The sequence below is a fragment of the Lithobates pipiens genome, unplaced genomic scaffold, assembly GCF_037356315.1.
Source record: "Lithobates pipiens isolate NorthernLeopardFrog02 unplaced genomic scaffold, aLitPip1_a1.2 Scaffold_11, whole genome shotgun sequence".
NCBI lineage: Eukaryota > Metazoa > Chordata > Amphibia > Anura > Ranidae > Lithobates > Lithobates pipiens.
Genome location: NW_027507696.1, coordinates 26862133 through 27116216, shown reverse-complemented (window position 1 = coordinate 27116216; position 254084 = coordinate 26862133). Strand labels below are relative to the sequence as shown.

Below are 254084 nucleotides of genomic sequence, written 5' to 3'. Positions count from 1 at the left end.
TACATAAAACTTGACTGAGGGTGCATACGCGGTCGCAGGGAAAATGGCAGCATAATTCCCTAGCGCCGCGCCGTCGGAACTTTCCACTTGGCAGATAAGGCATATCCAGCTAACGACTCTTCTCACATCTACCCCAACCACTGCATGAGATATTGAGCAACCGGCGGGTATGTATAATACGCCCCGGAATCGTCCCCGCAACAGATCACAACAGAAATCCTCTCCGATCCGGGGGAAGGCGAAGGGGAAGGGCAAGATGGCGCCTGAACCGCCGGAACCTGATGACTCCACACAGCATTCTGACGATAGCCTGTCACAGTTTCCCTCTAACCTAGCAAGCCCTGTGGACGCTAACTCTGACGCTTTGCTACAGAAATTCCGTACCATAGTAAGGGACGAGATCACCGTAGCCTCTCGCAAACTGTCTGCTGAACTGGTGAAGGGTCTTAAAGAACTAGGCCACCGCACTAATCAGTTGGAGGAACGGATGGACCTGACAACCACGGTACTGGAGGGTCATGAGGAAGAGGTGGAGAAGCTGAATGCGGAACTTACAGCTCTTCACGACAAACTTGAGGACTCAGAAAATAGGGCTCGTAGAGGTAATTTGCGTATACGCGGCCTCCCGGAGTCCATCACAGACCTCCAGGGCACAGCTACAGCGTTCTTCCAGGAGCTTGCACCCGATATTCCGACGGAACGCCTGGAATTTGACCGTATCCACAGGTCCCTTGCTCCCAAGCCAATTGAGGGCCCCCCTAGAGATGTGATCATAAAATTTCACTTCTACAGAACCAAGGAACGGCTTCTCCAAGCGGCCAGAGAGCTGCCGGACATTACATTCCAGGGAAATTCCCTCCAATTGTTTGCAGACCTTTCTCCGGTCACTATCGCTAAAAGGCGTAATATGAAGCCCTATCTGCAAATCCTGCAAGCCAAAAACATCCGCTATCGGTGGGGGTTCCCCTTTAAACTCTCCTTTTATCATGTGGGACGCCAGTTTCATGCCTCATCTTTGCCGGATCTGAGGCGACAATTTCAGGAGCTGCAGTTTGACCTCCCTCCTTCTCAACCCAAAGTAGCATTGGCCCGCCCGGGTCCCTCCCGGGCCCTACCGAGATCCTCACAATCCTCACAGCATGGATCCCAAGCCCTCCGCTCTCTCAAGGCTCAGAGGTTTCAAGAAGTTTCTACGGACGGGCATCGTTAGAAAAATGCTGCTTCTACCTTTTGCTAATTTGTTTGTGCTTTGCTTTTTGCTTTTTGTTTTTCCCCTGCCCTCGCACAGCAGGCATGCCTCAAGCTCTTGAACAAGCTGCATCTAGTGCCGCCAGAAGGCTGGAGCGGGACACCTCCGAACAGCAACTCTGGGAAGTGGTAAGCTAGTCATTATTTGATTACAATCTGACTGTGCTGGACTTCTACCCTGGACTGTAGCGATCCACCTTGCTGGTTGCAGATGATTGGCGGGGGAAATGTTTTGAAATGTTTTGATTTTTTTTTTTTTTTTAGCGATTAATGCTCTCAGGTATTGACTGCCGCTTTCCCTCCCCCCCCTCCACTCCCCCCCCCCCCCCCCGATTACGTAAGCTTTTTCGATTCCCCACTTCCTTTTTGCCTTTTTTAAATATTTCCTTTTTTCTCATGGTGTGAGTTAAGAGTGGGTACATGTACCTTGGACCTGGCCCCCGCCTACTATTGACCGGATGGGGTGAGGCCTTATGCCCATCCCGCGGTCAAAGGGCACACCTGTTTTTGGGTTCCACTCAGATGATGCTGGGTTCATGCTGTTTATTCATGGACAGGGGGTCACCACATGCTCTGCCTGTTTTTTGGGGGGTGGGGGGGGTGGGGGGGGGCGGGTGGCGGATGGTGAAGATTTTTTTTTCTTTTTTCCTTTCAGTTTTTCACTTGTTCTTGGGGTTTGCATCTATATGCCATTGTTGACATGTTCTTTTATATTCTTGGTTATTGTTTTAATTAAGCCGAGTGGTCTCCGACGGACCACTGCACCCTCACGTTAGGGTACTTGATCCGAACCGACGTTCGAGTCAACACCCGACCAGGTAGTGGGATGTTCAACCCACGACCCAAAGCAATCTTATGGTTACAGAGTTATATGTTCGCAGCATTGCATGATTCTACTACCTTTTCTGATGTGATACATTACTTCTCTCTTACTTCTCTCTTCTTTCTCCCTCTTCACTGCCTCTATCCCTTTCTTTCCCCTCTGGGTTCGCGGGGTGTGTACTCTGGTTCAAGGTTGATGGCCGCCCAGCGCTGTCCCAATGACAATTAACTGGTTGTCCCTGAATGTTCAGGGCATGAACTCTCCCCATAAAAGGGTGAAGGTCTTTAAATATCTGCGCAAACGACATGTTGACATTGCTTGTTTACAGGAGACGCATTTTTCTGAGACCTCCCATCCTAGATACTTCGATGCTCAGTTCCCTCAGGTATTTTTTGCAAATGCTTCAACTAAACAAAGGGGGGTTCTCGTGGCTTTTCACAAATCAGTTCCATTTAGTTGCACTAAACAGATCGCAGACCCTGAGGGGCGGTACCTATTGCTCCTAGGCACTATTCATGGCACGGAAGTTACAGTACTGACGTACTATGCCCCGAATGTAAATCCGGGGCCTTTCTTGACCCATGTCTGCGCCCTGCTTATGTCCCACTGCAAGGGCACCCTCCTTCTTGCGGGTGACTCTAATCTTATATTAAATCCCATACTAGATAAGCAGCCGCCCGAGAGAAACGGACAGTCGGCGGGGGCCAAAAAATTCATGTCCTCTTTGCAAACGCTTGACTTGGTTGATCTGTGGAGGGAGTGTCATCCTCAGGGTAGGGACTACACCCATTACTCTCATCCCCATCAGGTTCACTCAAGGATAGATCATATGTTTATGCTCAGGCGTCACCTTCCGTTAGTGGTATCGGCCTCAATCTTGGCTGTTCCTTGGTCAGATCACGATCCTGTGCTAGTTGTCTGTCACTCTATTCTAGATAGACCTAGATTTTCTCCCTGGGTGATGAATGATTCCCTTCTTTCACATGCGGGGGTGGTTGCGGATATTATTAAGGCTTCGGAGGACTACTTTCGTGAAAATTTGGGCTCGGTGCAGTCTCCGGTGGTCCTTTGGGAGGCTTATAAAGCGGTGTTACGGGGTCGGATAATTGGTCTGGCTTCGGCCCGTAAGAGGGCTAGAGAGATAAAACAAAAAGAGCTTGAGTCCCGATTGGAGTCACTATCTGAGAAGTTTAAACAATTTCCCACCCCGGGCAACCGTAAGTTACTGGAACTAGCCAGATCGGAGCTTGATCTATGTCTCACTGAAGGTGCTGAGCGTATACTACGCTGGTCCCGCCAGCGGTGGTATGTGAGAGCTAATAAGCCAAACCGTATGTTAGCTAACAGACTCCGAACCTTTGCCCCTAAACTGAATCCGATAACCCTGCGAGACCGGAACAATGTCCTATCAGGGAACCCGAAGCATGTTCTGGAGGAATTTGGGTTTCGCCTAGCGAAGCTATACGCGGCTCCGGAGGGAAATGCGGCTCAGGGCACGGCAGACTTCCTGGAAAGTCTCTCGCTCCCATCCTTAACGGGGGCCCACGTTACCCTCATGGATGGGGATATTCGGTTTTCCGAAGTTCTACAAGCAATAAAAGAACTTAAGGTTGGGAAACGTCCTGGGCCTGATGGGTACACCACGCTCTATTATAGGAAACTGGCACCGGTAGTAGCTCCCCACTTGGTGGCAATGTACAATTCGGTGAAAAAGGGCTGCCCTCTCTCCCCAGATCTTCTGACAGCAAATGTGGTGATGATTCCTAAACCGGACCGTGACCACTCCTCTTGGGCCAATTTTAGGCCTATCTCGCTCATAAATGTAGACATGAAACTTCATACCACAGAGACAGGCGGGAGATGCAATTAGACGTATAGTTCAACTCCAACATATAGCCCAGGCTCGCTCTCTGGAATCCATGCTTCTCTCCCTTGATATAAATAAGGCCTTTGACTCCTTATCTTGGCCCTATCTCATGTCTGTCCTACGGCATTATGGCTTCGGAACTTCTTTTATGGCTTGGATGTCTGCCCTATATGATTCCCCCCGAGCAAAAGTTAAGTATTACGGATTTGAATCCCCCATTTTTAACATCCGCAGGGGAACCCGCCAGGGGTGTCCGCTGTCACCCCTTCTCTTTGTGTTGGCACTGGAACCTCTGGCGGAGGCAATAAGAGCTCATCCAGATATCAGGGGCATAGAAATAGCAGGTTGCCCCCATAAGATCTCCTTATTCGCTGATGACATTCTTCTTTCTGTCACCTCTCCTAGAACTTCCCTGCCAAACTTGCACTCACTGTTGCAATCCTTTGCAGCTCTCTCAGGACTTCAGATTAACTCATCTAAGTCAAAGGCATTGTCGACTAACCTCTCTGGGGAGCTGCTGGGGGACTTGCAGTCGGCCTTTCCTTACCAGTGGGTTTCCTCTTTGCCTTATTTGGGTATCCGTCTCACATCGACATATCAGGCATTATATCAGGCAAATTATCCCCCACTATTCAAACAATTAACGGATATGTTGTCGGCGTGGTCCTCCTTACCTCTTTCATGGTTCGGGAGAATAACAGCCATTAAAATGGCATATCTCCCAAAATTACTTTATTATTTTAGGGTTCTCCCCATCCCAATTCCCTCCCACGTCCTCAGTACCCATCAGCGTAAGATCCTGCAATTTATCTGGGGATCGTCTCGCCCTCGTATTAATAAACAAGTCCTGTTCGCCAACAAAAGTGATGGGGGCCTCTCGGTCCCGAATATAAGGGACTACTACGTGGCTGCTGCCATTGCTCCGCTCTCTCACCTCCACGAGACATATCAACTCCCGCTCTGGGCGACTATTGATCTGCTAGAGACTGACCCCGTCCCAATCTCTTCATTACCGTGGCTCCCACCTATACATCGCCCTAAGATTACAGGGCCTTGTCTGATTCATACGCTACGTGTGTGGGACTCGGTGAAGTACTTGGCGGGGCTGGCTTCTCCCCATCTTCCGCTGTTGCGACTTTTACGTTGTCCACTTTTCCCTCCGGGCCTTGATGATTCAGCGCAATTCAAGTGGTGGACCATGAATGGCTTCAGCGACGTACACTCCTTGCTTACTCCCACTAAGATCTTACCGTATGCTGTTTTGCGCTCATCACATGACATACCTCTAAGAGAACATTTCAGGTATCTACAGATCCATCATTTTCTCCAAAGTCTCCTTAAATCTCAGGACGCCCCATACAGGTTGACGCCTTTTGAGAGCATCTGCAGATCCAGACCCCACTCTCCTGGTCTGATATCTATGATATACTCAGCTCTAATATCTAAGAGAAGGCCCCCAGTGCGGTCTTATCATTTGCAGTGGGAGAGAGAGTTGGGGAAGAAGCTGGATCCGGAGGATTGGCAGGTAATGACCCTAGCCTTATCCAACTGCTCGCGCAACGTAGTGATTCTGGAAAATGCTTATAAGGTGTTATACCGGTGGTATTATACCCCGACGCGCCTGGCTCGCTTTGTCCCTACCTGTTCCCCTCTTTGTTTTAGGGAATGTGCCCAAGAGGGCACTATGGCCCATATTTGGTGGACGTGCCCTCGGGTGTGCAGACTATGGGTCAGGGTGTATGCATTGCTCCGTAGCCTACTTAGAGTAAATCTTAAAAAAGACCCGTTTGAGGCACTCCTTGGCAAACCAATTACTGCGCTGTTACGCCCGGAGCGCAACATCTCTTTACTGCAACTAAGTTGACAATAGCCAGAGCATGGAGAACCCCAGCCCTGAGTTTCGAGGCAGTCAAGAATCAACTGAATGATGTTATGGTCAATGAAAAATTGTCTTCTGTTCTTACTGACACTCATACTAAGTTCCTACGTGTCTGGCAGCCCTGGATCGCATATCATTATTCTCCTAGATTTGATGTCGCTCTATTGTCCATGTAAGGACCGGTGGTGCACACCCTGCGAACCTATTCTCTTCCCCCCATCCCCTCCCTCTTCTTCATCCCCCTTTCCTCCCCCCCTTTTTTTTTCTTTCTTTGACCCTCACTACTTCTCCCCTGCTTCTCATTCTTCAACCTCTCTTAATCTACTCTTGATTCTTAGTATATCTTCCTCTCTTCTTCTTTCTTTTGTCTTACCATTTAAGAGTGGATGATTACCATGGGCTGTCAATGCATTATACGACACGCTTCTGTTGCAGTCATGTGAACGCCCGGGTCCACCCGGACACAGTATATGTTGGCATCACTTGGGCAACAGCCTGCTTTACTCATTATTATATTGTAACGCACCTGAACTGTAATTTGTATAAAGCCTATTGTATTGAAATGTACACTTGTTAATTAATAATAATAAAAACTTTTGTAAAAGAAAAGTAGGGAAAACAGGACAAATAGCTAACGCCTCACAGACTTCACAAACACTGTAGAGGAGCTCAGAGTAGGTCAGGAGGTAAGCCGAGGTCACAACAGGAATCACTTGAAAGTATAACACAGGGAAGAGCTGAAGACAATCCAGCAACTTGGGTTAGACAGAGGCAGCCTTTTATAGGCCAGCAGGAGGAATTATCTATCACATGATGCGCCTAGGGCACCCATGTAGAAGTGGCAGTACTTCTACGGCCTAGTCTCTGAACACTATTTGTCTGACAGTGCCCCCCCCCCCCCCAAGGGGCAGCCTCCGGGCGCCCAAACTAGCCATCTTTCATGGATGTCTGTTGTGGAAGGATTGTATAAGACATGGAGCATGTACATTGCTAGAGGGTTCCCAAGAATTTTCTTCTGGGGGATACCCATTCCATCTGATGAGGTATTGTACTTGCCTCCCTCTTTTTCTGTAGTCCATAATGGCTTCCACTTCAAACTCCGCCTTGCCTTCTACGAGAACTGGTAGTTCTTCCCTCCTGGGAAAGGGACTTGGGACTACCAGTTTTAGCAGTAAGACTGTGTGACACTTGTAAGAGGCAGGTAGTGATAATTCAAAGGCCACCGGATTTATCATTCTTTTGCTCTTGAAAGGCCCAATGAATTTTGGTCCTAATTTCCATGATGGGCAGGAGAGTTTAAGATTTACAGCAGAGGGCTGTACTTCATACTTCATCTCCTACTTTGAAAACAGGGTTGTCAATTCTTTTTTTGTCATGGTATTTGTTATAATTTTCTTGGGCCTGTTGTATGGCCTTCCACAGTTGCTGGTAATTGGTCTGGATGAAGTTTATCCGATCCTGGACCGCAGATACTGAAGCTTCTGGTATGGAATTGGTTAAAAAGGAGGGATGGAACCCATAATTTTCCCAAAAGGCGGATTGATTGGTGACAGAATGCAAGGAATTGTTATAGGCAAACTGTGCACATGGAAGAAGGGACACAAAGTTGTCTTGTGAACAGGTACAAAAACACAGTAGGTATTGCTCCAAGGTTTGATTTGTCCTTTCTGTCTGGCTATTACTCTGTGGGTGGTATGCTGATGAAAGAGATACCCCTATTGCCAGGATTTGCAAAGATCTCTCCAAAACCTGGAAGTAAATTGTACTCCTCTGTTGGAAACAATGTTATCGGGAACCCCATGCAATCTAACAATCTCTTTGATAAAAATATTTGTTGTGTCTGAGGCAGAGGGTGTGCCAACCATTGGTAAAAAATGTGCCAAATGTGCCATGTGCCAAGAGGCGGTCCACTACCACCAGGATGGTAGTGAATCCCTCGGAAGGAGGCAAGTCAACAATAAAGTCCATGGAGATCTTCCTCCAGGGCTGGTCTGGAATGGGCAAAGGCCCTAATAGACCCCAGGACTTGGCATTGGACCTTTTGTTGAGTTGGCACGTTGTACAGGAGCTAACATAATTCTTACATTCCTGCTTCCAACTGGGCCACCAAAAAGTTTTGTGCAGATAAAATGGTACTGGGCTCAGTTGTCTCAGAGGCATCTGGAACCATTTGGGAAAGGGCATCAGCTTTCCCATTCTTGGAGCCTGGTCAGTAAGAAATATGAAAGTTCGAGAAAAATAGCACCCATCAAGCTTGACGGGGTCTTAGATGTTTTGCTGTTCTTTTTTTATAAATTCTTTATTTTTTTATCTTTTCTTTCCATAGATTTCACATTACATTTCGTTATACATCTACAACTTCTTTAACAACTATAACAATCTTATAATATTTCAATCCATACCTCAATTCCACGTCATCCTCCCCCCTCCCTCACCCTTCCCTCCCAGAAAAATAAATAAATAAATATACAAACTAAAAAAAAAAAAAAAAAAAAAATCCCCCCCCCCCCTCACTCCCCCCCCCCCACCACAACCCGCCTGCTCTATCATATTTCAAAATATTTTACATCATACTTTCTCTATAATTTAGATATGGAGCCCAAATCTTCTGATATTTCTCATCTTGATCTCTCATTGTCATTGTTAAATTTTCCATTTGTTGGATTTCTGCAATTCTCTGAAACCACTGTGCTCTAGCTGGAGGGCTGCTTTTTTTCCACAGAACCGGAATACATGCCCTTGCTGCTATCAATAAATGTCTCAGCAAAGAATTTTTGAATCTTTCTATTGCCATTGGGATGTCCAGCAACAGAAAAGTTGCCGGTTTATCTCCCAGGTCAATTCCTGTAATCCTTACAATAGTATCGGCTACCATCTCCCAGAACACTCTAATTTTTGGACATTCCCAAAATATATGTAATAATGTTCCCTCTGCTCCATGACATCTCCAACATGTCTCTGATATCTGGGGGTACATTTGATGTAACACTTTTGGTGTTCTATACCACCTAGTAAGGATCTTATATCCCCCTTCTTGATATCTGCTTGCCATCGAGGCCTTTTGCTGTTCTGGGGTACTCCAGGTTCCATGAAAATCATGATAGGGTGTAGCAGTCCCCTCCAGCAAATACCTCCATTCCTCCAAAGCGAATTTGATGGCCAATAATTCCTGGTCACCCACATCATAATTCCTCTCTGGAGGAGTCATCTTCCGGGAGGCAAAGGCTACAGGGGGGAGGAGAGCCTTGGCATTGGGACAAGATTGCTCTTGTGGCTATCTCCGAGACATCTACCTCCAACACATAAGGCAAGGCCAGATCTGGGTGCTGTAGTATTGGAGCAGAGGTGAACAGATTTTTAAATTTATCAAGGCTAATTAATCCTCTTGAGACCACTGAAACCGGAACTGCTAGTGAGTCAACTGGGTAATGGGCGAAATGGTAGTGGAAAACCCCTTCACGAACCTCTGATAAAAAAAAAGTGAAGCACGCGAATCGCTGGAAACCTTTTTTGTCTACAGGGGCTGGCCATTACAGAATTGCCTTTACTTTTTGTGGGTCCGTAGCAATTCCTTCAGTATATAACAAGTCCCAAAAACTGTATCACTGTTTTCTCAAAGTCGCACTTTTCTGCCTTGACGTAAAGTCTGTGTTCCATGAGAGTTGCAAGTATTTTCTTTACATGGGTTCGGTGGAGTTCCAATGTGGCAGAAAAAATGAGGATATCGTCTAGATAGCCGATGACAAAGTTATCAAGGAATTCTCGAAAGATGTAATTTACCAGGTGTTGGAAGGTAGCTGGAGCGTTGCATAGTCCGAATGGCATAACAAGGTATTCAAAATGATCAAACCGTGATCTGTAAGCTGTCTTCCACTCATCTCCCTCTCAAATTCGCACAAGATTGTAGGCTCCATGTAGATCCAGCTTAGTAAAGATCAGAGCAGTTCGGAATCTCTGGAAGAGTTCTGGGACAAGAGGGAGCGGGTAACTATTTTTAATGTTGTGATTTTCAACATTCAGTTTAATGGACTTTTAGTTCTCTATATCACTGCATCACGGGGTGATAAATTGAGTATTTTCACTTTGCACATTTGTTACATTGTTATGAGTGCTACTTAAATTATCCTTTAACCGGTTCCCAACCAGCGCACGCTGATGTACGTCGGCAGAATGGCACGGGCAGTACAGGTACGTCCAATCTTTAATGCCGCCCTGGCATTGCGAGCGCGTCGCCGGCAGCGCGCTCGCGTGTTGGTCGGGACCCCCGTGAATCCGGTCGCGGGTCCTGCGGACTCGATCGCTGCGGGCATACCCGCGATCGTCTCACGGGGCGGCTGAACGAGGAAATGCCGTTGTGAACAGCATTTCCCCGTTCTGCCTAGCAACTAGTGACGCTGATCTCTGATCCATGTGATTGGAGCAGAGATCAGTGTTCACTAAATTAAAGCCCAGCCCCCCACAGTTAGTAACACACCCCTAGGAACACTTAACTCCTACACTGCCACCCACTGGTTAACCCCTTCACTGCCAGTGTCATTTACACAGGAATCACTGCATTTATATAGCAGTGATTGCTGTATAAATGACAATGGTCCCAAAAATGTGTAAAAAATGTCTGATGTGTCCGCCATAATGTCGCAGTCACAATAAAAATCGCTGATCACCGCCATTACTAGTAAAAAAAAAATTATTAATAAAAATGCCATAAAACTATTCCCTATTTTGTAAACGCTATAACTTTTGCGCAAACCAATCAATAGTCGCTTATTGCGTTTTTTTTTTCCAAAAATATGTAGAAGAATACGTGTCGGCCTAAACTGAGGGAAAAAAATGTTTTTTTATATATTTTTGGGGGATATTTATTATAACAAAAAGTAAAAAATAATGCATTTTTTTCAAAATTGTCGCTCTATTTTTTTTTTATAGCGCAAAAAATAAAAACCACAGGGGTGATCAAATACCACCAAAAGAAAGCTCTATTTGTGGGAAAAAAGGACGTCAATTTTTTTTGGGAGCCACATTGCACGACTGCGCAATTGTCAGTTAAAGCGACGCAGTGCCAAATCGCAAAAAGTGGTCTGGTCCTTGACCAGCAAAATGGTCCAGGGCTGAAGTGGTTAAATATTTTTGCAGTACACGTTTGGAGGTATAATTTATTCTTATAGACAAAGATTGGCCTGACGACAGCGTTGCTTCTCGTGGTGCATGAGTGGAGAGCAGACCAGACCCAACTGCATAGGTTCACTTTCTGAGACAGGAATGGAAGAAGAACTAGGTAGAGGAGAAGGAACAGGTGGAATCCTGGGTAACATCCAAGTAAGACAAGAGGTTTGAAAGCATTCAGACTGCCGCTCCCACAGGCGCTTGTCAAGTTTTATGGCAAGTTGAATTAGGCCTTCTAGGGTGGCGGGTGTCTCGACTCGAGCCAGTTCGTCTTTGAGGGTTTCTGAGAGGCCTTGTCAGTATTGGTATTTGAGAGCAGCCTCGTTCCACCCAGTGTCAGCAGACCATCTTCGAAAGTCAACGGTATAATCTTCTACCAGGCTGAAGCAAGGTATGCAGAGAGGCTTCGGCCGTTGCTGAGCACTGTGGATCATCATAGAGCTGTGCTATTGCTTTGAAAAAGGTGTCTACAGAGTTCAATACAAGGCTCTTTTGTTCAAGCAAGTTATGAGCCCATGCTTGGGGTTCCTCGGATACCAGGGAGATGATGAACTCCACTGTTACAGACTCAGAGAAGAAGGTTCTGGGCTGAAGGGCTAGATACAACGAGCAAGCATTTTTGAAGCTCTAAATTTCTTCCGATTCCCCAGGAAGCGTTCAGGCGTAGGAACTCCTGGTTCTGAGGGTGCCACTGTTACTGCGGAAGTTGAGCTTGCCTGGCCATGTGGGAAAGAGGAGGATGCTGTATTTGAAGATGATGGACCTGAATTTACAGGAGCAGACCATCAGGTCCTGCAGAAGACCCTCCAATTGAAAGTAGCCTTCCTGGAGTCTCTGTATTGCCGGAGTGAGGGCGGTGACCTGTGGGCACAGAGCCTCAAGATGCTGAGAAAGGCTCCCCTTGCGGATAAGTGCAGTATACCCCGGAAGGTGGCACAGGAAGTATAGGGCTCAAAGAAGCACAGGTTGCCAGCAGGTTGAGAAGGCTTGAGCTGATGCTCACTTGGAGATTTTGCTTGAGAAGACGAAAAGGAGTAATCCAGACACTAGTAAAACCCTGGCTAAGGGTAGAACACAGGAGAGCAGATTGAAGACTGTGGTGAGGCCAGCTGTGGGTCAATCACAGGTAAGTGATAAGCCAAGCTGGGGGTCAAACACTGGTAATCAGGCAGGTGCAAGTATAGCAAGTCCGTGAGCTAAGCCGGGGGTCAAACACTGGTAATCAGGCAGGTGCAAGTATAGCAAAGTCCGTGAGCCAAGCCAGGAGTAAAACACTGGAGAGGAGATCAGAGCAGGTCAGGAGGCAAGCTGAGGTCACAACAGGAATCACTTGAACGAATAACTCAGGAACAGGGAAGAGCTGAAGACAATCCAGCAACTTGGGTCAGACAGAGGCAACCTTTTATAGGCCAGCAGGGGGAACCATCTATCACATGATGCGCCTATGGTGTCCATTTCTTCTACTGGCAAGATTGCCAGTAATTCTACGGCCTATTTTCGGAATACAATTTCTCTGACACACAAGTAGTGCCCCGCAGCCACCAAGGATTCAAAGACAGGCCCATGCAGCCCATAGTGTCTTTCCCGCTGCATTTGCGAATCCTGATTGGCAGCCAACCACTTCTGCAGCACCCATACCTCCCCCATTCACTGGCCAACCCAGAATTCAGGTGGAAACAGCAGATTTTAGTACCCCTGACTCTTACGAGCTGTTTTTCACAGAAGATCTGTACAGATCTCTTGTGGACTAAAGCAATTTATACGCTGGTCAATTTATCACCGCAAATCCAAATTTGATCCTTGCCAGAGAATTTGCCTGGAAACCTATTATGGTTCCAGAATTTAAAACCTTTCTGGGTGTATCCCTCCTCATAGGCATAACTAAAAAGAGTGAGTTGCGGTCATATTGGTCCACTGACCCAATTCACCATATGCCCATGTTCTCTTGCGGTTCATGCATTTCAATGACAATGAACTCTCAGCTCCACAAAATTCGGCCCCTCCTAAACCATTTCAGCCAACAGTTTGTAGCTTTGTTTATTCCATATCAAGTTGTCTGCATTGATGAGTCCCTGATTACATTTTCTGGCCGCCTTGCTTTCAAGCAGTTTCTCCTCAGCAAGCATGCCAGATATGGGGTCACGGTGTATAAGCTCTGTGACAGGGCCACAGGCTATACATATAGTTTTATTGTTTACAAGGGAAAAGATAGTCACATGGAGCCCCTCGACTGCCCAGACTACATAGGGAGCAGTGGTAAGATTGTTTGGGATTTTGTGTCACTCTTATTTGGAAAAAGAGTACCACTTGTATGTGAACAATTACTACAGAAGACACTTTCTAGTTACCTTTTTGATTCTGGAATTGGTGCATATGGCACCGTGCGATCTAATCGCCAGAGCTTCCCCCAATGGCTTGTAGAATCCCGAGTTAAACAGTGGGAGAAAGCCTGCTTGAAGTGTAATAAATTGCTTGCAGTGAAGTGGAGGAACTGTCAGAAACCATGAACCAGGCCGAGACAGAAGTACCATTAAATCACACTTGTTTATTAATATTATTATTATTATTATTATTAATAATAAAAAATAAAAAGGTAAATATAGTAAGCGTAGTCAAAGCATAGCCAGAGTCCAGTAACCAGATCGAGTAGTCAGCCAGTCCAGAGTTGAATAACCAGATCGGGTAATCAGCCAGGCCAGAAGTCAGGGATCCAAGTGGAGCAACAGCAAGCAGGGTAAGGAGCCAGAAGGGATGTCAGCAAGCCAGTCTTTAAACAGAACCGCAGGAGATGGTTTCTTGTGATGTGACCAAGGCGAAGGCAGAGATGAAGTGAGCTGGACAGCTTTATGTAGGCAGGTCAGACGAGCAGGATCAGGATCAGCTGGGTAACTGTGGAGAGCGATGAGAGCTGGCAATTAGCAGACAGCTGAGCAGTGAGCCCAGAGAAGGAAGGGCTAAGTCAGCCCTGACAGTACCCCCTCCTCAATGACCCCTCTCCCTCGGAGGGCAACCGGGCTTAAGGGGGAAACATCTATGGAACTCGCGGAGGAGGATAGGGGCATGTACATCCGAGGATGAAACCCAGGAACATTCCTCCGGACCGTACCCCTTCCAATGCACCAGGTACTGTATGCGCCCATGGAACCTACGGGAGTAAACAATGGATTGTACCTCATACTCCTCATGGTTCTCAACATGAATAGGGTGAGGATGTGGCACAGAGGTGGTAAATCGGTTGCAGACCAACGGTTTCAATAAGGAGACATGAAACACGTTTGAGATGCGCATACTAGGAGGAAGGTCCAACGCGTAAGCCACTGGGTTAATCCTACGAAGGATACGGAAAGGCCCAATAAACCGAGGTGCAAACTTCAATGAGGGAACACGAAGCCGGAGGTTGAGATGACAGCCAGACCCTGTCCCCAACCTGGTAGGAAGGCGCAGGCAGGCGTTTGCGGTCAGCATGGAGTCTGTACCTATCATTAGCATGACGCAAAGCCTCCTGGACTTGTACCCAAGTGGAACGAAGACCATGGAGATGCTCCTCTAACGCAGGAATACTCTGGGGAACAAATGAGTCAGGAAACATGGAAGGTTGGAAACCATAATTCGCCATAAATGGAGACAATCGGGAGGCAGAATTCAAGGCACTGTTGTGAGCAAACTCTGCCCATGGTAATAGGTCTGACCAGTTGTTATGGTGGTCAGAAATATAGCAATGCAAGAATTGCTCCAAGGACTGATTGGCTTGCTCTGCGGCCCCATTAGACTGTGGGTGATACGCAGAAGAGAAAGCAAGCTGCATTCCTAACTGTGCACAAAAGGCTCGCCAGAACAGGGAGACAAACTGACTGCCCCTGTCCGAGACAATCACCCCCTGGTAGCCCATGTAAGTGAAAGATCTCCCGAGCAAAAATGGAAGCCAGTTCCTTAGAGGTAGGCAACTTCTTAAGTGGAATACAATGACACATATTTAAGAACCAATCAACCACCATAAGGATAACAGTGTTGCCTTGGAAGTTGGCCAACTCCACAATGAAATCCATTGACAGGGGGGTCCAGGGCCTCTCTCCATTGGGTATGGGTTGTAGGAGGCCCACTGGAAGGTGTCGTGGAGTCTTATTTTGAGCACACACGGAACAGGCAGCTACGAAGGCAGTAACACCAGCCCATAGACTAGGCCACCAGAATTGTTGGGAAATGGCCCAAATGAGTTGATTCTTCCCAGGATGGCCAGCTGCTTTGGGAGAATGGTAAGTCTGGAGCACGGCAGTACAGAGACTCTCTGGGACAAAGCAGCAGTCACAAGGTTTCTCAGGAGGAGCATGGACCTGAGCACCAAGAATTTTGTCACCGAAAGAGAAGTAAGACTGGTGCGAACCGTAGCCAAGATACGATCAGGAGGAATCACAGGAACCAGAACCGACTCTGACTTGGAAGGGGAGGAAAATTGTTGTGACAAGGCATCAGCCCTTACATTCTTAGTACCGCGTAAGAATGAGACAATGTAATTAAAACTCGACAAGAAAAGAGCCCAGACATGAATGTAAGATTCTTATGGTCAGTAAGAATAAGAACCGGCACAGTGGTACCTTCAAGGAGATGTCTCCATTCTTTCAGGGCTAAAATGATTGCCAACAGCTCTCTGTCACCAATCTCATAATTGCACTCAGCAGGTGACAATTTCTTGGAAAAGTAGCCACACGGATACATAGCGCTCTCAGAGTTAGGACGTTGAGACAGAAGGGCGCGATCTCCAGTCTCAGAAGCATCAACTTCTAGGATAAAAGGCAACGTAGGAACAGGATGTTCCAACAGAGGAGTAGAAACAAAGGCAGCCTTGAGATCTCAAAGGCTTTAATGCACTCCGGAGACCAACTCGGTGGGTTACCGTCCTTTCTGGTCATATCGGTCAGGGGCTTGACCAGAAACGAGAAGTTATGAATAAACTTCCGATAGTAGTTGGCAAAGCCCAGGAAACGCTGCAGAGGACGTAAACCCACGGGTAGAGGCCACTGTAGGACTGCCGAAAGTTTCTCTGGGTCCATCGAAAAAAAACCAGCAGTGGAAATGACATAGCCCAGGAATGTAACCTGTTCACGATGGAACTCGCACTTCTCCAGTTTACAATAGAGATTGTTCTCTCTTCGTTTCTGAAGCACAAGATAGACATCTGTGTGGTGGCTCTCCAGGAACTTGGAAAATATGAGGATATCATCAAGATAAACCACCACACATAACTGCAACAAATCTCGGAGGACATCGTTAATAAATTCCTGGAAAACTGCCGGGGCATTACAAAGGCCAAAAAGCCTTACCAGGTACTCATAATGACCTGATCTGGTATTAAACGCAGTTTTCCACTCGTCGCCCTCCTTAATGCCCACGAGATTGTATGCCCCTCTCATGCTCCCTTGAAGCGGTCAAATAACTCAGTAATCAATGGAATCGGGTAGGCATTCTTAATCGGGACACGATTAAGACCCCCTATAATCTATACAAGGTTTCGGTTCACCACTCTTCTTCTTCACAAAGAAGAAACCAGCAGGTGATGAGGATCTGCGGATGAAACCTCGAGAAAGTGTGTCTGCAACATACTCCTCCATGGCCTTATCCTCCAAGACCGACAAAGGGTAAACCCGGCCACGAGGAGGTATGGCACCAGGTTGAAAGTCAATTGCGCGATCATAAGACAGGTGTGGAGGCAAACTACCGGCTTGACCTTTGTCAAAGACATCGCTAAAATTGCGCTACTACTCTGGCAGAGAGGAGAGTGAAGAGGTGCAAAGGACCTTGGATACCGTTAGGAAGCATGTCTCACTGCATTGTGGTGACCAGGAGAGAACCTCAGCACGGAGCCAATCAAAAGAGGGGTTGTGCCTCTGTAACCAAGGATAACCAATAACCAGCGGAAACCTGGGTGAGGAAATAACTTGGAATTGGATTATCTCATGATGAAGAGTCCCTATAGCAATGGACAACGGAACCGTCTCATGAGTCACATGGGCAGGCTGTAGAGGTCTCCCGTCAAGAGCCTCAATGGCAAGTGGAGTGTCACGCAGCTGCAGCGGAATCGAGTGCTTCGATACAAAGACAGCATCAATGAACAGGCCTGCAGCCCCAGAGTCGATTAGAGCCTGTATCTCGATGGACGACTCAGCCCATGAAAGGGTGATTGAAACCCAGGGCTTATCCTTCGGGTAACTGGGGACAAAACAACGCCACCTAGGGTCTGTCCATGACAGGACCTCAAGGTTCGGGCGTTCCCTGGACGGGTAGGACAACACTTCAAAAAGTGACCTGCCTGGCCCCAATAAGGGCACAATCTCTCCTGCTTCCTAAAGGCTCTCTCATCCACAGAGAGACGCGTGAAGCCCAGGTGCATGGGTTCCTCTTCACTGACCAACTCGGTACCAGGAGGCATGGGAGGTGAGGGAGGCACGGGTGGGACTGCAAAGCTCGGAGGCAAACGTACAGGAGGCTTCCGCAAGAGCTCCTTAAAAGAAAGTCTTTCTCTGAGTCTGGAGTCAATGAGGATGGCAAACGAGATCAAGCTCTCCAGCTCAGTGGGTATATCTCGGGCTGCTATCTCATCCTTGATGGAATCCGAGAGACCATGAGAAAAAGCAGCCACGAGGGCCTCATTATTCCAAGCAACCTCTGCTGCCAGAGTACGTAATTCAATGTTTGATGGACATGAGGCACTTGGCAGCAGAAGCGGAGCGTGCAGGAATGTCAAATACCCTTTTAAAGGAGGCCACAAACTCAGGGTAACTCAAGACAACAGGTTTTTGCTTCTCCCGTAAAGGGTTAGCCCAGGCCAAGGCTCTCTCAGAAAGCAAAGATATTACAAAACCTACTTTGCTTCTGTCCATGGGAAAACGCCTGGGGCAGCATCTCGAAGTATATCTCAACCTGATTGAGAAACCCTCTGCATTGAACTGGATCGCCCCCAAATCGCTGGGGAAGCAGAGCGGAACCAGACATACCTCTTATAGAGGTAACACTTGAAGCGGGTGCCTGCACAGAGACAGGCGCAGTAGCAGGGACGGACTGTGACTCAGGTTGTATTGGAGCAGCCACAGTGGGGGATTCCAGGTGAGCCGTGCGACTCAGGAGCATTTGTAATGCCAAGGCAAACTGATCCATGCAGTGATCTTGCTCATCTAATCTGGAAAAAATATTACCAACAAGAGGATTGACTGTATCTTCTGAATTCACCAGACCGAGACAGAAGTACAATTAATTCACACTTGTTTATTAATAAAAAATAAGAAGGTAAATAGAGTAAGCGTAGTCAAAGCATAGCCAGAGTCCAGTCCAGTAGAATCCCGAGTTAAACAGTGGGAGAAAGCCTGCTTGAAGTGTAATAAATTGCTTGCAGTGAAGTGGAGGAACTGTCAGAAACCATGAACCAGACCGAGACAGAAGTACCATTAAATCACACTTGTTTATTAATATTATTATTATTATTATTATTAATAATAAAAAATAAAAAGGTAAATATAGTAAGCGTAGTCAAAGCATAGCCAGAGTCCAGTAACCAGATCGAGTAGTCAGCCAGTCCAGAGTTGAATAACCAGATCGGGTAATCAGCCAGGCCAGAAGTCAGGGATCCAAGTGGAGCAACAGCAAGCAGGGTAAGGAGCCAGAAGGGATGTCAGCAAGCCAGTCTTTAAACAGAACCGCAGGAGATGGTTTCTTGTGATGTGACCAAGGCGAAGGCAGAGATGAAGTGAGCTGGACAGCTTTAAGTAGGCAGGTCAGACGAGCAGGATCAGGATCAGCTGGGTAACTGTGGCGAGAGATGAGAGCTGGCAATTAGCCGACAGCTGAGCAGCCAGCCTAGAGAAGGAAGGGCTAAGCCAGCCCTGACAGGAACACACAGAATTTTTTCATTCTGTCCTCCATTCACGCAGATACTACAGTCGAAATTCCAACAGCAACTGCTGGTGTTGTTGTGAAGCACCTCTGTGTCCACAAATACAACCTTAACATGGTTGGTTTATATGGTTTATAGGTTTATATATATATATATATATATATATATATATATATATATATATATATATATATATATGCATATATATATATATATGTATGTATGTATGTATGTATATATATATATATATATTTACGATAACCAGCTGATGAAGGAGGTGTGGCCTTGCCTCCGAAACGCGTTCTGTTTGGCCAACACAGTGGTAGGCGGCTCCCAGGTTGATAGCTCGTGAATAGCTCCATGCTGAGAGACCATGCTGGTGTCTTCTGGCTTCACCCCCCCCCTCCCCCCCGCTGACACATGGCATTCGTGACTAACATCTAAGGATCAATCGGCTGTTTGTTCTACTACTGGACCTGGCAAGTCCTCACCCATTGAGCACTATGTGAGTGCATTTGATATTGTTTTTATTTCACAATTTTATATTAAATGATGCTGCACTAGGAGTGGCCTGGAGCTTTTTTCCTTTCGTTCCCTACATAAACAGGTACAACTTATATAGGAGGAATTTTTCATCTCTGTATATAACCTGAAGCCAGTCACTTCACTGGATATATGGAAGGGTTTACAACCTTTTTAAAATGCTAATTTGACCCTTTATACCACATTTAACATTACAGCCATATTTATCATTTCCCATGCACTCCACGCTCAAATGTCCCTCCCTCTATTGCTTACCTGAACCAGAGGGGTTCTTTTCCCCATAGCAGTCAAAAATATTTTGCTCAGGCTTCTTGATAAGAAGTAAGCAGTAATCCTGTGCTGTGTGTTAGGTAGCTTATCATCGTACCCTGTATGCTGGGAGTACAGTGAACAGGAATATGTAGTGTAGTGTATAGCACGCTATACAGGAAACTAAAATATATGGCATACTATACAAAGCAGAGTACTTAAGAGGAACTGCAGTCTTCTCACATGATTTGTAATAAAAACATCTTTGCCAATCTGAGGCTTCCCCCCAACCACTTTGCATATTATTTTATATATACTGTGATTCTGTACTTGCCAAACATGCTGCAGAAATCTCCATCTACTGAGTCTGGCTGCAGCCATTTTAATTGTGGGCAGCTGGAGCTGCTGCCTGTTTAGTTCCTGTATTTACACAGACACACAGAGGCACACCTCCAGCTCTGCAGCTCTCATTGGCCCTCTTATGACTGCCCCACCTTCCTTCCTGGCAAACTCTCACGAGAGTGAGAGATAGAGCTGTGCATGATGTTATCAGCCTAGGATTTTTACCAAACAAGAAACAGAAGGTGGGCTGTATAAGGTATTTGCTGGCAAAAAAAAAAATGTTTTACTATCCAAAGTTAAAACAAAAAGGGCAGAAGATTTAATACATCCACTTTAGGAATGTGTAATGCACAGTTTACATTACATATTCTTGACCATCATACTTTGTATACAGTGCTGTATGTTACATGCTCCTCACTGCTGTACTGTCTATGCTGTGCTGTATATTATGCACTCCTGACTATTGTGCTCTGTACGTTTCATATTCCTGACTATTCCTCTTTGTACGTTACTTATTCTTGGCCCCTACACTCAGAACATTATGTACTCCTGACCCCTGCGCTCTGTGTGTTATGTACTTATAAGCCCTGGGCTCTGCCCTTTACACACTCCTGACTCCTACACTATATACACTATTTTGTACAATACACACTCTTGACCTTTACACTATGCACTGTACATAGTAAACTTATGATTCCTTTATTTGATTTGCTATATTATAATCACATACTCCTGATCAAAGTGTTCATTGTGTCACACATGCTGGTTACTAGAAATCCCCTAACTATTTTTAAGTGTAGTTCCACTTTTGCAGTCAAATTTGAAAAAAACTGCTGTTTTCTATCTATTCTATTCACACAGAATACCTAAAAATATTTTTTCTAAAAATGATTTCCGAAAGCGGAGTTCCACAGTTTTTTGAAGGTCCAATCACTCTCATGCCCATCCTAAATGCTGTAATAAATGGCAATATATATATTCTTTTCCTTTGTACATTATTTTATTTTTTTTCTTCTGCAGCACTTCCAGCTGTGGCCACCTAGGTGTTTAACTCACTAAGCGATCTGCAAGGGCTCCTGGGATAGCAGCGTCATGTATCCCAGGAGTCCTTGCGAATTGCCTAGTGACAAAATCTCACGTTATTTTCAGACCGGAAATGAGAGGAATGGGAGGACCGGGATGTCATGGTTGACAGTGTCACATACTGGTTGACAGCTCCAGCACAATCTGTCATCCGCTGTGTCCCCCCGACACAGCGGATGACAGATCAGTGTACCGACCCATTGCCGTCACCATATGATCCCTGTGACCAATCACAGCAAAGCACATGACAATTGTACACAATTAAGGGCTTTGATTCATGCCATTCATTGATTCACTGTATTATTGTGCTGATCTCTGTGGTTGATTACAGTGATCACAGGATACAGAAAAGGCCAATAACAGCCCATCTGTACCATGTGATTAGCTGCAGCCAATCACAGCTAATCACATTAGTAAACACTGAAGGAATAGATTTAATTTTCAAAAAATGATTGCTTATAACAGTAAAATCCACTGTTATAAGCAATCATGATGTGTAAAAAAAGAAAAAGAAAACCCTCATCACCTCCTCAGAGTAGTACAGCTTTACAATTATGAAAATAAAATTTAATAAAAAGAAACCAATATTACATTTTTTTTTTTAAATACTGTCAACAGTCAGTATCCCTGATTACTGCCACGCCTGTTATATGATGATGTTCCACTGCACTGGTGATAGTATGTAAAAAATGTAAATGAAAAAAAAAAAAAAAGTGAAAGAAAAAATCGTTTTCTTATTTCTTCATTTTCCAAACAATTGTGACAAAAGATTACAACTTCAAAAAACCTGCCATGCCTCTTACTAAATACCTTGGACTGTGTACTTTCTAAAAATTGGTAATTTGGGGGATATTTGTGTTGTTCTGGGATTTTAGGGCTGCAAGAAATGAGATCAGTCATCGGGATTGACCGATTTTCAGATATAAAGTATATACCATAGTTTGTGGACTCTATAACTCTCCTACAGACTAAATAATATACACTGATTTGGGTTATTTTCACCAAAGAAATGTAACAGTATATGTTAACAAAATGTATTTATTTTTTGGCACCATATCGAACACACAAAATCGTATATATATGGGTCGCCCCCCCCCCCCCCACAGAGATAGCCCCCGCTATATTATTTGTCCTTGGTGATTGTATTTGTTTAATTACATATGTGCCAGTGTTAGGGGTTGTGTATGCTCACACACTAGTTTGGTTTAATACTATCTAATGGTTTTAATTTGTTTTTAATCCATTTTCTAATAAAAGGCAATATTAACATATACATACCATTTGATGTGTTTGATACAGTGCCAAAAAAGTCCCATCTTCTGTGGTCTCTAGTTTGTTCTGTATAACAGAAATTAAGAAAAAAAAACATTTTTTTTTCGAACATACAGGTGTTTGTCATTTATTTAGCAAAAAAAATAAAAATTCCAGTGGTGATTAAATACCATCAAAAGAAAGATCTATTTGTGAGGAAGACATGATAAAAATGTCATATGGGTACAGTGTTGCATAACCACACAATTGTCATTCAAAGTGTGACAGTGCTGAAAGCTGAGAACTGGCCTGGGCAGGAAAGTGCCCGGTATTGAAGTGATCGAAAAAGGTCCACTTTTTAGGTTGTGGGTGGTGAGAGGACTGGGATGGTGAAAGGGAGTTTTTGAAGTGAAGGTCCACTTTAACTCCTTAGTCCCCTCCTTAGTATTACATAGAATGTGGATTATTTTGTTACTTTTCATAATAAGGTCCACACAGTAAATCATTGTAAGTCATAATTTTCATAAGTAGTATAATTTTCATAGTGAGTCATAATTTAAGTTTAATTCATACTAGTAGTATTTTATTTGTTTTATACTTTTTTGTTTGCTTCTTCCACATTAAACCTGTACATTTACACAATACCGTTCAATAATTGTGTAGAATATACTGTCTTTCACCTAAATGGCCTTTTAATGAATTGATTGATCTAATATTAGTCTTCAACAGACGCAGAGTGTAAGAAACTTTCTTTACCACCCTGGTTTCTAAGGTACACATCGCACCAAGGTGATCTGATCTCCTGGAATACAAGAAACAAAGAGTATAATATATCAGCATTACCTATGAAGTGTTCTTCTTCTGATCCGGAAACCATTCATGCAACTTTCATAGTACTTGGCTGCTTTTGTTTGCTTTGAGCCATGGCAACAAGTGCCAAGTTAAATAAACTAGTCATCAAAGCTGCATGTTGAAGACTTCAATTGATCTTTCTCTAGTTTTTAGCTTTTTTCCCAAAGGAAAACTACATTTTTATTACCACTTGTCTAGTTAAGTTCTTACTTTGGAAATTGACAAAGTCGTCAGTGAGAGTATCAGGTAAGTAAATACAAAGTATGATGCGGGAGGGAAGGAAAGGAAGCATGAAAATAATGTGTGGTTTAACTTGAGGGGTTAAAATGCTTGTCTAAAAGGTTTGTGGTTTTTAAATGTGTTTTTAAAGTCACAAGAGAGTTTTAGTATCATTTTTCTATAGGAATTATATAAGAATCATTTTTCTATAGGACGTCTATGAGAACTTTAAAAATGTTTTTGTTATATAAATACATTTTATTTGTAGACACTTGTACTGTACACTGAGTACCTAAATATAACTATGCAGATGTGTTTTAATGTATATCACACTTTTTGTAGGTATACTTCTACTTTTTAAAAACCTTTCTTTTATGTTTTTAAAATGTAAAAAATGTGTAATTCCTTTTTAAATATATGCAATATTTGATCCTTGGGCATCCTAAAAGTGCAACAACACAAAATTACCACTTTCTGATATAACTGAGACATGGTTCCCAGATATACACAATATCTCAGTCTTAGTCCTTAGGGTTCAATATTGAGTTGACCCACCCTTTGTAGCTATAACAGCTCCAACTCTTCTGGGAAGATAGTCCACAAGGTTTAGGAGTGTGTCTATGGGGGGGGGGGGGTCTCAAACTGGCGACCATCCAGCTGTTTGCGAAAACCAAAGTCCCATAAGGCATTGCAAGGTGGAAAGTTACAAGCACGACTCCCACAGGCATGATGGGACTTGTAGTTTCGCAACAGCTGGGGGGGCCACCAGTTTGAGACCCCTGGTCTACGGGAATGTTTGACCATTCTTCCAAAAGTGTATTTGTGAGGTCAGGAACTGATGTGGACAAAACAGCCTGGCTCGCCGTCTCCGTTCTAATTCATACCAAAGGTGTTCTATCGGGCTTAGGTCAGGACTCTGTTCAGGCCAGTCAAGTTCCACCACCCCAAACTCGCTCATCCATGTCTTTATGAACCTTACTTTGACTGAATGCTGGTGTCCCTTGGGTAAGAGTGCCAGTGGTGATTCTGCCAGAGACAGCCCTTTCAAAGTCCTAGTTCTGGCAATCCTACTTTGCTTCTGGCAGACTGTTTACAGAAGCTTACTAATCCCCTTTTAGCAATGAATAAAATTGGCGCTGTACCCTGATCTGTTATACACTGAGTGTCTCAGGACCATGCACAGAGCAACGAGAATGGGAGGACCTTTCCGGTACATCCTACCAAATCAACACTTGTACTGAACTATGGCCTGCCATTAAAACATATGTGCTGCAGCACAAAATTATAAGTACATCTGTAGCTTTCAAATTTGCTGCACCACGGTGCAAAGCATCACAACCGTGGCAATGTATACCCATCCAAGCAGCATCATTTTTGCATATAGGCAGTTGGGGTTCAAACAAAATGCGGATCGGCTTACTGTTTTTAGTCTTAGTTCCCCTGCAAAGTCCCATACATACCTGTTAGTCCTGATAGTGAATTTGACCTAATGCAGCTTCCTGTGATGGTGTGGCAACAATGCTGCACTGCTCCTGAATTCAGAGCAGAGTTGCCACTTTCTAGTAGGTCATGCCGGCGTGTGCTACAGTGGGATGACAAATATGTTGCAGGAATGTGATTATCAGCATGGTAAAGTCTGCAGTGTGTCAATCAGCACCTGGCCACACCTAGTCCTACCTATTGCTTTCTGGACTGACAACACTGCCTCTGTTGCTGAAACCCTCCCACTGAGCAGCAGTGTCTGGGAGGCATAGCATGTGAGGCACAAATAAAGGAGGATTGAGGGAAGCTAAAGGATGTTTTCTGTTTACTTTATGAGGCTTGTTCATCACATAGTAAGGGTCCATTTACACCAGCTGCTGCAATACAAAACAGTGGCTGGTGTGCGTTGCGGTGCAGGTAGTGCTGATGCACTGATTCCGTCGCATTGCACTGTTAATTTTTTTAAAAATAAACTTTATTGGATTGTTGGTAACTGCGCTGGGAAAAAGTACTGCACACAGTCTTTTTTAGCACACAATGGGCAAATATCATCACAACGCAGTGATGTGAACAGGCCACATCAGAGACGAGGCTTTTTGCCTTGTCTTATGGTGGGGGTTTGGTGGGAATAGCTGCCCAACGCAGACCCACGTCATCTGGTGTAAATGGACCCTAACTAGATGTGGGATTTGTTTAGACTGTCATGCAATAGACTTTAGTTGTACTGTAGGAGCCAAAGGTGTTGTTAGACACTGGCACCTAGAGCACTCTAGGTGTTCTGTTGGGTGCCTTATGTCATCTTTTGCCACCATCCAAAAAATATATAGGAAATATACATATTTCTGCTAAACTTTGGATGTGAGATATTTTTTTATCTGGCACATCCATTATCACATCCCCAATTAGGAAATGTATTTTTCTCCTCACAGAATTATGGTAAGCAGATCATTAAGTGAATTAGAGAGTCTATTTTTTTTAAACTAATTACTGTGTTTCTATGTATACCAATGCTTCACCGATTTATATTTCTTTTTCATTTAGTAGAATATTGCATATTGATTAACAGGGATTATCCATTCCATGCAAAATTTTCAACACTGTCTATTTTATCTACTTTTCAACAAACTTTTCAATTACCGTAACCATTTTTAAGCAGTTATGGTACATTTGATTTTTAATTTCAGCTACATAATCATAATTGCAAATTAGAATATGTTTAAAGCCAAACTCTAGACAGATATAAAACTGATTAAAGTTGGTGATTTTTTTCAGTTTAGAGTAAGGAATTGCTATAACCTTAAGTTTTTGCATTCTGTGTCTTCTTGTTAAGAAGACTTAAAGTACAACTATAACTTTTTTTTTGCCAGTTTTTTTTTTTTTTGGGCTGTCCATGCCCCCATTAGGGAGATTCACCCTCTCCTTTTTGTCCTGTTTACCATTGACAGTGAAAGTAAAAAAAAAAAATCCCAAATAGTTGGCTGTCCCCAGAAAAGTATTAGAGGGGAAATCTTCCAATGAGGACATTCATTCTGGTGACCTCGGGGTCCCCAAGTAATTCCCTTAATTTCCAGGGATTTCCCCTCACTTTCTGTTTGACTATGGGGTAGCACGTGAAGGGAAATCTCTGCAAAGGGACACATGGCGAAAAAAAATCTGACAGGGCTTGCTTTATCCAAAATGAAAAAAAAAAAAGTTTTGCCCTCAGTTCTACTTTAATAGGACATGAGAGGAAATCTCTACAAGTAGAGGGAAATCCCCACTTAGACAGTTGTCAAAGGAATAGGTGTCCCCATTGGAAGATTTCTCTTAATCCTCTGTTCTGGTGACAACTTTAAAACTTTGGATTTACCATCAATTTCTGTCTCAGTGACAGCGGTCATGGGACAATTAAAAAGGGTAAGTCTGGGTTCACACTCTTGGGAATTGGATGTGGATTTCCCTGCATCCATTTCGCATAGCCTGAGATTGTGACTGGGTCACACATCTCCGCGGCGGCTCCAGTGCGAATTGCACAAGAGCCCTGTGCGTCTTTTGCTCATTTTCAGGTCCAGATTCAGCCCAAAATTTGTCAATAGCTTCTGTCTCGTAGTTGAATCTGAGCATGCGTGAGTTTTTGCACATCGGAACTGCATATACACGATCTGAATTTCTGATAGAAAGTTTTTCCATCGGGAAAATTGCGAACATGCTCTCAAATTTTTGCTGGCGGGAATTCGCCCAGCTAAATTCCAATGGAGCATACACACGGTTGCATTTTCCGATGAAAAGCTCTCATTGGTCTTTTACTGGCCGAAATTCCGACCATGTTTACGTGGCATAAGACTAGATAAGGAAGGGGCAGTACAAGGATCCAATTATGCATACTGCAGAAGACGTGTGCCAACAAGGAACACTCTAACTGAAGCAGAGAGCAGAGAGTTTAAAGTGGAACTTCATCCTAAAGGGAAAGTTCTGCTTTATGGCATCTTAATTTTTTTCTTTCTAGGATGAAGATCCTCTTTAAAGCGATGGTAAACCCGCTGAAATTTTTTTTTTTTCAGACCTGTAAGGCAAAAGGCATAATGAGCTAGTATGCACTGCATACTAGCTTATTATGAAATACTTACCTTAGAACGAGGCCAGACATCTCACCCGATCTATGTCAGCTCCCTCGGCGTGTCTTCCGGGTATCGCGGCTCCGGCGCTGTGAGTGGCCAGAGCTGCGATATCGTCACTCCCAAGCATGCGCACGGGAGATTTCTCTCCGGCAGGGTCCGGCGTCTGCTGGGCTTTCAGCCGAGAATCCCCTGTGTGCATGCGCTGCTCCAGTCTGCGGCTCATTGCGAGGGGAATATCTCCTAAACCATATAGGTTTAGGAGATTTTTTTTTACCTACAGGTAAGCCTTATTATAAGCTTACCTGTAGGTAAAAGTAAAAAAAAAACTATACAACCGCTTTAAAAGAGAAGTATTTTTTTTTTAAGAATCATACTTACCATACCTACCTACCCTGCATCTGTAAGACTGAGAAGCAAGTGATCAAACACTGCTGATCACTCGGTTCTCAGAGCTCTGTGAGCAGAGAGCTGGTGACTGTCAGCAGCTCTCTGTTATGCTCTCTGCTCCCTGCATTCACTGGAGCGCTGGGCTGATAAGAACTGAACTGATAATGGTGACCACCGTGTAGAGTACTAATAGATCAGTTCCACGGAAGTGTAGCAGGAAAGAGCAAATGACAAAGAGAAAGGTAAAGATATAGCATAGGGACAAAATCAGCCTCATCAATGTTTCATTATTTTATGATAGAAGGTTCTCAATATTTCAATCTAGGACTCCCGCTATACCTCTGTTAGGAAGAATACTGAAATCTACAGTATCCTAGGTTCATCTTGCTGTTAACATCAGAAGCATAGAGTTTGGTTTCTTTGCAAAAGCAAACCAATTTAATATATTCCAGCAATATTTCACCAGCATTGAAAATGATATAAACTTATCAGCAAATACACTATATGTTTTTACACTCTATGTTTTATCATTCTTTTAGCTGCATAATCATGGCTCTGGCAAGCGGTCATTGGATTGAAATGAATGTCTGCGGTGCTCCACCAAGACCTCGGTAGGCGTTATACCCTGCATTTTACAATATCCTTGTGAATGTCTGAAAGAAATATAAAAGCTGAAAGATTGATTTTCAATAAATGAATACTTGTAGCTGGAGCACAGTCAGGAATTATCATTGTTTATTACCATTGTTGACTATAACATTACTTGCGAAAAAATAGTCACTGATTTTTCATGTAGTTCCCAAGGATTTTATACCTAAATATAGTAATGCCCTGTACACATGACTGGATTTTCCGGCAGATTAGGTCCGACGGGATCAATCCGTCAGACAATCCGATCATGTGTGGGCTAATCCGATCGTTTTTCGGGGGAAAAAAATCAGACAGACCTAAAAATAGAACATGTTTCAAATCTATGCGACGGACTCAATTCCGACGGACTAAAAATCGGGAAAACCGTTTGTCTGTGTGCTAGTCCGACGGACCAAATACAACACAAGGACAGCTATTGGCTACTGGCTATTGATCTTCCTTTTCTAGTCCCGTTTACGTCATCACGTTCAAAACGAATGGACTTTCGAACGGACTTATACCGTTCATGTGTGACCAAGTCCGTTTGTTCGGAAAGTCCGTCAGACCTCCACCGAAAGTCCGTCGGTAAGGACCGTCGGATCTAGTCCGTCGAAAAGTCTGGTCGTGTGTACGCGGCATAACATTATTTTTGTTCCTTGTACATACCTCCCAATTTTTGGAGACGGGAATGAGGGGCACCTAACAGCAAAAGTATGCAGGCATAGGACACACCCCATTGCCACGCCCCCTTAAAGAAGAATTTTACAAAAAAATAAGATTGATTAAACCCACAAGTGCTTTTTAAACACTACTATTCCTTTATATTGGCTTTTGGATTTTACATATGCAGCAATTTAGAAATCAGATGAAAACTTTAGCACTGGAAAACACTTTTTGAAGGATAAAAAGTGCATTTTATATAGATCAGACCAAAATGAGGGACAAATGAGAAGGAAAGAGGGACAGAGGGACATTGCTCCAAATCAGGGACAGTCCCTCAAAATCAGGGACAGTTTTATTTAGCCATTCAGTGTAACTAAAACTTAATGTGGACCTAATGTTGGATCAATTCAGAAAAACAGAAGCAGTAAACAAGTCATATGTATAGATGTCTGATATATATTTATAATTTATAACCTATATTCCACAGAAACGTATCAGACAACATTAGCACTCATTCAAGTGTGTAGACACCAGTTACTTTAACTCGCACTATGAAAAGGATCTGTATGAGTTATTTCAGGTTACCACTGACAAGGGTGCTGACACCAAGGAAAGAAATTGCAGAGACTGCAGGTATCCGGTAATGAACAGCAAAGTATGGAGAACTTAGGGAAGAGTAGCAACTTGGCTGAAGGTAATCATTGTTCCAATCCATGAAGTGCAGGAAGATAGGTGAGAAGTGGTTTTTGGTGGTCAGAGAATCGTAGGTAAAAGGGTGGAAGTAGTGACGTGCCTAAAGCTAGCCGTGCCAATGAACCAGTCAAAATTAACCCATGGCACCCTCCTGCCCAACGTCCTTTGACCTGCAAATAAAAGGAATCAGGAGTAGCATTGTCAGCCAAACAACATCTACATCCAATCAGATTCATGGACTAGGCTTCTGGGGTTTTTTTTGTATACAAGCATAACTGTAGAGCAGCAGCCACCTACTCCACCAGACTATTTATTATCTACACCCACAAAATCACACGTTCCATCTGTAGCCACACCCAAGTTGCTCTGAAGAGCTATGATGTGGTTTACGTAGTTTGTTGCATTGAATTGTGGGTGTGCCCAAAATGCACCAGTGAGAGGGGCTTAAGAGGGTATGGTTTAATAAGACCTGATCTTACTACTGCTTTGGATCAAGAGCACATAACACACAGAGTGCAGGGGCGTGCAAGAATGTGTAATGCACAGAGTGCAGTGGCCAGGAGTAAATTATGTACAGAGTACATATCGCATAGAGTGCAGGGATCAGGAAAGCCTAATGCACAAAGTGCAGGCGACAGGTGTGCATAATAAATAGAGTGGAGAGATGTGTAATGCACAAAGTGCAGTGGTCAGTAATGCATAAGGCACAGATTGCAGTGGCCAGCAGTACAATATGCACAGAGTGCAGGGGTACAGAGTGCAATATGCATAGAGTGCAAGGGTCTGTAATGCATAGTGCAGGGGCCAGTAGTGTGTAATGTAGAGTGAGTGTAGGGATCAGGAGTGCATAATACACAGAGTGAAGAGACCAGAGTACAGAGTTCAGGAAAACATAATGCACATTCTGCAGTGGTTCAGTGGTCAGTAATGTGTAATGCATAGAGTGCAGTGGTCAGGGGTCAAAAGAATTTAATGCTGTGTAATGCTCAGTGTGCAGGGGTCATGAGTAAGTAATGCACAGCATGCAGGGGTGATGAGTTAATAACAGTGTCTCCCAAGAAAAAAAATTATCCCCTCACCCCATATACATTGCCCCTCCACCCCTCCATGACAAAATCACCTCCAGAATCCAACACATATTTCTCCCTCTATCACTGGATTGTACGCACTAGACCTTGGCATTGCATTGCATCTGCTTTTCTGCTGGTGAGTGCCCTGTTTCCCTGGCGCCATGACCGCCCACATCTTTTTTGCTTTTATTTTTCTTTATTAATGTATTTAATATGTGAATAAAAAAATCTGAGTGAAAATTGTACATGTTTAATTAAAGTGGTTGTATACTCTTTTTTTTTTACTTTAACCTACCGGAAAGCCTATAATAAGGCTTACCTGTAGGTAAAAAAAATATCTCCTAAACCTGTACGGTTTAGGAGATATTCCCCTCGGTATGCGCCGCTGACTGAAACGGCGCATGCGCACAAGGGGATTCTCGGCTGAAAATCTGGCAGTGGCCGACCGGCCGGAAAGAAATCTCCCGCGCGCATGCGCGGGAGTGACGATATCACCGCTCCGGCCACTCACAGCGCCGGAGCCGCGATACCCGGAAGAAACGCAGAGGGAGCATGTCAGCTCCCTCGGCGTGGATCGGGCCAGATGTCGGGGCCTCGTTCTAAGGTAAGTATTTCATAATGAGCTAGTATGCGGTGCATACTAGCTCATTATGCCTTTTGCTTTGCAGGTGGTAAAAAAAAAAAAACATTAGCTGGTTTACTACCGCTTTAAAATAGCACATCTAGAGTTCAGACAACCCCTGGTATCCCCATCAACAACAACACATACACTGTGTAGTCAAACGTATTGGGACGTCTGCCATCCATAGGGTTTAATATTGAGTTGGCCCACCCTTTGCAGCTATAACAGCTTCAACTCTTCTGGGAAGGCTGCCCACAAGGTTTAGGAGATTGTCTATGGGAATGTTTGACCATTCTTAGAGAAACGCATATGTGAGGTCTCCATTAAGGAGATTATTTTCTTCACTCGCTGTCCCATAGCCAAAACAGGATTGAAAGATTTCCCCTCTCTTACTGTTTTACTTTCACTAATAATGATAAACAGGAAAAACTGAATGGGTGAAACTTCCTAATAGGGGCAGAGACAGCAATCAAAACCTGACAGGTGTTCTACTCCCTGTCCACACTAATCAAAATCTTATACATTTTTTCCTTTAGTTCTATTCTACAGCTGGTCTCCAGGTTTCATTTAAAGTTGCATTTGTTTTATGTACTCTGTAAAAAACCTGGTTGATCCTGCTGCTTTCTATCTCCCCCTTCTGTCTAGGTTCTCAATTCAGCTAGGCATTTTGCAGAGCAGTGCTGGCAGCTCTGCACATGCTCAATTTCTATGCTGAGCATTTCCTTGCTATCACATCTGAGCAGCCCATGTGACCTTAGAGTCACACATGTGAACATGGTATACTTTACCTGTTCTGTGCAATAGCATGGCAGAAAGGAGCCGTGAACCTCCTCTTCTTAGGTTCCCGCCGGTGCTTTGAGCTCCTTCTCTTTTGTGGCGGCAGATTGTGTGGGCTCGCTGCCGACCTGAACTGTATGCTTAAAGGGGGCTTCCAGATTCTGATAAGCCCCCTGCCTGCAGACCCCCACAACCACCGGCCATTGATACATGTCCCCTGGGGCAGGAGTTGGGTCCTCAAACCCTTTTTAGGACAATAACTTGCATATCAGCCTTTAAAATTAGCACTTTTGATTTCGAACGTTCGAGTCACATAGACTTTAATAGGGTTCTACAGTTCACACAAATTTTAAGTCTGTTCGCAGGTTCTGGTGCGAACTGAACTGGGGGGTGTTCGACTCATTCCTATTGCTCAGGTTTTTATTTGTTCCTTGTGTTATGAATGTAATCATTTTCTTGTATTTCATATCAGCAGATGTAAGCACCCAGTGATTAAGGGTCCTGGCCTCATCTGATTTTACTTGTGAAATTTTATTATAATAAAAGCTACATTGCAATATGAGGGAACTTGATGTCAACCAAAGTGCTGGTTGTAATTCTGCTAGACAATTTGTGCTAATTCTTGCTATTTCCCAGGATTTATCATGAGTACAATGCAGTGAAAGTACCGTCTAGAGTGAGGAATCAGTGATATGTTCTGTTGCTCAGTTATTTAACCATTTGCTTAAAAGAGTTTCTTTCCTTTTTTTTCTCCTATTCCTGTTCTTTGTTCCCAAAAAGTAACTTGCAATTATTATTTTATGCCTGCAATGGTAAAAGGAAATCAAATCCTCACTGCACTTAGCACTTACATTTTATTTTCTGCATTCAAACATGGCTCAAGGGCACCTGTGTCTCCTATTTCTTCTTCAAACATACAGACACATTCATCAAGAAAGGAACAAACCTCCTGGCTGTCATTCTTACTGGAATGCGTGTAGATAGTAATGTTAGATATAATGGACTGTAACACTAATTTATCACACATACACCGTGATTGAAAGTGGATACGGTATTTATTTAACCAAACATACATTTCCTTAATCTTATATTCTTTTATCTTAATCTTACATTTCCTAATCTTAAAGGTATCCATTCATATAAATTACTTGTCATCCAATCCAAGAAATAAATGTTTAGGAGACATACAGTATGTCTAGTGGTATGTGTTAGTGGTGGTGGGCGTGGGGGGCAATCCCCCCCAACCATTCAAGTTGAATTACTATTATTGTGCTTCTTATTGTGCAAATAATTCAAATATGTTTCCAGGTACACCTTTTTATGCTGTGAGTACAGCAAGCCATTGTAGGAGGAGCATGTACTTTAATTAGGGGTGGAGCATTCATTTAAAATGGGAGTCCTATTACATGAAGAATATCATTAGCCTATTTATTTGTTACAGGCATATAGCGCCTATGATTTTCACAGTGGTTTGCATACTGACTGTAACAATTTAATTTTAAAATACTGTATATACTGTACATGAAGATTTATCATAATAGAGACCAAAACACAGCCACAACTGTATTGCTCATCAGTAAATTAATTTATGTATTTTTTTTTAGCTGTAACGGTACAGCCTCTTTAAAGTGTGGCAACCCAACAGATCTTACAGAGAATACAGGGAGAACCACCAAATATACTGCAATTACACTGCAAACACATTTTGCATCAAATAATCTGGAAGCATCATTTGACACAGACCATTCTGCTGAGTATTGCAACTTCTGCAGTGTACAGAGGTTTGTAGTAGGTAGAGCAGTGTACAGAGGTCAGTAGTAGGTAGAGCAGTGTACAGAAAGCAGTAGGATGTAGGGCAGTGTACAGAGGTCAATAGAGCAGAGGACAGGGCCAGCAAGACAGCTGGACAGGGGTCAGTAGGGCAGAGGACAGGGGGTCAATAGGGCAGAGGACAGGGCCAGCAAGACAGCTGGACAGGGGTCAGCAGGGCAGATGACAGGGCATCAGTAGGGAATTGGAGAGGGGTCAGTAGGGCAAAGTGTGGGGGAGCAAGAGGGCACAGTACGGGGGGGAGGAAGGCACAGTACAGGGGGCAGGAGTGCATCATACAGGAGGTAGGAGGACACATTAAAGGGGGCAAGAGGGCACAGTACAGGGTCAGAAAGGCACAATATGGGGAGGGGCAGGTGTTGCACAGTACGGGGAAGGGCAGGAGGGCACAATGAAGGGGGCATCAGCAGGGAACAATACAGGCAGGGTCATGAGGGCACAGTACAGGGGTCAGGAGGGCCCAGTACAGGGGAGTAGGAGAGCACAATACAGGGGGGCAGAAAGGCACAATATGGGGGGATAAGAGGACACAGTATGGGGGGTCAGAAAGGTAGAGTATAGGAGGGATCAGGAGGGAACAGTACAGGGGAGCAGTAATGTTTAATACAGATATGATCTCCTCAAGCAGAGCAGTGCAGGGAATCTGCTGTCACAGATCTTACCTGTTCTGGCACACTGTCACTGGGTTAAGTCTACAATTGGAATGGCATCTCCCGCCTCTACCTTCCCCCTGTAGTTTTGATGTTTTGGTGTGTGCCAATAATGTGCGTTAGACGTATCTTATAAACTGACAACTTTGTGTAAAAAAAAATAAAAAAATTTTAATTTTCTTTTCTGCATTTTCCAAAAACGTTATATTTTTAACAGACTCACTAGGCTTTTTAGAAAATACCTTGAAGTGTTTGCTTTTCAAAATGGGGGTCATAATATGGGTGTTTTCACTGTTCTGGTGCTCCAAAAATGTGATAGGTAATCAAGAAGTTAGATGCGTAATTTATGCCCTTTGAAAGCCCAAAGATGCTCCTTGGATTTTGGGCCCCTTTATGCATCTAGTCTCCCATATGTGGTACTTTTTTACATAAACATTTTATTGATGCTTTAACCAGAATTAGAGAATTGACTCCAAATACATTACATCATGTAAGTGGATGAATACAAATACAAAGTGAAATAAGTAACAATTCCATCCAATGATCATGATACTAAACTGAAAAGACACCCCAATGAGGATATAACAAATTAACAGCTGTTATCACATGTAGAAAGGGGTGATATGGATTGGCGACAATGTCAGAAAAATGGCACCAACATCCCTGAAAGTATATGTAGACAGGGGGGTGGGATTTTTAGGGGTGCCAAGCAAGGAAGTTAAATTACAGTACTCCAAAATGTAAAAATAAAACAGTTTATTACATAGAAAACAACAAAGAAAATAGTTGTGAATGTGAAAGGATGGGAAAGGGGAAGGAAAGGGGAAACAAGAAACAGGAAAAAGAGGAAAGGAAAAGGGGAAGGAAAACGTGTGAGAAAGAGATTATGCAGTGGGAGTTGGTAAAAGTGCATGGGAAAGCTAAGGAGGATAGGTGTATAACAAACATATGGAAGGTGTAGGAGGTGTGGGAGACATAGCTTAGCATGGCATACTTACACTTAACCAAGCCAAATTTATAAGAAAGCCAAAGGTGCCTATATTGTGGAATATTATCTGTTAAGGAAATGGTTTATGCAATGTGAATGCAATGTGAGTATCTGTCTCAAACCATACAATAATGAAAGGGGTGAAAAGATGGGGGGGGGGGGTATATAATAGAATGTATGCAGCATAAATCAGTCTAAGAGATAAAAATGAAGCCAGCCAGGAAAATTTATATATGCATTTATAAAGATTTATGTAAGGTCATATTGTTTATAGAAGAACAAATTCCTGTACGCAGATAATCTGTCCCCACTCTCCTTTAACAGGAGAAGGTGGGGAATACAGATGGCAACAGGTGAAAATCATGAACCAGGTAATAATTAAATTGGCATCAGAACAAGTTTAACCAAAGGCAACAGCACTTAGTTAAGCACTTAATAACCAGAGGCAGCAGCACTTAAAGCGGAAGTAAACCCATCCTTAAAACAGTTTCATTTCCGGGGCATGCCGGAAATGTAGCACTCCCATTGGTTGTGCTCTCAATCAAACTGTTAAACCATCCAATGACTGGTGTCATGACTGATCACATGTACAGCATCATGGTAGTTTTATATTAAACAGAGGCAAAGATGGCAGCTTCCTTGGCTGAAAAGGATAGGGGGGTTTACTTACACTTTTATATATATAGATAGTGCATAAATAGTACATTAAAGTACCCACCTTTGAATGATTATAGAATAGCAAATGTATATACAGAAAATTTATAAATATGCAGTGGGAGTTGAAATAGGGGAAAGGAGGAAGGAGAAGGGAAAAAGGGGGGGCAATGGGGATGGGGAAAAGGGCAAGGACAAGGATGGGGAAGGAAAAAGGGGAGGAAGGGAAAAGGAAGTAATGGGGATAAGGAAAGGTGGGGAATGGGAGAGAGGGTTAGGGGCAGGTAATCAGGTTGTTCATGATGGTATTAAGTAGCCTGATCACAGGAAGAGTTTGAAGCTAACAGTTTTGTTGAGGCCAGGGTATTTCATGGCCTTGAGGCCCTGTATCCATCTGGTCTCAAGCTGTAATAGGGTGAAATCCACACTGCTGCCTCTGGCATTTAAGGACAGATGGTCAAGGGTGGAGAATGAAATCATTTGGGGGTCAAAGTTGTGATATAGAACCAGATGTGTGCTTACAGCTGTTTCCATCTTTCTTGTAACAATAGGACCTACATGATCATGGATCCTTTTGAAGAATGGACGTTTGGTTTTACCGATGTAGTAACAACCACATTGGCATTGCATGATATACACTGCTCCGGGGGTTTGGCAAGTGACCTTGAGTCCTATGGAGTGTATTTGTCCATTAGGAAGAGATAGGTCACTGCTATTGCTGATAAACTGACATACATCACATCCACCACATGCAAAGGTCCCTCTTTTTTTAGGGACTGTGGTGAACACTATGTTATGGTGACTATGCACTATGTGATCTTTTATAGATTTCCCTCTTATAAGTGTCTTCAGGGTGTGGTTTGATGTATTTACTAATCACAGGGTCCGCTAAGAGTAGTGGCCACATTTTTTGGAGGATTTTGCGAATTTGTTAGTTTTGCTTAAGATACGGGGTGATAATCCTAATATATTCCTTGGTTTCTCTATTTTTAGTTGAGTAAATTAAAGAATTTCTCTCCTGTTTTTGAGTTTTGTTATAGGCTATCTTCAAACAGCTATGGCTATAGCCTCTGTAACGTAGTCTGGAGTATAGATCATATGCTGCTTTATGGAAGTCCCCATCATTAGAGCAGTTCCTTCATATATGAAGGTATTGACTGTATGGTATACTCTTTTTTAATGGGACTGGATGGGAACTTGTCGCATGCAGTATGGTGTTCCCTGCTGATGATTTAAAAAAAAAAAGGAACCCAAAGAGCCATCGCTGTTAGGAAAGATTTCAAAATCTAAAAAATCAACTTTAGCAAGATCACAGTCCATAGTAAACATAAGGTTATACTGATTGTTTCCAATATGAATATGTCCAATTCATCTTTTGTACCAGTCCAGAACATCAATACATTGTCAATATACCGATGCCAGGTGGCAACCTGCCCTGGCAAGGTTGGCACGTCGTCCCTGGCAAATAGTTCCTTCTCCCACCTCCCCAGGTACAGGTTAGCATACGATGGGGCACACTGCGTCCCCGTCACAACCCCCTGCACCTGGAGGTAGTGGGAGAGTCCAAAAACAAACACGTTACGTGTCAGAATAAATCTCAAAAGGTTGACTATAAATTGATTATAGTCGTTAGCTAAATTACCCCTCTCTTTGAAATGGTTTTAATTACGATTGCCTTTTTCATGGGGAATCGTATTGTATAGGCTTTCGATGTCGATGATAACCAGCCATGTATTAGGGGGGAGAGTAACACCTTCAAGATTTTTAAGCAGATCCATGGTATCGTTAACATATGAAGTGAGTGACATCACATGCGGGCTACAATACTACTGGCATTTTCAGTTAGGCATTCACACCCTGAGACAATGGGTCTGCCCGGTGGGGATGTTAGAGACTTATGAGTTTTAGGGAGGGCATAAAAGGTTGGTATTTTTGGATTTTTAACATGAAGAAATTTCCAAGTATTTTCATCGATAATGCCTTGATGGTGGGCTTTTAGGATAATACCATAATATTCTTTATTATGGTGATCTATCATAGTTTTGGTAATGGGTCTGTACCAGTCTTTATTTTCCAAAATCTCTAAACACCTAGTTTCATAGAATTCAATGTCCATTATTACCAAATTGCCACCCTTTTCGGCTGGTTTTATTATTATCGATGAATTACATTGTAGAGCAATTAGTGCCTATTTCACATGTGGTATTCTTATACTCAGGATGCATAGCAGAATGCGCTTTGGGGTATAATTCCAAGTATACCTATGCTGTGTGTGAGAAATAAATTGAATATAGAATTTCTTACTTTTCCCAAAAAATTATGACAAAAAATTACAACTTAAAAAACTCACCATGCCTCTTACTATATACCTTGGACTGTCTACTTGAGTGCCATTTGGGGGTATTTGTACTGTTTTGGCATTTTAGGGCCTCAACAAATGAGATTGAAAATTAGATTGAGGCCTTGAATTTTCAAATATATAAAGTATACCATAGTTTCTAGACTATATCGTTCACACAGACTCGGGTTATATTTACCTAAGAAATGTAGCAAAAAACATTTTGACCTACATTTATAAAGAAAGATTATTTATTTCCAAAATTTTATAACAGAAACTAAAATAAATGTGTTTTTTTTCAACATTTTCAGTATTATTTATATAGCAAAAAAAGTATAAAAGAAAGTGGAGATTAAGTATCACCAAAAGAAAGCTCTACCATCTCACAAAATGCTAAAAAATAAATTTCAGTACAGTGTTGTGTGAGTAATTGATAGACATGTGCAGAGTAAAATATTTTGTTTGGGAATTTCGTTTTCGTCCGAAAAATAAATTTATTTAGTTACTCCCGCAATTCGTTTTTATTTATTTTGTTTTTCGTTCAAAAATTGCATTAATCCGAAAATCCACATGAATTACGGTCGAATCTGTCTTTGAAGGCTTATGGTGTCTGTCGAATGTATAAAGAAGATTAGACTGAGCTAGTATATAGCATACTTCGTGTGAACTTTAGAACCCTATTTAAGTCTATGAGACTCCAATGTTCAAAATCTAAAGGGCTAATTTTAAAGGCTAATATGCAAGTTACTGTCCTAAAAAGTGTTTGGGGACCTGGGTCCTGCCCCAGGGGACATGTATCAATGCAAAAAAAGTTTTAAAAACTGCCGTTTTTTCGGGAGCAGTGATTTTAATAATGATTAAAGTGAAACAATAAAAGTGTAATATTCCTTTAAATTTCGTACGTGGGGGGGTGTCTATAGTATGCTTGTGAAGGGGTGCATGTTTCTGGTGCTTAGAACTGTCCCTGCACAAAGTGTAATTTCTGCAGGAAAAAAAGTCCTTTAAAATCACTTGCGGCTATAATGAATTGTCAGCTCCCGTAATACAGAGAACACTCATTGAAAGTCATTGATAAAAATAATTAATTAATTAATTAATTTAAAAAAAAGCGTGGGGTTCCCCCAAATTCGATTACCAGGCCCTTCAGGTCTGGTATGGATATTAAGGGAAACCCTGCGTCAAATTAAAAAAAAATTGACGTGGGGTTCCCCCTAAATATCCATACCAGACCCTTTATCCGAGCACGCAACACGACAGGCTGCAGGAAAAGAGGGGGGGACGAGAGAGCGCCCCCCTCCTGAACTGTACCAGGCCACATGCCCTCAACATTAGGAGGATGCTTTGGGGGTCTGTGACCCCTCAAAGCACCATGTCCCCATGTGGATGGGCTGTGGGGGTCTGCGGGCGGGGGGCTTATCAGAATCTGGAAGCCCCCTTTAACAAGGGGACCCCCAAATCCCACCCCCCCTGTTTGAAATGGTAAGGGGATACAAAAGTACCCCCACCATTTCACAAAGAAAGTGTAAAAAATAGTTAAAGCGGAGGTCCACCCTAAAGTGGACCTCCGCTCATCGGAACCCTCCCCCCCTCCGGCGCCACAATTGGCACCTTTCAGGGGGGAGGGGGGTGCAGATACCTGTACAGTACAGGTATTCTGCACCCACTTCCAGGATAGCTCTCTGCGGAAAGGGGCGTAGATTACGCCCCTTTCCGCAAGTGCCCGCCCCTTTCCGCAAGTGCCCCGCTGCCTGCTGGGAAACACACAGATCCCAGAGGCAGCGGGGACCATCCTTATTGCGCAGCGCGATTCGCGCATGCGCAGTAGGGAACCGGGAAATGAAGCCGAAAGTCTCCATTTCCTGATTCTCATACCCAAGATGGCGGCGGCAGCACGCGACAAGACGATCTAGAGATCGGCTTCGGGTGCCGACATCGCGGGCACGCTGGACAGGTAAGTGTCACTATTTTAAAAGTCAGCAGCTGCAGTATTTGCAGCTGCTGGCTTTAAAAAAAAAAAAAACGCGGAGTCCCGGCGGACTCCCGCTTTAAATAAGACAAACACACTTTTGAAAAAGTCCTTTATTAAAAATAAAAAATAAAAAAAGATTCCAGCGGTGGTAATCCACTCTTGCTATCCAGCGACAGATGATCATCTCTCCAGCGATGGCTGATCTGATCCAGCGCAGCATACCCCCCGCCCACAGACCCCCACAACCACCGGCCAGGGTTGTGGGGATGAGGCCCTTATCCCCATCAACATGGGGACATGGTGCTTTGAGGGGTCACAGACCCTCAAAGCATCCTCCCAATGTTGAGGGCATGTGGCCTGGTACGGTTCAGGAGGGGGGGGCGCTCTCTCTTCCCCCCTCTTTTCCTGCTGCCTGCCAGGTTGCGTGCTTGGATAAAGGGTCTAGTATGGATTTTTAGGGGGACCTCCACGTCAATTTTTTTTTTTACATTTGACGCGGGGTTCCCCTTAATATCCATACCAGACCTGAAGGGCCTGGTAATTGAATTTGGGGGAACCCCACGTTTTTTTTTTGTTTTTTTTTTATCAATGACTTTCAATGAATGTTCTCTGTATTACGGGAGCCGACAATTCATTATAGCCGCAAGTGATTTTAAAGGACTTTTTTTCCTGCAGAAATTACACTTTGTGCAGAGACAGTTCTAAGCACCAGAAACATGCGCCCCTTCAAAGGCATACTATAGACACCCCCCAGGTACGAAATTTAAAGGAATATTACACTTTTATTGTTTCACTTTAATCATTGTTAAAATCACTGCTCCTGAAAAAACTGACGTTTTTAAAACTTTTTTTGCATTGATACATGTCCCCTGGTGCAGGACCCAGGTCCCCAGACACTTTTTAGGACAGTAACTTGCATATTAGCCTTTAAAATTAGCACTTTAGAATCTTTTCTCTCTGTCAAATCTTTTTTCTCTGTCGAATATTTTCTCTATATAATCTTGGACTAATAGAGGTAAGGTTAGGCACATTCGACCACAGGTTCTATAGACACAGATTGTTATTGTCAGAGTCACTTCGAATCTCCTATTCTATATCGAACTGTTGTAACAACAAAAACGAAAATAAAGCATTTATGTATGTCGGATCTTTAGTTTTTCGGATTCTGCAGTTTGGTTATCGTTTGTCAAAACGAAAACAAAAATACCTGACATTCAAACGAAAATGTATTCGGACGAAAATTAATGCACATGTTTTGTAATTGACAGCGTTCAGAGCTGAAAAATGGCCTGGACTGGAAGGGGGGAAAGTGTCTGGACTTGGTGGTAAGTAAGGATGAGCCGAACACCCCCCGGTTCGGTTCGCACCAGAACCTGCGACCAGACCTAAACTTCGTGTGAACTTTAGAACGCTATTAAAGTCTACAAGAACGTTCAAAATCAAAAGTGCTAATTTTAAAGGATAATATGCAAGTTGTTGTCCTAAAAAGTGTTTGGGAATCTGGGTCCTGCCCCAGGGGACATGTATCAATGCAAAAAGAAGTTTTAAAAACGTCAGTTTTTTCGGGAGCAGTGATTTTAACCAGTTGCCGACCGCCGCACGACGATGTACGTCGACAGAATGGCACGGGCAGGCATATGGGCGTACATGTACGTCCCTGCCTTCCCGCGGGTGGGGGGCCCGATCGGGCCTCCCCCGGTGCCAGCGGCGGTCGGAATCCGTTCAGGAGCGATCCGGGATGAGGGGGCGGCCATTCGTTCATGGCCACCCCCTCGCGATCGTTCCTGACGAATGGAAGTGCAGCGTGACATCACTTCCTCTCCTGTAATGTAAACACAGACAGAGGAAGTGATGTAATCTCTCCTCCGTGTCGGTATTTTTCGTTCCGGCACCGAGGAGAGAGGATCGGTGAGTTGCACCAACACTACACTACACAGTAGAACATGCCAGGCACACTCTCACCCCCCCTTCACCCCCGATCACCCCCCCAATCACCCCTGCACCCCCAGTCACAGTGACACCAATTGCATTTTTTATTTTTTTTGCATTGGTGTCATTTGTGACTGTAATAACTGTTAGGGCAGTTAGGGTTAGCCCCCTTTAGTTCTAGGGTACCCCCCTAACCCCCCCAATAAAGGTTTAACCCCGTGATCACCCCCAGTCGCCAGTGTCACTAAGGCTGGGTTCACATTGCAGCGGTTTATGAGAACGGATGTGATTCGCACCGCACTGCAGTGCAAATCACATCCGATCTCTGTGCGATTCGAGTTCAGCCATACAGATAGTATGGCTGAATTCGCATCGCACCCGCCGCACCCGCCGCAAACTCGCACGGGACCCTTTTTTTGGTCCGCAGCAGAATCGGATCGCATGGGTGTTCACACCATGCGATCCGATTCCTGTCCGAGTTTGCAGATCGCACTGCGATATGCGAACTGATCTGGGGGTGTCATTAACATTTCACTGACACTCCCAGCAGTTCGCATAGGGCAGTGTGATGCGGGAACCCGCCGCGGATTTGTGGTGTTCCCGCATCACTCCAGTGTGAACCCAACCTAATAAGTGATCGTTTTTCTGATCGCTGTATTAGTGTCACAGGTGACGCTAGTTAGGCAGGTAGGTATTTAGGTTCGCCGCAGCTTTTTATAGCGCCAGGGACCCCCATATACTACCGCATAAAGCCCCCTGATTGCCCCCTAGTTAACCCTTTCACCAGTGATCACCATATAACTGTTACAGGTGACGCTGGTTGGTTAGTTATTTTTTTTATAGTTTCAGGGCACCCGCCATTTATTACCTAATAAAGGTTTAACCCCCTGATCACCCGGCGGGTGATATAAGTTTGAGGGTCAGATAAGGTCTGTGTCGCCCCAGGCAGCGTCAGGTTAGTGCCAGTACCGCTAACACCCACGCACAAAGCATACACCTCCCTTAGTAATATAGTATCTGATCAGATCTATATTAGCGTCGCCAGCAGTTTAGGTTTCCCAAAACGTATTGTTAGCGGGATCAGCCCAGATACCTGCTAGCACCTGCGTTTAGCCCCTCCGCCAAGCCCAGCCCACCCAAGTGCAGTATCAATCGATCACTGTCACTTACAAAACACAACACACATAACTGCAGCGTTCGCAGAGTCAGGCCTGATCCCTGCGATCGCTAACAGTTTTTTTTGTAGCGTTTTGATACAGTCGCTGACAGCCTAGGTGCTTTTTTACCTGTGAGTCTCACTAGTGTACCCCTAAATTTAGGGGTGTCTACTTTCCAAAATGGGGTCATTTGGCGGGGGTTTGTGCCATCTTGGCATTTTATGGCCTTCAAAACTGCGATAGGTATTGAGGAGTAAAATCAAAAATTTACACCCTTAGAAATCCTGAAGGCAGTGCTTGGTTTTCGGGGCCCCGTACGCGGCTAGGCTCCCAAAAAATCCCACACATGTGGTATCCCCGTACTCAGGAGAAGCAGCAGAATTTATTTTGGGCTGTCATTTCACATATGCCCATGGCATGTGTGAGCAATATATCATTTAGTGACAACTTTGTGAAAAAAAAAAAGAAAGTTTGTAATATTCCCGCAACTTGTGGCAAAATATAAAATATTCCATGGACTCAACATGCCTCTCAGCAAAAAGCTTGGGGTGTCTACTTTCTAAAATGGGGTCATTTGTGGGGGTTTTGTGCCATCTTGGCATTTTATGGCCTTCAAAACTGTAATAGGTAGTGAGGAGTGAAGTCAAAAGTGTACGCCCTTAGAAAGCCTGAAGGTGGTTCTTGGCTTTCGGGGCCCCGTACACGGCTAGACTCCCAAAAAATCCCACACATGTGGTATCCCCCTACTCAGGAGAAGCAGCAAAATTTATTTTGGGGTGTCATTTCACATATGCGCATGGCATGTGTGAGCAATATATCATTTAGTGACAACTTTGTGAAAAAAAAAAAAAAAAGTTTGTAATTTTCCCGCAACTTGTGGCAAAATATAAAATATTCCATGGACTCAACATGCCTCTCAGCAAATAGCTTGGGGTGTCTACTTTCTAAAATGGGGTCATTTGTGGGGGTTTTGTGCCATCTTGGCATTTTATGGCCTTCAAAACTGTAATAGGTAGTGAGGAGTGAAGTCAAAAATTTACGCCCTTAGAAAGCCTGAAGGCGGTGCTTGGTTTTCGGGGCCCCGTACGCGGCTAGGCTCCCAAAAAGTCCCACATATGTGGTATCCCCGTACTCAGGAGAAGCAGCAGAATTTATTTTGGGGTGTCATTTCACATATGCCCATAGCATGTGTGAGCAATATATCATTTAGTGACAACTTTGTGAAAAAAAAAAATAAAAAAAATAAAAGTTTGTAATTTTCCCGCAACTTGTGGCAAAATATAAAATATTCCATGGACTCAACATGCCTCTCAGCAAATAGCTTGGGGTGTCTACTTTCTAAAATGTGGTCATTTGTGGGTGTTTTATGCCATCTTGGCATTTTATGGCCTTCAAAACTGTGATAGGTAGTGAGGAGTGAAATTACAAATGTATGCCCTTAGAAATCCTGAAGGCGGTGCTTGGTTTTCGGGGCCCCGTACGTGGCTAGGCTTCCAAAAAGTCGACCACATGTGGTATCCCCGTACTCAGGAGAAGCAGCAGAATGTATTTTGGGGTACAATTCCACATATAACCATGGCATGTGTGAGCAATATATCATTTAGTGACAACTTTGTGTAAAAAAAAAAAAAAGATTTTTTTTGTCATTATTCAATCGCTTGAGGCAAAAAAATAAAATATTCAATGGGCTCAACATGCCTCTTATCAATTTCCTTAGGGTGTCTACTTTCCAAAATGGGGTCATTTGGGGGGGTTTTGTACTGCCCTGCCATTTTAGCACCTCAAGAAATGAGATAGGCAGTCATAAACTAAAAGCTGCTTAAATTCCAGAAAACGTACCTTAGTTTGTAGACAACTTTTGCGCAAACCAATAAATATACAGTTATTGACTTTTTTTTTTACCAAAGACATGTGGCTGAATACATTTTGGCCTAAATGTATGACTAAAATTGAGTTTATTTGATTTTTCTAATAGCAAAAAGTAGAAAATATCATTTTTTTTCAAACTTTGTGGTCTTTTTACGTTTATATCGCAAAAAATAAAAATCGCAGAGTCAGTCAAATACCTTTAAAAGAAAGCTCTATTTGTGGGAAAAAAAGGACGCAAATTTTGTTTGGGTACAACATTGCAAGACCGCGCAATTACCAGTTAAAGCAGCACAGTGCCAAATTGTAAAAAGACCTCTGGTCATTGACCAGCAAAATGGTCCGGTCTGAAAGTGGTTAATAATGCTTAAAGTGAAAAAATAAAAGTGTAATATTCCTTTAAATTTCATACCTGGGGTGTGTGTATAGTATGCCTGTAAAGGGGCACATGTTTCCCGTGCTTAGAACTGTCCCTGCACAAAGTCATTTCTGCAGGAAAAAAAGCCATTTAAAAGCACTCGCGGCTATAATGAATTGTCGGCTCCCCGTAATACAGATAACAGTCATTGAAAGTCATTGATAAAAAAAAGTGTGGGGTTTCCCCAAATTCAATTACCAGGCCCTTCAGGCCTGGTATGAATATTAAGAGGAACCCCGTGTCAAATAAAAAAAAGACGTGTGGTTCCCCCCAAATATCCATACCAGATGGTCTGGTATGGATTTTAAGGGGAACTCCACGCCAAATTTTAAAAAAATGGCGTGGAGTTCCCCCCAAAAATCCATACCAGATCCTTTATCCGAGCACGCAACCTGGCAGGCCACAGGAAAAGAGGGGGGGACGAGAGAGTGCCCCCCTCCTGAACCATACCAGGCCACATGCCCTCAACATTGGGTCCCCCCCAAAGCACCTTGTCCCCATGTTGATGAGGACAAGGGCCTCATCCCCACAACCCTGACCGGTGGTTGTGGGGGTCTGCTGGGGGGGGCTTATCAGAATCTTAAAGCCCCCTTTAACTCAAACTCAAAGCTCATCCCTAGTGGTAAGTTAATAGTAAACACAGTAACAACAAAGTGGATAAGGTGCAAAGTATGTTTTTAGTACATCGTATGTATGCAGAATCACTATTAAAGCTACCTTACTGTATTCATTTTCAATAATTTCTTTGGTAAATTTGGTAACTAAAATCTACCTTAATTCATGGCATCTTCTACTCCATTGTCGCCTCGGCTGCACTGGCTAAAACTTTTAAGACACAAGTTTTTAGCTTAGCCTCACTTCAAGCTTGTCTATCATCTTTATGCTATATACTGTATACCCTGCCAAAACCTGCTCATCAATGCCTTGCCCCACTTATCTCGCCTTATATCTAAGCTGGAGTCTATCGGCATAAACTATACCCACACACATCATTTGAAGAACATGGGAAATGTAGTTTACCAAATAACTTGCAGGGCTTTTGGATACTATGGGGAAGAGCATGGGTAGTGGAAGTGTGAATTCCAATATAAAGCTTTAATTTTTAAACAATTATAGGGGTAGGGAAATTTTGAAGCAACAGGTAACCTATCTCTGATGACTGCTGAGAGATTAGAATGTTTAAATAACAGGGAGACCGCAAGTCTTTAGTTCTATTTTAGGCCTCTATAACTGGCAGTTCTTAATCAGGGTACCATCCTACTGTTATGAAATACATTATACTTGCATCAATTGACTAGTTCCTATTCTGAAAGGCATACAAAGGCTAGAAATAATTTTAATGATTGAGAGTCACATGAATTCATGTTAATTAACATCTATGTAAATCCATTAAAAATCCTAATCCGTGGGCTCTCTCCACCAAGTTTTTCATGTAATGTTTTTAGCATGCACGAATACAGTATATATACTGTGTATGTATATATAGATATATATATTATGAGGAACTGCTTTGACATACAGAATTTTTTTATGTCTATGCATAAGTACAGTTAATATTTATTTCTTGTTATTCATTGTGTAGGCATGGACATGCTTTGGCAGTTGCAGGAAATATAGTATTTATTTTTGGAGGTTGCTCAATCAGCAGTAATCTGGTAAGCAAATAATTGTGTATGTTGTGTTATCCTGATACAAGGTTCATTGTATATTTTATGTCAACAGCTTTTCTAAAGTTGATTTGAATGCAAATAAAGTAAATTTAATGCATAAAAATGTGGTCAAAAATGCATAGTGAAAATAGTAGAATTTCTCATAATATCAATTACGGGCCTTTGACTAAATTAACTTTCCCTGCCACAGTTAATTTCTGGTCTTCACATTAGAGAAGGCCTCTGGTTATACAAGCATTAAACAACTTTCTGTCAAAATATATGCCATTCGAAAGCAATAACTGAAGTCTACATGTGGTTGATTCATTCACTGTCAAAGCATTTTCAGTTTTTATATTAACCTTGTATACCCTAAAAGGCAGTAAGTTGCTGTAAGTAGGATCCTCTCACTGTAAGTTATGTATTGTATGTAGCATTAATATTGTAAAGACTTCAGGTATACCCACTTAATTCGCCATGTTGTTACATTTTTACAAGTAAATTAATAAACTGCCATAGATGAAGAGTAATTTTATTAGTCTCAATGACTATGGATTGGCAAATATCATAACTGTAGACTCCTGTTCTATGCCAGAAAAGTAATCTTACTGAAATGGAAGAACACTTCAATTAACACCAGATTTAATGACATTTGTTACAAACAAATTTACATTAGCAGAGCTTGCCTAACTCGCCCAACAATGTTTAAAAAAAAAAATGGGCCGTGCTTAACCTTTTGAGGACCATAAGATTACCGTCATCAATATAAATATAATTATATATTTTTTCCCTTTAAGAATGTATTTGAACAATAAATAAAACCATTTCCACACTTGGGTCATTTTTGGGGGAGAAATTATGACAACCATTTTTTGATAAGAACTAATATTTTGACTCAAACCAAACAAAAAAGTATTTTAAGTTCTTAATCAGATGACACAGGCAATTAAAACGTGGGACAAATATGTCCCTTGGTCCTCAAAGGGTTAACAGCAGTTCTGTACTTGGTTTAAATGTTCCAGACATAATGCCTTCTAATAGGGTTTGCTAGATGTGAATTCTTCTATTACATTGCCAAAAAATATCATAAATAAAATACCTTTAAAAATACTTTGGCTTAAGCGCTAAAACAACATTTTTGTTAAATTTCCTATTGAAATATTTTATCATTCTCTTAGAATTATATGCATTATTTATTTAAAAAAAAAAAAAAACGATGAATATATATATTCAGTCATTTTTATATCCTAATACTAAATTTTTTTTCGATTTTGTAGGAAAAGAATCCATTGTATTTGAATGACTTTCACATGATCACAAGTAAGATTTTGTTTCATGAGTGTTTTGTTAATAGCTGCAACTACATGTGTATCAGAAACTCCAAGGTCCTAGATCAAAGTCGCAAAGAGAACCCTTTACAACCTCCACAGATTAAAAAAAAAAAAGATCAGGGCTCTGGATCAAACTCCAAGCAGGACCCTATCACAACCACCATAGATATAACAAAAATCTACAGGGTTCCAGGTCAAACTTCTAGCAGGCAGTGATCACATCCTTTAAGCATTTTCAGGATTTTTATTGAGCCCCAAGACTGCTATGTTTAAATGACATGTTGAATATTCTTGTTGTTTAAGCCTCAGATAGCTAAAAGCAAAAGGGAAAGGACCTTTGAAGGATAGAGAAGAGCTGCTTTCAAAGTAAATAGTATAATGAAGCACATTGTTGCTAACCACTTCAGCCCCGGAAGGATTTACCCCCTTCCTGATCAGGGCATGTTTTGCCATTTGGCACTGCATTGCTTTAGCTGATAATTGCGCAGGCATGCGACGTTGTACCCAAACAAAATTGATGTCCTTTTTTTCCCACAAATAGAGCTTTCTTTTGGTGGTATTTGATCACCTCTGCAATATTTTTCACTTTTTGCTATAATAACTATCCACCAAAAATATATATTTAGAAAAAGTTATAGCGTCTACAAAATAGTGGATATATTCATGGCATTTCTATTATGATTTTTTTTAATAGTAATGGCAGCGATCTGCGATTTTTATTGTGGTTGCGACATTGCGGCAGACAGATCGGACACTTTTGACACTATTTTGAGACCATCGACGTTTATACAGCGATCAGAGCTAAAAATGGCCACTGATTACTGTATAAATGCCACTGGCAGGGAAGGGGTTAAACACTAGGGGACGATCAAGGGGTTAAGTGTGTTCCCTCAGTGTGTTCTAACTGTGGGGGGGAGAGGGTCACTACAACATGGCCGAGATCATTACTCACGATAACAGGGAGCAGTAGATCCCTGTCATGTTGCTAGGCAGAACAGGGAAATGCCTTGTTTACATAGGCATCTCCCCGTTCTGCCTATCCTCACCACAATCGCGGGCCGTGGGCAAACATCGAACATCGCTAGGCGGGAATTTCGAAGAGACATACGAGTATGTCCTTTTGCCTGCCCATACCATTCTGTGCCAATCAGTGCCACCGGTCAGTGCCAATCAGTACCGCCAATCAGTGCCCATCAGTGCCGCCTGTCAGTTCCCATCAATGCTGCATATCAGTGCCTCCTATTGGTGCCCATCAGTGCTGCATATTAGTGCTGTCTATCAGTGCCCATCAATTCTACATATCAGCGCCCATCAGTGCCAACTCATCAGTGCCGCCTCATCAGTGCCGCCTTATCAGTGCCTGTCAGTGAAGGAGAAAACAACATTTTATAACCGAAACGAAGAAAAACTTTTTATTTTTCTAAAATTTTCGTCTTTTTTAGTTTGTTTAGCAAAAAATAAAAATCCAAGAGGTGTTTAAATATCACCAAAAGAAAGCTCTATTTGTGGGAACAAAATGATAAAAAAATTAGTTTAGGTACAGTGTTGCATGACCGTGCATGACTCATCCAACAGCTGTCAGCGGGCTTCCCCGCTGAATGTAAAAAAAAAAGAAATTGCCGGCTAAAAAAAAAAATTGTGAAAAAAAACCCAGCCAAAATAAAAAAATGGTGTGGGCCCACCCCCCTGTGGGCCCAATCCCCCCCCCCAGAATCCATACCAGATCCTTATCCGAGCATGCAGCCCAGCAGGTCAAAATAGGGAGGGGACAAGCGAGCACCCCCCAAGCCATACCAGGCTGCATGCCCTCAACATGGTGGGGACAAGGGCCTCTTCCCGACAACCCTTGCCCGGTGGTTGTCGATGTCTGCTGGTGGGGGGTTTATCGTAATCTGTAAGATTTAACAAGGGGGCCCCCATGAAAGAGTATGGGGTACATTGTACCCCTACCCAGTCACCAAAAAAAAGTAGTGTAGTGTGAAAAAATACAGTAGACAGTTAAGTCTGTTATCAAAAATATATTCTTCTTCCCCTTTTTCTTCCTCCGGTCTTCCTCCAGCTTCTCTCACATCTTCCTCCTCTGGGCTTCTCCTGCTTCTTCTTCTGTTCTTCTTCTTTCTCCTGTCTTCTTTGTCCGGTGTTCTTCAACCTCTGCCACTGACAACCCTCTTCCGATGCTGCGTCCTGCTGATCTGTCCTTGCCAATGTCAAGCATTTCTTAGATAATAATGGGGGCGTGGTCATGGGATTATGTAATTTGGAGGCCCTGTCCCCTTGTGATGTCACTGCCCTGCATGATGAGTCTGTGATGTCACAAGAGGGCAGGGCATCCAGATGACATCATGTAATGGCCACATCCCCATCGTTATCCAAGAAATGCTTGACATCAGCACAGGACAGATCAGCAGGACCCAGCAGCGGAGGGTCAGTGGCGGCAGAGACGAAGAGTAGAAGAAGAAGCAGGGGAAGCCCAGAGGAGGAAGATGCCAGAGAAGATGGAGGAAGACAGGAAGAAGAAGCAGGGAAGAAGATATTTTTAATAAAAGACTTTTCAAAAACTATCTACTGTATTTTTTCACTCTACATTACTTTTTCATGTGAGTTGGTAGGGGTACAATGTACCCGATACTCATTCACATAGGGGGGGCAAGTTCTGGGGGCCCCCTTGTTAAAGGGGGCTTCCAGATTCCATAGGCCCCTGCCCACAGACCCTGAAAACCACCAGGCAAGGGTTGTCGGGAAGAGGCCCTTGTCCCCATCAACATGGAATAGGCCCTTGTCCCCGACAATACTAGTCCATTATGTGACACTTAACTGCAAACTAATCCCGTGCTGTCCCCTATGCAGGCCATGTCCATCTTCACCCCTCTTCCTTCCTGGGCCACGGATTCCATCTCTGTGACTGGCCAGAGCCACGTGATGTCACGGCACATGCTGGGGAAGAAACGGCATGGAGGTCCGTTTGGTCACAGCGCATGTGCCAATGACATCATCGGTGCACTACAAGGAAAATATCTCCAAAATGGCACACGTTTAGGAGATATTTCCACTACCTATTGGTAAGCCTTATTCTAGGCTTACTTATAGGTACAAGTCAGGAAGGAGGGTGTACAACCAATTTAAGAGCAGGAGCATGGTGATTGGAGCTTTGTTCAGCAAGATTTAGGAAAATATATTTTTTTAATGTTTTGAAATGTGCAATATTTTTAAATAATTCTTATAATTAACATTTTGTTCACCTTTGGACTCGCAAGTATATTTGTATTGTTATCCTTTGGTTACATGCAATTATCACATATGTGTTAGTGCCTTGCTTTTCAGAGGTGGTTTATTCACTTAAAGGGGCAGCTTCACATTTTTTAGCATATCATAATTTTTGGTTGGTGCCAGAGATTACTAATATTTCTCACATTGTTTGAATGGCGCCATTAGCCATTTGGTAATGGCTACTGACCATCACTTATATAAGGAGTATCTGAGGAACCTTTAAGACCAGGAGCACAGTGATTGGAGCTTTCTGCAGCAACATTTTTTTTGGACTGTGCAATATTTATTAATAATTCTCATAAATAAATAAAAATTCCACCTTTGGAATCTCAAGTGTATTTGAATTGTTTTGTATCCTTTTTTCACATGCAATCATCTGTGTTAATGTCTTTATTTTCATTGGTTTGTGTTTCAGAGGTGGTATATTCACTTAAAGGGACAGCTTCACATTTTTAGCATATTGTCATTTTTGGTTGGCGCTAGGGCTTACTAATATTTCTCACACTTATGCCAATATATCGTACCCAAACTCAGTGCCCACATGGCACTCTTAATGTTTCTCTTAACAGACTCTTTCTCCACTTTCACAAACTACCTCCTACTACAGATGAGGTTGTATATTTTGGATCTGTAGCTTCTGACTCAATGCTCAACTTTCATAACTTTACCATTAAACTTCACCTTTCGTCGGTGGTTATACCAGGATGATGCCTGCAGCATCATTTTTTTCAGAGCTGGTGGTTGGCTCTCTTTTAATAAGAAACGGAGTAGCTACCCAGCTGCTTGATTGCTACCCTGTTTCCCCAAAAATAAGCCCTACAAGGACTTTAATTAGGGCTTATTTGGGGGTAGGGCTTATATTGCTGCCATCACCGACAATCACGCTAGGTCTTATTTTCGGGGGAAACAGGATATTACAAGCAGCAGCTGGAGGGGTCTCTTGGGCTCTCCCGCCCCAATTGGAGACCTAAGTGACCAGCCAGGGTGTCCGCTGGCTGGCCCGGATAGCCGAACAAAGCGGGATCGGCTTTGATCGACTGTTTGTAATAGTAACCCAGAAGCAATGACATGACATCACTTCTGGTTTACTCAGAAACCATCAGTGGCATTTTTTGAAAATCAAAAGCATTCGGAAACACAGATCTTGATTTTTTTTAATGCTTTTAAGTGCAGAGGAGGGATTTGGGGTCTTATAGACCACAGATCTTTCCATAAAGAGGACCTGTCATATGCCGGGGTTATGTATTGCATTTTTTTGCAATAAATTAAAAAAGTGTATTTTTTCCCAACAAATTGCATTTGAAAAAAGCCCACCAATTTATTCTCTAATATTTGGGGGTTCTAAGTAATTTTAGAGCAAAAAATATTGATTGTTACATGTGAACAAAAAGTGCCAGAAAAGACCCCGAGTGGAAGTAGGTAAATAGTAGCAAATTATGGCTATATTTCAGAGAAAATCCAGATTCATGATACATCAATTAGTGTAAGTCCAAGTTTCACATAGTTACATAGTTACATAGTAGGTGAGGTAAAAAAAAGACACAAGTCCATCAAGTCCAACCTGTCTGTGTGATTATTTGTCAATATTACATTGTATTTCCCTGTATGTTGCGGTGGTTCAGGTGCTTATCTAATAGTTTCTTGAAACTATCGATGCTCCCCACTGAGACCACCACCAGTGAAAGGGAATTCCACATTCTAACCTCTCTTACAGTAAAGAACCCTCTATGTAGTTTAAGGTTAGTGGCCACAAGTCTTGTAAAAACTCCCTTCTGCGAAAAAGTTGTATCCCTGTTGTGGGGTCACCAGTATGGTATTTGTATATTGAAATCATATCCCCTCTCAAGCGTCTCTTCTCCAGAGAGAATAAGTTCAGTGCGCGCAACCTTTCCTCATAACTAATATCCTCCAGACCCGTTATTAGCTTTGTTGCCCTTCTTTGTACTCACTCCATTTCCAGTACATCCTTCCTGAGGACTGGTACCCAGAACTGGACAACATACTCCAGGTGAGGCTGGACCAGAGTCTTGTAGAGCTGGAGATCTATCATTTTACCTCTGGAATTAATCCCCTTTTTAATGCATGCCAATATTCTGTTTGCTTTGTTAGCAACACTATTTTGCTTTTGTGTTGTTCACAACGCTATAACAAAAAAAAAAAATACTATTTTAAACCAAGGCTTTCACATTTTTTGTCATATGGCACATTAAACTCACATTTAAATAGCAAAGAAAAAAGAAAAAGCTGTGGAACCATTTAAAGCAGTGGTCCTCAACCCTGTCCTCAGGGCCCACTAACAGGCCAAGTTTGCAAGATAACTGAAATACATCACAGGTGATATAATTTGCTGCTCAGTGATTGCAGTATTCTAGTCTGCACCTCCCCAAGGTAATACATAAAACCTGGCCTGTTAGTGGGCCCTGAGGACAGGGTTGATAACCACTAATTTAAAGGCTTATTTTCATGGGCGCAGAACCCTGTACACAACAGTTTGAAGAACAGTTTATCTTTTCATCTGCCTGTATGCAGGCGGCCTATATGAATAAATGGATACACATCAGCTGTATGGGCTTACCAGCACAGCCCAGTATGATAGGCATGCATGGAGGGATGCACAGTCTGCACACAGATATATGCTAGTACAAGAAAGATAAACCACTGCTATTCTTGCTGTACAGTGCTCTTCACCCTCGTCGTGAACAATCCCTAACTGTGTCTATGGGATTGTGTTTCATCCCTGGATCTTTTAATGTACAAAATACTGTACAGTCTTTTACAGTATACCTCAAGCTATTTACAGCCATTTATGAAAATGTGTTATATTACTGTCTGACTCATGCAATGAAAACTGACATAACAGAAACGTGTTTTGTTTTGACAGTTACTTCCAATGATTTAACATGGGAGCCAATTCCCCAGACTGGACAGATACCAACACCCAGAGAGGGTCATGACATGTTGTAAGTATTTCCTAATTATTTAATAATCATTTTCAATTTAAAGCGGGGTTCCACCCTAAAGTGGAACTTCCGCTGATCGGAACCCTCCCCCCCTCTGGTGTCACAATTGGCACCTTTCAGGGGGGAGGAGGGTGGAGATACCTGTCAAAGACAGGTATTTACACCCACTTCCGGGCATAGACTCCCGTGGTAGTCTATGCCTCTTCCTGTCCTGCCGCGCTGTCTGCTGGGACACACACGGGTCCCAGAGACAGCGCGGACAATTCCTATTGCGCTGCGCGACTCGCGCATGCGCAGTAGGGAACCGGGAAGTGAAGCCGATTCGCTTCACTTCCTGATTCCCTCACCTAGAATGGTGGCGGCAGCAGCCGAGAGCCGAGCGATCGATCGGCCTCGGCTGCCGGCATCGCTGGACCCCGGGACAGGTGAGTGTCCATTTATTATTAGTACACCCCTCAAATTTGTGTAAATATTTTATTATATCTTTTCATGTGACAACACTAAAGAAAATATACTTTGCTACAATGTAAGATAGTGAGTGTACAGCTTGTATAACAGTGTAAATTTGCTGTCCCCTCGAAACTAACTCAACATACAGCTATGTCAATAGGGCTTTCACACTACAGCGGTGCGCTGGCAGGACGTCAGGGAAAAGTCCTGCCAGCAGCTTCTTTGGAGCGGTGAAGGAGCGGTGTGTTTACCGCTCCTACACTGCTGCTCCCCATTGAAATCAATGGGGCAGCGCTGTAATACCGCAGCGAAACGCCGCTATTGCGGCGTATTGCTGGCGGTTTTAACCCTTTCTCGGCCGATAGCGGGGGGTAAAAGCACCCGCTAGCGGCCGAAATGTGGCGCAAATTTTTTTAAAAAAAAATAGCGCCGTTTTACCGCCCACGCTATGGGCGGTGTGGTGTGAAAGGGGTATTAGCTGAGAGGCATGCCTCTGAAAGAAGCACAGTTGTGATCTCCAAAATTCCAGTTTTTATTGAATTTATATAGGCACTAGGGATGAGCCGAAACACCCCCCCCCCCCATTCGCATTCCAGAACATGCGAACAGGCAAATAATTTGTTTGTACACCATTAAAGTCTATGGGACACGAACATGAATAATCAAAAGTGCTCATTTTAATAATGCTTAAAGTGAAATAATAAAAGTGTAATATTCCTTTAAATTTCATACCTGGGGGGTGTCTATAGTATGCCTGTAAAGGGGCGCATGTATCCCGTGTTTAGAACAGTCTGACAGCAAAATGTAATTTCTAAAGGAAAAAAAGTAATTAAAACTACTCGCGGCTATAATGAATTGTCGGTCCGACAATACACATAAAAGTTCCTTCATAAAAACGGCATGGGAACCCGAACCAAAATTAAAAAAATATGTGGGGGTCCCCCCTAAATTCCATACCAGGCCCTTCAAGTCATATTAAGGGGAACCCCGCACCAAAATGTAAAAATAACGCCCGCAAATGAAGTGCCACGTCTGCAATCTTGTGATTGCATAGAGGTGGCGCTTCCCATAAGTGCACTGTGTTCGTCGTCGCACTGTGTCCGGCGTCCGAACACAGTGCACTTAAGGACCTTTTTAAAGGGCCAGTTTAAAAAAAAAAATATTTTTGGGGGGGGGGGGGGGGGGCGCCGCCCATGCGCCCCCTATGGATGTGCCGCCACTGCTGTCCAGGGCACCCACAATGTCCTCACCCATAGCTGACCCATCCCTCGGCTCTGGGTGGAGACGCCAGCATCTTCGGTAGGGGAATCAGGAAGTGAAGCCTATTTCCTATTGCTCATGTGCGAGTTGCTCTGCACATTCTGACTGGTCCCTGCTGTCCTCTGGGACCTGTGTGTCTCCCAGAAGACAGAGGGGGGAGGAGGGGCAGGACATCACGGAGTTCCCCGCGGATTCTGCGGCACTCTTTCGCTTGAAGTGAAAGCAAATACCTGTATTAGACGGGTATCTGCTGCCCCCTGAAAGGAGTCAAATGTGACACCGTAGGGGGAGAGGAACAGGATCAACGCAAGTTCCATTTCTGGGTGGAACTCTGCTTTAATCACTTGTATGAGGGAGGCACTAGGATGTAAGTGGAAATGTTTTCATGTATCCCAGATTACTGTGTGATTATGTGAATTGGAACTCAAGGGAAAGCCAATTCAGCTGGTAAAGGGTTCTTTGTGCACTAATGGGTTTCCAGAAAGCTGGTATAATTAAGCAACTGGTGAAGTCATCAAGCAACAACCTTTGCATGCGGTCTCTTAAACATACACTGGCTAAGAGGCTAAAGCCCCGTACACACGATCAGAAAATCATATGGAAAATACCGCCTTTGAAGTGATCATACGATAATTGGGTCATTCATACAGAGCTTTCGAGAGCCGATCAGGACAGTTTATGCGATATTATTCTATCGGACATGCGTGGAAATTTTTTTTGTGTAATGCCAGATAGTACAATTTTCGTTTAATCAGTATAGCTATCGTTCAAAAATGCAATACAAATGCATTACAGCATATGACATCACTTCCAAAAAAAAATTCTGTCCTATGGGAATTTTTGTGACTTTAGTAAACTCATCAGATTCCATCTGAGATTAGTATGCAATAAAAAACAGACAATCATCCGTCCGATAATCTCATCATGTGTATGGGGCATAAGTGGTGGGAACCTCGATAATGCAATGCAATTGTTTTATGTAGAATTGTTTTACAGTTACTTAAACCATGTAGTTAAAGTGGTTGTAAACCCTTACAACACATTTTGACCTACAGGTAAGCCTAGATTAAGGCTTACCTGTAGGTCCAAAAAATATCTCCTAAACCTATACGCATGCGCCGTAGACAGCGGCGCGCAGGCGCACTGAGCGCGGCATCTTCAACGACGGAGATGGCGCGCATGTCGGCTCCCGTGCACATGCGCGGGAGTGATGTCATTGCGGCTTCGCCGAATGACAGCGGTGGAGCGGCGAGACCCACCGAGAAGATGGATGCGCCGGACTACAGGGGACAGCAGTGACTTCGCTGGCTCCTGTGTCAGGTAAGTGACACATAATGGACTACTATGCGATGCATAGTAGTCTATTATGCTTTACCTTTGCAGGGAATGAAAGAGGAAGTAAACCCATCAGGCTTTACTTCATCTTTAAAGCATAAGTGGCTAGGATTTATTTTTATGTTTAAGGCTTTTAAGTTGGAAACCTTCCATAAATTTGTTTAATGCTGTAAACATTGCCTAGGTTTATTTGATGATAGAAAAATAGTAAACTTTTTTGCAGCCACTTTGAGCCCAGGTTCACACTGCTGCGGGTTTGAAATCGCGCAAGTTCCGCTGAACTTGCACGATTTCATTCCCACATTTCAGTCCGATGATTTCCGAGACATCTATGCGGTTTCCTGCACAGATGTCTATTGAAATCGCCAAAAGTAGTACAGAAACTACTTTTGGGAATTGGTGTGGCGCTGCAAAGTCTGGCGGTTCCATTGGGCAATAGCCTGCCAAATCGCATCTTTGTGAACCAGGGCTGAAACTCAAACTCCTGTGAGGACTCTTGCTACTTGTTGCTAAATGTTTTGTAGCCCAAAAGAAAGCAAAAGCAAAGCTGGTACCATTTCGCCAGTAACTGACTTCTATCCCAAGTCTGCTAAAAAAGAAAGATAACAATGTTATACACGTTATATGATTTTATTTCAGCTTGTTTGCAAGGTCAGGGTTCCTTCAAATTTTAAGACCTCACCACTGCTCACATTTAGCAGAATTCACCAATCTGGTGTGAATCTTATTTTTTTTTTAATATGTGTGTGTCCAAAAGAAATTAGACTTTACCTAGAACAAATGATCACTGTTCTGTTGCATCTACATATTTTAAGCATCGACTGAAGCAAGTACAGCATTTAATTGTTTTGCATTCACTACTTTATAAACAATAAACTTGCAATCACGAATAGTTTGGCAGCACATTCTATCTCTTCAGATCCCTGTTTATCCAGGTGAAATTCTTGTACAGCATTTATTATACTCCTCATATCCTTTATAACATGGGTAAAATCTTGTCTCCCTCTTGCTCTAAATGCCCTTCTAATGATGGTATGTTTTACCATATGGTGTGGGAATGTCCACTTATATGTACGTTTGGATCTGAAGTTACAAACTTTGTAAGTTCAGTCCTCCAATTGCCTTGTATAAATAATCCTTTACAAAGCTTACTGGGATATTTAGAGATGAATAACCTTCCTAACTGCACAAAACTCCTTTTACGATTATTGTTTTTCTATCAAAAAATTAATAGCAATGCAATGGAAATCCCACATTCCTCCCACTCTAACTCATTGGCTTGGTCTTATTAACCAAATAATTTCTACGTATAAGCTAACATATGAGCTAGAGGATGCCCAAAGAAGTTTGAAAAATCTTGGTCCCCCTGGCTGGACTCCCAAGCTATGATACTGCCAATGATTTGTTCCATTATATCTGCAAAAGTATGCTGGTGTAGGCTTCAAAGCCACTAGTTCTATTCATTGCTGTCTGAGTTATATGATAGCAAGGTTGATATTTCTCTAGATATACAACTGATGATTTTCCTTTTTGTACTGAGGCGCTATATTGTATGGATATACAGTATGTTCAGTTGTTCTGTGATTTGTATAAATCTGAGCTATACAACTGTTTTTTTCTGTATGTTTAATAAATAAAATTGACCTTTAAAAAAAAATAACTTGCAGGCACATTTAAGTGAATTAAACAAATTGCTCAGCCTAACAATTTGTGTAAAAACAGAAGCTTTGGGGGCAACTGCTTCAACATAGAACTGGTTTTAAGAGTAAAATGCACATAGATGGGCTTTGCGCAAAACAAGCAAAACAAAAAAAATTCCCAGCACATTTACCAGCTAGCCAGCCAAATAAATGACAATCTTTAACAATTTGTATAAAAACAAAGGCTCTTTGAGAGCCTCTCTGTTGGAGCATAAAGCAATGGATACATTTATGGCAGGTATGCCTGGAGGCAGCCCATTGCTCCTTAAAAGGGCAAGGGCACATCAGAAGCCCTGTAAATCACAATGTCCCTGTGCCATTTCCAGAACTAGCTTTTAGAGTAAGGTGTACATGGAAAGGCTTTGCCCAGAACAAAAATGTTCCTGGTACACTTACCAGCTAGCTAGCAATTCTAGTCTTTGAGAGCCTGTATTTTAGAGCCGGCTGTATATAGCAATAGATAAATTAAGGGCAATGTAAGTGAATGTATCTGGGTCCAGATCTGAAACTAGGCTTCTGCAGTGTCTGACTGTAGTTCTAATGCTGTGCCATTAATGATGCTGGACAGCTCCTTGCCTGATTCCTTGGACAACCTTGCCTTATATCTTGTTTCTGGTGAACCTTAAACCCTTTGCTCCTTCCTTATCTACTTCAGACATTACCCAACCCCTGCTTGCTCTTTTCCTACTGGGCACTCCAGATGACTGCGACCTTGCATTAGCATGCAGAAAAACCCATCTCCACCATCAGAAGCTCTGGTGAAGATCAGCTAGTGCTTAGACCCTGTACCTCAAATGAGCCTGCATCATTGGCTTGGGGGATCTGCTTGTATATTTCCAGCTTCTTACTCATGAACATAAAAAAAATATTTTAACATATGAATAGATAAAGAATTGTATAGAAAGATTCAACATGTTGCATGATTTGTACAAAAACTTAAAGGATTGCATGATGTATTAGATTAGGTTGGAAGTGGTATTTCCCAACTACTTGCTGGACTACCACCGATAGAAAACGGATGGTGATAAGTAGAGGGATATCCAACGCGTTTCAAATAATAGATGCATAAGCAGAATCAGGGATTTATACCACTTGTTCTAAATACATATATGAATAGCATTTAGCAGAGGAATTGCCAATCCTCTCCTCCACAAGATACTGCCAGGAGTAAAATCAGCAGAGCTGCGCCAATTTAGGCGATAGGAGGTCCAATTCTCTGGCTGCTGTACTGGGATACCTTGATCACATACAGTGAATGGCTTCTTGCATTTAATACTCACCGGTGCTTCCCCCTTTTTGGGTGTCATACTCTTTGGATCATATGCAGTAGTCTTGTACAAGTTGAAGGGCAATCTATGCAGATATTTGACTTTCTCCTCCATGATATAGGGAATGCCTTTGCTAAATGTTATACAAATATGTATTTAGAACAAGTGGTATAAATCCCTGATGAAGATTCTGCTTATGCATATATTATTCGAAATGCATTGCATATCCCTCTACTTATCACCATCCATGTTCTATCGGTGGTAGTCCAGCAAGTAGTTAGGAAATACCACTTCTAACCTAATCTAATACATCATGCAATGCTTTTAAATTTTTCTACAAATCATGCAACATGTTGAATCTTTCTATACAATTCTTTATCTATTTATATGTTAAAATAAATCCCAAACCAGAGGTTTTGAACTATTTCTATTACTATAGGCATGATGGCAATTACACACCTAGTCACATGAGTTGCCCATTTTTACAGTTTTACAAGTTTTCAAAATATACCAGTAGTTTTCAGGTGTACAATATATATACATTTGGTTTACATGAGAAGTGATTTCACAAGTATCTTTTGATATAACAATTAGTAAAAAAAATACAAAATCAGAAAGCAGTATCCCTTCAGTTTATTGTAATGTGCTCATCTCTTCATTTAGCAATTGGGTTGTCTGAGCCAGGGCTGGATTAAGAGCATCATATGCTTGGTGCTGAAGATTTTGGTGGGCCTTTTACTGGGCACCCTTCTGCTTTCCAAGAGCCTGTGCTGGCATGCGCCCAAACTCAAAAGTGCGCAGCTACACAGGCATAACACTAGGGAAGCCTGGCATTTGATTTTCCAAGTTTCTGTAAAGGCCGTGCATTGGCATGCACTCTGAGCTGAAAGAGTGCAGCTGCTCAGGCCTAACACTATGGAAGCCCCAGACTTCTGTAAGAGCCCTGCATAGGCGTGCCCCACCACCCTGCCCAGGCGGTGCATGTGGAATGCAGGTCCCGTCAGGGGAGATCTTCCCGTTGGCCCATTGCTTTCCATGTCCTTTTTGAGTGACTGGGCCTATATTAAGGTAGGGGCCTGGATCTGCAGTTCCAATAGCCCCTAAGTTAATCCAGCCCTGGTCTGAGCCACAACCCACCTGGGCAAAAAGGGAAGTACATACCAACCATATTCAGACATTTATACTGGTGGTTTAAGCCAAAAAAACTGTTATTAGATTTGCTTTAAGGCAGTTTCTGCAGCTTATACACAATTCGCAAATATACAATCACATATATTCTCCAAGTCACCCAGCTCAGTACTAGAAATACTCCACTCTTTAACTGTCCCAGCAGAGGCAGTTGTTGATGAGATCTGAAATTTGCAAAGGTGATCTCCCCCTTCACTATTCCCCATTGTCACTTTCAAATAAAGGATCAATGGAGAATATGGTGCTGGCTCTCATAAGTCAATGAAATAAAAAAAGACAATGAAATAAAATTGTAGATGAATTACTAAAGTTAATTCCCAATCATATTATTATGATGTAAAATGAATCAAACCGGCATATGGATTTTTTGGTTGTCAGTCTCCAAAGAATGGAGTCTTTCCAGTAAATTCTTATGATGTTCTGGAAGCAATATAGCTAATGCCTAAATAAGTACATTCAAATAAAAATAGTTCTTCATTGACCTGATTTAAACAATGCTCAGCTTAAATTTTTCATACAACAATATTTTATTTGAGGTTGTTTCCACCAAACAAAATATCATAGTTTGTATCAATTCTGTATCTGTATTGAGAAGTATGCATTCTAATACAAATAAACCACTAAACAAAATGTAGGTCTTTATTCAGTTTTACAGTGACCACAGTCTACCTCTAAATTCAAATATTCTCCTGTAACCATTTTATGTTCTATTTACTTTTTACCTCTTTTCTAAAGAAAGACATTTTCAAATTGTCCCAAATATCCCCAGTCTTAAACTGGGTATACAGTGCCTTGAAAAAAGAGTGGCAAGAGGAAAGCCATTAGAAGTCCTGTTTGCACTTTGCAAGAAGCCTTGTGGGGAACACAGAAAACATGTGGTAGAAGGTGCTCTGGTCAGATGAGACCAAAGTTGAACTTATTGGCCAAAAAGTAAAACACTACACGTGGTAGAAAACCAACAATGCACATCACCCTGAACACACCATCCTCACCATGAAACATGGTGGTGGCAGCATCATGTTGTGGGGATGCTTTTATTCAGTAGGGACAGGGAAGCTGGTCAGAGTTGATGGGAAGATGGATGGGGCCAAATTCAGGGCAATCTTAGAAGAAAACCTGTTAGAGTCTGCAAAAGACTTGAGACTGGGGCGGAAGTTCACCTTCCAGCATGACAACGACCCTAAACATATAGCCAGAGCTACAATTGAATGGTTTAGATCAAAGGATATTCATGCATTAGAATGGCCCAGACAAAGTCCAGACCTAAATCCAGTTGAGACTCTGTAGCAAGACTTGAAAATTGCTGTTCACAGACGCTCTCCATCCAATCTGACAGAGTTTGAGCTATTTTGCAAAGAAGAATGGGCAAATGTCACTCTATAGATGTGTAAAGCTGGTAGAGACATCCCCAAAAAGACTTGCAGCTGTAATTGCATCGAAAGGTGGTTCTACAAAGTTTTGACTCAAGGGGGCTGAATACAAATGCACGCCACACTTTTCACATGTTTATTTGTAAAAACATTTTGAAAACCATTTATCATTTTCCTTCCACTTCACAATTATGTGCCACTTTGTGTTGGTCTATCACATAAATTTTTGGTTGTAACATGACAAATTGTGGAAAATTTTAAGGGGTATGAATACTTATTCAAGGCACTGTAAAAGCATTCAATTAGTCAAGTTTGGCTGTTTTGAATACTGTCATTTGCCTTTAAGGCTATAGTAAACCAGACGTGATGTCATGACATCGCTGCTGGGTTACTAGATCAGAGACCCAATCAAAGCCAATTCCAGCTTTGTTTGGGTCTCCAGCCAGCCGGTGGACATGGCGGCTGGTAGCTCTGGACTCCCTGTGGGATGGCAGAGCCCAAGCGGGCAGCAAAAGGCGGCGGGGGGGGTGGTTCTCTCCTGCTACTTGTAATAACAGCCGAGCGGCTGATATTACAAGAAAGCTGACCATTTGTTCTAAAAAAAAAACGCACGCTACACTTTTTAGATCCTTATTTGTAAAAAAAATTAAAACCATTTATAATTTTCACAATTATATGATACTTTATGTTGGTCTATCACATAAAATCCCAATAAAATACATTTACATTTTTGGTTGTAACATGAAAAAAATTTGGAACATTTCAAGAGTTATGAATATTTTCCAAGCACTGAACTTTACCTGTTCAGATTTTTTTTTTTTTCAACCAGCGGGTTGAATGAAAAAAATAAAACTAACAGATCCCCACATCAACACAAGTGATGTTGATGCAGGGATCTTCTGACATGGAGAAATCCACCCCATCCCACGTCCGAATACACAGATAAACACTTGTATTCATTGGCTATGATCACTGATTGAATGCTGGTTTTCCAACATGACCATTCAACAGAAGCGGGTTGACCATTCAACAGGAATATGTAGAGTTACTGTAATTATATGGGGAAACCTAAGCTGGTCCTATATGTTACTGAATAGGTGTTTCTACTGTTTTTTACCTACTGAATACATACATATTGCTTTTTGGTAAGTTACCTATTAACTTTTTTTTTTTACAGCATGGTGAAAAGAAAAATATATTTATTTGGAGGATGTTGTGATAAAAGTGCAGAACAATGTCTCCCAGGAATGTATTCATTTGACCTAGGTAAGAAATAACTAGAGAAAAAAAACAGTATTTACAAGACACACAGCCTTAAAAAAAAAAATATTCATTTCACATTGACTATGTACTAGGTGGCCAGTAGGTCTGTTGGGGGGGGGGTCAGCCAGCCCCCCATACTGAACCCAGGCTCCACTGGGTCAGCAGGGGGGGGGGGGGGCAGCAATTGTGGTGCCAGGGGTAAAGTGGAGAACTTAGGTCTTTTCAATGCAGAGGGACTTTTTGCTTATGTTTGGTCTGCAGCTCTTGATAATTAATATATATTTCCAACCTGCTGACACAGAGCTTTACCTGGCAGATAGAGGAAAGGAGTAAAGGGTCATACACACCAGCCAAACATTGGGCTGCAATGGCCGGTTCAATGGAAACTGCCTGATATTTGGTCCATGTGTACGCAGCCGGTCCAATCAGTCAGCCTCTGTCGAAGGGGCATGACTGAAAAAGGTCTGTTGATCGGCATCTGATGAGGGCTTCCTTTTTTTTTTTAATTCAGTGTGTTGGGTTGAATGAAAAAAAAAATAATAGCATGTACCAGGCTTAAGTTACTCCTCTGGAACCATGTTTTAAGTGTCTGGAGCTGCAGGGAGCTACATGGACCAAAAAATCCTCTTGACTATATGCCAATGCACACGCTCTGAAGTTAGGAATTTGTAGCCAGCCTGTGGTTGGCATGCTGACACTTTTAGTAAAGATTAAACAATATCTTAAATGAGCATAGAGCAAATTATGTGGCCCTACATTTTACTTTTCTAGTTAATGCTTTCCTCAGGACTTCATATTACTCAAAGACATACAGGGGTTGATTTACTAAAACTGGAGAGCACAGAATCTGGTCCAGCTTTGCATAGAAACCAATAAGCTTCCATGATATTTGACAATGTTTACCGTAATTGAACAAGCTGAAGTTAGAAGCTTTTTGGCTACCTTATAGAGCTACAGCGTAACACGTAATATGCTGGCACAATTCATAATAGCGAGCGCCGTATCATTAACAGTTCATTCACACAGTGGCAACACGACTTCCAGTGCGACTTTGGGAGACAACTTGGACATGACTTGAGTGTGAATCACAGTGCGACTTGAGGGGACTTACAACACGACTTTAAGTCGCCCCCAGGCCAGGCGACTTTAATTTAACAAAAAAAATACGGCATGGGTTCCCCTCCAAGAGCATACCAGGTCCTTCAGGTCTGGTATGGATATTAAGGGGAACCCCGCACCAAAAAAAATGGTGTGGGGGCCCCCCTCAAAATCCATACCAGGCCCTTCAGGTCTGGCATGGATTTTTAGGGGAACCCCGCGCCAAAAAAATTACGTGGGGTCCCCCTCAAAATCCATACCAGACCCTTATCCGAGCACGCAACCTTTCAGAAGACCATAAGAAAGAAGATGAAAGAAGACTTTAATAAAGGACTTGTCAAAGACTGTCTCCTGTCATTTTTAACACTTTTGTCACTTTTTTGGTGAAATGGTAGGGGTACTTTTGTGCCCCCTTACCATTTCACATGGGGGGAGGCCGGGATCTGGGGGTCCCCTTATTAAAGGGGGCTTCCAGATTCCAATAAGCCCCCTGCCTGCAGACCCCCACAACCACTGGCCAGGGTTGTGGGGATGAGGCGCTTGTCCTCATCAACATGGGGACAAGGTGCTTTGGGGGACCCCAAAGTATCCTCCCAATGTTGAGGGCATGTGGCCTGGTACGGTTCAGGAGGGGGGGAGCTCTCTCGTCCCCCCTCTTTTCCTGCGGGCTGCCAGGTTGCGTGCTCGGATAAGGGTCTGGTATGGATTTTGAGGGGGACCCCACGTAATTTTTTTCCCCCCAAAGCACCTTGTCCCCATGTTGATGAGGACAAGTGCCTCATCCCCACAATCCTGGCCAGTGGTTGTGGGGGTCTGCAGGCAGGGGGCTTATTGGAATCTGGAAGCCCCCTTTAATAAGGGGACCCCCAGATCCCGGCCTCCCCTCATGTGAAATGGTAAGGGGGCACAAAAGTACCCCTACCATTTCACCAAAAAAGTGACAAAAGTGTTAAAAATTACAGGAGACAGTCTTTGACAAGTCCTTTATTAAAGTCTTCTTTCATCTTCTTTCTTCTGGTCTTCTTCCTTTCTTCATCCTTCGGTTTCTTCATCTTCTTCCTCCATCTTCTTCTTCCTCCAATCCGCTTCTACTTGCTCCGGTGTTCTCATCAGGCATCTTCCTCCACGGCGTCTCTTCTTCATTCTCGGGGCGCTCTGCGCAATGGGAGGCTCCAGCTGTGTGTCTCCTGTCTCCTGTCATTTTTAACACTTTTGTCACTTTTTTGGTGAAATGATAGGTGTACTTTTGTACCCCCTTACCATTTCACACAGAGGGGGTGGCCGGGATCTAGGGGTCCCCTTGTTAAAGGGGGCTTCCAGATTCTGATAAGCCCCCTCGCCCGCAGACCCCCACAACCACCGGCCAGGGTTGTGGGGATGATGCTCTTGTCCTCATCAACATGGGGACAAGGTGCTTTGGGAGGGACCCCAAAGCATCCTCCCAATGTTGAGGGCATGTGGCCTGGTACGATTCAGGAGGGGGGGTGCTCTCTCATCCCCCCTCTTTTCCTACGGCCTGCCAGGTTGCGTGCTCGGATAAGGGTCTGGTATGGATTTTGAGGGGGACCCCCACACCATTTTTTTTGGTGCGGGGTTCCCCTTAATATCCATGCCAGACCTGAAGGGCCTTGTATGGAATTTCGGGGGACCCCCACACAATTTTTTCTTCTTTTTTTTTGCTTAATGCTAACATGACCTGTGTGCAAATAGCCTTAAAAAAACCCATAAAAGTGAACCAGAGCAAAAAAAAAAAAAAAGTCAAGTTGAGAGGTGCGCCTGTCCAATTTATGCAAATTAACCTATGTGGCTTGACATTTACTAAGATTTTGCCGGCGCAGTGAACCAGAGCACTTGAATGGGTGCATGTGCTGCTTGTGCATGCGCAGTGCATAAAACGATCTCACACAGTTTCGAGTGTATTTGCAGGTGCAGCAGGCTTACTCAGAGAAAGTTAATATTATGTTCTATTTTGGGCATATTTGTTACATGGACAGCCATTTCTATACTTCCTAGAAATATTTCAAAACAAACAAAAACACTGCACTATCCAAGCAAAAATTTAGAAGCAGCTAATACACTAAATTGGATAAATTCAGTTCAAATAATCTGTGTACAAAAAGTGTTGCTCTAAAAGTAAATACAATGTGAGAGTGTACTAATGGTAACTAAATATCACACTCATTTATGTTTGAAAATAATAAACATCTAGGACAATGCTTAATAACGAATGAACTATGAACAAAAAGACAAAAAGAGAAAAGAAAGTCCTTTGCTAAAAGATCATGATTGTGCTCGCCCTTGGTGCAGACATGGACATATGGAAATATTCATTCAATCTGTGGAATATTTGATCCAAAGAAACACCCTGGTGCTGACACCACCACTAGTGATGGACGAACTTCCGACGGGACGTTTCGCGAAAGCGAAATGCGAACGGACCCAAACGTTCGCGAAACCGAACGTTCGCCGCGGGCCCCATTGACTTCAATGGGAGGCGAACTTTGCAAACCTTCATGTCGAATTTGCGGCCACGTGGTAATTATTAGGGGGTAAAACGTAGTCCCACCATCTGGACAATGACATAATACATGTATGAGGTGAATTTGGGATCGATAACTACAAGCATTTTTATTTTATTTGGGAAATTGTTCTAACAATTCAGGACTATGGAGCTAATGAAGGCAATGGAGGAGAGGGAAGGTCAGGGACCAGGGTAGGCAAAGAAGAGGGTGCAGGAGATGATCACCAGCAGCGTGACATACCGGAATGACACATGCACCGTGATAGAGGCATCTGACAGCAGCACCGTAATACAGAGCACTGACAGCAGCACCGTGACATACAGCGCTGACAGCAGCACCGTGACATACAGCGCTGACAGCAGCACCGTGACATACAGCACTGACAGCAGCACCGTAAGCAGCCCCAGGAGGAAGTCAGCACAGCACAGGGATGGTGTGATCCCCTCATAATAAGAACCCCCAGGAGGAAGTCAGCACAGCACAGGGATAGTGTGATCCCTTCATAATAAGAACCCCCAGGAGGAAGTCAGCACAGCACAGGGATATCATAAGCAGCCCCAGTAGAAATATGACACCGCTCAACCTCTTCAAAGAGGAGGGTAGGGGCATATAGTACGGTGTGCTTTTTTGGGTCAAGGAAGTGAGCAGACTGTACGTCAGTCCCTATACCGCTGAAGGACTGCTGCAGTATAGGGCAGCGGTCAGCAGTGGTGCACGTCAACCCTATCTATTGTGGACCGATAGCGGTCCTTACAGAACAGCAGACTGTACCGCACTCAAGCCTATGTACCGTAGCACCCTATACCAAGTTACCAGTCCTTATAAGAACTTTTGTGGAACAAGTGAGTTGTGAATGTTTAGCAGACTGCAGCAGAAGGGCAGCAGTCAAGTATAATATCCTTTCTATATTTGGAAGAAAGAATATTATACATGTACAAGCCTATTACTGTACCACTGATACCAGTCCTGAAAAGAACCTTTGTGGAACTAATAATAACAGCAAGTCTTTAAAATTACCCTCACTGCCTGACAACACTGCTTCCTTCCTGTCCCTATACAAATTGGCAAAAAAAGAGAACGATTAGTGGTTACTGGAACAGCTCTTTTGTGGACCTTGATAGTAACAGCTAATGATGATGATGATGATGATGATGATGAAAGACTAATCTGGCTGTCCCTGTAGCATACACCGTCCTTTCCCTTTCTCTAAACTAACAAAAGACACTCAGGCTGCTGCAAGAATCAGCAGCACAGCAAACCTATCAACACCTAACACCTATACCAGTCCTGAAAAGAACTTTTGTGTACCAAATAGCTAGTGGTTTATCTCTCCCTACTCCACACAGGAACCTGTCCCTATCGTAACAGAAGAAAGAATGTAAAATGGCCACCGGATCGGGTGTATTTATAGGTTAGGGGGAATGTCCAAGTGTCCATGTGCTGTCATGTCTCAATTGGCTGTCCTGTATCACATGATAAACGTGTCACCAAAGGTTAAAGTTCTTGTATACATTAAACACGTAAGTCCGCCGCGGCGAACGACGGAAAAAGGCGTTCGAACGTGCGGACCGCGAATGTCGGAAATTCGCCGCGAAACGACCGCCGGGCGAAACGTTCGTCCATCACTAACCACCACACACAGAAGAAAGATGTGAGCTTGCCGACTCCCGATGACCCCAACTAGCATACGCTCCAGGGGTCAAATAAGCTTTTCAATTATACAGATAAGAAATCCTCAGGTCGGGAAAGATGAGCTTTCAATATTGATGGTAACTCCACTCTTGTTCAAACTGAATTGGACACGGAGCCAGTGCTCCCGGAAAGATCACACTCCCACTCACGGAACCATATGGAACAAAAAAATTGGGCCAAATAGCGTAATTCCGTACAAAAAACAAATTTATTAAAGTAAAATAACACTTACATTTAAGCAATGAAATAAGCGCTTTGCAAATAAAAAGGCAGCAGTAGAGTCCTCCCAATATATCTATACTTCCTCACATCACCCCACATCACCCCCATAATATTGGCACTTCCAGCTTCTTTTAATTCCGAGTTGAAGATGCAGTGCGCCAGGTCTATAGCGGCGCACAGATCACGGCCGCCCATGCGCCGGCATGCTCATAGTAAATGGGGAATTGCGCTGTGTTACAGGCACAAATGCTTTGTGAATTGCGTGCGCCGCTACTCACAGCGCAAATGCTTTGTAAATCAGCCCCTATAAATCCTATGTTATAATTTAATACAAAAACATCGCGATACAGCATGAAATTGTATTCATTGTGCATTGTGTATTCATTGTGCATTTTTCATATACTTAGCTCAAGAAAGGCTATTATTCAGTTATGCTCTATTGATTACAAATTTATTTCAGTTACCCTAACGTGGGAGAAACTTAAAACAAATGGAGCTGCTCCCCAAACCCTGAGCCACAGTGTTGCAACTGTTGGGGAGAATGTTTTTGTTTATGGCGGCATTCATCATGGAAGAGCTGTAGATGACTTGCATATGTTCAATACAGGTATGTAAACAAAGATTTTTCATCATACCAGTAAGTATAGTCAGCAATTGTAATGCATCAAATTCAGATTACCGAAGGCAAAATATATGTCAAAATGGAGTTAACATCATACTATTATTAAGCAGTTGTCTGTCATGGCTAACGCTAGAGCTACTTGGGCAATTTTTATTAGCTCAATCATACTACTAAAATTACTGTCAAGTAATCACTGATGGGTACACTTATAAAGCAGCTATACCACTTCAAAACACCAAATAAACTGCACATTTGTAATGTGCTTTTCAAATGTGCATAGCGCTTCAATGATTTTAAGACTCTGGAAACAGCGGAATGCTATTGAAGTGAATATATGTTTGACACGGCCTGCTAAAGTTTTGTGGCCAGCCTCTCTTCCGTTCATAAAGTTCTCACGCTGTATTAACTAAAAATAACTTTGTAACACACAATAGGCTGTACACCATGGCCATGGTAAAATGCAGGCTGCACTATGGATTGTTAGTCTACACTAGAGCAACCTTTAGAAACCAGGGTTTTGTGGAACCCTAATGCCGCGTACACACGACCGGACTTTCCGTCAGAAAAGGTCCAACGGTCTTCCCGACGGACTTTCGACGGAGTTAAGACGGACTTCCAAACAAATGTACTTGCCCACACACGAACAGACTAAAGTCCGTTCGAAAGTCCGTTCGTTTTGAACGTGATGTCGTACGACGGGACTAGAAAAGGAGGTTCAATAGCCAGTAGACAAGCTGCCCTTGCATCATATTTGGTCTATCGGACCAGCATACAGACGAACGGTTTTCCCTATAGGACTTAAGTCTGTCGGACAGATTTGAAACATGCTCTATTTCTAGGTCCATTGGATTTTTTAAAGAAAAATGATCAGACTATCCCACACACGATCGGACTATCCGACGGAATGATTCCATTGGACCTTGTCTGCTGGAAAGTCCGGTCGTGTGTACGCGGCATAAGATTTCTTCAGGAAATCGTCGTACGACGGGACTAGAAAAGGAGGTTCAATAGCCAGTAGACAAGCTGCCCTTGCATCGTATTTAGTCTATCGGACCAGCATACAGACGAACGGTTTTCCCTATAGGACTAAAGTCTGTCAGACAGATTTGAAACATGCTCTATTTCTAGGTCCGTTGGATTTTTTAAAGAAAAATGATCAGACTATCCCACACACGATCGGACTATCCGACGGAATGATTCCATTGGACCTTGTCTGCTGGAAAGTCCAGTCGTGTGTACGCAGCATAAGATTTCTTCAGGGTTTGCTAGGCGTTCCTTGAACCTTCCATTTGATAGTGCCTGCATAGTTCTGGGGCTAAAAACACTAGGCAAAACATAAAGCAGGAAACCAATGATCTTTTTACTGTCTGTAAGGGCTCTTTCACACTGCCCCTCTGCGGTTTCCCTGTGGCACGAGGTTTTATGCGGGTTACCCGCTCTTTCCCATAGAATTAGGTGGCATGTATTTTATGTATTTTCTGAAAGTGCACCAAAAGTCCTGCATGCTGCATCATTGGTGTGCTTATAGAAAATGCACAAAAAATGCCTAATCTAATAGAAATCTATAGAAAATCACAGGTAACCCACACAAAAGCCACAACTCTGCACCCACATTGTGGAAAAGCCACAGTGAGGCCGTGTGAAAGATGCCTAATGGTAGCATTCTGACCACTACTGTAAGGAAAGCATTTTTCCCACTGACCACCAATGTAAGGGGCATTTTTCCTACTAAACTCCAGTGAGTTGGTTTCTCTGGGGTAAAAAAGATTTGGATTGGAAGATTGCATAGCAATTAGAGTAGTGATCAGTTACTAAACAGGTGGGACAAATGGCTCCCAAATATGTACGCTACATAATTAGGTAATGATCATGCATATCTCTATTTTATACATTTTTCACATTTTAAACATACAAACAGATTTCAAAAAACATTTTTAGAATTGGATATTTCCATACAGTAAAAACATATTATGCTGGAGATATCCCTTTATGTTTCCCACTTTTACAAATCCATAATGAAACCTTAAAACAGATCTAGCTCTTTAAGATGGTAAGATGGTATAACACTTGGTTATAGAGTTATACTTAAGCATCAACCGAATCCTATATCAAAGGTTCAGTCTTCCATATCTAAAAAAGTAGCCGTGGTTCCTCCATCCCTTTACCAGGGCTGGACTGGGAATATAAACCAGCCCTGGAAAAAATGTCATACCAGCCCCATAGCATTATTATACCAGCCCAAAATCATAACATCATTATTTTCTTGTTCATGAAATGGAAAACCATGCATTTTAAAGCACATTTGAAGAGTGTGTTATATATAGATAGACAGATATGAACGCACATAGGGCTAGGGAGAAATATATATATATATATATATATATATATATATATATATATATATATATATATATATATATATAAGAAAATTCCAGTTAAAAGTGGTAACAGTGGTGAATCATCAAGGGGGAACTCTGGGAACGTGAGGGGGGGGGGGGGGGGGGGGGGGTCTCTGGTGACCAGAGACGACCTTCAGCAGAAAGAATACACTAAGGTAAGGGGGGTTACTGATATAAGGGGGAAACCTTTATATCAGTGCCCCTTTACATTATTGTATTTACGCCCCTCTTACATCAGTGACCCCCCTCAGACTGGCCTGGCGGTGCTGTCACTGACCTCCTCTCGGGTGCAACGTGCAGGGCTCAATCAGTTGGCTCCAGCTTGGTGGCTCTGATTTTATTCTATAGTCTCCTTTCCACAGTCCACACAAGTCTGACTTCTTCCTTGACCCCCATCCCAGTGGCACTCCCAATCTTTACTCCTCTCCAAACTCCCTCAGAGTCTGCAGACATGATATAAGACAAGATGGTCAGAGACTGCAGACATGGTACAAGCGATCAATGCAATCTCACCAGTGCCCATCAATGCAACCTCACTGTGCCCAAAATCGCAGCCTCACTGTGCCCATAATTGCAGCCTCAATGTGCCCATAATCACAGCCTGACTGTGCTCAAAAATGCAGCCTCAATGTGCCCATAATTGCAGCCTCGCTGTGCCATCAATGAAACCTCAATGTGACCATAATCGCAGCCTGACTGCCCAAAATTGCAGCCTCACTGTGCCCATCAATGCAGCCTCAATGTGCCCATAATCACAGCCTCACTGTGCCCAAAATCGCAGCCTCACTGTGCCCATACTCACTGCCTCACTGTGCCATCAATGCAGCCTCAATGTGCCCATAATCGCAGCCTGACTGCCCAAAATTGCAGCCTCACAGTGCCTAAAATTTCAGCCTCACTGTGCCCATCAATGCAGCCTCACTGTGCCCATAATCGCAACCTCACTGTGCCCAAAATCGCAGCCTCACTGTGCCCATCAATGCAGCCTCAATGTGCCCAAAATCACAGCCTCACTGTGCCCAAAATTGCAGCCTCAATGTGCCCATCAATGCAGCCTCAATCTGCCCATGAATGCAGACTCACCATAGCCTGCTCTTGATCACATACACAGCGGACATCTCCTGTTGTGTGTCACAGAGCTGGGTCTGTGTGTTGTCGGCGGTGCTGTTACAAGGTCCCACCCCCCTAGACTGCATTGTGTGATAGGCAGAACACAGATTCAATCTACTATCACACCAGCTGGTCTAGACTTGTAACAGCGCCGCCAACAACACACAGAGCCAGCTCCTTGACACACAGCGCTCCCGCTGTGTGTAACAAAGAAGAGGAGGAGGCGGGAGTGCTGTAGCCTCAGCCTGCAGCCACAGATCAAATCGGCCCCAGGGCGGGTGGACTACCAGTCCAGCCCTGCCCTTTACTACAGTGGCTCTGGCTCCCTGCCCACCTCATCTTCCTCCCCTCCGTTGGCAAAAGACCTGCAGAAGCTGGACACAGACTCATCCAAAAGCTGTGAGTACATCCCACTCTCAAATGCAGATCTGGACATCAGTTTAGACACTTTATATACTAAACTGTTCACTAAATTCCAAACAGAGATCCAAAAATCCACAAATACCCTATCCCAAGAAATAGCAGCCATAGGCACACGCATGGACTTGCTAGAAAATAAACACGATGAACTAGCAATTGCATTTAATGATCTCTCAAGGGAGCATGAAACCCCTTCCTCTGCTTTTACACAGTTGCACGCATATGTAGAAGATTTAGATAACAGGAGCAGAAGGAGTAATCTTATGCCGCGTACACACATAGCAGACTATCCGGCAGACCGAGTCTGGCGGACTGTACGCCGGACTGTCCGGCGGACTTTTCGAACGAGCTACCTGCCCAGACATGGTACTTTTGTGGGACTAGGTACGGCGGACTGAGTCTGCCAGACTATCCGCCGTACTTTTGAAATGAACGGACTCGCCAACACACGTGGAGGAAAGTCCGCTCATTTTGAGCGTGTGTCCAGGTAGCCGGGACCAGCAAAGAAGGTGTCGCTGGCCCCGTCACCTAGTATGGACTTAAAGGGGAATCCCTACGCTGAAAAACAGCGTGGGGGTCCCCCCTAGGTCCATATCAGACCCTTATCCGAGCACGCTACCCGGGCGGCCAGGAAAAGGGGGGGGACGAGCGAGCGCCCCCCCCTCCTGAGCCGTACCAGGCCGCGTGCCCTCAACATGGGGGGTGCCTTGGGAAAGGGGGGGCGCACAGCCCCCCCACCCCAAAGCACCTTGTCCCCATGTTGATGAGGACAAGGGCCTCTTCCCGCGACAACCCTGGCCGTTGGTTGTCGGGGTCTGCGGGCGGGGAGCTTATCGGAATCTGTGAGCCCCCTTTAACAAGAGAGCCCCCGGATCCCGGCCCCCCACCCTATGTGAATGAGTATGGGGTACAATGAACCCCTACCCATTCACCTGTGAAAAAAAGTAAAAAAAAAACACAACACACAAGGGTTAAAATAGTTTATTGCACAGCTCCGGGGGGTCTTCTTCCGTCTTCAGGGGTCTTCTCGCTGGACTCCTCCACTATCTTCTGCTCTTTTGCTAGCTCTTTCACTAGCGGAGGAGCCCGGCTTTCTTCTTCACCGCCGCCCTCTTCTTCCGACTTTGGGGGTCTTGTCCCCCTCTTCGGTTCTTCTTGCCGGGCCACCGCGCCTTCTTCTAGCTCTTTTACAAGCGGTGGCCCGGTCTTCTCTCGCCGCTGTTGCTGTCGCCATCTTCTGTTCCTCTCTTCTTCTCTTCTGGAGATGTTGACTCGTCGCTGTCTTCGGTCACTATGACAGGACACGCGGTACGCAGCGACTTATATTGGGACATCACCGCCCATTATGATGTCACAGTCCCAGCATTCTCTCCAGAAAAACCTCCCAGGGACATCGTATTATGCATAAAAGACTTTTTGATCAAAGAAGAAATAATGCAGGCTACATGTGGCATCAGAAACCTCACTTTAGATGGAGTTCACTTTCAGATCCATCCAGACATCTCACCAGACATCTCACAAGCAACACTAGACAGACACAGAAAAATTTAATAAATCACTTCTGTGCTCTCCACAGCAAGGATCCAGTACAGATGGGTTTTCCTATTTACATAGTTGCCAACACTGTAAATTTTTTTATAGGCGCACCTTTTTGGCTGTAGGCGGAGTCTTATTATAATTAGGGGGTGGGACATGCGATGTAGGCGTGACATAGCAAAAATGGGTGTGGTTTACATGAAATAATGGGGGTGACTTAAATGGGCGTGGCTCAAATGGGGTGTGGTTAGAGTCTGAGATGAATGAGGGATGGAGGGAGAAAGAGAGAGAAAGAAAGAAAAAGAAAAAAGAAAGAAAGAAAAAGGGAAGGAGAGAGAAGGAACTAAAGAGGGATGGAGGGACAGCAGGCCCAGATCCTACACCACATTAGAAATATGTGTGTGCATTCCAGAGTTTAACAATCAGCAGATAAAGATACTCCAAACACCTTTTTTTGCGTTTCAAACATCCCGACACCATGGTTGTTATGGTGATTGAAGTGCATTATTTCTATTATTGCATTGTAATATAGAATGAAATCATTCAACTCACCATAATGCAGAATCAGTGGGACCCCTGAGTGTGTCACCTGCCACGTCGCCTGCCACCAGATGCCATCAGGTGCCCCCAGCAGAGTCTGTCCTTGCATCAGGTGCCCCCAGCAGAGTCCGTTGTTACATCAGGTGCCCTCATCAGTGGAGCTCCTCCTCACATCAATTGTCCTTACATCAGGTGTCTCCAGCAGAGTCTGCCCTTACATCAGGGTGCAGCCCCTTCTCACATCTGGTGTCCTCAGCAGCGGAGCCAATTCTTACATCAGGTGTCCCCAGCAGCAGAGCCCCTTCTTACATCAGGTGTCCCCAGCAGTGGAGCCCCTTCTTACATCAGGTGTCCCCAGCAGCAGAGCCCCTTCTTACATCAGGTGTCACCAGAAGGGGAGCCCCTTCTTACATCAGGTGTCCCCAACAGCGGAGCCCCTTCTTACATAAGGTGTCCCCCGCAGCTGAGCACCTTTTTACATCTGGTGTCCCCAGCAATGGAGCCCCTTCATACCTCTGCTGTCCCCAGCAGTGGAGCCCCTTCATACATCTGGTGTCCCCAGCAGGGGAGCCCCCCCTTATATCAGGTGTCCCCAGGCAGTGGAGGCCCTCCTTTACATCTGTGTCCCCAGTGCAGCAGAGCCCTCCTTTACATCCGTGTCCCCAGTGCAGCAGAGCCCTTTTTACATCAGTGTCCCCGGTGCAGCAGAGCCATCCTTTACATCCATCTGCCCAGTGCAGCAGAGCCCTCTTTTACATCCTTTTCCCCTGTGCAGCAGAGCCCTCCATTACATCTGTGTTGTGCAGCAGAGCCCTCCTTTACATTGTGTACCCAGGGCAGCAGAGCCCTCCTTTAAATCTGTGTTGTGCAGCAGAGCCCTCCTTTACATCCGTATACCCCAGTGCAGCAGAGCCCTCCATTACATCTGTGTTGTGCAGCAGAGCCCTCCTTTACGTTGTGTACCCAGTGCAGCAGAGCCCTCCTTGAAATCTGTGTCCCCAGTGCAGCAGAGCCCTCCTTTACATTCATGTCCCCAGTGCAGCAGAGCCCTCCTTTACAACCGTGTCCCCAGTGCAGCAGAGCCCTCCTTTACATCCATGTCCCCAGTGCAGCAGAGCCTTCTTTTACATCTGTGTTGTGCAGCAGAGCCCTCCTTTACATCTGTGTACCCAATGCAGCAGAGCCCTCCTTTACATCTGTGTTGTGCAGCAGAGCCCTCCTTTGCATCCATGTACCCAGTGCAGCAGAGCCCTCCTTTGCATCCGTGTACCCAGTGCAGCAGAGCCTTCCTTTACATCTGTGTTGTGCAGCAGAGCCCTCCTTTACATCCATGTACCCAGTGCAGTAGAGCCCTCCTTTACATCCATGGACCCAGTGCAGCAGAGCCCTCCTTTACATCTGTGTTGTGCAAAAGAGACATCCTTTACATCTGTGTCCCCAGTGCAGACGAGCCCTCCTTTACATCCGTGTCCCCAGTACAGCAGAGCCCTCCTTTACATCTGTGTTGTGCAGCAGAGCCCTCCTTTACATCTGTTTCCCCAGTGCAGCAGATCCCTCCTTTACATTGTGTACCGAGTGCAGCAGAGCCCTCCTTTACATCTGTATCCCCAGTGCAGCAGAGCCCTCCTTTGCATCCGTGTCCCCAGTGCAGCAGAGCCCTCCTTTACATCTGTGTTGTGCAGCAGAGCCCTCCTTTATATCCGTGTCCCCAGTGCAGCAGAGCCCTCCTTTACATCCTTGTCCCCTGTGTAGCAGAGCCCTCCTTTACATCTCTGTACCCAGTGCAGCAGAGCCCTCCTTTACATCTGTGTTGTGCAGCAGAGCCCTCCTTTACATCCGTGTACCCAGTGCAGCAGAGCCCTCCTTTGCATCTGTGTTGTGCAGCAGAGCCCTCCTTTACATCTGTGTACCCAGTGCAGCAGAGCCCTCCTTTACACCCGTGTACCCAGTGCAGCAGAGCCCTCCGTTGCATCTGTGTTGTGCAGCAGAGCCCTCCTTTACATCCGTGTCCCCAGTGCAGCAGAGCCCTCCTTTACATCCATGTACCCAGTGCAACAGAGCCCTCCTTTACATCTGTGTCCCCAGTGCAACAGAGCCCTGCTTTACAACCTTGTCCCCAGTGCAGCAGAGCCCTCCTTTGCATCTGTGTTGTGCAGCAGAGCCCTCCTTTACATCTGTGTCCCCAGTGCAGCAGAGCCCTCCTTTACATCCATGTCCCCAGTGCAGCAGATCCCTCCTTCACATCTGTGTTGTGCAGCAGAGCCCTCCTTTACATCTGTGTACCCAGTGCAGCAGAGCCCTCCTTTACATCCGTGTTCGTAGTGCAGCAGAGCCCTCCTTTACATCTGTGTTGTGCAGCAGAGCCCTCCTTTACATCCGTGTCCCCAGTGCAGCAGAGCCCTCCTTTGCATCTGTGTTGTGCAGCAGAGCCCTCCTTTACATCCGTGTACCCAGTGCAGCAGAGCCCTCCTTTACATCCGTGTTCCCAGTGCAGTAGAGCCCTCCTTTACATCTGTGTTGTGCAGCAGAGCCCTCCTTTAAATCTGTGTACCCAGTGCAGCAGAGCCCTCCTTTACATGCGTGTCCCCAGTGCTGCAGAGCCCTCCTTTACATCTGTGTTGTGTCGCAGAGGCTTCCTTTACATCCATGTACCCAGTGCAGCAGAACCCTCCTTTACATCCGTGTCCCCAATGCAGCAGAGCCCTCCTTTACATCTGTGTTGTGCAGCAGAGCCCTCCTTTACATCCGTGTACCCAGTGACACAGAGCCCTCCTTTACATCCGTGTTCCCAGTGCAGCAGAGCCCTCCTTTACATCTGTGTTGTGCAGCAGAGAGACCTCCTTTACATCTGTGTCCCCAGTGCAGCAGAGCCCTCCTTTAAAGTGGTTGTAAACCCTTACAAACCACTTTGACCTACAGGTAAGCCTAGATTAAGGCTTACCTGTAGGTCCAAGAAATATCTCCTAAGCCTACACGGTTTAGGAGATATTTACAAAAAGACAGCCACCGCTGTCTACGGGGCATGCGCCGTAGACAGCGGCGCGAAGGCGCACTGGGCAAGTCGCAGATTGCGGCGATATGGCGCGAGTGTCGGCTCCCGTGCGCATGCGCGGGAGTGACGTCATGTGACGTCATGTAAAGGAGGGCTCAGTTGCACTGGGGACACAGATTTCAAGGAGGGCTCTGCTGCACTGGGGACATGGATTTAAAGTGGTTGTAAACCCATGGGAAAAAAACAAAAAAAAAGCAACCTGCAAGGCAAAGGCATAATGAGCTAGTATGCATAGCATACTAGCTCATTATGAATAACTTACCTGAGAACGAAGCCCCCAAAGCGGTCCTCCGTCTTCATGTCTGCCGCTGCCATGTATCCCGGAGTGACTTCCGGGTCTTGCTGCTCCAGCGCTGTGATTCGCCGGAGCAGCGAGACCCGGAAGTAGCTCCGGGATACATGGCAGCGGCGGACATGAAGACGGAGGACCGCTTCGGGGGCTTCGTTCTCAGGTAAGTTATTCATAATGAGCTAGTATGCTATGCATACTAGCTCATTATGTCTTTGCCTTTCAGGTTGCTTTTTCTTTTTCCCATGGGTTTACAACCACTTTAAATCCATGTCCCCAGTGCAGAAGAGCCCGCCTTGAAATCTGTGTCCCCAGCGCAACTGAGCCCAGTGCAGCAGAGCCCTCCTTTACATTCATGTCCCCAGTGCAGCAGAGCCCTCCTTTGCATCTGTGTTGTGCAGCAGAGCCCACCTTTATATCTGTTTACCTAGTGCAGCAGAGCCCTCCTTTATATCCGTGTCCCCAGTGCAGCAGTGCTCTCCTTGTCCCCAGCAGCAGCGATCATCTCCTTCAGGTGCAGTGGCAGCTACATAGTTCCTGGCTTCCACGTGTGTTCAGTGGAGAGCGGAGGGACCCCCGATCGATCCGTGCAGCCAATAGGCTCCTGTTTACAAGAGAATACTTGTACACTCAAGAGAGCAGACTATTGGCTGCCCCTCCTCTCTCCACTGAACACAAGGGGAAAAAATATACTGGCAGAGGCGACGGCGGCCATTTTTTTTGTAGCCCATCGGCTGTTTTTTCCCTAAAACATTCCCGAAAGTAATCAGGACACTCTCCAATCGAGACGAGGGACCCAAAATCGGGATTGTCACGGGAAAATCAGGACTGTTGGCAAGTATGCATTTAAACTAATTATTCCTCATAATGCCACTATCTACATCGCCACCACTATCCCTGAAGGACAGGACATTCTGACTAAATGAGGTCTTCTTAAACCCAGCAACCTCCCACGCACTCCTTCTACACAGTGTCCAACTCCCATTTGGAACACCTGTGCTTCAAGAGGTGACAGACGCAGAACCAGGCATGAACCCGGTCAATGAAACTAAGAATAATTACATTTCTTTTTTATGATAAACAGAAAAGACGATTCTTCTTTCCCTTTTTAACACATTTCTTTTGGCAATATTAGCCCTATGTTCTAATTCTGTGTAAAGTAATTTTTCACAGCATGAATGGCTAAACTCAACCAAATGATGATGGCATACTGACATCTGCTGCCGTAAAGTTGAACAACAAGCCTCAACACATAATTTTTCCACATTACCTTAAAGTGGTGTTGCACACAAAAAAAAGATTACAATTCCTAAAAAAAGTAAAAAAAAAAAACATTTGGAACTTTTTTTTAACTTACCTCTAAATGCCTGCTGCTAGGGGGTCCCTCGTAGTCTGCCTCCTTTAGTGCCTGGGCTGGTGACATCACTTCCCCTCAGCGCAGGAAGGGCTTAGCTCTGCCCCTCCCTCCTGTCAGTCATCTGGGACACGTGACAGATCCCAGATGACTGCGCAGCCAAATCACGGCGTGCCGCGCCGCTCACGCATGCGCAGTGAGTGCCCAGTTGTGAAGCCACAGCCAGGTGCCCACAGTTGCAATGCCAGCACTGCCGAGCGGAGGGGGGACGAGCGGAGCTTCGACCCCCCGCATCGCTGGACCCTGGAACAGGTAAGAGTCCAATTATTAAAAGTCAGAAGCTGCAGTATTTGTAGCTGCTGACTTTTATTTTTTATTTTTTCAAATGGAAACTCCTCTTTAACCTCCCTGGCGGTATGATTCATTCTGGTTTTAGGTGCTGAAAGCGGTACAATTATTTTGCATGGAAATTTGGCGTTTTATATTGTACTCCTATAATTCTTAGGAATAACTCTCTTAAATCTGTTCAAACCAGAGTCTAGCAGACATCCCGGGTATGATAAAGTTTATAATATAATAAATAATAATAAAAATTATTCAATAATGTAATCAAATCCTAAAACACTGAAAAAGGGACACTTTCTGGTTGCTATGGACAATCTCCAAATTCCAGGCAGAAAAAACTGTATTTATAATATAAAAGTGCTTGCAGGGCACTGCACAGACCACTAGGGACAAAGGGGGTGTGTATTTTTTTATACAGTACTGTAATCTGTAAGATTACAGTGCTGTGTGTGTTTTGTGTACTTTTACTTTTTTGAATTTGGCGCCGATCTCCACTCCCGTGTGCCGTAACGTCGCAGGGAACGGAGCTCAGCGGCATTCGGGCACTGTTTGAATCGAGCGGAGGACAGCTCAATCACACAGCGCAGAGGACATCGCTGGACCCAGGGGACAAGGTAAGTAACTTCTCCGTGTCCTCCCTGCATCCAGCAATGCGATCCCGAGATCCCAACCCGAGCCAGACTCGGGATTACCGCAAGGGAGGTTAATAGATTCAGATCAGTATTTTTTTTTATAATCTATTATAATCCAACACTGTCATCTTGTGTCCTACAATAGCAATGTGGACTCCATTGCATTGACTAAAGATATGTTTACATTCAGCTTGTGGACTCCATTGCAAAGACTAAAGCTATGTTTACATTCAGCTACTCCTTCTGGATGCTTATCACATGACATACACCTAAATAGCAGTACCATTCACAATAGTGGACATATTTTTTTTGATTATTTTATCTTTTTTGCTTACTTTTCTCTTTTCATTTTTCTAGAGATATACCTAGTGATAACCACCATATTTAAAAATGTAAGGTTTTTTTTGTTATCTCACTCATATACGTTGATCATAAATATAGCTTAGACATCGGTGGAGCAATATGCACATAAAGCATAAAAGAATCTATCAAAATCATTCACCTTAGTCTCCTGCCTCATAGCGACAACACATAATATACACACTGATTCAGATAAAAATTTACATAAATCAACTAAAATTACTTTGAAATCATGTGGTATGGTTTAGCTCAGATGTCTAGGCCTACTTCAAGATTTACTATTTTTTTCTGTCACAGTTTCAAGAACAGAATCATTTACAGTGTCTTTAAATTTGAATGTATTTGTTAAAAGTTGCACAGTTATTCATACTAATTAAAGTTGATGTGGCTACCCGCCCTATGCCGACATGATTTACCCCCACTCAGTCGTTACATATTTTCTCACTAGTGAGATTTTTTCTGTTCTATTTAAATGTTTATTCACATATTACTTCAGATGTTTTTTTTGGGGTTATTTTTTGTTAAGTTCACAAATTTGGATTCTAACATTCTAACACCATCCGGTCTCGTTAAGTTTCACAGTCGGTTGGAAAATCTTTTTCATTACAAATATATGTTATACTTAATGTTAAACCAATTTCAGATTTTACAAACCAAAAAAATATGATACATTCTTTTTGCTATGACTCGAGTCGCACATGGTAGAAAAAAATATAAGTTGTATTAACCACTTAAGGACCGATAAAAAATGTAGTGCAAGCGCTCAGCCTATACACACTTCTTATAGTGCTACAAAATAATATGTGCTCAAATATATGTATAGTATTACCCAAAGGAAAAAAATATAGATACACTGTAATAAAAACACAGAATATGAAATTGTATAAATATATACAGTGACCTATATATATACCAAGAGAAGAGGGTAATAGGATGTTGTATCTCTAAAAGAGAAAACAGTGACTATGAATATCTGTAAACAATAAACACAGTGATAAAATCCATAGATAACTGTGAAAACAGTGACTGTGAATGTCTATAAACAATAATCTCAATAATGAAGTCCATAAATGAATATATAGTCCAAAAACAATCGTGCAGAGTGCCAGTAGTGACCAGGATCCTGTGATATTGTGACCGAAAAGAACAATGTTCCACCAAGTGACAATCCCACCACCTTATAGGGTGTAGGCTTACCAGATCTATGTGACCCTAGTAGGCATACGCCTCAGGGGTCAATCAAAGCTTGCGATCCCAACCAAAGAATGGTCTCAAGGATTAGGTGTGTCAGTCATGGCATATACGATCCCAACAGATGGCTAGATGTGGTCAATATTCCTCATGTGCATATATAGATCCAACAATGATTCAGGCATGAAAGATGAGAAGACAGAACCGACATGGCATAATAACGTCTTTAAAAAAACTTTAATAAAAAATATTTTGGTAAAACTCACATTTCCAAAAAGTACAATCAAGCGTGTCAGGATAAAAATGGCAGTAGCGGAGTCCTCCCGACGCGTTTCGACCCACCGGTCATCATCTGGGGTGGACTCACACTACTGTCCTACTGCCTTATATAGGTACTCACACAGTGAAGTGGTGGCAATCCTCCATGTGTTGTGATTATGCCCACTTCCGGTATATTAAAGATGGCGGACGAGCGTGCGTTCCACGCCTCGATTGCAATGCGTTCCACCCATATCAACATCATTTAGGCCCAGAAAACCTAATTGGAAGTGAGGGTAATTCCACTTCCGGTATGCGGAAAAAATGGCGGCCCGGCGTGCGTTCCACGCCTCGCATTGGGTGCGTTTCACCTATCCATATTGATATGTAAAAAGAGGATATAGGCACGAACCTATTTTTTATGGTCCATATATGAAACGAGCCAACATGTAATAAATTTGAATGCTGTGGGCTCACAAGTTATCAGAAAAAATGTCCAGAACCCTTTTTAGAATGGTGATCAGAAACCGGAAGTGAGCATCCACAAGACCCGGAACCGGAAGTGATTGTCCATCACTTCCGGAGCGGAATGAGGATGTAAACAAGACATCAATGCAAAGAAATCACTATCTATTCTCTTATACAGATAAAAAGGTAGCGCTAATGACACCTAATGGCCACTAATAAGATTGCAACTAGATATGCAGAAAATAAGCCATCTTTACATTACACTGTGCAGAAAATGCAACTCACACTAATGACACCTAATGGCCACTAATGAGATTGCAACTAAATATACAGGAAATAAGCCATCAATACGTTACAATGTGCAAAAAATGCATCTCATGCTGCAGACTAATAATTTTATGGTCACAATGACCATATACCACAACATTGAATAAATATTATTAATATGGTCATTCCAAAAAATTAAAAAATAAAAAAAAAATATAGATGTAAAAAAAAAAAAAAAAATAGAGATATACAAAAAAAGGTAATGTCCACGGAAAAAGCATACCCAATGTCAGACTACATATCACTAATGCCAGAAGGTCCTACAAATCATCAATGAACGCATTGATGTCCCACTCCACATTCATACCGAGTGGGGAGTGGGACTGAAGTTCGTATATCCAAAAAGTTTCAAGCCTGGAGACCCCACGAGTGAGGGGTCCCCCTCTCCAAGGTGGAATATATTTATCTATCACGATAAATTGAGTGCCACGTAGATCGTTACTGTGGCATTCCCTATAGTGTCTCGGCACCGTGTGCTTAGATAATTTACTTCTGATCAGGGAAATATGTTCGCCGACCCTTGTGGAAAAAGTTCTGGTAGTGCGGCCAACATATTGCTTCCCACAGGGGCAGGTTATTAAATAAACCACATATTTAGTTTTGCAAGTGCAAAAACATTTAATTGAATATCTTTTACCAGTTACAGTGGATGTAAATTCTGAAATTTTTCGTTGTGTCAGTGCATTATGTTGACACACACTACATTTTTTGCACGGAAAATAGCCTACCGTGTTATGAAAGAAAGTAGGCTGTGTTGGAGGGTTAATGATGTTGGGGGCAATTTTACTTTGCAAGGTGGGAGCCCCTCTGAAGAGAACATTAGCTCTTTCAGGAAGATTAGGACCCAATACAGGATCTCTTCTCAAAACCTCCCAATGTTTACTCAAAATCTTTTTTACCTGCCTGTGTTGTATGTTGAAGGTGGTTGTAAAGGACCATTTAAACTTCTCTCTATCATTACGGGGGGTTTTCACCTGCAGGAGAGTGTCCCTATTTATATTCAAGACTTCCTGTAGTTGTGTTTCCAAAGTCAGTGCATGATACCCCTTATCTAGGAACCGTTGTTTTAAACAGTTTGCCTGATCCACAAAGGTGCAATCATCAGTACAATTACGCCGCAGTCTAATAAATTGACTGCGTGGAACGGAGGTAAGCCAACTTTTATGATGGCAACTGTCCATGGCAATATAGCTGTTACGGTCAGTGGACTTAAAGTGGGTTTTAAAACTGAAACCTCCTGGGGAAATTCCAATCTCCAAATCCAGAAATTGAATTCTGTCAGTACTGGTCTGGAAAGTTAATGAAATTCCCCTGTCGTTATTATTCAAACCACTGAAAAATTCAAGAAGAGCATCGAGGGTGCCCCCCCATAGGAGGAGGATGTCGTCTATGTATCGGACCCACAAAATCAATGATGGGCTCCGCTGGGCATAGACGACATCCTCCTCCCATTTGGCCATGAAAAGATTGGCCAAACTGGGCGCAAATTTCGCCCCCATGGCCACACCCCTTTGTTGAGAGTAGTACTGGCCACCAAACCAGAAATAACTATGGCTGGTGGCGAATTCCAATAATTCTATAATGTAATTACGTTGACAAGGAACTAGCGTGCGTTCTTGATCAAGAAAGAAACGCACCGCTTCTATTCCTTTGTCCTGTGGAATACAGGTATATAGGGATGAAACATCGGCAGTGGCTATAATGCATTGTCCTTGGAACTGTATGCCTTCCAATTTCTTAATGGTATCCCCAGTGTCTTGTATGTATGAGGGCATCTTTCTCACGAGTGGTTGGAGGTAAAAGTCTATGTATCTACCTATGCGTGCTGTAACCGAATTTATGCCACTTACAATGGGTCTACCGGGAGGAGCTGTTAGACTCTTGTGGATCTTAGGTAGATAATAGATGGTAGGTATTCTAGGAGATGCAGGGACCAAAAAGGCTTTTTCTTTTTTATTCAAGATTTTTTGTTCGTAACCTTTGTCAACAAGGGCTTTTAATTGTTTTCTGTAAACATTTGTGGGGTTATTGGGTAATAACAGATACGTGCCTGGCTCACTCAAGATGTTTGCCATTTCCTCCTCATACTGAGTTTTGTCCAGTACAACTATGCCCCCTCCCTTGTCAGCTGGGCGTATTATAACTTGCTTTTGGTCACAGAGAGACTTCAATGCGATTTTAGGTAGAGAAGTAGAGTGATATTTTTTCACTGGTAATTTAGCTAAATCGCTGAGTACTAAATCTCTAAAAATTTTCACTGCGGGAGCAATGGGTACCGGAGGGGAGAAAAGGGAAGGGTTAGATAACCCTGAGTGGACAGTGCCTGACGTGCTGGCATGGTAGTCTGTACGATACGGATTAGATGTAAGGTATCTTTGAATATTCAGCTTCCGTGTAAATTTGTGTATATCTATAAATGTGGAAAATTTATTGAGTTTATTAGGGGGTGCAAATTTTAAGCCCTTGTCTAAAATCAACATCTCTTCAGATGTGAAAGACTTAGAGCTCAGATTAAAAACCCCCTGCCCTATTAGAGCCTTCTTCTCTTTCCGTCTTTGTAATCTCCTTCCCCCTCTACAACCTCTCCTCGTTCTTGACCCCTTTTTTTGGGGGGTGGGTCCTCGTGAAAACCCTGTTCATAGTTGGTATTGGGAGGATTGTAAGGATAGGGGGAAGGAGAATGCCTGGTATAAGTGATGTCAGAACTCCTCACATCGCGTAAAGGTGCAAACCTGTTTTGCGAAGGAGGTATGTCCTCATAATGTTGGATACCTCTATTATAGTAATAGGGGGGGTTGGTTTCCCGGGGAGGGAGATAATTTTGATGGCTAGAAGAGTATGGTGTACGTGGTGAATGGTAATATGGTGAATTATTGTAATCCACAGGGGCTGAGATGTTTCTATGATGAGAATGATCTCTTTGATGCCCACGTCCTCCTCTCTTACCTCTTGGGCCCCCCCTGCCCCTTTTGTGATTATTTGTCCTATATGGGCTAAAATGTTGAACATTGTGTGTTCCATTATCAGGCCCCCTCTGAACAGCCTCACTATATGTTCTGGGAGGTGGTATATCCTGGGAGGCAGAAGTACCAGGATTAGAGCCAACCTCCATATTCACAGAAGGGGAAGTTTGATTGAGAGGTGGTGCTAAAAATAATTTTTGCCATCTGAATACATTGTTTGTCTTATAGTCATTCGTGTCTCGGGAATATTTTTTCTGTTTTTTATTTTTTTGGTCTCGATCCTCTTTTTCCAAATGATTGAGTAAGTTGGACGAGAGAGAATTATATTCCGGCGACCCTTTATATGTATTTAGTTTATCTCTAATCTCCTTAATTTCCTTATCTATGTTTAATAAACATGCCTTTTTCTTTAAGATAAGGAAAGAGAGGAGATTGGTACCTGCCTCATTGAAATATTTGAACCAAGAATCAGGGTCTGATTCTCCCTGTTGTGGGCAAACGTCCCATCTGAGGCTACGGGGAACCATCTGTTCCGTGATATACTGTTGTAAAAATACCAAGTCCCACTCCAGGTGTAATTCGGTCGACATGATATTTTTCAACCTTACAAAAAGGCCTCCGATTTCAGTGTTGCTACTATCGGGGACAAATACACCATCTATGTTCACTTTATGTGAAGCTCTGTAGTCAAATACATCCATTGTAATTACGGATGTTTCTTTACAAATGCTGCAATATTAATCCACTAAAACCACAAGAGAGATGTACACCAACAATATTGCGCAAAAGGAAAATTATAAATTGAAATAGATAAATACAAAGAAATGTATATGATGAGCAGCCAACACGCTAAAACTAGGGATTTTTTCTTTAGCTGGAAAATCGATAAAAAATGTAGTGCAAGCGCTCAGCCTATACACACTTCTTATAGTGCTACAAAATAATATGTGCTCAAATATATGTATAGTATTACCCAAAGGAAAAAAATATAGATACACTGTAATAAAAACACAGAATATGAAATTGTATAAATATATACAGTGACCTATATATATACCAAGAGAAGAGGGTAATAGGATGTTGTATCTCTAAAAGAGAAAACAGTGACTATGAATATCTGTAAACAATAAACACAGTGATAAAATCCATAGATAACTGTGAAAACAGTGACTGTGAATGTCTATAAACAATAATCTCAATAATGAAGTCCATAAATGAATATATAGTCCAAAAACAATCGTGCAGAGTGCCAGTAGTGACCAGGATCCTGTGATATTGTGACCGAAAAGAACAATGTTCCACCAAGTGACAATCCCACCACCTTATAGGGTGTAGGCTTACCAGATCTATGTGACCCTAGTAGGCATACGCCTCAGGGGTCAATCAAAGCTTGCGATCCCAACCAAAGAATGGTCTCAAGGATTAGGTGTGTCAGTCATGGCATATACGATCCCAACAGATGGCTAGATGTGGTCAATATTCCTCATGTGCATATATAGATCCAACAATGATTCAGGCATGAAAGATGAGAAGACAGAACCGACATGGCATAATAACGTCTTTAAAAAAACTTTAATAAAAAATATTTTGGTAAAACTCACATTTCCAAAAAGTACAATCAAGCGTGTCAGGATAAAAATGGCAGTAGCGGAGTCCTCCCGACGCGTTTCGACCCACCGGTCATCATCTGGGGTGGACTCACACTACTGTCCTACTGCCTTATATAGGTACTCACACAGTGAAGTGGTGGCAATCCTCCATGTGTTGTGATTATGCCCACTTCCGGTATATTAAAGATGGCGGACGAGCGTGCGTTCCACGCCTCGATTGCAATGCGTTCCACCCATATCAACATCATTTAGGCCCAGAAAACCTAATTGGAAGTGAGGGTAATTCCACTTCCGGTATGCGGAAAAAATGGCGGCCCGGCGTGCGTTCCACGCCTCGCATTGGGTGCGTTTCACCTATCCATATTGATATGTAAAAAGAGGATATAGGCACGAACCTATTTTTTATGGTCCATATATGAAACGAGCCAACATGTAATAAATTTGAATGCTGTGGGCTCACAAGTTATCAGAAAAAATGTCCAGAACCCTTTTTAGAATGGTGATCAGAAACCGGAAGTGAGCATCCACAAGACCCGGAACCGGAAGTGATTGTCCATCACTTCCGGAGCGGAATGAGGATGTAAACAAGACATCAATGCAAAGAAATCACTATCTATTCTCTTATACAGATAAAAAGGTAGCGCTAATGACACCTAATGGCCACTAATAAGATTGCAACTAGATATGCAGAAAATAAGCCATCTTTACATTACACTGTGCAGAAAATGCAACTCACTGTGTGAGTACCTATATAAGGCAGTAGGACAGTAGTGTGAGTCCACCCCAGATGATGACCGGTGGGTCGAAACGCGTCGGGAGGACTCCGCTACTGCCATTTTTATCCTGACACGCTTGATTGTACTTTTTGGAAATGTGAGTTTTACCAAAATATTTTTTATTAAAGTTTTTTTAAAGACGTTATTATGCCATGTCGGTTCTGTCTTCTCATCTTTCATGCCTGAATCATTGTTGGATCTATATATGCACATGAGGAATATTGACCACATCTAGCCATCTGTTGGGATCGTATATGCCATGACTGACACACCTAATCCTTGAGACCATTCTTTGGTTGGGATCGCAAGCTTTGATTGACCCCTGAGGCGTATGCCTACTAGGGTCACATAGATCTGGTAAGCCTACACCCTATAAGGTGGTGGGATTGTCACTTGGTGGAACATTGTTCTTTTCGGTCACAATATCACAGGATCCTGGTCACTACTGGCACTCTGCACGATTGTTTTTGGACTATATATTCATTTATGGACTTCATTATTGAGATTATTGTTTATAGACATTCACAGTCACTGTTTTCACAGTTATCTATGGATTTTATCACTGTGTTTATTGTTTACAGATATTCATAGTCACTGTTTTCTCTTTTAGAGATACAACATCCTATTACCCTCTTCTCTTGGTATATATATAGGTCACTGTATATATTTATACAATTTCATATTCTGTGTTTTTATTACAGTGTATCTATATTTTTTTCCTTTGGGTAATACTATACATATATTTGAGCACATATTATTTTGTAGCACTATAAGAAGTGTGTATAGGCTGAGCGCTTGCACTACATTTTTTATCGATTTTCCAGCTAAAGAAAAAATCCCTAGTTTTAGCGTGTTGGCTGCTCATCATATACATTTCTTTGTATTTATCTATTTCAATTTATAATTTTCCTTTTGCGCAATATTGTTGGTGTACATCTCTCTTGTGGTTTTAGTGGATTAATATTGCAGCATTTGTAAAGAAACATCCGTAATTACAATGGATGTATTTGACTACAGAGCTTCACATAAAGTGAACATAGATGGTGTATTTGTCCCCGATAGTAGCAACACTGAAATCGGAGGCCTTTTTGTAAGGTTGAAAAATATCATGTCGACCGAATTACACCTGGAGTGGGACTTGGTATTTTTACAACAGTATATCACGGAACAGATGGTTCCCCGTAGCCTCAGATGGGACGTTTGCCCACAACAGGGAGAATCAGACCCTGATTCTTGGTTCAAATATTTCAATGAGGCAGGTACCAATCTCCTCTCTTTCCTTATCTTAAAGAAAAAGGCATGTTTATTAAACATAGATAAGGAAATTAAGGAGATTAGAGATAAACTAAATACATATAAAGGGTCGCCGGAATATAATTCTCTCTCGTCCAACTTACTCAATCATTTGGAAAAAGAGGATCGAGACCAAAAAAATAAAAAACAGAAAAAATATTCCCGAGACACGAATGACTATAAGACAAACAATGTATTCAGATGGCAAAAATTATTTTTAGCACCACCTCTCAATCAAACTTCCCCTTCTGTGAATATGGAGGTTGGCTCTAATCCTGGTACTTCTGCCTCCCAGGATATACCACCTCCCAGAACATATAGTGAGGCTGTTCAGAGGGGGCCTGATAATGGAACACACAATGTTCAACATTTTAGCCCATATAGGACAAATAATCACAAAAGGGGCAGGGGGGGCCCAAGAGGTAAGAGAGGAGGACGTGGGCATCAAAGAGATCATTCTCATCATAGAAACATCTCAGCCCCTGTGGATTACAATAATTCACCATATTACCATTCACCACGTACACCATACTCTTCTAGCCATCAAAATTATCTCCCTCCCCGGGAAACCAACCCCCCCTATTACTATAATAGAGGTATCCAACATTATGAGGACATACCTCCTTCGCAAAACAGGTTTGCACCTTTACGCGATGTGAGGAGTTCTGACATCACTTATACCAGGCATTCTCCTTCCCCCTATCCTTACAATCCTCCCAATACCAACTATGAACAGGGTTTTCACGAGGACCCACCCCCCAAAAAAAGGGGTCAAGAACGAGGAGAGGTTGTAGAGGGGGAAGGAGATTACAAAGACGGAAAGAGAAGAAGGCTCTAATAGGGCAGGGGGTTTTTAATCTGAGCTCTAAGTCTTTCACATCTGAAGAGATGTTGATTTTAGACAAGGGCTTAAAATTTGCACCCCCTAATAAACTCAATAAATTTTCCACATTTATAGATATACACAAATTTACACGGAAGCTGAATATTCAAAGATACCTTACATCTAATCCGTATCGTACAGACTACCATGCCAGCACGTCAGGCACTGTCCACTCAGGGTTATCTAACCCTTCCCTTTTCTCCCCTCCGGTACCCATTGCTCCCGCAGTGAAAATTTTTAGAGATTTAGTACTCAGCGATTTAGCTAAATTACCAGTGAAAAAATATCACTCTACTTCTCTACCTAAAATCGCATTGAAGTCTCTCTGTGACCAAAAGCAAGTTATAATACGCCCAGCTGACAAGGGAGGGGGCATAGTTGTACTGGACAAAACTCAGTATGAGGAGGAAATGGCAAACATCTTGAGTGAGCCAGGCACGTATCTGTTATTACCCAATAACCCCACAAATGTTTACAGAAAACAATTAAAAGCCCTTGTTGACAAAGGTTACGAACAAAAAATCTTGAATAAAAAAGAAAAAGCCTTTTTGGTCCCTGCATCTCCTAGAATACCTACCATCTATTATCTACCTAAGATCCACAAGAGTCTAACAGCTCCTCCCGGTAGACCCATTGTAAGTGGCATAAATTCGGTTACAGCACGCATAGGTAGATACATAGACTTTTACCTCCAACCACTCGTGAGAAAGATGCCCTCATACATACAAGACACTGGGGATACCATTAAGAAATTGGAAGGCATACAGTTCCAAGGACAATGCATTATAGCCACTGCCGATGTTTCATCCCTATATACCTGTATTCCACAGGACAAAGGAATAGAAGCGGTGCGTTTCTTTCTTGATCAAGAACGCACGCTAGTTCCTTGTCAACGTAATTACATTATAGAATTATTGGAATTCGCCACCAGCCATAGTTATTTCTGGTTTGGTGGCCAGTACTACTCTCAACAAAGGGGTGTGGCCATGGGGGCGAAATTTGCGCCCAGTTTGGCCAATCTTTTCATGGCCAAATGGGAGGAGGATGTCGTCTATGCCCAGCGGAGCCCATCATTGATTTTGTGGGTCCGATACATAGACGACATCCTCCTCCTATGGGGGGGCACCCTCGATGCTCTTCTTGAATTTTTCAGTGGTTTGAATAATAACGACAGGGGAATTTCATTAACTTTCCAGACCAGTACTGACAGAATTCAATTTCTGGATTTGGAGATTGGAATTTCCCCAGGAGGTTTCAGTTTTAAAACCCACTTTAAGTCCACTGACCGTAACAGCTATATTGCCATGGACAGTTGCCATCATAAAAGTTGGCTTACCTCCGTTCCACGCAGTCAATTTATTAGACTGCGGCGTAATTGTACTGATGATTGCACCTTTGTGGATCAGGCAAACTGTTTAAAACAACGGTTCCTAGATAAGGGGTATCATGCACTGACTTTGGAAACACAACTACAGGAAGTCTTGAATATAAATAGGGACACTCTCCTGCAGGTGAAAACCCCCCGTAATGATAGAGAGAAGTTTAAATGGTCCTTTACAACCACCTTCAACATACAACACAGGCAGGTAAAAAAGATTTTGAGTAAACATTGGGAGGTTTTGAGAAGAGATCCTGTATTGGGTCCTAATCTTCCTGAAAGAGCTAATGTTCTCTTCAGAGGGGCTCCCACCTTGCAAAGTAAAATTGCCCCCAACATCATTAACCCTCCAACACAGCCTACTTTCTTTCATAACATGGTAGGCTATTTTCCGTGCAAAAAATGTAGTGTGTGTCAACATAATGCACTGACACAACGAAAAATTTCAGAATTTACATCCACTGTAACTGGTAAAAGATATTCAATTAAATGTTTTTGCACTTGCAAAACTAAATATGTGGTTTATTTAATAACCTGCCCCTGTGGGAAGCAATATGTTGGCCGCACTACCAGAACTTTTTCCACAAGGGTCGGCGAACATATTTCCCTGATCAGAAGTAAATTATCTAAGCACACGGTGCCGAGACACTATAGGGAATGCCACAGTAACGATCTACGTGGCACTCAATTTATCGTGATAGATAAATATATTCCACCTTGGAGAGGGGGACCCCTCACTCGTGGGGTCTCCAGGCTTGAAACTTTTTGGATATACGAACTTCAGTCCCACTCCCCACTCGGTATGAATGTGGAGTGGGACATCAATGCGTTCATTGATGATTCGTAGGACCTTCTGGCATTAGTGATATGTAGTCTGACATTGGGTATGCTTTTTCCGTGGACATTACCTTTTTTTGTATATCTCTATTTTTTTTTTTTTTTTTTACATCTATATTTTTATTTTATTTTTTAATTTTTTGGAATGACCATATTAATAATATTTATTCAATGTTGTGGTATATGGTCATTGTGACCATAAAATTATTAGTCTGCAGCATGAGATGCATTTTTTGCACATTGTAACGTATTGATGGCTTATTTCCTGTATATTTAGTTGCAATCTCATTAGTGGCCATTAGGTGTCATTAGTGTGAGTTGCATTTTCTGCACAGTGTAATGTAAAGATGGCTTATTTTCTGCATATCTAGTTGCAATCTTATTAGTGGCCATTAGGTGTCATTAGCGCTACCTTTTTATCTGTATAAGAGAATAGATAGTGATTTCTTTGCATTGATGTCTTGTTTACATCCTCATTCCGCTCCGGAAGTGATGGACAATCACTTCCGGTTCCGGGTCTTGTGGATGCTCACTTCCGGTTTCTGATCACCATTCTAAAAAGGGTTCTGGACATTTTTTCTGATAACTTGTGAGCCCACAGCATTCAAATTTATTACATGTTGGCTCGTTTCATATATGGACCATAAAAAATAGGTTCGTGCCTATATCCTCTTTTTACATATCAATATGGATAGGTGAAACGCACCCAATGCGAGGCGTGGAACGCACGCCGGGCCGCCATTTTTTCCGCATACCGGAAGTGGAATTACCCTCACTTCCAATTAGGTTTTCTGGGCCTAAATGATGTTGATATGGGTGGAACGCATTGCAATCGAGGCGTGGAACGCACGCTCGTCCGCCATCTTTAATATACCGGAAGTGGGCATAATCACAACACATGGAGGATTGCCACCACTTCACTGTGTGAGTACCTATATAAGGCAGTAGGACAGTAGTGTGAGTCCACCCCAGATGATGACCGGTGGGTCGAAACGCGTCGGGAGGACTCCGCTACTGCCATTTTTATCCTGACACGCTTGATTGTACTTTTTGGAAATGTGAGTTTTACCAAAATATTTTTTATTAAAGTTTTTTTAAAGACGTTATTATGCCATGTCGGTTCTGTCTTCTCATCTTTCATGCCTGAATCATTGTTGGATCTATATATGCACATGAGGAATATTGACCACATCTAGCCATCTGTTGGGATCGTATATGCCATGACTGACACACCTAATCCTTGAGACCATTCTTTGGTTGGGATCGCAAGCTTTGATTGACCCCTGAGGCGTATGCCTACTAGGGTCACATAGATCTGGTAAGCCTACACCCTATAAGGTGGTGGGATTGTCACTTGGTGGAACATTGTTCTTTTCGGTCACAATATCACAGGATCCTGGTCACTACTGGCACTCTGCACGATTGTTTTTGGACTATATATTCATTTATGGACTTCATTATTGAGATTATTGTTTATAGACATTCACAGTCACTGTTTTCACAGTTATCTATGGATTTTATCACTGTGTTTATTGTTTACAGATATTCATAGTCACTGTTTTCTCTTTTAGAGATACAACATCCTATTACCCTCTTCTCTTGGTATATATATAGGTCACTGTATATATTTATACAATTTCATATTCTGTGTTTTTATTACAGTGTATCTATATTTTTTTCCTTTGGGTAATACTATACATATATTTGAGCACATATTATTTTGTAGCACTATAAGAAGTGTGTATAGGCTGAGCGCTTGCACTACATTTTTTATCGATTTTCCAGCTAAAGAAAAAATCCCTAGTTTTAGCGTGTTGGCTGCTCATCATATACATTTCTTTGTATTTATCTATTTCAATTTATAATTTTCCTTTTGCGCAATATTGTTGGTGTAAACCACTTAAGGACCGCCTCACGCCAATATACGTTGCCCTTTAAGAGCCCAGCCGTGGGACGCGCTCACGACCCAGTCCTGAGTTCCGTGTCCGTGGCCGCGGGACCCGCAGACCTGATCGCCGCTGGTGTCCCGTGATCGGTTCACAGAGCTGAAGAACGGGAAGAAGTAAGTGTAAACAAACCTCTCCCCGTGCTTCCTAGTTGCCTGTCACTGATCGTCTGTTCCCTGTCATAGGGAATGACGATCAATGACATCACACACCAAGCCACGCCCCCCTACAGTAAGAAACACACATTAGGTCACACTTACAGTGCCTTGCGAAAGTATTCGGCCCCCTTGAACTTTTCAACCTTTTGCCACATTTCAGGCTTCAAACATAAAGATATAAAATTTTTATTTTTTGTGAAGAATCACCAACAAGTGGGACAAAATTGTGAAGTGGAACGAAATCTATTGGATAATTTAAACTTTTTTAGCAAATAAAAAACTGAAAAGTGGTGCGTGCAAAATTATTCGGCCCCTTTACTTTCAGTGCAGCAAACTCACTCCAGAAGTTCAGTGAGGATATCTGAATGATCCAATGTTGTCCTAAATGACTGATGGTGATAAATAGAATCCACCTGTGTGTAATCAAGTCTCTGTATAAATGCACCTGCTCTGTGATAGTCTCAGGGTTCTGTTGAAAGCGCAGAGAGCATCATGAAGACCAAGGAACACACCAGGCAGGTCCGTAATACTGTTGTGGAGAAGTTTAAAGCCGGATTTGGATACAAAAAGATTTCCCAAGCTTTAAACATCCCAAGGAGCACTGTGCAAGCGATCATTTTGAAATAGAAGGAGTATCAGACCACTGCAAATCTACCAAGACCTGGCTGTCCCTCTAAACTTTCAGCTCAGACAAGGAGAAGACTGATCAGAGATGCAGCCAAGAGGCCCATGATCACTCTGGATGAACTGCAGAGAACTACAGCTGAGGTGGGAGAGTCTGTCCATAGGACAACAATCAGTCGTACACTGCACAAATCTGGCCTTTATAGAAGAGTGGCAAGAAGAAAGCCATTTCTCAAAGATATCCATAAAAAGTCTCGTCTAAAGTTTGCCACAAGCCACCTGGGAGACACACCAAACATGTGGAAGAAGGTGCTCTGGTCAGATGAAACCAAAATTGAACTTTTTGCCCACAATGCAAAACGATATGTTTGGCATAAAAGCAACACAGCTCATCACCCTCAACACACCATCCCCACTGTCAAACATGGTGGTGGCAGCATCATGGTTTGGGCCTGCTTTTCTTCAGCAGGGACAGGGAAGATGGTTAAAATTGAGGGGAAGATGGATGCAGCCAAATACAGGACCATTCTGGATGAAAACCTGTTGGAGTCTGTATAAGACCTGAAACTGGGACGGAGATTTATCTTTCAACAAGGCAATGATCCCAAACATACAGCAAAATCTACAAAGGAATGGTTCACAAATAAACGTATCCAGGTGTTAGAATGGCCAAATCAAAGTCCAGACCTGAATCCAATCGAGAATCTGTGGAAAGAGCTGAAAACTGCTGTTCACAAATGCTCTCCAGCCAACCTCACTGAGCTCAAGCTGTTTTGCAAGGAAGAATGGGCAAGAATTTCAGTCTCTCGATGTGCAAAACTGATAGAGACATACCCCAAGCGACTTGCAGCTGTAATCGCAGCAAAAGGTGGCTCTACAAAGTATTAACGCAAGGGGGTCGAATCATTTTGCACGCACCACTTTTCATTTTTTTATTAGTTAAAAAAGTTTCAAATATCCAATAGATTTCGTTCCACTTCACAATTGTGTCCCACTTGTTGGTGATTCTTCACAAAAAATAAAATTTTTATATCTTTATGTTTGAAGCCTGAAATGTGGCAAAAGGTTGAAAAGTTCAAGGGGGCCGAATACTTTCGCAAGGCACTGTAGCCCCTTCAATGCCCCCTAGTGTTAACCCCTTAACTGCCAGTGACATTTTTACAGTAATCAATGCATTTTTAATCGCACTGATCGCTGTATTAATGCTGTCGCTCTATTTTTGTTTATATCGCAAAAAATAAAAACCACAGAGGTGATCAAATACCACCAAAAGAAAGCTCTATTTGTGGGAAAAAAAGAATGCAAATTTTGTTTGGAAACCACGTTGCATGACCACGCAATTGTCAGTTAAAGCGACGCAGTACCGAATCGCAAAAAGGGGCCTGGTCCTTTAGCTGCAAAATGGTCTGGGGCTTAAGTGGTTAAATCCTTGTACACCTGGTTGACCTTATCTATATTTAGAAGAGATGGTCATCTATACACCATTCCCCATTTAAATTGTCATTCATTATCACTTCCTGAGAAATCCCCAAAATTGGTACTAAAACCATCACTGTTTTATCAGACAATGTCCAAGGATTTAATTCCCCGTACAAAAGGAAAAAAGCCTTCTTACAATATAAAAAACAAATTGGCAAAATATTAATGTTACAAGAAACACATTTCATGAAAGACAGCCACCCTACATTTTTTCACAAAGCCTTTAATCAATCCTTTTAAACCTCCTTTTAATCCTCCCCCAAAACCAAAGGAGTGGCTGTCTTTATCCATCAATCTTTCCCATTAGAGGTTCAACAGGTTTACAAGGACCAAGATAGTAGTTTCATCATTATCAAAGGCACTTTATCAGGTAGAGAATTAACAATCACCAATGTATATGCACCAAATGAGACACAAACCACTTTCTTCACACAATTTTTTTAATACATTACAACAACACCACTCAACACATATTATTTTGGGGGGAGACTTTAACTCAGCTTTCCAACCTAACCTTGATCGTAGTAAACAAAACCAAAACTCAAAAACATTTTCAAAAACAACTATTACACACATAAATGATTTACAACTGATAGACTCCTGGAGAGCATTGAATGTAGGCGCACGTGAGTATACCTTTTATCCTTAGCCACATGATTCATATTCACAAATAGACTACATATTTTACACCCCAATAATTCTAGCCACCACCTCTGACGCCTCAATACACCCTTGTTCTTGGTCAGACCACTTTATCACCACTCTTAGGCCGCGTACACACGGGCGGATTGTCTGCCCAACTAAGTTCGTCAGACAATACAAACCGACACTTTCCGTTCAAAATTTGCATGAACGGACTTGACCACACACGATGAGCAGACAGTCCGCTGAAAGCGTGCGCGATGACGTGTACAGCACGTACGACGGGACTAGAAAAACGACGTCCTATACACTGCAATGCAACCTTCGGCCGTGTAAATCCTTTCTGAGCATGCGCCATACTTCGTTCGTCCAACTTGCCTACACACGAGTGGACTGTCCGCTGAAACCAAGTTTGGACGGACAAAACCAAGTTTGAACGGACAAAATTTCGGAAATTCCGTAAGACTTTGTTCGTCAGACAGTCCGCTGAAAAAGTCAGCTGAAGCCCACACACGAGCGGATTGTCCGCTGAAACACGGTTCAGCGGACTAAGTTGGACAGACAATCCGCCCGTGTGTACGCGGCCTTAGTACTCAATTTATAGGCTTTATTTCTACCCCATATTCATGGAGAATTAATGAATCATTATTAACAGACCCCAAACACTAAAATGAGATTGCCTCAGAAATAAAAGACTATGTTGCATTAAATTCAACTCCAGATATTTCTACAACTACACTATGGCTAGCCCATAAAGCTGTATTGAGAGGCCACCTCATTAAATGAGCAGCACAATGTAATAAGAAAAAATGGGAAATTTTTTGTGGATGGCTGAAAGAGTGTGATTTCTCATTTTCAACTGAAAACTGGGACAATTGCCTCAATAATCTACACAAATGCACCAGGTCAATCACGATTATAGAGACTGCAATTAAATTATTCACAAGATGGTTTTATGCTCCGGTATTATAACATTTTCCCCACAACTTCTCAGACTTGCTTCAGAGGTTGTAATTCCACAGGTTCATTCTCACACTTTTTTGGAATTGTGAGAAGGTCACAAATATATAGACATGTGCATTCATTTTGGTCCAAATGAATTTTCGTCCGAATTTTGGGTATTTTCTTATCATTTTAACAAACGATAACGAACGCGCAGAATCCGAAAACCGAAAGATCCAACATAAACAAATGCTTTATTTTCGTTGTGACAACAGTTCGGTATAGATAGGGGATTGGACATGATGCTGACAAAAGCGATCTGTGTCCATCGAACCTGTTGTCGAATGTGCCTAACCTTAGCTCTATTAGTCCAAGATTATTCTACATAGAGAGAACAGATTCGGCATTATAGAGACAATAGCAGAAAAGGTCGAATGTGCCTAACCTAACTCTATTAGTCCAAGATTATTCAACATAGAGAGAAAATATTCAACATGAATATTCAACGAAGCAGTCGCTGTGAGCGGACATTTATGGTCAAATGCTCTTCCCATAGGCTATAGAAGAATTCTAATGTTGGTTGACTAGTAATAATAATTAATAAATATAATTATTATTTAATTGAGGGTGTGTATCTATCACAGGGTGGTGTCTGTGGATACACTGAAAGGTCAAAATATTCTAATGCCACGTCCTAGTTGTAACTTTGGAGAGAAACATTTTTTTTTAGGAAAATAGGGAATTTGGGGATAAAAATAAAAATAAAAGAACCTTCACATAAAAGACCTCAAAGAAAAGTGTAGGTTCAATTGGACTTTTTAGGCACAAAAGACAGTTGTAGAAACAACCGACATATTCAAGAAAATATTTTTTATTAAAAAAAAAAAAAAAAAAAAAAAGGAATTAATATTATTATAAACAATCAGAATTTAAAAGAAAACAAAGAAATTTCTCCTTATAAATACAATCATAAATTATCATATATATATTCATTTATACATTACATATTTATTTATACAATCTATCGAGGCGCTAAAATGTTCTATGGGGGGAAAAAAAAGGGGGGGAAGGGTTTTTTTTTTCTCTTTTTCTTTTGTGGAGAAACTCATGAGTAAAAAACAATATGGGAATGAGTATGACATTTTTGTTTTGTATATCTTAATATTCATATGCATTTACTTACATTTCTTCGTGGATATGCCCCAGGAGAGGACAGAACCAGAAAGGAAGCAAGAAGATTTACTATACACACATTTCTCTATACATATCCTTTTACAAAAATTCTAAAATATCCTTATTTTTCTATACAGTGCACGGGGTACCAGAATCCTTACCACTATGTGATCTTTGGCTACAATACATCACAAACATTCACCTGAACTTCCTATGTGAAGCCTTAGGGCTCAACGCAAATTGAAGTGGTTTCACCAACTTAAATCTGTATTATTTTTAACCCCCTTGGGAAAACATTTTTTCCCCCCTTTTTTCAATCTTCTTGCTTCCTTTCTGGTTCTGTCCTCTCCTGGGGCATATCCACGAAGAAATGTAAGTAAATGCATATGAATATTAAGATATACAAAACAAAAATGTCATACTCGTTCCCATATTGTTTTTTACTCATGAGTTTCTCCACAAGAGAAAAAGAGAAAAAAAAAACCCTTCCCCTTCCCCCCCCTTTTTTTTTTTCCTCATAGAACCTCGATAGATTGTATAAATAAATATGTAATGTATAAATGAATATATATATATGATAATTTATGATTGGTTTTTAGTGATATATTGTATATATATATATATATTTTTTTTTTTTTTTTCCCTTTATATTGTAGAATATTGCTAAAAGCTCCTGAAGAAGCGTTATTCAAAAAACGCGAAACATGTAGAGCACCAGAACATACTTAAGTTTCGGTTATATATTTGATATCCTCTACGTTTTATATATGTACAAACTGTTAGTTTTTAGATATGAATTCTGTCTAGACTGTATTAACCTTGACAGGATATCAAATGAGACTTAATGTGTATTTATAAGGAGAAAATTCTTTGTTTTCTTTTAAATTCTGATTGTTTATAATAATATTAATTCCTTTTTTTTTTTTTATAAAAAATATTTTCTTGAATATGTCGGTTGTTTCTGCAACTGTCTTTTGTGCCTAAAAAGTCCAATTGAACCTACACTTTTCTTTGAGGTCTTTTATGTGAAGGTTCTTTTATTTTTATTTTTATCCCCAAATTCCCTATTTTCCTAAAAAAAAAATTCTCTCCATAAATATAATTATTACTAGTGTCATACAACATTAGAATTCTACTATAGCTTGTAGGCGGAACATTTGACCGGAAATGTACGATTGCGGCATCATACAGTTTAGCTGCTCCGTCGAATCTTCTTAGAACATTCGACCGACACCATTCAATGACAGATTATACCCTAAATTATTTTGGATTTTTGGACAAATGCATTTTTTTATGAAACTAAATATATAAAAACCAATTTCAGGAGTAACTAAATACATTTTTTTTTTTTGGACGAAAATGAAATTCCGAAAAGAAATATTTCAGCGTGCACATATCTACATATATATGGAAGCAATTCGAAAAATTTGCTTCCAAAATTTCAGATAGTAGTATAAACCTCACTCTCCACAACTGTCTAATATTTTCCCCTATCATTGGACTCACAACCCATAATATGAGACTGATCCACATAATATGTGTAGCAACACACTGGTTGATAGCATTCCATTGGAAATCGTCATCAGTCCCCAAACACAATTGAAAACCAGAATTAACAATATTAATCTTATGGAAAAAAATATTCTACACACTAAAGAACGGCAATCATTTTTATAACAAAATAGGAAAAATGTAAACCGCGCTAGGAAAAATAATGTGAATTTAACAAACTAACAAAATAGGCTGCAGCAATAAATGTGATATGGCACCCAACAGTAATAAAGTATATACAAAGCCGCACCAACCCTCCACTACATATAATATGAAAATAAGATTAAACAGATAAATAAAATAAAATATGAAGATAAATACTGATACAATTATATAAAAAGACCTCAAATAATGTGTAGATGACCAAAAAAGTCAAACATGGCATTAAAGTGAAAAAAGTCCAATTAAAGAAAAGTTCATAAGTGAATCCAAATGACGGACGTAAGTGTTCTTAAATGACAACACCACAGTGGTTCAACACTTTCCAAGGCGCGTGAGATACCCGTCACCATATGTTGAATGCGCTTACCAGAAAATATATGGAATGAAGCATATACAAATGATAAGTGGATGACATCCAGGTTAACCTTCCTCAGCTGGGTCAGCACTCCATCTCTTAACGGTGTTTCCAAGATGATAGTCTGTTCAGTGGTCTCGATATGAAGCACTCAGAGACCCCCAGAAAAGAAAGGGACTGACATAGCGTAATAACGTAGGAACAGTTTAATAAATAAAAGTAATGCACTTACAAGTTCGTAGATAAAATACAGCATATAGAAGCAATGTAAAAAGCCGGCCGGCAAACAGGAGCCCGTCCTCCTCTCCTACAACGTGGTGGCGTCACTGCGTGCCTTCCCAGACGCGTTTCGTCATACCTGACGTTGTCAATGGGGAACGGGCAGCGCAGTGACGCTCCGCCTAATAAAGCTAACGAAGGGAACCAAGCCTCGTATTGAAATACGAGGCCCAGTAACGCCCTGCCTAATAGAACTAACGAAGGGAACCAAGCCTCGTTTTGAGATGCAAGACTTAGTCAACATACGCCATTACGGAAAATGGCAAATAACCCCAATACGAGCGCTATCTATCCAGAATTAAAATATTATAGCAACCCGTAACGAACACACTTAACGTCTGTTAAATAGAACATCATAGATGAAAATCACATCCAACAGAAATATTGTGTGTTTAAAAAGAAAAGAAACATTAAAAAGTAAATAAATAAATGTGCTCGTGTAACACGAATAGAGAGTTGGCAATATCTAAATCGCGTAACACTTCATTATCGCATATCCCTCCGTGAAACACGAACGAAAAAAATCAGTTGAATCGTGAAAACGAAGGAATTACATCCAGTCCTTCTAACGGGATTGGCGCGAAAAAGACGTCTGCATATATGGTGTCATATGCCAAATAGTATGCTGACAGTATGAAGAAATCGCATACCCTTCGCAATACACGAATAAAGATAGAAAATCAAAAGAAAATAAGTAAATACAAAAGGATTATTGGAGAAAATTATTTCCCACAAATCCATGGGTATAGTATTTATCTAAATAGAAAAGACAAATAAAATAGATGTTAATAAAGAATATATATATATATACTATGGAGTAGTCAATGCGCATAGATCCAACCGTAAATAATACGAGTTCGATACCCGCACATGGGCCAAACCCCATAACAACATAAAAATAAAATTAAAATAAAAATAAAGATAAAAATAAAAATAGCCTAATCTGTACGATCAGTGGATCGTCTATAATAAGAGGATCCATATATAAAAAAAAAAAATAATAATAATACATATACCTAAAGTGTATATCCAGAAATGGCGCACATATCTAGAATCTATGGACCAGTCTAGCATCTCACAACAGGCAAGGCCAAAAAAATATTGTATATAAAAAACTAGTATGACATTCGAAGTATAAAAAATACATAAATTAAATGTATAAAAAATATATATAAATAAAGAATCTAAACCAAACAGATAAAAAGAGAGGTTTAACTATGAGTTGTCAATGAAGGCGTTGACATCGGTGTCGATATTAAGCCCAAAAGGGGTATAAGTTTTGAGACGATGGACCCAAGACATTTCCAGTTTAGAAATTTCTCTTACTAAAGAGCTGCCCCGCCAGTGAGGTTTATATTTATCAATCCCCAAGAAAAGGGTCTTAGAGGGGTCTTTACTATGAAATTTCATATAGTGTTTGGACACAGAGTGGTTGGGGAAGCCAATGATAATATTACTTATATGTTCATTGAGTCTCACCTGTAGGGGGCGCTTTGTGCGTCCCACATATTGCAGCCCACAAGGGCACTGCAACATGTACACCACTCCCACGGTGGCACATGTGATGCATGGTTTAATGTTATGGTTTAATCCAGTAGCTGTACTGCGAAAAGTGGTGGTCCGTCTCTGAACACAAGAATTCAAGGAACAGACCCTACACTTACCACATTTGTAAAATCCTGTGAGCTGGTCAAAAAAAACCCTACCTCTAGCTGGAGGGTCTATGACATTTGGTGCCAAACGATGACGGACTGACGATGCTCCTCTAAACACTATTTGGGGCCTCTCACTAACCACATTTTTTAAGGTAGCATCGCTGCTAACAATGTGCCAGTGTTTGTTTATCAATCTCTTTATGCTCTTCTGTTGGAAAGAGTAGGTGGTAATAAAGGGGACTTTTCCTTGAGTGTCATTAACACGTGGGCCCCTTTCGACCAACAAATCGGCACGGTGAATATTGGTCACTTCATTAAGAGTCTTAATTAGGAAATCTTGTTGATATCCTTTTTCTAAAAATCTGGAGGTGAGAACTTCGGCCTGTGCCAAAAATTCCTCAACTTCAGAGCAGTTGCGCCTCAATCGGATGTATTGACTTTTGGGAACTGATCGAAGCCAGGGGACATGATGGCAACTATCAGTCGGGATGAAAGTTCCGATCAGTGTCTTTAAAGAACGTTGAGGTGACAAAACGATCTTTTTTTATAACAATATTAAGATCTAAAAAATTTATTTTCACCTGACTTATCTCATAACTGAGATGTATGCCCCTTTCATTATCATTCAAGGAGTCCATAAAGTGTCTTAAATCTTGCTCCTGGCCATCCCAGAGGAGGAGGATGTCATCTATATACCTAGCCCACAGAACAATCTGAGGTATATCGTGGGCATAGATGACATCCTCCTCCCACCTGGCCATAAAGAGATTAGCCAGGCTGGGGGCATACTTTGCCCCCATAGCGACTCCCATTGTCTGTCTGTAGTATTGGCCCCCAGACCAAAAATAGTTGTGGGAAGCCGCAAACCGCAGAAGAGACATCAGGAAAGACACCTGTTGAATGGAAAGCCTAGGGTCTCTATCAAGATAAGAATTAACCGCCTCAAAACCCAAGCTATGAGGAATACTCGTATACAGGGAGGTCACATCAGCCGTGACCATCCATGTATCGGGCCCTGCAGACAAGTCATCCAAAAGGTTAATGACATGTCTAGAGTCTTTAATATAGGAGGGGGTCTTCTGGACCAAAGGCTGTAGAAATGAATCTAAATATCTGCCCACCCGGGAAGTGATGGAATCGATACCACTAATGATGGGTCTTCCCGGGGGGGCAGACAGGATTCTTATGTATTTTCGGCAAATAGTACAAGATCGGTGTACGTGGGGCCCTAGGAATCAAAAAAAGGGATTCTTTCTGGTTCAGAAGACCCGCTCCCTGTCCCGTCTTTACCAGCTTTTCCAATTCCCTGGTATAAGTAAATTTTGGATCAGAGGGTAATTGGGTGTAAGTATTAGTGTCACTCAAGATTCTGCTGATCTCAGTCTCATAATCAGCCCGATCCAATACCACAATTGCACCCCCCTTGTCAGCTGGTCTAATAACCAGCTCTTTATTCATACAGAGGGAATCTAAACCTTCCTGTAAAACTTTTTTCATTCTGCATTTTTTCACTTCCATTGTATCTAAATCCCTTAAGACAACATCCCTAAATACACGTAATGCAGCGGGAAGGGCACCAGGGGGGTTAAAGAGTGAGGCGTTAGCCAAGCCTGAATGCACGACCTGCGGAACTTGATTGTTGACTATATTAGAATTATACGTATTGGATGAACCCATCATATATCTTCTAATGTTGATTTTTCTCACAAATTTATGTACATCCATATATGTTTGGAATTTATTTAATTTAGCTGGAGGTACAAATTTCAAACCTTTGTCCAGAATCTGTAATTCTGACTCTGACAAAGCCTTTGAACTTAAATTAAAAACGCCTTTGCCGGTTACATTCTGGGTCTTTTTAATTGTTCGGACTCTCCTCCCCCCTCTGGTTCCTCTCCTCTTTCTCCTAATCTTTTGACTCCTTGTGTGGGCTTGGGAAAACCCAAGCTAACACTAGTGGGTACATTTAAGCCCAAAAGACCCTCAATAGGCTGTTCAGCAGTAGAAATCCGATAAGGTCTAGTTCTCAGAGGTTCTTGAACTGGGGCAAAGGAAGTTTGTGAATGGCCAAAGGAAGCCTGTGAGTGGCTGTCCCCCATAGGGACATTAAGATCACTTAATGGAAAGAAAGAGTTACCTGTGGGTATGCCATAGTCCCACTCAGAATAACCTCCCATGTTGTCATATGGGAAAGGATTATAGTCCCAATTACTGCTACCATGTGAATTCCATCCTTCATGGTGATTAATTGGGGGGCCTCTTCCTCTTGGGTTGGAATATTGTACCCACCCCCTACCCCGAGGTGGATAGTTATTATTATAGGGGAATGTATAATTAACATTCCCATTGCTATGGCCATTAAATGGTCTCGTGGTGCCAGAAGGTTTAAATTGGCCCCTAGAGGGAGTTGTACCCCTATTGTTACCACGTCCTCTCCGAGGGGAAGGGTATATGTGATTTGTTGTGTTGGTCTGAACCTTATTCGTAGGTTGGAGACGCTTCTGGTTAGGAGGTTGTACAGAGGGCCCTGGTTGTGAAGTTAACCCAACCATAGGGCCTACTGTTTGTGTGGAACTTACTTCCATACCTTCTTGTGTGGAAGCTGCTTCCAACAATTTCTTTTGCCACTCAAAGACAATATGGTTGTTATAATCAGCTAGATCTCTATTATATTTTTTCTTCTTTTTTACCCTTTGATCTCTATCCTCTTTTTCAAGAATTTTTAAAAGGTTCTGCAATTTTTCTAGATAGTCTATACTTCCTCTCACAGAAGACAGCTTATTTTGAATTTCTTTTATTTCATCATCCAATTTGGATAGCTTGGAGTTTTTCCTATTGACCAAAAATCTCAAAAAAGAGACACCTGCCTCATTAAAATATTTGAACCACTCCTCTAAGTTAATGTCCCCTTTCTGGGGTGCTACCTCCCACCTTAGGCTTCTCGGAACCATACCATGTTTAATGTAGGTTTCAAGATAGGCTATATCCCATTTGGTGTGATTTTCGGAAATCATGAGATTTTTCAGTCTCATGAAACTACCTCCCAGATCATTTATCATTAACATTATCATTAACATTTATTGCTGCAGCCTATTTTGTTAGTTTGTTAAATTCACATTATTTTTCCTAGCGCGGTTTACATTTTTCCTATTTTGTGCTGTTCTGATATTTTTTACTGCTGCTGGGTCCAATTAACCTTTATTGGGTATTTTCACATATTCACTATGGATATTTTTGATTTTAGAGCCACTAAAGTGGTTAACATTGATGGAGTGTTCGAACTTTATAGAGAAGATGAGGATGATCTGGGAGGTAGTTTCATGAGACTGAAAAATCTCATGATTTCCGAAAATCACACCAAATGGGATATAGCCTATCTTGAAACCTACATTAAACATGGTATGGTTCCGAGAAGCCTAAGGTGGGAGGTAGCACCCCAGAAAGGGGACATTAACTTAGAGGAGTGGTTCAAATATTTTAATGAGGCAGGTGTCTCTTTTTTGAGATTTTTGGTCAATAGGAAAAACTCCAAGCTATCCAAATTGGATGATGAAATAAAAGAAATTCAAAATAAGCTGTCTTCTGTGAGAGGAAGTATAGACTATCTAGAAAAATCGCAGAACCTTTTAAAAATTCTTGAAAAAGAGGATAGAGATCAAAGGGTAAAAAAGAAGAAAAAATATAATAGAGATCTAGCTGATTATAACAACCATATTGTCTTTGAGTGGCAAAAGAAATTGTTGGAAGCAGCTTCCACACAAGAAGGTATGGAAGTAAGTTCCACACAAACAGTAGGCCCTATGGTTGGGTTAACTTCACAACCAGGGCCCTCTGTACAACCTCCTAACCAGAAGCGTCTCCAACCTACGAATAAGGTTCAGACCAACACAACAAATCACATATACCCTTCCCCTCGGAGAGGACGTGGTAACAATAGGGGTACAACTCCCTCTAGGGGCCAATTTAAACCTTCTGGCACCACGAGACCATTTAATGGCCATAGCAATGGGAATGTTAATTATACATTCCCCTATAATAATAACTATCCACTCGGGGTAGGGGGTGGGTACAATATTCCAACCCAAGAGGAAGAGGCCCCCCAATTAATCACCATGAAGGATGGAATTCACATGGTAGCAGTAATTGGGACTATAATCCTTTCCCATATGACAACATGGGAGGTTATTCTGAGTGGGACTATGGCATACCCACAGGTAACTCTTTCTTTCCATTAAGTGATCTTAATGTCCCTATGGGGGACAGCCACTCACAGGCTTCCTTTGGCCATTCACAAACTTCCTTTGCCCCAGTTCAAGAACCTCTGAGAACTAGACCTTATCGGATTTCTACTGCTGAACAGCCTATTGAGGGTCTTTTGGGCTTAAATGCACCCACTAGTGTTAGCTTGGGTTTTCCCAAGCCCACACAAGGAGTCAAAAGATTAGGAGAAAGAGGAGAGGAACCAGAGGGGGGAGGAGAGTCCGAACAATTAAAAAGACCCAGAATGTAACCGGCACAGGCGTTTTTAATTTAAGTTCAAAGGCTTTGTCAGAGTCAGAATTACAGATTCTGGACAAAGGTTTGAAATTTGTACCTCCAGCTAAATTAAATAAATTCCAAACATATATGGATGTACATAAATTTGTGAGAAAAGGACCGGAAGCGGACCTGTATGGACGCTCACTGAGGCAGCTCTCTCCTCAGCCCAGCCACAGCAGCACGTAGGGAGACAATCTGCACCCATCCGATGGGGAGATCGAGGGCCACCCGCTCCACGGCCACTAGGGGACCCTCTGCCGTTCCTCCGGGGCCCGCAGCCGACCTCCGGACCTATTTTTCCCCGTCGGACGCTCCGGCCGGCGGGACTCCCAAGATGGCGCCGGCCGCGCTGGAGGCGCCGTTACAGGCCTCATCCCCGGCCTCGAGTGAGAGGAGCGGTTACCGGTCGGGTACCGCGGCGGACGGGACGCCTCCTCAATCCAGGGCAGCCGACCGGATTCCCGCAGCGGTGAGTGCTAGGCAGCCCCCGCCCGCACACCAGGCCACCAGATCAGGCCCGAGGCCTACAACGAGGCCCCTCTCTCCGGACGCTGGCGCATCCAACCCCCCCCGGCACTCTGAGCAACACGCGGCTATGAGGGACCTGAGCCCACTGCAGTGGGGCCAGGGATCCCCTCCGCACAAGACGCCCGACTGGGAGCAGGTCAGTGGGGAGGCCTGGGGGGAGGCAAGTGGCCGCACTAGGCCGGGTCAGCACCCAGGGTACTTGGGGAGCGGATCCCCTCCCCCCCCAACGGACACACAATGCACGGGGGCCCTCCCTAGGCTGCTGCGGGCGGCATCGGACCCCCTCCTCCCTACTAGTTCCCTGGGGTCCCCTCCTTCCATGGAGGACACTGATTTTCCAGCCCTCCCCCCCCCGGGAAACCCGCTACCCTGGCCTCAGCGGGGACAAGGGGGTGTGGAGGAGCCCCGAATGGACCAAGGAGTCCGGTCCCCATCACCCAAGCCCCAGAGACAGTCCTCCTCGTGGGCCCCTAACCCGCAGCGACACCGGAGTGGCTCCCCGGCCCCTGTTGCGCATAGATCGGGCGTAGACCCGTTTCGAGAAGTGGGACGGACCCGCATGACTCCCCTGGTGCAACCACCTCCTCGGCACGGGGTGTGGGATTCCCATACCGGGCCCCCCCCAGACTCACGGGAGACAGACGATGGACCCCACGGACCTCCACTGCCGTCCCTTCTGTATCCGACTGGGGGCGACCCCGGGGGGCCCCCCCCGAACCTGCTCCCACAATGGCAGCAATACCTACAAGCAATCCCCACTAAGGAGGACTTTAGGCAATTGATAGAGGATGTTAAATCAACCTGTCGCTCAGAAATACAAATGTTGCACTCCGGTCTCAAGCACTTAGCGGATCGGGTGGAGATGGCCGAGGAGGAGATACAGGAGACTAAAGTGGCGATTCACAGGACCCAAGCACAAGGTGCCGACCATCGTATGCTCCTGAGAGACATGCAGCGTCATGTGGAGGACCTGGATAACAGGGGGCGTCGGCATAACGTAAGAGTGCGGGGGATTCCAGAAGCGGATGGGCCGGAAGATCTCCAAATTATCCTGCAAGAAATATTTAACAACCTTCTGGGGGAACCCCCCTCCAAGTTTATTGAAATGGACAGAGCTCACAGGGCCTTGCGCTCCAAAGGCGCGACTTCTACCCCCAGGGATGTCATCTGTAGAATCACTTCGTTCCACATTAAAGAGGACATAATGAGACAAGCCCGCCTGGCCCGGGTGGTGACCTTTCGTGACATCCCAGTGCAGCTCTTCCCAGACCTATCTTGGCTCACACTGCAGAAGCGTAGACTTCTTCAACCATTGCTCCGTACATTGCAGGATGCTCATATTCCATACCGCTGGGGATATCCGTTCGCTCTTACAGCTAAACATCAAGGCAAGACGGCAACCTTGCGGTACCCGGAAGATCTACGAACCTTTTGTGAGGACCTGGGGCTCCAACCCCCCCAGCTGCCTGACTGGGATCTTGTGGCTGCGCAGCCCCCCGCCCCAACCCTGTGGCAGAAGGTCCCCTCCCGCCAACGTCCTCGCAACCGGGAGGCCCCTAAGAAGACGGCCCGCCAAGGAAAGGGCTGAAGTTCAGCATGGCGGCAAGTTTTGTGTATCTTTTTCTCCTTTTTTGATTCCGTAGGCCCGCGGGGCGTAAGGGATCGCGGCCCGTTTTGTTTGTTGGTTGGCCGGTGGACTGATGTCCGGACTCTCCGAACTTGCCCTCTTTTTCTGCCTCAAGAGCTCCCGTTTTTTTTTTTACTTATTTTTTCTCCTCCTACCAAGTGCCTTCGTGCTGATGTTGAATTATGTTTTTCTTAAGGCTGATGTAAATGTGAGACTGAGACCATGGGTTTGCCACTGTCTCTGTGTCACCCCCCTTCTACCCGGATGCATTGGTGTTGCATCCGGGATTTTGGGAACTGTCTGGCGGCTGCCGTCGCAGGGGCGTTCCCTCAGCTCCCCCCCACCTCTTGCCCCCGGCTTTACCTACGCCGATTGACGGGGGGGGCTGGACTCCCATGCGGCCGCCAGGCCCGGCCCTCGGGTTCGGGTCCTGGTGGCCCCCTGGGAATCCGATCAGACCTGAGCGATCTGCCTGTTCATGGTCTCCTATGGTTCAATTTTGTAATGTACAATAGTTGTTTATTTAATGTGTGCACCTATGTTTGCGATACTAACCTCTTCTTTCTCTCCCCTTCTCTGCTTTTTCCTCTCCCTCTTCCCTCCCTGTACTCTCACCGTGTCGTGGCTGGTGGGCATTGTGGAACTCCTCTTAGAGCCCTTTCTCCGGAACAAGCTACCTCCTGGCTCCTGGCGGTCGTCCTGCATGGTGGATTACGGGTAAGAACCAGCTTACGTTCTCATTCCCCTGACATGACTGATGGCTAAGATTTTATCCCTAAATGTCCATGGACTGAATTCTAACGGGAAACGGCATCTGGCACTTAGGGAATTCAGGCAGTCGGGAGCGGATATCGTCCTTGTCCAGGAGACGCACTTTGATAAGGGGGGGTCCTTCGCTTTCGCCTCTCGATACTTTCCTTTAGCTTACCTATCCTCGGGACCTCACAGGAAGGCCGGCGTGGCCATCCTGATTCGTCATGGAGCCCCTTTCACCTACCTTGATCACTATGGGGATCCCGGGGGAGGCTTCTTGATACTTAAGGGCGAGTGGGGATCCCAGCCAATTACCCTATGTACCCTGTACGCCCCAAATGTCCGTCAACATAGATTTCTCTCCAGACTCCTGTCCCGCTTGTTCAAGACAGATCATGGTTACTTAGTGGTGGGGGGTGACTTTAATATGGCTCACTCCGCTATTGCGGACCGTTTGGCGACATCGACCCGGCCCCCCTCCGCTAAAGTACTTAGGGATTCGAAACTGTTTCGCCAGCTGACCCGCAGACACGCTCTTTTTGACGTCTGGCGGGCCCTTCACCCGGCGGACCGGCAGTATACGTTCTACTCAGCCCCGCACCAGCTGCACTCCCGCATAGACTACTTTTTTACCAACAATTCCACGCTGAGAGTGGCCCGACGAGCCCATATCCTACCAATTTCATGGTCGGACCACGCGCCGATCCTATTAACACTGGATCTAGCGGCTCCAGTAAGTAGACCCTACAATTGGAAACTCAACACCTCTCTCCTGCAACATTCCCCATCGCAGGCGGAACTGGTCTCAACCTTGAAACTCTACTTTGCTGAAAATGCGACCCCGGACATTGCTCTCCCCACTTTGTGGGAGGCCCACAAGGCGGTCATCCGTGGAAAGTGCATGGCTCTGTCTTCTGCTTTAAAGAAGGACGCAGAGGCCGCTAGATTGCGAACGGAAAAGGAGCTGGGGCAGCTGGAAAGGAATATGCAGGCTTCTCCGTCACTGCGACTCCTCCGGAAGATCACTAAGCTTCGCACGGTGCTTAAGGATCTGGCGCTCCGCCGGGTAGAAAAGACTATGCTGCGGGTTAGGCAGACGTACTACGACAGGGGCAACAAGGCGCACTCACTCTTGGCAAGGAAACTTAAAGATAAAACCCTCCTCTCTACCCCACATCAGATTAAAACTAAAAACAACACAGTAGTTTCTCACCCTAAGGAGATAGCAGACACATTTGCGAAATTTTATGAGGAGCTGTACAACAGCGACGACATACCCAGTGCTCCCCTGTCGGCGGAGCTTTCCCAGCGTATGCACCAATATTTGACAGACAGTGGGATCCCCCGCATTCGAGACCTGGATATGGCCTCTCTGAATATGCCCATTACGGAGGAGGAAATAGAACTGACCGTCAAGTCACTACCGGCTCATAAATCCCCGGGTCCGGACGGTTTACCCTACGAATACTATAAAACGTTTCTGCCCCTTCTGCTCCCTTACTTGGGCAGATTGTTCAATGCGTTTCTGTTACATACCCCGGTCCCTTCCGATATGCAACGCTCCTTCCTCACCCTGATACCGAAGCCTGATAAGGACCCTATTCTCTGTGCCAATTATAGGCCCATTGCACTCCTGAATGCAGATCTGAAGATCTTTACGAAACTCCTTTCCCTCCGGCTCAATAGGGTCCTACCCTCCCTCATCCATAAAGATCAGGTGGGATTTGTCCCTCTTCGCCAAGCCGGCGACAACACTAGAAAGGTCATAGATTTAGTCGACGTGGCGAATAGGGGGGGCATCCCGTCTTTGCTTCTGAGTTTGGATGCGGAAAAGGCATTTGATAGACTGGGGTGGCCCTTCCTGTTCGCCACGTTGCAGCACATGGGGATGAAGGGACCGTTCCTGCGGGCAATACGCCACCTTTATTCCAACCCGTCCTCCCAGGTTAAGACCCCCTTCGCTACCTCCTCGGCGTTTTCGGTCTCCAATGGCACGCGCCAGGGCTGTCCCCTGTCGCCTTTATTATTTGCTATCTGCGTGGAACCCCTGGCGGCGTCCATCCGGCGGAACCCGAATATCAGGGGCGTCCCGGTTCGGGGCAGGGAATTTAAGGTGTCGTTGTTTGCGGATGATGTCATCCTCACCCTGACCCAGCCCAGGATATCCCTGCCTAACTTACATAAGGAACTGGACCGCTACAGCGCCCTATCGGGCTATAAAATTAATGCTTCCAAATCGGAAGCCCTCCCGGTAAATATGCCGTCCCCGGAGGTCGAACATCTCCGAGCCACTTTTCCATACCACTGGAAAACTGATTCCCTGAAATACTTGGGGATTCATATCACCCCGACCTTCGCTTCTCTGTATCAGGCAAACTTCCCGCCCCTATACGGCGTCATTAGGCAATTACTTTCCCAATGGCGGAGGCACCAGATCTCCCTCTTTGGTAGGATAGCTTCGGTGAAAATGACGATTCTCCCGAAACTCCTCTACCTTTTCCAGACCCTCCCTATCCCAGTACCATATCACCACCTGAGAAAATTACAGGCGGACCTGCTAGATTTTACATGGAACTACAAACGCCATAGAATCCCCCGCTCGGTAATGACAGCCTCTCGCTCAGCCGGGGGACTGGCGTTTCCGGACCTGGTAAAGTATTTCCAAGCGGCTCAGCTCCGGGCAGTGACCTCCTGGTTCACCCAGAGGTCGTACAACAGATGGACGGAAATTGAGAAGCTCTGGTTGGCTCCAGTGCACCCTAATAGTATGCTATGGAGCGCCCCAGCACTAACCCCCCGGGCCCAACTGCTAGGATCTATGTCCTACCTACAGGGCCTATGGCGCAAGCTTTCTAAGATATATGTCCTGGCTTCGGACAAATCGCTCCTGACGTCCTTCCTGTACCACCCTAAGATGCCAGACAGCCTGACGTGTGCGATGTCCCACCCGTGGTCTTCCCGGAATCTCTTTCACCTGGGGACCTTAGTGGACCCCAGATCGCGGAGAATGTTGTCTTATGCAGACCTTCAGTCCAAATTTGACCTCCCGAGACAGAGCTTCTACAGCTATCTGCAGATACGACACTTTGCCCAGACCATATCCTCTGATTTGCGCTTCTCCCCTCCCTCCGCTTTTGAGACCATAATCCTTGAGGGCACGGCCCAAAGGGGATTGATGTCGGCTATATATAAAATCCTTAATGCACCCCCGCTAGCTCCGGTAGGTAAACATGCCTACATGCTCAAGTGGGAGGAACAGCTGGGGGAGGAGATCACGGATGGGCAATGGCAGACGATATGGTCCCAGGCCTCGAAAAGCTCTCTATGCACGCTCTATAGGGAGAACGCGTACAAAATTTTATTTTTCTGGTACATGACCCCGGACGTCCTTCACGCCATTTACCCTACCACCTCTGACAGATGCTGGCGGTGCTTGACCCACAAAGGCACGCTGTTCCACATCTTCTGGCAGTGTCCCCTAGTGGTCCCCTTCTGGGAAGGGGTCCGGCGCCTCTTGGCTGATCTCTTGGATCGGCGGGTGGACCTGGATCCTAAGACCTTCTTGTTGGGCATCCCTCTCCCTACATTGACGAAGTCCCGCAAGAAATTATCACGGCATATCCTGACTGCGGCGAGATGCCTAATAGCCCTACACTGGAAAAAGGTGCTGCCCCCCGCTCTGGGAGCACTCCATGCTAGAGTTCAGGACGTGGAGTTGATGGAGAGGATGACCGCCAGGATACAGGACAGGCTCGAGGCCCACGATGTGGTCTGGAGTCCATGGAACTCCCGGGAGATCCAACTGTGAAAAAGAAGCAGAGACCACGCACGGTGACTATACCCCCTACCTTTCCCTACCCCTCCTCCCCCACACTCTCCTCCCCCCCTTCTCTTTACTTTTTAGCCTTTGCTAAACTCTCTTTCTTTCTTCTTATCCCTCTTATCTCCTATACTTCTCACCTCTGCTCTCGTTCTTCTTCTCTCTCTGTTGCTTAGTACCCCTATTTCTTTTTGCCAGCCTCTCTCTCCTTTTCTATCATGGCTGGTGTATGTACGTGCTTTGTTGTTCTTTTAGCACACTACTTTGTGGATGCTGTTTGTTATGAGAGATTGATACTGTAAGAAGAGGTCCATGACTTGATGCGGGGCTACTCCACTGGACCCTATGATGGGTAAAGCCATTCTTTATTTCTCAGGGTCGGCCCGGTTGTTCACGGGGGGCCCCCCCGGGCAGGCATTTGCCGGCCCTGGGGGGCCTACTGGGATGGGCCAAGAGGTGGGTGGTCCCGGCGGTCTACTCTTTTCTGTTCTAGCTGTTTTATTCTGATGTAGTAATGCATGACGTGTAATGCACTTTTTGAAAATAAATAAATATGTTAATTGAAAAAAAAAAATTTGTGAGAAAAATCAACATTAGAAGATATATGATGGGTTCATCCAATACGTATAATTCTAATATAGTCAACAATCAAGTTCCGCAGGTCGTGCATTCAGGCTTGGCTAACGCCTCACTCTTTAACCCCCCTGGTGCCCTTCCCGCTGCATTACGTGTATTTAGGGATGTTGTCTTAAGGGATTTAGATACAATGGAAGTGAAAAAATGCAGAATGAAAAAAGTTTTACAGGAAGGTTTAGATTCCCTCTGTATGAATAAAGAGCTGGTTATTAGACCAGCTGACAAGGGGGGTGCAATTGTGGTATTGGATCGGGCTGATTATGAGACTGAGATCAGCAGAATCTTGAGTGACACTAATACTTACACCCAATTACCCTCTGATCCAAAATTTACTTATACCAGGGAATTGGAAAAGCTGGTAAAGACGGGACAGGGAGCGGGTCTTCTGAACCAGAAAGAATCCCTTTTTTTGATTCCTAGGGCCCCACGTACACCGATCTTGTACTATTTGCTGAAAATACATAAGAATCCTGTCTGCCCCCCGGGAAGACCCATCATTAGTGGTATCGATTCCATCACTTCCCGGGTGGGCAGATATTTAGATTCATTTCTACAGCCTTTGGTCCAGAAGACCCCCTCCTATATTAAAGACTCTAGACATGTCATTAACCTTTTGGATGACTTGTCTGCAGGGCCCGATACATGGATGGTCACGGCTGATGTGACCTCCCTGTATACGAGTATTCCTCATAGCTTGGGTTTTGAGGCGGTTAATTCTTATCTTGATAGAGACCCTAGGCTTTCCATTCAACAGGTGTCTTTCCTGATGTCTCTTCTGCGGTTTGCGGCTTCCCACAACTATTTTTGGTCTGGGGGCCAATACTACAGACAGACAATGGGAGTCGCTATGGGGGCAAAGTATGCCCCCAGCCTGGCTAATCTCTTTATGGCCAGGTGGGAGGAGGATGTCATCTATGCCCACGATATACCTCAGATTGTTCTGTGGGCTAGGTATATAGATGACATCCTCCTCCTCTGGGATGGCCAGGAGCAAGATTTAAGACACTTTATGGACTCCTTGAATGATAATGAAAGGGGCATACATCTCAGTTATGAGATAAGTCAGGTGAAAATTAATTTTTTAGATCTTAATATTGTTATAAAAAAAGATCGTTTTGTCACCTCAACGTTCTTTAAAGACACTGATCGGAACTCTTTCATCCCGACTGATAGTTGCCATCATGTCCCCTGGCTTCGATCAGTTCCCAAAAGTCAATACATCCGATTGAGGCGCAACTGCTCTGAAGTTGAGGAATTTTTGGCACAGGCCGAAGTTCTCACCTCCAGATTTTTAGAAAAAGGATATCAACAAGATTTCCTAATTAAGACTCTTAATGAAGTGACCAATATTCACCGTGCCGATTTGTTGGTCGAAAGGGGCCCACGTGTTAATGACACTCAAGGAAAAGTCCCCTTTATTACCACCTACTCTTTCCAACAGAAGAGCATAAAGAGATTGATAAACAAACACTGGCACATTGTTAGCAGCGATGCTACCTTAAAAAATGTGGTTAGTGAGAGGCCCCAAATAGTGTTTAGAGGAGCATCGTCAGTCCGTCATCGTTTGGCACCAAATGTCATAGACCCTCCAGCTAGAGGTAGGGTTTTTTTTGACCAGCTCACAGGATTTTACAAATGTGGTAAGTGTAGGGTCTGTTCCTTGAATTCTTGTGTTCAGAGACGGACCACCACTTTTCGCAGTACAGCTACTGGATTAAACCATAACATTAAACCATGCATCACATTTGCCACCGTGGGAGTGGTGTACATGTTGCAGTGCCCTTGTGGGCTGCAATATGTGGGACGCACAAAGCGCCCCCTACAGGTGAGACTCAATGAACATATAAGTAATATTATCATTGGCTTCCCCAACCACTCTGTGTCCAAACACTATATGAAATTTCATAGTAAAGACCCCTCTAAGACCCTTTTCTTGGGGATTGATAAATATAAACCTCACTGGCGGGGCAGCTCTTTAGTAAGAGAAATTTCTAAACTGGAAATGTCTTGGGTCCATCGTCTCAAAACTTATACCCCTTTTGGGCTTAATATCGATACCGATGTCAACGCCTTCATTGACAACTCATAGTTAAACCTCTCTTTTTATCTGTTTGGTTTAGATTCTTTATTTATATATATTTTTTATACATTTAATTTATGTATTTTTTATACTTCGAATGTCATACTAGTTTTTTATATACAATATTTTTTTGGCCTTGCCTGTTGTGAGATGCTAGACTGGTCCATAGATTCTAGATATGTGCGCCATTTCTGGATATACACTTTAGGTATATGTATTATTATTATTTTTTTTATATATGGATCCTCTTATTATAGACGATCCACTGATCGTACAGATTAGGCTATTTTTATTTTTATTTTTATTTTTATCTTTATTTTTATTTTAATTTTATTTTTATGTTGTTATGGGGTTTGGCCCATGTGCAGGTATCGAACTCGTATTATTTACGGTTGGATCTATGCGCATTGACTACTCCATAGTATATATATATATTCTTTATTAACATCTATTTTATTTGTCTTTTCTATTTAGATAAATACTATACCCATGGATTTGTGGGAAATAATTTTCTCCAATAATCCTTTTGTATTTACTTATTTTCTTTTGATTTTCTATCTTTATTCGTGTATTGCGAAGGGTATGCGATTTCTTCATACTGTCAGCATACTATTTGGCATATGACACCATATATGCAGACGTCTTTTTCGCGCCAATCCCGTTAGAAGGACTGGATGTAATTCCTTCGTTTTCACGATTCAACTGATTTTTTTCGTTCGTGTTTCACGGAGGGATATGCGATAATGAAGTGTTACGCGATTTAGATATTGCCAACTCTCTATTCGTGTTACACGAGCACATTTATTTATTTACTTTTTAATGTTTCTTTTCTTTTTAAACACACAATATTTCTGTTGGATGTGATTTTCATCTATGATGTTCTATTTAACAGACGTTAAGTGTGTTCATTACGGGTTGCTATAATATTTTAATTCTGGATAGATAGCGCTCGTATTGGGGTTATTTGCCATTTTCCGTAATGGCGTATGTTGACTAAGTCTTGCATCTCAAAACGAGGCTTGGTTCCCTTCGTTAGTTCTATTAGGCGGAGCGTTACTGGGCCTCGTATTTCAATACGAGGCTTGGTTCCCTTCGTTAGCTTTATTAGGCGGAGCGTCACTGCGCTGCCCGTTCCCCATTGACAACGTCAGGTATGACGAAACGCGTCTGGGAAGGCACGCAGTGACGCCACCACGTTGTAGGAGAGGAGGACGGGCTCCTGTTTGCCGGCCGGCTTTTTACATGGCTTTTTACATTGCTTCTATATGCTGTATTTTATCTACGAACTTGTAAGTGCATTACTTTTATTTATTAAACTGTTCCTACGTTATTACGCTATGTCAGTCCCTTTCTTTTCTGGGGGTCTCTGAGTGCTTCATATCGAGACCACTGAACAGACTATCATCTTGGAAACACCGTTAAGAGATGGAGTGCTGACCCAGCTGAGGAAGGTTAACCTGGATGTCATCCACTTATCATTTGTATATGCTTCATTCCATATATTTTCTGGTAAGCGCATTCAACATATGGTGACGGGTATCTCACGTGCCTTGAAAAGTGTTGAACCACTGTGGTGTTGTCATTTAAGAACACTTACGTCCGTCATTTGGATTCACTTATGAACTTTTCTTTAATTGGACTTTTTTCACTTTAATGCCATGTTTGACTTTTTTGGTCATCTACACATTATTTGAGGTCTTTTTATATAATTGTATCAGTATTTATCTTCATATTTTATTTTATTTATCTGTTTAATCTTATTTTCATATTATATGTAGTGGAGGGTTGGCGCGGCTTTGTATATACTTTATTTTTATAACAAAAAATGGGACCCATGTCTTACACGGACACACGGTCAGAAATTCCGACAGAAAAAATCTGATCGGATTATGTTGTCAGAAAATCCGATTGTGTGTGGACTCTATCGGACGTTTTCCATCGGATTTTCTGATGCACAAAGTTTGAGAGCAGGATCTAAAATTTTCAGACAAAAAAATCTGATCATTTAAATTCTAATTGTATGTAGACAATTCCGATGGATAAAGTGCCACGCATGCTCAGAATAAACTAAGAGACAAAAGCTATTGGCTACTGGCCCATTTATACTCCCGACGTACGCGCGACATCACCTCGTTCCGAACGATCGGATTTCCCAACAACTTTGTGCCACCTTCTGTATGCAAGACAAGTTTGGCCTAAAATCTGTCGGGAAAAATCAGACGGATTTTGTGGTCGGGATGTCCAACTGTGTGTATGGGGCATTAACCTTTCCAATCTCTTTTTCAACCCTGAATGACATTACTAGTAATCTATGCTTGAAGAACATAAGATTTGTATATATACAACAATCTAATGCCCGGTACACATGGTGTGACACTCCGACCACAAAATCCGTTGGATTTTTTCAGACAGATTTTGGCCGAAACTTGTGTTGCATACACATGGTCCTACAAAGTTGTTGGAAAATCCAATCGTTCAGAACGAGGTGATGTAAATCACGTATGACAGGACTAGAAAAGAGGCCAGTAGCCAATAGCTTTTGTCTCGTAATTTATTCTGAGCATGCGTGGCACTTTGTCCGTCGGAAATTCTCTACACATGATCGGCAATTCCGACAGAAAACGTCAGATAGAGCCCACATACGATCGTTTTTTCCGACAATATAATCCGATCTGACTTTTTCCGTCGGAATTTCCGACCGTGTGTATGGGGCATTAGAGTTTAATATTAAAGTGCTAATATACTACAACAAAATATATCTGTCAACATTCCCAGATTATTTTTTGATCTTTCTTATATGTAAACTACCTGTATTGTACTTTTGTTTTTGATATATGACAAGCTTTTTATACCACCTTTTGTACCAAATAAAAAAAGTTTGTAAACAAAAAAGAAAAGTATTGTCTCTGTGCTTGCCAACAATGGTACAGCATGGATTTGTACTTGGTTTGCAAGAAAAAAACTAATAAACAAACCTAAAGAAGGAAAAACAAGGGGGGAGAGGAGGGTTCAGGTCATATTTTACTATAAATATTGTGAAAATACTGCCAAAATTCTTCTGATTGCTGCCATATTTTTGGTCATGGTTATATTGATGCAATTCGTTACCAAAATATACTACTACTTGCTACTTGTGTAATTTACACCATAGTGAACAATTTTTGTTGACCTATTTAGCAGCTGATCACTACTCCAAGGCCCCATTCACACCTCTGCGGTGTTTGAGAACACAGGCATTAATGCACATTGTTAATTTTAATGTGCGTGGCTTTCATTTCAATGTTACTACAGTGTGATGAAAATGGCCCATTAGCAATTTATTTATGTGTTGTCGATTTTGTAGTATGTATACCGAGCTAGCCTTCAGACAGTGCCTTCAGCACCTTTATAGAGAAAATAAAAGGTTTGCCAAATGCAACATCAAAATAATTAAATCAATACTTCCAGGTAATGTGTATTTTATTTTGAGTGTATTTGAGTATAATGTACTAATTAGAAATGAGTGCTGTTTAATATGTCTTTCTTTAGTATCTGAAACATGGGTACCAGTCAAAACATCTGGCTCACTTCCTGAGGCAAGGTAATAATTATTACTATTATTATTATTATACAGGATTTATATAGTATCAATGTAATGTCAATGTAATACTTACACCATTAACTGTCGTCTGTGTTTTAATGTCACTGTCCGTTTAATAATGTTTGTATAAAAATCAGTAACTTTGTTGCTCAGGCTGGGACATGCATTTGCCACTGTTGGACACCAGATATATATGTTTGGCGGGAGTTCCCTGGATGGCATGTTCTATAGTGATGTGCATATGCTGGACACAGGTAAATAGCTTTTTTAGTAAAGTCAAAATGATTCAAGTGTAATAGCAGGGAAATCCACTCTAAATCCTTTCTATCGTAAGCCTATCATTAAAGGTTTAGTCTCAGATAGGCCATATATTTCACTAGTTATAAAAACAACAAATTAATTAGATTAATATATTAGAAGTGTTTCTAATGTATTCATTTTAATTTGTTTTTAATTTTGAACTAGAATTAAGGTGGCAGGGTACTGTTCTAACCATGTATATTTGTTTAACATTCATATTTACCTAGCCTAGTGTACTTCACACATTAGTATTATCTATACTTGGTTTACAGCATCAGTCCCTAGAGTATAAATGCGAAAGGTCCATATGCAGTGGAGTAATAATAGTAGGATGGATATAATAGTTTTGTTTCTAGGCAGTTGCATTATTAATAGACTTTATGACAAACTGATGATTTGCAACCAAAGCGTTTCATATTTAGATACTAATATTGCTTTTTTTAATTCTCTGATATATTTGGTCTTATTTAGACACTTTAGTTTGGCAGTGTTGTGATATCAAAGGTGAAACTCCAGCAGGAAGAAAATACCATTCATTTACAGCACACCATGATAAGGTACTGTAATAGGTGAATTTACACAATATTGATTGATAACAACAAATTTGAGTCTTCTGACTAGGATTTGCTCATTTATATAAAACGCCATGTGTTGAATTTGGGGCAATAACTTTTATTTTAACCTTATCTGCCTCTGTGCACCAAAAACAGCAAGAAGATCTGGACAGCCACACTCAAATAACTTTTTTTGCCTTTTATTCAAAAATTCTTGTGAACAAAAATACAAGCCACAGCAGGAATGGACAGGAGCTGTGGCTAGACTAGCTCCTGTCTGTTCCCGCTGTGGCTTGTATTTTTGTTCACAAGTATTTTTGACTAAAAGGCAAAAAAACGTTTTTTGAGTGTGGCTGTCGAGATCTTCTTCCTGTTTTTGATTGCTATATGCATTGCCGGAACCTGGGCTTCCAAGCTGGATGAGAAGGTTTTCTACTGTCGCTTGACCTACCTGGAGCGGTGATATCTCTCTCTCTGCCTCTGTGCACCACCCCTGGTAATGAAGGGTCATTACTTCATATATTTAAAGGAAATGCTAGTGGTAGATTAATAAGCACCCAACCAATATGGCCCTAGAATGTGTATGACCATCACAGGGACAATAAAGTCTGCAAAACAACAATAACAAAAAAGGGGCTAGTGGTAGATTAATAAGCACCCAACCAATATGGCCCTAGAATGTGTATGGCCATCACAGGGACATTAAAGACTGCAAAACAACAATAACAAAAAAGGGGTGCATCGTCCTAGCGCATTACCACAATAAATTCAATACATTTTATTTAAAAATACAATAACAGTCGTTATACACACAAAAGCATGATATAAGTAGTCATGTCTCAACAAGTGGAACCAATCGCCTTCAGAACTGCTGCATCCTACCAGAATCTTTCACTAGCTTGGCTCTGAGGAAGATGTATCACCCTTGAAACGTGTCAACCAAAACCACAAATGCCACCTGTTCTTCCCATACTAACGGTAGAATGCACTAGTAGAAGGCAATTCGTTCCACTTGTTGAGACATAAGTACTTATATCATGCTTTTGTGAATATAAAGACTGTTATTTTCTTTTTAAATAAAATGTATTGTGGTAATGCGCTAGGTTGGTGCACACCTCTCTTGTTATTGTTGTTTTGCACTCTATAAGGATATCCATTGTCCTGAGGGGGTAGCAAGGTCGCAGGTGTCAGGAAAGAATTCCCGCACTATGCACACCTCTCAGTTCACTATTTGGATGGATCTTCACCTCGTAAAAAAAAAAAATTTAAAAGTCAGCAGATACAAATACTGTAGCTGCTGACTTTTAAAAAAAAACACACACTTACCTGTCCCAGGATCCAGTGACATTGTTACTCGACCCAGCTTTTTGCTGGTCTTTAGGTCTAGGCATGGGTCAAATTGCCCGGAAGAGGGGACAGGATACTTGTCAAAGACAGGTATCCACCCCTCCCCCCCTGAAAGGTGCCAAATGTGGTACCGAAGGGGGGAAGGAGACAAATGAGCACAAGTTCCACTTTTGGGTGGAACTCCGCTTTAATGGTTAGAAAGAAAGATTCTGTGTACTCTATAAAGTTTCATATGGCATCATTACATAAATATATTGTGGTTGAAAACATATACCCTTCAGTCGATTTATGCTTTATTTGCCTCCTGAGTTGTTGCAGCCCTGAAGTGAAAATGGGTTTCAAGGGAACAAAAGTGTGAAATTAAGTTTGACAGCAATTAAAGCATATGTTACTACCTATATAGTATGTATACCAGTAAACACCATCCCATCGGTATTACATTTTATTTATTGCTGTGTATTGAAGGCAAGTTAAGGGAATATTCCCCCATGAAAATCAGGTCCAGACAGTAGAGTATAGTAAAACTATGGAAATGGCCTTCAGACATTCTCTCTCTAAACTTATCATTCATTACTGTATTTTTTTATTTAAACTTAACAGGACATTTACCTATTTGGAGGAATCTCGGAGTGTGAAAATGAGACCAAAATGCTAAAATGTGATGTCATGAAATTAAGCCTTGGTAAGAGATGCATTACTAGAAAATGATTGAATGAAATCTGGTATTTAAACACATATTACCAAGACAAGGAAAACAATAAATGCAATTAAGAAAATAAATTAACAAATACGCTTTAATATGTGCATATAGATATCGATAGTTATATTTAGCAGATCTATATAGTGCATTCCAGGGACATCGAAAATTAAGAACTGAAGCAAAAGATAGAGAACAGTTTAACAAGCCATTTCACACATAGGGGTTTATTTACTAAAGGCAAATCCACTGTGCACTACAATTGCACTGCAAGTGCACTTGGAAGTGCAGTCGCTGTAGATATGAGGGGGACATGTAAAGAAAAAAAAAAAAATGCATTTCTTCTTGTACATGATTGGATGATAGAAATCAGCAGAGCTTCCCCTCATTTCAGATCTTCCCCTCAGTTCTACAGTGCCTGCACTTCCAAGTGCACTTGCAGTGCAATTGTAGTGCACAGTGGATTTGCCTTTAGTAAATCAACCCCTCTTTTTCCTCTCTGAAAGAACAGCAGTCACCACTAGAACACAAAAAACAATTGTTTTCAATGTGTCCTATTTGCGCTGCAACACAGCCTGGATCTCAGCACTGTCATACTTTGAATGACAATTGCGCAATCATGCAACACTGTACCCATATTAAATTGTTATATATTTTTTTCACACAAATAGAGCTTTTTTTTGGTGGTATTTAATCACCACTGTTTTTTTTTTTTTTCTAGCTAAACAAACGAAAAAAGAAAACATTTTTTCATAGTTTTTTTATAAAATTTAGCAAACGGGTAATTTTTCCCCTCCATTAATGTGCTGATGAGGCTGCACTGATAGGCGCTGATGAGGAGGCACTGATGAGGCTGCAATGATGGCTGGCACTAATGGGCACTGACAAGCAGCACTGATAGGTGACACTGATAAAGAGGCACTGATGAGCACTGGTGGGCACTGTTTGGACTGCACTGATAATCAGGACACTAATAATCAGGGCCCTGATTATCAGTGTCCTGATTATCAGTGCCAATGTCCCTTTAACACAAGCTGGTTATCAGCTCTCTTCTTCTCTCCTCACGCTGTCAGTTTGAGTAAAGAAAAGCCAATAACCGGAACTGTCATTTGACACAGCTGATCACATGGTAAAGGGCCGCTGTGATTGGCCCTTTACCCTGATCACAGAGCACCACAGGGGGCACATGGACAGCTCGATCATGGTAGGACGTCTATGTACGCCTTTCCGGCAAAGTAAGCCCCACTGTAGTCATCCTTTAGCTATAGCACAGGCAGGAAGTGGTAAAAGCAGATATGTTGCATTTTATCACAGCTCACTGCTCTGCTTAACAACAAATGTCATGTTTGAATAAAGTTTGTGCAAAAGCAAAAGATAAAAATTGGAGCTGTGTGATGCACTAAATCGCGCATCAAACTACCGGCTCACTGCAACTAATACAGACAGCTGACGCACATTAAACAGCTGTGGCTTAGTGTGTGACAGGTGTCACATTCAGTTTTAATGGACCCCAAAAGAAAAACAGACTGGCTAGGATTACGAGGTGTTAAAGTGTAACTATGATCAAAATAAAAAAAAATACATATATTACACATTTAATATAATTATATAATTCATATAATTACACATATATTATGCATTTACATGGTAATTGCCTATTAAACATAGGGGGTTATTTACGAAAGGCAAATCCACTTTGCACTGCAAGTACACTGGAAAGCGCAGTCGCTCTAAATCTAAGGGGTAGATCTGAAATGAGTGGAAGCTCTGCTGATTTTATCATCCAATCATATGCAAGATAAAATGCTGTTTTTTTTATTTTCCTTGCATGTCCCCCTCAGATCTACAGTGACTCTACTTCCAAGTGCACTTGCAGTGCAAAGTTGATTTTCCTTTAGTAAATAACCCCCATAGTTTTATTACCTGTTGTTCCTGCCAGTAGATCTGTTATTTTTCCACATCCTATGACAGGGTAGTCCTAGATGGACATCTAGTTTTAAATGGACTTCAAGACAAACTAAATTCCAACTCCAGTTAACACCTTTTAAGCAATTACAGCAACAGCTTTTATTTTAGAAAAAAAAAGGTTTAACTACATGAACACAGGCTCATCATTGTAAGCACCCCCTCCACATAAAACCATTTGTGCCATACCCGGATGGCGTGTTGGCTTAGCATTTTACATTAAGTAATAAAATAACAGATCGAGTGGCAGGATTAATAGGTAATAAAATTATATTAAGAGGTGTTTGATAAACAAAGCCTGCTGTTTTGAAGCCAGTAACATACTGATGTGCTAATATTTATTTTGCCTATAGTTCCACTTTAAGAAATCAGATTAACTGATGTTTGTATCAGAATCCTATATATATAGCACCAGTGGGCATAAGTGATATGATGCTTCAAAGTTTAGAGAGATACTCTTTCCACGAATTCCAATTTCTTACTACAAACTCTTGTACTAGTCTGTCCCTATAAATAGACATAAACATATATTTTGTGATTCCGATATGTCGGGGATAAACAAGTCTATCCTTAGATAAAGCTTTTATAAGTAAAATAACTCTTATGCTGCGTACACACGATCGGAATTCTCGTCAGATAAAGTTCTGATGGTTTTCCCGACGGAATTCAGACGGAATTTGGCTCAAGCTGTCTTGCCTACACACGATCACAACAAATTCCGATCATTTATAACAAGGTGACGTGCAACACGTACGATGTGACTAGAAAAAGGAAGTTCAATAGCCAGTAGCCAATAACTTCTGTCTCGTAGTTGAATCTGAGCATGGGTGATTTTTGGCGTGTCGGAATTGCATACACACGATCGGAATTACCGATAGAAAGTTTTTCCGTCGGGAAAATTTAGAACATGCTATCAATTTTTTGCTGGCGGAAATTTGGACAGCTAAATTCCGATGGAGCATACACACAGTCACATTTTCCGATGAAAAGCTCTCATCTGTCTTTTTCTGGCCGGAATTCCGATCATGTGAACGTGACATTATGGTTTCCAGGATCATTATTCCATCTTTGCAGCAGATCCTGCTCCAGAAATGGCAGGCACTTACATCATTATGATGTTCAATAACATGTAGAAATTAGCCAGTGCTTACCAGAAAATGATACTCAAACAACAGTTATAAAACAGTATATAATGTCACTAAAGGGTAAGCACAGAACACAGTGATAGAGACATTTGTTTCAGCTATGAGAGTCCTGGCAGTAACACATTAAGTATTGATGTAGTACTGTTTACTAAGATGTTGCTATGAACACAATTCTAATCTTTCTTAGAAATGTTTAAGCCCTACTGAATAGTAAGAATCAGTAAACGTTTCTCTCCCAGAATACTGCAGCTTGGTTGTAATTACTTCTGTTCATTTTACTACTAAATAATGCAAAATATAATGGCTTAAGTAAGACAATGAAATGTTGCTGTTTATAGCATTCATATTTTTTTTAGTGTAGCTGTTCCATTTGATCAGACTCCTTTGTAATTATAACTTCTATTATATATTTACAGAGCTATTATTATGTCTGTGGTTGGAAGTAGATCACTTGTTTGCAAAGATAAGCAGACATAATTGCAGTAATTGTCAGGGCAATTAAAGTTATGGCAAATATATGAATCCACATACTAGCCCATGGTAGGTCAAGAGGTCTTCAGGCATACACAAGCAAGTCTGTAAAGGTCACAAGGGCACAGTTAAATAAAATAGTTGCTGAGAGGCAGGAAGGTACAGTTGTACCTTATAAGGAGACGTGGTAGGGTTCCTATGCTTTTGACATCTGGGTATTTTTGTGCAAGGAGAATAACCTAAATCCCAACCCCAGGCACAAAAAACAGAACTTAGTCAGTTATATACTGTATTTCATTCTCTAAAAAGCCATACTGAATTCCTTATACATTAGGTAAATTGTGTTTACATGCAAATTGAAATTACTGCTGTACATTTGACCAGCCTAGGTCTAAGTGCCGAAGGTCTTTTAGAACCAAACACCACAGTCGTGTCTTCGTCTCCATCATCTCCTGGCCATTCCCAAAGCAAAGCCTTGGGCTGTGTATTTTTGTGATTCAGTGATGGAACAGAGAAAAAGTGAGTGTGGCATTAGCCTCCTTTTACAGTACCTAAGCCCCCCCCCCCTCCCCTACCCCAACATAATCCTTGTTTCAATGGAAAGTGGAGCTGGAATCTTTTCGAATGGTGAGGTGACACATCATATGCAGGGACACAGAATCTTTATTCAGAGACAAAGCCCTTGAATTCAGTCAGGTACTGAATTTTCCCAGAGGAAATCTTGGAGTACAGGGTTTGATAATTCTCATAGTCTTGAAAGGGGTTGGCTGAGGGAGTAGCTAAAAATGAGAGAATCTACTCATGGCCAGAAATATGGAAAGAATTTGGCAATTGAGATATGGAGACAGATGGCATTTGTACAGTAGCTAACTAGATTGATCTTTGCACAGTGTTGATCTGCAAACTTCTTGCTTCTGAATGCAGATTGTTATAATTGGTTTAGTGCTGGGGTCTCAAACTGGCGGCCCTCCAGCTGTTGCTGAACTACATGTCCCATCATGCTTCTGCCTGTGAAAGCCTTACTTGTAACTTTCAGCCTTGCAATGCCTTATGGAACTTGTAGTTCTGCAACAGCTGGAGGGCCACCAGTTTGAGACCCCCAGTTTAGAGTCTGGGGAATAAGGTATTGGCAAACAAAGGCATTTAGAAGTTTGTTATACGTAATGAAAAATGGTGACTCCTTGAAACTAGCATCAAAGCGGAAATAAATCCATAGATTTAACAGTTCAAAAAACAATTTCATTCTCGGCATGTGCATATAACTGTCACATTGCTTGTACTCTCAACCAAACTGTCAAAACATCAAATGGCTGGTGTCATAGGTGATCACATGTGCAGTATCATATCAGTTGAAGATCAAACAGGGGCCAAAATGACAGCTACCTTAGCTAAAAACTATAGGAGGGTTTAGTTCCACAAGATGTTTATTGTAGTCAAATATTGCCCAAGGCAGAACGCCAACCCAATCATCATGATGGGTAGACACTAGGACACAAAGGTATTGTTCAAAGGATTAATTTATCCTTTTGGTTTTCCATTAGCCTGTAGATGATTGTCTGAGGAAAGATGCAAGATATTCAAAGTCTCACTGAAGCCTTTAAAGAAGCCGGAGGTGAATTGGATGCCATGCATGGTCAAACACAATGTGGGTTGGCATGCCATAAAACTTGAAAACCTCCCAGACAAACATTATTATTATTATTATTATAATACAGGATTTATATAGCGCCTACAGTTTGCACAGCGCTTTACAACATGAGGGCTGACAGTACAGTTACAATACAATGCAATACAGGAGGAATCAAAGGGCCCTGCTCGTATGAACATACAATCTAGGAGGGAAGGCCAAGTGATACAAAAGATAATAGCTGTGGGAGAAGAGCTGATAGAGAAAGTTAAAGTACAGTTGTTAGATGAAGGCAGGATAGGCTTCCCTGAAAAAATAGGTTTCCAGGGATCGTCTAAAAGCAAGAAGAGTAGGAGATAATCAGACAGATTGAGGTAGGGAGTTCCATAGGATGGGAGGGGCTCCAGAAAAATCCTGGAGGCGAGAATGGGAGGAGGTGACAAGGGAGCTAGAGAGCAGGAGGTCTTGGAAGGAATGAAGAGAATGATTAGGTTGGTATTTTGAGACTAGGTGAGCGATGTAGCTGGGAGCAGAGTTGTGGTTGGCTTTGTAAGTTGTTAGTATTTTAACCCCTTCCCGCCAAGTGTACGCAGATATGCGTACTGGGCTTTTGGGGGTTATACCAGGATGATGCCCGCAGCTGCAGGCATCGTCCCAGTACCGTTGTTTAGAGCATGCGATCGGCTTTCCGAGGATCACAACCAATGCGGCTAAAAGCCAATTGGTTGTTATCCCAGAAGAGCAGAATGGGACGTCCCCCCCTCCCGCCACCTCCCGACGCTCTTCCCAGGCCTGCCGGTGGCACCGGAGAACCGATCGACGATCTGGCTCTTCCGGCGACTAGTGACAGACTGGAAAAAAGTCTGAAACAGCTTTGTTCCAGTCTCCTTGATGTAAACACGGAAACAACGTCATGAGGTCACTTCCTGTTTACTCAGCTGCCAATGGCGCCGGATTAAAAAAAATCTACAGTATTCAGAATCTGAATACTTTGAAGTGCAAAGGAGGAATTTGGGGTCTTTTAGACCCCGACCCCCATAACGGACTTAAGGTGCCAGTAGTTTAATGGGTTCTGCTTTAAGTATAATTTCAACAGTAAAACTTTCAGTATGGATAGTATATTCTAAGCCCCCATCCCCAAGTGCAATTGTTTATTCCCCGTAAACAGGGAGATTGACATTGTACAGCATATATATGTATTGCACATACCAGTAATCTGATTTCCCCTATGGCTAGAATATTGGACTATTTGAATATATGGGGACATTTTTTTTTTTTGCAGCAAAGATGAAATGGAAAACACCACTCTATTTTGGGATTCCACCAGCATGCAGATATAAGCATACTTCTTTTGTTCTGCAAAGCCATGTAAGTAAATGCATGCAGTTTATGGTGTCAAATACACAGGACATTATTTTTATTTAATACTCGCTTTTTTAAATGTATCTATCTATCATAACAATTCAGCTATGCTGCATGATTCCTTATAGCAGACTATTTGGATTTACAGCTCTCTGAAGAACAACAGCCTGGGTACTGTTTGGAATTATTTTGTTCTTCTTTGATTCCCTTCTCTTTTTATTTTACTTTGTTAAATGTGCTCTGCTTCTGTAGCTCTTACATCCTATACTTATTGTAAAAGAAAAAAAAGGTATAAAAATGGATTTTAACACCCCCCTCCTTCGTTTCAGCCTGATATAGAGTTTGCATGTTCAAAATAATAATATAAAAGACTGAATAGTTTAGGGGGGAGAAGTGATAGTTTGGTATTTCAAATAAAATTCTTACCTTAAAAGTAAAAGTGATAAATACAATGGTTGCCTGCAATCTGAAAGGGTTCATTAGTAATAGAGTTGGTGGGTAGTTTCAGTGTTTGGCTTTAATCTGCCCCTTTGCCCAAAAGTGTGCAAATACAAAAAGAAAAATAATTCTAGTACCATCATTCCCTGTTAACTCTAAAATGAAAACCATAAAGGCTTTTTTTAAGCGTTGCATATGACACATTAGGTAGAATAGTTTTTCGCCATTTCATAGGTGTTCACAATTCTAAGACTTGACATATCCATTGTTAATTCATGTGACAGAGGGGATGGAGTGGGTAGGGTTGTAAAATATGCACATCAAATGTAATGTATGTTTATATAATACAAAAAAAAAAAAAAGAAGTCATGTGACGCAACCCTATGTTTTATATTATACCAAAAATAATGGGTATTGTGTTATGTTTGTGTAGCGATACCCCCAAAGGAGCTGCTTTTGTTTGTTCAGTCCATTACTCTACCTCTCAACCCTATTAACAGCTTCAGCCCCCTCTGGCACACCTGGCAATAGTGTAAATGACCAATGAGAAACACACACGTTATGATAAAACACAGAAACTGTCTTTACTGCAATATTTCTGTGAACAAACAGTAACAGTATATATTCAAGTAATCAACTGGAGAGCAATAACTGAGATTTAATAACAATCTCTCAATCCTCAAGCTCTCAATCCTATATTCAATCTGCTTTCAGGGGATTCCAAACCTGAAAATAACACCAAGAACAGAGGCACGCTTAAATGATAAATAAAGTACAATGTGACACTTTAAATTGGATTGGTTACCTTTACTCAGGTTGGCTCTATGAGTCCAGACAGGAGGAGAGCAGAGGAATGACCCTCTTATACCAGGCCTCTCCTTTCTGTCCCCTGACACCACAGGCCCAACTTTAAACACTTTATTCAAATCAATGCAATGGCTTAACCTCCTAGATAAGCTGTCCCACACGCACCCACTGCATACACAGAACCCAGAATATGCTTGTATTTGAAGTCTTGCCGCATTCAAAGTCAGTGAGGCTGCTCTGTGTTGAGACTTCATAATCCATTGTCCTTTACAGCTGCTTCCTGCAGTTTAGTACAGTCCCTCTGATTGGCTGCTGTAACTGTGCCTTTAATTGGCTCCTCTCTTGCCAATAGGAGCACATGGGAGGAAGGCAGAGAGTGGGCAATTGCCTGTGTTAACATGCAGCCAGTGAACAGAAAAAGGGAGGGGGATCCCCCTCTTTCAGAAACTGACAAGCAGCTCGCCCTCTGTGAAAAGCTTGTGTACGCATGATGGCCAGCTTGGCAGGGTCACGGGAGAAACGAGACACCCGCTACATTCGTTTGCACTAAAAATATTTTATTGTATTTTTTTCATGAAGATATAGATTTGATAAACAGTTACACAAATATTGTGCATCATAACAAATTTAAACTACTGCAATTTTGTGCTACGGCACCACTGTTTTAAGAAACTATATAATTATTTAGTGGTTTTAAGTAAGCTAGTAAACAATGCAGATTTTAGCATGACATTTCTAGAAATTGTTCCAATAGAGAAGTGGTAATTCTTTCTTTGCACTATTGCCTTGAAAATGTTTAATATGATTTTGGCTCTTCATCATTGTGGGTTTTACAAAAAAAACTCTCATGCTTATTATCTGAAAACTCAATGTTCTCAAGCTTGCCTGGTCCTCTGTGCACTTATACATTTTTAAGTGTTCTACCTTAAACTAGCAACATTTTATGTTTTACTTGCTTTTGAAACCTGTTGAAACAACTGGATAGTAAGGATACCAAAAAAAGTTCTATTGAAGCCAGAAGTGCCACCAAACAAACTCAGCATTTATGGATTTAAAATGATAAAAGAACACTGTTCTTAATATTTTGTATTCTTCTTGGAACACTATAATGTATATGTATTTGACCAGCTCATCTTAACCTTCTGCAGTCATCTCTGTATTACCATTCTAATCCCATGTACCTACTCAGAATGGCATGTAATAGCCACATTTTTTTCTGTACTCCTTATTAAAATTGTTATTTCTATATAATTATGGAAAGTCAATAACTCATATTGATGAGAAAAGTTCCAAAAAAGTATGTTCAGTTCTTGAGTAAAAACCCCAAAATTGATTTAATAATAAAATAGCAAAATATTACAAGAATAATATCAAAATGTAGAATGTAAAAATAACATCAATAATGTAGTTATATTCTTAAGATGAAGATTGAATCAGATGTGTGTCTTTGTGTGTGTGTGTGTGTAATGCTTCCTTGTGGTGTGTCTGAAGCAAATCTGCCCCACTGTGCTTCTGTTCCTAGCTTTTACTCCTAAAATCTGACCTCACTTTATCTTTTAAAGGGCTGGTTTAAAGTTCCTCTGAGCCTTATTGCCCTACAGACTCTTCTAATGAGAGCTAGCTTCCGCTCTCACCTCTCATGCAAGGGTGGGGGTTGTTCAGTCTCTATGCATTGGGATTCCTGAGGAGTGGGCAAGAGCAATGTGTGAAAGCATTTAACTTGTATATATATATATATATATATATATATATATATATATATATATATATATATTCATTGAAAACCCAATGTTCTTATTAATATCCTAATCAAGAAATATTGTAAAGAATAATAATATAATATAGAGAATTTATACTCTTAACTAAAACATACATTTTTACATCTTAAGAAATGTGAATCTTTCCTTCTCTATCTGTGATGGGGGAGGTAAGAACTAATTATTACCATATGTGAGCTCTACAAAGAAATGCTTACGAAGCCTATAACAACACATATATATATATATATATATATATATATATATATATATATATATATATATATATATATATATATATATATATATATATATATATATATATATATATATATATATATATTTATTTATTTATTTATTATATATATATATATATATATATATATATATATATATATATATACTTTCACGTAACTATAAAAGTCTATATATTTCACTTTTTCCATATCATGAAGATATAAATATATACAAGTCAATCATTCTAAAAAAAAAAACAATCCATTCAATCCATTCATTCATTTGTTAATATTTGTTAATTGACAATATTAGATATTAGATTAAAGAAACCTTCTAACATTTTTTTCTCAAAATGATTGATTAACCAATCTTAATAATTTTCTTATCTAAATCCATTTACAATCGCATCTCATTCATATCCATACATGCTTTTAGATCTTACGATAATTGATTTGAATATATTTTCAATTTTGATTCTATATAAGGAAAACTGAATTTAGTAAACATTTGTTTCAAATACCATAAAAATATTTTTACCCTTATTATTTTTTTTTTCTTTCCAAATAATCAATATTAATATTCATAAATGTTGTACAATACTTTGAAGTATGGATGTCACTTCAGAAATATATGTTTCATACTTTCCTTCCAAACTGTGTTTAGCATAAATCTATAATCCATACTACCTTTCAAATAACCTTGTCAAAAAATTGAGACAAGGTCACTGAAATCGAAATTCTCAGATACATCAGTTTGCAATACAAAGGGAATAAACAGACACATTTCTATAGTATTCAATGAAGGAGCATTCTGCAGATCCCTTTTCAAAATTCCAAAGGCATCTGTCTGGGTTTGACCCAATTGATCAAACATAACATCTTTTTGTCTCAAAAAATCAAATAATGGTTTAACTTTATTATCACATTTCTGTAAAAAAAACTCTGTGCAGCAACTTACTTAGCTCAGAAATTGAACATAATGCCTTGTAAGATGTTGGAATTGGAATAGCAGAAATGTTTCTAACGTTTTCCTGTGATAACTGTCTCTGTCCATGACTAATTTGCATATGAAAGAATGCTACCTGACTTTTCATCAACTGAACTGTTTCTGTGTTCAATTTCAGCCCTGCCGTTTCTAACTGAATAAATAACTCAGACAAAAGAGTTTCATGTTCCACTATACTCTGTGTAGAAAGCAAAAACTTGTCCACATGCTGGAAACTACATTCTGGTCCAGAGAATTTTGATAATACATTCTTTAAACACTCGTGCACTATACCATCACTAATGTCCAATCCTGGAATTATTCTAGTGAATGCATAGGTTTCTTTATTAAAGCTGAAGGCAAGTTTATATTGACAGTTGAGTTCAATGCTCGTGCCAAATATGTGCCTAGTTTGTTTGTTTTCATATAGAAGTTGTGTTTAGAGAGTTTGAGGGTTTTGTCTATGGATTCTGTGAGAAATAGATCGTATTCTAATCTATTTTATACTCTGGGATGGATTATCTTGGAACGATATGGAGGCTGCATTAAAATTTGATTCTAGTTTCCGTGCAAGAAGTTTGCGTTCCCGCTTAAGTAGTGCCATTTGTCTCTGTAGAACACCACGCAAAACAGGTTTGTGAGCTTCCCATAATGTTACAGGGGAAATGTCTGGACTAGTATTATTTGACAAGTATTCCTTTAAAGCGTGTTCAACTATCATGTGGGGAGATGGGTGTTTGAGCTTTATGTCTGGGAGATACCAAGTTGGATCATGAGTTTTCGGTATGGTTGAGGCTATGGTTGTGTAAACCGCGTTATGGTCTGACCAAGGAATTGGAATTATATCTGAAGCAATGATTTCTGGTATCATTCCTATTGTTAGAAAAATATGGTCAATTCTGGTAAAGGACTGGTGTAGATGGGCAAAATAAGGGAATCTCTTTTTTATCGGATTACTTTCTCTCCATGAGTCTACCAAATTGTATTTGGAAAGAAGTTGGGAGAAAGGTAATTTAGAAACCGTTCTGGATGGGATAAAGGGTGATTTATCGAGAAATGGGAGGGGGACCTGGTTAGAATCACTGCGCATAATCATAGTTTCCATTTTGTGTGTATTAATCACTTGCACCAAATGCGAGAGGAAAAACGTAGGTTGTTTATTAGGAGCGTAGTAGGAAATTATTGTGACCGATGTATCCATTATGTAACCCATAATCAGGTACCAACCTTCTGGGTCTTTTATTTCTGATGATAAAATTAATGGTGTAGACCAGTGGAATGCAATTAGAGTTCCCCTTTGTTTGGTACTGGCAGAAGCAGTAAAAATAATAAAGGGGGACAAATGTTTAGGTGTGGCTTTTATTAGTGAAGTGTGTTTCTTGTAGGCACACAATGCGGGCCTTACTGTTATGGAAAGTACAGAATGCTTTGGTCCTTTTCTGAGGAACATTTATACCCTGAACATTCAGGGATAATATATTCAATAGTGCCATGAATGTTCAGGGATAATATATTCAATAGTGCCATGGTATCAGTTCAAATAGGTTTGACTTACCGATTATTGTACCATACTGACTGTGTGGATCGACCTGTGTGGACTTAGAAAGTGAAAAGGTAGAATAGAATCCAGTGGCGTCTGGAGTGAAGAAGAAACAAAAAACATGTAATGTTAGATGATACATTTTTTGAATCGATAAGTATAAGTAATCGCAAATTTCCCATGATAGAGAATAAAGATCTCTATCAGGGAAAAAATGCCTTTGTCAGACTCCCACATATTACGAGGGGTGGAACGAGGAAGGCTAACGGGGCACACGGATCTTCCGATTGTAGGAGAGAAGTGCTATAATATAAAGCATCAAAGGGATGCTTCATTGGTTGCAGTGCAGGTTACCTAATATTTATAGTATTAGTTGTTCCTTGGTAATTGTATAGTGTTTTCATCCCCTTAGGTTGACTAATTCGGTCAATGATATACCATTTAGATTTTTAGTAGGGATAATGACTATTTTAGATTATTTTGAAATATATTTTATTGGAATTCTGAACGGGAATTCTCCAATAAATGGAGATTATGATACTATAACGTTGTTTATGTACTTTTTATGTTATACTAAAGATTTAAAAACCTAGAACAATCAAAAATAAACTGTCACTGTCATATTTCAAGCATATGTTTTTACATAAGTATGATAATTTCAGAAGTTTGAGAGAATGTTGAAACAAATTTGATCAGTGCGAATTCAAAAGAAAAAGGGGTAATTAAGTAATAATATACTTAGTTTGAAGAAACCCTCCTGTTACTCTTGGATCCTTTTCTGCACTGATGCAGCTGGTAATAATTCATCTATTATTATAGATAGAATTAAAGGACTGAATAAAAAAATTCCCTATTGTGTTGTTAGGGTCTAAAGCATTAAGAGCCAGTAATAATAAGGCATATAACTTGTAGTAACATGACCCTATATAGTATGTGAATACTAGGACAAGGTCACAGATAGTCATATGTTCAAAAAAAATATTTTAGAGAACAGTCTCTAAGTGAGTGTACTGAAGAGATACTAGAATTTAAGTTGTTAGTCCATGGAGTCTTCTTGGTCTAAGGATGAAGGGGCATAAGGGCTTCTCTTGTGGGAATGGTGACTTCCATTTTGCCCCGAAATTTTCTGAGTGCTGTTTGGAGGTGAAGATGAGGCCATTCTTCTGCGTGAAGAGGAATTACTGCACGTGGGTTCCGTCAGGTTCAGCTTCAAAAGGGTCAGTTGTAGTTCATCTGCAGATGTACTCCTGTATTTTGTACCTTGGTAGGAGAATCTGACAGAAAAGGGAAATCCCTATTGGTACATAATGTTGTAGCATTGCAGTTCCATTAGCTGGGGCTTCATGGAGTGTCTTTTAGCAATAGTAAGTTGGGATTGGTCAGCAAAAATTTGATAATTGTGGCCTTGGAAATTTAGATCTCTTTTTTCTCTTGCTGCTGCTAGTATTTGCTCCTTTGTCCTGTACTAATGAAACTTTGTGATTACATCACGTGGGGGTCCATCAATCTTTTTAGCTGTGAGGGCTATGCAGGACTGGTGCAAGGAATTTTGACACCCTAGGCAAAACCTCATTTTGTCGCCCCCCGTTGGCTCCACCCCAACCCCCACCCCCTTTGCCCTGCTCTGTGACAGGAGGTGGTGCTTTTCAGGAAGCATGCGCTCTGCTTCCTTTAGCGTTGGCTCCAGTTCTGCACTGCGCCTGTAACTACACTGCCGGTCAGACAGAGCAGCTGCCTGAGACTGATATAGTTACATGCTTCAGCCTGCAGAACATGCAGACGTGGAGGAAAACCAGTGGCCAGGCTCCCCTAGGCAGCATTGCGCCCTTGGCGGTTGCCTAGTTTGCCTAGTGGTAGCACCGGCCCTGGGGCTATGTGCACTCTGTCCAATTCCAAACATTCGATTGGAATAGCTAGTTGCAATTCTTGAAATAGGCCCGTGATTGTAGCTTGCAAGTCAGTCACCGATTCAGGAATTCCCCTTATGCGCAGATTGGAACGTCTGGCTCTATTTTCGTAGTCTTCTAATTTAGCTTGGAGTGTTAAATTCTCTTCTTTTAGATTTTCCATTTCAGTCATATTTTCTTAAGTTGTGTTTTCAATTTCATCCATTTTAATTTCTAAAGCTGCGCTGCGGTTACCAAGCTCTCTGATTTCTTTAGTTAGGCTGCTGGTTATTTGTTCTGAGGTCTCTTTCAATGCTTTATGGAGCATTCATTCAAATTGTAATAGTAATGCTGGGGATGCTGAGGATGCTGAGGAGGCTTATGTGGAGCTTTGTGAGAAGATTTGTTAATTTTCTGACTCAATTGGAGAGTTCTGTTGTGACAGTTCCTGTCTATGAGAGCACACTGAGGCTGTGAATGATGAGGTAGTCGGCGCCATTTTAGCTGCAGTGCGCGCCTGTGTGTCCCTCATGAGAGGATTTTTAGATTTGCCACGGCTCCCCCCAGTACCATAATTTCAGCCCAAACTGCCACAAACTGTTCCTGGGGGCAAGGAGGTTCGGCTGGGTACCTCTTGAGTCTGCTAACTCTGCTTTGTCCTTCCTTCCTCTCCTCAGCGGTGCGGTGCGGAGCTCTAGCAATGCACCAAACTCAAGGGATCCCTCCCCAGCTAGTTTGTGCTCTCCCAGAGGCTCTGGAACGCAAATTGGCTGAAATATACCGGAGATCTTCCTCACCCAGGCATGCTAATCGGGCCTACACGAACGCTGCATGCTCCTTCAACCTCATCCCCTCAGGCAGGAAACATTCACAGCACCAACCCTCAGCTACTGAAGCCCATGCCCCACCACCACTAAGTATGCAAGACATGCACTCTGTGGCAGAAGACATTAAAGCCACACTCGCATCAGCCATTACAGATCTCAGGAGAGACGTTCAGTCGATGGCAGAGTGGATGGATGAAATGGATAAAAAGGAGGAAGCATCAACCCGCCATGACACTGCCATCCAACAACTACAGGCCTCCTCTCACTCTCAAAGCACCCAGCTCAGAGACATCCAAAGACATATGGAGGATCTGGACAATCGCGGACATCGCCACAATATCAGGGTTAGAGGCATCCCTGAAACCATTGAAAATAACCAAATTACAAAGGCCACTATTGCCATCTTTAATGATCTGTTAGGCAGACCCCCTGAAATGCCTATTGGATTTGAACACTTAAACAGAGCCTTAAAACCCAGAAGCAGAGATACTGATCCCCCAGAGATGTTATATGCGGCATCGTCAACTTTAAACTAAAGGAGGAAATTCTACATAGGGCCCGAGACCCTCACTCCCTACTCTATCAAGAAGCTGATATATAGTTGTTCCAAGATCTCTCGCCCATTATCCTCCAAAACAGAAGAGATTTACGCTCTCTCCTGGACCTCCTGTGTACTAAAGAGATCCAATACCGGTGGAAATTCCCCTTCTGCCTCGCTGCCTCTTCTCAAGGCCGCACAGCAAATCTACACCTGCCGGAAGACTTACCTGCTTTCTGCAAAACGCTGAATCTTCCCCGCATTGACATTCCAAATTGGTACAGCACCCTTCGTCCCCCACATATGAGAAGATCAACCTCCACGGATGCTATTCCAGTCCGTGACGACTTCCACATAAGACACTGCAGCTCTACCCCACCAAGAGAGGCCAACTCATCTGATCCCCAGAACGTCGTGCTCAAAAGCCCAACGGCCGCACCGGCTCACAGGAGAGCCCGCCATACAGGTTCGAACTGAACAATCTCACTCTTCTCCTCTCCTACCTCTCAACACCAACTGTTCCACACAAAGACAGGAACTTCCCTATGATGCCCATCTGTAGTACTCAAACCAACAAACATACGCCAATACTGTCTACAAAAAAAGATAACTTTTCTTCTTTTTCCCTAGTGTCTACTCTACTCTCCCTAGATATTCCTGACCAATGTAAAAAACGCTTCTCTGAAGTCTGAACTGTCGCAAGTGGAAACACCTCCACCTGATCTGTAAGTCTGACTCTTACTTCAGGAGACCCCCCTACTTTGATTCACCCTCCTGGAAGATTTAGGAGCCTTAAAGGTAAAAGACATTAACCTAAGGTTAATCAAATGCTCTCGATCATGCCATAAAAGATTGAATTGTGAGCTCAGCATACTCGTACTAAGGGGTATACATCCCCAGGAGCAGTATTCGCACTTTAAATACCTTTCCCCACCCTTTCCGTATCCCATCCTCTCCCCTTCTCCATACATCATCCCCTTCCCCCTTTCTCTCCCTCCAACCCTTCCTCACCCCACCCTACCTTCCCTTCTTTCCTAACTATCTCTAAAATAATTTCTCATATATGCCTCCTTAATCCACTGACAACAGAGATACCCTGATCTATGTCCATTGAATATAAAAAGTGTTATTTCAAATGTTCCTTAAAATATAGCTTCTGAGGGATGATGTCGCACAGATGCCAATTCTCCTCTGACAAAGTAATACTAACCTGCTCTACTTATTCCACCACCCCCTTTCCTGAATTTGGGAAAAGTGGTCACTTAGGATAAACACTGTTTAACCTCTTCTCGCCCACCCGCCGGCCGTCAAATGACTGTTGCTAGGACACAGCGTCACCCCGATCTGTGTAAGGGCTCTTTAACCATGTGATCGGCTGTGTCCAATCACAACCGGTCACATGTAAACACGGAGATGCTGGTAATCGGCGCTCCTCACTTAACACTGACAGAGTGTGAGGATAGGAGAGCCGATCAGCAGCATCTCCTCACAGAGGATATCTAGGGATGTAATCAGGGCACTGGTCATCAGTGCCCTGATTACAATTAAGTGCCAAACAGTGCCAGAAATGCCACTGCCAGCAATCAATGCCCATAATTATCATCAATCTGTGCCAGCAATCAGTGCCCACAAGTGCCAGCAATCAGTGACCATCAGTGATGACAGTCAGTGCTGGCTGTCAGTGCTGCCCATCAATGCCCATCACTGCTGCACATCAATGCTCATCACTGCTGCCCATCAATGCCACCCATCAGTGCCTATCAGTGGCGCCCATCCGTGCCGCCTATCTGTGCCCATTGCCTACCAGTGCCACCCAACAGTGCTGCCTATCAGTGCTTATCAGTGCCACATATCAGTGCCACCTATCAGTGTCCATAAGTGGGGCATATTTGTGCCTCCTCATCAGTGCCACCTAATCAGTACCTATAAGTGCCACCTCATCAGCGTCGCCTCATCAGCGACGCCTCATCAGTGCCCATCAGTGAAGGAAAAAAATGACTTATTTACAAAATTTACTGACAGAAACTAAGAAAAACCTTTTTTTTCAACATTCAAAATAAAAAAACCCAGGAGTGATTAAATACCCCAAAAAGAAAGTTCTATTTGTGTGAAGAAAATGATAAAAATTTCACATGGTTACAGTATAGCATGACCAGATATTTTGTTTAGACCTCTTGACACGGCAGCTGTGCGGCATCACCCCTCTCTCAGCTATGACATAGTGGGCGAGGGGGGGGGGAGAATGTTACAGGAATGTATGAATGATATGCATTCCTGTACGTTATACGTTAGATAGCTATTTAACATTTATCCCGTTGTGCCTTTGAGATTTAGTTAATCAATCAGTTGGGATATTTCTCAAAATATTCATACTCAGCCAATGGGGTAAATATAAGTGCCTGAGCAATTCCCCTACAAGGAATTACAGGGCCATATCACCTGATAGCCTGTTGGGCGATACCTATATCAGGGTCTATGTATATCCCATCCCAACCCAAGTTGTGTTGGAATGTGCTATAGTATAGACCACAAACAGGGAGCTGCCCAATCTCACACACAAGAAGAGTAGCTCTCTTAAACTGAGGCAACTGAAGTTGTAATATAGATTTATTCATAGGATGTTATAAAAAAAATGTTGAACTGTTTCTCTGATGAAGGTGTCTCCTCTTCTCACTCAACAAAAGATATACCTTCAGATACCTACATGTAAGAATAACTTTGTGTTCCTGTTCCTATACTTATATACTGTATTTATTGACATATAACACTCACTTTTTTACCATGAAAATCGGGTGAAAATAGCGTGTGCGTGTTATATGCCAATACTTCCATTTCAGCTGCCTTGGAGGGGACAGGGAGGGGGGGCGGGACGAGCGCCATCAGATTACATACAGTGAGAATCTCCTGTTTACTTGGCGGCCTCTGTAATAGGAAGTCCCATCTCCTGGGCCGCCATTGGACTACTTTTCTGTCTATCATAGGATATTCTCACTGTATGTAATCTGTCAACGCTCGTCCCACCCCCTCCCTGTCCCCTCTAGGCTGCAGATGGGCATCGATTAGGCTGCACTGGTGGCAATGGTGAGGCTGCTGCATTGAAGGCAATGGTGAGGCTGCCACATTTATGGCAATGGTGAGGCTGCCGCATTTATGGCAATGGTGAGGCTGCTGCATTGATGGCAATAGTGAGGCTGCTGCATTGATGGCAATGGCGAGGCTTAACTGATGTGGACTGATGAGGCTGCAGATGGGCACTGACCCTTATTTTGCTTCAAAGTTCCTTATTTAAAATATAGGATTTTTTTTCCTTAAACTTCCCTCTTAAAATGAATGTGCGTGTTATATGCCTGTGCGTGTTATACGTCGATAAATATGGTAACTTGTTTCATTGCATACTTTAGAACTGTTAATAATGGCTCAATACACTTATTAAGTGACCTTTAGAAATTGCTTCATGTATGAATCCCTTGAGTTTTGAACTACAGCCATTCTGTCTTGAGCTAAAAAGTACTGGCTCCCGCCCAAAAAAAATACTAATTTAAACCTCCTATGGACTAGAGATAGATACTGAATCTTGCTTGTTCTATACTGACACCCTTCACCTCTCCACAAGACGGAAACACATTCATTCCTGTCGATCCCTACCGTATACTCCCTTATTCTTAAGGAAAGATACATATAACCTCCCTACCTCCAGATTACCACCTATTCCGTTTTCTCTTGCCTCCCCATTAACCCATACCTTCCTCCAATTCCCCTCTCTCCACCGGATCCACTCCCCTCCTCTTCTTCCCCCTTGAGGGCCCCCCTTTTTTTTCTCTCCCTCGCTCTCTGTCCTTCCCTTCTTACGCAGCCTCACAGCCTCCGCCACCTCCCCATTACTGCTAGACCCAAACTATCCCAAAACAGGCCTCTCTCCAGATCCCCCCCGTCCATACGTGTAAGGGACTCAACACCTTGCTCTCTCTCAACAACCCTAGGATTGGACGCATATACACTATGGGGGTTATTTACTAAAGGAAAATCCACTTTGCACTGCAAGTGCACTTGGAAGTGCAGTCGCTGTAGATTCGAGGGGGACATGCAAGGAAAATAAAAAACAGCATTTTAGCTTGCACATGATTGGATGATAAAATCAGCAGAGCTTCCACTCATTTCAGATCTACCCCTTAGATTTAAAGCAACTGCACTTCCAAGTGCACTCTCAGTGCAAAGTGGATTTGCCTTTCGTAAATAACCCCCTATGTCACACATACGCCCCAACAACGAAACCCTCCACACTTAAAGTAGTCTCATTAAACGCAAAGGGTCTCAATCTCCTGGAAAAGTGTAGCCAAGTCCTTGATATGATGTATAAATTAAAGGCAAACATCATATTCCTAAAAGAAACTCACTTCCGCACAAACAAAATCCCCAAACTTATGAACCATCTGTTCCCCACAGTAGATCATGCCACTAACTCACTTGCAAAAACCAAAGGGGTCTCAATTCTAATTTAAAAAACCTTGACTGGCAACTTGTAGACTCACTCATAGACACAGAAGGCAGATACGTCGTTCTAAAGGACAGATCTGTGACCCTTGTCAACATATACAGCCCCAATACTGCACAAGTAAACTTTTTTAGATCCCTCTCACAACTCCTCTCAGACTTTCACTCCGGACTGACCAACCTACGGGGAGATTTTAATGTAGCTCTATTTCCAATCTTTGACACCTCCACTGGTACAGCTTCTCTGCCATACAAAGCCATTTTATAAATTAAGTTGCAGATACAAGACCTCCTTCTACATGACGCATGGCGTACCCTTCACCCGACGAAAAAGACTTTACTTTTTTTTCTGCCCCTTGTAATAAATATTCCAGAATCTACTATCTATTCCTATCCCAAAAAGACATCTCTTTTCTATCCACGCCAACCATTGAACTGATGATCCTGTCAGACCACCACCCAATTACAATGACCCTGACGTTCCTAGACAAAAACATTTCCGCAAAAAATTTAGTGCTTGGCATTGCTAACGTCAGAAGAGGTTGTCACAGACATCCGTAGGTGCATACGCACATTCTTTTTAGAGAACAATACACCTGATACAGCCCCACTTACCCAATGTGAGGCCCATAGGCATGTCATATGAGGGAAAATGAGCGCTCTTAAAACATCTCACAGAAAGACCCAACAAAAGACAATTACAGACCTACTCAACAAGACCAAAAGCCTAGAACTTGCCAACAAACAATCCCAAGCACAGGAAATCTACCACAAGCTTACCCAAAATAGGAAACTTCACTACGTGAAGAGTTAAATTTGTCCTACAACAAAAGCTTTTCTATGAATTTGGCAACAAATGTAGAAAATATCTAGCTAAAGCCCTCCAAACCAAGAAAGCACACACAAATATTCTCACCATTAAGGATCCTCAAGGGAAGACCTAAATCACCCCGACAGATATTGCTGCCCAATTTGAGACTTTCTACTCTATGATCTATAATATCTCCCCAAGCATACAAACAATCATATAGGATCTGTCAATCAACCCACTTCAATTAGGACTTTTCTCAGCAAATATTGCCCAAACCTATAGACAAAGAAGATGCACTTCAATTAGAAAACACTATTTCGGAAGATGAACTCAAATTTGCAATCAAACAGCTTAAAATGGTAAAAACCCAAGCTGGGTTTACAGCCACCTACTTTAAAACCTTCATGGATATCTTATCCCCCCACCTTAAGACATTTAACTCCTCAACCTTATCCACTCTCCTTTTCCATAGATTGCTGGAAGCTCATATCATGGTGATCCTGGAAGAGGGGAAAGACCCTACTTCAGTTAGTAATTACAGGCCAATATCCTTATTGAATGTCACATAAAACTGTATGCCAAAATTTTAGCTACGCCTTTTGCCTTTCTTACCCTCCCTGATAGGGAAAGATCAAGTGGGCTTTATCCTTGGGAGAGAAGCCAGGAATAACACAAACAAAGCCCTGATTCTTCCTATCATTAGATGCAGAGAAGGCATTTGACAGGCTGGCATGGGACTACCTGGGAGCAGTCTTGAGAGATATTGGTCTCCAGGATCAGATGTTTAATACCATTATGTCCCTATACAACTCTAACTGCCAGAGTTCATGTCAACGGTCACCTGTCAAACGCCTTCTCCATTAGCAATGGGACAAGACAGGGGTGCCCACTTTCCACAATTCTTTTTGTCCTGACCCTTGAACCCTTCCTACGAGTTCTAAGATCTAATGAAAATATTAAAGGCATACCCATCGCCGATCACATTTATAAGTTAGCAGCCTTCGCTGATGACATGTTACTATTCCTGAAGGAGTCACACATATCATTCCCAAATATTTTAAAAGAATTCCAACTCTTTCATAGTATATCCAATTTTAAGATCAATTTTGCGAAATCCCATGCCCTTAATATCTCTCTCTCACAGGAAACACTTACACAATGTAAAAATAACTTCCCCTTTAAATGGAAACGTGAACAGATTAAATACATTGGAATATACCTAACAAAGAATCTTTCAGACATATTCTCAAAAAACTTCCAATCCATTCTCCAAACCATTGCAAATGACCTAAGTAAGTTGAACCCCATTTTTCCTGGTTTGAAAGGGCAGCAATTTTAAAGATGAACATACATCCCCGCATTCTATATATTTTACAAACCATCCCCATTATGCTCCCCCGACCTTCTTTCAATCATAAAAAGGACTATGCACCAGATTCCTATGGAGACAAAAAAGACCTAGAATAACATACGAACAACTGACGAAACTCAAAACAAAGGGGGGCATTGGTCTCCCGGACCTTAAGAAATAATTTTAGGCTTGCCACCTCTGTAGAATTGTAGATTCATTACGTGCCATTACATGGCCACTGCAAAGACTGGGTCAATCTCATACACTAATTCTTCCCCCTCCCACTGCGATCACTGCCCTGGACCTCTACCCACCACACCCTGCGGAACCTGAGAGATCACCCTCTCATTATTCTGACACTCCGTTGTTTAAAAGAAACATGCCAAAGACTTTTGGTAGATAATAAGCTCAATAGTAGCATGCAATGCCAACCTGTGGTTTTCAAAGCAAGCAAAGTCCTTTCTTGTATTAAGAGAGGTATGGACTCCAGAGAGAGAGATATCATTTTGCCCTTGTTCAAATCATTAGTAAGACCTCATCTGGGATATGCAGTTCAGTTTTGGGCACCAGTTCTCAAAAAGGACATTGGGGAACTGGAGAAAGTGCAGAGAAGGGCAACCAAACTGATAAGAGGCATGGAGGAGCTCAGCTATGAGGAGAGATTAGAGGAACTGAATTTATTCACTCTTGATATAAGGAGATTAAGGGGGATATGATCAACATGTACAAATATATAAGGGGTCCATATAGTGAACTTGGTGTTGAGTTATTCACTTTACAGTCAACAAAGAGGACAAGGGGGCACTCTTTACATCTAGAGGAAGAGAGATTTCATCTCCAAATACGGAAAGGTTTCTTCACAGTAAGAGTTGTGAAAATGTGGAATAGACTCCCTGCAGAGGTGGTTCTGGCCACCTCAGTAGATTGCTTTAAGAAAGGCCTGGATTATTTCCTAAGTGTACATAATATAACTGAGTACTAACATTTATAGGTAAAGTTGATCCGGGGAAAATCCAATTGCTTCTCGGGGGATCAGGAAGGATTTTTTTTACCCTGCTTTAGCAAATTGGATCATGCTTTGCTGGGTTTTTTTGCCTTCCTCTGGATCAGCTGTGGGTATAGAATCGGGTATATGGGATTGTATGATATTATTATTATTATTTTTTTTGTGGTTGAACTAGATGGACTTGTGTCTTTTTTCAACTTCACTAACTATGTAACTTTCCATATTATTTAACCTTTGACCTCGCATCTGTAAAACTCAATCCAGCATTCCCGCCTGGTATGTCCACACACTTTTTAGCAGACATTTGCCTACACACAGAGATCCTAGCCCACTACTTCTTCCGAACAGGTTTACTTCTAGGACGCACTTCCCTACCAGCTAACACAGAAAACAATACCTTCCCCCTCTGGACATATTTCCAGATACAACATTTCCTAAGAGAAGCTCATCATGACTCCTACATCTCTTGTCCACTCACCCCCTTTGAACAGCTTTGCACTGGATCCTCACCACAACAATGTGTGATCTCCATTATCTATAACATACTCTCCTCACACAGCTCAATGAAAGCTAACAAGGCATGTTTAAACTGGCAAAGAGATCTGCAAACAGAAATGACAGAAGCACAATGGGAACACATATCCACCATAACGCATAAAGGTTCCCTTAATGTCTAAATCCAGGAAAACAACTGTAAACTCCTAACTCGCTGGTTCAGAACCCCAGTAATCCTCAACAGATACAATCCTGCCTTTTCTGATAAGTGCTGGAGATGTTTAAGGTAAATAGGTACTTTATCACACATATGGTGGTCTTGTCCCCTAATTCAGCTGTTCTGGACACAAATCCGAGAACTGACAATACAAATCTCCAAATACGCTTTAGAACCCACCTCAACACAGTTCCTTCTCCACCACTCGCATCTACCGACACACCAATACCTCAAAACACTAATACCACCCTTGATAAATCTGGCCAAAATGTGTATTCCTTTGTATGGGGGATCAACACATGCCCTGACCATTGCTGACTGACTCAAACGAGTTGAAAAAATTGTGGAAATGGAGGAATTAATCTCCATAGCCAAAGATTGCCTAAGCAAATTTTTATATACATGGGCTTGTTGGACCCACTTCCGCACCACAGATAGATACAAATCATTGATAAACCAAATCCATACGGAACATACGCTCCAAGACAACTGTGACTCTTAATGACTCTACTCTTACATTTCAACAACTAACCAAATCAAAACATGATACAAAAGGCCTCCCTCCCCTAAACAAGGGAAGATTGAGGGAGGACCCCTTTCGAGTTATCAAATTCCCCAAATTCTCCAGACTAGGCTACCCTATCCACCCTACACCAATCCTTAGGGAATGGTGGCGGAGACTGGGAGGTAATTTAATATACTCCCTGCCCCCCAACCCAATCCCAATCCATTTCCTCCCCCTTACCCCCCCCCCTTTTTTTTCTTTTCCTTTCTCTACCCCTCTCCCTTTCTGCCCTCCTTCCCCCCCCCCCTCCTAGGGTTTACATCCTGAAACATTCTCTACATCCAAAAGAGCTCTACTTCATCAAACACCGATAATCAACCAACTTTGGTCATGTAGTAATTAGACAAGAACTAACAGTCAAAGTTGGTTGCTACCACACAAACTAATGGATTTGCAATTCTACACATGAAACACACCCAAACCTATATTAACACCAGACAGAAGAACTGTAAATTTTTTAAACAGTGTGATATAGCAAACTTAACACAACCAAACCTCAGGTCTCACTTTGTCGAATTAGTCTTGAACTTCTATACAGCTAATGATGCCTGCTAGTTATGAACAAAAATGTTATAACATTTACTGTATTGGATAATGTTGCCTCAGGCACCTTGTTTAAGAGCATTGTAAACTTTTGTTTTTTACCACTAAAATATTGTGTAATAAAAAAAAATGTAGAATGTAAAAATAACATTAATAATGTAGTTATAGTCTTAAGATGAAGATTGAATCAGATGTGTGTCTTTGTGTGTGTGAAGCTTCCTCATGGTGTGTCTGAAGTAAATCTGCCCCCCTGTGATTCTGTTCCTAGCTTTTACTCCTAAAATCTGACCTCCATTTTATCTTTAAAAGGGCTGGTTTAAAGTTCCTCTGAGCCTTATTGTCCTTCAGACTCTTCTAACGTCCCCGTATATATACTTTCACATAAATATAAAAGTATATATATTTCACTTTTTCAATTTTTTCCATATCTAGAAGATATAAATATGTACAAATCAATCATTCTAAAAAGACCCAATCCATTCATTCATTTGTTAATTGATAAATATTAGATATTAGGTTAAAGAAACTTTCTAACACTACTTAGGTTTTACTGTTTACTGTTTGCTCAACTACACTGTATGTTGTTTTATTTTTATTTATTTTTTTTGAAAAGAAATTATCATGAAATAAAATAACACATGGCGTTAAGATAACTCATCTGTCTTAGCATATTGGACTTTACATATCATCTTTGATCAATGCTGAAATAGATGTTTGCCAATCAAAGATGCTACGTGTTGCTATTTTAATTGGTATCAAATGCTGCTCTCACGTTCACTTTTATTTTAAAGCTGTACATATTTGGTGGAAGGAATAAAGAAAATGACTTCAATGACGTCATGGCTATGAGACTCATAAACCCATCAGAGAGACAGCCCAGTGAGTTGCCCATTGTAAAAAATTTATAAAAAGGATTATTCATACAAATATAAAATATTTTCAAATGTATATCATAATAATACCTGTTTCTGCATTTACAATTTATGTACTTAAAAAAATAAAGTAAAATGTAGAGGATATTACAAATGTTTATGTATTATAACTTGGGTAGGAATGACTAAGTTTTAATAAGAAAGTCATTACAATGTCTGCAAATATATTTTGTTTATAATTGCTTATTGTATGCTTCCTTATAGTAATGAAGGACATTTTATTAGAATGTGGAATTCAAGGCATAAGCAATGGGTATGTACTTTGGAGACAGGCAGTCTGTGTACTTATGTGATGCATAGTTGAGCGAGCTTCCAAGTAGCATTTGTTGGCAAGTGGCAAAGCAGGAGTTCAAACTCATTTAGGTTTATTTAGTAAGGCTATAACCAAGTGCAGCCAACTAAATATGGTGTTTGACTGATCTGATTTTTTTTTATATATTGCTCCTTTTCTGATGTCTCTTAATCTTGCCTTATTTACTGATCCAAAGGAAATAGTACAGCCTACACTGCCTTAACCTTCAACTGACTATATTATTTCTGGGAATAACATACAGTATTTTTTTTTGTATACAATATCTGTATACACTACCTATAATACCAACTTTATGCAAAATTGATGTTTGCTTGTCTCTGGACAATCTCCTTTATAAGGATGGGTCATGTTTTCATAAGGGTTTTAATCAATGAAAGGAAAGATATTGCATTAAATTCTGCCTGACATATTTTTTGTAATGGTGATGCTAAGATACTGTTAAAATAATTTTGTATGTCCCTAAGTATTTCATCGATTCCATCCATAAAGATGTTAATAAATTTATCTGGCACCATAAAAAACCGAGGTTCCATAAATCATTACTATACAGACCCCAATCGATTGGAGGGCTGGGCCTCCCGGTTCTGTGGCGATACTACGTAGCGGCCAAATTTGCACAAACAGCACAATGGCACGCCCCACGTACAGATATACTATGACTCATCTTTGAAACTCACACTATCCTTTCCTTCCTCCTTCCAGGGTTATTATGGTCTGGTTCAATTAAACCATGTCAACTTGCCCCACTAAACACAATTGTACACCAATCACTATACCTCAGGTCTCCATATGGAAAAAAGTTCCAGCTAGCCTCACCCCTCTCTCCCCTATACTCTTATTTAGGAGACCCTGATTTCCCCCCAGCATTCCCTGATAGAACTAGATTCCTCCAATGGTGCATGGCTGGAGTAACCACGTTGCAATCCTTCAAGGATGGTCGGCACTTTAAAACCTTCCCCCAGTTACAAGCAGAACACGAGTTGCCCGATTCTGAACACTTCTATCATAGCAGAGGCAACCTAGATTCCCATATGCTTCCCATGCAATATGAACACATTTGTATATACTCTTCCAGCGACAAAGGGGTTATTTCCAAGCTCTATTGCTTACTCAACAAATTTTCCTTGGCAGAGAGAACCAAACCAGTTCTTGAATGGGAGAGGGACACTGGTCTTACCTTTGAGCCACATGAATGGGAGGAGATGCTAACCAACATGTACAAAAACACCAGGTCATACTCAACTCGTGAAACAGCTGTCAAACTCCATACAAGGCGGTACATGGCACCCCTAAAAATACATTAAATTTACCCTACTGTATCTCCTCTGTGCTTCCAGGGCTGTGAAGAGCTTGGCTCCTTAACTCATATTTTCTGGAGTTGCAAATCTCTCAAGCACATCTGGCAAAACGCTGCCTCAAAGGCATCTACTATTGCAGGTCGTAAAATGACTCTTACCGTACAGATGTGCCTATGTTTCACTCCCATTCCAGACATCCCTACGCCCTGTGAAAAACTAATTCACACACTTTTTGTTGCCATACACTGGGTAATAGCACTAAATTGGCGATCTTCAGCCCTTCCCTGGTCGCAAGTATTGTCCAGAATGGAAGCTATTAAATTATCCAAACGCATACACCACACGTTGTATGATACTATGCATATTCACAATAACAAATGGAATCACTGGAATACCGTATTTTGTATGACCTAGCTCTGATCTTAGAGCTATTTCTATCGTTGATCCAAATTGTTATCATAATAACGAATAGGTAAAAACGTATGCTTTGGAAATTGTTCCTTTGTTCAATTATTGGACTTCATCATATCACTATGCCGGAAACCACTATGCCTTATTCTAAAGAATGATCCTTGTCTGATACTTTTATTGTTTGTTTACGATCTTTCAGTAAAAATCTTTTGTAATCAAAAAAATTATTTTGCTTATACAGATATACACCAACTAAAATCCCAAATGTGAAGTATCAGTTAAGTGCTATACAGCCACCAAGTTTCTCTGCTCCCCAGCCAATTCCTGTAAGTTGTACCCAGTTCATTGTTTTATATATATATGAACAAAAACAAGTGTTTTGTATTTAGAATTGTGCTGTTGCGAATTGTTTTTTTAAATTTTAGCTTTGACATACACTGTCCACATGTTACCATCTATATTTTCTGGATGCAATAAGGGTAAACTCAGGCAATAGATCTTGCCAGATCACACAATTCAGCTTATGTACTTATATTATAATGATTTTCTTATGAATCAATATTTACTGAGTACAAGCAGATCAGCAGTATGGGATCCTGAAACCACGCGGATATCCTCTATATTACTATATGTGATTTAGGGTATATGGCATGTGGCACCCCATTAATAATTATGGGAAATGGACATGGTTCATTTAGGAATAGGTGATCAGTGTCAGGAAATGCCACCACTATATAATGCTATCACTGGCAGTGCAGAACCACAGGATATGTCTGTGCTATGGGTCCAGTGAATGACTTGCTGTTTCCCTGAAGGTGAGGCTTGTTTTTCTTGGAACAAACAAAACTGTCAGTGGGTAAATATTTCTTGTATATGCCATTTTGTTTGCTTAATAATGTAATGCCGCGTACACACGATCAGACTATCCGGCGGACTTAGTATGGCGGACAAACCGCCGTAAAGTCCACCGGACTATCCGCTGTACTTTTGAAATGAATGGGCTTGCCCACACATGGAGGAAAGTCCGTTCATTTTGAGCGCGGCTCCAGGTAGCCGGGACTAGCGAAGGAAGTCAATGTCTCTGCCTTCAGCGGCGAGATTGACACGTCGCTGGCCCCGTCACCTGGTATGGACTTAAAGGGAAAGCCCTATGCCGAAAAAACGTCCATATCCATATCAGACCCTTATCCGAGCAAGCTACCCGGCCGGTCAGGAAAGGGGGAGGGGACGAGCGAGCGTGGCCCCCCCCACCCCAAAGCACCTTGTCCCCATGTTGATGAGGACAAGGGCCTCTTCCCGACAACCCTGTTGGTTGTCGGGGTCTGCGGACGGGGGGCTTATCGGAATCCGGGAGCCCCCTTTAATTTAATTTTCACCACCCCATGTTGAGGGCACGCAGCCTAGTATGGCTGGGGGGGGGGGGCGCTCGCTTGTCCCCACTCCCTTTTCTGACCGGCCGGGTAGCGTGCTCGGATAAGGTTCTGATATGGACCTGGGGGGGACCACCACGCCGTTTTTTTGGGCTTCCCCTTTAAGTCCATACCAGGTGACGGGGCCAGGTCCCGGCTACCTGGAGCCGCGCTCAAAATGAATGGACTTTCCTCTGTGCGGGAAAGTCCGTTCATTTCAAAAGTACGGTGGACTAGCACACACACGGACAATTTTTGAGTGAAAACTACTTTCTAAGTCCGCCGGACTTTTGGGTAAAAAAAGTCCACCGGAGCCCACACATCGGTGGATTGTCCGGCGTACTCGAGTTCGCCGGACTTTTCCGCCGGATAGTTTGATCGTGTGTGCGCAGCATGAGAAAACAAAATAAGATTAACTTTTTTTCCCTTAGATGTGGCATCTCATCAGATTGTGTAATTAAGGTTGTTTGCAACAGAATATGGGGACATATAGTATCACATAAGATATGTGATTGTGAAGACAATAAAAATAATTGTACAGAAGAGCACCACAATCTGGCTAGTTCGTTATCCTGTTTTATTGCTCCCTCGGCCCTACTGTATACATATTGCTCATATCTTGCATTGAGGAGGGCTAACAAACCTTGAAGCTATATGTAGAGTGGATAAATGGTTATGTATTTTGCACCATATCGAACCACATTATTTCCCAACTGTAATTTGATAATGTAAAGAGGAAAAATTGATGTCCCTCTACCCTTCACTGCGAGAGAGATAGAGAGAGATAGAGAGAGAGAGAGAGAGAATAACTGCTACACAGTGTGAAGAAAGTTTTTAAACTATTATTAAAATAAAAATATATTTAGAGCAAATCTGTCAGCCATAGCAAAGTGGAACTATATACCCTATATCAAATCCGTTACAGCCAAGGAAGCTTCCATCTTAGCATTTTTAATTGGAAGTTGTCAAGGGGCTGCATATGTGATCATTTATGACATCAGCAATTTGATGGCTTGACAGCTCGGTTAAGAGCACAAGCTGCTGTGACCTTCATTCACAGCATGCCTTGAATGCAACTGTTTAGCTACAGTTAAATAAGTCTTGCTCAAAAGTAGATGACACAACATATATTGTATGTGCATTTATTATCTAATAATTCTCCTTGTGTCAATCTTAAACTGGTTAGCTTTGCTTACAGAGCTTGACTTCTGGCATAGGCCTCACCAACTGCCATTCCCCTGTCAATTCAATGCCTTATTTCTTAGGACAGGGGAATAGAAGTCAAAAAGTCACAACATACACCTAATCAAGTAGGGCTTAAAGGGGCTGAAAACCCTAGTTTTAAAAAAAATAACAAACATATCATACTTACCTCCACTGTGCAGTTCATTTTGCAGAGTGGCCCCGGTCCTCCTCTTCTGGGTCCCTCAGCAGTGCTGGTGGCTCCTCCCCACATCGAGTGTCCACGTTGAAGAAGCGCTCTCCTTGGTGGACACCCAATGGGGACGCACTCCCAAGTCCCGCATCTGTGTCCATTCACACAAAATGCAGGTCTCGGCCCTGCCCCCTGAAGCCGTATCATTGGATTTGATAGACAGCAGCAGGAGCCAATAGCTGCACTGTTATCAATCTACCCAATAAGGAAAGGAGACACCAGCTAGAGATGGTGTGCTCATTCCTGAATGGAGGATGACAGCGTGCATTAACCGCTTCAGCCCCGGAAGATTTTACCCCCTTTCTGTCCAGAACACTTTTGCGATTCGGCACTGTGTCACTTTAACTGACAATTGCGCGGCCTTGCGATGTTACACCAAAACAAGACGTCCTTTTTTCCCAACAAATAGAGCTTTCTTTTGGTGGTATTTGATCACCCCTCTGTTTTTTATTTTTTGCGTTATAAACAAAAAAAGAGAGACAATTTTGAAAGAAAAGCAATATTTTTTACTTTTTGCTATAATAATTATCCCCCAAATATATATAAAAAAACACATTTTTTCCTCAGTTTAGGCCGATATGTATTCTTCTACATATTTTTTGTAAAAAAAAAAATCACAATAAGCGTATATTGATTAATTGCGCAAAAGTTATAGCGACTACAAAACAGGGGATAGTTTTATGGCATTTTTATTATCAATTTATTTTTATTAGTAATGGCGGCAATCTGCAATTTTTATCATGACTGCAACATTATGGCAGACACATTGGACACTTTTGACGCTATTTTGGGACCATTGTCTTTTATTCAGCAACCAGTGGTATAAAAATGCACTGATTACTGTGTAAATGACACTGGTAGGGAAGGGGATACCGGCGGACATCGAGTCCACGGGACACCGGCAGACATCGAGTGCGCGGGACCCGCGGGCACAGCCACACTGTACGCCACAGGCGCGAGTGCCTGCTAGCCCCGCAAATGAAAGAGGACGTGCAGGTACGCCCATTTGCCCATCGCGGCCATTGTGCCGATGTATATCGGGGTACAGCAGTCGACAAGCGGTTAAGGTGAAAAAGACATGAGGGTTTACATCCCCTTTAAAGATCACAGAACTACAAGCTCGTTCTATTCAATAGTGTAGAAGTTCTACATGTGGAAAGCCAACAGTGTTTTCTAGTGGAATCTCCTTATTAGGAAGGTTTTAACCATAGAATCTAGCTTAAAAGACATTCTAATACTGTGTAGTAGTACTGTATAGTATGCTATTTTATTCCTATTTTCATGTATATTATATATTTCTTCTAACAGGAAGTTAAAGAAAGCAGCTTCATGTTTGTACGTAGCCAGGCGATAGAAAAAATAAAATCTGCCTTTGTCTTACTAGACTCTGAATTTGAAAAATTTGATCTGTAAGTATTTTCTTTTATATCTTTATTATGCTCACTAATTCATCTGCATTCAACCTTAATATTTTAAGCACAATATGGTATTACTTTCTGTCTGCCCTCCAAAAATAGACATGGCCAAACCTGTGCTGAGGGAAAGATGTATACAGCCACTGAATGCTAGTCATGCTAATTCAATGGCTTCAAGACCTTCACTGTCATATACCAAGACAAAGTTTACAGATCAGTGGCTGTATACTTATTTTTTTTTCCAGATAAAGCCAGGGACAGCCAGCAGTTGGAAGTTTTTTGCCCAGGAACCCGGTTGCTATTGATTATGTCATTGTCATCCAATCCTTTCTAAATGATGTAGGAGATGATCAGAACATCTGAGGTGCATTTTACATTGTAATTATGTTAGGGAGGATTGCCTATCTTGTATTTTAGACCTTAAAACAGAAATGTTCACACCAAATATTACTTTTAACTTTAAAGCTATTCATTGATCAAAATGCAGCTGCTTCAGCAAGGACTGGACAAATTTGAATCCATGTATGGGCAGGTTTGTGTACAACCAGCCTATCATAATTTTCCCAAATGATCAGTTCCAAATGAGAAGGCTCCCCACTGTATGAATACAATACCACAGTGGAAAGGATTTCCTCATCCACCTCAAATGTGTGGATGGGAGAATCTGATCATTTTTTTTTTGTTCAGCCACCTGGTTGAGCTACAAAAAAATGATCAATGTATGGGTTGCCTACGTCAACTAAGCATTCAAAAGAACAATGCTTTAGAATAGATTTAAAGCTAACATTTGCTTTGCCCATGCCAAGAAAAACATCAGGTTGGTTTTAATGGTTGGCTTTAATACTTCCCCCAGCAACAAATACCCATATTCTCTTTATTTCCCTACTGCTCCTTCAACCACCAGATACACAAAACTATCTGGTACTTTTGGGTATTGTGTAACTCCCCTTTCTTCATGTGATAGCGCTAGTGGTTGGCCCAATGCTCCCACATGGGGTGGGAGAGGTCCAACTCCAGTGTCTAACTGGGGCAATATGAAGCTTACACATCTCTTCTTTATGTGCTCCAGTTAGAGTAGCAGGAAAGCAAATAAAAGGTGTGTATATGCTGTTGGGACATACGTAAACAGGTTGCTATCTTTTGCATGGGCAAATCACAAGTTCCCTTTAACCACTTGACCACTGGGCACTTAAACACCCTTAATAACCAGACCAATTTTCAGCTTTCGGTGCTCTCACATTTTGAATGACAATTACTCAGTCATGCAACACTGGATCTATATGAAATTTTTGTTCTTTTTTTCACACAAATGGAGCTTTCTTTTGGTGGTATTTAATCACCGCTGGGTTTTTTATTTTTTGTGCTATAAAAGAAAAAATACAGAAAATTCTGTACAAAATAGAATTTTTCTTTGTTTCTGTTATAACATTTAGCAGATTAGTAATTTTTTCTTCATAAATTTTGGCCAAAATTTATACTACTACATATCTTTGGTAAAAATAAGTACAAATTGGTGGATATTTTTTGGTCTTTGTGAAAGTTATAGAGTCCACAAGCTATGGTGCCAATATCTGAAAATTGATCACACCTGAAGTACTGACGGCCTATTTCAATTCTTGAGACCCTAACATGCCAGAAAAGTACAAATACCCCAAAAATGACCCCTTTTTGGAAAGAAGACATTCCAAGGTATTTAGTAAGAGGCATGATGAGTTTTTTGAAGTTGTCATTTTTTCCCACAATTCTTTGCAAAATCAAGATTTTTTTAACTTTTTTTTTTTTTTCACAAAATTGTCATATTATCAGTTTATTTCTCACACAGCATATGCATACCACAGATTACACCCCAAAACACATTCTGCTATTACTCCCGAGTAAGGCGATACCACATGTGTGAGACTTTTACACAGTGTGGCCACATACAGAGGCCCAACATGCAGGGAGCGCCATCAGGCGTTCTGGAGCACCCAGGACAATTCTGACATTTCTCTCCTACATGTAAAAATCATCATTTATTTGCTAGAAAATTACATAGAATCCAAAAACATTATATATGTTTTTTTAGCAAACACCCTGGAGAATACAATGGTGGTCGTTGCAACTTTTTATCTCGCACGGTATTTGCGCAGCAATTTTTCGAATGCTTTTTTTTGGAAAAAAAACAGTTTTGTGCTTAAAAAAAAAAAAAACCACAGTAAAGTTAGCCTAATTTTTGCATAATGTGAAAGATGAAGTTACACCGAGTAAATAGATACCTAACATGTCACTCTTCAAAATTGCACAGGCTCGTGGAATGGCGCCAAACGTCGCTACTTAAAAATCCCCATAGGCGACGATAAAATTTTTTTTTACTGGTTATATGTTTTGAGTTACAGAGGAGGTCTAGGGCTAGAATTATTGCGCTCGCTCTAACGTTCGCAGCGATACCTCACATGTGTGGTTTGAACACCGTTTTCATATGTGGGACGGACTTACGTATGCGTTCGCTTCTGCATGCGAGCACATGGGGACAGGGGCACTTTAAAAAAAAATAATGTATTGTTCATTTTACTTTATTTATTTTAGTTTGACATTTTTTTCCCCGAAAATAAATTTTTTGCTCACTTTTATTCCTATTACAAGGAATGTAAACATCCCTTGTAATAGGAATATGGCATGACAGGTCCTCTTTACAGTGAGATATGGGGTCAATAAGACCCCGCATCTCACCTCTAAGCTGGGAAGCCTGAAAAAAAAAAAAAAGAAAAGATTCTGGATTTGATCGTATTGGCGAGTCGGCAGAAGCACCGGAGGGCGGCGGGAGGGGGGGTGTCTATGGCTGGGTATTGCAGGGTATCACCGACTATGGCTGGGTATGGCTGGGTATCTCAGAGTATGGCGTTGCAGAGTATTGCATTGCAGAGCATTGCAGGATATTGAAGGGTGTTGCAGAGCATTGCAGAGTGTTGCAGGGAATTGGCGGGTGTTGCAGAGCATTGCAGAGTGTTGCAGGGTATTGGCGGGTGTTGCAGAGCGTTGCAGGGTATTGCAGAGTGTTGCAGGGTATTGCAGAGTGTTGCAGAGTGTTGCAGGGTATTGCAGGGTATTGCAGGGTATTGCAGAGTATTGCAGGGTATTGCAGAGTATTGCAGGGTAATGCAGAGTATTGCAGAGTATTGCAGAGTATTGCAGGGTATTGCAGAGTAATGCAGGGTATTGCAGAGTAATGCAGGGTATTGCAGAGTAATGGCAGGGTATTGCAGAGTATTGGCAGGGAATTGAGGGGTTAATTTTCGGTGAGCAGCGATGTGGGCACTGCAGATGCAGCCCACATCGCTGCTGACACCGATCTCTTCCCCCTCCGCTGTTCAGATCGGTACAGAGAGGGGGAGGGAGGAACCGGTGTCATAACATGACGCCGGTTTGTTTACAAGTGATCACTCCGTCATTTGACGGAGCGATCACGTGGTAAACGGCCGCGATGTACCGCGATGTACCGTGATTCGTGATGCGCCGGGTCCACTGGACCCAGCGGCCACGGATGCTCTCGAGTGCGCGCCCCAGGGGGCGCGCGAGAGCAGAATTCTGGGAGGACGTGATATGGCTTTAATGGCATGGCTGTAGAAGCCCAGATGCTGAGAGATAGAGGTCTGTCTACATTCCAATAATGTTGAAGACTCAAGTCTTTTTCATGTAAAATCTACCATCACTCTTGAAAATCATACTTTTGATGGTGTAAGACTTTGTGTTCATCCTTGCGGTTATTCAGTGAGTAGGATCCAATGAGTAGCTCAACATTTGGCACTCCATACCATCAAAGGTCAGGTTTTCAAAGGTTTTGTTTCAATGGCCCTTGGTGAATCATTCTCTGATCCTGATCCTTATTCACTGTTGCTCCTTCAGTCAGACCTCTATTTCCTTTGTAGGACCTTAACATAGTTCTTTCAGCCTTAAAAATAATATTTTGGAGCTTGCATTGCAGATAATATTTTAAAAGGCGGCCTTGTTGTGTATCCAAGATGACAGGGCCTTGTCCGGTCAATCTTCATTTTTAATTTTACACAAGGACAAGGTAGTTTTAATGCCCTGCCTTTCTTTTTTGCCTAAGATGGTTTTTGCTTTTCCCCTTAATGAAGATCTTAATACTCCTGTTTTTTGTCCAGTTCCTTCCTAACAAAATCAACTTACACAGTTTAGATGTTGTCAGGATTCTACGTTCAGGCCACTTCATTTTACCAAAAGACAATTTTTTTGAAAGAAATCTAAAAAGATAATTTGAAACGGTACCACTAAAAACAAAAGTCTAAATTAGGCTGGCCATACACGATTCGTTTATTTTTATTTTTTCTGTTGAGCAGACAGATCGCACTATAAACATAAGAAAGAGGAAGAATGATTTCCATTAAACCCCACACACCCCACCAGGACACTATATTCTGAAAGAAGCTCTTACCACTGATTGAAATTCAGTCAGCCTCAGCTGAACTGGCTACATTTCAATCAGTGTATGACCAGTTTTAGAAGCTATAGCTTTGCTAACACCCAGATAGTGATTTGATTGTTAAACAATTGTTCAAGAGTAGCTACTGTAATGTTTCCAGTAAGCCATTGTCACCCAGTGCCTTTCAGTTGGGGCATGTGGCAGTTGCCTGCTGTATGTAGCTCCTCCAAAGTAAGGGGAGTCAAGAATTCTCGGGTTTTGGATGGACAATTCCGGTAGGCGGATAACGTTCAAATAAGTCAAGGTTTTGCGCGATTCTTATGAGCTACAAGAAAATTGGCAATAGACCGGTTTAAGGTGACATGTGAAGGAAAGAGGTTAAGCCAAAAGGCATTGAGCTTCCATGGAGCACACACCAAGGTAGTTAAGGGCCTTACGTCCAGATGGATCACCAGGGGAGAGTCATCCGATATTCCTCTAGGAATGTATCTAATGTCCGTAAGGTGGGGCAATAGGGAGGGGGTACCCAGACATTGGTCAAATGCGGGATAGAGACATATAGGATTTGTAAAAGCATGAAAATTTTTCTCCTGAGGGTGCCACTGCCTAGCATACCAGAAGTCAATCCAACCCACCTCCAATATGAACTTATAGAGCACAGTACCTCTATCAGAAGCTCCTGTAGTAAGCGAAGGATGCTTGACTAGAAAGGGGTGGAGATGACAATTAACCACTTAAGGACTAGGCCTATTTTTGACACCTGTTGTTTACAAGCTAAAAAACTTAAAACCCCCAAACATTATTTCTTTTTCAGACACCCTAGAGAAAAAAATGGTGGTCAATTCAATACTTTATGTCACACCGTATTTGCGCAGCGGTCATGCAAACGCAATTTCTTTGGAAAACAGTAAAGTTAGCCCAGTTTTTTTCTATAATGTGAAAGATGATGTTACGCTGAGTAAATTGATACCCAACATGGCATGCTTCAATGTTGCGTTTAGTCGTGGAATGGCGACAAACTTTGGAACGTAAAAATCTCCATAGACAAAATGTAAAAAGTTCTACAGGTTACCAGTTTTGAGTTACAGATAATGTCCTGTGCTAGAATGATTGCTCTCATGCCAATGATCATGGCAATACCTCACATGTGTGGTTTGAACACCGTTTTCATATGTGGGTGCAACTTCTGTATGCGTTCGCTTCTACGAGCGAGCTCCGATTTTCTTTTTTTCTTATTTATTTTACTTCTTATTTAAAATGTTTACACTGTCCTTTTAAATAATGTGAATGTAAACATCCCTTGTAATAAGAAAAAAAGCATGACAGGACCTCTTTAATGTGTAATCTGGGGTCAAAAAGACCTCAGATCTCACATTTACACTTAAAAGCAATTTACTTTTTCAATAAAAAAAAATTGTCCCTTTAGGGCCATTGTCCCTTTAAGTGACATTTGACGTTGCTGCCATCATTCAATGGAATAGAGTCAAGTGGGTGTGCAATCATTCGCCAACTCGTCTTAGTGCCAAGCAGGGGAAAGCATCGGACCGCCTCCGCCACTACCAACGGATCCCGTAAGTGGCAGAGACAACCAGAATATGGCAGGAAGGGGGTGGGCATTATTATAATGTAGCAAATAGTAAGAAGAGCCACCAAGACTGTAATCCTTGAAGTGTTGTTTATTGGTACATCAGAGTGACAGTAAAACAATAGTGTTGACGCGTTTCGGCAATAGCCTTAGTCGTAGCTAGTTTTTATATGGACAAAAACCTTCAAAAAAGTTAGGGAAAGGCTAGCGGCCTTCTCTAGCTGAGCACACATTCAGAGTTTGAGCAGGCACTACTAAGCTATGCTGGATCTGGGAGAGAGCGCACATACACAGCACATACACAGCCCAGATCAGTTGCTAGGATGTGAATTGTTATGAAATTCAGGCTGTCCGAGCTGTAATAGCAACACAAACATTGGTTATTTGACAATCCAATATAAGCCTACTTAAAGTGTTTGTAAAGTCTAAACATTTTTTACCTTAATGCATTCCTTGCATTAAAGTGGATTGAAACCAGATTCATTAAATTTGAGCTGGGCACATATATCTGCACTGTTTTCTTATCTCTCTTCAAAGCACTAAGTCCCGTTGCTTTCTCTTGCTCCGTTAGTCTGTTATCAGCATCATAACTTCCGAAAAGTTCTCTGACACGTGAGATAAAACCAGCCTGAAATTTGTGTTGTGGGAGCTTGCTATAAATAAATTAGCAGAGAACTGAATTATTCACAAAACAGCTCTGCAAGTGTCTGCCTGTCTCTGCCTGTTGAGTGGGGGTGTGTGTGTTTCCTCCAATCAGCTGTCTTGGCTGCATGCCCAGACTTCACAGTCAGTGCTGAACAGGAAGAGAAAATCTCTAACACAATGTGCACTTTCTAAAGAATATATAAAGCTGAAGACAGAGGATATGCATGTAAAATTATGTAGGATGATTTGTTTCATTCCTGTATATCATCTGCGACTGTTCACTTCACTGGGTATATGTGAGGGTTTACATCCACTTAAAGGGAAAAATTGTCAAGTGTCAGCATCCCCATCTCACCACCCCCCCCCTTTTACTTACTTGAGCTCTAATTTGATCCATGCACATCTGCAGCTCTCCTCTCCCCCCTCTTGCTGGCTTTGTTGGGGCACCTAGAGCCATTGGCACCAGTGTTGTTAATCAAAGCCAGTCACACGCAAGTGGGGGGGCAGAGCCGTGTCCCCCTGTCTGTGTGAATGGACGCAGTAGCAGGGCTCAGGTGCGAACACGCACAAGTGCCACAGAGAAGGCAAGTATAGACATGTTTGCTATTTTTTTTTAAAGAAAAAAAAGTACCTTTACAATTACTTTAAATCACCTTATACAGTGCCTTGCGAAAGTATTCGGCCCCCTTGAACTTTTCAACCTTTTGCCACATTTCAGGCTTCAAACATAAAGATATAAAATTTCTATTTTTTGTGAAGAATCACCAACAAGTGGGACACAATTGTGAAGTGGAACGAAATCTATTGGATTTTTGAAACTTTTTTTAACTAATAAAAAAATGAAAAGTGGGGCGTGCAAAATTATTCGGCCCCCTTGCGTTAATACTTTGTAGAGCCACCTTTTGCTGCGATTACAGCTGCAAGTCGCTTGGGGTATGTCTCTATCAGTTTTGCACATCGAGAGACTGAAATTCTTGCCCATTCTTCCTTGCAAAACAGCTCGAGCTCAGTGAGGTTGGATGGAGAGCATTTGTGAACAGCAGTTTTCAGCTCTTTCCACAGATTCTCGATTGGATTCAGGTCTGGACTTTGACTTGGCCATTCTAACACCTGGATACGTTTATTTGTGAACCATTCCTTTGTAGATTTTGCTGTATGTTTGGGATCATTGTTTTGTTGGAAGATAAATCTCCGTCCCAGTTTCAGGTCTTTTGCAGACTCCAACAGGTTTTCATCCAGAATGGTCCTGTATTTGGCTGCATCCATCTTCCCCTCAATTTTAACCATCTTCCCTGTCCCTGCTGAAGAAAAGCAGGCCCAAACCATGATGCGGCCACCACCATGTTTGACAGTGGGGATGGTGTGTTGAGGGTGATGAGCTGTGTTGCTTTTACGCCAAACATATCGTTTTACATTGTGGGAAAAAAGTTCGATTTTGGTTTCATCCGACCAGAGCACCTTCTTCCACATGTTTGGTGTGTCTCCCAGGTGGCTTGTGGCAAACTTTAGACAAGACTTTTTATGGATATATTTGAGAAATGTCTTTCTTCTTGCCACTCTTCCATAAAGGCCAGATTTGTGCAGTGTACGACTGATTGTTGTCCTATGGACAGACTCTCCCACCTCAGCTGTAGTTCTCTGCAGTTCATCCAGAGTGATCATGGGCCTCTTGGCTGCATCTCTGATTAGTCTTCTCCTTGTCTGAGCTGAAAGTTTAGAGGGACGGCCAGGTCTTGGTAGATTTGAAGTGGTCTGATACTCCTTCCATTTCAAAATGATCGCTTGCACAGTGCTCCTTTGGATGTTTAAAGCTTGGGAAATCTTTTTGTATCCAAATCCGGCTTTAAACTTCTCCACAACAGTATTACAGACCTGACTGGTGTGTTCCTTGGTCTTCATGATGCTCTCTGCGTTTTCAACAGAACCCTGAGACTATCACAGAGCAGGCGCATTTATACAGAGACTTGATTACACACAGGTGGATTCTATTTATCACCATCAGTCATTTAGGACAACATTGGATCATTCAGAGATCCTTACTGAACTTCTGGAGTGAGTTTGCTGCACTGAAAGTAAAGGGGCCGAATAATTTTGCACGCACCACTTTTCAGTTTTTTATTTTCTAAAAAAGTTTAAAATATCCAATAGATTTTGTTCCACTTCACAATTGTGTCCCACTTGTTGGTGATTCTTCACAAAAAATTAAAATTTTATATCTTTATGTTTGAAGCCTGAAATGTGGCAAAAGGTTGAAAAGTTCAAGGAGGCGAATACTTTCGCAAGGCACTGTATGTTGTGAGTGCTGCCTATCTACTGGCCACCTCGTTCAACAACTTCCTAGGTTCCCAGCATACTTTGCAGCTTCTCTGCTCATTTCTTCAATTTACTTTCAAAATCTAAGAACTACATTTTCAAAGATACCTTGCCTGCAATCTGTTATCTCCTCCTCCTGAAACTTTCCCTCTCAGTACCTCTGTAGTTTAGAAGGCAGGCTCTGAAATGTGTAATACAGCAGTGCATCTACACAGGGCATAGTGAATATGTGTTACAGAGTTCAAGGAAGTACATTTTCACAAAGTAGATTTCCAAACTTCATAAGCATTCAGATTAAAAGTAGTCAGCTAGAAATAAATTTAAATTAAACGTGAAAATGAATTTATTTAAAATTTTGACTGTAGATACACTTTATGTATTGTAAACAGTACTTCAAACAGTCTTTGAATTAGCCTCCAGTAATTCTGTGAACATCAGTAATCAAACTGGGAGAGAAAGTGGCTTTACTGCGGGGCGCTGAGCTGTGTACCAAATAAATGGAGCTTGTTGATTGCAGGAGGGAGCTTATAGATGACAACAGTGAGCTGCTGTTCCAATATAATCTTTTCACCAGGCTGTATTGCTTTGACCAGGCTGACCAGAATACCATATTTTTTTTTCTGTTTATGACGGTTCATAAGTATCAACCTTGCATTAGATTAAACTTACACTAACCTGCCCTCCAAAAATTTATTTATTTTCACAGATTTTCCTGCTACATATACAATATTTGTTTCTTAGTACAACACAAAATACAGTTTTTTTTTTTTTGTTTTTTTTTTTTGTACCTTTAGTGAAAAGGCAAACTTTGCACAGGAAAAAGCAACATTCTATCAAGAAAAGGAAGAATTTCAAAGGCAATACAAGATTCAACAACAGGTTTATATCTGTTTGGTTTACTAAGCTTTAAAGATATTGCTGGGACATTTTGGAAGGATACTTAAAACATTGCTTTGTTGATTTAATTGACCCATGTTTAGGAACTTCAAGAAATGTTGGAAAAACATAAGATACAAAATGAAGTTTGGCTCAAAGCAAGAGCAGAAGAAAATGATAAGGAAAGGCGAGAGATCAGTGATGTGAGGGTAAGTTGCTGCAAGTATCCACAGAAATATACAGTATGGATACACTAGAATAATTTGGCCAGTTTTGTCTAAGGCCTCTTGCACATGATACTCCTGTTTGAGCATCTACTTTTTCTGACTTTTTTTTTTTTTTGTATGTATTTACACGTATTTTCACATTTATATGTTTGCACATTTTTTTTACTGAAGAATGCACAGCGCTTGTTTCTGCGCCTGTATGCATAGGAACATTACAATTAATGGGCTGTATTTTAGTTTAGTATAAAAAAAAAAAAAAAAAAAGATGTACTGACCGTTTTCAAGCTGCAATGTGCAAGAGGCCTTACCAGCCAGATACTATGTTTAGAGATCATTTTTGTCCTGGCTGCTTATGCTTAGACCCAAGCATGACTATATAACATAGTTCAAGATTTAACCAATTTAGGCTATTTTGGGTATCCAGATCACCTAGGAGTCATAACATTTACTTAACCCTTTCGCTGCCATAGACATAAGGTATAGGAACCTACAGAAGCATTTCAGTCCTATCAGCTGCATTTCCCACTCTGCTATAAGCTCATGGTCACTTCAGTTAACCAATAGTTGAGATGAGCGTCTGACAAGTCACTCATAAAAAAAAGTGACTCCTTCCCTATTTATTCCTTTGTCCCACCCCTTTGACACCCCCCTCGCCCTAAATAAGACCCCTTCTGCTGCTTTGATCCCACTTCTTGCGCCAATCCACGCCATGCAGCACCGATCTCCATGTGCCCCTCTCCCCTGCAGCACTGTGTAAAAATAAAAATAAAAAATATAAAATTGTGTGGCTCTATCTATTATCCTAAAATAAGAATATCTTGTTTTTTGGACAACATTTTATGCGAATGCCTTTTGTTTTAAGAAGACAAAGCAATAAAGAAAAATACTGTAGATAGTCTACTAAGAAGAAAATTCAGTTGCCATGGCAACAAAGAAATAGAAATCCCAGACAACAGCAGCTCTTACAAGCTTCCATCAAGACTAATATAGTAAGGTGATAACTTCTTACTGTAAGTTTAAATTCTGTAACTACCTTGTATCCTTGCATTATTTAGCCACATATGCTTCTACAGTACAGTATATGGCTTTAATGCAGGGGTAGGCAACCTTAAAGTGGTTGTAAACCCTTACAACCAACTTTGACCTACAGGTAAGCCTAGATTTAGGTCCAAGAAATATCTCCTGAACCTACACGGTTTAGGAGATATTTGCCGAAAGACAGGCACCGCTGTCTACAGTGTAGATAGCGGCGCGCAGGCGAACTGAGCGCGCCGCGGTCAACGGCGATATGCCGCAAGTGGCGGCTCCCGTGACCATGCGCGGGAGTGACATCATCGCAGCTTCGCCGAATGACAGCACGCGGAGCAGCAAGACCCACCGAGAAGATGGATGCGCCGGACTACAGGGGACAGAGGGTGACTTTGCTGGCTCCTGAGTCAGGTAAGTGACACATAATGGACTACTATGCGATGCATAGTAGTCCATTATGCTTTACCTTTGCAGGGAATGAAAGAGGAAGTAAACTCATCGGGGTTTACTTCCTCTTTAAAGAGGTGGAGATCTACCTGAACAACATGGGAGAAGTTAAAGATCACTGGGCAATGTGTCGTCTCCTCACATCTGATTTAAACATCTAATTACTGTACTACCATGTCGCAATCGCATTCATTGCACTGCAAACATGGGTTTAAATCAGGTGGTGATGAGGCAACATATCGCCTCCTCACCAACTGTCAAATATACTCAGATTGCTTTTCAGAGGAGCAGCGGTGCCTGCTGCACTTGTCAATCATCCCTTAGTTGCATTACAGCAGTAGCACCTTTAGGACTCATTCACATGTAAAGATGGGGGTTGGTAAATCTCTGCGATTGAGTCGCAGTTCTGTGTGAAAAAAGTCTTATACTATAATGCTCAGTGTATTGCGCCACACTGACCTGAAGATCTCTTCTTTCCTGTTGCTTTCCACCACTCTGGAGACCACTACCTGGGATAAGAGTTGGAGTGCAGTTGGTATCACTCTGCATGGGGCAGGAGCCAGAACTACAGAGGAGGCATCCGTTTATGCGGCTTTTGCTCCCTACCACAGCTCAAACTTTACAAGTAGTCCCTCCACATTCCACTCTGTTTGATGCTCTAGAATGGTGGATCAGGAATCCCAGACCGTGATCTACCAGTCACCTGTCCGTGATCTACAGGTTGCTGATCCCCACTTTAATGTGCTTGAAATTTAACACTGTAGGCTTAACATTAGGCCAGCTTAAGAGCTAGTGTACAGATAAGGTCTTAGCCGGTTTGGCCATTTTAAGGGAACCTGGACTTAAGCCTATCGGGCAGTCCGATGCAGATTACCTTAAAACCTAAGTTTATTTAACAAAAAATGAATAAAAGGGGACATAAGTTTGAATCCATTTCCTGTTTTGCCAGAGGTTAATTGGAGCACAATGTTTCTGATAAACCAGTACACATCATAATGAAGGTAAGACATGTCCCTTGTGCTGATTTTTCACCTGAAGTGAATAAAATCCCATTGACTCTGGCCTTAAAGACAGGTAAAATTCAATATTACATTTTTTTTTGGGTTTAGACAAGTACGTTTTAGTCCTACACCCTGAATTTAGCTAGATGTTTGCATCTTTGACAGTGACCCTGGTCTGTAACAGTCCTGCCAAACAAATTAGAACACTTTAACCACTTAAGACCCTGACCATTTTGCAGCTAAAGGACCAGAACCTTTTTTCGGCACTGCGTCACTTTAACTGACAATTGCGTGGTCGTGCGACGTGGCTCCCAAACAAAATCAGTGTCCTTTTTTTCCCATAAATAGAGCTTTCTTTTGGTGGTATTTGATCACCTCTGTTTTTTTTTTGCGCTATAAACAAAAATAGAGCGACAATTTTGAAAAAAAATGCAATATTTTTTACTTTTTGCTATAATAAATATCTCCCAAAAATATATAAAAAAACTTTTTTTTTCCTCATTTTCGGCCGATACGTATTCTTCTATATATTTTTGGTAAAAAAAATCTCAATAATCGTTTATTTTTATTTTTTTTGGAGTGCGGCCGTCCAGAGTCTTCTGATTACCTACATTGTCTGCATGCTGTGGCTCGCACTCGGATCTCTCTGCCTGGAGAAGCTATTTTTGTGCTTTCTGGATCTGTCTAGAGCGGTGGTACTTCTCTTAATAATCGTTTATTGATTGGTTTGCGTAAGAGTTGTAGCGTCTACAAAATAGGGGATAGTTTTATGGCATTTTTATTAATATTTTTTTTACTAGTAATGGCAGCGATCAGCGATTTTTATTGTGACTGCGACATTATGGCGGACACGTCGGACAATTTTGACACATTTTTGGGACCATTGGCATTAATACAGCGATCAGTGCAATTAAAAATGCATTGATTACTGTAAAAATGTCATGGGCAGTGAAGGGGTTAACACTAGGTGGCAGTGAAGGAGTTAAGTGTGACCTAATGTGTGTTTCTTACTGTAGGGGGGTGTGGCTTGGCGTGTAACATCACTGATCACCATTCCCTATGACAGGGAACAGAGAGGTTTGTTTACACTTACCTCTCCACGTTCTTCAGCTCTGTGACCCGATCGCGGGACAACAGCGGCGATCGGGTTTGCAGGTCCCGCGGGCACGGCCACGGAGCTCAGGACCAGGTTGCGAGCGTGCCGGCGGCGGCACGCATGCGACCCAGGGGCTCTTAAAGGGCAAGGTACCTGTATGAGCTTGTGCCCAGCCATGCCATTCTGCAGACGTATATCGGCGTGAGGCAGTCCTTAAATGGTTAAATGAAAAATTTTAATGTCAATTTGTAAGAATCCACTGCATGATGTAACTCACAAATGTCTTCTAATTACTACTCAGGAGGAAATTCTTCTACAACAAAAAAAGTTAAAAGAAGAGCAGCAAATGATTGAAAAACGCAATCAGCAGTTGATTTCTATCATGGAACAGTTCAAAGGAATGTGATCACTGAGAAATGTTTATGTCAGCGATATAATCGGAAAGCTTAATCCATTATTTTCAGCTATATGTTACATAAAAAAGATGGATAACTTTTGTGCAAATTGTTAAATATTTCTCCTATAAAAATCTGTATTTTATTCAAACTGATTAAAGTCTCATGACACATTCAGAAACTCTTTTCAAAATAAGATCTGAACTGTGAATTTTTATAATGAATATACAGTGAAACACAATATGCAGTATATTCACATAATTGAATAGTTCAGTAATGCCAGTATCCGTAAACAGCCACAATGTGAAAATTTGTAAATCATGATTCCTCTAGCACTCAGCAACTGTACTTTGGGGAAGATATGCTCATCTTAATTCTCATACATGTTCATTTTTTTTTATTATGTATTTGTGTGTATTATGGAACACTTTTAATGCTGACAGGATACATAAAATAATATTTTTTTTCTATTTCCAAACATGCCATACAAGTGTCAGGCCACATTTTGGCAATTTGCTTCCTTGATAATACTAAAATGTTAACCTTATAATATTTAATGCTGGGATGTATAAATAAAGAGCAATAGATGGCTGAAACTTGACTTCACTGACTGCACACTTGTTTCATGTCAAGACTCAAAACATATTGAAGCCAGAGCTAGCCAGGTAACTAGCAAATGCTCAGTAATGGCAGACCTTGTATTTTGTTTTGTTTTTTGCATTTTTTCTTCCATTTTCCTGCTTTTTTTTTTTTATGCTGCTTTCTTGCTGTTTTGCTGGTTTCTGGTAGTGTTTCTGACAATCTTCCTGCTGTTTTTCTGTCGCTTTTCCAACATATTTCATTTGTTTGTATTCTGGTGATTATATATTCTAATTAGTCTTTGGGTCTCCTGAGATTTAGATATCTGTAGGGGTTCTACTAAATATTATTTTTGCATGTTCATGTGGTTAAATAGTGGTGTCCTTTGATGTAGTCATCACTAATTAATATTTTTCTAACTATTTACTAGACATCATCACACAGCCACTTTGCATTTGTATTTGTGCCCTTCTTTAGTGGCAGCCCGTGAACTGAAGTTCCCACATATAAACATGGCACGTTCCAACATATTTTGGTAGATTTTTAGACATTATTTATAAACGCTGTTTTACTATTAAAGGTTGCTTTGCAACAATTTGCACATGTACTTTTGTTTATAAATGTATCTAGTTTTTATTGTTACGATTTCATGTTTTTATGTGTTTCCCCCTTATTATACATGGTGATGGTTTACTATGTCTTTATTATCATGTTTTCACTTTTTTGACTATTTTGAGATATTGGATTTAATTATATATGAATCCCTCATTCCTTTTTTTTTGTTTATGTTAACCATCTCGTTTTGTGGTCTATTTCCATGTTTTCTCTGGGGCTTCGCATGTATGTATGTATGTATGTATGTATCTTCCCCCCCATGTGTTTGCAATTTAAAAGCATTGAATGCATCATGTGACATGTTTGAATCTGGCATATATTAAGCAACAATGATGTTGTGAAATGTGTCAGCTGTTTGTCCAGCTTCTGTTGTCACATGAACATTGACTATTCATTACAATAAAGGCTTTTATCGGAGATCGGAGTGCGGCTGTCCAGAATCCATTTCTTCAATATCCAAATACCCATGTCATGGAACCAGTTACCTCAGTGGTCCTGCATATAGGAGAAACAAATCTTTTGTTCTCACAGGATCCCAAAGCCACCTCGGATTGCAACCTAGTATGGATATAAACACTACCCATAATAGGCAAAATGCCAACAAGGATCCCTCATGGACCAGGGCCCAGATCCTGGAAAACCTCCTGACTGAGGAAAAAAGAACCCCTTAGAGAGGCTGCCTTTATGACCGAGCCTTAACTCAAAACTGGACTGAAAGAGATCCCATCTGGTGCAGCAAGCTGCCAAAGGGTCCTAAAGGCCCTGATTCTTGCAAACTTTCTGCTGAAGATGTAGCCCTTTGAGGAATTGGCCTCATGGCTCAATCCTTACTCAAACTGTGGGAGGTGATCCCACTAGGAGCTGTCAGTCACCAAAGGATCCTTCCCAGCCTAAAGCTTTGATTTTGGCAAACTTCCTGGCTGATAATATAGCTCTTAGAGTGCATGTCTTCATAGCTCAGTCTTTACCCAAGCTGGATTAAAAAGAGATCTTATCTGGAGTTGGCAAGGAAGTTCATAGCAAGTAGTAAATCTAACCTAGAGAGTCTTGCCTCTCCCTCGGGTCTAAGATCCAGCCCACATCAAAGTATTGGATTAGTAAGAGATAATTCACCAATAAAACATTGGATATGACAGGGAATACGGAGTTATGCCCTCTAAGAGAGCTTAAGATCAGTTTGAAGTCCAGAACATACCTAACCAAAAGACAAAAGCAAAAGAAAACAAATCAGTCCAAATTGAACAAGCTTTATTCAAATCCTTTTGTAGGATTTATAGATATTAGCTTTGAGAAAAACAGCTAAACCTGATCAGCCTCTTCCTCCTAGGACAAGAAACTGGAAGAGATGAACAAGGGTGGAGTATTGCACTCTGCGACAGAAGATCTCATCCGAGAGAAATTACTTCAATTCGATAACCTAGTATCAAAAGCAGGAACCAAGGCCTGTTTGCAGGGCTGTTTTGAGGCAACAGATTGGAATGCACTCTGTGAGACACATGGAAGGGACATTGATGGGCTTACTGAGTGCATAACGCATTATATTAATTTCTGTGTAGATTCTATTGTTCCAACAAGAATTGTTTGTTGTTATTCAAAATAATAAACTGTGGGTAGTTAGTGAAGTGAAGGATATTCTTAACTACAAGAAGATGGCTTTTAGAGTGGGTAATAGGAAGGAGTTAAAAATGATTCAGAGGGACCTGGGGATAAAGATTAGAGAGGCTAAGGAGAAATATAGGAGAAAGCTGGAGTGAAAACTCCAGAAAAACAAAGTAAGAAAGGTCTGGAGAGCCATGAGAACCATTACAGGTCTTAAGCATGTTGGTGGAGGGAATAGGGAAGATGTGGAGAGGGCAAATGAACTGAAACATTTTTTTAATAGGTTTGATTCAGAGGCCCTGGCTTTAACTCCCTCAGATTCAACACAAAGTTGTAGAAGAGTAGAGTTGTGGAAAGTACTCTCCTCTCCTAACACTAGATGTCCATCCTCCTTTAACCACTTCAGCCCAGAAGGATTTACCCCCTTAATGACCAGGCTACTTTTTGCGATATGGCATTGCATTACTTTAACTGACAACTGCGCAGGCATGCAACGCTACATCCAAATAAATTGATGTCCTTTATTCCCACAAATAGTGTGGTATTTGATCACCTCTGCGGTTTTTATTTTTTGCGCTATAAACAAAAAAAAGACTGACAATTTAAAAAAAAAACACAATATTTTTTACTTTTTGCTATAATACATATCCAATAAAAAAAAATTAAAAATAATTTATTCATCAGTTTGGGCCAATATGTATTCTATATATTTTTGGTAAAAAAAATAAATCGCAATAAGTGTATATTGATTGGTTTGAGCAAAAGTTATAGCATCTACAGAATAGGGGATATAATTATGGCATTTTTATTATTATTATTTTTTTTTACTAGTAATGGTGGTGATCTGCATTTTTTAGCGGGACTGCAACATTGCTTCGGACAGATCAGACACTTTTTGGGACCAGTGACATTATTACAGTGATCAGAGCTAAAAATATGCAATGATCACTGTATAAATTACAATGGCAGGGAAGGGGTTAAATCTAGGGGGCGATCAATCGGTTAAGTGTGTCCTAGGCAGGTGCTTTCTAACTGTGGGGGGGAGTGGACTGACTGGGAGTACAGAGAGATCGCTGTTCCTGATCACTAGGAACAGATGATCTCTCTGTACTCCCCTATCAGAATGGGGATCTGCAGATCCCCATTCTGTTTCTCTGAGGAGCGATCGTGGCTGCTGGACCCAGGCACCGGCTTGCATGCCTGCAGTGTCTTGTGCACGAAACGATGTACGGGTATGTTGCTTCCTGCAATAGGGTGCCCTGCCCCATTATATATGCAGTGGGCGGTCCTTTAGTGGTTAATGTGTGTTCTGATTCACCCCTATTGGATATTTTTACTGGTTGTTCTTTTTAAAATAACTCTACTCCTCCTTTATGGCAAAGTGCACCAATGTCTTTTACAGCTAATGAGGCGAGTAGACAATTGCAGAGACTTAAAGAAGTAAAATCAGCAGGCCCTGGTGGAGTTAGCCCCAGGGTGCTTAGGGCATGGGTAGTGAAATAAACCTGTAATTGCAATAACTTTTAAAGTAAATATTATCCAAATTGGTTCCGGATTACCTCTATTTATTCCATATATATATATATATATATATATATATATATATATATATATATATATATATATATATATATATATATATTAATTTGTCTATTCCTATAGTTAGCTAGTCTATTAAAACTCTTTAGTTACTGTTGATATCACAATGATAGAAGGTTAGCTATGAAAACAAGCACAATGCTTAATAAAACAATGTCTTATTTATTTCCCAAGAAAATAGGAAACCGCTAACATGAAAATACTAAAGAAAGATATTACAAAGCATATAACAGAACATATAATACAAGAACATCCATCAAAGATACTTATGGCATGGTCTCTGCGGCTGGGCTCAAGATGATAGAGAGAAAGCCATGAGGCTTAAAAATGGTAGAGAGAGCCATGAGGCTCAGACATGAGCCAAGAGCGAAAAGGGTAGAGACGAAGCTCTCTGACTTGGTCAGCCCTTTTATACTTCAATCATACACCATCCATACCCAACCCCATTGCCATCCCATCTAGACTTTTGATGAATCACAGTACTTATGGGGCAGTCCTCCTCAATATATTATATTACTGTCCATCCTGCTGTATTGGCCTCTAAAGGCAGCATTATCCATGTATCATGTCTATGCATCTTCAATGCCTTTTGGTCCTTTGATTTTCTGTAGCAGGACATTCAATCATCTTGTCAGTTATGGTCTCTTTCAAGCTTGCTTGCAAAGCATTATAGCATCAGACGGTCCAGAGCCAAGCTTTGTTCAGCCTTGATGGAGACCTGATCTCTCCTTTCAGATATGCTACAAAGCTTTGATGTGCACCTTGTTCCATTCCAGATCTGGTATCAACCAGAAAGAGCATCAGACCTTTACCCTTTAAAGCCATGGAACTGCAAGTATCAGCATGGCTGATCTTTGGGAATAGAAAACAGATCCAATTCAAACTCTGGATAATACCAAAACACTGCTACCAATAAATAATAAACGCAGTAACATTGACTGAGAAATTCCATAAATATGACATTAAACCATGCTGCCTTTTAACAAAACACCGATTTGCGCCTAAAGGGCTCATATCACCCTTCTTCAGACATGGCTCCTAAGGAACAATACATAACTGTCTTAACGTGTTAAAGTGGTTGTAAGCCCTTACAACCAACTCTGACCTACAGGTAAGCCTAGATTAAGGCTTACCTGTAGGTCCAAGAAATATCTCCTAAACCTATACGGTTTAGGAGATATTTACCCGAAGACAGCCACCGCTGTCTACGGCGCAAGTGCCGTAGACAGCTGCGCGCAAGCGCACTGGGGCAGGCCGCAGATCGTGCCGATATTCAGCGAGTGTCGGCTCCCGTGCGCATGCGCGGGAGTGACGTTATCGAGGCTCTGGCGAATCACAGCGCCGGAGCAGCGAGACCCGGAAGTCACTCCGGGATACATGGCAGCAGCGAAGAGGAAGATGGAGGAACGCTTCGGGGCTTCGTTCTCAGGTAAGTTATTCATAATGAGCTAGTATGCTATGCATACTAGCTCATTATGCCTTTGCCTTACAGGGTGTGCTTTTTATTAAAAAAAAATTGCCTTTACTTCCTCTTTAAGTTTTCCAACAGGTCCTTGAGAAACAGTTCCTATGGAACAGTCCATAATGGTCTTAATGTGTTGTTCTTCCCAACATGTGCCATTTTGCCACTGAGTGACACACCACCATCATTCTTCTGCGACAGCTTCCATGTCACCATCCTGTGACTTCTACTTTCCTGTATCTTCTCAACGGGGTGCATTACAATCAAGGGGTATCCATTCACTCACCATTCACCAGCACACACTTAGAGCCACATATTAACCAGTTTTCAGATGCAGAGTCTCGAGGAGGGCCTTACTCACCCATATTACTAACCTAAAATACACATATGTCACACTATACAAGAACGTAAATCAACTCATTATTATACTATATACATATATGTGACCCATCAAATTACGCATTCCTCTCCCAACCTCCTATAACTCTTTACTGTAAATACGGGTCAGGATTAGGCAGGCTTGCTCACAATGGCCTTTCCTACTGCAATTTTCATATTTCAGGGCTCTGAATTGGCAGCAAAGCCTCTAACTTGTATGAAGAGACCTTACCGTCAGTTCGTCCCTCAACTTGCATAGATAAACGGGAGACCCTTTTATATAAATCTCGAGTCTAACACATATAGCCCTGAAACAATGACAAACCACAAAATGTCATCCCTGTACCTGGATTTCAGAGACCATGCCCAGAGTATACCATGAACCTCTATCTACTGTTAGGTTCAAGGAACACCCTAGTTCCATGACTAACGTTACATCAGTATTCTTTAGGACAAAGAAACAAACTCGCCTATGTCCCAGATAATACCTAGGTGCTTCCTTCCCAGAAATGATCTCTCCATCCAGAACCCACAGTGATATATCTTTCCAACATTTCTTGTTCACCACCATGTATTGACCTGGCACCCAAAGGACATCATGGTCATGCCATCGACAGAAGGAGCTATCAACCTGCCTCCTGTTTCCATCCTCTCTGATCACATGTGGGTAATTTAGTCTCAGATTCAACAAGTTAGAATCCCCAGTCAGTAAGCCCATTGATGCCACCAAATACGTAGACTGAGTCTGCACTTCTGTATATAGGATCAATGAGGAAGCATAACATCTCTCATTATCCAAACTAGCGCAGCCCATTCAGACTTTCAACCACCACCTGGGATTAGTGTAAGAGATGTGTTCTGGCAAAATCTTACTGAGCTGTAATGCTAACTCATAAGGCCACTGCCCCTCATACAGAGACTGTACAATCAGCTTGAAGTTGGTCGATACCTCTAATACAGTAAAACAAATACTCTTGCGCACGAATGTGTTAGCCAGGCAGTCTAAAGTTCAGGATGGACAATAGCTTTCGGCCTTGCTGCCTTCCAGGATAGGGATATCCTAGCAATCAAATGGGAAAACAGAAAAGAGAAGCGCACCAGCCTTGTGCATTATCCTTTGATACATTTATTAAGGAAAAACTTTACTAAAAACTACTCAAAAAGGTAGAAAGAAAATCACGCTTGTAACAGTCTTTGACTTGTGACAGTCCCTCCACTGATAGTAGTCTCCGGATTCTGAAGAGAGAACGTGCGAACCTCTGCTGGCTGACGCGTTTCTAAGGTTTTACCTTCTTTCTCAGAGCCTAGCAGTGTTTATCTCTTGCAGGTACTTATACATGTGTTCATCTGGGAAGCACATTCCAGAATAGCTCCGGTGCCACTATCTCATTTGTGGGCGGTCCAGTGAAAGGCGGACCTTACCTAGGTAATTTAAAGTCACATATATATACATACACATATATATATATATATATATATATACAAAAGCACATCCGTACATACATGCACACGCATGCATCCAGAAGTAAGTATGTTACTAAACTGGCTTATATGCATATCTTAATCATATTCACATATAAGCATGTTTAAAAGATCCTGGATTGCTGGACATGTGCTAGTATTGAGTCCCCACATATATGAACCACGTGTAGGTACAGAATGTGTGCAGGGACCATGCACAATAAGCTGCCGATGTTACATGTGAGTGCATGGACGAATGTTGTATCGATGGTGTATGGTATCTCTTGGACTCGCCACTGTGGCATAATCCCACATATGTATATGTGTGTGTGTGTGCACGCATGTATATATATATATATATATATATATATATATATATATATATATATATATGTGTGTGTATGTATGTACGTGTATCCGCCGTTCTAGGTTATTGCAGTGCCTCTAGAGATAAGGCAGGTGCTGAGGTAAGCGATTATGTACACTATGAGATCGAGATGAGGACTGAAATGAATGTAGGAGAGGAGCGCTGTACCCCTGGAGTATCGATCTGATACGGCCTCCGTTAGTATTGTGTGGCTGCAAATGTGGGTGATATTGCTACCGCTGTTCTCCAGATTGTACTTTGATGTTTCCCATCTGCAGCTTATTGTGTATGGTCCCTGCATACATTCTGTACGTACATGTGGTTCATATATGTGGGGACTCAATACTAGCACGTCCAGCAATCCAGGATCTTTTAAACATGCGTATATGTGAATATGATTGAGATATGCGTATAAGCCAGTCTAGTAACATACTTAATTCTAGATGCATGCGTGTGCATGTGCATGTATGTACGGTTGTGCTTATGTGTGTGTATATGTGCCTTTAAAGTACCTAGGTAAGGTCCGCCTTTCACTGGACTGCCCACAAATGGGGGAGGGGCACCGGAGCTATTCTGGGATGTGCCTCCTAGATGAACACATATATAAGTATCTGCAAGAGATAAACACTGCTAAGCTCTGAGGAAGAATGTAAAACCTTAGAAACACGTCAGACAGCAGCGGTTTGCACGTCCTCTCTTCAGAACCTGGAGATTGCTATCAGTGGATGGACTGTCACAAGTCAAAGACTGTTACAAGCGTGATTTTCTTTCTATCTATGTGAGTCGTTTTTAATAATGTTTTTTCTTAATAAATCTATCAAAGGATAATGCACAAGGCTGATGTGCTCTCTATTTTTTGTTTTTCCATTTGCAATATAAGGTTTTTATAAGCACCCGAGAGGCGATCGAGAGATCGGCTTCGGGTGCCGACATCGCGGGCGCGCTGGGCGGGTAAGTGTCATTATTTTAAAAGTCAGCAGCTGCAGTATTTGTAGCTGCTGGCTTTTAAAAAAAAAAAAAAAAAAACGGCGGACTCCCGGCGGACTCCCGCTTTAACCACTTGCCACGCGCCATATAGCAGAATGATGGTGGCAAAGTGGTTTCAATATCCTGACTGGGCATCATATGACATCCTCAGGATATTAAGCCGCCATGCCCCACCGGAGGGGCGCATCACGGCGATCATTGTTGATCAGTCTGAAACCCTGCAACACCGATCTAGGTAAAGATTCTCTGATGGAGACTCGTTACCATGTGATCAGCTGTGTCCAATCCGGTGATCAGTTTTTCCTCACTTCATGGTGATCCGCTTTTCCTCACTTGCATCTGACAGACGTGAGTAGGGGAGAGCCGAACTGGGGCTCTCTTGACAGGAGGGGTCTGTGCTGATTGTTTATCAGCGCAGTCCCCCCCTGGATCCCACCCAGGACCACCATCATGCCGCCCAGGACCACCAGGATGGCCATCCACAATGGACCACCAGTTACCAGTTATTCCCCCCCTAGACCCCAGGGAAATGCACAGCTGTGCCCAAGCAGCTGCCAATCAATGCCCAGGCAGCTGCCAATCAGTGCCCACTGACAATGCCTACCACTTCCAGTACCACCAGGGATGCCCATCAGTGCCTCATATCAATGCCCTGTATCAGTGCCATGTACCAACGCCCATCAGTACCCAGCAGTGCTGCCTATCAGTGCCACCCATAAGTACCCATCTTTCCAGCCTTTCATTGCCACCTATCAGTGCCCACCTGTGCCACCCATAAGTGCCCACTATGAAAGATCTAATTCAAACTCTGGATAATACCAAAACACTTCTACCAATAATCGCAGTAATATTGACTGAGAAACTCCAGAAATATGACATTAAACCATGTTGCCTTCCAACAGAGTGTTCTTCAAAGTGTTCTTCTTTAACTTGAGCCTGTCTACAAAAGGTTTCTGTCTTGTTGAAGACATCCTGTCTTGTCCCTGTGCCAAAGATACCACTCCTTGTGGCTCCAAGGTTTAGAGACCAGTGGCTTTGACCTCCCACTTAATGAAGACCTTGGAGAGACTTGTTTTATATCAATTACGACCCAAGGTTAGTAAATGTTTACACCCTTGCAGTTTGCATACCAGCCAAAACTGGAGGTTGAGAATGCTATCATTTCCATGGTAAATTGCATGTATGCACATCTGGATAAGTCAGCAAGCACTGTGAGGGTCATGTTTTTTGACTTCGCCAGTGTTTTTGATACTATCAGGCCGGAACTTTTGGGCAAGAAGCTAGCAGCTAAATGTGACAAAGACAAAGGAGCTGCTTGTGGATTTCAGAAAGAGGAAGCCACTAGTGACCCCAATCTCCATCTGAGGAGTGGATGTGGAGGTAGTAGAGATTTACAAGTATCTGGGGGTGCACATAGATAATAAACAAGAACACTGAGGTGCTCTATAGGAAGAGCCAGAGCCACCTCTACTTTTTGAGCAGACTATGGTCCTTTAAAATCTACTGGACGATGGTGGAGATATTTTATGAGTCTGTGGTGGCCAGTGTTCTCCTGTATGCAGTAACATTCTGGGGAAGTAGGTTTAGGATGTCCGACACCAACAGACTCAACAAACTGATTCGCAAGGACAGTGATGTTGTTGGATTGGAATTGGAGTCTTTTTGGAGAGGAGAATGTTGTTCAAATTATGTTCAATCTTGGACAACTGCTCCTACCCACTCCACAGTACGCTGGTTAATCTGCGGCTCCAGAGGACGTCGTATGACGGAATGCATAGGGTGTGGCCTAGGACACACACAGACTCTCCCTTCAAGAGGCAGTGCTTGTATACATTGCAGTTTTAAAATTGTATCTTTGTGAGTAGTGAGTCTGGGACCAACAGAGAGCGGGACACTAGGACCAACAAATAGCTACACAGTGGCTAATACTGTGGAGGCGCTTCTACCCCTGCAGGGACAGGGGAGTTGGTGAGTGTGAATTCTGCCTATTGCATGAAAATTTCACCAAATCACAGCGGGTTTTTTACCCCCCAAGGATCATTTGCACTGGTCACTTTGCACTTTCGGATTGTTTTTTTTATATGTTATATAATGTATCTGCACAATTTAAATTCAATTGTGACAAGCGTTCTTTCATATATATAAATTTTTAATAGTATTGGTTTTTTATTTAGTCATTGTGCACTCTGAGATATATATTCATCATGTGGTATAATTTATAGATTAACATTTGATAATTGATTCATTTTTACATTGTGCGTTTATTTTTCATATTGTGCGTTTTTGTTTTTTTTTGTTTTTCTTTCTCACTGTAATTAACTATTTGCACATTGTACTTTGCACAGATTTTACGAAAATACACCCACTATTTTCATTTTAATTTTTACATTCCCTGGGGTCATAAAACATCAGAGTAGAGCGCCTTTACTACCTGTATTTATAACATTGGTATACTATTCCAACTTTTTGTTGCAAGCCTGGGGTAGTGGCAGCCCTCTTATATCCACCGTTCCTTTTTGCAGCTTATCCATAGCGCAAACCCCCTTTTTTCTGTTATAATCTGCGGCGTACCATCACAGCTTGTTACACCCACAATGCACCACAGAGCGACACAGAAATAATTTTTGCCTGTGGCAATTAAGATATACAATTCTTTTCTTTGAGGGCTGGAAGTAAAGATTTAATTCTGGTTTATGATAAGAATTTTGAGTTGTTTTTATAGTATGTTGGTATTGTGTTGGTTATTAATTGGGGTGGTGTTCGAAAAGCGGTGTATTATTTGCATTTGGTAGTTTGACTGTTTGTTATTTTAATCTGTGTTATTTATTATAGGTGCATTTTACCCATTTAAGGACCGAGCCTCTTTCTGAGATCTGTTGTTTAGAAGTTAAAATAATTATATTTTATTTGCTAGAAAATTACTTAGAACCCCCAAACATTATTTTTTTCCCCAGACGATCTAGAGAATAAAATGGTCACACCGTATTTGCGCAGAGATCTTACAAATGCAATTTTTGTGGAAAAAATACACTTTTTTGTATTAAAAAATAAGAAAACAGTAAAGTTAGCCAATTTTCTTTAAACTGTGAAAGATAATGTTATTGCGAGTAAATTGATACCTAACATGTCATGTTTCACAATTGTGCCCACTCGTGGAATGGCATCAAACTTTGACCCTTAACCACTTTCAGACCGGACCATTTTGCTGGTCAATTTTTTTTTTTTTTACACAAAGTTGTCACTAAATGATATATTGCTCACACATGCCATGGTTATATGTGGAATTGTACCCCAAAATACATTCTGCTGCTTCTCCTGAGTACGGGGATACCACATGTGGTCGACTTTTTGGAAGCCTAGCCGCGTACGGGGCCCCGAAAACCAAGCACCGCTTTCAGGATTGCTAAGGGCATACATTTGTAATTTCACTCCTCACTACCTATAACAGTTTTGAAGGCCATAAAATGCCAAGATGGCACAAAACACCCACAAATGACCCCATTTCAGAAAGTAGACACCCCAAGCTATTTGCTGAGAGGCATGTTGAGTCCATGGAATTTTTTATATTTTGCCACAAGTTGCGGGAAAATTACAAACTTTATTTATTTTTCACAAAGTTGTCACTAAATGATATATTGCTCACACATGCTATGGGCATATGTGAAATTACACCCAAAAATAAATTCTGCTGCTTCTCCTGAGTACGGGGATACCACATGTGTGGGACTTTTTGGGAGCCTAGCCGCGTACGGGGCCCCGAAACCCAAGCACCGCCTTCAGGCTTTCTAAGGGCGTAAATTTTTGATTTCACTCCTCACTACCTATTACAGTTTTGAAGGCCATAAAATGCCAAGATGGCACAAAACTCCCACAAATGACCCCATTTTAGAAAGTAGACACCCCAAGCTATTTTCTGAGAGGCATGTGGAGTCCATGGAATATTTTATATTTTGCCACAAGTTGTGGGAAAATTACAAACTTTTATTTATTTATTTATTTTTTTCACAAAGTTGTCACTAAATGATATATTGCTCACACATGCCATGGGCATATGTGAAATGACACCCCAAAATAAATTCTTCTGCTTCTCCTGAGTACGGGGATACCACATGTGTGGGATTTTTTGGGAGCCTAGCCGTGTACGGGGCCCCGAAAGCCAAGAACCGCCTTCAAGCTTTCTAAGGGCGTAAATTTTTGATTTCACTCCTCACCACCTATTACAGTTTTGAAGGCCATAAAATGCCAAGATGGCACAAACCCCCCCAAATGACCCCATTTAAGAAAGTAGACACCCCAAGCTATTTGCTGAGAGGCATGTTGAGTCCATGGAATATTTTATATTTTGCCACAAGTTGCGGGAATATTACAAACTTTTTTTTTTTTTTTTACAAAGTAGTCACTAAATGATATATTGCTCACACATGCCATGGGAATATGTGAAATGACACCCCAAAATAAATTCTACTGCTTCTCCTGAGTATGGGAATACCACATGTGTGGGACTTTTTGGGAGCCTAGCCGCGTACGGGGCCCCGAAATCCAAGCACCGCCTTCAGGATTTCTAAGGGTGTACATTTTTGATTTCACTCCTCACTACCTATCACAGTTTTGAAGGCCATAAAATGCCAAGATGGCACAAAACACCCACAAATGACCCCATTTTGGAAAGTAGACACCCCTAAATTTAGGGGTACACTAGTGAGACTCACAGGTAAAAAAGCACCTAGGCTGTCAGCGACTGTATCAAAACGCTACAAAAAAAAACTGTTAGCGATCGCAGGGATCAGGCCTGACTCTGCGAACGCTGCAGTTATGTGTGTTGTGTTTTGTAAGTAACAGTGATCGATCGATACTGCACTTGGGTGGGCTGGGCTGGGCTTGGCGGAGGGGCTAAACGCAGGTGCTAGCAGGTATCTGGGCTGATCACGCTAACAATGCGTTTTGGGAAACCTAAACTGCTGGCGACGCTAATATAGATCTGATCAGATACTATATTACTAAGGGAGGTGTATGCTTTGCGCGTGGGTGTTAGCGGTACTGGCACTAACCTGACGCTGCCTGGGGCGACGCAGACCTTATCTGACCCTCAAACTTATATCACCCGCCAGGTGATCAGGGGGTTAAGCCTTTATTAGGTAATAAATGGCGGGTGCCCTGAAACTATAAAAAAATAACTAACCAACCAGCGTCACCTGTAACAGTTATATGGTGATCACTGGTGAAAGGGTTAACTAGGGGGCAATCAGGGGGCTTTATGCGGTAGTATATGGGGGTCCCTGGCGCTATAAAAAGCTGCGGCGAACCTAAATACCTACCTGCCTAACTAGCGTCACCTGTGACACTAATACAGCGATCAGAAAAACGATCGCTTATTAGGCTGGGTTCACACTGGAGCGATACGGGAACGCCGCGAATCCGCGGCGGGTTCCCTCATCGCATGCCTCCCCGCGGCAGTTCACACTGCCCTATGCGAACTTCTGGTTGTTGTCTGAGTGTCAGTGAAATGTTAATGACACCCCCAGATCAGTTCGCATATCGCAGTGCGATCTGCAAACTCGGACAGGAATCGGATCGCATGGTGTGAACACCCATGCGATCCGATTCTGCTGCGGATCAAAAAAAGGGTCCCGTGCGAGTTTGCGGCGAGTGCGATGCGAATTCAGCCATACTATCTGTATGGCTGAACTCGCATCGCACAGAGATCGGATGTGATTTGCACTGCAGTGCGGTGCGAATCACATCCGTTCTCATAAACCGCTGCAATGTGAACCCAGCCTTAGTGACACTGGCGACGGGGGGTGATCACGGGGTTAAACCTTTATTGGGGGGGTTAGGGGGGTACCCTAGAGCTAAAGGGGGCTAACCCTAACTGCCCTAACAGTTATTGCAGTCACAAATGACACCAATGCAATATTAAAAAAATAAAAAATAAAATGCAATTGGTGTCACTGTGACTGGGGGTGCAGGGGTGATTGGGGGGGTGATCGGGGGGTGAAGGGGGGGTGAAAGTGTGCCTGGCGTGTTCTACTGTGTAGTGTAGTGGTGGTGCAACTCACCGATCCTCTCTCCTCTGTGCCGGAACGAAAAATACCGACACGGAGGAGAGATTACATCACTTCCTCTGCCTGTGTTTACATTACAGGAGAGGAAGTGATGTCATGCTGCAATTCCATTCGTCAGGAGCGATCGCGAGGGGGTGGCCATGAATGAATGGCCGCCCCCTCATCCCGGATCGCTCCTGAACGGATTACGACCGCCGCTGGCACCGGGGGGGGGCCTGATTGGGCCCCCCACCCGCGGGAAGGCAGGGACGTACATGTGCCTGCCCGTGCCATTCTGTCGACGTACATCGTCGTGCAGCGGTCGGCAACTGGTTAAAAAACTCCATAGGCGACGTTTCAAAAAATTCTACAGGTTACCAGGAGGTCTTTTGCTAGAATTATTGCTCTCGTTCGTGGCGATACCTCATATGTGTGGTTTGAACACTGTTTTCATATGTGGGTGTGACTTACTTATGCGTTCGTTTCTGCATGTGAGCTTGGCAGGACGGGGCGCTTTAAAAGATTTTCTTTTTTTTATTTATTGAACTTTTTATTTTTACCCTGTCCATTTAAAAATAAAAATTTGGGTCACTTTTACTCCTATTACAAGGAATGTAAACATCCATTGTAATAGGAAAAGAGCATGACATGACCTTTAATGTGAGATTTGGGGTCAAAAAGACCTCAGATCTCACATTTTATTTCAATAAAAAAATTCCCCTTTAAGACGATTGGGCGGAAGTGACGTGTGACGTCGCTTCCGTCATCCAATTGTATGGAGCCAAGTGGGGGCCATCTTTCCCTCACTTGGCAACCAGCCTCAGAGGGCAAAGGACCCAATTGTCTCCAACCCTACCGACGTCTCCGATAAGTGGTGAAGACCAGACCTCTCCCACCACTGATACAAGTGATATTGCGGTGAATCCGCTGCAGAGACCACTTTGTTAAGTGTGTCCGTGTGTCGTAACAATTTCCCTTTGGGATTAATAAAGTATTCTGTATGCTTGGCCAATGGGGAATTACTGGAATAATTGCCATGGTCTATAGCAACAGACCCCAAAAAAACTGTATATGGATCAGACTGGAAGGAAATCATATGGCTTGTGAGACCTTTTCTGATCTGTCACAGCATCTTGGCCCAGGTCCCTAGGGGAAAAAAAAACTTTGCAGATTGTACTAGTAATGAGATTCTAGCAGATTTAACTCTGTCATCTGGTCCGGAGATGAAATCCACTTGAAGGATGTCAGATTATGGATCTGGATGTAGGGATGTAGGCAGGGCAGGACTTAGGGTGCTGGGGGCCCCTGGGCTTGAGTCACTTTCGGGCCCTACCTTGTATATTCATTTGTCGCTATCTGGTGTCGTAACAATATAATCGATCCCATTGTTATTTGAAGTGCCAAGCTACTTTTAAAAGGTGACTGGTACCGTAGACAGTATTACATGCTAAAAAAAATTAATAATCTATTTATATGACCACTGATTGAAGCTTGAAAAACGTTTTTCCAATAAAAAAATTATGATTAAAAAAGTTCAAAGTGATCATGTGTTTATTGCAATGCACAAATGTCTTGGTCAGAATGAGAATAAAACACTTATTTACCTGGAAAACATATTGAAAAATAAACAACTACCTTGTAAGGTTGCAATCATAACAAATCAATTGCAAGAATATAGCAAAATAACTCATTGAACAAAGTGCAAGATAAATTGTGTGTGTGTGTGGTAGTATGTAAGTGATTGTTGTAGTGAAAAATCTTAACTATGCACACAAATTAGAAATGCACAGTCAATAAAATAAAATAAAAATACTACACTATCATATCTTAAGAAAGCATTACATCAACAACAGAATCCAGAGGCTGATCATTTAAAACAACAGGCAAGGTAGAGAAAGAAAGAGAAAGGTGATCAGGTTATGACTTCATGCATGTCATCTCATTTTAAAGATAGTACTATTTTGAAGTGGCATCTTCTGGATTTCTTTGCAGCAAAGTCTTTGATCAAATCAGTAAAATACAGTTTACGTAGAAGGTCACTCTCAATTGACATCAGAGTGAGGTGATTCAATTTATGCAGTACAATTGTGGATCTTAGTCTATTTTTTACTAGTTTCAGTTTGGAGAAACTGCGCACTAGTGATGGCCGAACGGTTCGCCCGGCGGTCGTTTCGCGGCGAATTTCCGACTTTCGCCGTCCGCGGGTTCGAACGCCTTTTTCCGTCGTTCGCCCCGGCGGACTTACGTGTTTAATGTATACAAGAACTTTAACCTTTCGTGACACGTTTATCATGTGTTACAGGACAACCAATTGAGACATGACAGCTCATGGACACTTGGACATTCCCCCTAACCTATAAATACACCCGATCCGGTGGCCATTTTACATTCTTTCTTCTGTCACTGTAGGGAAAGGATCCTGTGTGGAGTAGGGACAGAGAAAACGCTAGCTATTTGGTACACAAAAGTTCTTTTCAGGACTGGTATAGGTGTTAGGTCAGCAGCCTGAGTTTCTTTTGTCAGTTTAGATAAAGGGACAGAGCGCTGTATGCTGCTATTTTAGGGACAGCTCAGCCAGATTAGTCTTTCTTCATCATCATCATCATCATCATCATTAGCTGTTACTATCAGGTCCACAAAAGAGCTGTTCCAGCTAATCGTTCCAGCCTACTCTTTTTTGCCAATTTGTATAGGGACAGGCAGGAAGCAGTGTGTCAGGCAGTGAGGATAATTTTAAAGACTTGCTGTTACTATTAGTTCCACAAAGGTTCTTTTCAGGACTGGTATCAGTGGTACGGTAATAGGCTTGTACACGTATAATATTCTTTCTTCCAAATATAGAAAGAATATTATACTTGACTGCTGCCCTTCTGCTGCAGTCTGCTAATCATTCACAACTCACTTGTTCCACAAAGCTCTTTATCAGGACTGGTAACTTGGTCTGTCTAGGGTGCTACGGTACATAGGCTTGGGTGCGGTACAGTCTGCTGTTCTGTAAGGACCGCTATCGGTCCACAATACATAGGGTTGCCGTGCACTACTGCTGACCGCTGCCCTATACTGCAGCAGTCCTTCATTGGTATAGGGACTGACGTACAGTCTGCTAATCACTAACACACAACCTGCTTGGTCCACAAAAGTTCTTATAAGGACTGGTAACTTGGTATAGGGTGCTACGGTACATAGGCCTGAGTGCGTTACAGTCTGCTGTTCTGTAAGGACCGCTATCGGTCCACAATACATAGGGTTGCCGTGCACTACTGCTGACCGCTGCCCTATACTGCAGCAGTCCTTCAGCGGTATAGGGACTGACGCACAGTCTGCTAAACACTAACACACAACCTGCTTGGTCCACAAAAGTTTTTATAAGGACTGGTAACTTGGTATAGGGTGCTACGGTACATAGGCCTGAGTGCAGTACAGTCTGCTGTTCTGTAAGGACCGCTATCGGTCCACAATACATAGGGTTGCCGTGCACTACTGCTGACCGCTGCCCTATACTGCAGCAGTCCTTCATTGGTATAGGGACTGACGTACAGTCTGCTAATCACTAACACACAACCTGCTTGGTCCACAAAAGTTCTTATAAGGACTGGTAACTTGGTATAGGGTGCTACGGTACATAGGCCTGAGTGCGTTACAGTCTGCTGTTCTGTAAGGACCGCTATCGGTCCACAATACATAGGGTTGACGTGCACCACTGCTGACCGCTGCCCTATACTGCAGCAGTCCTTCAGCGGTATAGGGACTGACGTACAGTCTGCTAAACACTAATACACAACCTGCTTGGTCCACAAAAGTTCTTATAAGGACTGGTAACTTGGTATAGGGTGCTACGGTACATAGGCTTGAGTGCGGTACAGTCTGCTGTTCTGTAAGGACCGCTATCGGTCCACAATAGATAGGGTTGACGTGCACCACTGCTGACCGCTGCCCTATACTGCAGCAGTCCTTCAGCGGTATAGGGACTGACGCACAGTCTGCTAAACACTAACACACAACCTGCTTGGTCCACAAAAGTTTTTATAAGGACTGGTAACTTGGTATAGGGTGCTACGGTACATAGGCCTGAGTGCGTTACAGTCTGCTGTTCTGTAAGGACCGCTATCGGTCCACAATACATAGGGTTGCCGTGCACTACTGCTGACCGCTGCCCTATACTGCAGCAGTCCTTCATTGGTATAGGGACTGACGTACAGTCTGCTAATCACTAACACACAACCTGCTTGGTCCACAAAAGTTCTTATAAGGACTGGTAACTTGGTATAGGGTGCTACGGTACATAGGCCTGAGTGCGTTACAGTCTGCTGTTCTGTAAGGACCGCTATCGGTCCACAATACATAGGGTTGACGTGCACCACTGCTGACCGCTGCCCTATACTGCAGCAGTCCTTCAGCGGTATAGGGACTGACGTACAGTCTGCTAAACACTAATACACAACCTGCTTGGTCCACAAAAGTTCTTATAAGGACTGGTAACTTGGTATAGGGTGCTACGGTACATAGGCTTGAGTGCGGTACAGTCTGCTGTTCTGTAAGGACCGCTATCGGTCCACAATACATAGGGTTGCCGTGCACTACTGCTGACCGCTGCCCTATACTGCAGCAGTCCTTCATTGGTATAGGGACTGACGTACAGTCTGCTAATCACTAACACACAACCTGCTTGGTCCACAAAAGTTCTTATAAGGACTGGTAACTTGGTATAGGGTGCTACGGTACATAGGCCTGAGTGCGTTACAGTCTGCTGTTCTGTAAGGACCGCTATCGGTCCACAATACATAGGGTTGCCGTGCACTACTGCTGACCGCTGCCCTATACTGCAGCAGTCCTTCATTGGTATAGGGACTGACGTACAGTCTGCTAATCACTAACACACAACCTGCTTGGTCCACAAAAGTTCTTATAAGGACTGGTAACTTGGTATAGGGTGCTACGGTACATAGGCCTGAGTGCGTTACAGTCTGCTGTTCTGTAAGGACCGCTATCGGTCCACAATACATAGGGTTGACGTGCACCACTGCTGACCGCTGCCCTATACTGCAGCAGTCCTTCAGCGGTATAGGGACTGACGTACAGTCTGCTAAACACTAATACACAACCTGCTTGGTCCACAAAAGTTCTTATAAGGACTGGTAACTTGGTATAGGGTGCTACGGTACATAGGCTTGAGTGCGGTACAGTCTGCTGTTCTGTAAGGACCGCTATCGGTCCACAATACATAGGGTTGCCGTGCACTACTGCTGACCGCTGCCCTATACTGCAGCAGTCCTTCATTGGTATAGGGACTGACGTACAGTCTGCTAATCACTAACACACAACCTGCTTGTTCCACAAAAGTTCTTATAAGGACTGGTAACTTGGTATAGGGTGCTACGGTACATAGGCTTGAGTGCGGTACAGTCTGCTGTTCTGTAAGGACCGCTATCGGTCCACAATAGATAGGGTTGACGTGCACCACTGCTGACCGCTGCCCTATACTGCAGCAGTCCTTCAGCGGTATAGGGACTGACGTACAGTCTGCTAAACACTAATACACAACCTGCTTGGTCCACAAAAGTTCTTATAAGGACTGGTAACTTGGTATAGGGTGCTACGGTACATAGGCTTGAGTGCGGTACAGTCTGCTGTTCTGTAAGGACCGCTATCGGTCCACAATAGATAGGGTTGACGTGCACCACTGCTGACCGCTGCCCTATACTGCAGCAGTCCTTCAGCGGTATAGGGACTGACGTACAGTCTGCTAAACACTAATACACAACCTGCTTGGTCCACAAAAGTTCTTATAAGGACTGGTAACTTGGTATAGGGTGCTACGGTACATAGGCTTGAGTGCGGTACAGTCTGCTGTTCTGTAAGGACCGCTATAGGTCCACAATAGATAGGGTTGACGTGCACCACTGCTGACCGCTCACCTATACTGCAGCAGTCCTTCAGCGGTATAGGGACTAAGAGTTTTGTCACAGGGTCATTTAAAAAATGACATGCAGAGGAAGAGGCAGGCCCTTCCGCAGGGGTGGTAGGGGTAGGGCAGGAGCAACAGGCTTGAGCCAAAGTGGGAAGTTGCAGAAGGTGCGTTCAATTACTTTAAAGGATGCACCAGACTTGGTTGAGTGGCTCGCTCAGCCTTACTCTTCTGCACCCTCCTCATCCTCTCGATCTGCACCCTCTTCTTCACTCTCTGCTATGTGCACCCCCAAAGACACTACCACCAACAACACGACCACCACCACCACCACCACATACCTTCCGCTTGAGTCACTGGAATTATTTTCCGATCCATATCAAGAGGACATTTCTGATGCGCAGCCACTCTTGGTATTGGATCAGGAAGAGGAGGTAGCAACAAGCGCTACTCAGCAGTCTGACGCCAGTACCCAGATCAGCCCAAGGAGGAGGTTGGTCCCCGGTGTTGCTGCCTACTCTACTTATAGCGGTGGGGAAGGTGACGTTGATGATGACGTGTCTAGTGATGTCACGTGGGTGCCCACAAGAGAGGAAGAGGAGGGGAGTTCAGAGGGAGATATGGACCAGCAGATAGGGAGGAGAAGCAGCAATGACTTACATTGCACAGCAGGGACAAAGCAGACTGCAAATGTATCAGGAGCGAGTCATCGACCATGTACGGTCACATCTGGCGCTCCCAGGACACCGGCACATGGCTCCGCAGTGTGGGCTTTTTTTAACGTGTCCGCTGCTGACAATAGCGTTGCCATCTGCAATCTTTGCAGTCAACGCGTTAGTCGCGGTAAGCCCAATACTCACCTAGGGACGACCGCCTTAAGAAGGCACATGAGCAGCCATCACCGAGCCCAGTGGGAGCAACGGAACACACAAAGCCACACTGCAGGCTCTCACCGTCCAGCCTCGTCTTCTACTTCTCCTTCTCCTCTCTCCTCACAATTGTCCTCCACTCCACCTTCCATCACGCCAAGCTCACATTTTTCTGCAAAAAGGCAGGCTTCCGTGGGCCTAATGTTTGAGCGTAAAAAAATGATGACGCCGGATAACCCTCTTGCCCAACGGTTGGCGGCTGGCTTGTCAGAACTCATAGCCCGCCAACTACTGCCATATAAACTGGTGGACTCGGAGGCCTTTCGCAAATTTGTGGCCATTGGAACACCACAATGGAAGGTCCCAGGAAGGAAGTATTTCTCAGAGAAGGGCATCCCAGAGCTATATGGCCATGTTCAGCGGCAAGTGAATGTATCTCTGGCACACAGTGTCGGTGCCAAGATACATCTGACCACAGACACGTGGTCTAGCAAACACGGGCAGGGAAGGTATATCAGTTTTACTGCCCACTGGGTGAACCTTCTGACGGCCGTCAAGCATGTAACCCGTGGCACCCGTGTAGATTTGGTTTTACCGCCACGGATTGCATGCAGGCCTGACTCTTCTTCTCCTCCTCCTACTCCATCCTCCTCCCTCTCCTCCTCAGCTGCCTCCTCCTTTTCCGCTGCTAGCGTCTCTTCCACTGCACCGCCCAAGCTCCCCAGAACCTATTCCACATGCCAGGTGAGACGTTGCCATGCCGTGCTGCGTCTGTTGTGCCTGGAAGCAAAGAGCCACACTGGCCCGGCACTCCTTTCAGCTTTGCGTTCACAGGCAGATGAGTGGCTAACACCGCTCAATTTGACAGTTGGTAAAGTGGTGTGTGACAACGGTGCCAATCTGCTTAGCGCATTGAAACAGGGCAAAATCACGCACGTGCCGTGCATGGCACACGTCTTAAACTTGGTCGTGCAGCGATTCCTTGTCAAATACCCTGGGGTCCAGGACATCTTGCGGCAGGCAAGGAAAATCTCGGCCCATTTCAGAAGATCTTACACGGCCATGGCTCGCCTTGCTGACATTCAGCGGCGACACCATCTGCCGGTCAGACGTCTTATTTGCGATTGCCCGACGCGATGGAACTCAACCTTCTATATGCTTGATAGGCTGCTCCAGCAGAAACGTGCAGTTAACGTCTACCTGTATGAACTCTGCGAAAGAAACGGTTCTGGGGAGCTGGGTTTTTTTTCACCGCGCCAGTGGCTGCTCATGCGCGACACATGCAGACTTCTGCGGCCATTTGAGGAGATCACCAAACTGGTCAGTCGCAGCCATGGCGCCATCAGTGACATGGTACCTTATGCCTTCTTTCTGGAGCGTGCATTGCGTCGTGTCATTGATCAGGCTGTGGAGGAGCAGGAGCGGGAAGATGAGGAAGTCGCAATGCTGGATGAATTCCCAGGGGGGGCTACTCTATCTGAGACAAGTCAACAACAGGAGTCTGATGAGGAGTCAGAGGAGGATGGTGCCGGGGCGGATGAGCAGGAGCAAGAAGAGCATGCTTTAAACCTTTCTGGGATCCCTGTTGTGCGAGGATGGGGAGAGGAGAATGAAGAGGACGACATTATCCTGGATGATGAGCAGGAGCCAGGCCACCACACCGCTTCCACTTTAGTGCAAATGGGGGCCTTCATGCTCCAGTGTTTTAATAGGGACCCCCGTATAAAAAGCATGAGGGTCAAGGACCAGTACTGGGTGGCAACGTACTTAGACCCCCGGTACAAACACAAAATGGCGGAAATGTTACCGCCGTCGCAGAGGGCTGTCAGAATGCAGCACTTCCAGGCCTTGCTTCGAGAAATGCTGCATTCTGCTTTTGCGTGCGCTGGCAGAGGAGCAATTCCCACTCCCAGAGAAGGATTTGCGGGTACCAATCCAACAGCGCCTGCAAGAAGAGGCCGGTTTGAAGATGTGTTGGTGACTTCGGATATGAGGTCATTCTTTCAGCCGACCCATCGACAGGTGTCATCCGGATCCAGCATCAGGGAACGCCTAGACCGTCAGGTGTCCGACTACATTGGGTTAACGGCCGATGTGGACGCTCTGAGGAGTGATGAACCCCTAGACTACTGGGTGGGCAGGCTTGACCTCTGGCCAGAGCTTGCCCAATTTGCAATCGAACTGTTGGCTTGCCCCTCATCCAGTGTCCTGTCCGAAAGGACGTTCAGCGCAGCAGGGGGGATTGTGACCGATAAGCGTACTCGCCTAGCTCACCACAGTGTTAACTACCTCACATTTCTAAAAATGAATGAGGCATGGATCTCGGAGGAATTCAACACATGTGATCAGTAGACCATGTATATGTCTATAAACAATTTTTGGAATCAAGCACACAGACCTTCTTAATTCATTTGGCTCACTTCCCTGACCCAAAAAAGCACACCGTACTATATGCCCCTACCCTCCTCTTTGAAGAGGTTGAGCGGTGTCATATTTCTACTGGGGCTGCTTATTATGAGGGGTTCCCACCATCCCTGTGCTGTGCTGACTTCCTCCTGGGTGTTCTTATTATGAGGGGCTCCCACCATCCCTGTGCTGTGCTGACTTCCTCCTGGGGGTTCTTATTATGAGGGGATCACACCATCCCTGTGCTGTGCTGACTTCCTCCTGGGGCTGCTTACGGTGCTGCTGTCAGCGCTGTATGTCACGGAGCTGCTGTCAGCGCTGTATGTCACGGAGCTGCTGTCAGCGCTGTATGTCACGGAGCTGCTGTCAGCGCTGTATGTCACGGAGCTGCTGTCAGCGCTGTATGTCACGGAGCTGCTGTCAGCGCTGTATGTCACGGAGCTGCTGTCAGCGCTGTATGTCACGGAGCTGCTGTCAGCGCTGTATGTCACGGAGCTGCTGTCAGCGCTGTATGTCACGGAGCTGCTGTCAGCGCTGTATGTCACGGAGCTGCTGTCAGCGCTGTATGTCACGGAGCTGCTGTCAGCGCTGTATGTCACGGAGCTGCTGTCAGCGCTGTATGTCACGGTGCTGCTGTCAGCGCTGTATGTCACGGAGCTGCTGTCAGCGCTGTATGTCACGGAGCTGCTGTCAGTGCTGTATGTCACGGAGCTGCTGTCAGCGCTGTATGTCACGGAGCTGCTGTCAGCGCTGTATGTCACGGAGCTGCTGTCAGCGCTGTATGTCACGGTGCTGCTGTCAGCGCTGTATGTCACGGAGCTGCTGTCAGCGCTGTATGTCACGGAGCTGCTGTCAGCGCTGTATGTCACGGAGCTGCTGTCAGCGCTGTATGTCACGGAGCTGCTGTCAGCGCTGTATGTCACGGAGCTGCTGTCAGCGCTGTATGTCACGGTGCTGCTGTCAGCGCTGTATGTCACGGAGCTGCTGTCAGCGCTGTATGTCACGGAGCTGCTGTCAGTGCTGTATGTCACGGAGCTGCTGTCAGCGCTGTATGTCACGGAGCTGCTGTCAGCGCTGTATGTCACGGAGCTGCTGTCAGCGCTGTATGTCACGGTGCTGCTGTCAGCGCTGTATGTCACGGAGCTGCTGTCAGCGCTGTATGTCACGGAGCTGCTGTCAGCGCTGTATGTCACGGAGCTGCTGTCAGCGCTGTATGTCACGGAGCTGCTGTCAGCGCTGTATGTCACGGAGCTGCTGTCAGCGCTGTATGTCACGGTGCTGATGTCAGTGCTCTGTATTACGGTGCTGCTGTCAGTGCTCTGTATCTCCTGCACCCTCTTGTTTGCCTACCCTGGTCCCTGACCTTCCCTCTCCTCCATTGCCTTCATTAGCTCCATAGTCCTGAATTGTCAGAACAATTTCCCAAATAAAAAAAAAATGCTTGTAGTTATCGATCCCAAATTCACCTCATACATGTATTATGCTATTGTCCAGGTGGTGGGACTACGTGCTACCCCCTAATAATTACCCCGTGGCCGCAAATTCGACCTAAAGGTTTGCGAAATTCGCCTCCCATTGAAGTCAATGGAGCCCGCGGCGAACGGTCGTTTTCGCGAACGTTTGTGTCCGTTCGCGTTTCGCGTTCGCGAAACGTCCCGTCGGAAGTTCGTCCATCACTACTGCGCACCCCACTTGCATTTGTGACTGGTAATGTCAGGTAAAGTCTGAAAATGGCGATCAAGTTCAGCCAGCAGCCTATCCATCACAACTAGAAACACACGTGATGAGAACCGTTCTTTTCCTGATAAGTGAACCTCAGGTGTTGCAGACTCATCCACATGAGTCTTGCGTTTTCTTTGTCTTGGTGTGTCTTGTTTGTATGTTGCTGAAACAGTGGGAGACATCACTTTTGCTTGGTCTTCAAACATCAAATTCATCTCTCAAACCAACAATATATTCCCGCAGTGACCTTACCAAATCAACATCATTGCACAGGTCCAGATCCACAGCTTGAAGTGCAACACTTGTCCCATGAAAGCGTTATAGAACATAATTGTTCTGTTCATTTGCCTGTTCATTTATTTATGCAGTGACCAAGCATCATTTAGTGTTGTCGGGTTCTGATTGCTGTCTTCTGCAATGTTCATCAGTGACTCTTGAATATTGGGATAGTTTCTGCACAATGCCTTGGTAGCCTGTGCATGTGCAGCCCACCTGGTGTCAGAGAGAGATTTTATTGTCTCAATGCAGTGGTTTTCATTAGGCTGCAAACCTGCAGTTACCACCTCCAGCTGTGGATTTCAAGAAGAAGTTGAACAAAGTCTGAATGAAGTTTAAAAAAATCGTCGGTATCTGTACAGCCGGGTACCCACTCTACTAGTGGATTAATGGATTAATGTCTTTGATGTGAGCTTACAGCCCGTTGCACACTCCTGACATGTTTGCGGCATTATCATAGCACTGTCCAAGGCAGTTACTGATATCTATGTCCATCGCATATAAAACTGTGAACACTGCATCACAGAGTGCCTTCCCTGTGTGGCTAGATATAGGGAGAAATGTTAGGGAGAAATTTTAGGGAGAAATTTTAAGAATTGCTCTTCTAGGAGGCTATCTGGTGAAACATACCTTATGATAAATGTAAGCTGATCAATGTGCATCATGTCGGGAGTTGAATCAATGCAAATGGAAAAGTACTTTGTCACTTTCACTTCAGCAACGATTTCAGAAAGTACTCTATTGCTCATTAGCTCGATAAATTCATTGCATGTTTTTGATGAAAGATATGAGGGTGTTCCTACCTGTATGTGTGATTTCAAGAATTGGTCGAATTCACCGATCAGTTCCAGGATTCCCATATATTTCCCATTTTCAGCTTGACCAAATATTTCACTGGAGCCTCGGAAAGCCAACCCAGAAATTTACAACTTCAACCACTCTTTGCAAAACTTCACTCCAATAATTGCATTGCGACTCAAACTGCTTTTTAAGCTGAGAATCTATAACTCCATCAGCTGCTGCTCTGTTGATGTAATTAAACATAGCCTTTCTATGACTTTCACTATTCTTGTGCACGGCAAGCATCTGATAGCATGTTTCCAGTCATTATAGCCAGACTCAAAAAGGGATTGACTGTTACCATCGCCAAAAAAGCGGCAAGCAAAACAAAACACACAACCAGTGGCTGGTGAGTAGAGAAACCATTCTCTGGGTAAGTACTCACCATTCAAATGCTTGCGTTTGAAATTAGTTATAGAAAATAGTCTCTTCTGATGTTTGTAGTGGCGTTCAGAAGCCTTGACATTAGCATCCTTATTTTGAACAGACTCCAGACCTTTTCAGGCCCAATAAGCACGCACGCTTTCATCAATTTTACCCCAGCGAGCAGGATCAGTGGGTAAAGAATCTGTAGTTGGACATTGTTCGGTCGCCGTTTCTGACTGAAGAGATGATAATTCATTGATGGGCTGCCCTGCTCGTGAATTCAAATCGTCTCCAACCGTTTCTTCCAGCGGGTTTGGGTTGTTGTCCTCTGGATTCTCCGCTTGCACATCAGCAAACCGCAAGATAAAAGAAAAGGAGAGATGGCGGAAGGAACAATTCTGAAAAAGAAAAATAATTTTTCTCAGTTTCTGTAATAAAATTTAGCAAATTACTAATTTTTCTTCATAAATTTTGAACTGATGACAGATGGCACTTTTACGTGGCACTGGGGACAAATAGCACTGGGGACAGATGGCGCTAGGGACAGGTGGCACTGGGGACAGATGACACTAGGACAGGTGGCACTGGGGACAGATGATACTAGGACAGGTGGCACTGGAGACAGATTATCATGGCACTGACAGCACTTTATTTTCCACTTTTTTTTTTTTTTTTTTTTTTTTTTACTCACAAGCTGCACGTCGCTCTCCCTCCTCACAGGCTGTCTCTGTGTGAGAGGGAGAGCCGGCGATGAGAGATGATCTCATGAGATCATCTCCCATTGGACACTCAGATCAGTGCTAAATGGTCACTGTGATTGGCCATTTAGCATGATCTGCGATTGGCTGTGTACAAGGGACACTACCAAGTGGCAACACAGAACATCCCCCATGCGCGCCCGCAGGGACGTCCTCCCAGCAATTGGTGTCCACGCTGTAGCCTGCTATAGCGCGGACGCCTAGTGTAAAGAAGATAAGGACACTGGGAAACAGGTGGGGCCCCCTATTGGACGGTGCCCATGGGCTGGAGCCCCATCAAGCCCTATGAAAAGTCTGGCCCTGGATGTAGGAACAATTTGTTGCCCAATTGGGCAATGAAATATGCATTCTTCCCAGATGTTCTGAACGTAGACTTAAAGAGATGTTAGAGAGATTCTTCTTCACCCACATCACAGTCATCTCTACCTCTCTCAGTGGACTGACCCTGCAGGTTTTGATCTGGCCCCTGATGTAGGACACCACTGTCATGTCGTTTAGCCTCAGAGACTTAAAAAGCCTGCTGTCAGATGACAAAAGGTAAAGGGAGCATAAAAGAGCTGGGCAGAAAAGCAGCATATGTTTAAAACAACTTCCCAACAGGAGAGTTCCACTGGCAAAAGCTCAGGTGCTGGCACAAATGTATTACTATGGCAGCACCCAATGCTTCATCTGCCTGTTTGCAAGACATGAATAGCTGGGTGCATGACCAACGTTGGAGAAAAAAGAAAACCCATTCAGAACAGGCAGCTTTTTCCATTTAGCACACCTCAATATAGAGATGGGAGAGACTACGGTCCTAATTATCAGGCATTGGAACGCTGACAGGTGAAGAGAGGAAAGGCAGGATTATCCAGCGTCCTACCCCCAGTATACTCTAGTGGTAAAAAATAAGGCATCTTGAATCATGAAGAATTAAGATCTCGGATACAAAAGGATTTGCATAGGAGTCAGATGACAGATTTTAGAAAGACTAGCCAGTCAATCTCTTGTAGGGTTCTGTAAACTCCCTCTGTATTCCTGACAGGAATCACTGTCTAGAGAAGGAGTGGATTGAGAATCCAACCAGCAAATAATAGTCATGGTCAAAAGTTTTGAGAATGACTCAAATATGAATTTTCACAAAGTCTGCTGCTTCAATGTTTTTAGGTCTTTTTGTCAGATGTTACTAGGGTATACTGAAGTATAATTACAAGCATTTCATAAGTTTCAAAGGCTTTTATTGACAATTAAATTAAGTTTATGCAAAGAGTCAATGTTTTCAGTGTTGATCCTTCTTTTTCAAGACCTCTGCAATTCACCCTGGCATGTTGTCAATCAACTCCTGGGCCACACCCTGACTGATGGCAGTCCATTCTTGCATAATAAATGTCTGGAGTTTGTCAGAATTCATGGGTTTTTTTTTTTTGTTCAGCCGGATCTTGAGGATTGGCCACAAGTTCTCAATAAATTTTCTGGCCATGGACCCAAAATGTCCTTGATTTGCCCAGGCTACTTAGTTATCACTTTTGCCTTTTGGCAAGGTGCTCCATCATGCTGGAAAGGGCATTGTTCCTCACCAAACTGTTCTTGGATGGTTGGAGGAAGTTGCTCTCAGCGGATGTTTTTGTACCATTCTTTATTCATGGCTGTGTTCTTGCAAAATTGTGAGTGAGCTCACTCCCTTGGCTGAGAAGCAACCCCAAACATGAATGGTCTCAGGATGCATGACACAGAACTGATGGTAGCGCTTACCTATTCTTTTCCGGACAAGGTTTTTTTCTGGATGCCCCAAACAATCAGAAAAGGGATTCATTCAAGAAAAATAGGATTTTTAAAACAGCTTACCTGTAAAATCATTTTCTTGGAGTACATCATAGGACACAGAGTCTCAAGTAATTACTTGGTGGGTTATAGGCCTACCTTCAGGTGTTGACACTGGTATAACCAATACAGGAAGTTGACTCCCCTATATAACCCCTCCTCCTTCCAGGAGCACTCAATTTTTGTAGCCAAGCAATATAAGTAATATTGCCACGGTCGTTCCGCTACCCCGATCGTACAGAGGAGACGTACCTGCAGGGTTCCTGTACGAAGGGATCTCCGACGCCCTCGGACGCGGGTTGGCGAACAAACACGCGCGGGTGCACGCAGTTTCCAACAGACGTTCGCAGGTGCGCGCCGACACAAGCGGGCGCTCGCACCGTACGGACGTGCGCGGGGTCACGAGCGTAACCACGGCCACCCGCGGGGGTACGCGAACGGGACGTACGACCAATCCTGGCGCCCAATAGACTATTTAAGGCCACAGCTCCTGCTCCTCGGTGCTGTTCGGTCTACAGCGTTCCTGAGACTTCTGCTATTTGTTTGTGATCGTGTTCCTGATATTATACCCAACCTGTTCCTGGACCTTGCCTGCTTTCCGCCTGCCTTTGACCTTTTGCCTGATCGACTACGCTTCTGCCTTCCGCTTCTGTACCTCCGCTGCCAGATTGTTGCCGACCCAGCCTGATTGACTACGCCTCTGCCTTCCGCTCCTGTACCTCCGCTGCCAGATCGTTGCCGACCCAGCCTGATTGACTACGCCTACCTGCCTGAAGTCCGGCACCCGTTACCTCTGCCTCCTTGCCGGTCCACTTGTGCCAGCTGTTCAGCAGTCCTAGACCGACATCCAGCGCCGGTTGCACCTGCCGTTCCAGTCTACCATCTGTTCCGGCTGTACCCGCTATCTGCTATCCGGCCAGGCACTTGTGTCCTCCGGGCTCCTGAACCCCTGTCTCCATCACCAGGGGCTCGAGAGCCGGAGGCCCACGAGGCGCCGCTCCCTGCACGTCGAGGGCTCTCTAACCAGGTACGTGACAGTACCGAACAGCCAAGATGTCTGAGCCCTCGCAGGGAGCATCTCCCATGGATGAACTCTGTCATCATCTAGCCGGCCTCACCCAGGCCGTGAAAAGCCTACAAGAAGGCTACGGACGCTTGGAGGAACGGGTCCAGGCCCTGTCTGCCGCAGCCCCGGCTGCCTCTGGGACTCCAGGTCCACCGTCAGTGGTTATGATGCCGCCAGAACCAAGGGTACCTACACCAGATCGCTTCTCCGGTCACCGGAACAAGTTCAGGGCCTTCCGGAACTCCTGCGAGCTCTTTTTTGCCCTCCAACCCCGGACTTTTTCTCTCGAGGCGACAAAGGTGGGGTTCGTCATTTCTCTATTAACCGACGAACCTCAGGCCTGGGCACATCGTCTCCTCGAACGAAAGGACCCCTCTTTGGACTCTTTGAACGCTTTCTTCCAAGCCATGTCCCAACTGTATGAGGACCCGCAACTTGCCGCCACTGCAGAAGCAGCTTTGCATGCACTCCAACAAGGTCGCAGGCCAGTAGAAGACTATGTGTCTGAGTTCAGGCGTTGGAGTGCCGACACAGAGTGGAATAACTCAGCCCTCCGCTACCAGTTCCGCATGGGACTCTCGGAAGCATTGAAGGATGAACTGGCTCGCGTGGGAATCCCTGAAACCCTCGAAGCCCTCATCGACCTCTCGATTCAGATCGACAGGCGTTTGAGAGAGCGTCGTTTAGAGCGCTCGACTCCCATTTCTCGCCCAGTCTGGATGATGCCACGGGTTCCAAGTCCCAATCCTCCGGTCCCTCCTGCTCCACCTTCTCTGGATCCTTCGGAGCCTATGCAATTGGGTCTTCTTCGTCCCTCCTTGACGCCCGAGGAGCGCCAACGCCGAAGAACTGGCAACCTTTGCCTTTATTGTGGGGAATCTGGACATTATGTTCGCACCCGCCCCGTCAAATCACGTAAGTGCCTTCTTGCACCTTCTGCTTCTCCTACCACTCTGCCCAGCACCAATACCACCTCTCACCTGGTTGTACCTCTTCTCCTACAGTTTTCCGGAGAGACTCTCAGCGTTGACGCCATCATAGACTCTGGAGCTTGCAGCGGCTTCATGGACTTGTCGTTTGCCCTGAGAAACAACATTCCTCTTCGGCCTAGGGTAAAGGGACTTTCGATCTTTCTAGCCGATGGCTCCTCCCTTAAATCCGGACCTGTTACCCAGGAGACGTCCCCGCTTTTTGTCACCATTGCCGGAGTTCACCAGGAACTCCTGAGTCTGGACATCATCAAATCCCCCCTGTTTCCCGTGATCCTGGGCATGCCCTGGTTGAAGGCCCACAACCCTCTGATTAACTGGTTCACTGGAGAAGTAGAATTCCCATCGGCGTATTGTCATCAAAACTGCTTCCCAGCCACCAATACGGATCCTGCCTCTTCTTCTCTGCTCTGCATGGAGACAGACACCGAGCTCCGACAGGCTGTGCCCGAAGCTTACCACCAGTTTTTAGATGTGTTCAGTAAAAAGGGCGCAGAAAGTTTACCTCCCCACAGACAATACGATTGCCCTATTGACCTACTCCCTGGAGCAGAGATACCGTTCGGGAGGATCTTCCCCTTGTCTGAAACCGAGCTGGGTGCTTTAAAAACTTACCTGGACGACAACCTGAAGAAGGGCTTCATACGACCATCCACTTCCCCAGCAGGCGCAGGGATTTTCTTTGTCCAGAAGAAAGACCATTCCTTACGGCCCTGTGTGGACTACCGAGCGCTCAACAAAGTCACAATTAAGAACCGTTACCCCCTACCGTTAGTGCCCGAGTTATTTCAGAGACTGGGGTCGGCCAAGGTGTTCTCCAAGTTGGACTTACGGGGCGCTTACAACCTCATCCGCATTCGTAGAGGCGACGAATGGAAGACCGCCTTCCGTACCCGCTTCGGACATTACGAATACCGAGTTATGCCCTTTGGACTTTGTAACGCTCCCGCTACATTTCAACACTTTGTCAACGATGTCTTCAGAGAGTACCTTGATTTGTTTGTTGTTATATATCTCGATGACATCTTGATCTTCTCTTCCTCTTTAGATGAACACCGGGAGCATGTGAAGAGTGTCCTAGCCCGTCTCCGCCTCCATGGCCTTTACGCCAAACCAGAAAAGTGCGTTTTCGAACAGCGAAGCATCCAATTCCTGGGCTTGATCATTTCTGTAAACGGCATAGAAATGGACCCCCAGAAGATTTCAGCTATCGTAGACTGGCCCGCTCCCTCGGACAAGAAAGGGGTCCAACGCTTCGTGGGATTCGCGAACTTTTACAGGAAGTTCATCAGGGGATTTTCTTCCATTATTTCTCCCATCACTGAACTGACCAAACAGAACCAGAAATTTCAGTGGACCCCTAGGGCTCAGGAGGCCTTCGAAACCCTGAAAAACCTGTTTGTCTCTGCCTCAATCCTAAAACACCCCGACGCTTCGCTGCCTTATATCCTGGAGGTGGATGCTTCGGAAGTGGCCGTTGGGGCAGTACTTTCCCAGAGACAGGGACCTAAGTCACTTCTGTACCCGGTGGCTTTTTTCTCCCGCAAACTCTCGGAAACCGAGCGCAATTATGATGTCGGTGACCGAGAGCTCCTAGCAATCAAGGCAGCATTGGAGGAATGGCGCTATCTCCTTGAAGGCGCTTCTCATCCAATCCTGGTCTATACCGACCACAAAAATCTCGAATACTTGAAAGCAGCCAAGCGACTGAAACCTCGACAGGCCCGGTGGGCACTTTTCTTTTCTAGATTTGTGTTCCACATCACGTACCGGCCCGGGTCAAAGAATGTGAAGCCTGATGCTCTTTCCCGGATGTACAACGAAGCTGTGGAACTTCCTACCCCCGACACCATCCTGCCTCCAGGAAACTTCCTTCTGCTCCAGGAAGGTCTCCTATCCCAAATTAGACAGGCTTCCAGTGATCCAGCCATCCCACCAGACATCTCCTTAACCTCCAAGGACGGTCTTCTCTGGCATCAGGACAGAATCTTCGTCCCCCAAGAGATACGTACGGCGGTCCTCAGTTCCTGTCACGACCATCCACTGGCCGGTCACTTTGGGGTGTTCAAGACCACGGACTTGCTCCAGCGCACGTTTTGGTGGCCCCAGATGAAGAGGCATTGCAGGGAATATGTGGAGGCATGCACCACCTGCATCAGGAATAAAGGTAGCAAATTAGGGGCTTGGGGCTTGTTAAGACCATTACCCATCCCGGACAGACCATGGAAGATGATATCTATGGATTTTATAGTGGATCTGCCCCTCTCTGAAGGCTTCTCCTCTGTCCTGGTAGTGGTAGACAGGTTTACCAAGATGGCCCACTTCATACCTATGAGGGGGACCCCGTCGGCCACAGAAACGGCCAGAGCCTTTATTAAGGAAGTAGTAAGGCTCCACGGTATTCCTGCTGACATTACCTCTGACAGAGGAGTACAGTTTACGTCCAGGTTCTGGAAAGCTCTTTGTGAAGCTCTGAAAATTGAGCTTCGTCTCTCTTCGGCCTATCACCCTCAAACCAATGGCCAGACCGAGCGAACCAACCAGACGTTGGAGCAATATCTGCGTTGTTTCTCCTCCTTCTCTCAGGACGATTGGGCATCACTTTTACCGCTTGCAGAGTTTGCTTACAATAATTCTACTCATTCTGCCACTAAACAGTCACCATTTTTCGCAAATTTTGGTTTCCATCCGTCTTTTTTGTCCGGTAGCCTACCCGAATGTTCAGTACCTGCAGTCCTGGAGGACCTTAATTTTTTTTTGAACAACAACAAGTTTCTTCAAGAGACCCTGGCGAAGACCCAGAAATGCTATAAAGAGGCCTTTGACAAGAGGAGAAGAGGGGAACTTGACCTCCAGGTCGGGGACCAGGTCTGGTTGTCTACACTAAATTTGAAGCTAGCCTGCCCATCCAAGAAGCTGGGCCCGAAGTTTGTGGGTCCATTTCCCATTATAAGGAAACTGAATAACGTGGCCGTTGAGCTGAAACTCCCGGAGTCGTTTCGGATACACCCGGTCTTTCATGTCTCGCTACTGAAGCCTGCGGTTCCTGATCCCTTTGTTGACTGGAATACCAACCCTCCCGAGCCCGTGACAATTGATGGGGAACTAGAGTACGAGGTTGAGTCCATTCTGGACTGCAGGAGGAGACAGAACCAGACCCAGTTCTTGGTTAAGTGGAAGGGCTATGGCCCTGAGGAGAATTCGTGGGAACCAGAGTCCAACCTGCATGCTGAAAAACTAATCCAAGCCTTCAAGAGGTCTCATCCAGATAGGATGACACAGTTGGGCATCCGGAGGTTGCCCCTTGGGGGGGGGCAATGTCACGGTCGTTCCGCTACCCCGATCGTACAGAGGAGACGTACCTGCAGGGTTCCTGTACGAAGGGATCTCCGACGCCCTCGGACGCGGGTTGGCGCGAACAAACACGCGCGGGTGCACGCAGTTTCCAACAGACGTTCGCAGGTGCGCGCCGACACAAGCGGGCGCTCGCACCGTACGGACGTACGCGAACGGGACGTACGACCAATCCTGGCGCCCAATAGACTATTTAAGGCCACAGCTCCTGCTCCTCGGTGCTGTTCGGTCTACAGCGTTCCTGAGACTTCTGCTATTTGTTTGTGATCGTGTTCCTGATATTATACCCAACCTGTTCCTGGACCTTGCCTGCTTTCCGCCTGCCTTTGACCTTTTGCCTGATCGACTACGCTTCTGCCTTCCGCTTCTGTACCTCCGCTGCCAGATTGTTGCCGACCCAGCCTGATTGACTACGCCTCTGCCTTCCGCTCCTGTACCTCCGCTGCCAGATCGTTGCCGACCCAGCCTGATTGACTACGCCTGCCTGCCTGAAGTCCGGCACCCGTTACCTCTGCCTCCTTGCCGGTCCACTTGTGCCAGCTGTTCAGCAGTCCTAGACCGACATCCAGCGCCGGTTGCACCTGCCGTTCCAGTCTACCATCTGTTCCGGCTGTACCCGCTATCTGCTATCCGGCCAGGCACTTGTGTCCTCCGGGCTCCTGAACCCCTGTCTCCATCACCAGGGGCTCGAGAGCCGGAGGCCCACGAGGCGCCGCTCCCTGCACGTCGAGGGCTCTCTAACCAGGTACGTGACAAATATACTCTCACCCCATAAAACAGAGGGGCGGGAGTTCTGTGTCCTATGATGTACTCCAAGAAAAGGATTTTACAGGTAAGCTGTTTTAAAAATCCTATTTTCTTTATCGTACATCATAGGACACAGAGTCTCAAGTAATTACTTGGTGGGATGTCCCATAGCAATGCTACTTGAGGGGAGGGAGACACAACCCGTAGGGTAACCCCCAGACCTGGGGACTTATACTGCTGCCTGCAGCACACTGCGCCCAAAGGCTATATCCTCATTCCATCTTACATGCACTTGATAAAATTTTGCAAATGTATGTACTGAAGGCCAAGCCATGGCCTTGCAGATTTGAGACCTGGAGGCCTGGTGACACACTGCCCAAGAAGCACCAACCGCTCTGGTAGAGTGCGCCTTAACTTGAAAAGGGGAATCTTTCCCTTTAAATCATAAGTTTGAATTATAACTTGCCAAATGCACTTAGCGACAGTGGATTTTGATGCTGTCTGTCCCTTCTTAGGACCCTCTGGCAGAAGAAATAAGACATCAGTCTTACGAATCGGAGCAGTTTTCTTAAATACATTTTCACTGCTCGCACTACATCAAGAAAATGTAGTGACCTTTCTTCCCTGGAACAAGGTCTTGGGGAAAAACCCTGGCAGGACAATATCTTCATTCAGATGAAAGCCTGAAACCACTTTTGGCAAAAAACCTGGACGAGGGCATAACACCACTCTGTCCTCATGAATAATCAAATGTGACTTCTTACAAGAAAGAGCAGCCAATTCTGAAATCCTCCTTGCTGAGGATATAGCAAACAAAATATCAGCTTCCTAGTCAGAAGGACTAAGGGAACATGCTGCAACGGTTCGAATGGCTGTTTTTGTAACACTGACAAAACTAAATTTAAGTCCCAAGGGCTTAAGAGTGATTTAACTGGCGGATTAATCCGCAGCACTCCTTGCATGAAACCTTGGACTAAAGAATGCATAGCAAGCAGTCTTTAAAATAAAAATTGATAAGGCTGAGACTTGGCCCTTAATAGTACTCAGGGCCAACTTCATCTCAACGCTTGATTGTAGAAATGTAAGAATTCTGCCTATGATATATCTCCGAGGGTACGAACCCTTGGACTCACACCAGGAAACATAAGCTTTCCAGGCTCTATAATATATAGCTCTAGAAGCTGGCTTCCTAGCATTAATCAAAGTAGAGATAACTGACCTGGAAAGCCCACGTTTATTCAGAATGTGGGTCTCAATAGCCAAGCCGTTAAATTTAGCGTTCGTAAAGTAGGATGGAATATCGGCCCCTGAGATAGCAGGTCTGGCTTTAGTGGGAAGAGCCCTGAACCCTCCACTGCCATCCTTACGATCTCTGCGTAGCATGACCTTCTGGGTCATGCTGGTGCTACCAGTATTACGGATTTCCTTTCCAGCTTGATCCTGTAAAGAACTTGAGGCAGCAACTGAATCTGAGAAAAGTGCATAGATCAGTAAAAACTGATCCCACGGGGTCGCCAACGCATCTGTTCCATATGCGAGTGGGTCCCCTGTCCTGGATGCAAAGTTGACTAGCTTAGTGTTGAATCTGGACGCTAGAAGGTCGAAGTCCGGAGTCCCCCATCTTTGGAAAACAGCCTGAAACACCTTGGGGTGAAGAGACCATTCTCCTGGGAATAACTGCCGGCGACTTAGATAGTCCACCTGCCAATTCTCTACTCCCGTAATGAAAACTGCCGATAGGCATGGGACATTCTCTTCTGTCCACGTTAGAATTGGGTTCACCTCTCTCTGAGCTGAGAGACTCTTGGTGACCCCTTCGTGATTGATATATGCCACAGCCGTGGCATTGTCGGACTGGATCCTAGCAGGACAATTCTTTAACCTGGAGGTCCAGGTTTCTAGAGCCAGATACACTGCCGGAATCTCTAGGATGTCAATGGGCAAGGCTCCTACTCCCCAGCCTGAAAGGCTGGCATCTGTCGTTACTACCTTCCAGATAATTGATCTGAAGGACTTTCCCTTCAGCAGGTTCCAAGATAGTAACCACCAACTGAGGCTTTGGGACACTCATGGGGACAGCCACATTGGCAAGTCCAAAGCTTGAATCGTTTTGTTCCAAGCAGACAGAATACTGCTTTCAGTTTCGAATGGAATTGAGCATAGGGAACTGCTTCTAATAAAGCTACCATCTTCCCTAACAACCTCATGCCTTCCAGGTAACTGCTTGTGATGGCTACACCTTGCTTCAAGCAAGCCACTGACTGGTCTATTAACAATAGATAGTCTAAGTAAGCCAAGACAGTTATGCCCTGTGCCCTTAACCTGACTAGAGGTGGGGCTAATACCTTAGTGAATACCCGAGGTGCTGTAGGCTATTAACTGAAAATGCTTCTGTTCTACTTTGAATCACAGAAACCTCTGGTGAGGAGGAAATATATGGACAAGCAGCTATGCATCTCTGATGTCGATGGACACCAGAAGTTTTTCTCCTTGCAGGATGGAAACGACTGACTTGATTGACTCCATGCAAATGGAGCGGATTTTCAGGAACCGATTTAGATTACGTAGATCTAGACTTGGTCTGATATCCCCATTTGGCTTTGGCACCGTAATTAGGTTTGAGTAAAACTTCAAATCTTGCTCTTGTTTGGGAATCTGTCTGATCACCCCTTGAGCCAATAATCGGTCTAATGCTTGCAACAGGGATTGCCTTTTCCCTGGATCCTTGGGAATGTTTGATCTCAGAAAACGAGATGGTGGAAACTCTCAAAGCTCTAGCTTGTATCCTAGAGACACTGTGGAGAGAGTCCATTTGTCCTGAATCTCCCTTTGCCAGACTTCTGAGTACATCAGAAGTCTTCCCCCCCACCTTGGTGAGGGGAGACGCCTCTTCATAAGGAGGCCTTGTATTCTGCTTTGCAGACTTGTAGCCCCAGGTCTTCCTTTATGCCTGGTCTGATGGCAGAGGCTAAACAATTTAAATGAAAGACGCTTAGATTTTATTTTGACTGGCAAAAGTGTACCATTTCCGCTGTAAATTGTTTGAATGTATTTATCCAAACTATCGTCAAATAATCGTTCTCCCTTCAAGGGGAAACTAGTTAGAAGGTTCTTACAAGGCGTCTCAGCTGACCAACCCTTTAACCAAAAGTGTCCTTCGCATATGTACAAGTACAAACGCAAGGCGTGATGCCTGGTGAATAGAATCCTTCATAGCGTCTACAGCAAAGCATAATGCTTTAGGTAACTCGGCCAGTTCCTGTGCTTGTTGTGCAGGGAGCTCATCTGAGAGCATCTGTGAACTGGTCCTTTAACCACTTGCTTACTGGGCACTTAAACCCCTTCCTGCCCAGACCAATTTTCAGCTTTCAGCACTGATGCACTTTGAATGACAATTGCGCATACAACACTGTACCCAAATGAAATTTTTATCATTTTTTTCCCACAAATAGAGCTTTATTTTGCTGGTATTTAATTACAACCGGGAGTTTTATTTTTTGCTAAACAAACAAAAAAAGATGCAAAATAAAAAAAATCATGTTTAATAGTTTGTTATAAAATTTTGCAAACAGGTAATTTTTCTCCTTCATTGAAATGCGCTGATGAGGCGGCGCTGGTGGGCACTGATAGGCGGCGCTGGTGGGCACTGATAGGCACAGTTAAGGCGGCACTAATAGGCACAGATAAGGTGGCACCGATAGGCACAAATAAGGCAGTACTGATGGGCACAGATAAGGCGGCACTGATGGGCAAAGATGGGCACAGATAAGATGACACGAATGGGTGGCACGGATGGGCACTGATAGATGGGACTGATGGGCACTGATAGGTGGCTCTGATGGGCATCACTGATGGGCACTGGTACATGACACTGATGGGCACGGTTATGTGGCACTGAGGTGCAGCACTTTGTGTGCGAGGCATAGTGTGGGCACTGATAGGTGGCACTGTGGGCACTGATGGGTGGCACTGTGGGCACTGATGGGTTGCACTTTTTGCTATATTTTAGGTGACACTGGCAGGGGGCAGGGGGCAGGTGGGCACTGATGAGCTGTCCCCAGCTTGCCGTGATCGGGACTGATGTCCCGATCACGGCCACCGGTGATCGGCTTTTTTTTTCTCCTCGCACTGTCAGCTCTGTTGTGATCACATGATCAGCTGTCATTGGCTGACAGCTGATCATGTGGTAAGGGGTCGGGATCGACCCCTTGCTCCGATCTGTGATCAGGCGAGTCTCATAGGCTCGCTGATCACAGAGCGCGCCGCGTGCGCCCCTCAGGGGGCGCGCAGGCCGCTTGTGCATGGGACGACGTCAATAGACGTCGTCCCGGCAAAGCAGGTTCCGCGCTGTAGCCGTCATTCGGCTATAGCGCGGATGTCAAGAAGTTAAGGACTGACAGATGCCTATAGCTGCAATTGCAGGCTGAGCAACAGTACCTGCTAAGAAAAAAAGGATTTTAACAGATCTTCCAACTTCTTATCTGTTGGATCTTTAAGCAGAAGCGCATTGTCCACTGGGTAAAAAAAATAAAAAATTATTATAATTTTTTTTTTTACATTGGAAATCGCAGCGTCAACTGCTGGAACTTTCCATCTTTTAGTGAATCTTTCTCCCATAGGATAGAGCTTTGTGAGGCTCTTTGGAAGGGAAAAAATGCTTATCCGGATGATCCCATTCGGTATAAATAAGCTTTTTTAGTAATGCGTGGACGGGAAACGCATGCAAAAGGCTGTAAAGGCTTCAAAGAACCCAAGGAAGAGACCGGCCCTTCAGCTAACTCTGTTAGGGGTAGCATGCAAGTAGCGCGAACCATCTTTGCAAGCCTCTGTACTTCAGATTGTGAAGTAGGGATCCTTGGGAACTTCAAGTATTGTTTCCTCCACAGAGAAATAATTGCATGTCTTTCCTCCCGATCATCTAAGGGCAATACCCCATCCTGTCCCCATAATTCTCTTGGACCCTCCACTGACTGTAAAGAGTCTAAGGTGGGGGAGGGGGATCTAGGACGCTTCCTATACACTGGATGCAGGATGCGATTAAAGCCGCTAATCTTCCTTCTAAGCCTTGCAAGGCAGAGGAAAATGCATCTTCAGTCACCTCTACAGGGGCTGAAGTGTGTGAAGCAGTTGCACCACCGCTAGCTTCCAATGACTCACCCTGGCTTCCCGTGTCTGATCTCTCCGAAGAGGAAGACAGTATGGAGGCATAACTGGGATTCCCAGCACCTGGGGGGTGACACCTTAGGCACCTTTACGGTAGGTCTGGAAGACATAGTGCAAAGCACAAGCAGAGGTACACACAAAATAACAGTTCTTTCTGTCTGGAAATGCCTTTTACACCCTTACGTGCCCAGTGCTCTGGTGTCTCTTAGTGTGACAGACTGCCTCTCTTCTGTTAAGTATTTCTGAAATGAGAGTGTCTGTTATATAAAGCCTCAGATGGAACCGGATTGGCATCCTCAGCGCTTCCCTTCAGCTATGCGGCGAGTGCTGTGTGTGTGGACGTTACATCCATACACCACGCCACGTGACCTTGCGGACATGCCCCTCTGCATTCTCAGGCCCCGCTAGGTACCCGAATAGCCAACACAAAGTAAGGTGAATGTACTATACACCTCTACAAGGGGGAGGGGAAGAGGGGAAGGGGAGGGGGGTTCTGTCAGCAGATTTATAGTTTTTATTTTTAAAACCACAGAAGCATAGGGCGTTTCCCAATGTTACTAGGTGGAAGTGCTGGGTTGTAATTAAACCATGCAGCTAAAGCAGCTGTGTCAACCAGCCACCGCCCCATATAGAAGTTTATACACATCTCTATATTAGCAGCTGCTGTATTTTTTACCAAATCCCTCAAGATCTATAGTAAGAACCCCCCTCTGCCACTGGGACCACACATGTTCTGAGACAGAGCTGCACTAAGACATATCATAGGTAGTGTAAGTTACTCCTTATAGAGGAGACATTTATAAGGCATATAAGGTATATTGAAGGAAAAAGCAAAGCTTCTTCCCTTACCTTGTCCTCGCTGCAGAATACTGCTGATTTAACAGACAGATCCAACTTTCACCCATCACGGTGGGCTGCGTTTAAACACGCTCAAAGACTGGGGCCCTTTTAAAAGGGGTTCCGCTCCTTTGGGCCGTGTATAGCACCCCTCAGGACAACTTTAGGAAATGTAGCAAGACCAAAAAGCGTCCTGGTTCCTAGGGTCCAGCTCTCAAAGAGAAGCATTACAGGCAAAACCTCGTTCTTGCATCGAGGTCCAGGTACCATCCTATGACCTCAGTGGCGAGGATGGATCTGATTGTGGAGGTTTTTTTAAATCCAGCATGGATCCCTCCTGGAGCTCCTTTAGAGCACATCTTCACTCGTGACCAACACCTTAGACACTGGCGAAAAAACTGAGTGCTCCTGGAAGGAGGAGGGGTTATATAGGGGAGTCAACTTCCTGTATTGGTTATACCAGTGTCAACACCTGAAGGTAGGCCTATAACCCGCCAAGTAATTACTTGAGACTCTGTGTCCTATGATGTACGATAAAGAAATTAATTTACCCCAGTCCACAGCAGTCCAATCCCTGTACCTTTTGGAAAATATGTCTTTCCCTGATGTTTTTCCTGGAGTAAAGTGGCTTCTTTGCTGCCCTTCTTGACACCAGGCCATCCTGCAAGAGTCTTAACCTCACTCAAATGCACTCACGACTGCTGCCTTTCCCGAGCAAGCTACGCACTAGTGGTACCCCAATCCCACAGTTGAATCAACTGTAGGAGAAGCACCTGCTGGACTTTCTTGGGTGCTCTGGAGCCTTCTCCACAAATGCAGTAGAAATGTTTGCTATGGCATTAAGTTAATTTCTATGGGAAAGAGGGACATTGCAATTAATTGCAATTCATCTGATCATACTCATAACATTCTGGAGTATATGCAAATTGCCATCATAAAAACTGAGGCAGCAGACTTTGAGAAAATAATATTTGTGTCACATACATGTCCGCTGACACACCCCGCCATTCAAACCTGTCTACCAAAAACAGACAGACGATGGACCTATTCCCTATCTGTCTGACGGATCAGATGAAAATGGACAGGCGGTACGTTTCCATCCGATTGCCCCATAGTGGAGAATGCGACTGTGTCAGCGTCAGCTCTGCATAGTGGAGCAGACATGGACCTGTCATTCACCTGCTCAGCAGAGATCCCCAGCTGAGCAAGCTGATTACGCTTCATGGAGGCACCCGTGTGAAAGGGGCCTTATACAGTTAATGGCTAGATGCCATAAGTGAGGGCAGCCTATGGTGATTAAAAGTGCAATCAATTGCTTTAAAAAGAATAACTCTTGTGTGGAGATATGCAAGCTAAGTATTCAGTGTTAAAGTGGTTGTAAAGGCAGAAGGTCTTGTTATCTTAATGCATTCTGTGCCATTGGCTTCTGCTGCTGACAAAGTCAGTGAACAAATGAGGAGAGAAAGGGATAGAACCGGGCCACAGATCCAAGTCTGAATGTACACAGGGAGTTGTGGCTCGGGTGCCCCCATAGCAAGCAGCTTGCTGTGGAGACACTCAACAGGAGAGAGGGGCCAGGCGCATCAAAGAGGGACCCGAGAAGAGGAGGATCGGGGCTGCTCTGTGCAAATCCACTGCACAGAGCAGGTAAGTATAACATGTTTGTTATTTAAAAAAAAAAAACGTAAAAAAAAACGTTAGTATCACTTGAAAGCAACATTAAGGCTTACTTTTTCTTTTTTTTTAGTTAAGACAACAACCATGTTATACTTACCTGGTCTGAGCAATGGTTTTGCACAGAGCAGCCACAATCCTCCACTTCTGTGGTCCCCCCGATGGTGCTCCAGGCCAGAGGCGTACTAAGTGGGGGGGCGGGGGGGCGTGCCGCCCCGGGTGCCACACACTGGGGGAGGGTGTCAGGCCAGCGCCCCCCCCCCCTCCGCAACTGAAGTGTCAGACAGCCATGCCTCGGGTTCGCAGCCCACACAGAGAGAGCCCGAGGCACTAGCAGTGGGCAGCATTGCGGGGGGGGGGGGGGGTGCGAGCAGCACCCGAGTGGAGTGACATCTGCCGGCTCAGTGATCCTGGACCCGGCTCCCCTTCTCTCTGTGGTCGCGTCGCGCTGCCGTTCTGATCAGTCTCGGGCAGCGGCTGTCACTCACAGCCGAGCAGAGTGAAGCCGCCTCCCCCTCCTCCATGCACAGCACTGTGTAGACAAGGAGGGGGAGGCGGCTTGACTCTGCTCGGCTGTGAGTGACAGCCGCTGCCCGAGACTGATCAGAACGGCACGACGTGAGTCACGTGACCACAGAGAGAAGGGGATTATTGCGCCGGGTCCCGGATCACTGAGCCGACAGGTGACACTCCACTCGGGTGCTGCTCGCACCTCCACCCCGCAATGCCGCTGCCTTGGGCTCCAGGTACACTATGGTTCCTTAGGGGAGGCTGTGCACTGTAGGGGGGTTCTTTACTGTGGTGGGTCCTGCACTGTAGGGGGGTCTGCACTGTAGGGGGTCCTGCACTGTAGAAGGGGTCCTGCACTGTAGGGGGGGTCTGCAGGGGGGGTCCTGCACTGTAGGGGGGTCCTGTACTGTAGAAGGGGTCCTGCACTGTAGGGGGTCTGCACTGTAGGGGGGGTCCTGCACTGTAGAAGGGGTCCTGCACTGTAGGGGGGTCCTGCACTGTACGGGGGTCCTGCACTGTAGGGGTCCTGCACTGTAGGGGGGTCCTGCACTGTAGGGGGGTCCTGCACTGTAGAAGGGGTCCTGCACTGTAGGGGGGTCCTGCACTGTACGGGGGTCCTGCACTGTAGGGGTCCTGCACTGTAGGGGGGTCCTGGACTGTAGGGGGGGTCCTGCACTGTAGAAGGGGTCCTGCACTGTAGGGGGGTCCTGCACTGTAGGGGGTCCTGCACTGTAGGGGGGGTCCTGCACTGTAGAAGGGGTCCTGCACTGTAGGGGGGTCCTGCACTGTAGGGGGTCTGCAGTGTAGGGGGGTCCTGCACTGTAGGGGGGTCCTGCACTGTAGGGGGGTCCTGCACTGTAGGGGGTCTGCAGTGTAGGGGGGTCCTGCACTGTAGGGGGTCTGCACTGTAGAAGGGGTCCTGCACTGTAGGGGGGTCCTGCACTGTAGGGGGGTCTGCACTGTAGGGGGTCCTGCACTGTAGAAGGGGTCCTGCACTGTAGAAGGGTTCCTGCGCTATAGAAGGGTTCCTGCACTGTAGGGGGTCCTGCACTGTAGAAGGGGTCCTGCACTGTAGAAGGGGTCCTGCACTGTAGGGGTTCCTGCACTGTAGAAGGGTTCCTGCACTGTAGGGGGGTCCTGCACTGTAGAAGGGGTCCTGCACTGTAGAAGGGGTCCTGCACTGTAGGGGGGGGTCTGTACTGTAGGGGAAGATTCGGCACTGTAGGAGGATTCTGTACTGTAGGGGAGTCTGTACTGTAGGGGGGTGGGTCTGTACTGTAGGAGTGTCTGCACTGTAGGGAGGGGTCTGCGCTATAGGGTGGAGGGGTCTGTACTGTAGGAGGGTCTGCACTGTAGGGGAGGATTCTGTACTGTAGGGGGGTCTACACTGTAGATGGGGGTCTGTATGGTAGGGAGGGGGGTCTGCACTGTAGGGGATCTGTGTAACATGCAGAGGGTTCAGAGCTGTGAGGGACTGTGTAATGTAAAGGGGTGCAGATGTGCAGGGTGCTGTGTAATGTAAAGGGGTCCAGAGGTTCAGGGTGCTGTGTAATGTAAAGGGATCCATAGGTACAAGGGCTGTGTAATGTAAAGGGGTCAGGAGGTTCAGGGTGCTATGTTATGTAAAGGGGTCCAGAGGTACAAGAGCTGTGTAAAGTAAAGGGGTCCAGAGGTGCAGGCTGCTGTGTAATGTAAAGAGGTCCTTAGGCGCAAGGTCCTGTGTAATGTAAAGGGGTCCAGAGGTGCAGGGCGCTGTGTAATGTAAAGGGGTCAGGAGGTTCAGGGTGCTATGTTATGTAAAGCGGTCCAGAGGTACAAGAGCTGTGTAATGTAAAGGGGTCCAGAGGTGCAGGCTGCTGTGTAATGTAAAGGGGGTCCAGAGGTGCAGGGGGCTGTGTAATGTAAAGAGGTCCTTAGGTGCAAGGTCCTGTGTAATGTAAAGGGGTCCAGAGGTGCAGGGTGCTTTGTAATTTAAGGGGTCCAGAGGTGCAGTTGTGGAGAGGGGGGGTACACAGTAGTGACAAAAAGATATTGAAGGATGCAGAGGTATGCAGGGGACACGGTGGGTGTTTTTACATTTTATGGTGGGGGGTGCCAGATATAGGATCCGCCCCGGGTGCCAAATGCTCTAGGTACGCCCCTGCTCCAGGCTCCTATTCTTTGAAAAGTGCTGCTGTCAATCAAATGCTGAAACAAGCTGGGGGGTGGGGGCGGGTACAGCAGGCAGGGCAACTAAGAGGCGATCATGCATGGGTATCCACATGTAAAGTGGTTTTCCATGGGGGCACCCATACACTTTTGCTCCCTAACTTGCAGGGGCGGCTGGGCCGGGGGGCAGAGTCGCAATTTCCCCCCGGGTTACTCTGACTCCCTGTAAAAGGGCCGCTGTGCTGCCAGCTCAGAACTGCGCATGTGCAGTTTTCAGACCGGCTAAGTGCTACGTGCTCGAGCAGCTCCGGTGGAGGGGTTAACAGGGCAAGATCCTGAATTAGTGGTCGAATTGCAGTGAAAGAACACAACACAGTGATCCCTCCATCCCATACTGCAGCTGTGATGTGTCCTGTGGCAGGGATGTTAGCTACACCTGTCACAGCCTGGGCTGAGTGTGTACTGTAACTGATTATAAAGTTTGAGCTGGAGAATGGCTACAATTTGTTTAGTTAACCTAAATCTCCTCGTACATCTAACACCCCCCAACTCCCTGCCCCTCAGACTGCTGTCCAAAGGTGTCTCTGTTGCTCCTTCATCCAGAGTGGGGGGCACTTTAATACAGGAGTTGTGTTACTGAACAGATCACCAGGAGAAAATAAAAAGCCTAAAAACAAAAACAAAAACGAATGCAGCCACCACATCTAAGTATTGGAAAATTGTAAATTATATTCCCCTCTATTCACAGTGGATTTGGTGAAACGACCAGTGTGGACTATGGGGAATGTTGGTGGTCAGGCTCGGGGGGCCCAGTCCTAAAACTATGTAAGGGGCCCCAAAATTTCTGATGGCTGTCCTGCCGGCGATGGCATCATCTGATTCGGTGCAACGCTGCATCGATTCCACTTGCGGTGTCGAACCGATTCCCAAAAGTAGTTTTTGTACTACTTTTGGCAACTTTGGAGTGCAATTTCAATAGACATTTGTAGAGGAACCCGCACAGATGTCTGAAATCGCACCCCAAAGTCAGGACTGACATGCGAGTATGAAATAGTTCAATAGTTCAGCTGAACTCGCTTGATTTCATTCCCGATGTCAGTGTGAACCTAGGCTCTGAATAACAATTGTGCAACACTGTACCCATATTACATTGTTGTCCTTTTTTTCACACAAATGCAATTTTCGTTTTGGTGGTATTTAATCACAACTGGGGGGTTTTATTTATTTTTTGTTAAAATATGAAAAAAGACCGAATTAAAAAAAATTTTTTTTTTTTTTTGTAAATACAGTGCCTTGAAAAAGTATTCATACCCCTTGAAATGTTCAACATTCTGTCATGTTACAACCAAAAACGTAAATGTATTTTATTGATGATTTTATGTGATAGACCAACACAGAGTGGCACATAATTGTATAGTGGAAGAAAAATGACAAATGAATTTCAAATAAATATGTGAAAAGTTGTGGCGTTCATTTGTAACCACTTAAGCCCCGGACCATTTTGCTGGCCAAAGACCAGAGCACTTTTTGCGATTCGGCACTGCATTGCTTTAACTGACAATCGTGTGACGTGGCTCCCAAACAAAATTGACGCCCTTTTTTCCCACAAATAGAGCTTTCTTTTGGTGGTATGTGATCAACCCTGTGGTTTTTATTTTTTGCTCTATAAACAAAAAAAGAGCGTAAATTTTGAAAAAAAAGGCATTCTTTTTTACATTTTGCTATAATAAATACCCCCCAAAAATATATAAAAAAAAAACATTTTTTTCCTCAGTTTAGGCCGATACATATTCTTCTACATATTTTTGGTAAAAAAAAAAAATCGCAATAAGCATTAATTGATTGGTTTGCGCAAAAGTTATAGCATTTACAAGATAGGGGATAGTTTTATGGCATTTTTATTAATATATATATTTTTTACTACTAATGGCGGCGATCAGTGATTTCTATCGTGACTGCAACATTATGGTGGACACATTGGACATTTTTGGGACCATTGTCATTTATACAGCAATCAATGCTATACAAATGCACTGATTCCTGTGTAAATGACACTGGCACTGAAGGGGTTAACCACTAGGTGGCAGTGTAGGGGTTAAGTATGTCCTGGGGAGTGATTCTAACTGTGGGGGGTGTGGCTACGTGTGACACCTCACTGATCTCTGCTCCCGATCACAGGGAGCAGAGATCAGTGACACTGTCACTAGGCAGAATGGGAAGATGCTTAGCATTTCCCCGTTCTTCCTCCCCGTGAGTCGATAGCGGGTCTCCCCGCGGACATCGAGTCTACGGGACCCGCGTCCTGACCCACCGAGGTCCCGTACAGGTATGCCCATTTGCCCAGCTGTGCCATTCTGCCGACGTACATCTGCGTGCACCGGTCAGGAACCGGGTAAAACTCTAAAACCCCTAACTAAAATCTAGTGAAACTAATTGCCTTCCGAAGTCACCTAATTAGTAAATAGAGTCCCCCTGTGTATAATGTAATCTCAGTATAAATGCAGCTGTTCTGTGAAGCCCACATAGGTTTGTTAGAGAACCTAAGTGAACAAACAGCATCATGAAGGCCAATAAACACACCAGACAGGTCAGGGATAAAGTTGTGGAGAAGTTTAAAGCAGGGTTGGGTTATAAAAAATTATCCCAAGCTTTGAACATCTCACAGAGTACTGTTCAATCCATCATCTGAAAATGGAAAGAGTATGGCACTGCAAACCTACCAAGACATGACCATCCACCTAAACTGACAGGCCAGGCAAGGAGGGCATTAATCAGAGAAGCAGCCAAGAGGTCTATGGTAATGCTGGAGGAGCTGCAGAGATCCACGGCTCTTTACCAAGATCGGGGTCATGCTGTCATTGCTGTGTCATAGTTGTCTTACTTCATAACATCAATACATGCTAAAAAACCTGGAGGGCATGGATGGTGGGCTGATTCGGTTGTACAATGGGCCACTCGACTGGACTTGCCCCCCAGGCTTAAGGCTGCCAGCCCTTCCCTGCTAACTGGCACAGTATTTGACAGCAGCGGGGGCCAATGGCTGCTATCTGCCCAGGGAGGAGGGAGACACTGGCGAGAATCACTGCTTTCATGCACGTGCTGTATCAGATCGAGCTCAGGAGGGTATAAGGGAGGGCAGTATTTTCCAGCATAGAATAAATGAAAGCGAAAAGCCTTAAGGCTTTAGAACCACTTTAAATTAGATAAAAGCTTTGCATGCTTTATGAAATATTTATATTAGGACCCTTAGGTATCTCTGATTACTTTAAGTACGACGATTCTTTCCACACTGGGGTGGTAAGGAACTTCGAATTTTCACTTAGCTTCATGAATAAAGTAAAGCTCTGTTTACCTCAGTGGACACTTTTTGTCAGCAATGTAAATACCTTCCTCCGCTTCCACCAGCTCATTGGCTCAATGGGAATCCGCAGCTTGTAGCATTACAATGAGTGTGCCGAGCTTTGTACTATATGTGCAAGATCAGGAGGCACATGCTGGGTAGCCTACTGGGGTAGGAGGAACAAGTGGGTTTCAGACGCCCACACTAAAAAGACAGGAGCACGCTCGCTGGGGGCTACAGAGTGAGTTTATTTGAAAAGAACACGAGAAGAATCAAAACTTCTACTACAAGCTTTAACCAGTGCTTGGTTAGCCTCTGACAGAAGTCACAAGACTGCTCTATACTGCTGATGAGAAAAGGTATTTAGCAGTTTTTAATTACCAAAATAATCATATTTCCATGTTCTGTTCCTGTGGTAGACTAGATATAGTGAATGCAGGACCCTGGGTTTATTAACACTTTACGTCACCTAGCAAAATTATAATTTAAGATTGACCATTCAGATTCTTACATAAGCCAAACCAGGACTAGATCTTTTTAGGTTTTAAAGTGGTACTAAACCCACAACAGTAAAAACTGTCTGTATATGCAGAATAACATGCTTGCTATACTCACTGTGGATTTTGTGAATATAACACACTGTGGAGAATCTGTATGCACAGATCCTTGCCCTCTTGCACTGCCACTTTGGACAAGTCCAGATAAGACACAGTCAGAGTAGTCTGGCTGCACATGCGCAGCTTGGTCTCTATTGCTTGAGAGAACATTTCCCGTTTAAGCTGAGCTATTTAGGTCACATGGTATTGACATCACACATTTGGGTATGTATACAGATCCTAAACTACAGCCCAGTCCCTCCCTCCCTCCCTCCTCCTCCTCCTCCTCCTCCTCCATGTCCAGTAACTAAAAAAAGGATAGTATGTGGGATGTCGCATCTTGATCCATGGATGATCCGTCTCCCATAAAAGCATGTGGACATAGGCTGTAGTGGATTTCAAGAGGCAGTGATTCCCTTAAACGAGATAACACCACTGTATATGTTTTTTCTGTTTTTTTTTTAACCTCTCAACAGCATCAGTTATAGCCTGCAGACATGCATATTGAGGTAATAGATATTTCTAAACTTTTAAAAATACATTTGTTTCCCAGTTTCTAAATTCATAAATAATACAGATGGTGTAAAATGTTGTTTTCTGTTTCTTTTTTTCATATTGGTGATGCTTCTTTCTGCCTTTCTTCTTTTTCTCTCTCCCCTGTCATTCTCATCCCACCTGGCACCCCACTGCCACCTTGCTAACACACTATCCTGTGTCATCCTAATCCCACTGCGACCTTGCCAACACCCTACCCTGTCATCCTCATGTTCATCACACCTGGCACCCCACTCATATCTTGCTAACACCCCACCCCATCATTCTCATCTTTAGGGATGGGCAGAACACCCCCCGCCCCCCCCCCGGTTTGGGTCGCACCAGAACATGCAAACAGGCAAAATATTTGTGCAAACCCTATTAAAGTCTATGGAACACAAACATAAAAAATCTAAAAAGTGTTAATTTTAAAGGCTTATATGCAAATTATTGCCATAAAAAGTGCATGGGGATCCAGGTACTGCCCCAGGGGATATGTATCAATGCAACAAAAAAAATTTTTTATGACCGTTTTGTGGAAGTGAAACAATAAAAATGAAAAAATCATTTAAATATCATGCCTGGGGGGTCCCCTTAGTCTGCCTGTAAAGTGGCGCATCTGCCTGTGTTTTACAGTGCCTCTGCTAAATTATATTTCTAAAGGAAAAAATGGCACTTAAAATTGCTCGTGGCTGTAATGTATTCCCGGCTCCCGGTAATATAGATAGAAATCAAGAAAAAAAAAAATCAGCGTGTCCCCCCCCCAGTCCATACCAAGCCCTACACCAAAACTGGTATGGATTTTAAGGCAAACTCCAAACCAAAATGAAAAAAAGAAAGTGGTGTGGGGGTCCCCCCCAAAATCCATACCAGACCGTTATCTGAGCATGCAGCCTGGAGGACAGGATGGGGGGTCAAGCGAGCTCGGGGACAAGGGCCTCATCCCCACAACCCTGGCCACTGGTTGTGGGGGTTTGCGGGTGGGGGGCTTATCAGAATCTGGAAGCACCCTTTAACAAGAGGGCCACCAGATCCTGCCCCCCCCCATGTGAATGAATGAATGTGAAAAGTGTCAAGTAAAAACCACAAAAGACAGTTTGACAATTCCATTTCTTTTTTAAGTGTCCTGCGATGTCCATCTTCAATAATGCCACCCAATAGGACCCCAACAAAAAAAACCTCCACCTTGATGGGAGGCATGCTGCCAACTGCTGTCTCTTAACAGCTGTTATATGGGCAAGGGTGGGGCCACCCGGAGACGTATCTGAGTGACCCTGCCCATTCTGATGTCATGTGCTATCAGAGGGGATGGAAAAAGTCACTCAAAAAGAGTGCATGTCCTCTAATGGGACTTTGCGTTGGGACACTGGCAGTAGAGAGGATTTTCAATAAAAAATTATATTGTAGAAATATATAAAATTGATAACTATGACATACACCAAAACATCTAAAATGGATGCACATACATGGGTGTTGGAATTAGATATGAGACATTAACTAATTCTATTGAAAAGTTGTAATACACAATAGAAATGACCCGACGTTTCGAGGTAATTGAAGGTGAACCTCTTCTTCAGGGGTGATAGGTTTAATTTCGACGGAATATACGTCTATGGTTAAAATAGGGAGAGAGAAGGACAACATTTGTAAACATATATACTAGGGATGCGCCGAATGGGTTTTTTGGTGCCGAAACCGATACCAAAAATTTTAAATACACTAGGCCGAAAACCGAAACCGAAACAGCACCGATACCGAAAATGACTGTTTTTAAAAAATATTTTTATACAGGAGATGGTCAGAGACTGGGGACATGGTACAGGAGGTGGTCAGAGACTGGCGACATGGTACAGGAGGTGGTCAGAGACTGGCGACATGGTACAGGAGGTGGTCAGAGACTGGCGACATGGTACAGGAGGTGGTCAGAGACTGGCGACATGGTACAGGAGGTGGTCAGAGACTGCATGCATGGTTCAGGAGGTGGTCAGAGACTGCATGCATGGTTCAGGAGGTGGTCAGGGACTGGGGACATGGTACAGGAGGTGGTCAGAGACTGCGGGCATGGTTCAGGAGGTGGTCAGAGACTGTGGGCATGGTTCAGGAGGTGGTCAGAGACTGGCGGCATGGTACAGGAGGTGGTCAGAGACTGGCGGCATGGTACAGGAGAGGGTCAGAGACTGGCGGCATGGTACAGGAGAGGGTCAGAGACTGGCGGCATGGTACAGGAGAGGGTCAGAGACTGGCGGCATGGTACAGGAGGTGGTCAGAGACTGGCGGCATGTTACAGGAGGTGGTCAGAGACTGGCGGCATGGTACAGGAGGTGGTCAGAGACTGGCGGCATGGTACAGGAGAGGGTCAGAAACTGGCGGCATGATAAGAGATAAGTTTGTTGTCCCCTGTGCAGCCAGTGTGTTGTCCCCCGTGCAGCCAGTGTGTTGTCCCCCGTGCAGCTATTGATGCCCGCGAAGAGAGAGGAGAGCCGCCTCCGCCGTCTGGTTCAATAGAGCGCCGGGAAAATCACAGCTTTAATTTCAATAGCTGTCTCTTCTCCCGTCACGTGCAGTCGCATACAGCCCCTCCCCCTTGTCCGGGGAACTGTGATAGACAGATCACCCGTCCAATATGGACGGGTAATCTGCCTATCACAGTTCCCCGGACAAGGGGGAGGGGCTGTATGCGACGGCGTGCGACGGGGGAACACACAGCTATTGAAATTAAAGCTGTGATGTTCCCGGCGCTCTATTGACCAGACGGCGGGGGCGGCTCTCCTGCGTTATAGATCCCCCATGATGGGCGGCACCAGGGGTGGGGGCGGTGCTCCACCCCCACCCAGGCCCCGCCCCATTTTCGGCTCTATTATTGGCCGTTTTTTCCTTTCGGCAAATTGCCGAAAAGGGCATTTTCGGGCCGATATGTTTCGGCGGCCGAAATTTCGGTGCATCCCTAATACAGTGCCTTTGCGAAAGTATTCGGCCCCCTTGAACTTTTCAACCTTTTGCCACATTTCAGGCTTCAAACATAAAGATATAAAATTTTTATTTTTTGTGAAGAATCACCAACAAGTGGGACACAATTGTGAAGTGGAACGAAATCTATTGGATTTTTGAAACTTTTTTAACCAATAAAAAAATGAAAAGTGGGGCGTGCAAAATTATTCGGCCCCCTTGCGTTAATACTTTGTAGAGCCACCTTTTGCTGCGATTACAGCTGCAAGTCGCTTGGGGTATGTCTCTATCAGTTTTGCACATCGAGAGACTGAAATTCTTGCCCATTCTTCCTTGCAAAACAGCTCGAGCTCAGTGAGGTTGGATGGAGAGCGTTTGTTAACAGCAGTTTTCAGCTCTTTCCACAGATTCTCGATTGAATTCATGTCTGGACTTTGACTTGGCCATTCTAACACCTGGATACGTTTTTTTGTGAACCATTCCTTTGTAGATTTTGCTGTATGTTTGGGATCATTGTCTTGTTGGAAGATAAATCTCCGTCCCAGTTTCAGGTCTTTTTCAGACTCCAACGGGTTTTCATCCAGAATGGTCCTGTATTTGGCTGCATCCATCTTCCCCTCAATTTTAACCATCTTCCATGTTCCTGCTGAAGAAAAGCAGGCCTAAACCATGATGCGGCCACCACCATGTTTGACAGTGGGGATGGTGTGTTGAGGGTGATGAGCTGTGTTGCTTTTACGCCAAACATATCATTTTGCATTGTGGGCAAAAAGTTCGATTTTGGTTTCATCTGACCAGAGCACCTTCTTCCACATGTTTGGTGTGTCTCCCAGGTGGCTTGTGGCAAACTTTAGACAAGACTTTTTATGGATATCTTTGAGAAATGGCTTTCTTCTTGCCACTCTTCCATAAAGGCCAGATTTGTGCAGTGTACGACTATTTGTTGTCCTATGGACAGACTCTCCCACCGCAGCTGTAGTTCTCTGCAGTTCATCCAGAGTGATCATGGGCCTCTTGGCTGCATCTCTGATCAGTCTTCTCCTTGTCTGAGCTGAAAGTTTAGAGGGACGGCCAGGTCTTGGTAGATTTGCAGTGGTCTGATACTCCTTCCATTTCAAAATGATCGCTTGCACAGTACTCCTTGGGATGTTTAAAGCTTGGGAAATCTTTTTGTATCCAAATGTGGCTTTAAACTTCTCCACAACAGTATTACGGACCTGCCTGGTGTGTTCCTTGGTCTTCATGATGCTCTCTGCGCTTTCAACAGAACCCTGAGACTATCACAGAGCAGGTGCATTTATACAGAGACTTGATTACACACAGGTGGATTCTATTTATCACCATCAGTCATTTAGGACAACATTGGAACATTCAGAGATCCTCGCTGAACTTCTGGAGTGAGTTTGCTGCACTGAAAGTAAAGGGGCCGAATAATTTAGCATGCACCACTTTTCAGTTTTTTATTTGCTAAAAAAGTTTAAATTATCCAATAGATTTCGTTCCACTTCACAATTGTCTCCCACTTGTTGATGATTCTTCACAAAAAATTCAAATTTTATATCTTTATGTTTGAAGCCTGAAATGTGGCAAAAGGTTGAAAAGTTCAAGGGGGCCGAATACTTTCGCAAGGCACTGTATATACAGTAGACATGTGCATTCGTTTTCGTCCGAATGCATTTTCGTCCGAATTTCAGCTATTTTCGTTTTGACAAACGATAACGAAAGCACAAAATCCGAAAAACGAAAGATCCGACATAAATAAAGGCTTTATTTTTGTTTTCATTGTTACAACAGTTCGATATAGAATAGGAGATTCGACATGACTCTGACAATAACAATCTGTCTAGAACCTGTGGTCGAATGTGCCTAACCTTACCTCTATTAGTCCAAGATTATATAGAGAAAATATTCGACAGAGAAAAAAGATTTGGCAGAGAGAAAAGATTCTGCAAGTTACTGCCCTAAAAAGTGTTTGGGGACCCGGGTCCTGCCCCAGGGGACATGTATCAATGCAAAAAAAAGTTTTAAAAACGGCCGTTTTTTTTGGGAGCAGTGATTTTAATAATGATTAAAGTGAAACAATAAAAGTGTAATATTCCTTTAAATTTCGTAGGGGGGGGGGGGTGTCTATAGTATGCCTGTGAAGGGGCTCATGTTTCTGGTGCTTAGAACTGTCCCTGCACAAAGTGTCATTTATGCAGGAAAAAAAGTCCTTTAAAATCACTCGCAGCTATTATGAATTGTCAGCTCCCATAATACAGAGAACACTCATTGAAAGTCATTGATAAAAAAATAAATAAATACATTTAAAGAAAAGCGTGGGGGTCCCCCAAATTCAATTACCAGGCCCTTCAGGTCTGGTATGGATATTAAGGGGAACCCTGCCTCAAATTTAAGAAAAATTTGACGTGGGGTTCCCTCTAAATATCCATAACCAGACCCTTCAGGTCTGCTATGGATATTAAGGGGAACCCCGCGTCAAATTTAAAAAAAAATTGACGTGGGGGTCCCCCTAAAAATCCATACCAGACCCTTTATCCGAGCACGCAACCTGGCAGGCCGCAGGAAAAGAGGGGGGGACGAGAGAGTGCCCCCCCTCCCTCCTGAACCGTACCAGGCCACATGCCCTCAACATTGGGAGGATGCTTTGGGGGTCTGTGACCCCTCAAAGCACCTTGTCCCCATGTTGATGAGGACAAGGGCCTCATCCCCACAACCGTGGCCGGTGGTTGTGGAGGTCTGCGGGCGGGGGGCTTATCAGAATCTGGAAGCCCCCTTTAACAAGGGGACCCCCAGATCCCGGCCCTCCCCTGTTTGAAATGGTAAGGGGGTTCAAAAGTACCCCTACCATTTCACAAAGAAAGTGTAAAAAAAAATAGTTAAATAAGACAAACACACTTTTGAAAAATTCCTTTATTAAAAATAAAAAAAATAAAAAAAAGATTCCAGCGGTGGTAATCCACTCTTGCTATCCAGCGACGGACGGTCATCTCTCCAGCGATGGCTCATCTCATCCAGCGCAGCGAATACATCCTTCTTCTGTCTCCGCAGAGGAGACACTGCAAGGATTCCGGCGGCCTGACGTTTCTTATATACGGAGGGCGGGGCCACCCGTCACCTGACCCCGCCCCCCTCTGACGCAAGGGGAAACCCGGGGTTCCCTGTGACGTATGGGTGACCCCGCACCCCTCTGATGTAACACAGGCAGGTTTCCGTTACATCAGAGGGGGGCGGGGATACCCATACGTCACGGGTAACCCCGGGTTTCCCCTTGCGTCAGAGGGGGGCGGGGTCAGGTGACGGGTGGCCCCGCCCTCCGTATATAAGAAACGTCAGGCCACCGGAATCCTTGCAGTGTCTCCTCCGCGGAGACAGAAGAAGGATGGATTCGCTGCGCTGGATGAGATGAGCCATCGCTGGAGAGATGACCGTCCGTCGCTGGATAGCAAGAGTGGATTACCACCGCTGGAATCTTTTTTTTATTTTTTTTATTTTTAATAAAGGAATTTTTCAAAAGTGTGTTTGTCTTATTTAACAATTTTTTACACTTTCTTTGTGAAATTGTAGGGGTACTTTTGTACCCCCTTACCATTTCAAACAGGGGGGGGCCGGGATCTGGGGGTCCCCTTGTGGGGCTTCAGACCTGGTATGAACTGGGGGAGAGGGGGACCCATGCCATTTTTTTTCTTAATTCTGTCATTAGGTTCCCTTTAACCACTTCAATACACTATATAACCTGCACTGTATTATATATACTACACTGCCTGCACTTTATACTCTGACCTGCAGTATATATACACTATACCGACTGCACTGTATACTCTGAACCGCAGTATACAGTATCTCACAAAAGTGAGTACACCCCTCACATTTTTGTAAATATTTTATTATATGTTTTCATGTGACAATATTGGAGAAATTACGATTTGCTACAAAGTAAATTAGTGTACATCTTGTATAACAGTGCAAATTAGCTGTCCCCTCAAAATAAGTCAACACACAGCTATTCATGTCTAAACAGTTGGCAACAAAAGTGAGTATACCCCTTAGTAAAAAATGGCCAAATTGGGCCCAATTAGCCACCCCCCTGGTGTCATGTGACTCATTAGTGTTACAAGGGCTCAGGTGTGAATGAGGAGCAGGTGTGTTAAATTTGGTATTATCGCTCTCACTCTCTCATACTGGTCACTGGAAGTTCAACATGGTCCCTCATGGCAAAGAATACGCTGAGGATCTGAAATAAAGAATTGTTGCTCTACATAAAGATGGCCTAGGCTATAAGAAGATTGCCATTGAAAGGTTATGTTAAGCATCCATCTTGTTTCTGTCAGCCATCTTAATATTCACAAACTTACATTTTACAATATGTACAGTTTGAACACCCCTTTAACTTCTCAGATAACTGTCTCAACATGAGATTCTTCTAACTCATTTGTTCTCACACACTTATCTAAAACTTTCACACATTTTCTCAGCATTCCCATAGCTACTGGAGAAATCATGTACTGTCTCTTATCTTTTTCTCATATTATTTTAGCCAGCTTAGAACAAAGAACAATAGCGTTTTGTCTTGACCAGCTGTAATCATCTTGATGTCTACTGCGCATGTCTTATTCTGTGTGACGCAAAATTTACTATATCAATCACTTTGTGATAACTCAATACAATTAGTTCTCGAAGGACGCCATGGTGTGTGTGTGTGGTTTTATTTGTCCTTTGAGAATTGATTCCAGAATACTCTGAATTTATACAATGCATTGGATCTAAGGTCTGAGAGGTTGAAGGGACCACCCTAGACACAGGATTAACCCTTTCAGTCATGGCCCTGAAACTGAGCTAAAGCACGGTGAAACTGAGCTAAAGCAAGACCATACAGTGGTTTAACAAGACAGGTTCTACTCAGAACAGGTCCAGCCATGGTCAACCAAAGAAGTTGAATGTACGGGCTCAGGGTCATATCCAGAGGTTGTCTTTGGGAAATAGACTTATGAGTGCTGCCAGCATTGCTGCAGAGGTTGAAGGAGTGGGGGGTCAGCCTATCAGTGCTCAGACCATACACCGCCCACTGCATTAAATTGGTCTGCATGGCTGTCATCCCAGAAGGAAGCCTCTTCTAAAGATGATGCACAAGAAAGCCTGCAAACAGTTTGCTGAAGACAAGCAGACTTAGGACATGGATTACTGGAACCATGTCCTATGGTCTGATGAGACCAAGATAAACTTATTTGGTTCTGATGGCGTCAATTGTGTGTGTGTGGTGGCAACCAGGTGAGGAGTACAAAGACAAGTGTGTCTTGCCAGCTGCCTTTCATGGTGGTGAGAGTGTCATGGTCCGGGGCTGCATGAGCACGCTGGCACTGGGGAGCTACAGTTAATTGAGGGAACAATGAATGCCAACATGTACTGTGACATACTGAAGCCGAGCATGATCCCCTCCTTTCAGAGACTGTGCCGCAGAGCAGTATTCCAACATGATATTGACCCCAAACACACCTCCAAGACGACCACTGCCTTGCTAAAAAAAAAAAAAAAAAGCTGAGGGTAAAGGTGATGGACTGGCCAAGAATGTCTCCAAACCCTATTGAGCATTTGTGGGGCATCCTCAAATGGAAGGTGGAGGAGCGCAAGGTCTCCAACATCCACCAGCTCTGTGATGTCATCATGGAGAAGTAGAAGAGGACTCCAGTGGCAACCTGTGAAGCTCTGGTGAACTCCATGCCAAAGATGGTTAAGCTAACAGTGGTCCCACAAAATATTGACACTTTGGGTCCAATTTAGAAATTGTTACTTAAAGAGGGAGTCCACCCAAAAAAAAAAAATATATATATATATATATATTTATATATATTATCAAAAGCCAGCAGCTACAAATATTGCAGCTGCTGCCAGCGCCATTCTCGGTGAGGGAATCAGGAAGTGAAGCGCTGCGGCTTCACTTCCCGGTTCCCTACTGTGCATGCACGAGTCGCGCAGCGCAATGAGAACGATCTGCGCTGTCTCTGGGATCCGTGTGTGCCCCAGCAGATAGCGCGGCGGGACAGGAACAGGCATAGACTCCCGTGGGAGTCTATGCCTGGAAGTGGGTGTAAATACCTGTCTTAGACAGGTATCTGCACCCCCCTCCCCCCCTAAAAGTTGTCAAATGCGACACCGGAGGGGGGGAGGGTTCTAAAAAGCAGAGGTTCCATTTTTATGTGAACCTCCGCTTTAAGTGTGTACTTTTGTTGCCAGCGGTTTAGACTCCAATTGCTGGGTGTTGAGTTATTTTGAGGGGACAGCAAATTTACAGAGATACTGTATATACTATGCAGACTGCACTCTACAGAAAAATTGGGCCTTGGGTGTTGTTGGTGTCTGTACACTGTATTCCTCCTCCCAGCTACTCTTTTTGGGTGCAGGAATGGGTCCTGCTGTTACATATTATTTCAAAAATTTAAATGACATGCCCCTGTTAATCTCTTAAGCCCCAGACCAATTTGCAGCTAAAGGACCAGGCCCCTTTTTGCGATTCGCCACTGTGTCGCTTTAACTGACAATTGAGCGGTCGTGCGACGTGGCTCCCAAACAAAATTGTCGACCTTTTTTCCCCACAAATAGAGCTTTCTTATGGTGGTATTTGATCACCTCTGGGGTTTTTATTTTTTGTGCTATAAACAAAAATAGAGAGAGAGAATTTTGAAAAAAATTCAATATTTTTTTACTTTTTGCTATAATATATATCCCCCAAAAAATATATAAAAAAACATTTTTTTTCTCAGTTTAGGCCGATACGTATTCTTCTACATATTTTTGGTAAAAAAAATTGATTGGTTTGTGCAAAAGTTATAGAGTTTACAAAACAGGGGATAGTTTTGTAGCATTTTAATTAATTTTTTTTTACTAGTAATGGTGGCGATCAACGATTTTTATTGTGACTGAGACATTATGGCGGACACATCGGACATTTTTGGGACCATTGTCATTTATACAGCAATTAGTGCTATTGAAATGCACTGATTCCTGTGTAAATGACACCTGCAGTGAAGGAGTGAACCACTAGGGGGCGGGGAGGGGTTATGTGTGACGTGTGTTTTTTTTTATTGTAAGGGGCGTGGCCTGGCATGTGACATCACGGATCGTCTTTCCCTATAACAGGGAACAGACTATCGGTGACAGCCACAGTAGGAAGCACGGGGAGGTTTGTTTACACAGACCTCTCCTCGTTCTTCAGCTCTGTGACTCGATCGCGGGACACCAGCGGCGATCGGGTCCCGCGGCCAGTCACAGAGCTCAGGACCAGCAGCACGCTCGCGACCCACAGCTGGGCACTTAAAGAGCCACGTACAGGTACGCGATTGTGCCCAGCTGTGCCATTCTGCCGACATATATGTGCAGGAGGCGGTCCTTAAGCGGTTAAACAGGGGCAGAAAAAAATGGGCCTTGGGTGTTGGTGATGCCCTCAACCAAAAATATTGTTGGAAGCTAGCATCATCAAGATTCAGGAGGAATAGGATAGGCAGCATAGGCAGTCTTCTAGAGATCCCAGACCCCTAGCAAATTCAACAAATTCAATCAGTTACATCAGCATCAGGCACTTGATAGCTGCTGATCCAGGACCAATTCATTTTTTATAAATGTGAGTCTAACATTGGAGTCTGTGGACAGGCGCACTCTTTGATCCATTACAAACCCTCCAGCAGCACTGAATGTCCATTCAGAAAGCACACTGGATGCAGGACAGGGCAGTAGCTTGTTTGCATATTGAGCAAGTTCTGGTCAGTGATCCATCCTCAAGACCCAGTAAACCAGTGGATGCTCTGTTGGAAAGGTCTCCAAGTCTGCTCTTGCCCTAGTTATTTCTGCACCATATAATTCAGATGCTGGCGATGGTTGCTTGAACCTATCCGCCCTTGGCACTGAGGATTGAAAATTTGTTTAAACGCATCGGTCAGCCAGCCAACTTCTCCACCGCTCTTCCTCTGACCAAACGAAGCCTCAGAAACACATCCAGCACCAGGAAATGGTAACCTTTCAGGGTCTGGAAAGGCGTTACAAACTTTTCTTCAAGGCCTCCCGAAGATGTTTCATCCTCTGCTCCATCTGCAAAGGCAGGATGAGTTCTGCAACTTTAGCCTTGTAGCGTGGATCAAGGTCCTTTCGCAGGCTTTGCAGAATCAGGGAGCTCATGCAGCGCAAGTTTGCATGCCAAAACACTGGAGCATCATACTTTGTCTCCACCTCTATGTTGCTAATTATGTCCAAAAGCAGAGCTGAGAATGCACCCATACCTCCTGCAGGCTTTCCTGCCCCTTTCTGGAAAGGACAGTGACACTCTCCTGGGCACAGGTTCCCGAGAGGCTAGGCAGCTAGATCGCACAGTGAGAGATCCAATACAGGTGGATCGGAGCCCCGATCACTGCTTTCTGCCGAGTAGACATTGGAGCATTCCTCTCTCTCCTCCAGCTAACTGAAGATAAGAGGTGACAGATAAGCTGCTTTCTCTCCTTCTGCGAGTCCTGACGGGTTCTGCTATCCCCACTATGCAATGCTGTGCTGTAATTCTATACTGACCCTTGTAGTGCAGGTTTACTAAAGTGAAAGTAAAAGGTTTATGAATATATCAATAGGTTAGAAATATACTGGGACTTTTCAGGCTCTACATCGATGTATCCCCCCACACACTCTCTGTATTCTTATTGAACATAATGCATTTTAACCACTTCAATACAAGACATTTATACAACCTTCCTGCCCAGACCAATTGTTAGCTTTAAATACTCTCAAATTTTGAATGGCAATTACTCAGTCATGCAACACTATAACCAAACAACAATTTTTATAATTTTTTTCAAACAGATAGAGCTTTCTTTTGGTGGTATTTAACCACCTCAATACAGTGCACTTACACCCCCTTCCTGACCAGACCAATTTTCAGCTTTCAGCGCTCTCACAGTTTGAATGACAATTACTCAGTCATGCAACACTGTACCCATATGAAACTTGAGTCCTTTTTTTCTACACAAATAGAGCTTTCTTTTAGTGGTATTTAATCATTAGTGGGTTTTTTATTTTTTGTCCTATAAATAAAATAAAACGTACATTTTGTGAAAAAAATGCCTTTTTCTTTGTTTCCGCCATAAATTTTTGCTAATTAGTAATTTTTCTTCATACATTTTGGCCAAAATTTATACTGCTACATATCTTTGGTAAAAAATAACCCACATTAGTATATATTATTTGGTCTTTGTGAAAGTTATAGAGTCTACAAACTATGGTGCCAATCGCTGAAAATTGATCACATCTGATCAGGCCTTCAGTACATAAGGTGTATCTCATTTCTTGAGACACTAACAAGTCAGTAAAGTACAAATACCCCCCAAATGACCCCTTTTTACAAAGTAGACATTCCAAGGTATTAAGTAAGTAGCATGGTGAGTTTTTTTAAGTTGTCATCTTTTCCCCACAATTCTTTGCAAAATGAAGATTTTTTTTAATTTTTTTACAAAATTGTCTTATTATCAGGTTATTTCTCACACACAGCATATGCATACAACAAATTACACCCCAAAATACATTCTGCTACTCTTCCCGAGTACGGCGATACCACATGTGTGAGACTTTTACACAGCCTGGCCACATACAGAGCACCAACATTGATGTAGTACCTTCAGACGTTCTACGAGCAAAAATGATGCATCTCATTTCTCAACCAACTATTACACTTTTGAAGGCCCTGGAGTACCAGGACAATGGAATTTCCCATAAAACGACCCAATTTTGGAAAGCAAACACCCCAACGTATAATCTGTTAGGCATAATGAGTCTTTTGAATGGTTAATTTTTTTCCAGAAGTTTTTGGAATATGTGGAAAAAAATTAAATAACATTTTTGTTTTTTACACAAAGTTGTCAATTTATAAGATATTTCTAACACATAGCATGTATATAGCAAAAATTACAACCCAAAACACATTCTGCTACTCCTCCAGAGTATGGCGATACCACATGTGTAGGACTTTTACACAGCCTGGCCACATAGAGAGGCCGAACATTGAAGTTGTACGTTCAGGCGTTCTAGGAGCATAAATGACACACCTCATTTCATTCCTATCACACTTTTGAAGGTCCTGGACCATCAGGACAGTGAAATTACCCACAAGATTACCCCATTTTGGAAAGCAAACACCCCAACGTATATTCTATGAGACATGAGCTGCAAATAGGTACTCGGGTACTCTGATGGCTTGGTGACTGGTATTTGGGTACTCTGAAGGGCGGTGACAGGTACTCATATGGACTGTGACAGGTACTCGGGTACTAAGATGAACTGTGACAGGTACTCAGATGGAATGGGACAGGTACTCGGGTACTCAGATGGGCTGTGACAGGTACTCAGGTACTCTGATGGGCTGGGACAGGTACTCAGATGAACTGCGACAAGTACTCGGGTACTCAGATGGACTGGGACAGGTACTCGGATGGGCTGTGACAAGTACTCTGATGGACTGTGATTGACAGGTACTATGAGGGGTGGTGACAGGTCCTCTTTATTGGGGGGGGGGGGGGGGGGCAATCAGTGTGATTGGTGTACACTGTAGGCGGTAACGAGATGTTACCGCAATCTCCTCCTCACACACGATTGGTGTGTGAGGAGGAGAACCCGGTAACATCTCGTTACCGCGGTTTGTTAACATTTTAGTGATCGGCTGTGAAAGGATCACAGCCGATCACGTGGGTAAACAGCCGGCCAAGGGCTGTTTACCAGCATCGGTGAAGAGCAGTGTTCCCGGGTTGTGACCATCTGTTCACCCCCTTCGGTGGCGAGCGGTGTCTCTGTGACACGCCGCCACCAAAGAAACAGGGATTCGCACGCACGATTGCGCGCATTCCCTGTTTAAACGGGAGGCCGTCATATGACGGCCTCCCGTGGCCATAGGTGCGCCGCCTGGCCGTCATTTGACTGCCAGCGGTCAGCAACCAGCTAATCATCACTGGGTTTTTTTATTTTTTGCGACATAAGTGAAAAAAAGAGCGAAAATTTTGAAAAACACACACTTTTTTTATATGATACAATTTTGCAAAGAAGTCAATTTTGCTCAAAAATTTGGGCCAAAATTTATACTGCTACATCTCTTTGGTAAAAATAACCCAAACAAGTGGATATTATTTAGTCTCTGTGAAAGTTATAGAGTCTACAAGCTATGGTGCAAATCATTGAATTCTCATATCTTGAGGCCTTGAAATGTCAGGAAAGTACAAATACCCCACAAATGACCCCTTTTTTGAAAAGTAGGCAGTCAAGGGTATTTCGTAAGAGGCATGATGAGTTTTTTGAAGTTGTAATTGTTTCCCACAATTCTTGGGAAAATTAAGAATTTTTTTTCACAAAATGGTCATAATAATTTATTTCTCACACAGGATATATACATACTTCCAATTATACCCCAAAATACATTCTGCTACTCCTCCTGAGTAGGGCGATACCACATGGAATTACCCACAAAATTACCCCATGTTGTAAAGCAAACACCCCAATGTATATTCTATGAGGCATGGGCTGCATATAGGTACTCGGGTACACTGATGGGGTGGAGACAGGTACTCGGTTACTGTGATGGGCTGGTGACAGGTACTCTGTTGGGCTGGAGATAGATACTCTGATGGGTGGTGACAGATCCTCAGATGAACTGTGGCAGGTACTCCGGTACTCAGATGGACTGAAAGGTACGCAGATACTCGGGTCCTCAGATGGGCTGTGACAGGTACTCAGATGAACTGTGAGAGGTACTCGGGTACTTGGATATACTGTGATAGGTACTTGGGTACTCAGATGGACTGCTGCAGGTGCTCGGGTACTCAGATGGGCTGTGACAGGTCCTCTTTATGGGGGGGGGGGGGGGGCAATCAGTGTGTGTTGGTGTACATGGTGAGCGGTAACGAGATGTTACCGCAATCTCCTTGTCACACACGATCGGTGTGTGAGGAGAACCCAGTAACATCTTGTTACCGCGGTTTGTTGACATTCTGCTACTGGCTGTGATTGGACACATCGGCTCTTTACTGTGATGAGGGTTGGGCTGTGTCAGGGTGACAAGCCTCATCCCCGATCGCCCCTCTGTGTGCGCCCTAGGGGCGTGCATGAGCGCCATACATGTGACCAGCTGTGATTGGACACATCTGGTCACGTGGTAAAGAGACATTTTTTTTATTGGCTCTTTCCACAGATCTGGGATGGGCTGTGTCCGAGGGACACACCTCATCCCCGCTGTGGGCCCCCAGGAGTAGCGAGAAATCAAGGACGTCATATGACACCCACCCAGAATGGGAGATCCCATCTGCGGATTTCATATGACTATAGACCGGTATTGAAGTGGTTAATAAAATATAGTGTGTATGTGGAATACATTTATGTAGCACCTGAAAAGTCCCAGTATATTTCTAACCTATGGAAAGATTGGACCACAAACGGCAAGCAATGTGATGCAGCCCAGCTCCAAAGTAAAAAAAACTAAACAAAAAAACAAACACAAGTCCACCCTTGGTGCTGGGGGAAAGCTTGTACTTGCTCCAGGCATCTCCAGTGCTCTTCTCCCTCCACCCAGACCTCAGGATTATCAGAATCCATGTATTCTGACAGAGTCCCCATTGCCAGAATATGTCTCGCTAAAGGGGATTTATGCATCCACCTCTCGTGTGGATGGATGAATCTGTTAGGCTGGGTTCACACTGCTGTGCAGAGCGGCTCACAGCAGGGGTCTTATGCATCCCTGTTCTACATTTCAGGTCCATAATCAGACCAGAAGACACACAGGCTGTGTGAACCGGCTCAAAAGAGAGCCAGCCACAATCTCCTAACATGCCAATTGTATGCAGAAAAACCCACATACAATTTGCACTAATGTAAACCCAGGCTTACGATTTTTTTTTTTAACCGCTTGCCTGCTCTCGATTGACAGCAGAATGGCATTCCTGTGCAAACCATCGTAGCTGTACGGTGCGTGCGTCCCCAAGGAGCCGATGCACGTGCCCGCGATTTTCCCTGGGCACCGATTGCTGTGTGATGTGTATACACACAAATAACCGTTCTGTCAGGGGTGGAGACTGATCTGTTTGATCGTTGTTCCTTTATACTAGGAACAACAGATCAGTCTCCTTCCAAAGTCAATTACATCCCCCACAGTGGAAACACACACTGAGGGAACATATTTAACCCCTTGACAGCCCCTATGTTAACCCCTTCCCTACCAGTGACATTTATACAGTAATGAGGGCATTTTTATAGCACTGATCGCTGTATAAATGTGAATGGTCTAAAAAATATGTCAAGTATCCGATCTGTCCGTCGTAATCCCCTAAAAACCGCAGATCATCGGCCTTACTAGTATTAACTACTGGGGAAAAAAAAAAAAAGGACAAATTGTTTGGGTACATCGCGCAATTGTCGGTAAAGCGACGCAGTGCCGTATCGCAAAAATGTCAGGAAGGGGGTAAATCCTTCCGGTGCTGAAGTAGTTAATTTAACCCAATGACTGAATGGGGGGGGGGAGGGGGGGAAACAACACAACTGTGCATGTGTGCAGGTTTAGGTGGTTTTATCTCAATCCTCTGCTCCTAGAATAAAAGGCCCATACACCACGCTGGTCTCATATGGAAAACAAATAGGTTACTAAAGTTACAAAAATTCTTAGACAGAATACAACTTCAGAAATGATGTATTCTTTAATTCCCAAGTAGGCACAGACTTTTTTTCATGCAAATAGCTTACTGATTTTACCCCCTTCCTGACCAGAGTACTTTTTGCAATTCGGTATTGCGTCGCATTAACTGCCAATTGCGCGGCCGTGCAATGTGGCTCCCAAACAAAATTGACGTCCTTTTTTCCCCACAAATAGAGCTTTCTTTTGGTGGCATTTGATCACCTCTATTAACAAAAAGAGATACAATAAAAAAATAAAAAAAGCACTTTTTTACATTGTGCTATAATAAATATCCCCCCTCAGTTTAGGCCTATACATATTCTTCTACATATTTTTGGCAGTGAGGTTGGCACACATAGGGTGTCAGGCAGGGAGGAGAGGTTGGCACACAAGGTGATCAGGTTCCTGTTCTTAGGGCAAGTGGGGTCCTGATCCCCAAGGAAGATGGGGTCCCTAGCTGATTGAGTCCCCGTTGCCAGGGGAGATGGGGGCCATTTCCCCAGGAGAGAAGGGGTTCCTGTCCCCAGGAAAGAAGGGGCCCAGAGGGTCCCTATCCAGAGGGGAGAAGGGGGGTCCCTGTCCTGGGGGGGAAAGGAGGTCCCTGTTCCTCAAGGGAGATGGAGTGGGGTATGAAATGGTATGTGGTGAATATGGGGTGGTCTCGCTCACCATGACCAAGTCTGCAGGCCCCTCCATCATGAGCACCTGAGCTCCCCACCAGCAGCACGGATGGGCAATCGGCATATCCCCAGGGAGTACAGCTTACAGACGGACATGCTCTATCTAAAGCACACTTTTCAAAAGAACAAAGAGTACACAGAGATACGAAGACACAGGGCTTTCTTATATTACCAAGTAAACTTTAGGTCATTGTCATAGATTGCAAGCTCTTGGGCACAGGATTTATTTACAGACACAGCTATTCACGGGGCCCACCCCACTCTACAAGCACAGATGTAGGCCCCTCCCACTGGCAATTTGTCAATCCGAGCTCCACTGACAGAGCCCTGCTATGCACGGGGCCCGCCCCCCTCTCCAGAGCTGGACGAACTGATCCCGGTGACACGCCCCGCTCGGCTAATTTTGCTGGACCCGAAAACAGTTTGCGCATGAACGATAAAGCCGCATGAGCAGCGGTTTTGTAGGCTCTAAAATATTTCTGGACCTGAATAACCGCACCGGAAGTGACGCGATCAAGACTTTTCACAGGTTGAGGATTTTTGTTATTACATCGCACTGATTGTGGGGCACTACCTCCTCCCAGGCACATACAACTTGGGTTTCTGGGGATTGAAAAACCAACCCTTTAAGACTGATACGTGTTATTCTCCACATCCATGCTGACACAAGCCTCCTTCCTCTTCTTCCTGTGTGTTTGACAGCCCAGCAGGAATATTATCTGGATAACAGGGGGCTTGAGAGAAAAGGAAGTCCTCCTCTTTATCCCGCTGTTCTGCCTCAAGTTCCCTGTCCATGACTCCAGGAAGCATGTGCGCCAAAAGGAAGACTAGGACGACTGTCACTGATGCATGCATTGTTGCTGCTCACCATCCTTGTGGCCTCCTCAAATGGTGACAGGATAGTGCATGCATCCTTAATCAGTAGCCACTGGCATGGCAAAAAGAAGCAAAGCTCTCCTGAGCCTGTCCTGGTGCCACTCGCATACAGGCCCTCATTTATGGTCCTCTGCTGTATGTGCAGTCGCTGCAGCATTGCCAATGTCCAGTTCTACCTGGTGGGCATATTACAAATAAGACAGATGGTGGGCAGGTTGAATTCCCGTTGAAGGTCAGCCAGCCGAGCACTGGCATTGAATGACTGCCGGAAATGGGCACAGACTTTTCTGGCCTGCCTCAGAAATTCCATTAAGCCTGGGTACCTGGTCAAGAAAAACTGCGCCAAATTCACGATGTGTACCACACACTATTAAAGTGTGCCTCGCGCAGGGTGGAGAAAAGGTTGGTGCCATTGTTGCATACAATTCCTGGCTTAAGCTGCCATGGCATCAATCACCTCTGAGCCTGCCCCTGCAGCGCTGACAATCTCTGCCCCAGTGTGGCTCCTGTCCCTTAGGCAGACCAACTGATGCACCACATAGCATCTTTTAGCCTGACTGCTTGCATAGCCCCTTGAATGCTTACAGAGCACTGCTGGTTCAGAGGACAATTCTACAGAAGAGGCCATAGAGGAATAAGAGGAGGGGGTGAAGCTGAGAGATGATGTAGAATCACCACCAGCTTGTTGGAGGCATGGTGGTGGTGCAAGCTCCAACACTGAACCCTGTCCTGCATCCTTCCCCCAGCTGCCAGCAGTTACCCAGTGTGCTGTGAAGGAAATGCAACATCCCTGACCATGCCTACTGGACCATGAGTCAGCGGTAAATATGAACCTTGCTGCTGACTGCCTTGTCCAATGAGGCCAAAACATTGCCCTCCACATGCCAGAGAGCAGGGATTTTGTTTTGGAACCTGCCACTGCATCAACCTGTAACAGACACTATGGTTGAATAATTCTGGCGACTCCTCCATGTATGATGGTGGGGCTATGGTAGGAGTAACTGTGGACAAAGAGCCTTTGGAATAGGCTGCTTTGGAAGGCAAACAAGTATGAGGATGAGTTATCCACTCCACCAAGCATGTTGTGGCTCAATAGCACAGCCAGCATCAGAAAAAAAAAAAAAAAAAAAAAAAAAAAAAAGACAAGCGTGACCTGCCTGCAGAGGATGCACAATGTCCGCCACCACTTTTCACTGTAGACACAGAGGCTGCTTGCCCTCTTTTATTGGCCTGTGAGAGTCTGCCTCTCCCGGGTAGCCTTCCAGACATAACAGGGATTTATTTTTCACACCACACTGTATTATATACTGTGTACACCGCCTGAAGTGTATTAGAAAAAGTACACACTGTATTATTGATTGTGTACACCGCCTGAAGCGTATTAGAAACTGCCCCATAATGTTCGCTATTCGGTGAACGCCCCCAATGTTCAAGTAAAACTTGGGTTCAACTCGAACATCAGGCCCATCCCTACTCATCACACCTGGCAACCCACTGCAGCCTTGCCAACACCCCACCCCCATCATCCTCATCCTCATCACACAAGGCACCCCACTGATAGCTTGCCAACACCCTACCCCATCATCATGTTCATCACACCTGGCACCACACAGCAGCCTTGCTAACAGCCCACCCACTGTCATCCTCATCACACCTGAAACCTTCATCCCACCTTGCCAACACCCTACGTCCTGCCACCCTCATCCCCCCTCTAACACACTGCCAGCTTCCAAACACCTGCATTAACAAAGCAGCTTATTCTAATGTTAAGACAATGTTAAGACAAGTGAATCTTACCCACCACCACACATTCTTGGGGAATGTTGTCTGTGGATGGGAATTATTGAAATATGGAACACCAAGTTAATCATGCACCAGGGGAGGCATCATTATTAAAGTGTCACTAAACCCACAAGAGTAAAAATCAGTCTCTATATGCAGTAAAGCATGTTAGTTATACTCACTGTGGAACCCAAGGGGTTATTCCTCTGCATTATGTAAAAAGGCTGTACGATCCTGTCTGCTCATCTCCTTCTACAGACTCCTAAAACTAAACGTAATATTTACAATCTATGAGGCTGCACAGTTTGGAAAGCACATCAGTATGAATGTACCCTTAAATTTAAAATCACTGACAGTCTTCTACGCCCACATACCTCAGTTATGGCTACCCTTTATAGTTTGGGTACTAAGGCTATATTTATATACCCTCTCCTCCTGGACCCCAAGGGAGTGCTCTTTCCTACGATTGTATGTTTGTAGGGCTATAGTCAAGTTTTGTAACTAGATACACTTTATGATTTTATGCTTGTACCACTTGGTTGTTCTATACAAAATCATATTTTTATTGACAAATAATTTAAAAAACAAAAATATGTAGAAGAATACATATCACCCTAAACTGAGGAAAATGTTTTTATATATTATAGCAAAAAAAGTTAAAAATAATGCTTTTTTCCCCCCAAAAGTATCGCTTTTTTGTTTATAGCGCAAAAAATAAAAACCGCAGAGGTGATCAAATACCACCAAAAGAAATCTCTATTTGTTGGAAAAAAATTTAAATAAAAAACGTCAATTTTGTTTGGAGCCACATCGCACGGACCTCGCAATGGTCAGTTAAACCGACGCAGTGCTTATTCGCAAAAAGTGGTTTGGTCTTTGGCCAGCCAAATGGTCCAGGGCTTAAGCAGTTAAACATTCTGCAAAACCTTGTGGTCAAAAGAAGCATCCGCAGATGCCAAAATATCTACTTTATAGAATTTTGTGAAGGTGTGCACTGATGACCAAGTGGAGTCTTTCAAACCAGTGATATTGACGCTTGATGACGGAAGGCCCAAGTAGTATTAAGCACCTGAGTAGAATGCGCCGTGACAGGGAAAGGAGAAACCCGACCCTTAATAGAATAGGCCTGAGCCAGTGTCTGTCTGACCCACCTGTATATGGTAGCCGAGGAAGCGGCCAGCCCTTTCCTTGGTCTCCGAGTAACCAAAAAAAACAAACGCAAGTCTGACCTCTAGAATGACTACCAGATACACCAGAATCACATCCAAGGTATGCAAAGCAAGTTCCTTGAGATGAGCTGGCTTTCGGCACAAGGACGGGAATAATGTCCTCATTCAAATGGAATGAAGACAACCTTGGGCAGAAAGGACGAAGAACCACTTTATCCCTAATGAAGTACTAAATAGGGACAACAGGATAATGCCGCCAACTCCAAAACCCTGTGGGCCAAGGTAATAGCCACCAAGAATGCCACCTTCTGGGACAACGTAGGTAAGGGAATCTCCTGAATATTCTCAAATGGAGGTTTCTGGAGAACCGATAGTACCAAGTTTAAATTCCATGGCAGCCAGAGAGACCGTACAGGCGGAGCCACATGTCGGACTCCTTGAATGACGGTACGTACTAAAGAGTGAGTGGCTAGGGGTCACTGAAAGACTACCAAGGCAGACACCTGGCCCTTGATGGTATTCAAGGCCAACTTCTGCTAAACACCCCACTGAAGGAAAGCTAAGATCCGAGCCACAGAAAAGGATTGAGGATGAAAACCAATTGACACACACCAACAAATGTACGCTTTCTAAGGTATTATGGTATATCAGAAATCGACTTAACTGGATCAGTGGATAGAAAAAGCCAAGGTCCTTCAGGCTCAAAAATTGTAGCAGCACCCAGCTCAAAGAATGCAAGCAAACATCAAGGAATAACCTACAATGAGACCGAATTAGGTACCAAAAGTAACCCCCCTATTGAAGAGGAACCAACATTAAGAGAGGTCCTTCAAGCTGTTAATGCATGTAAAAACTCGCTGGGAGATCTATGCGGCCAATTTAAAAATATGAAGGAAGAGCTACTATTGATTAGACAGGACATACATAACGCAGCGGAAAGAACGGCAGCATTAGAAATAAGGATAAGCCAAATGGAAGATGTTTTACACCCATTACATCAGGAGGTTAACAGTTTGAGAAAACAATTAACCAGCCAAACTGCCAGAATGGATGAAGTAGAAAATAGACTTCGAAGAGACAACATTAGGGTGCTAGGATTGCCTGAGAGATGCGAAGGCTCTGACCCTATAAAATTTTTAGAGACATGGTTCATAGAACTATTTGGCAGAGAAAAATTTTCACCTTTCTTTTCAATAGAAAGGGCCCATCGGGTCCCTTTTAAAGCCCCGCCTCCTGGAGGCCGTCCTAGACCAATGATTTTGAAATTTTTTAATTACAATGACAAAGTGACATTGATGCGTAAGGCTAGAGACATGGGGAGTGTTATGTATGATGGTGTAAAGATTTCTTTCTATTCAGATTATTCACCAGAACTGCAGAGGCGAAGGGCCGATTTCTTAGAGGTTAAACGTACCTTAAGAACCCATAAGATTACATATGCCCTCTTATACCCAGCACGCTTGCGAATAGCGACACTGGGGGGAACACGGGTGTTTGACGCCCCGGGAGATGTAACCTTATGGCTCGAGGCTAACAAGGAGTCATTACAGACGCATTAAGGGGGTAGGGGAGGGGAATAGGGGTCTCTTCTTTTTGAATAATTCTTTTTTAGGAGTACAGGGAGAGAGTTGCGGGAGACTTAAATGAGGTATGAAACAATGATAATAGGGGAGATAGGGATTAAGGTTTCATTTCTTTTTTTTCTTCTTATCTGTTTTACTTTTGTGGTGTCTGTCTCCCCTAGGGTGGAAGTAGAGTGTAATAAGTGTGGGGATGCAAAGGGAGGGAAGGATGGAAGGGAGGAGTGTGTAAGGGCCATGTATACCCCCGTAAGGGAGTACCTAGATAGGTGGTGGTGGGTTGGGGGGATGGGGAGGGAGGGGGCGGGTTGGAGGGATGGGGTGGGAGGGGGGGGAGCTGGGAGGGACTGCAAAAGGAGAAAGGGTAGAAGGGATCAAAAAAAAAAAATTTTGAACACAGAAGATCACAGAAGGTTGAAAGCTATATATTGTATATTTTGCACACAAATAGTGGCTCAATTGGAAGCTACCATTATAAAGATGATACACCGGTATGGATTTTGTAAATTAGGTGGATATGGGGGGAATATGGGTAGAATGAGATACTATAGGATATTTTTCACAAAGTTTGAAGTTCCACCCCCTTTTTGCTTATTTATTTTAATTTTGTTCCGGTATATGTTGAATAATGTTGGATAAGGTACTTAATGTTGCCTCTTGGAACGTAAGAGGCTTGGGGAGCCCGATTAAACGAGCAGCAGTGTTTTCGATGCTGGATAGACATGCGATCGGCCTGGCCTGTCTGCAGGAGACACATTTAACAAAATTAACTATTCCCCAATTTAAAAATAGGAGGTATCAAAATCAATACCACTCCACCCACACATCCTACTCGAGGGGAGTGTGCGTGATGATAGGAACAGGGGTTAGATTCATCTGCAGACAGGCCAGTTTAGATGAACTGGGCCGTTATATTTTCTTGTATTGTGTTTTGGAGGACAGGCCATGTGTTCTGGCGTGTGTCTATGTGCCACCCCCGTTTAAGATGGAGGTGGTGTATAGACTAATGGACTTTTTGGCAGATAAAGAGGAGGTACCGGTAATAGTTTTGGGGGACTTCAATGAAGTGCTTGATAGAGGGGCTGACAGGCTCCCCAGTAAACTTCAATCAGGAGAAACGGGGTTAACAAGATTAAGTCACTTCCTGAAGGAAGTAGGACTACTGGATATGTGGAGGGTGAGGAATATGAATGTAAGGCAATATTCCTGCTTTTCAAGTTCTCACTCAACACTATCCAGAATAGACCTAGCCCTGGGTAATGAGGAAGCGCTGCAAGACGTAAGAAATATAGAGTATCTACCTAGGGGAATATCTGACCACTCATTTTTGAAAATAGTACTGAGAACAGGGGAAAAAAGAAAAACACCGGGGGATTGGAGAATAAGCCCGTTCTGGCTTGAATTAATGAAAGATGTAGAAGAAATTCCAAAAAGATTAAAAGAGTTTTTAGTATTCAATATAGACACTGCCCCAACTAACACAATATGGGATACATTAAAAGCATACACTAGAGGTATTCTGATTCACCAGGTGACTAAAATTAAACAAAAATCTAGGAGCTGGGAGGAAAAAATTAGGAAGGAAGTAATAGAGGCAGAGGAGAACTATGTCCAGGATCCCACCTATGAAAAACAAAGAATATGGTTAAACAAACAGCACGGGTATAGGTCGGCAATTATAAAAAGGGAAGAAAATAAGCGATTATTTCAGAAGCAACGCTATTTTGGGGAAGGAGAGAGCGTCGGGAGAACATTAGCCCAGCTAGTAAAAACTAATTCCCCCTCAGCTACAATCCCAGCGATTAAATCCATGAACGGGACAGTTCTTACAAGTGAAAAGGAGATAGTAGAGGCCTTTAGGGTCTTCTATGAGGAACTATATAGAACTCGAGGCCAGAGGAACGAAGAAGGCATGGGCGCATTTTTGGAAAAAGTGAAATTTCCAACCCTCACTCAAGAGGAGAGGGATGATCTGGAAGCCCCTATAACCCTTAGCGAGATACAGCAGGCAGTGACTGGTATGGCTAACCAAAAGTCCCCTGGGCCAGATGGCCTACCGGTGGAACTATACAAGAAATACAGTGAAATTTTACTTCCAGAACTACTTAGGACTTTGAAAGGGGCTAAGGTAGAGGGGAAGCTGCCAGTATCCATGCTGGAGGCGACCATTATTGTAATACCTAAAGAAGGGAAAGACCCTCAAGAGGTAGCCTCATATAGGCCGATATCACTTTTATGTTCTGATGCTAAGATTTTGGCGAAGGTATTATCAAATAGGCTAAATAAAGTCATTAATAGACTGATACACATAGATCAGACAGGTTTTATTGCCGGACGATCAACCAGTATGAATATAAGAAGGGCATTTTTAAACATTCAGACCCCTCCGATGAACGCGGGCTCGAGGGCCATCCTATCTCTGGACATGACAAAGGCTTTTGATAGTCTAGAATGGGGATACCTGTGGCGAGTCCTGGAGGGGTGTGGGGTCGGCCCCGCGTTCATCGGATGGATTAAAATGATGTACAGTGACCCCAGTGCAAAAGTAAGAATAAATAAAGAACAATCTGAAAGAATAGAGATGAGCAGGGGGACAAGGCAGGGGTGCCCTCTCTCCCCTCTGCTCTTCGCTATTGCAATGGAGCCGTTGGCGATTGCTATTAGGTCAGACCCTGAGATATCTGGTTTTCAAAGGGAAGAGGATAGAGAGGAGAGGATTGCACTTTATGCAGATGATGTTCTTCTCTTTCTAGGAGACACTGGTCATTCTCTGGCAAAGGCAATTAAACTTGTTGAGGACTTTGGAGGCTTCACAGGTTTGACAATAAACTGGGGGAAGTCAGAACTGCTCCAAGTGGATACCCCAGCCGCAGTGATTGCGACTGGGATACCGCAATTGAAAATGGTAGACTCAATGAAATACCTAGGTATATACTTAACAGTAAACTTAGAGCAATACGTTGATAAAAATATGCTTCCGCTATTGGGAAAATTCAAGCGAAGCTGTGACGTCTGGAGTCGACTTCCCTTGTCGGTGGCGGGTCGCTGCAGCTTGATAAAAATGATATGGCTGCCACAATTGTTGTATGTTCTGCACAACGCCCCGGTGTGGATAGGAAAAAAGTGGTTTAAAAAATTTGAAACTCTCTTTCGGGAGTTAATTTGGAAAAAGGGACAAGCGAGAATTCGACTCCAGGCGTTACAGCAGCCAATGGATAAGGGGGGACTAGCCGTGCCTAACCCTAGGAATTATTACTTAGCAGCGCAATTGCAACATCTGGTGGGATGTAATCAGGAGGGGGAGGGTAACCCAAATGGCAGAGCAATGCTGATTGGAGCTCCACATGAAAAACTGGTAGATGCACTGGAAGCAAGTTCCATTCAGCGTAAGGATCCCATAATAAATATGCTAAGCAAAGTATGGAGAACAGTAAAAAAGATGCTGGGATGTACAGGCTGGTCAGAACATACGCCCCTGTGGGATAATAAGAACTTGCAGGAAATATTGTTAATGGGGAGAATTAATATATGGGAGAAGAAAGGAATAGTCAGGTTGGGTCAAATTTATGAGGGTAGAATACTGAAGACATTTATGGATTTAAAAAAGGAATATGATTTACCGCAACAAACATTCTTTCAATATCTACAGCTCCGGCATGCTCTGAAAGCGCAGTTTGGACCACAGATCCCTGAGTGGGATAAGATATCCCTATCCCAGGAGATAATTAAGGTAGATAAATCTAGGGGAGTTATATCCACCCTCTACGGGCTATTAGGTAGGGGACTAAAAATAGAACCTGGCTTAGCCAAGCAAAAAAAGAAGTGGGAAGAGGACATAGGAGAGATCACGGAGGAACAGTGGAAGAGAATATTAGAACTGGGGCCTCTATTATCAGTTTCTCCGTCACAGAAAGTGTCACACTTGATGCTGCTATACAGGGCCTACTATACTCCCAAGAGATTGTTTCTGTTCGGAAGGAGGACGGACGCCAATTGTCCTAGATGCCGAGGCTGCGGGGACCTTCTACATATGATGTGGAAGTGCCCAAAGCTGTTTCGATACTGGGAAGGAATAGCAGAAACTATAAATAAAACATTCGGGATTAATCTGGATCTCGATCCTAAAACCTGTATACTAGGACATAGGAAAGCACCGGGCGAACAGAAAAGCACTACGCTTGCAGTTATACGCTGCTTATATCAAGCACGGAAACTGATAGCACAGAAATGGCAGTCCGAGAGCGCACCTCTTGTGAGTGAGTGGTCCCGAGTTATCAATGACTTAATCTGGAAGGAGAAAACTGTATATATACGTAGAGGAAACCTCATAGGGTTTGAGAAAATCTGGAGGCCGTGGCTGAATGAAATAGGGTACCCACCTAACCAACAATAGTGGTAGAAGGAAAAGAAGGAAGGAAGAAAAGGAAGGAAGGAAAAGAAGAAGGATAAGGGTAAATGAGGTACAAAGTAGCTTGAAAACCACGAAACACAGGCTTAAAAATAAGTACAGAGATAACAAGATAGATCCAGATAAGAGGGACACTGGGAGAGGGAGGGTGAGGGGGAGGATGGGGTAGGGGAGGTGGGATGGGAGGAAAAGAGGGGGGGGGGGGGGTAACAGAATGTGGGATAAATTGACACCAAAGGAAGTGTGAATACATATAGTGGATAAGCTTAATTGATGTGTATATAAGCTGTTTGTTATGATATTTTGTACAAAGAGGAAAAAAAATAAATAAATAAAGAAGTTAAAAAAGGGAGTGGTCCCAGCGGGGGAGGGGGGCGTTGGTGGGTGGTCCGGTCCTTTGCTCCATCGTGGGGGAGCGCGGTGCTCGCTGTGGCACTGCTGTGTGGGGGGGGGCTGGCCGCGTTGGGGGGGTCGCGGGGCGGGGCGTGGGGTGCGGGTGGTCGGGGGGTGGGGAGGGATGCCGTCACTGGTGGTGCGGTGTGTTTCGTGAGCGTGCTCGCTGTGGATGGAGTGGCAGCCGCGCTCCTTTGTCAAGGGCTGGGCGGGGGAGTGCGGCTGCCGTTCCGTCTGCAGCGCGCGTGCTTGTGGGGCGCATCGCGTTGCTGGTGGTGTCGTCCTTCCTCGCCTTCTCGTCGCCTGCACTCCGGGCCTCGCTTTGGGATTCCTCCGCCGCGGCTGGCTTGTCCGTGCAGCGATGTTGCAGTGGGTGCGGCGCTCTCCCGTGGTGGGGTGGGGGACTGGATCGTCTGCCGATGCCCCTTCCCCTGCTGGGACCATTCTTCATGTGGCTGTTTATTACTTCTTAAATGTGCGTTGCCATTTATTGAAGTGCAATTAAAGTTGTCAAAAATCTGCAGCCAGAGGCACCTCTCTCCTTGTTTTTTTTTTCACTGTTGCCTGCAGACACTCATTATTGTACCACTCTCCAGTCCTTTGCGAATAAACTGCCTCCTGCTTCAGCCAAATATTTCAAATTTTGACTCATCAGTCCAGAACACTGTGATTTTTCTGCAACACAGTTCCTATGTTTTTGTGCATAGTTTTCTGCTTGCCTGGAGTATATCTAGATCCAAGAATAAGAATGTAATTAATTGCAGCTTACCAAACTTACAAAGGTAATCTAGGCATGAGGATAAGACTGTTTGAGAGGATACTGCAAAGGACAGCACATAATTTAAAGCAGGATCAATAGATATTTTTGCACTGATCAAACAACAAAACACAATTAAATAAATATTTAACAGACTAAAAAAAAAAAAAAAACAAAAAAAAAAAAAAAGAAATAGACTTAACCATAGTAGGAATCACGGATCCCGGCAGGCCTCTCACAGTACCTGGCTTTTAATTGCTAGGCCATTAAAACCAGGTTACTGTAAAGCAGGATAAAAGCTCAGCCCTCAGTACAACTGGCCCTCTGAGAGGTAGCTTTCAAGGGACGTTTACGGCCACCAGATGTTTTCCCTCTGCCCTTCACATGCACCACAGAAGAGGAAGGTGTTGGCATCTACCAGAGGAACCCCCTGAGATTGCCATGAGTCTGTTAGTTCCCGTTGAACTGAACCTGAAGGGGCCGACCTTTGAGAAGAAAAACTACTAAACTGGTCAGCATTCACTCCAGAGTCAGACCCAAGTAACCCAGGACAGGGCTAGAGGGGACCTTGGGTAGTTCGGACGCCACCTGAACCTTTACAGAAATCGTACTCGCACAAGGAGACACGGTGCCCCCTGAAGTGGAAAAGTTCTGTCCCCCCTTCTTCTTTGGTACCCCAAAAGGTTTAATTCGTGGACTCGCTTGATGCGCAAAGGAGGTCCATGAATCTGGAAACCAAAGATGTCCACCCACCCCAGCAATGGGTGGGCAGACCTTCACGCTAAAGGAGTCTTGTGAGTGGATCCGCAGAAGCCTGCCCTAGGTTTACCAGACCAAGATTGCTTGGAACTTCCCGGGGAAGACCCGAGAGATCTGTTTCCTTTATCTGCAATCCCGAGAGCCCGGAAGAATTTCTTATGGGCTGAGAAGGAAGGTCCCCGTCTGCAACAAAGCCCCTTCCCTTTCCTAGATTGAGGTCATCCATTGTGGTCCCAAACAGGTGGTCTCTTGAAAGGGCAGATCAATGAGAGCTTTCTTAGAGACTTGGTCTGCCGACCAATTCTTAAGTCACAGCACACATCTAATCACCACCGCTGAAACAGAAAGCTTAGACAGCATAGGAGCTACATCACAAATATACTGCAGCCCATGGACCAACTGGTCCACTAAATCAACATAAGCAGCAGGAACCTGCTCATTACCCAGACCCTGGTGCAAAAGCTTGGCCTATTCAGTTAGGGTCTGCAACATGAGGGCCGAGGCCAGGATGGGTCGTAATGCCGAACCAGCCATAGTAAACATGCTGCGTGCCACAGCCTCCGCTTTCCTGTCAGCCGAGTACTTAAAGGATGGGGATTCTTTTACTGGGATCATGGTTGCTTTATTCAACCTGAAAACAGGGGGGGGGGGGGGGGGGGTCTACCACTGGTGGGGAAGTCCACATTTTTTTAACAGCGATTCTACAAAGGGGTAGCATACTGAGAAACGTTTGGGGACCACAAAGGGTGACTTAGGTTTACCTATGAGGAATAAGAACAACCTATCAAAATAAGGCAGATAAGGAAACACCTTTGGTGTGTGAGGTGACTTGTGTTTCAAAAGGACCATCATCTTTAGAATCTCCCGCACCGCAGTAACAAATGTGTCCACCAGCACTTTTTCACGATCTGCTGAGAGTGTGGAGGACTCATCCTCACAAATCGGACAGGTCAGGGGGCAAGATATTGAATCCCCCTGGATGGGCTGCATCCCCG

At 43.5% G+C, this 254084-nt stretch overlaps 1 protein-coding gene across 1 annotated transcript; it reads left to right on the top strand.

The window, feature by feature from the left end:
* Positions 1–23186: 23186 nt before the first annotated feature.
* LOC143961009 (kelch domain-containing protein 3-like) lies at positions 23187–174694 on the top strand. Its single transcript, XM_077470117.1, has 19 exons — positions 23187–23428; positions 28407–28478; positions 47704–47776; positions 49048–49090; positions 55250–55328; positions 65077–65165; positions 71157–71303; positions 123817–123868; positions 124022–124122; positions 124640–124725; positions 126670–126751; positions 133257–133342; positions 152621–152708; positions 152966–153014; positions 155025–155109; positions 158936–159036; positions 168800–168884; positions 168986–169090; positions 172983–174694. The coding sequence occupies exons 2-19, from the start codon at positions 28417–28419 to the stop codon at positions 173085–173087; spliced, it is 1518 nt and encodes a 505-aa protein (XP_077326243.1). The 5' UTR covers positions 23187–23428; positions 28407–28416; the 3' UTR covers positions 173088–174694.
* The last annotated feature ends 79390 nt before the right edge of the window (positions 174695–254084 follow it).

Bases quoted from the DNA above. Each gene is read 5' to 3' on its own strand.
- LOC143961009 (XM_077470117.1), top strand. From the start codon at position 28,417: ATGGCTCTGGCAAGCGGTCATTGGATTGAAATGAATGTCTGCGGTGCT. The intron at 133,343-152,620 runs GTAAGTAAATGC...TTTATTTTAAAG, and splicing joins CTTTTGTTCTGCAAAGCCAT to CTGTACATATTTGGTGGAAG. The intron at 168,885-168,985 runs GTTTATATCTGT...ACCCATGTTTAG, and splicing joins AATACAAGATTCAACAACAG to GAACTTCAAGAAATGTTGGA.